General features: G+C 35.0%; 1 protein-coding gene across 1 annotated transcript; it reads left to right on the top strand.

The window, feature by feature from the left end:
- Nucleotides 1-69,741: 69,741 nt before the first annotated feature.
- LOC150110519 (transcription factor LBX2-like) lies at nt 69,742-203,437 on the top strand. Its single transcript, XM_090394434.1, has 2 exons — nt 69,742-70,682; nt 202,806-203,437. Exons 1-2 carry the CDS (start codon nt 70,190-70,192, stop codon nt 203,165-203,167), a joined length of 855 nt encoding a protein of 284 aa, XP_090250560.1. The 5' UTR covers nt 69,742-70,189; the 3' UTR covers nt 203,168-203,437.
- Nucleotides 203,438-288,358: the final 84,921 nt, after the last annotated feature.

Below are 288,358 nucleotides of genomic sequence, written 5' to 3'. Positions count from 1 at the left end.
AAAGGAGTGCAATAAAACCTAAGCTTTGAAAAACAATACGAATCAAGAGCAGTGGTGGCTAATGCTGTTTAGTTCATTGTGAGATGATATCAATGTTAAGAAGGCTTATCAATCGATTTTCAATTATTTGTTACGACTGTTTTACTTGATCCACAACTAAAAGAATTTTAACAACAATAACAACAAAAGGTGCATAAATAATTATAGTAATGATAATAATAAAAGATGCATAAATAATTATAGTAATGATAATAATAAAGATGCATAAATAATGATAGTAATGATGAAGATGCATATCGGATATATATATATATATATATATATGTATATTATTAAAAAAATTTAATGACTGATACCGAGAGATAAAAAGATGACATGGTATATTTCAAAAGATACTACTAGTTTACTAGTTTCGTTGAATTGATCAACATCTTCAGGTATCACAATCAAAGAAATATATAAAGAATTACAGAGACTTAAAATTGCATTAATAGAACAAGTACAAAAAACAGGAGCGTGTTTGAAAACAAAATGCGAGATTGAGTTCCAAATAAACGTAGACTACGCGCTGTCTTGAATGCGCCAATACTGAATAGAGGCAACGTGTGCGTCAGAGAGATTGAAACTTAGGCTGTTGTTGATATGGGAAGAATCTAGAGAAATTTCTCTAGATTCGACAATCTTTTTCTCGAGTTCATCATAGCACACATGGATGTTAGAAGTTTGAGTCCAGTTCACAATGTGTTGGCGGCCTTCGTCTGAGTTAACTGAAAAGAGAGCGTGGCTAGAGAGAGCGCTGGATCTAGTCCTGTTGTAGGAGATATCTCTACGGTGTTCTTCCAAACGTAGAAGGATGGATTTAGCAGTCTGGCCATAGTATGGCTTTCCACGATCATATAAAATCTTGTACACACCTGGAAACTGAGTTGGAAGATATTTCTCTTTAGGTTTACTAAGTATTGAACGAAGTTTTGGGAGCATGGTGAAGCAAGTTCTGAAGTTCAACTTCTTGAGAATTTTTGCCAGTTTTGGTGAAAGAGAGCTGATGTAAGGAAAAGAGGCGAAGGCTCTGGGGGAAGAGGGATCTTCAGAAATAGTTGAGTGACTGGGGGAAAGAAATTTGTCAATTTTCTTAGTAGAGAAACCATTATTAATAAAAGTTTTTTTTAAGAAAAAGGAGTTCATTTTCAATTTCTGTTTCTTCTGTAAGTAATGATTTGGCTCGGTGAGCTAAGGTGGAAATAATACCACATTTTTGTGGGGGATAGTGATGGGAGGAAGCATAAAGGTATCAATCAGTATGAGTAGGCTTTCTAAACATTGAGATTTTAATACTCTCAGCATATCTGGTAAGTTTCAGGTCTAGAAAGGGGAGGCAGTCATCGGATTCCAGTTCGAAGTAAAAGAGATTTTGTCATGACACTTGTTTTGGTGGTGTAAAAATAAATTCAGGTTGTTGACACCATCTTCCCAGATGAGGAAAATATCATTAATATAACGATACCAAAATTTTGGTTTAAGGGGGAAGGAGTTAATAGCTTTTTCTTCAAAATCGTTGAGAAATATATCTGCGAGAATCGGAGAGAGGGGGCTGCCCATGGCCAGACCTGAGTTTTGTAAGTAGATCTTATTGTCACATTTGAAGTATCCGGACATTATGCAATTGGAGAGAAAAGCAAAGAGTTTTTTTGATAATTTGTTCTTGAGAAGATCGAGAACTTCTTGAGCAGGCACACTTGTAAAGAGAGAAACAATATCGAAACTGGCCATTAAATCTGTTTTTTAAGTTTGATATCCTTGATTTTTGAAACAAAATCTGCAGAGTTTTTAATATGTGAAGAGGAGATTCCAGAAAGATTTCTTAGAAAACTCGCGAGATATTTGGAGAGGTTGTAGGTAGGAGAGTGTATGCCCTCAACTATAGGTCTGAGTGGGCAGGTTGTTTTGTGAATCTTGGGGAGACCATACAGTCGAGGGATCAAGAGATGAAGTGACCTAAGAGAAAGACGAATGTTTCTTTGTAACTCCAAGGTGGTTTTTAATAAATATTAGTTCTACTGTGTAGTTCAATCGTAGGGTCGCTATTAATTTCTGAGTAAGTATCACTGTTTAAAAGTTCCAAGATTTTATTATGGTAATCAGATTTGTCTAGGATGACAGTCGCATTCCTTTGTCAGCCGGAAGAATAACGATGTTATTATTATCTTTTAAAGACTTGATAGCTGCTCTTTTAGATCAAGAAATGTTATCTGGTGGAGATCTAGCTTTATTTAGCTCTCTCTAGCCACGCTCTCTTTTCAGTTAACTCAGACGAAGGCTGCCAACACATTGTGAACTGGACTCAAACTTCTAACATCCATGTGTGCTATGATGAGCTCGAGAGAAAAATTGTCGAATCTAGAGAAATATCTCTAGATTCTTCCCATATCAACAACAGTCTAAGTTTCAATCTCTCTCTGACGCACACGTTGCCTCTGTTCAGTATTGGCGCACTCGCGACAGCGCGTACGTTTATTTGGAACTCAAGCTCGCATTTTGTTTTCAAACACGCTACTGTTTTTTGTACTTGTTCTGTTAATGCAATTTTAAGTCTCTGTAATTCTTTATATATTTCTTTGATTGTGATACCTGAAGATGTTGATCAATTCAACGAAACTAGTGTACTAGTAGTATCTTTTCAAATATATCATGTCATCTTTTTATCTCTCGATATCAGTCATTAAAACTTTTTAATAATATTTCCCACGGAGTAAAAATGAATTATGATAATATATATATATATATATATATATATATATAGTGATGATAATAATTAAGATGCATGATAGTGAGATGATAATAAAAATGCATGAATAAATAATGAAGTAGTCAGTAGGAGATATGGCCTAGACCAGCCCTTCCCAAACTGTGGGCCGCGGCCCCCTTGGGGGCCATAAAATAACGAAAACAAAATGAAAATGTTTTAAGACTAAGTGATTTTTTTATTTTAAAAGAAAAGTATTTAATTTTATTATTTATTATTTCTTTTTTGTTATTTTTTATATTTTAATGGAAAAATCACTCATTGATGCGGGTTCACAAATTTTTCTTCCTGCGTATTTCGGCGCTTAATGAATATTAGTAAATATATGCGTATTCATATAAGTTTCATTTCACAGCAGAAATCTAAGAATTGCAATTTCAAATATTTGACCTGTTATTCACTTTTTGTGTAGCTGAATTGAAACACATCCATCACATTAAATTTATTAAACTTCTTTTATGTTTTTAATTCTTTCTTTATTACTAATCGTTTTACGTTTCATCTGCTTGTACTGCAAATGCACAATAACAATATATCTATCTATATAAAAATATGAGATGATGTGCCATGTCAAATGTGTATGTAAGATGCTAGAAATGTAATATTTGCATTTGATTTTTGCAATATTCGCTTTGTATGTTTTGTATTGAATATAAATACAATAAATATTATAATAATATATGTCTATATTACGATTTTGTTCGAGGGGGAGGGAATATTTTAATTTTTCCAAAGGGGGCCCTGACATTCAGAAGTTTGGAAAGCACTGACCTAGACGAGTACAACAAACTCTTTCCAAGTGGAAAGATTTCATTGACTGGAACCACATGGAAAAAATTATTTCCAAGTGTCTCCAAATATATTCAAATATACTGCAAAGATTATTTCCACTGGAAACAATCCTTTGAGTATATTTAAGACGGAAAACTAGAAACTATGCTTGCAACTAGAAACTCAAGGCAATGGCGGATGGAGTAAAAGAATCAATGTCTGAAGACCTTCGAAATTTTCGTTTTTAATGATAATCCTCACGTAGTCTGAAACCTACAACAGATTAACAATGTTGGCGGAGGAGGGGAATTAGGTAAAAAATATTTCTGACGCTACTTCAAGTCTGCAGTAAGCAAGATGGCAGTCTTATCATCAATCATCAATTAACTAAAGTAACATATTAGCAAAACTGATCTGCTACTAATTAAAATGAAATTTTAAAATAATTTAATTTAATTATTTAAGACAAAAAACACAGAATATTTGTATCAATAAGATTCACGTGCTTTTTCTAATGAGGACAGTAATTGTTCTGTCTCAGAAACATAAAGGAATCAGGATCACTAAGTGAAGTCTGTAACGATCGATGTTAGATTGTTTCTGCAACATACAACGCAATGGATAGCGAACTTCTACTTTTTTTATAATCGAGGATGGAGCATTTTTCTATTTCTAGTTCTTTTTATGTTTATCCACTTCTTTGGGTAGCTAGGATTTTCATATCTTTTATCCCATATAAATATTCCTTCCATTTCTCTCTATATTCAATGATCATTACATTTAAACTATAAATATCTTTGTTCAGTTATCTTCATTTTTATATAATTTCCTTTTGTACATTATTTTATTGTTTCTTAACAATGCAATTTCTCTATCCTGTTTTTACTTCTTCTTTCTGTCTGACTACTCATTTTACTCAATCCTTTAATAGAGTAAGAGTGGCCTTATGATGCATAAATAAATAATGATTTAAGATTCAAGATTTAAGCAAAGTTTCTGGTGTTTCTTTTTTTAATTTATTAACAACAAATTTTCTAAAATATATTTATTCTTCGTGTCTATATATGTGTATGTTTTAGACATGTTCTTATGCCATTTAAATAATTAAACTGTGCACCTGTTCTATTACTTTATCGTTTTTTATTTTGCCTTTGAACACATTTTTTTTTCTGTTCTGAGATCTTTGGAGTGGACGTTGATTTCTGAAAGCCATTCTCATTATTTTGAAATATAATCTGATGAGTTTCATATTATTATTATTATTTCTTTTTACTTCTTATTATTAACAAGACCTTAATGAAATCACAACATACTTCTATCTAAACGGAATTGCAATCAAAGGCACCAAAACACAGATGTTAACAATACACAACCCAAGAATCATGCGCCCCGCACCACTGTCGATACACTGTCACACAAAACCTGACAATGTCCCGAAATCAAACCTGTAACACATGCAGATGACAGCACACTGCACTCTTATCGCTTGCATTTGATAAGTCTTATCCTACACAACTCACCTCAACCTACAGAACATCAACCACCGCGACCCTCAACTCCGATCTCCAAGCCATCCTCCAATGGGGTTCAGATAACCACATAAATTTCAACGCCAATAAAACCCAGTTCTGTACTATTTCCCATAAAAAAAAACTTTTTTTCCCAAATATCCTTTTTAATGATACCCAAATCTTCAGACAGTTTGAGATCTCACTCCTTGGAATCACCCTCACATCAAACCTCTCCTGGCACAAACATATCTCAAACATTGCATCCTCAGCCTCAAAAAAAACTAGGATTTCTCTTTCGCTCAAGACGTTACTTCACCCCCGAACAGCTATTAACATTATACAAGTCACAAATCCGCCCAACTATTGAATACTGCTCCCACATATGGGGTGGGGTCCTAAAAAGCTCTCTCAAAATGCTCGACTCAATACAGAGGAGAGCAATTAGACTTATCAATGATCCACTCCCTTACCAATTCCTCTCCCCCCCTCTTTCACACAGACGTATGGTCTCTGCAGTATGTACTGTATATTCTACAAATATTTCCATGGGAAATGTTCATTGGAAATATCATCAATAATTCCTCCGCTCAGTACTAAACCCATTGAAACACGTACAGCTGCTGCACAACATCCCTTCACAGTTCACCTAAAAACAAACAGAACAAGTTTCTTTTCCTCTTCCTTCATCCCTGCAACTGCTGCACTGAGGAACAGTCTCCCACGTGCTGTGTTTCCCAAGGAATACAATTTAAAATCATTCAAATCAAATGTAATCAAATTCCTCCTTTCCCAGCCCACCACCCATACACAATACTAATGTATTATAGGTTGACCAACAACCTCCTGTGCATGGGCTCAACATAAAAAATAAATAATAAAAAAAAACATGCAAAATACCTTGGTCTCTACATAAATTGCCGCCTTAAATGGACAAAACATATAGAATACCTACATACCAAACTCCGGATCATCGCAACAAAACTCTTCCAAGTAAAAGACATTATTCCATCCAACATAAAAAAAAAACTCTTATATCACGGTATCTGCGAATCTCTACTCAGATACGTTATAACAGTCTATGCAAACACATCAAACAGCCACCTAACAAAATTAGAAATATTACATAGGAAAATTGTGTCAACAGTGATTTGGACACCTTGTGCACAACAGCCAATATCCGACCAGCACATGGCGATACACAGAATCCTGAGCATTAAAAATCTGAAACACTACACAATACTACTAAGGAATTATTTCAACATCACCTATCGAAACAACAGAAATCGTATAACACGACCCACAAGAACTCTCTACATCCCTACACCCTTCAACAACTCATATGGTTCTTTGGTGAGATCGCATCAGATACCCACGCAACTCAAGAACCTACCAAGTAATTTAAAACACATAGACAACTACAAAACATTAAAACACGAACTCTGGAAAATATACCAACAAAGTTAAGAAACCATTAACACTAATATACACATCACAAATCACCAGCATCCAATGCCTACATCCCATCCATAAACAGTAACAACAACATAAATAGTGAAGGCTAATCCCACACTCTTCATAAAAGCTAACCCAAGCTTCGAAGTAGGTGGGGATAAATCCGCCTCATTCATCTACACGTAATCCTTATAATCAAAGACTGCAGATTATGTAATAAAACAGTCAGTAAGGTGTATAACAATAACGAAGATACTGATAACATTATTCAGATGAGCTCTGCAAAGCTTCGAGGAAGAAGCCACCCAAAGAAACCAGTAAATATTATAATCGATTTAATAAAAAACGAATCACTGTAAATTCTGAATGCTGTTTCTGAATGCTCAGAATCCTGACATTAAAAATCTGAAACATACATAACATTAATAAATAATGAAATAGTCCGTAGGAGATATGGCCTAGACGAGTAGAACAAACTCTTTCCAAGTGGAAAGATTTCATTTACTGGAACCACATGGAAAAAATTATTTCCAAGTGTTTGCGAATATACTCTAATACACTCCAAAGTATCTGGATTGAACCACAAGTGAAAAATTGTAGTATTATCTTTAGATTGTAGGTTATTATATTACAAATAAAGCTCTGATCATGGCAGGAGGGTAACAGCAATAGCCGAGCCTCGGTTAGAACTTCATTGGCTACAACATTGCTCTCCATTACCCTCCTTGGGTACCCATTTTAGTCGCCTCGTACGACATGTATGAGCTACATTGGTGCTATTCTTATCCCGGCAACCACCCGGAGAAATTATTATATTAAATTGTATGTATTATAGAAATAAGTGTATTATATGTATTATATAAATTGCATGTATAATTAAATTGTATGTATATGTGTATAATTTCTTTGACAGATAATAAAGTATTATTCGACATTAAAAAAAATATTATAATTATTATTATTTTATTCACATAACTCATACAGTCAAAACAAGATATCTTTCAAACAACAATTTGATTGGTGATACAAAGAAATTCAGATTCTACCCAAGAATCTAAGAATAATCCGTCAGGTAGCGTCGTAAAATATGGACTGTTCCAAGTAATGCTGTTTTTGTAGATCGAATGGGATCAATTCGCTGATGTTTAATTGCTGTAAATGTTTGGATAGCTTCTTTGAAATTGCGCCAAGTGCACCGATAACTATTGGGATGACTTTGGTGTTTTTAAGCCGCAGTCAGCCAACTTCGATATTTAGTAATTTATTCCAGTTCTTTGTTGTTAATGTTGTTATCGCTGGGTACTGCGATATCAATAATCCAAACTTGTCGATGTTCGATAATTGTGATATCAGGTTTATAGTGTTCCAAATTCCGAACAGTTTGTATTCTAAAGTCCCAGAGAAATTTTGCTGTTTCGTTTTCAATACAGTCTCTATTTCATGCTGCCACCATTTATCAGAAAGCCTTATTTTTTGCATACATGCCAATGAACTATTTTGGCCACTTGATCATGGCGGTATTTATAGTCAGTTTGAGCTATTTTGCTGCAGTCACTGATTAGATGTTCTACAGTCTCATCTTTCTGATCGCATAATCTGCATTTGCGGTTATTATTGATGTTCAAAATTTATGTTTTGATTGCATTAGTTTGTAATGCCTGTTCTTGAGCTGCTAGAATAAATCCTTCTGTTTCTTTTTTAATGTGTCCATATTGTAGCCATCGCCACGTCTTGTTCACGTCAATTTTGTCCTCAGTATCTCGAAGAAATTGGCAATGCAAGGGTTTATTTTTCCAGCGCACATATCGGTTATTTTACTGTTCCTTTTTGTAATCGGATTTATTTCCTGTAGCTTTTAGAAGCCCCTGTTATGTAATTGCTTGAAGCATTTGCTCAGAGCTATTTTCGATGTAACTTTTTAAACTAATTTCTTCTTCTTCTTCTTCCACAGTCTGTCTCACTTGCAGCAGAGCCCGTCCACCTATTGTCCTTGGTAGGTGCAACCGGTCAACAGCACTTCGTGGATGTAATGCATGATGTACAGTGTCATTAATTTTCTAGTTTTCCGGTGCAATTTGTCCAGGTCTTCTTTTGTCCAATCTATTATGCCAGCTGTGTATTAGATCACTGGTATAACCCAATAATTCATTGCTCTAATTGTGTTTACTCCATTTAGTTTTGTTTTAAGAATATTTCTAACTCTTTTGATGTATTCTGCTGTTGCCTGTTGTCTAACTTGCGAGTGGAGAATGTCACTGGCTTTTAATATTCCTAAGAATTTATAGTGTTCGTTAGCTGAAATTAATTTTATATATTTCTCTTGATTAAAATTTCTAGATTTATTAATTTTCTTCGTTTATTACATAAAATTGCGCATTTATCGAAACCAAATTCCATTTCGATGTCCAGACTGAAAATACGAACTGTGTTCAGTAATGAGTTTATTTGCTGTGCCGATTTTCCATATATCTTCAAGTCATCCATATGCAAGAGATGGGAAATTTTAATATTACATTTAGGAATTTCATATCCAAGTTTTGTTTTCTTTAGAATCATAGACAAAGGTATCAAAGAAATGATGAAGGGCAGTGGTGACAAGGAATCATCTTGGAAAATTCCACGCTTAATGCTAATATCCTTGAATCGTTAATTATTTACTATTAAAGTTGTTTTCCATGGTTTCATAGCAGCAGCCAGAAACGAACATATGTTTTTGCTAATTTCAAATATTTGTAGTGATTTTAGGACCCAGGAGCGTGAGATGGAATCGAATGCTTTTTTTATAGGCTATCCATCCCATGCTTAAGTTAGTTTTTCGTCTTTTTGGATTTCTGAGAATCATTTTATTAATAAGGATCGGGTCTTTCGTTCCTCTAGATTTTTGAAAATTGCCTTTTTGTTCAATCGGATAAATCTGATTGTCTGATAAGTACTGGTGTATGGAATTTGCTATGATTGCGGTGAACAACTTAAGCATAGTTGGTAGGCATGTTATTGGACGATAGTTACTTGGGTCCGCACCCTTATCTTTCAGGAAGAGAAATTTGTGCTCAGATATCATCAAGTCTTTCACCGAACTTGATTGCAACAACTAATTAAATTGTTCTGTCATTAGATCATGTAGACTGGTGAGATGCTTCAACCAAAATCGATGTAGTTCGTCTTTGCCAGGTGCACTCCAGTTTTTTAATTTTCTAGCTTGTGCATTGACCATTTCTTTAGCGATAATGACATTTTACATTTGTTTTTGTTTCATTTCTGATTCTGTTTCTTTAATCCATGAGGTATCTTTATTGTGTTCAATAGGATTATCCCAGATTGACGTCCAAAATTTGAGTGTTTCTTCTTTTTCTGGTGAATGTTGTTTAAATTTGTATTTCTCTGGGGAGACTGAAAGAATTGACGTTCTGTCGAAATTTCATATTTTGCACATATTGGTTTATTCTTGATTCATATCTTTTAATTTTCTATGCAGTCGCTATATTTCTTTGTTTTAACTATTCAGTAACTTCAGCAATTGTTTTGTTGGCCAAATTGTGTTAATCAGTTTGTTTTTGATGTTATTATTTTTCAGCCGTCCTTATTTAAAACTCTTTAAGTTGCTCAGATCAGCTCGAAGATTGTTGACTTTTCGTTCCAACCAGTGCCATGGTGCAAATTGTTTCATCGTCGGCTTTTGCTCTTGCAGTTTGCAACCAAGCTTCACTATAATAATGATATGGGCAGTACTGTATAGGAGCTGATTTGTTTCCTTTATACTGTTGGTTGTGATGGTTTTTATTACAGCATTTGCGTCTAAGAGGAGCCGTTTTAGCTTAGACGTTATTCATGGAGTTCATATGTTTCAATATCTCTGACTTCATTCTACAGTGCACTTCTTTCAAAACATTCTGAGGTACGTCGTCAGCTTGATGCTTACTGAGTTGAATTCCAAAGTTAGATATTGCTACCTCCTGATGATAAGACTTGCTGTTACTGGAGGTGTTTGTTTATTATGTAACTCTTACCGCTCAAGTTCAGTAAATAATTTGTTAACGAAAATTAAATTCTTTGGTCCACAAGTCTTTGTTCTGTTATTGCAGATTCCAGGAAATTTCACTTCCAAATTAAATGCATACGCTCTTTTTTTCTGGTGTTGATCTTTAAAAACATTTCGTAACTTCTCTGATTTTTTCAACAGTCCATTTTTTTACGTTTGGTTTCTTCCAGTCGCTTTTCTGCTTCCCGCTCTGGTTGCCCAGCAAGGAGAGCTGGGTCCTGTAGCTCATTGTCTGCTAATGACCAGGATCCCAAACATCTGACGCAGCCCTTGATGACCCGGGCGTCGACTGATCCGGTGTGGATTTGCTTTTGCTTTTTACCATTACAATGAAGAATGGAACACTGCTAGTCTGGCTCCTCAGTTGAGATCTGTCCGACAAGGGTGACCCTGGCCCTGCTTGTAGCTATGCTACCGCCAGTATAGCTCTCAACATCATTGAAGCACGCAAGCCCCACCGCCACGACAAGGCCGTGTTCCTCTGGGGGATTATTATTATTATTATTATTATTATTATTATTATTATTATTATTATTATTATTATTATAACACATCAAGGGGAGCCATATATAACTCACACCACCTATTATATCTTCTCTTCAATTCATTCTTACCATTTGCTTTAACTGCCTCCAAAGGAAATCCATTTGGACTTCCTTTGGAGGCAGTTAAAGCTGCCGACTTAAAGAATCCGACTGAAATCCATTTTAGTCGGATTGTGGTGCACCACAATCCGACTGAAAAATTGACATTTCACTCCTTTCTTGACGATCTTTTCAGAAGTCTTCTATCATATTACCGTTATTTCTTCTGTTTGGATTGCTAGTGTCTGCACGCCAAAAATTTACAATCTCTTCTCATAATCTGCATATGGAATGCAGATTCCATATCATCATTATGATATGATGTCATATCATCCCGATATCATTATTAACATTCTGCTTTGTACCCACCCTCACCAGTATATCTGCATCGCTTCCGAAACTAGGAGACCAGACCTGAACAAAATAGTCCACATGAATTCGTATGAAAGCCTTTTAAAGGGATAAGATGTCTTGGTTATCTTTATATTTATCTATGTTCGTTTTTCATGGTAATTAATCTCTGATTTAAATTCTCAATCTTTGTTATATAGCTCCCGATCCTGAACTTCCTGTCTACTAAAATTCCAATATTCCTAGCATCGCCAGCTTCTTCTAGCATTATCCCAGCAATATGTTACGTCACGGAATATCTTATTACACCAAAGTGCTTAACTATACATTTAATATCATTGAATTGATATTAAATGTATAGTTAATTTTCACGTGCCCGCAATTCCAGTTTATTCAAATCATTCTGCACGTACTGCACGTGAGTCGTATTTCGGATTACTCTGCATCTCTTTGCATCATCAGCAAATAGCTGTAGGAGTATGTCTCCTGTCAAGTCCTTGCAGACGTCATTAATGTAAAAATTGAATAACAGTGGACCAAGGACATCATTTTTGTACACCACTGGTCACTTACATCCTGCACACTCACATTCCTCGTATACCACGTTTCGCTGTCTGTCATTCAACTATCACTTTATCCAAGCTAATAGTTTATAATCCAATCCTATAACCTCCAACTTATGTAACAGTCTTCCATGCTGCATCCTATCAAAAGCTTTAGCAAAGTCCAAAAGAATCATGGCGTATCCATTCCCCTCGTCCAACTGACCATAACATTATTATAAAATGTGAGCAAGTTACTTAAACCGGATTTTCTTTTAGTAAATCCATGCTGTTCATTTCAAAGTATAGATTATCTGTCAATCCATTTTTGTATGCTATCTCTTACCAACTTTTTCGAAATTCTCACCGCCGCTCTTGAGATACCAATAGATCAGTGTTGCACCACAATTGTGCAATTACCATACATTCTTTCCACTCCTATGGAATCTTCCCTCTGCTGACTCAAATTAATCCAGGTCAACGCTACCGCCAGTTCAGTCGAACACTCTTTTAACATCCATGCTGATATACCATGGCCGTCCATTGCTGAATTTTTATTCATTTTGAGCAGCAGTTCTAGGACATCCTCCTCCTTATACACCGGAGTGCCTTCATCCAGTTTAGTGATAGGACTGAGCTCAATGATTGGTAGATTTGAGCAGAATGGACACTCTTTACTTCAACAATCTCTTCTGTATCTGCCACTTGCATACCATCCACATTAGGAGAATTATTCCTTCACATTTATTCTTTCTTTTGCTTGCAACATAACGATAGCATTCTTTTGGAGTATCTTTAGTACAGAGCCAGTTTCGTTTTCATACTCACACTTAGCTTTTTATACAATTGTAATAACTCTTCTGGCCTAGTTTTCAATTTTCATAACTAACGTTATCCTTAGGCATACGAGATTCCTTCCACATCATCTTACTTTCTTCTACCACTTTTTGGGACGTCTATAATCGATCTTACCTACCTGATTATCTTTATGAAATAACGTAAATGAAATACCTGATTCAGTGCTTTGTTGTTTCTCCTTTTCTGCTTACGTTTCATGTCCTTCTGATGCTTCTCTAATTGCTTTTCAACGTTTCCGATTCCCTCATCTTCCATCTAATAATTTGTTTTAGTCTAGATATTTCCAAAGTTAAATCGTACTCGATTTTCTAGTTAGTACCCGATATGGTATGATTTTGTATGCTTCTTTCTTTATAATTTAACTCTGTAGAGAATCTTCCTTTTCGTTGCTGCTTTAATATACTTGTGAGAGTTTATCATTTTACGGTACTACTCTTTAATACTACAGCATTCCAACAAAATATAAGGAAATAGACCAAAGAATTAATAAAATTACCAACTTCACACGAGCGTTAAATAAGCCAATCGTTCACTATATAGTCTCGAATCCAACTGCATTATTTTATTTTATTTTTTTATTTTTGATGGGTAATTGAAAATCCAAAATGGTTTACTAGAAATTAGTATTTCTGATCATAAAGTCATTCGACAGCTATACAAATGTCTCAAAAATCACAAATCGTTTCCCACGACTTTCTGTAACCTTAATTTCAACGAACCCACTAAAGTCTACTCAAAATATTTTCATTTTCTCCATCTTCATTTCTTATTGAAGATATTTTCTCATACATTCTCTCTTTTCTCTCTCTCTTTCTCTCTCTCTCTCTATTCTCTCTCTCTCTCTCTCTATGTGTGTGTGTGTTGGAGAAAAAGCATAACTGTTGGTTTGTGTGCAAAAAGAAATATCTTTAAAGAAAGACTTATCTGATTACATCGCGTAATCATAAAACTAATTGTGACGAAATCATTTTATTTTATTTTAAGAATCGATGTTTATTTGTAGGAATTTGCAATATCACATGTTACCTCCACCCCTTCAAAACAAAAATAATAATAAGATTAGAAAGAATATGAAAGAATACATGGTGTACTCTTATATGTATACCATGCTCTTCCATGCAAAGATTAGGGATGCCATTTATATCTTTGCTTCACGTTTTACAATTTATTTGTGGGAGCGAAGGAAATGGAGAGTAGCAAAGAATGCTCAAAACAAAAAGACCCAAAATACATTTCCAAGTATTGAAGATCGCGTCACCTTCAAAATACAGTTCTCTAGAATGGATCCTGATCAGAAAACAAAAGGACATTAACAAACACATTAAAACGATTCTTAGGACCATTTTTATTGAGATAAGAAATGAACCAAATTCAAGTGCACCATACCGAGGAAAAGAGATTTTCTACATGAGAAGTTTTTAAGTCACTTCTTCCATCTTTCCTTTGCAAATATTTCCAGCATTCATCTCTAACAAGTACATGTAATATCTTTAGGAACAGCGTAAAGTCTGACGTGTATACGTCATCTTTCATCATCATTGAATTTTTGACATGAAAACTCCTACTCGCCACGGAAAAAAAAAAAAGAAAGTACTCGTCCCCCCCCCTGCTTTTTTTAATATGGCTTTAGAATTTAGTATGAGTTCCATAAAGTAATTAGTAGTGTACTTATTTGGCGAACATTTCGTTTGTGGGAGAACAATTCCAAAAAGAAAGTCAGTAAATAATAAGGATAAGAAGAACAGTGAAAAAAACATTGCATTTTTTGGGAAAATGTAATTCGTCAGATTAATTTTTGTTTACTAAAATGGCACTTCATACTACACCTTCTTCTGTGATTGATTCCTCAAAGTTAAAAAAAAAAGAAACGACTTCGTTCGGAAAAGTTATTTTTTATTTTAAAAATACTCGATTATTCAGTTTGCAGCAACTCGCCAGCTGGCAAATTCTACTCATCCGTGGCAAATACGTGAGTGTATTTGTCGAGCCCTCGATATATATAATGAGTAAGACAAATTCAAACTAATCACAGAGTGAGAGAATATGATGTATTTGGTGAGAAAGAGAGAGAGAGAGAGAGAGAGAGAGAGAGAGAAGAGTGGAGTGTTAAGAATATTTTCGACTAAACGATTTGTGTTATCGTTTAGCCGAATCACTTGATTGGCTATTATAAGGAGCAGTGTCTACTCTTTTACGTATTAGTCCTTGGGTTTCCTTATTTCTAGATCCACTGACAAACACTTTAAATTTCAGGTTCCTCATTCTTAAAAACAATTCCTGGATCCATTCTATACTTTGTTTTGTAACTAGCTTCTAAATTCAAGATGATTAGATCGTGAATGCTCCTATCTTTATCCTGTTCATATTCTAGCCACACAACAGACTTTGCGGTCCATCCTTATAAATCAACATATGGTTTAGTGAATATTTATTGTATGTCATCCGGTAGTTTATAAATAAATTTACAGATTTCTATTGCCAAGAAAGATTTACTGATCATGAGATTTCTAGGTTTGTGCGTGTAACCGCTATAATAAAAACAATCACTTTGGTACAGTCGAAATAACATCATCGCTGAAGAAAGACGATTTCGAAATATTTTAATCCGGGATGTGAGGAAAGTAAAAATAATTAATTCCCTTTCTATTACGATAAGAAAGGCTAGCAGACAGACAGTTTTTTAGTGGGATGTTCACATTCAGTTCCACTGTTAAGGAGCCTATAATTCAAAAGTAAAGTCTGCACGCCAATGGCTTTACAACTTTTGTTTATAATGAAGTGATTCATCATCAAATTTCTTCCTAATCTCAAACTCAGTGAATCACGAGCCTCGTCAGCATGCAAATTACATCCTATTCAGGTAATTCGTCTAACCATATAAGGCTACCCCTTTTGTCTTCAACGGTACCGCGTTTTAATCTTTATTACCTTATGTTTCATATTTGTTTTCTCTTCAACCAGCTCTTTGACGATGTAAAATTCCTTTATGAATGAAAGGCAGTCGGTTAATTTGTTTTCTGAGTCATGACATGTGAGTCAAGCCATATCTTTAAGCTTTCCCATAATAAATGTAATGTTCACCCATTGAAAATTAAACATTGTTTTCTTCAGGTCACCTAAAAGAAAAAAAAGCACACAAAGCAGATAATTACCTAACTGCTCTGTCGTCAGAAAAAAAAAAGTACAGAAAGTATAATTTAATTTATCTTCGAGTTCAAATTGTTCGACTGTTGATAATCAAGTCTGTTTTTCACACATTGGCTGTAAAACAAGCGTATCGAAGAAAATAAAAAAAATCTAATAAAAAAAAGGGAAGAACCCAATTATAAACACATTTATTTTCTTTATTGTGTTCAGATTTTCCTTGATCTTATTTACGTGGGCGTCACTGTAAAGGAGCCACCTTTTTTATTCAAAGTGGCTGTTTAATATTTATGCAGAATTTCAATAGGACACAGCCCCTGCACTCTAAGACTGGAGATACTTTGCAAGTCGAGTTGTTGTTGTTGTAGATTCATCTTGACTGGGTGTGTCGAACTCAGCTTGGAACACCGCTAAACTTTTATTGAACAATACGCATTCTTCTTACCAGTGTCCACTAGTGGTGACACTGTAACATACAATGCAGGCCACTACCTAATTTCCAAGCTCGTGACAGGGGTATGCATAGGTTGAATTGCATACATAATTAGAAAGGGGACAATGGCCTTTCGTAAGACCAGGGTGTTAAAGGCATTAATGTCATTTTTATCACTTAACTTCATCCATCTGGGTGAAGCTGTATATACTGAGTGGCTCGAGACTTTTATCATGCACGATTTCAATAGGAACAAAGAATAGCTTGAGAACTATAATGACAACAGTTTTCTCCTTTGAATTCATTCATCTAGCGATAGGTGGATAAAAACACGTTTCTGTGGGAACTGGTAAAGTGTTTTCGCTTTTCTGAGGTGATGACTTGGTATCCAGTCTGCCATTTTCATAATGTGACAATGGCGGTTGTGTAAGTGGCGTACCTTAACTAGGACAACGCGAAAGATTTTTCCCCCTGTAAAACCTGTAATTTCTGATTACACGCACAGGCAGAGCATCGAGAAGAGGGGGTTATAATTTAGATCGTCTTCTGAGAAAGTCCTACCTAGAAAACACGTTTCAGATTCTCCACAACACGCAAAAGTTACGGTGGGTTGTAAGCGGTGACTGATCACTCCCCCTTAGCTCTTGGCTCACCATTTAAATATATTTTTTTCTACTAACTCGCAATTATTCTTCTTCGTTGTGATGTTTTACAGTTCCTTTTTATTAGAGTGCTGATGATGGAAGAGAAGCTGTTTTAGGGAAAAAATGGGGGTAGACCTATAATATCTAACAAATATTCATCCAAAAAGAGCTTCTTTCCCCTTTGTGAGGATTATTAATGTGAGCTTTTGAACAAAGCAAATGAAAAATGTAAGCTGTATTTACCAACAATTATCAAGATTTAAATATCTATATATCTTCGTTTTGTATTATTTATTACACACACACACACACACACACACACACAGAGTTACGTATCAAAATAATTAGTCATGCCAAAGAAGAAAACTCTCCTTATATTAAATATTATTCTAGTTTCACGAGTGTACATATCAATCCGTGAAGTGGTCCGTTGAGTTTCAAGTTCCTTGAAAACATTTGTCGAATAGTCTTAGTAATATAGGGACTTAACTTGGAACAATTATATTCCCATTGTTTTACGTCACTCCCATTAACAAAAGGTCAGTTCCTTCGATTATGTGTAGTAGTATTATGAACCACCCTGTTATTTTAAGTTATGGAACATTCCAGGTTTATTAATAACATAAAAACCAGTGCACTGATAGTAGGAAGCAGTATTTCATCGTAGCAGTTGAATACAGGTGGTATTTCAACACGACGTGAACTCGATGACTTCGAGAGAGGTGTCATCGTGGGCTGTCACATTGGTGGCGTGTTCAAACGTGCCATTTCCGCTCAACTGGAGCATCCAAAATCAACGGTTGGCAACGTGATCACCAAATAGAAACGTTCTGGCATCACCAGTGCAAGAAAACACCACCCAGTGTGTCCGCCGAAGTTGACTGACAGGAGGGTGTTAAAATGGGTGACACGCAAAACCTGGCTACAATCGGCACAGACCATCCGTGATGAGTTCCAGAGCACCAGTAATGCCATGGTGAGCACTAATATTGTACGAAAAGAACTCCATTTACTGGAGTTACCACAGTGTGTTGTATCCACAGTAAAGTTTGGTGTTGGAAGAGTAATGGTGTGGGGTGCATTCAGCTGTTTGAATTGGGACCACTGGTTGTTGTTCTTGGTTCCATGAAGGCAGCTCAGTACCTTGATATTCTGTATAATCAGGTGCTGCCTGCACTGTGGAAAGTTTATGGAACGGACCCGTGTTACTCTCAAAGACGACAATGCCCCATGCCACAAAGCTGTTATGGAATGGTATGAGGAGATGGGGTTTAAACGACTGTCCTGGCCTGTGCAGAGTCCTGACCTCAATCCCATCGAATACCTATGGGACAAATTGGAGCGGCGATTGAGATCCAGAGTAGCACATCCACGATCTGTCGCTGATCTCAGTGCTGCTTTGATGGAGGAATGGAGACAAATTCCACCTATCTGCTACACATTGGTGGAAAGCCTCCCTCAAAGGGTGCAGGAGGTGATCAAAGCCAAAGATGGATATACCCGATATTAGGGTTCGCCTGCTGGTGTCAATTGTAAATTGCTAAAGTGTCCAGACAATTATTGATAGTAGTGTATGAAAGAATCTAGGATCTGGAAATCAGACATGACATTTTTTTCAAGTCATTTAAGGATCCATAAGCAGACTGATGGTATCATATCGGAAAGTAAACATTACATATCCAGGGATTCGAACCAACTGTTTACTAGTTCGAAAGCGGAGTCTCAGTTCACGTGGCCAATGAGACTAGCATTTAAACACTGACTATACTCATACTTACAAATGTAACATTAAAAAAAGAAAAAAACTGGTAGAGTCGGACAAGGGAAAAGTGGAGCATCTAGAATGCATAAGGATGCAACGAATAACAGTATTTAATATGCTATCATAAAGATACTTCAATGTCTGAGAGAGAGATAGGGGAGGAATAATATTCATATTTTGCCTAGAGCGCACAAATGTCATCATGACCCTGAGATCAAGCGGTTTGTGTTTGGCTTAAATGGCCTCGCCCTGTATGAGAGTCAGCGACCAGTGCAGACCTTTTCATCTGGTAATAATTGTATGTCTTATTCACAGCAGACTTCCTGTAATAAAATGCTCAAAAATTTCTTTTATCTTTATACCGTGTGTGTAATGAGTTCAGAGAATTAACAGATCTGGTGACTTCCGTAACGAAGTGATGCTATTCTTCCATAGACGGAAAGGGTTATATTGTTGATCTGGTTGTAAATAAACCTAAAATCCTACTACTAATTGAAAAAAAATTAAATAAACAAGAGAGCACTAAACGCGCTGAAATTACTTAATGACAATTCTAAAGCCTTCTTTTAACTCTCTTAATAAATGATTCCCATTTCTTCTACTGAGGTTTCGTTGGGCCATTACCTCTCTTAAGCTTTCATATCCTTGACCTCAATTTCTAGGAATGTGCCGTATTATCAAAAGATAAACCAAGTTCTCTTTATATCGTTAAGGAATAATAAATGTTGACTAATTCATAATTTTTTAGTCTCGATGTAGCTCTATTCAAAGTAAAGAAAGGATTATCTTAGGAAGAGTTGCGGCTCTTCAATCAAGTTAAAAGTCAGGTTAAGGGTTTAGTTGTACTTAATTTACTAGAGTTTCGGTGCACCACCCGTTAATATTTCCCATTCCGTCCCTGAAAAGCGGACATATTTATGGTTTTAGGATTTCGCTTCTAACGTCAGACATACGAGGCCGTTATAAGCGATGTTCATGCAGCCAGATAGATGCAAGCGCAACATGTTGTCATGGAAACAGAGAAATGTAACGTCAGCACTTTCTGATGTCAAATACAGCATTTACCAATAAGTGTTCGGCCACCCCTGTAATTTGAAGTAATGGAACATTCCAGGTTTGTTAATAACATAAAAACTAGTGTGCAGATAGTAGGAAGCAGTATTTCATCGTAGCAGTTGAATACAGATGGTATGGCAACACGACGTTAACTCAGAGACTTTGAGAGAGGTATCATCGTGGGCTGTCACATTGGTCACATGTCCATACGTGCCATTGCTGCGATGTGATCAACAAATGGAGATGTTCTGGAATCACTAGTGCAGGGAAATACCCAGGGCGGCCGCCGAAAATGAATGACAAAGACAGGAGGGTGTTAAAATGTGTGGCACGCAAAAGCTACAATCGGCACTGACCGTTCGTGATGAGTTCCAGAACGCCAGTAACACCATGGCGAGCACTAATACTGTACGGAAAGAACTCCATTTACTGAGTTTCCACGGAAGAACAGCGGCTCACAAGCCGAACATTACAACAACGAACAAAGCGGCTCGTCTGGCCTGGTGCAAAGAACGTGTGAACTGGACAATTGGCCAGTGGAAAACGGCACTCTCGAGTAATGAATCAAGGTTCGCCTGTTTCCAGTCTGATGGCAGGTGTGAGTGTTGAGGCAGTCTGGTGAACGCTTATTACCACGGGTGCTGCACCCACAGTAAAGTTTGGTGGAGGAGGAGTAATGGCGTGGGGTGCATTCAGCTGATTTGGAGTGGGACCACTGGTTGTCGTGTTATGATTTGTAAATTGCTAAAGTGTCCGGAGAATTATTGGAAGATAGTGTAGTTTTGTAATTATTTGAGTAAACATATAGTACCATTGGGAGGCTCCTTATCTCAGTTGGTACAGACGAGGCTTGTAGTTGGAAAGACCCGGTTCGAATCCCGTCTAACTTTCTTTCTTTATTGTCACAAAGAAAGAAAGAATAAGCTTTAATTCTAATTCAGATTGACCTAGAATTGAGCTTGGGCTTAGTCGAAATTTATCCATTTCAATACTACAAATAGTCAGTTCGCCGTTATTTTTCATAATCAGATATGAAAAATAATCAAACTTTTCATATATCTCAAAACTGGCAAACTGTCCCCTTAAACACCTGCGAAATGGAAGAGATTAGATCCTCAGCATCTTATTATTATTATTATTATTATTATTATTATTATTATTATTATTATTATTATTATTATTATTATTATTATTACCACGGGCTACTCCAGGAGTCCTTAGACTCATCGAGGGAGGCCCTAAACATCATGTTCACGCAGCTGTTCAACATTCTCACAATATCTATCATACCTTGCCTTGAACTCGCTCACTGTCATAGCACCCACAACACACTCTGGCAGCTTATTCCACTCATTTACCACTCTAAAAGTAAAGAACCCAGCTCTAACACCCCTGCTAACCACGCTCTTGCCCAGCTTCCATGGGTGTCCCCTAGTTCTCCCACCACCAGTCCTGATCTCAAAAATATCATCTGAATTAATCCTATAGAATCCTTTTAGCAATTTGAATGTCTCAATCATGTCTCCCCTTTTCCGCCTATCAACTAGTTTCTGCAACCCACAAATCTTCAACCTGTTCTCATATGGTTCATTCCTTAGACCTGCTATCATCTTAGTCACTCGCCTCTGGATCCTCTCAACCTCTTCCCCATCAAGAAGGAACCGAGGTGACCAAATCTGGGCACAGTAGTCGAGATGAGGTCTTATCAGGGCTCGGTACAGAGGTACAATAACTTGTTTTTCTCTGCTCGTCAAGGTATTTTTCAACAACCAAGTGAGTTGATGAGCTGATTTAGCTACTTTCGCAATGTGCCCCCTAAACTTCATCTCCCTATCCACCAACACTCCCAAGTCCCTGGCCTCATCAATCTCTTGGAGTACAGTTCCACCAATGTGGTATACTGCTGCTAATCTTTTCACTCCGAAATGCATAACCTTATTTCGGAGTGAATTAAACGAATGAATGATAAATGAATGAAACGATATATTCCCTATATCGTTTGCACATTATAGAGCTCAGGGAGACATTCATAATACTCATCCTCCCGGGTGGAGATAAGACTTCACAGGACAGAACAATACCACGAAGGATTAGAACTGTACAGAGGGTAAGCATCTCTCTCTAAGAACTTTGTATATTTGGGGGGGGGGGGGAAACATAAATTTTTGAAACCTGCTACTCTAGCTGATTAACTTACGAAGACAAATAATCTTGAAATGCATTATTTAATAGACGGGACACGTCTCTGTTTAAAAATGTGACACGTTAGTCGTATAAGAGTTCAGTTTCCACACAATGATGGTTTTATAATGAATTAGTTATCGAAGTATTCCCTTTCCATGGAACTTCTGCTATAACTTCTAGAACTGGATGGATTGTTAGTTGTATATTTCATACTTTTATGATGCTTTATGTTGTTCCAAGGGCTAAATACAGTTAAACTCCAAAGATACAAGTGTTGTTGTTGTTGATGTCTGTAATTTGTAATCACTGACTAGAAAACATATAAAAAAGCATCTGTCAACGCACTGGAATGAGTTCCTGCTTATAAAACTTAAAAGTTGATCAATCACTCATAATGTCCACACTAGTCGAAAACAGAGACTGCGTATTTATGATCTAGTGAAGTATTCACATAGATGACAGTACGAAATTCATCCACTTCAATATTGCACGCACACAGTTTCTGTAGGGCAGAAGTATTATTATTGTTTCATTTGCTGAAGAAATCACCAGTTTAAGACAACTCCAACTAATAATTATGGATTCGTCTTTTGTGAATATGTTACAAATCGCAATTCATTGGGATTTATCTTCTGTAAATAATTGAATATTCTGTTTTTGTAATGAGCAATTTATCATTGCTAAGCTCAAACTCAATTCGAGGTCAATCTGAAAATTCGAATTAAGAGCTTTTTCTTTCTGACGATATGAACAATATTGACAAGAAAGAAAATCTTGATTAGAAATACCACTAAATAAAAAAGTAATATTATAAAAGTATTTCTTCATGTGGCAGTGAATTTGAAGCCATCTGGTATGAGGTGGAAACTAACAAGATTAATTACATAGTGGGGTGTTGTTACAAACCTGGTGGATCGGTTGCTAGTGATGAAGAAATGCATCGCCAAATAGAGACGATGGGCGCGAAAAGAGTAATCATAATGGGAGAGACGTTAATTATCCAAATATTGATTGGGTAGCAGTAAAATCTCATGAGAAGGATGAAAATGTATTTATTGAGCTGTTGCGGGACAACTTCCTCAAGCGGCATGTGACAGATGGAACTCCAGGTCAAAGAGTGTTAAATCTGATTATAGTGTCAGAGGACGTTTCAGTTAAAGACAGAACTATTCTGCCTCCGGTTGGTGACAGTGGTCATGCAGTATTCACTTGGGAAGTGACTAAGTTTACGAATGTTTTATTCAGAAAAAGGTTACATGTTGGACTACAAAGCAGGAAATTATGACCAACTGAGGAGTATACTGAGTTCAGTGGAATGGGATCGGTGCTGGATGGAAAGAATATCTACAGTGCATTGTAAGCATTGTCGATATTCTGTCCCAAGAGTTCGAAGAATTAATAGGGTAGGAGTTTCTTCAGGTGTACGAAGAGGAAATATTAGAGCTGTTGCACTAACTGAATAAGAATTCAGCAACAGGAACTGATGGGATATCAGCACGTGTGCTAAAAGAGTGTTCAGCTGAACTGGCTATTCCTTTGACCAGGCTGTTTAATTTGAGTCTCAGAACAAGAAGATTCCGCAGGAATGGAAGGAATGTATGGCAATTCCATCGCACAAGGGTGGTGCAAAGACCGATGTGTCCAGCTATGGACCAATTAGTATCTCAGGAGTGGTAGTGAAGATTTTGGAAAAATTGGTTAGGGCTCGCATTCAGAAATGGGTTGACAGTGAATCTCTAATTTGCAATGAACAACATGGGTTTACTAAGGAAATGTCATGTTTTAGCAACTTGCACACATTCTATAACAATGTTACCATTGAAGTAAACAAGGGGAATGGATACACCATGATACTTTTAAATTTTGCTAAGGCTTTTGACAAAATACAGCATAGAAGACTGTTGCGTAATTGGAGAATTTGGGTTTGGATTATAAAATATTAGCGTTGTTAAGAGGATGGCTGACTGACAGATATCAAAAAGTGGTCTACGTGGGATGTGAGTCTCGAACATTTAAGTTGAAAACTGGTGTACTACAAGGATCAGTGCTTGGTCCACTGTTATTCAATCTGTACATTAATGATATTGGGAAGGATTTGGAAAGCGACATACAGTTATTTGCTGATGATGCAAAGATAGGTAGGGCAATCAGAAATTCTGCTGATATGCCGAACGTGCACAATTATTTGAATGGGCTGGAATTATGGGCATGGTAAAATGGGTGTCAGTTCAATGTTAGTTTGATGTTAGTAGATAGCAAGTTGAAGTTCAGGGGCCATGTAGCAAAGATTGCAAATACAACTCAAAAGATAATTACAATAAGGATGTCATTTTGCCTCTTTTATTAGGCCTTGATAAGACCTCACTTGGACTATTGTGCGCAGGTCTGGTCTCCTGGTTTTCGTTGTGATTCTGATACAGTGGAGAGCACAAAGGACCCTGTTAAGAATGATATCAGGATTGTGAAATACTGATTATGAAGACAGATTCAGAATTTGCAGACTACAGACACTAGCGAACAGGAGAAAGAGGGATGATATGATCGAGACTTACAAAGTTCTGAAAGGGTCATACAGGATTTCAGTTGATGGAATTTTTTTAATTTTATGGGTGGTGGGGAAAAGGACAAGGGGGCATCCTTTTAAGCTGAGAATGAATGCCGCGAAGAAGGGAGTGAGGGCTAGAATTTTCTGTCATAGAGTGGTGCATGACTGGAATGGACTGCCATTGAATGTTGTGAGTGCAAGCAGTGTGAATGAATTCAAGAATAAGTATGATAGCTGGTGTGTGTAGTATGTGGCCTCCCTGACTCATAATAATAATAATAATAATAATTTATATCAATTTCCCCTCATTTAGTTCATCTTGAGCTAGCAGTTTGGACTGAATGCGATTTTAATCTATTCTTTTACTAAAAAGAAAAAAGAAATCTTATAAATCAAAAACTTCTACTTAAGCCTCGATGTTGTGTCAATATATGCATAGTATGGTGATTTACCTTCAAACTGTACAGGTGAAAAGGTCATCTAAGAAAGGTCAAACGCCTTTGTTTATATATAATGTCAGCGACTCTGTCGCAAACACCTGATTCGAGTAGGTAGAAAAGGAAACCAAAATCCCATTGCTGGAGTAGTACAACAAGAAGTTGTTTCTTAAACTCGTGTCTTGAATTACACTCTGGGACTCATAATAGGTGCTCAATATGAATTAAAGGTTTCCGTTTTAATATTTTATTTTATAGGACTAAATACATTCACTGTCTCTCTTTTACATGAAACATAGTGGTTCCTCGAACCCTTATGTTTCACGTAGAGGAAAGGTCATTCTACGGATGATCTATATCTTAGATGAATATCATCCGTCGAATGATATCCTTCTACATATGATATTCATCTCTTCTGGTTGATTCGTTTCTTAGATTTAGATCACGCTGACCGCCTATAGAACCATCTTGGAAGGAGATATATTTTACAGAAAAGTAGCAAAAGTAGTAATCAGAGGAATCCACGATCGAATAGCAATAATTGAAAAGCATATTATTGATGCCGTTGCTCTGCTTTAGGCGTCTACTTTGCGAAAGATAATAGCAGTGATCTCTTGGCATGGGAATAATAATTCCATATGAATATATTCTACGATTTTTTGTTATAGTTGTATACTTTTTCTAAGCCTAAGAAATCTATAATGGAATCAAAGCAGCCCGCTTTAGAACACGTCATGGAGGCATCCTAATCTTAAGGAAATACAGAACCCTTTTAGAGTGTGGGTTGGAAAAATAAAAGGCCAAAAAGTATAATTCTTCAGTGTCCCAGTTTGATTGTGATCTAGAACTTAGGAGTGGATCACAGTCATAATAGGACGAAAACTAAATCAACCGCCTAAGAAATGAGTCGTACGCAGGCTTAGTACTACTAGCACCTATTTTCGTAATCCAGTCTCTTTCGATATACTTTTTTATGTGAGGAGATCCTATAATCATTTATTTATTTCATTCAGTTTAGGATCAGATGAATGCATCTCCAACAAGGTTTTCAATACCTCGTTTATAAACCATACCCATACTTTAAAAACAAGCCTACACATGACCTCACTATTCCTCCATTTTTTTTATTAAAATTTACTACTGACTCCAATGAACCGGCGGCATGTTGTAGATGGAAAAGATAACTCGCACCAATCTATGTTTTGAAACCGAATAGGCAAAGCATTTGCAATGCGAAGCTGTGGGCAGTAATTTGTTTCACCATCTAGAGTCATTATTTGACTCTCTAATTCACCAGATTTTATCGCTAACAGTTCAACACTTATTCCATTCAATCATAGCAATAAACATAAGTTAGCTAAATAAAACCTGTTTTTGCTCAGCACATCTTATTCTAATAAGTACTTATACAAATATCAGATATAAAATTTCTTAACAATGGTTTATTGTCACAAGAGGGCTCTACAGTCGAATGTGTCATTATATGACGTGCGATTGTTAGCAATGATGAGATTCTTATCACATCACTAAGGTTTCTGAAAGACTGCCCTAGCTGCTGCCACTAATAGTGTCTTACACTCTTTGAAATAACCAGTTTCAGGAAGATCATGATCCATACCACTTGATTTACAACTTACATATAAAACCTTTAGGGCACTAAACGTGCTTCAACTACCAAAAGTTATTTTGTGTGACTTTAGTAATAAAAATAGATATATTTTAAAGATTTTCATATCGTACATAGCATCCCTATATTCGTTTTCCTTGTAAAATGAAAAACATGTGCTAATAAATTACTCTCTATAAATATAATGGCTGATGTTGAAGTCACTAACACAGCCATAAAAGTTCAGTAAAAACCACTCAATAATAACAATTGGATCCGATTCAAATAATAGGCCTAGTGAAGATGCAGAAAATTCAATTTCAACATGCGGATATATTTTACTTGACAGGAGATGGAGGTTTTGTATTTTTTATATATATATATATATTTAATTTAGATTCTCTTTAGTATGTTAGAAGAAGAATAGTTCCATCAACTCAAAGTCTTTTTAAGTCTCAGCATACTTTACACGCTTGGGAAACATGCTTTAAAGTGTGCGTAGTGTTGAATCTAGGGCATCTAGCCGCCAACGTCATCACATTACCCTAAGTTTTTGATGACAGGAGGAAGGCGAAAGAAGGTAGAGCAACATTTTATTTTGGACAAAACCACAGCCATTCTCCCGTAGCGGTTAAAGAGAACCCGTTACTGCATCATATTTGCCTCACATTACTGCCTTATAGTCATGTTATAATCATTTTCAGTGCGTTCCTCTAATTGCACCACCATCGAAAACATCGCGCGCGCGCGCGCACGCACACACACACACACACACACACACACACACACACACACACACACACACACACACACACACACACACACACACACACACACACACACACACACACACACACACACACACACATCCAGGCGCAGCGCGTGCTATCAACGCGTCCGAATTAATCTTGAATGTAGTCTTCACAATTCGTAGAAGGAGCTCGAGGAAAATTGGCCAAGCATGCGGAATCGCGAGTCGGCCACCGCATCGCCATTTCCTGCATGAACGCCCGCCCACTCTACCGTCGGAAATTAATGGGCCATCGTGTCAAAGGCCCCTTATACTCCTATGCTGGCAGGACCTGGCTGTACCTTACATTAATTACATTAACACAGAGTTTCCGTGGTGGGTAATGAACGACTGATGCGCAGTCGCTGTGGCTTCGTTTTTCCTTTTAAAACGACAAACCGAATGCTTTACAGTGGGGAGAAATAATTACCTAAGTTCTTGTCGTTCTAACTTGTAATATTTCAACATCCGCGAAAACTGCTATAGAATTATAGCACGCTCCATGGATATCTGCAGCCATATTCACTAAGCTACTCTCGCATTTTTTTTTTTTTTTATTATTATTATTTTTGAAAGCGTTTGTGTGTGTGTGAGCGTGCATGAGTGTGTGCTAAAGCTTCCCGAGGAGGTTTAGAAGCTGTACGTAGTGGGTGATTACGCCCGGTTCGTCACGAGCGAGCTATATGTAACAAGCAAGACTGCTTTATGTCCTGACTGGTTCGGACTCGTGTGAGTTAAAGAGCGCAACTATAAAATAATGGCTCGTTTCGTAATTCTTGATTCAAATCGTTATTCTGTTTAAAGAGCACGTGATAAACATTATAAGTTACAAGGAAACGAACTATTTGGTTTACTGACTATTTATTTTTCCTCTTATTTTATTTTTTCAAACTATTGTTCTTCATGTACAGCGATGTGCTAGTTGGATATATAGAGTGTCTTTAAGGAGACAGGGGGGGGGGTATTCTTTTTTGTGTCCTCTCCTTGGTTATGTTGTGACATCGTAAATCTATGCTATAGAGAATATATTATTCAAGCAGCTGCCTGAATAACAATCCATTAAGATATAATTGCATGACATTACGTAGTTTAATCGACGGCCTGCTTACACCACTTTAGATGGGGATGAGAAAGGGGACAAGACTTGTTTTCTTCAGGGGTATTTGAGCCCACCGATATACTGTAGTTATTATTATAATGTTAAGGTAATTCGTGTACCACCCCTGATGACGGGAGGAACAGAACGAAATGCTATTAGGAGGGGGGGGGTTAATTTACAAATGATCTCCACTATTTCCGGTCGCTATAAGTATTCAAATGAACCCCTAATGACCTTCTACATGTACTTAAACATGTATTGTTTTAAAATGGTAACATAGAAAAATAACGTTTTTGTCTTTCGGTAAACAACTAGGAAGTTGTAGAATATGCACAAGGATTACAACCAGAGAAATTTATGGAGTACTTCATCTACTTTTTTCCGTTTTTTATTGATATTTCTGTTACAATCGTTTTTAAACTGTGTAAATAATAAACCGACTCATTTTAAAGACAGTTGTTATTTTTGATTTTGTTATCTATTCTCACGTCTATTAATTTCATGTATTTGTTCTAGTGTGTATGTTTCTTGAGGTCGATATCCCTATGAGATATTCCCCTCCCCGGGAAATATCCTGCGATATCCATATGGAATGGCTACCGCACCTTCATTTGAAAAGTCCTCGCTTAAAATATGAGATTCGAACTCAAGTGTTTCTAACCAAAGAGCACTTCCTTTTGTGTTGATGAAATTAACAACACACTGTATATTATCTTAGAATATCATCTTTCCTGATAATAATTGAAAACTAACATTCCTTAAGTAGTTTCTTTCCTTGGCAACTGTGAATGTTGTTGTCGTTCACTGATGAAGCCATTTTACAAAATGGCTTCGGCCGTGAATCATGTGACATAATTGTCAACAATTTATTTTGTCAATTTTTTTATTTATTTATCTTTATAGTATTGGTACTAAAAGCGTCCTATTCAAATCAAAATTAAAATGGTTAATTTTTTTTTTTTTTTTTTTTGTAAAACTTCAAAATACAAAATGTCTTGTATCTTGTAATGAAATCAATTTAGCCATTGCTGGTTTTTAATGTGTATACAAATGGACGAGGCCATGCTGATTGGAGATAGGCACAGTTGAAAAACATACTTTTGAAACAGATACCAATGACACTTTTTGTAGATCACAACAAATACAAGTTGAATTATTAAATATTCTCGTTGATAATTATTTCCTATGTTGTTATCCCATGAAAATCTCGGGATTTACTTACTCTCATGTGGAAGGATGGATTTTTCTCTTGTTATTTATTATTTATTTATTTTTGGTTAAAATAACCAAATAAAAATCAATTGATGCATGGTTTTCCTTTTATCTGATATCGCCAATTTATCATTTTCAGCAAGGAGTGACGGTCTGGCTATATTAAAATTCGTCTTAAGCCCCTCATTTAAAGAACTCTATCCGTCCTAAAGGGATAAACGAGATGAGTCAATCAATTTATCATTACCGTATTTATTCGGCTATAAAATTACTACGAAAATTTTTCCTTCAAAAAAGCAATATAAAAATAAAATAAAAATATAAAAGTAATATTACGAAAATTTAATTAAAATATTTTTATTCAAAAATATTTTTTAAAAATACACTTAGCATGAAACTCGCAATCTTTTCATCCTATTAATATACCAGGGTTTAGTAATTATATCATAAACTTCTTTCCCTTGCAACACGATAGACTTTGTTATTTCTTCTTTCTAGTAAAAATGAAAGATAATTGTAACTCACAAAGATATCAGTTAGCGAGGAAGGATAATATATTATGCTAAAGCTCCCAAAGCATTCAAAAATATTCACTCTCTGCGCAAATTCAAAATCTATCCATTTTTTTTCAAAAAGAACTGCAATTGTGCATTTTATGAAGTGAAGTCAATTAATTAATATGCACAGGTTTTCAATTAAATACTTTTGATGACCATCAATGATATTGAACGTGAAGAAATTTTGCTTTTTCATTCAGAAGAGAAAAATAATAAATAAATCTTAAAGTTCAAAACTGATATCGCCAGAAGGAAAATATAAGGAAACACTGACATTATAAAAAACCTTTGTTTTCTTTGAATGATGCATTATATCATCCTCTAACGAATTGTAATTAAAACACTCTGGTGAAGTACCCTCCGGAAAATAATATTCAAATTAATACTTTAAGATAAAATCTCAACCACTAAGATTTATTCCCCCCACCACCATGACAATGCATCTGCTCACTCTCATTTGTCCATGCATTAAATTTTGGCCCCAAACGACAATGTTTTCCCTTATTCACCTTATACACAAGATTTAGCATCGAAGAGTTGTTATCTTCAAACCTAAGCTGATAATTGTCTCAAGAAAAGTGGTGATATCATCCCAATTGAGGAAAAATCGTGAAATATACTCTCAAAAGTTCAAAACACGAGAGAAAATGGAAGTGAGTATGAAAGGTATGGCTGTGCAATCACTGTGCCTAGATCCGGCCAGCTATCTCCATATGGTCTTTGACATTCCAAAAAGCAAACATACTATGAAATCACTAGGAAAATGGGACAACATATAATATTAGGATTTTTTTTCTGCATTAAAATAGAGGCTTAGCTCTTTTCGATGTTATCATGTAATTGCACAAAATGGAAAATTGCGCACCTCCCAAAATATGTACTGCATTCCTGTAATGTACGAAACGTAATTTCATTCTCTGTTCTTCCCCCATTCAAAACTGTTTTTCTTTGTTAATCATTTAATTCAGATTAAATATTTAATTAGATTATTATAAACGAATCTGTATTCACCCTTCTATTTTAGCACGCATTAGTGAAATGATTTGCGACTCCCAAGTTGCATTTTTCTCACCCACACCGAAAACAGAACGAAGGATTGAATACTCCTTGGTGAGATCGAACACTGCATTCACCATTAAGGTTATTCACTTCCTTTTACTTTTTCTTCCCTTACTTTGATTACACTTCTCTAACGTCTTCAAGGTGAAAGGTCAATTTTCCTTGTCGTTTACGAATTCTTAGGTCCGCTCCGAAATCCGCGCACTAAACAGTCTGTGGGAAGACAAGCTGCACTTAGCAAAATCGCTCTTTTGACATCAAAGACGCCGCTGTGCCTAGATCCGGCCGGCTATCTCCATATGGTCTTTGACATTCCAAAAAGCCAAACATACAAGGTCTTGGAGTTTAAAGAAACACGGGATGAAGAAAGGAAGCTAGGGAAGTGATGTTGTATTTCCACTGCCAACCGTTGTTGCATGCAGGGATAAAGAGCAAAGAAAGGAACTGTCCTATTCTTTTCGATTCTTTTAGCACGTCTGAAGACATTCGATTATCTTAATTCCCAGAATGATGTCACTATTAATGAAGCATTCCAAGCGAGTCTGCAGCGGAAATTACAGGAGAGGAGAAAGACCGAACAAATTGTCGTGACCAGAAATTCCCAGAGTTCTCAGAAATTCGTGAATAGATTAGAACCGTTTACTAGTGATAAGGACAATTCTAACAGAAAATGGTAGCCTAGATGACAGAAACATGGAATTGAAAGAGATAATTAGGTTATACCACTTTCTAAAAATAATTTACTGAAGAAAAACATAAGCTATGACAAGTACTAGTCTACTCTTCATATAATAAAAATATAATGGTAATGTTGGCATACTCGCGATGTTGCTTACGTCATATGCGCAGTAATATTAATAATGTATTTAGCGCAATTATACTCATTTAGCGATTATCAACAATGAAACCTCCATGCATTGGAAAGTTTGATCCACGTGAAAGCTCGCGACTGATTGGCTTAAATGAATATTCCAACTGGTCATTTTGATTAATATTAATATTATTTCAGAAATCCGCGTACTAAACAGACTAAACAGTCTGTGGGAAAAGAAGCTGCTATGAACCAAAGTATATAATATTTATACAATATTCATATTAGCTATGATTCAAAGTGCTCATTTACAGAGCATTAGATACGACAGTAATGTAGAGACCAGTGGAGTCACCAAGGATTTTTGCAAGATCTCAAGACGAAACTTAGTGTAGAGAACACGTTAGAAACAGAAAAACAAATATAACAAATGCTTAGTTTAAGTATAGGCCTCATACTTAAAAACTGTTTCCGTCGCAAAAGTCTTGGGATCGTCCAACTTTGAAATATTTTCTTAAAATTCCTTGCAGATTTCCTAAGATGTGTAAACGTCTTAGGATTCTTTAGTCGTAATATGTTGGTGACATCACCGACGGACATAACAGAATATAAATACACTTCACTGTAGAGATGTATAAAACTAGCAGATGCATCAGAGTATTACTTAATGTGATTAATGGGGAAAATATTTCAACAAAAAGGGGGTGGTGGGAAGTCGAAAAGAGAGCTATGAATATTCAAAGAAAATTTGATCTCCTCAATGGATTATTTTTGCTGGCTAAATCGGAAATACAGTTGGTATCAGATTCCAAAAAAATAAAATACTTTCTCCCACATTTCTATATAAACAGGAATCTCACTTTTTTTTTTTTTTTTTTTTTTTTTTGTAAGGCAAAGTGTTCATGAAACAATTGGCATGGATGCACACATACAGAGATTTATAAAGCTTACTATTCACCTATGTCAACTTTAAATATTTTTCTTCTGTATTTAAGTTTAAGAATATCCGCTTTTTCTACTTTTGCATTGTAATTTTATTCTTAAATAAAGCTTACAAACAAAGTGAATTTGATGCTAATAAAGAATCAATGTACAACAATAATATTCTATTAAAACATAGCGTGTACTTCTGACCAATATTTAAATCACGCGCGCGTGATACAGTGAACGAGAACTTATTCAACAATGAGATAATTGCATTTTTTTTTTAATTTGTTAAATGAAAAATCTAATTTTTGTTCACCTGATTTATGTTGTGGGCGTAATAGTTACGATACAACAATACTAAATTTCTAAACAGTACGAACTCAGCCTTCGAACACAAGGCAGGAGGGGGGGGGGTAGGATAAGAAACAGTTTTCTTGGCAGTCGTTTGGTGCACGTGCTTAGAATCCATATAAGTTGACACTTGTGATTGCTACTCACGAGCTGGTTAAAAAGCGATGGAATTATGATAATTTTCTTTGCTGCAAGGAATACATCTTAAAACAGTAGAGATGTGTGCAGTCAATGGAGAATAAGGAGTGAGGGTGGTGGTAAAAATGACTAAAAGGACAGCGCCTTGTTGAATAGTTACGGATGGATCATCTTCACCTGACCGACTGGCAGAGATAACAGGTATTTATCGCTATACAGGAAAAAGAAAAAAAAATGTGCAGGAAAAAAAAAAATTTTGACACCGAGGGTCATCTAAAAACAGCGCCACTTTCTGTGTGGTCGGGGTGGTTAGGCCAATTAAGAAGCAGAACCCACGAGGTCATTTGACCCGTAATAAATCATGACACGTTTTTTTACAGAAGTACTTGAGTCCACATAAATTATGGCTTATTATCCAGTTGGAGTCCTAGGACTAGGTTTCACTTCAAACAAGAAAATAAGCCCTTTGTTGACACATTCGCTGTTTGGTATTATGGGGTTTGTCAGACGATTTCTGTTATCGCCACCTATGGACGTTTTACCGCATTTTACTGACTCCACATTTCGTTGAGTAGTTTTTAGTTTCTATTTAGATAAGACATTAATTTTAGATTATTATAAATCATAATACATCGGAATTCGATATTTGTATTATTAATCAAATCACTTTTTATATTATGGACTAAAAATCACTTGTTGTAGAGATGCAATCTGTTTGTCATCAAAGTATATACATCTGTTGTTGATGTTTTGTTTATTCTCCTTTTTACTTAAATTATTCTTAAATTTGAATAATTTAACCATGACGTTGCTTTACTTAAAGCAACGTTATGGTGGAACAATAAATGCACCTGAGGTCAATCGGATATCACCTGATAAGATGGTCATCTTTATTAGTTTGCTATCTACAGAGTGTTTGTTCTTTGGTCTGCTTTTCATGTTTTCTGGGAGATAAAACCATGATCCTCTGCATGAGCTGTCTGACTCATCTCTAGTTGAAATAGTTCTTATAAATGTTCCTTTTGTAGCAGATGGAGATTAAGTCAAAATCTTTCTAATCAAAGGACACTGACGGTATTTAGTGTACTACGGAGGCGATAGCACGAATTGGCAATACTGTATTTCACCTTGAGCAAGAAAGAACAATCACTCGAACACATGAATGAGTGATTAGGCTTAAGAATGATTACCCAGTGATTGGTTTTTTAATATTAATCCCCTGCATGATAAGTCACAAAACCTATAATACAATAGTGCAATGCATGGACAAGCAAGTGCTGAAGGCGAAAGAAGAAATATATTGACAAGTTTCTTGAAGATCTGTGGGGATTGCACCGATTGGAAAAAGGCTGTTCCGAAGAACAGAGGTAGATGAAATGAAAGAAGGTCATAATTTGATATATTTGGAGCCGAAGTGTATATGAATGTTGATTAGTGGCTGCCCTAGTTTCTTACGTGTGTTAGAAGTTGAGCAGGTGAGTAATATTTTGAAAGAAAGAGAATACTAAATGTGTTGTTGTTGGTTGACGAGGCTATGGATGTAATTTATTTATGTAAGGAAAAGCTAGTTGCGAAAGTCAGCCTAAAATGGGAAAATTGATTTTAACTGAAAATTAAGAGGGAGTGAGGTAGGATCCTTTTTTCTGGAAATAATGCAGTTTTGTGCTTTGAAATTCACTAGATTAGTTTCACCCCAGTTCCTAATAGTGAGAAGATCAGTATTTGAATCATTAGTTATAGAAAATCTTCAGGCTTCTGTCATTTATCTACTACAAGTTTCTCGAATTACTGCGCCATCAGCAAAACTGCTAAGAGGATTTAATGTTCGCGAGAGAACATCATTGATATATTAGAGGAAGAGTGTGGGTGAGAGTGTAGACATAATCACATACCTTGGAAATATCAAGAGAGATCACATAATCTTCTTGAAATCTTTCCATGGCCTATGTCCAAAGGTGGCAAGGAGATCCAGTGTAGAACGAAAATATTGAAATCCATACTGTTGATCAGTAATGAACTGATGGGTCTCCAGGCAGTGAAGATCTGTTTGTTTCTGACCTTCTCCGTTAATTTCAAGAGTACTGTGGTAAGGCAATGGGACGACAGTTTTATCTCCTCTGTATATGGCATTCCTGTGAGATACCAATATTGGATGTTTTTTCTTTGGTAGTTGGAAACGCCAATCCGGATTTATGCTCGCATTTACTCTACATCTGTTCTTTGAGGATAACAGATACCATAGATGCTTCTTCTCAAATTTTGTACAGCTTTTTGAGGAGTGGATGAGGTTGTTTTGGAGATCTTATTAATTCATGAACACTTTTTGCAGTGCCGTGAAGGCAATCTTTAAGTTGTATTGCTTGGAAATTTTCGCTATTTATCTCTATCCTATATTTTTAATGTAGGATAGAGAAACGCCATCTTGTCTTGCTGCTGTATTCTTACTAGAATATGTAGTAGTATATACAAGATTGCATCTATTCTTGAGAAGTATATCTTTCAGATGTGTTATTTCTCTTTTGCAACTCACACCAATGAATGCCATACATAGAATTCAACAACTATATTCGCAGATTTAAAGAAGCTACCGAAATGATACGATGTCTAACCCAATGTAATAAAAACCAAGATTTCATCTTTAAAAAAAAAAAAAACTTTGTTCGATATATATGAAAGACCTGCATATTAATGAATTAGGCTATGAGAGAAGTTACACAGCAGTTCGAAACATTGGGCTAAGCGTCTTACATCTCCATTCAACATCTGGTTTATGTTCATTCGATATAACACTTATTAATTCAGAAATCTGTCTGCTAATACCTTTTTTTCTGTTTGTTACTTAATCTGAAGATGTACACGGCAGGATGTATGAAACTCGTCATTAAATTTTCTTTTGAAATGTATGCGTTTTGGTGATTTTACACCAAGGAAACCTCAGTTCATAGTTTTGTTTGTTTGAGATAGATGTGAAGTTATATTTCCATGGCAACGGGAGTTTTTGCTTGTTGTTAGGTGGATATGCTGTTGACAGATCAGTGGCTGTCGCCACTATTTTCTTCTGTTAACGGTGAATTAATAAAATATAACTCGAAATACAGCATTCATGTGAAATTTTATTTCTATTAAACAAAGAAAGAGGGGGGGGTATTTTAGAATACTGTGCGCGCCGAAACTCCCGTTCAGAAATCTGAAGAAGAAAAAAAAAACACTTAAAATCTTTATATTTTAAGTCGAAATTTAATTTTGCATTGTCAATTCTTGGTTTAATGGATGAACATTAAATTTAAATTTAGATTCTAAATTCGGATGATTTTTAGGGTTTGTAGTTCATTTAAAGATGAAACAGATTCTAAGCAAACTGGGGCTCTCGTTGCATCCTCCCCCCTCCCTCATCTTCTACAGTTTATCCAAACGGAAAACATCAACTGTCTTTAATCAGTTCTCATAAGAGGAAGCCTAGAAATAACGCCATCATTGTGTGGGTTATGGTTTTGCCAATAAAATCACAGAAAGAGGACATTATCCAGGTACTCGGTGGTATCCCAAAGAGTCGTTGCGTGTGGCACTTTCACACGTTATGTGTGAGAAAAAAAAATGCGCTCAGAAGCATTCGTCACACTATTTTGCTCTCCTTTCATACACGCAGGCATGAAACCATAAAAGTGAGCTTCTCTTATGAATTTCAGCCTTTGTTCGTGTCTCACGACAAAAACACAAAACTGGGAAATCTAAAAAAAGAAATCCTGAACACAACCGAACGATTCAAGACGTTCTCGCGGTATGAATGACAGTCCTTCTGCCGCCACTGAGAGGTCTTCTGTCTTCGTCCGACTCATATGGTGACCGGATGGAACGAACCACGGTGGGCGGAGGAAAAGACGGAGACGTCGACGCAAATTTGTTTCTCGTTTCTGACCTCTGACACGGGGTTAATATAACGAAGAAGTGCCGACAAAGGACACGTCCACCGAAGTGTGGCTGTGTTAATGTCTCTGTCCAACTAGGAGCAAACAACTGAAAGGGTGAATCATGGATATCAGCCAAGTTTATGACGCTTTATTTGCCTCTTTCTTTCTTTCTTGGATGTACCTCTCTTAAACGACCAGATCGTGAATTTGTAAATATTCTTTCGCCACTATTTCTTTATTATGCGGAATTCTATGAGTTTAAATAGCTGATTGAACTGTTGAGCAATGGCACTAACTATGCAGTGCCACTCATTTTTAGCAATATCCGTTGTTGTAAATTTAATGAGGACTCTAGTTTCTAAGTATGACTCATTCAGAGGAGATAGAGAGAGAGAGAGAGAGAGAGAGAGAGAGAGAGAGAGAGAGAGAGAGAGAGAGAGAAAGAAAGAGTATTACGTATCATAGAAAGAGAGGCGAATAATCTCATGCTTTGTTCGACGGGTTATTCGACATGCCTGTAAGCTTATAATTACTCTGGTCACCACTAACCAGCCTGCCATAGCATTTAAATGTATGCAAGTATAACTAGTAGATTTGTGTATTAAATAAGAAACATTGTATAAGTGGAATGCATCTCATCCAAATATAACTAAATGATTTGTACTGTCAGAATAACTAAAAGTCTTTGTGGCATGTCCCAGCGAACTTTATAATTGTTTTTATGGCTAGTGGTAAGTCTAATACTTGGAATTCACATGAAAACGAAGAATCTCTTTACAAATTATTAATAAAAGCCTGCTGAGTTTCTGTAAAAAATCGGAAATCTTTTTACATTCAGCATAGAACTTACAAACAACAGATTCTAAACCTGATTCATTACCTATTTGTGAAAACAAAGAATGTTGGTATTGGGCGTAATGAACACTGAATAAAGGAATAAATAAAATATGCAACATAATAAATATAATTGTTTTTCTAAATTATCTAAATTATTATATATCTAGGGAAATATAATAAGTTTTATTACTTGAAGTTCTGCAAATGCAGCCTACAGCTTACATAAGATAGTTTTCAATCAAGAACTTGAAATTTGTAATAATTTGTTTCTTTTCAAATGTCAAGTAATACTTTATTATTTATCAAATAAATTACATACAATTTATATAATATACAATTTAATATTTTACAATTTAATATTCTACATACAATTTAATATAATTACGTGCAATTTAATAAGAGATAATACTACAAGTTTGCAATCAATTATAGTTCAGTTCCACAGGATAGATTACACGATTATGTATCTATCTATATAATTTTTTTTCAGTACAGAATGATAGAGAAAAATCTTATTTAAATTGCATAAATAATGATATTAACAATGTGTTTTACATCTTTTTTCACATATATATTTACAATTATTCACTTTTTATTAAATCGAGTATAATATTTACTTGTTTCTTTGGGTGGCATTTCCGATTTCTTCCTCGAAGCTTTGCAGAGATTATCTGAGGAAATAATAATAATAATAATAATAATAATAATAATAATAATAATAATAATAATAATAATAATACTGCATGTTGGATGAAGGTTTTTCTTTCATTTCCTAGTAATTTGTGTACCTGCTAAACATATAATCACCAGGAAATAATACACATCTAAATTCATATTAACATCCAGTATATACATAATATTATGTTTAAAAAATTACATTATAATACCGTCTTTTTTTTAAAAAAAAACATTCTTTGTTTGCGACGAAGTTTGTGGCAGTTCCATTTTAATTATACAGTCTCTGTTCAAACATTAATTGCAGGTGATTTTCGCAATACTTAATGCATGACACTAAATTAGAAGTCTCTCTGCGGATATGAAATTATCTTTAAGCACGCAGTCAAACAACTTCATTTCGTCTTTTCTCTATTGCTGAAAATAATTATGATACCAAACAAAGTTTTTGCGATATCCGTTTTGTTTAATCTCCCTGAAAGACGGGGTGATTATACGTGCTCGCATTTGTTGTAATGAAAAGAAAACAACTTAGCAAAAGTGCTTTAAAACACAAAATTGAAACATAAAGTTTGATTTGAAGTAGTTTTACACGAACTTCTCGTTTTAATATTCTGCTAATGATTCTTTATCTTCAGGAAAACATATCCGATGATGTTTCAGTGAAGATTGAAACTAATTACGAGAACGCATTCAAAGAGGAAAAATATTAAATGGTGGGTTGCTGTAAGCGCATTAGCTCAAGTCCATAAAACAAAAGAAATTGAAGAATTGATCTGAGCTCAAACCTTTAAGACAAAAAACTTAAAAACCTGTGAAACTTCTGTACACTGCACCACTGTATATCTTGCATAAGTAATATATTATAAACTATGCATATTACTAATTTATTAACTACCATACGATCTATTGTAGAAAGATTCTCGATGACAAAGTAAATTATCCTTTATCCAAGTATAAGCAAACTCATGCGCTTAAAGATTTTCACAACTGTATAGTTATATATAGAAATTACTTAGTCGAATCTACAAGACTAATTTCAATATAGTTATATATAGATATAGAAAGTCCCAGAACAACCATTACCATGAACATTACTGACAGGATGGGTGAAGCACTAGTGCTTTTCATATTCCCCTTTATCTGTAATGAGATTTGTTTGGGAATGGGAGGTTTATGAGCAGTTAAGCTCGCCCTCTGAGGGCAGTTGTGTTAGCTATGATCAGTTGAGAGAAGAATAGCCTTCGGTCTTTTGTGTTTGTAGTAATCAGTCTCATTGTAATTGACAGCTTGTACGATTAGTGGGTTTGAATGTGAACTTGACCTCGCGAAGTATTTTTCTGCAAGATTACGAAGAAAGGAGGAAATGTATGGAATGCAGGTTTCTCGGTGAATTTCTGATGAACCACGGTGCATCCAGGATCATCCTAAGGCATTTGTTTTGGATTCTCTGCAATTTCGAAATGTTTGATCTTGAAGTGTGACTCCATGCTGGTGAGGCATAGGTAATGACTGGACGTATTACCATCCGGTAAAGAACCAATTTATTATGTAGGTTCAATTTGCTCTTGTGGTTGATCAATGGGTAGAGCTGTGCTATTACTTTGGAAGATTTGGAGCCAATGAGATTGATGTGCTTGTTAAAAAGGAGTTTCTTATCCAGTAATACCCCAAGATATTTGGTCTCTGATTGTCATGGGAGCTTATGACCAGAGAGCAGGATGTCTTCTTTATTGAAGACCTTTCTTCTTGAAAACAATATGGCTGAGCTTCTGAGAGGGTTCACTTGATTCCTCCAGTTGATGAACCAGTTTGCTAACTCATTAATACTTCCTTGGAGTCTAATGATTGCTAGGCGAGGATTAAGCGACGCTATAATAACTTAAGAGGAATATCTGCCATGTACATTCCTAAAACAAATATTTAATTCGTAATTCATATATTTTCGATATGTAAATATGTAAAAGGTATATGAACCAATAATTATAATATTCTATATTAAGATAATTATTTTTAAAATTATTGTTAAAATTAGAATGAAAATTATATTTAACATATAATTTTATATTTTTATAGGTATAAAAGAACAAAATTTGCAAGTGAACAATCTCCATGATAAGCCTACTTGATATATAGAGGTTAGAAAGTCCAATGGAAGGAAGGCTAATTGAGACCTTAATAATGGTCGAAACCGGTATGTTCCGACTTGGAATTGTGGGATATTGAGTCAATTAGTATGTGAAGTCAACAGCCTCTATATACAAGTAGCCTAGTTGTGAAGGTACTTCACACTCAAACTTTGTTTGCTTGTAAACCTGAGTGAAGGATTAAAAAGATAATAATTTCATGAGAAGTAAATTTACGTAAGGACCTATTATTTTACATTATAGTAGATTAGGTACCAATATATGAGGGGGGGGGGGAATTCAAAACTCATACAAATGTTTGAACCATGCCAAATTATTGTAACCTGAAGACGCCAAGCTTATATTTAAGATGAGAAATGACTGTCAAGATCGTTATTTTAAAATTGACCTATTTGGATATATTGGCAGCGTTTATTTTGCTATTCTCATCATTACGCAGGACAGCGATGTGCCTTGAAGATAAGCTATTCTCTCCCTTCCATTTTTTAACGAATTTTTTTTTCATTCTTCTTGTGTTTATCTATTGCATCAAAAAACTCCTTACAATTTATCCCACCTAATTAGCCTAACAAACTATATTCACTTCCATTTAGGTAATTAACATGAGGATACTGCGATGCATAAGAATTTCATTCTTTGTATCCCAGGAGTTTTCACACTTTATTCATTAATATTCATGCATTAGTATCATTCTTTACACTAATTATGGGCTATTTTTTTCACCGAAATTCCACACTGTCATGGTTTTATTAAGAAACACAAGCCCGAATAATAAAGTAGCCGAGTTTTTACATTGTTGGATGTTCACGAGGTAATTTCATATTTTACGTGGTTAATCAGGCCAACAATGCAGAGGTTGAAAAAAAATATATAAATATTAAAAAAACTGCCATAAACCAAGCAAACAACGGCATATTTTCATCTGCTCTTTGTACGCGATTACCTTTTTTTAATATAAAAAAAAACTGTTGTTTTTACGTTGGATTTTTTTGTTTGTCTTTATAGATGGCAACTAAATAAAAAATTATGAAACATCTAAAACTTAGAGAATCAGCTAAGATATCACATGATCGATTAGTAATTGATCACAATCAGCAATTATAATCAGAACCTTACAAATATTTTACAAATATGTTTCCTTTCTGAAAAAAAAATAATGTAGATTCAAAAACGAGTCAAAAAAATGGCAAATAAAAGTATCGGAATGAAAAATGCACAGAGTAAAATAATCATGAACTAACTAAATAAATAAATAAACGAGTCTTGTGCGTGTTTAACTAAATACGAGAAACGAGAAAAACGAAAAAAATGAGAATACATTTTGAACAAAAAGATTGAAAAGGTAACGATAAAAATATATTAATTTTCTAAACTATTCTATAGAATATAACTGAGTGACTTTTCAGTTGAAGATTTATGCATATATATTCCAAGTCTTGATCTAGCAAAGACTTAGAGTCCAACAGGCCTTGGAAATCAATACCTTAATCAAATATCATTTGATGCTGTGATAAATTAATATAGGTTAATGAGCGACTGTAGTTAACCAGGTCTCTCTCTGGAAAAAAACCAAGAGAGGTGCTGCTGCCTGTACGCTCGTGTGGCTTTGTTCAAAGAACGATATGTAAACCTGGATTTGAAACAATCTGGCTTTGATTATCATCTAAGATGCGATTAACTTCATCATTGAATAACCACTACGAAAGAACAAATAGCACGCATTATACTCAACTCAACTCATATTGGTAGTTTACCTAATTCCATCCAATAACAATGCCAATTGTGATAGTATAGGATCCTATGCTCAGAGTTCGCTTAGCCTTGTGTTGACTTCCACAAGACTAAACAGACTCTGAGCACAGGATCCTACACTATCACAATGTTCTGGGATTATATCTAGAATGGATCAAACTTTGGAATTAATAATAAGGCCAGAAAGCCAATATATTTGGCTTTTTGGCCCTTATAAACTTAATTTAATTTAACTTAACTTAATTCTATTGTAATTATTTTGGAAGGTAAGTAAAAATAAATAAATTTAAAAATAATATCTTAGTTGTTGTTTTTTTTAACTGTTTAAAAGCGAAACCTTAATTAATTCTTTCAATCTCAACTGTATGTTATCCTTTTAATCCTTTCTACGCTGTCGGTCTCATCCCAACTGAAAACGTGTTAGATGATGTAGAACGAACAATTCCCAAAACGGATCAGCTGCAATTCATTCCTGGGATGCAATCGATTCTCATAGGCTAGCAGCTCTGTCGAATGCGTTCATTCTCGTGAAGTCCGCGTTCCGGCGAGTTGAGGCGCCCTGTAGTAAGGGGGAGAGAGTACTCGTCATGAGTAAGTATACCTAATAAACTGGTCACTTTAATGTTTATTATTAATACGAGTAAAATATAACAGTTAATGACCATCAATAGGAAAGCGCATAGAATGGAAACAGTAATACATTGCAATTTTGATTTCTTCAGCTGTAATCAATACACAAATAATAAATAAATAAATAAACAAACTGAACACCGGAAAATGCAATCATGGACTGGAAAAATTGATTTCACTACAAGTTCCGTTGAATGCTTTGTCTGTGAAAGAATTTCTCGCCCCCCAAAAATACAATTGTTGTTCTATATTCCTTAATGCTAGAATCCGATACTCGTTGACCTTTTTTTCTCCTTCCAAGCTTTAATTGGTCATGTTTCATTTGTTTATGCTCAAGATTTGATGAAATCATCAGTATTTAAATAATAAATAAATGAATGAAAAAACTATAAATAAAATAAATACATAAAAATAAAAATGAGTAAAATAATATTTTCCGGTTCAAAACACAGAATTTCTTCCACTTTTCGACTGCGTTTTAACACTGAAGCAATCTGTCGGCCTGCTGCATTGTCCAGTGCGAATTGTTTCCAAAGGTCATCAACGAACTGGTAAATGCCGTTATACTATAAAATAAATCAATCGGGAAAGACCTATTATTAGGCACAGTCATTGAATGTTAATTAATTGGTAGTAGACAATTCCCTGCTTGCTGTTCAACTTCAAATCCTTAATTCAAATTTTATGAAAGATGATTTTTTCATCACGTGGGTTCTCCTACACATTCGCCGACATTAAAAAGGATTTCTCTTAAATATTTCCATGCAAGTAATTTCCTGTTACTTTTTTTTTTTTTCATTCTCCAGACTTAACTCTCCTCACGCGAGGGAAGACCAGCCCGAAACAAACAATTCAAAATTGACACATTTCAAGCAAGATGTGTTTGTATCTGTGTTGTGCCTATGAATACTGCGCATCAGGCTTAATGGCCAAAAATGGACTGTCACTCGTATCTGCTATCTGCGTTCAAAGCCCTGTAGAAACAAGATGCTCCCATCAGTATTTCTACTCCCTAAAAATAGGCTGCCGGTTAGCACTATTTAATATTCGTTTGCCATTTTGATGTAATAATAAAAATAAAATCTAATTGAACGATTAAACATATTTATTGCAATATTTAATGAGTACATTAATAATTTTATTTAATTAACCGTGTAACAATCATTCTTTATTTACTTCCCACTAGGGGATCGCAAGACGAGGTAATTCATTCATTAAAGTCAACTTCTGAACATAAGTTGAGAAAGCAACACGTATTCGCTACCACGGTGGTGAAGGTGTCATTGGACAATTTACAGAGAATTGATAAAACAGCATCCTTTTGTTCAAAATTCTGTATACATTTTTCAAAAACATTCTATCTTTTTTTTTTAAGTTTTTTTTTTTTTTAGTTTTTTGCTATTTAAAGTTATTTTTTTATTAACTTTTATTAAGACTAAGAAAGCATGGCGCATGATGATGAAGCATACACTCAAGATAATATTAGGATAAGTCGATCAATGAAACAATATTTATAAGAAAATGACGTTTTGAGATCCCAACAAGTGAATTTTACGATTCTGTCGCTGTCTCTGAATATCGTGAATATCGCTTAACTTCAAATTTCTTTTTATTAACACACACACACACACACACACACACACATACACACACACACACACACACACACACACACACACACACACACACACACACACACACACACACACACACACACACACACCTAAGCTGTGCGTGTGTGTGTGTCATCTTTTCATTATACACCTCACTTTTAATAATATACAAATAATATAAGTCAAAAAACAAAGCAAAACAAAAACTACTGTAAAAAATGAAAACCGCTTCGATATCTATTGTATACAGGGATACATAGACATCGGAACAGTTTTCTTTTTTTTTGTATATACATATTCTGAAAACCTCCTTAAAATATTTGACAATGTTCTTCTGAGAACATTCGGATTTGTTAATGAACCACTTGCTGAGGTTCTGCAAGTGGGAAAAATAGAATTTCTGCTCTATCTTTTTTCCACGATAATTCCAAAGAGTGGCCGTACGGAAACCGGTTGTGTAGGGAGTAGTTGTTCGGCAATAAGTATCAGGCATTGGTATTTCTTCAGATATTAATGAGATGTTAATGAATTTCTCATTTCTTGTGCACTTTAACTCATCTAGCTAAGGTAAGTAGAATGAAGAACTTGCTTGAAAAGTAGACGATAGAGTGACCATTGTGCTAAGAATAAGTCTTGGGTTTTGAATCCAACTGTGGTGTGGACGTAAATGACTTTCATTAACCAACTTTCATCGCCAGCTACCACGTACGGTGGCTCAAAATAAAATCATGTTCGGTATTTACAGCTATTTTTTGGGGTACTGTTTAGATTAATCAATGTAGATTCCATGTAGATGGATCAATGATCAAATAATCCGGGGACCAATGTTCTTAAGACTAAATATGTTTTTTTTTTCCCTCTGCTACTTAAGGTGTCTAATAAGCAAATGGTGAAAGACGAGTTAGCATCTGCTCGTAGTGCATTTGGATATTATCGATTTCGATTGTGAAGGACACCAAACTAATGATGTCCTTCACAGTCGAAGATAGATTTTAATACTGTAATATGAAATAAAATGAGAGAGCCTCCGTCGCTCAATCAGTATCGACAATGTCCTTCCGTTTAGAAACGTCTGAGTTCGCATCTCGTCTAGAATGCAAAGAACCTTTTATCAGAGATTTTCAATTGAAGGTCAATTGGCTTCACTGGATGAAAAACCCGGAAAACTCGGGTTTTTCATCCAGTAAATCGGCCAAAAAAACATGCCTAACTTGCAGACAATTCAGATAGGATTAACCGCCCTATCATAAACATTAAGCAGCCTTTCTAAGAAGCCAAGCCATTTCCGTGACAGGCCTTCAAGCTTAACACGAAACTGGGATGGAATGAAATAAAAATATGAGATGGAATAAAATCATGAAAATGCCTTTTTATCTTCTTTTCAGGATTGCGTTTTTATCGCATAACTATGATTAATGCTTTCGGGCACCTTTTGTCTGATGAAATTAATTGCCCAGAAGCAAATTACGGATGTACGTTGAATAACTCAGCCAGATGCAAAATGAATGAATCTATTTATAGAGAAGACGCTGTCAATATATAACTTCCTCTTAGAGAGACGGATTGAATCTTGGCCCACCTAGACACTTACTAGAACTATAATTGGAATGCTATTTTGTCATTCGAATTGCATCGTTTAATAAACTGGTTTTCTTAATGCCAGGGAATGAACCTCATTATAACCCTTAATTGTATATCTTCTATCCTCGAACTCACACAACCATATCCATAAATATTAAGTAAGCGAAAAATAAATCGCTCAAAGAGAGAAATGGTTAACACGAATCACAAAATAATTTTAGGTTTTCATTAGAAATCTTAAAATTCATTTCCTTCTCACGAAAAGCGATCTTTAAGTAACTCTTGTCCGGAAAGAGCAGATGTACGACACTTGTCATTAGCTTTGCATTATCATAAAGATAATAGCTGTACGGGAAAGGTCACGGAAGTTTGATATGAGTTACTCTTAAATATGCCTACGTATGTGTGCTTTATATACGAGAATTGGTACTGGTTATATATATATATATATATATATATATATTCTTTTTATAGCCTGCCATATAAACCTATTTAAATATTTTACTTATTATTAACTAGCACTTGTCGTGTTAAAATATCGCCTGTTTCTACTTTTTCATCCTCATTTAAAAAATAAAAATTAAAAAAAACGCCAGGAAGTAATAGCGAGCCTCTTACCACTTATCCCATCAAAAGATGGCATTGTTGGTGGTATGAAATAATGCATTATATCATTGCCTCATTTGCTGTTACTGTTGATATATACAGCAATCGGTCTCAAACTTTATAATCTAAATTTAACCTGTGAAATCACACATGTCAATTTACAAACAACATAGTTTGAGAAACACTTTTCTAAATCAGTGCAGTTTACATAAGTTTCCGATGTTCATTCCTTTTAGTATAATAAAAAACATATTTTAAAATTTATCGCAATGCATTTAAAATATTTATATTTATTTAAATTATAGAGCCTTCAGTATGATTAGAAAATATGACTCACAAATTAAAAAAAGAAAACACTGTTAATATGCAAAAGAAGGACGAAATCATACAAAATTAACTCACCATTTTAAATAACACACACTTAATTGCAAAATATAATTTACACAGAAATAAGCTGGCATAAAATTAAACTAAGTGTTACTTCACATTTCATTCTTTAATATATGAAATGCTCCATATTCTTACATTTATTATATACATCGATGTTTCTTTATAATTCTGCTTTATTTATTTTATTTTTTTCCTTGCACTTATAATTTATTTTTCCTTTTAGCTAGTACTTTATACCATTTTCCACCGGTATATGTGAGTTGGGTATTTTCCTGTTCCGAATAATTACTGGGGACAATCAGAAGGTCTGTGTCTGGTGACATGTTGGCCTGTTGCCAGCACATAGAGCTTTCGTTAAACATTTTAATTGCAACTATAAGGCAAAACTTTTATCTGCTTTTTATTTGCATATTTTGTCAGTTAAGTTTGCTATGTTTAAATGCAAGTGATGCTTGCAATTTTGAAGTTAGTGGGAACACAATGAACAACAAATTATTTATTTATTTATTTTTATTAATGATGAATGAATTTGGAAGAGATGTTGATGAAATATAATTTCATCTTAGCATTAAATATATTGATAAAACTCTGAAATTAAATGAAGACTGATATCTTTAAAAAAATCTTTGGGAAATGTACTTCGTTTATGGAGTGCACTTATCCTTCTTATTACATCTGAATCTGCATGATCATCTCCGCATTTCGGCTATTGACTCATCTTTTAACTGAAAAATGCTTATAAATGTTCTGGTGTCATGGATGAGATTTGAATCCTCGTCTTTCCAAATAAGAGACAATATCTTCAGTCTGCACGCTGTAAAGACTAAATATAATCTAATTGTGAACTTTAAGAATTAAGTTTGGCCATCCGTAATTTAGAATCACTGACCACAATGGAGGAAGCCACAACCCACTGGCATCCACCACCAGCTGTGAAGCAGCCTGAATAATGAATGGGATGAACGTGGGATTTTTATAGCGAACTACTTGCTGAAAGAAAGCAGTTTCCCCGTTACTATGAGACCAGCTTCATCCGAGCAAACATCTTGAGTTAAACATCTCAAGTAAGAATGAATTAAGGGAAACTATGCTAATATTATTTAAGTTATATGACATGTCATTATATTTATACAATATTTTTGGCCCGTGATCGTTGCCAAAACAGACAACAGGAATTGGAAAATGATACTTTTTTCAGTTTCGACACACTAGCCATTGAAATGAAGTCACAATTATAATAATAATGTAGGAACCAACATCAATTGTGGCTATCAGTTCAGCCAGTAGTTAAGTTGCAGTTATTTCTACAACTGCCTTGTTTCTTTTCCTTTTATCATTATCATTTCTTTACTTTTTATTTACTTTTTTAACCTAAGTTCGAACACCGAGTCGCAATGGCTGATTTCGTTCAGCAGATGCAAACCTAACAGGAAGTGACACCCGGACTGAGAAGCTGTCTCGCCTTAGGCACCAATGCAATTCTAAGGCAAAATACAAATCCTTGTTAGTGGCCTGGCGAATTCCAGGCTAACTATTCACGGACCTTTTCAATCTTATGTGGCACGTCTTGTATAAATCGGAGATTAATGGTGCGACAAGTGTTACAACCTCGATTATTGAACTGCCTCTTAAGGGGGCACAATAAAGGAATCTATAGAGACGTCTTATTTCAGCACCGCCCATCTTATGAATAGCGAAGAGGGGGTCACCTACCACGCCGTGTATTCGGGCCTGGTGTTAGGTGACACAATCATAAGGTCTCCTTTTTTGAGACAGATGAACTGCTGATGAATTGTTCTCCATCTGGAGAAGGCCGTTTGTGTCAGCGAGGGTCGTATTGTGCGGGAACAAGGGATCTTTATTATGAAGAAGCCGTCTATGGACTTTCGAGCGAGTTTATCTACTTTACCTGTGATTGTCGCTGTTTGTAAGGCTTGACAAGGTGTCGTCGTAAGGTCCGCGGCAATCCCTTCGCACAAACCACCCGCTGACCTTTCGCCGTTTCCCGGCGGGGTCACAGCAAACGCTATGAAGCCGACACTGACTCCTAACAAACGCAGTCAATCGAGCTGGCGTTATTAGATGCTCAATGAGCCGTGGCGTGTTCATCCGACAATACAGCCGACGAAACCTGCTCCACACGATCCCTCTTCATCAATCAAACCGGCGGATCCGACCGAAAAAGACTCCCCGAGGCTCTTCCGCCGCTCGCCGCATTTCGTCGGGCAGCCCAGCGGAGCGCCTGTGAAGTAAATGGCCGTGTAGAGTATGTGTGTGTGTGTGTGTGTTGGCTTCTCAGCTAGCACCGCTGGATGTCGCACGAGAGCTGTTTTTGAACTCAAAATGCGGTAAGGCCCATTTTTGCTGCACGTGCAGCATGCCGTTCTTATTAGCCCCGTAAGAGTAATAAGCCTCTGACAAACAGGTGTCTATTAGGCCTAATTCTGTGTCATTTTACTCTGACAGGAAGAAGGGGGAAGGCAGTGAGGGGTGGAAAGTCTAATTAATGATAACGAAGTTGGAAAGAAGTTGTGCGCAAACACAGTTAACAAGACAGAAAGGAAATCCTCCGTCTCCAGATTTGCTGGTGCCTGATTAGGGTTTTAACTGAATGCATGTCATTCAGTCAGTCGTGGATCGGTTGAAATTGAATCGCGTTTTTTATTTATTTATTTTTTTTTTATTTATATCATTATACGAAGTTCGAATTGACAGACTGACAAATTAAAATTAAAGTTTCTATTACATTCAAAACATCCCACTTAAATTATTTTATAAAATTTGTAATTGATGAACTGCAGCATTTATACCCCCCCCCCCCAACAAACACACACATCTTCCCACGCATGCGTATACTTATTGAAGAAACGTTAGCTGTATTTAAAGTAGCAGAGAATTTTGAAATCATCACGTGACCACCATCACGACATGGGGTTGGACGGAAAGGTAAGGATTAAATAAATAATAATACCCTCAACTTTTTTTTCCTTAATTTTTTTAGTAAAAAACTAGCATTGAGTTCTGGAAGATATCATTATAATGATTTAAGAAACAGCTTAATTAGAAAAAATCACTTTTCTAATTTTTCTATTCACTGATTCAAATCTGTCAACAGATTATAATATTTTAATTATAATTTTAAAAAAAGCATTATTAATGACATTGAATTATTCGTGTTGGTTGAACGAAATGGTAATTCTGAATTTGATAGCATTAGTTAAATACTGTTTGAGTATTTGACGATTAAGAAATTTGCATATTTACACACAAAAAAATGTAAAATTTCAAATCTTCAATCAATGATTCGAATTCCTATATATCTTCTGAGATCTTTCTCTGGAAAGTCCAATCGCATCACCACACTATGATTCTATCTTCCACGGAACAACTTTTCCATGCCAAATAAAATTTCTTTTTATATATTGATCATTATCTAAATTTGGTAATTTTGCTTAGACATCCCTTCCTATTATCGTGTACACTGTTTATCGTAATGATAAATGCACTCATTGGGATTTAACAGGTTGAGTAGGGAAGTATTAAACAAAAAAGGTTAATAACTTTCAATGCCTCAAAATTATATATACTGGAAGCGCCACTGAAGGGCCACTTTATTAAATATGTCGATCAAATAGTAAACTAAATCATCGTAAATCTTCAACACAGCCTCAGTACATTGGGGTATCGACTCCAGGCAGACAAGACGAATGAATCTCTGCGATTTCATCAGACTTGTGAGGTAGGACCCTCCCCCAAATATTTCGTTCGCTGTAAACATACACGATGGAACTGCAACCAACTAAATGATGAGGCGATTTCATTTTTTTTTAATGTTATTATGATGGTCTTGTAACATTCTAAGTGATACATAACATAGCACTTTATCCTATATGAAGTCCATCGTATACAAAGTGAGTGGGCAACAGGAGTTGGTGGACTTGGTTAGCAACAGTGCTCAAGTACAGCCATTTACCATTCTATTCTATAATCAAGATACATAAGCAGTGACTGGAAAATATTCCCAAATATGTATATATATGTGTGTGTGTAGAAAGTATTTTACCTTGGGTATAAATAAATGTTAAGATACCGAGCCATTTTAAACTTGGTTTTACTCCATTTCCCAAGTAAGCAAACAGACAAACAAGTCAAGTTTGCGCCTGCACGTATTGGAAGTCTAGCTGACCCTCAAAGTATTGCAAGTCAAGGCAACTCATGGTAAAAGTAGAATAAGCTCTGATCACTATTCTTAATATTTAAGCTTAATGCGCAGCCCATCTCCTTGAGGAGATGTATGATGCTATGTATTAAAGGCAAGGGGCCACTACTCAGACCTTATGAATAAGTAAAGCCGTCTCTAAAAATTCGGACGATCCCTAGGCCACTCAATTGTGGGCGAAAGACCGTCCAACTTAGCGTTGGCTCCACTCAGTGATGGCTTTCCACCCACCACCACCGAGAAGAACCACTCATATTCTGAAGAAAAGCATTCACCGACAAAGCCCCTCACCGGGCCGTGCCGGAAAACACTTTCCCCGGAGACTCAAATTGCTCCCTTAAGGCAAAAACCTTAAGAGAGCGAACTCACAATAGCCCCCAACCGCTTTCGACCTATATTGAGGTGTATTTAAGTAAAGACCTCTCTAAAAATTAGGACGATCCCTAGACCACTCCATAATGGCCGAAAGACCGTCCAATTCAGCGTTGTTCCACTTAGTGACAGGCTCACCCCGTCACCGAGAAGAACTTCTCGGCGATGGCCCTACTCAGAGACAGGCAAAAACCTATCCCCAACCAAAGTCTCTCAAGGCTAGCCCCCATCATTTCCGACCACTATCGAGGTCTCATCAGTGGGACAGATAGAAATACCAAGATTTTACTAATACAGAGCTTATAAGTATTTTACCAGAACAAGTTACCATAAGGTGTTTTAACCTTATTAAATAAAAATCTCTGGATGAGATATAAATGTAGAAAGTATTTTACCTTGGGTATAATAAATGTTAAAGATACCAAGCTATTTTAAACCTGGTTTTACTCATTTCCCAACTAAGCAAACAGACAAAAAAGTCAAGTTTACGCCTGCACGTATATTATTTCCAGACAGATGCCCTGCAGCGATTTAATACTCTTTGTTTACCACACTACTCGCGGTATATCTAAGGAACCGTTGTTGTTCACCCAAGAAGAAGAACAACAACACCAGTTACTCATAACCAGTCTGCCTAAATTCGACTCTAGTCTGCCTTTTGAAGTCAATTGAAAGCAGACACGTCCCTCAGAGGCAATCTACCGCCTGTTTATAAAGGCGCTTGTTGCGTGGTGGATTCCATTTTAGCATTGCGATGTGTCCTAATATTTTGCAGGGGCAGTATATAATGGTGTAGATATAACTATTGGTACTTTCTGTCTTTCAGGATAATTTTCACCGACCGATATGTCTTACAAAATTTTCTTTTAGCTGTTTTTTTTTTTATTTCTTTCAAAATTTTCTTTTGCCTGTTGGCTGCCCACATCGCACTGCTATGTCATAGATGCAATCTTTCGTGTGTGAGGGTCATTATATAATTCTCGCTTACTGAATTACGCAGTGTAATTCGATGTAATATATTATTAATATTATTAGATAGAAAACTTTTTAATGCATATCCTAAGAAAGTAAACCAAGTTTTTTTGTGTCAATTTAGTTTTAATGAGAGTTTTTTCTTTAATGAGCAAATATAACTTAGAAGACTGATTGCCGTTTGTAAGTTATAACGAGAATACTAACGATTTTCTTATTTATTAATTTTAATATATTATTATTATTATTATTATTATTATTATTATTATTATTATTATTATTATTATTATTATTATTATTATTATTATTATTATTATTATTTTATTCACATAACTGATACACAGTTAAAACAAGATATCATGTAAACAACAATTTGACTGGTGATAGAGAACAATTCAGATTCTACCCAACAATCTAAGAACAATCCGTCAGGTAGCGTTGTAAAATATGGACTGTTCCAAGTAATGCTGTTTTTTGTAGATCATATCGAGTCACTTCGTTGATGTTTAATTGCTGTAAATGTTTGGATAGCTTCTTTGAAATTGCGCCAAGTGCACCGATAACTATTGGGATGACTTCCAGATGACGATTTCCAGATCTCGATATTTAGTATTTTTTTCCAGTTCTTTGTTGTTAATGTTGTTATCACTAGGTACTGCGATATCAATAATCCAAACCTGTCGATGTTCGATAATTGTGATGTCAGGTTTATTGCGTTCTAAATGCCGATCAGTTTGTATTCTAAAGTCCCAGAGAATTTTTGCTGTTTCGTTTTTCAATACTATCTCTATTTTATGCTGCCACCAATTATCAGAAAGCCATATTTTTTGCATTCATGTCAATGAATTATTTTGGCCACTTGATCATGGCGGTATTTATAGTCAGTTTAAGCTATTTTTCTGTAGGCACTGATTAGATGTTCTACAGTCTCATCTTTCTGATCGCATAATCTGCATTTGCTGTTATTATTGATGTTCAAAATTTTTGCTTTGATTCCATTAATTTGTAATGCCTGTTCTTGAGCTGTTAGAATAAATCTTTCTGTTTTTTTTTTAATGTATCCGCAACAAGACGTGGCAATGTAGCCATTGCCACGTCTTGTTCACGTAAATTTTGTCCTCAGTATCTCGGAGAAATTAGCCATGCAAGGGATTATTTTTCCAGCGCATATATCGATTATTTTGTTGTTCCTTTTTTGTAATCGGATTTGTTCCCTGTTGCTTTTAGAAAGCCCTTTTGTGTAATTGCTTGAAGCATTGGCTCAGAGCTAATCACAGTCTATCATAGTCTATCTTCCACAGTCTATCTCACTTGCAGCAGACCCCATCCACCTATTCTCCTCGGTAGGTACAACTGGTCAACATCATTTCGTGGATGTAATGAATGATGCATCATTAGTTTTCTAGTTTTGCGGTCCAGTTTGTCCAGGTCTTTTTTTGTCTAATCTATTATGCCAGCTGTGTATCGGATCACTGGTATAGCCCAAGAATTCATTATTGTGTTTAGACCTGTTGTTTAACTTTCGAGTAGAGAATATCATTGGCTTCTAATATTCCTCGGTATTTATAGTGTTTGACAGCTGAAATTACTTTTATATATTTCTCTTGATCAAAATTAAAACTGCTAGTGTAAAATTGCGCATTTTTCTAAACCAAATTCCATTTTGATGTCCTGACTGAAAATACGAACTGTGTTCAATAAAGAGTCTATTTGCTGGGCCGATTTTCCAATTATTATTATTATTATTTAGAAATTTTTTAATATTAATTAGATATCTCCATGAAATTTTTGAAAATACCTTATCCAATGTTAATATCAATTTTTTGTTAATTTTCAAAATGGACATTAACATTCAGTGAATGTTAAAACTCCTCTTACCTTTCATTATAGTTTTAGTTCATTATTTTTTTTTTAAAATCATGCCACAAACCTCGATCAAACGGCTTGATAAAGATTGGTATCTTGAAGAAGTCACATGTCACAGAAACTTTCATTGGTTTTTGTTATATTGTAATTTCGTTTCGCATGAAGACTACGTAATGATTTATTTATCCTTATTAACATAAGTTATCAGTGGGAAATAAATACAGTTGACCTTTGAACAACGCGGGGATAAGGGGCGCCAACCCCCCTCGTTGTTCGAAAATCCGCGTATAACTTTTGACTCTCCAGAAACTAAGCTACTAAGAGGCCACTGTTGAACTTGCCGATAATATCAACAGTCGATTAACACATATTTTATATGTATGTATTCTATGTTCTTACAATAAAGTAAGCTAGAGAAAAGAAAATGTTCTTAAAGAAAATCATAAGGAAAAGAAAATACATTTATAGTACTGTACTGTATTTATCGATACCGTAAGTTTACGTCGTCTGTTTACAAGATGAATCGTCTGTCTGTCAGTACCTATATCAATATTGTCTTATATGATGCAAAACACTTAGATGTTTTACGTATTACTAGCACTAGACATCAAAAAAAGAAAAGATAACGTGAAAAATATATTCATATTTATTTATAGGTATAACAATTCCTGTATTGATAGCGAAGGAGCAGCAATATGATTGCCTCACGGTAGCCTAGCCTATACACTAATGAATGAATCGTTATAAAAATGTTATTTTATTCTACTTAATGAAATAAATTTAATAATTAATTAATAACAGTTAATTTTATGCAGTGATGATTTAATACTGTATCTATACGTTTGTTTACATTTCTCTCGACTGCAAATGACCATGCAGGGGTCTGTAAGTGTTTGTGTGCGTGAGTTGTGATAAATTTTGACTTTTTATAATAGAGTTTTGTATATTTTGTGGTAGTAAATGATAAGATAGACTAGTATCTACATACACTTTTTGCATTCATGACATGCCTAACTTTTTCTTAATTTTTTCGATATTTCTAAGCTCCACGGTTCGTCTGCGAGTGTTTTTCAAATTGTCGCAAATCTCCAAAATATGTTCCAATATATTTATTTATAAAAATAAGTGGATTGGAGCTGTATAATCCAGCGTTCTTCAAGGGTCAACTGTACACGAAAACCAAAACACTAGGCGCCATTTTAAGATGTGGATTACGGGATGATAAAAAGTATTATTTTTTGGTGTTGATCGAATATTCTGCATATTGTTTAATGTTCATTTTATTTTCATATTATTTTGATACTAATCTTGAAGACGCGTTAACTTTTAATAGTTTTAATTGTGTTAATTTGAATAATTAATTTAAAAAAATCGCAGGGAGGAATAAAATAAATGTGGTGGATTGGTAGAGACGGAGAGTTGTAGAATAGAATAATATATTACAAGAGAGAAAGTTATTCATTGCAGACCAAACCCGATCTGAAGAAGGACGCATGACAGCAAGCGAATGAGTGAATTTCATTAAATTATCCCCCCCCCTCCCGCGCGTATGTCTTGAATTTATTATACTTCCATTTCACTCTTCGTAAAGCGCTAATGATTGATTTCCCATTAACGATCTCCGTGAAGAATCCATAAAATCTTCCCATTTTCGCTTCGCTGTCGTTTCGCCATCCAAGTCGTGGTAGTGCCGCTGCTTGTCGTATATAGATCTCCTCTGCTTTTACCTCTTTCTCTATCATAATAAAATATTTCCTCATTTTAATAATTAAAATGCCATCTTTCTTAGTGCAGCGTTTGACATCGTACCTAATCATCAGTATTCTCAGCGATCTAACAGCTTAAGGCAGTCTCGATTGACACCAGCTAATGAGCTATTTAATCATACTATTAGTTGAATGCTATGAAGCAATTAAGTATTCATTGAATCCTTCTAGTGGCTTGAGAAGTTATCAAATGCCGTTTTGTAATGAGTAAGAGTTAAGAAGAGAGGTATTTATAATTACATACCGGTATTTATATTAAAAAGACGAGAATGTAAGGGAAAAAACAAAGAAAAAATAAAACTCTATTACATTTTGTGTACACACCTTTTTTTTTTTAATATAATATCCTTCTTAACAAGGTGATCTTTTAACTTCTCAACTACTTTGAAGAGATATTAACGAGAAGAAATTTTTCAATGAAAATATAATCAAAACAAACGAATACATTAAGATATTTGATTTGTGAAGTCTTAATATGGGGAAAAAGCTCTATTTGAAATAATAGTAAAAAAAAAAAAAAAAAAACATTAAATCAACCCCATAGAGAAGATTGTTGTATACTACTCGTTCTTGATTGGATGGAATGCTATTATTTACGAAATATCTTCATGGGAATCAAAAATGCGATATTTAAATTTTATATCGTTTTTTTTTTTTTTTAACTTATAATATCTAACTACCAATTGTGTTTATTTTAGAGTCCGTTGTGCCTACAAGGACATTCGTTACCATGTTATGAAACCAAATAATACTATTGGCTGTAGTGTATTTTTATGTGTAAATTGTGTGTGTTTTACTGTTGGTGTGCATAGTTGCTGGGCGATAAACCTGTTTCACGCAGGGAAAAAATCTGCCATCTCTGTGGGAGACGGGTTAACCCACTGATGAAGGCTGTTCGTATCCTGGTCGAGATTTGAACCCAGCTGTTTCCAACCAGCTTAAATCTTTAGTGTTGAAATGAGTTTAACTTCACACACACACACACACACACACACATACACACGTCATACTTTGCACACGAGAGGTTGCAAAGCTATACGTTCATTTAAATTATTTAATATATTTAAATAACCTCTCAAAACTTGCTTCTAAGCTTCATCACGTTCTATATAAATGCCATTTCTACTTTTTTTTATGTTCTTGTGTGATAAATGTTTTTTACGTATATTAGAATCTCTTAAACTGTTGTTGGCAACCACAAGGGTCGCTGTTTTCTAAACCGCCTCCAGAGGGGAAATAATTTTCGAATAAAAATCTCACATTATGTGCAGCACCGTACTATTAATCTGTTAGCGGCAGTGCAATATACTTTGCTTGCAGCGCGTGTGTGACGTTTATTCACGAATTTCATTTAAATTAAACACCCATTTAAGTAAAAATTCTGGAATCCGATATCTTTAATTCTCAAACTATCAAGTTAATCACACAATGGATTATTTGGAGAATTTTTTGAGAATTAATAAACATGTATTTTGTTACCATGAAATAAAAATTTTATATAATTTCAGACTCCGTATTTTATGCAACAAATTTAGTACAAAATACTGTTTATAAAATTTAACCACTTATATAGAGGTGAATAATATTTAAAGTTTAAACACTAATAAATTAAAAATGTTGCTTGGCGTTTCCTGTTTGGAATAAGTAAAGATTTTCACAAACAAGAGAAATCTATGAGAGGTGTTTCTATTTTTTCAAATTTATTTACTCATTTCAGATTAACAAGTGTTATTTATAAAAGTGTGAATAAAATTATTTCAAAAGGAATAAAATTAACAATATTTATATAAAATTAAATGTTTATTGGGGATCCTTAATATTCTTTTGAAGAAAAATGTCCTCTCTTGTAAATGACTGGCATGTCATTTATAAGTCTTTTCTTATGTGATGTATTAACAGCCTCTTGTGTTAAATATCAAGTAATCATGATGACATCCCTGGTCCATCTCATTCCGGTCAAAATTCTCACAGTGCTCTTTGTTCATTGCATCGACATTCTGAGGGAAATCCTCTTAGATAATTAAAATGGAAGAAGCAAGTCTTTAATCTCTGGAATGAAGATTTTGTACTTTTTTTTTCCCCATCTAACAATTATACAAGTTAGTAATAGACGAGAGATTGAAAAGACCCGGGTCCGCATCCCGTCTATGAAACAAAGAACTTTTATCAGGGCTTTTCAACTGAAGATGCATTAGCCTGTCTTTTACAGAAGTGGTAGTTTTTCCCTCCCGGAAATTCGGCTTTTTCGACCGCAAATCTGCCAGTCGAAAACTCAACTTACAGACAAAAGAAGACGTATTGGCATCGGGCTAACCTTATCCTCGAATAACGGTTACGAAATCCAAAATACTTGCATGGTCATAGGCGCTTATGTCCTTGTTAAAACCGTTGATGATAATGAATATACAAAAATTAATCATCTGTAATTTTAGATTTTTCAGTGGCTTGATGTGAGCAACTAGAACGAAAGCAAAAATCTTTCAATTTTGCGACAAAACACGTTTCTGTTTTTTTCTGTTAATTGAGTCAGCGAACAACCTTCAGTTGAGTTGTATACTTCTGCACTTACGTTACAAACCTAGAAATTTCACTGCAACACAGTAATTAACCTTCCTGCGAAAATTATGGTATTTATTAATTCTCACGACTTCCGCATCAAGATAATTAAGTTCCTGGAATAAGCAGATTCAGAATCCTTTGATGCGTATATATCGCTCACCAGATCATTTAATTCTCTTTATGTGAAATTCTATAGATTCTCTCAATTACAGATTTGCAAGAATGCGCCACAGACGACGAGGAATGAAGAATTTGAATAGGAAATATTGTTCTTATTCTTAGTATACCCTTGAGCATTGCTTCATAGATTTTTAGTTCACGTTGCATATTTGGATCAGCAAAAAGGAAGTGACTTCATGTTCCCTTGAGTCTATTTTCTCAACTTTTCACAACGCACTCTGTGGGAAACTTTACCTCATATGAGTTTATATATATATATATATATATATATATATATATATATATATATATATATATATATATATATATATATATATATATATATATATATATATATATATATATATATATATATATATATATATATATATATATATATATATATATATATATATATATATATATATATATATATTCATTTTCCAATATAATATTAAGGTAATCGCGAACATGTTGAACAGAAATAGCGTATATGAGTTTGTGATTATTGTTTTTTTAGGTGGGAAATGAATATTTTAATGAGAAGTTTATATTAATAAAATGTTAAATATTTTATTTACTTATTTATTTAAGATGGGAATTTAGAAAAACTTATGTAAGGGGATGCGAACTGAAAAGTTGTAAGTTCTTGTTATTACGATTGATGACACACACACATTCAACAGAGTGTTGACCACATACTTTACGACTGCCAGCTACTGGACTCCATACGAATGCCCTAATACAACACGTCATTACTTCTGGAGACAAGTGGCCAGTGGCAAAACAGAGACTTATCGAAAAGTATTACTCAGAACTAATTAAATTTGCCAATAAGATCAACTACCAGTCGTTTAAAGTAACATAAATTACTGATATTATATAAATTATATAGTGTACATATATATGTATATATAAAAATATAAATATAAATGTAAATATGGATGTAAAAGTCGGAATATGTATAGATGTAAAAATATAAATGTAAGTATGAATATTGATACAAAATTAGAAGTGTAAATGGTAATCCGTACTTGGAAGCTACATGTAATATGTGCATTGTATGCAATGGAGCATGTAGAAATAAATTACCTCCTGGCAGGATTACTATTAGGAGGAAAATGAAAAGAAAAGAAAAAAAACACGATACATGCAGTAGGAGATTGCCTAAAGATCAAGGCTAGATGACAGTAATAACAACAATACTTATGGATGTTTATTCACGTTAGGCATATTTGATATCGATGAAGCAATACGCTTGCACATAAAAATACCACTTTCGTTACACGACATGAGTAAAATGACGTCACTTGGTGGCTTGACATACTCACAGCATTGGCTTATCTGTGTAAAAAAAAAAAATACATCACTCTTATTTTTACTTCCATCTACAACCGAAAAAAGTTAATATCAAAATATAAACTGCTTGTAAATTGATGAAGTGTGTCTCACCTTCTTTGCGACAGCTCTCTCCACTGTTTTTATGCGAATTCCACCTACACTACTAATGTATTACAGGTTTTCAACCTACAGCCTGCCGATGTTTGCAAATACATTGCGAACATCGATACAACGATGGAATGAATCCATAGCTCGTACAGTGACAATGCTGGACTATCCGCCTACCATTCGGTTTTCAGAATACAGCAGTTCTATTCTGTTCTTTCTATCTATTTCTGTTTCTATTCATTTATATTCCTATTCTGTCTATTCTATTCTATTCATTTCTGTATTGTTCTATTTTATTCTATTCGTTATTTCTGTTTCAACACATTATACACGTGTCGCAAGGGAAAACACATTGTAGATAACTCGCTCAAGTAACTTTACAGTGCACAAAGGGAAAAAAAGGTAGGAATCCATTGCTATATTTAAACCTACAGAAATTAATTTGCAAAATAGCATTCATGAGAAAAAGGAGATCGTAAATGAAGTTTATTATTTTTCTTACTCCACTGTAAAATTCTTCTAAATTCCGTATTCCATTTAAATTTTCTCAGTTTAGTTTGTAATATATTTAAATTAAGGGAATAAAAATTCCTTATTATTTTACAGCCAGTATGCGAAGCTCTAAGATCGAAAACTGCGATCTAAGAGTTTCATGCCGACGAACTATCGGCGAATCCATGCGTAAGTGATCACCTGGTAGTACCACACCAAGGCAACTCGAAGCAAAGGTGGAGCAAGCTCCCTCATTATCCTTGATATTTTCTCATAATGTAAAATGTAAGTTATTTTTATAATGTAAGTTCTTTTCACTTAAACTTTGATATCATCCAGGTCTAGCTACTCACTGATGAGACCTCAAAAAAGGTTGAAACCGGTCTGGATAGTGACCTCTCCTCATAATGTAAAGCAGTATTACATCTCCTAGGAGCTGTGTGTTTTTACATTATGAGAAAATATCAAGGATAATGAGGGAGCTTGCTCCACCTTTGCTTCGAGTTGCCTTGGTGTGGTACTACCAGGTGATCACTTAAGCATGGATTCGCCGATAGTTTGTCGGCATGAAACTCTTAGATCGCAGTTTTCGATCTTAGAGCTTCGCATACTGGCTGTTACCCCTTAATTTAATTAACTTCACCAGAAAAAAATAGCCGTTTGGCTTTTCATCTTAGTTGTAATATATCTATTAGTTTATTTTATTTTTTAAAATTCTATATTCATCAACACAGCTTTAAATCTGAATGTCACAAATCCATTTCAATTTATGTTGTTTAATCCATTATTATCTTCCATTCGCATTATGTCGTTAATCTGTAATGATGTTTAAACGCCATCTTTAAAAATTAACGTTTGTTCGAGTCTGTTGCATGTCGCATTGCTCAACTCTCTTCAGAACTTCAAACATTCAAAAGTTACGTATTATGACAAAAGCCCACTAATGAGATAAGCTCACTGTGTTTTAATTGTATGTAATTATCTTCCTTTATATTATTTTTTTTCCGTTTATGGTCTAAATTAATACAGGAGATGACATATTCTTATTGTTAAATATTTGTTTATCATGAGAACTAAAGAGGAATTGCTGTCGTATATTTTAAACACTTCCGTTTATTACTACGATTGTCATTTAACTTCTATCGAAAGGCAATTCTAACCATGATATTTATGGCAGTTTCAATATACTCCGCCCAAGTGAGGTTTTGCATTACTAGCAGTTTTATTAGAATTACTATTTTCAGTAGTATTGTATAAGGTATACAAATTATGATCATTCAATTACGTGTATATGGCATTGACGGTTTTACATTTGCTTATTCAAAAGGTATACTCTATAATAAAACAGTTCGGAATGTACATCGAGGTGTATAGATAATATAGTTGAAGTACCTATAAGCAAATATCAATAAACAGGAAAGTAGTCATGTTTCGTTTTTGCTGCCTTTTATGAACGATCATTTTATTCTAAAATAGCTTAAATTCTTTTTTCAAAAACTTGAAATTCTAGTGATGATGTTTGACAACCATTAAAGAGTGTTTCGTGCGCATTATTCATGTTAGTGGCATTCAGTCAACATTGAAACTGTTCGGATAGTGTGATTACCATAAGAATCGGCCAGTGCCCTCCAGGTGTTACATACTTTATCTTCTTGTTCGTTAAATTCTGTGGATGAACAGGAACTGCAGTGAAAATTTCAGAATTTTGTACTACCCTAATAAATATACGAATCGCTGCAACGAATGGGAATGGGATTTCTATTTTCTTTCGGGATTAAACAATTTTAGAATTAGAGAGAGAGAGAGAGAGAGAGAGAGAGAGAGAGAGAGAGTTTTATTTCCTGCGCGTTATTTATCTCAAAAGATAATCTGTTTTTGCTGAAGTGAAAACCGTTTTGAAGAGGTGAGACTGAATACAGGGGGCAGCACTGTCGAAATGTTGGCTTCCTCTCTTCTGAGTAATTAAATAAAAATAATTTATGGAAACAACATTAATGTTCATTGCGGGAATTAAATCAGTTAATTGCTAAATATTTATCTGGTAATAAAGTATTAATAACATTGATTAGCAATTATTACTAAATTATTATAAGAAATATAAAAATGCGGCTCTACAAAATACCTTTAATGATAACATATTTGCCAATTATTTACGAAAAAAGGTTTCTAAATACCAATCGAAAGAGACAGCAGCTATCCAATGCTCTTTAAATATTGACATTTGATTTTGTTTAAGATATATCTTACCCCATAATTTTCTGAAATTTATTTCGTTATACCCAACCCATTTGGTAAAATAATATTTCATGTAATGTACATGGATTTGTATTAATCTCTACAAAGATTTGTATTAATTTAAAATTGTGTCAATTAGAACACGATAAATGGGAAAATGTACATCTCATTATAATTCGATTCACATCCTTACACTCTTCTTACTCATCTTTTAAGGCTTGTAATCTTCAAAATCTTCTTTTCAGCACTGTAATTCTTACCGAATTCTTTCAGTTGGATATGAAGAAATCTGATTTCTTTCCTCTGTCCTTGCTTCGCTATATCACATCTTAATTCAATAGGGATTCAAAAAAAAAAGTACAGTTTATTGTACTCTAAATAAAGTTCATTTTATTTTACACAAGAGAATCATTACATATTTGTCAGTACTAGAAAATTTCGTGAGATTATTGAAAGAATATCATTATGTCTTCTTTCTTAACCTATTTAAAAATTTCACATTACACTTCACAACTGTTCCCAGGTATCTTTCATTTATCACTGTTTTCAGTTTTCATCGTTAGATAAAATAGACTACCCTCGGTTTTTTGTTAGCCAAATGAATGAATAACAACTTACGATGTAAACTGTTAAATCTTAATTACCGTATTTCAAATTATTTAAATCTTTGTTTTATTTAAATAACTCTGAATCACACTTTAATATCATCTACAGATTTTGATACTAAACATTTAATCACATGACTGATGTCATTAATTAAAAGTAAAAATAAAAAGACCTAACAGTGATTCCTGTAGAATGTCAGGAGTTAACCGGATACATTAATGATATACATTAATAACTTGCAATATACTGTTACAAATAATGTGATTATTAATATAACATGTTTATTGAATTTTTAGTGCCACCTTGCAGAAGTTATATTTAATTTCAAATAATAATAATAAATAAATAAATAAATAAATAACCTTTGTTCTGTATTCAGATTGCTTTGATATGTACGAAGAATCTCAATGAAGCCAATGGCTTCTTAGCCAAAGGATTAAAAAGACCCTATTTTTAAATGTTCCGATTTCAACATGCCTATGAAAATGCAATTAAATACGTGGATTAATATGTTTGAAATATTTAACATTATCATCTGAATTTATCTTTTTCCTGCTTAGTTACAGTAATGACGTCTTTACCAGTTCTGAGCAAAAAGAGCAGCGGATGCCATTACATTTCTTCCGCACCCTTAAAGAGTCGCCAGCAAGTACTCAGAGGTGTAACTTCCTCAAGCTTCCGCAACCATTAGAAGGAACATGTGTAAACGTTGGCTCATCTAAGCACACCACATTCGCCGCCGCTCATAAGCGTACAGCTTCCCCCATCTATTTTTTTTTATCCTATGTCGCTCAGTGACCTCCGTCACTAAAAGTAAAAATGAATAAACGAAATAAAGAATCATACCGTTGCTTGCACACCACCACGCAACCTGATTCACACACCTCTGAGTAAAGAAAAACCTGGCTCTGTTACAAGAACAGAAAGTGTGTTGTTAGTCTGTGAATAGTTTAGTTTTCGATGCGATAATTATACACTTTTTTCTTTTTCTTTTTTTTTTTTTTTAAGTTTGATCGATTCTATCTCCAGACCAATCAGGCCTCACGATAGTTACAGATGTCAAAGTCAATAAAGAGGGTTTTTTTGAGTAGAACATTAGCCGATTTAATTTATTCTATGAGCTATAAACAGCAGGTATTCACATTTACTAATGTATTTCTGTTTTCTTACAGAAATTTTTATTTCTTTAGTTTCAGTCGACGACCCAGGATGTAGGCCAACGTTAGACGAAAGATGCTTTTTAATTTCGATACATATCATAATGAAATACGTTGATCATATCTGTTTTATTAATATTTAAGGGAAGTTAAACTATTCTTTTTGCAATAATCTATTCGTTTTTCTCTGTGTCTTGTAGCTAGCGACAATGGGTACTATATACCCATCTCTTCTATGATTCTCATGGGTTGTCCGTCAAGCATTGTTTATTATTGCGTGTGAGAGAGAATCAGTGTTCGTTATTATGAATACATCAAAGAGAAAGCATTTCAGTTTGTCTCCACACACACACACACACACACACACACACACACACACACACACACACACACACACACACACACACACACACACACACACACACACACACACACACACACACACACACACACACACACACACACACACACACACACACACAGAGAGAGAAAGAGAGAGAGAGAGAGAGAGAGAGAGAGAGAGAGAAAGCTTAATTCTTTGATTTTATTTGTTTTTTCTAAAAAAATCGTAAACATTTATAAACGAAAGGAAAAATGGATATCATATCGCCATAAGATCCTTTTCGCCAAAATGATAACCGTAGTCATTCTGTGACCAATCGATAATATCACCTTTTTACAGCTCGTAAGACATTGGTTATAAGCATTCAAAGTTAATAAGCGGGTTTAAATCAAACACAATGACACGAAGTAGATAGAAAATACATGTCATTCAATTTTGGTAATATTTTATCGTAAATGATAAAGTTAACTTGGTCGAAATATGTTACGCTAATCATATTGTGAACTAAACACAGAGTAAATTGATATGTATGGCTTTCCGTACACAACACAATTTGCGTGCATCTTTTAAACTTCAGCAGAATTTTAAGGGATGTTATTTAAATTATAACGATCACATCGTTTCTTCTCAAACAAAAAAAAAAAAGGGCTTTTTAATTTGGCCATCACTTGAATAATTCCTTAATGCGTACCTTTCACATAGTCACATTGAACAGCATTTGCAAATTCCTCCCAATTCCATGAGTACTTACCAAATGATTTTAATTTCCTATGTCTACAACTAGATGGCATATCAATCTCCTACCTTATTGTGAAAATGACTGAATTAATCAAACACGATACACTAAATTGAAATATATTCTCCAGTTCCATTCGTGAACAATCATCAAATTAATAATAATAATAATGATAATAATAATAATAAATTTTCTTATCCTTACTTGATTAATAAAATGTACTGATGCATTTAAACGTGTTTTTTAAAATATATTTTATACCCGTTTTATGATTTTGATTTCGTTTATTCTAAAATCACCTAATTAAATATATTACTATGAGAGTCTCAACATCGTAAAGGTGAAAAATCTGCTGCTGTCATTGTTTTACTTGTAAAAAATATCTCATCATGTCTTCTAAGTGATTTCACTCTACACCTTTAAAATAAGATTTCTTCGCGTGTAAATCAATCTTCCACTTACCTGAATATAGAATTTATAATAACATATCCATCTTTCTTGACTCGCATATACCTCTTCATCCATACAAAAGATTGTGCACTAGTTGTCAAATGAAATTTGGGGAGAGAACCATTGAGAAACCGGGAGCTAGATGTGCAGAATAGCAGCAGGATCAGCTCACCATGACGCTTTGATAGTTCCTTTTGGCTTCACACAACCGGAAAACCAAATCAGCATAATATTGCTATTGACAGTAGATTCCTACCGCAAGCAATCCATCATGAGCAGTCCTCAAAGCCTATGATTTTCTTGGCAGGATAACTTCTGAATATTTTGTGTGAGTGAGTGTCCTGTTTCCTGTTTGAACTTTTGATAATGCAAGTAAGAGTCACAGTACGGAAGGCTCTCTCATCCCCCCCCCCCCCCCGCCGAAAAGATCTTATGAAGTTACCATTGAATCTTAGTCTTGTCTAGTTTTCTGAAGTAGATGCAATGTTTCAAGTTCTACAGATGGCTACCGATTTTATTAACAGTTGAGTAATAGCCTTTTGCATAATGCAAGGTTCAATCAAAATTATGCCTCTTTTTTTGACAGCATAAATTCAATTTTCTTCAATCGAGCCGCTTAAACGCGTCTCCACTGAAGAACTGGTGCGATTTCAATCATAAATGCATCACCATGGAAACCGGATATTTCGTAAAGCGTAATAAAAGTCCATAACTGAGTGATGTCTGATTGTTATCATGTTCGTTGACGTGTCTTGTGCATTTTAAACAGTAGCTCACCGCACGAAAGACAAGCTCTTTTACATGCTATTTGAATAGAGTGATTTATGGAAAATGTCTTCATAAATCAGCATCTTATATTGATATGGTCCCACGAAAGGAACAGATGCCACTCATGATGAATCAAAACGGTACAGTTCATCATTTCGAGTAGGGAATATTTCCTTGCTAATAGTTTTTGATTTACAATGAAAATAATATTTAAAAATAATAAATTAATAAAAATAATAAATCTGGCTAAATAGTCGCATATCAAATGACATAATTTATTACGAAATGTAACTTAACACTTGAAATTTATAAATCCGGAGCCTATGAAGTAACATCATTGTTAGTCTTCAGGTATTTTAACTTGGAAATTGTTAGCTTTACTGGAATTTTATCTTCGCTTTGTTAGCTTTACAGATATTTTAATATTTAAACTAATGTGATATTATTAATTAAGCATAGAAGTGTTTAAATAAATGTATCATTAAAAAGAAATGAGAGCATTTGTAATCGTTAAAATTTCCACACACTGGGAGTATGATTATTGTACATTTCATTTCACTTCACTGATGACGTATCGTTATAAACAATAAATTCATGCGCTAGCAGAAATCTAATGTTCCACGTAACAATCAAAGTGTACGTGACTGTATAAGTATCACCCAATTTGAAAGAGATATTTGTTTATTCAGAAAGAGTAAAAACTATTTATTTTATTTATTTTTATTTTTTATTTATTTATTATTATTATTTTTTTCAATTTCTTTAGCTGCTTCAAATGTTAACTAAAATGATAAACACGAATTTCGGGTAATTAATTGTCTTTGAAAGTTTAATAAAACTTTAAAGAGTGGTATATATAATTAAATACTCTAATAGAAAAACGTTTACATTAATTTAGAAGACTAATAGAAGTTTTCCACTACGGTTGTAACAATTTATATCTGTTTAATTGAAAGTAAGAAATGAATATTCACGCTCCAAATTTGGAAACTCCGAAAACTACCTGCAAAATTAGGAAAAGTTCGTTTTAAAATGTACTCCATGCTTCATATTATAAATCTACCACAATGCCTGACCTCTTTTGTCGAGAGAGTCATTAGCAAGTCATAGGAAACCAGGCACTCTGTCAAGAAAACCAGTCTCGGCTAGATTATTTGGAACTAGACAGGTCTAGCGAAGGGGTTTCCACCCTGTCTCCAGCTAATTAGAAACTCCTCGGAGTTCTACTGCCACCGATAACATTTGCCATTCACATTTACGTCTTCCCAAACCGAGTGAACAACTATTGGTTGTTAATCTCCTCAATTGTTGTTTACAGAACCGAAGTCTAATCCAATAGCTGCTCGCTTCGGCCACGGGGATGTCCGTGTGTTCCGTAGCAGGAGGAGGAGTGACGTCTATGTGTGTGTACCTACAGAGAGGGGGGAGAGGGAGAAAGGGGATGGTATTACACTACGAACAGCCGAGCGAATAAAGGTCAGGTGATTATCCAGATCACCACCATGATCGGTTCGTATGTCTTGTTGTACTCCGAACCTGCCTTCGTTTCGTCCGTGCGCGCACTCTCAGTCCGTGCCCTCACCTGCTGTCCATCAACTACTCGCGACCAACACCGCAAACGAAGACTTCATCGGAACTCCGCCTACGATCGTCAGCTCGTCCGTTTCTGCTGCCACTCTCGCTCGAGAACGATAAGATTGGTGGACGCAGCTGTCTGCTAACTCGCGAGACTCGAGGTGATGAGACAGTGTTTAAGAGGTGTGCCGACGCGACGTGCGGTGCAAGCAAGTATTGAAGTCACTGTCAGAGTTTCGACGTGAGCCATCTGCGGGATCACTGCAGGACCTTTTTTGGGGGCACGTGGGATTATTATTATTTTTTTTTTTATTGTCTCACCAGAGTCGGTCAAGTTTTAATGTAAAAAAAAACCACCCCGTGTGAGACTCCGTCTGTTAGCGGCAGACGGGGAAAATAGAAAGACTCGGTGTGTTTTCTCGTCCAGATTCGGATTCAGTGTGAGTTACGGTGTGCTGTGTGACCTCTATATTAACGGCAGGGTTTTTAGCGTGGATGGACAGCTAAGAATGGGACCCTCGCCGACAGTTGATTGCTAGCGAGAGTTTGTTCTTCCATATACTTTCCATCAGTTTCTGAATCCTGAAGAGCGACACACACGCACAAAAAAAAAAAAAAAAAAAAAAAAGACTCCGTTCACCAGAATTGAAAGTCCGTGAGATGTCTGCAACACCTGACTCTGAATCGCAGTGCACAGACAAAGCGCTGTCACCTCCGCCGCCATCTCTTACTCCGGACAAGGACATCGATGTGACGAGTATTGCCTCGGCGGAAGCTGCGGACGAGCATTCAGAAGACGAATACTTTAATCCGATCAAAAAACTGTGCATGATGGAACTGCGGCCTGCCCCGAACCCCAACAAGCCCCTGAGTTCCTTTTTTATTAAGGACATTCTCAATCACAAACCCAGCGCGCGGCGGACGCCGAGCAGCGTCGCTGACAGAGGGATTGTTCGACCCTGGGACCTCGACAGCTCGGCAGCGGCACGCCGGCGACCAAGGTCGGCAGACGACGATTCCCGTTCCGAGAGATCGGAAAGCGACTCACCGGAGAGTCCGGCCGTTGCGAACGCCGCTACTTCGCCACTCGACGCGCTGTTCGAAATGACCAGCAAAGCTTTCGAAGGGTTGGAAGCGAACGAAAAGACTTCAGGTAAGCTTGTGAACTTCGTAGTGTAGTTAGAAGTTAAGCTTTCGAATTTGGGAAGCGAGGCGATTGTCGAATGCGATTTAGTAGCACAAAGCAATTCTTAGCTAAATCTGTGGGTTTAGCGAATATTACGATAATTAATTCATCCGTCTGGGAAACTTTATTATTCACCTCGACGAGAACTCGAATGCTAACATCAATTAGATTCTTTTTTAGCAAAAGATAAAATATTGAAAGAACGAAATTTGCTTCTTTTTTTAAAAAAAAGTAAGAACGGGGGCGATATCCTTTTCGTTTTCTGTAGAGAATAAAGAAGACATTTTAGTCGAAAACATTAGAAAGAGTTTTTATAGATTTTTTAATTAAGCATTATTAAAATTAAAATCTTTTCTAAATTTGTACGAATATCTAGAAGTGATCAAGCTGAACTTAAGTATAAAAATATATTATAAATCTGCAGTTCATTTCAAATAATTCTCTCTCTCTCTCTCTGGAACTCGGTTTTATTTGCTTCCATGCATGGATTTTCATCGTTTACCAAATACTAACGGAAAGTCATAATATAGTCCAACTTCTGTCATTTCTACTTATATATTAAGTCATGACTATTATTGCATTCTATTTATTTTATTCATTTATTGTCATTTTGACGAATGTGTACTCACCTTAAATATTGTGGAGGCTTTTGTCCAACTCTCTATACGAATATGAAGAACCCCCTACAATTGAACGAGTCAAAATTCAAACGAGTTTAGTTGAATTGCATGAGCTGAAAGTATTTGTTCTCCTAATAAAATATCATCCTTACTATAATAACAATATTAACTATCAAAGTGATCTGCAGTCTTTAGCAAAATCGCTATAAAAATATTACTCATCCACGTAGCAATCTCAAATGCAAGAGATATTCGTTTTCAATGCTTTATTTTCGTTGTGATGTGGCCTGCTATAAAGCAATGCACTGAAAGGCAGTGCATTGCCTTTCAGTGCATTGTTTTATAGCACTGAAAGGCAGGCAGTCACAAAGTAGCTCATCTGGATGCTCTATAAAAGCAGTATCTCAATTTTTTTTTTTTCATTACTACCAACCAGTTGAACATTTCTATTCAAAGATCATGGGAAAAGCACATTGAAGGACTTCAAATAATCAGTAAAAATGGAAAAAAATCATTCGAATAGTATGAGGAGCTGCAACAATTTGCAATCTACAGATAGCCTCTGCCAAATTAATCAAGATTGTGATTATTATCTTTAGTGATACATTATTTCTTAAAATGATTTAATACCAAACCCTTAACTACACATCTAGTTTAACATACACAAGAGTCAATAAGAATAAGCGTGCAAGAACTTTGTCTTCTATTGGAATATTTAGATCTTTTCTATTGGGTGTACATTGTTTTACTGGATTTTCAATAGTAATCAGTTACAATGACGTCACTAACATGATGTTTTTATATCTTCTTTTCTCAATATTTTATCAGAAAAAAAAAAAACGGTTATGATCAGTTATCATTCAAAATGAAAGTAGAACAGTGCACACAGATCGAAACCGATATCTTTCGGAACTGAACCCGAATTTTTTTGGATAGATGGTATATAATATATATTTTCTCAATAGACAATTATCAGTTGATCCTAAATCTTGTCTGATCAACAGATGTCTTTTTAATCCCTTTACTTATATTCATCATCCTGAGGAACATGAGAAAGAGAGAGATCACGCCCCTTTCATATTCTTTCACCTTTATTATTATTATTATTATTATTATTATTATTATTATTATTATTATTTAAGTTATGTAGTATATTAAATGTCATTGCTAGAACCGCTATGGATAAATGCTTTTATCCAAATACAAGTACTTTTATGTAAATTAAGATCCTCAAATGTTATGGTTAGTATTTTAGTTTTCTAGAGACAACAGGCTCAACTCGATATCATCTTAACGAAATCCAGTTTATGAAAATATCTGTCGTATCAAATGAAATGATATTATGGATGAAACAACACTAGACTCTACCTCATTAGATCGTTTAAAAAAACATCGGATATACCTCTGAAATGTACGTAATTAATAATGCATAAACGTAACCCCAAAATAATTTGATTTGTTACTTATCGTTAGCGGAATTAGTCCCCACAAAATGCAAACATCGAGAATGCAGATACAAGAACGAAATGTAAAGATGAGCCACTCGTACAATAGAATGTATCCTAGTCTTTTATTTACTTTTGTTGTTCTTCTAGTAATCATTATAAAACTTAATATTTACTAACTGTCCAAATAAAGTAAAACAAAATGTAAATACACAAAACCGTAACAAATATCGAAAGATGATCTTTGGTTCGAAATTGTCAACTTTCAAAATATGATCACAAAACACACACTCACACACATGAGAAAGAAACAGAGAGAGAGAGAGAGAGAACAATGTAACCTAGAACGTGGGATATGTGGAGTTACACTTGTGGTAGATGCTATTTAGGAATGGTTGCAAACATAGAGTATCTGTTCCCTTTTGGTAACCAAAAAAAAAGTCATCCATGGACAATTTCACTCATCACTCCATCCAGGAATGTTTTTTCAGTCTTAATAACAATCCGTGATCAAATGTTTGGATGATCGTATGTCATCTGAACAACATCGGCAAGTGATACATTGTCTAACAATGTTTCAATTAGATAATAATCTTTAGCAATGATAAAAATGATGTATCGTTCATTTATTTATGATGCATTTATATATACATATAACATTTTAATCTTGGTAACTAAATATATTAAAATTATAAAAAAAATGCTAAAGTCTTTTAAAAAAATAAATTATATTCCATATACGAAAAATTTACATTATTTATTATTTATTTAGCTATAAAATTTATACACTAATTCCTTTTTAAGATAATAATAATATTTAAAAGAAGCACTGATGTTCTCAGTAGAGCTTTTGGCTTCTCTAATAATTTAGCTTTATTCGTGTCTATTTCATTTCTCTCTATAATCTCTTTCATTGCCATAAGCGCAATTCAGTTATTCTTCGTGATTTAATGACATTTTTATTACCAGTAATTATTTTTTAAGGTACTTAATTTTAAATATTTTTAAAAGCCTACCAACAATTAACCGATAATATGATAAACAGACACGATTTTTTCTTCTCTTAATTATTTATGATAATTATACATACAAAAACGCTTTGCTCAAAGAAGTCACAGACAGATTAGTGTTTTATCTGACTGTGGGGCGAGACTAGGTGACACAGGGGCGAGAGATAATGTCCAATAATGACTTGAGTCATGCTACTTGCAGCTCAGTACATTGTCAACCGTATGGTTCGTGAATTTGTAAGGTGAAAATAGAGAGCGGAAAAATAACTTCATGAACACCAAATTTTCGTCTGTTTTGAAATATTTTGATTTTTAATCATACTGACTGTAAGCTCAATCACTGCCTTTCGCCTGGGGATTATCATATTATTAGAAATATGCGATGCATTAATTTTTATACAATAGCCTTGCTTAAAACCTTATATTTTTATAGCTTAATATTTACAATATTAAGCCTAATATTCTAAATAGATTTTAATGAGGTTGGAAGAATCTTATTAGCATTCTACCACTTCAGTCTATCATATTAAAACATAAGCGTTCTCTGGATTTTTGCAATAACCAAACAAACAAAAGTATGCTTGGTTCCCGAGGTTAGTTTTAAACAACCAAAGCGAACAATAATACGACTAAACTGTCCCGAATTTCCCCAAAGCTAAAAGAAATACTGGATCTCTGATAACCAATATTCTTTCCGACTCAAACCAAGTAATTTAGAAAGATTTAAGCTTTAGGCATCAGTCGTTTCAGCATCTACTCGAGGGATTTGATCCTCCTGGACACCTGATGAAGATCTTTGCAACTGCATTTCAATATGAAACAGAATATTTTGCCAAAATGCGTAATCTATGTCGAAATTCTTTATACACGAAATGTATTCGTAAAGAATTTCTTTCTTATTATTATAGATAATCTTAATATTATTATATCAATGTATGTTAAAAAATTTGTGTAACTTCGTTAGTGTAACTACGAAAACCCATCATTAGGCAAATTTTACAATGAAATCATTTTGGACGTCTAGAAAAAAATATTTTGGCTAGAAAGAAGAGGCAATTTTAATCCCATCTACAGAAAGTTGAAACCTATAGTACCTAGTTCTGTAGACCAAAAGACTTTTAGCTAAAGAATTATTGAGCCTACATATCATTTTTATCGCTTATGCGTTAAAGCCACATAGAAATAATGAAAAGTATTTAGGCCTAACACCTAATTTAGACCTTTGTTGATATTTTTCGGATTACGCATGGGGTACCTCAAAATATTTCATAAGTAAAAAAAAAAAATCAATCAGTTCTACGTGGCATTTTGAAGAGAATACGATAAAAAAAAGCCAAGGAAAAGTGAAGCGAAATATAAAAAGGGGACTACATAAAGTCCAAGAACACAAATTAGTAGCTATAAGTTAATAAATGTACAAGTTACATCCTACTTATATCGATGATGTGCTGGAAAAGACTTCTGATGATAGGAAATTTTCGAGTTAGACATTGTTAGAAGGGAAGGTGGTTCCTTTTCTAGCGATAATCTGATTCAACGATCACCAATGAACATTAATCTGTTTCCCTATCTATATACATGAATATCATGATGTGTCTTAATATAGTTTTATTGTTATGAAGAAAAAGAAAATGACAGAGGCCTTCGAAATCTATTTTGAGTGAATCTGTTGGTTTCTGACCAGTCTGGAAGGAAGCATGCGAAGATATCCTGTCATAACACCAGCAAAGATGTACCATATTAAATCTTGTAATCCTTAACAGCTATGAAATCTTCAAGCTCATATTCCTTAAGGCTTTGTTGTTAACAATTTCTTATTGTTGTTTATATTCTACCACTATTTCTTAATGTAGGACATTTGAGAATCAGTATCAGCTATTAGATAAGCATTTTAATAACTCAAGGGAGCAAATTAAATCAGCAGATTTTCGCAGAGCCATTTAAGTCGGTACTTTTTAATTTATTCTTTCTTCATCTTTATTTTTATAGCGGAACTACTTCTGAGTGTTAAAATTTTGTGTTAAAATAGCATAAATGACCACGATTATTTATTTATTTTTCTTTTGGATTTCCTATGTAACTTTTTATTCTATAGACGAACTAGGAACAACTCTAATTATGTGCCATCACTGATAATAATACTAATACTATTGTAAATAAAGATATAATGTTATAGTACATCAACAAGCGAAATAGACTAACTTTAATGAGCTTTTTATGATATAAACAATAGAGAAATCCAGTCATGAATGGAAAACAGACTTCTTTCCAAGCCGCATTAAAATTATCTTCACTTGATTTGTTGATATATTTAATACAGATGCAATTCAAATTATTTAGTTCGTTGTGTCTGTAAATTGCGTGAAAACTGTGGGTTCGAATCCCGCCATGGGCAAGGAAGTTAGTGTGAGACTACAGCGCTGATTATTAGGCCTAAAGTGACTTGACAAAGTACCATGTTTGGCCTCCAGAGCGAGGTTTCTGGACCAGTTTGCCAAAGAATTTGTCGCTATAAGAAATATAGCTAAAACAGATCTATGTGGTTAAATTAGTTCATGAAGGATACAATAATGCTATTGTGTGTGTGTGTGTGTGTGTGTGTGTGTGTGTGTGTGTGTGTGTGTGTGTGTGTGTGTGTGTGTGTGTGTGTGTGTGTGTGTGTGTGTGTGTGAGAGAGAGAGAGAGAGAGAGAGAATCGGTGGTTCATCTAAGTGATCTTCAGCAATTTGCATACGAAGGCTTTTGTGTATTACAACAAAAAATAAAATGAAGTTGTTGTGCCTTAAACCTAAAATAAGTATTTATTGTTTTTATTTCACTGTAAGGATGTGATATCGAACTGCGTGTCAGACCCTGCAAAGTCTTCTCCCCCCCCTGTCCCTGGTGATCGCGGCATCATGAATGATACTCTTTCATCCATCCCTACAGAAAACTTTTCTGAAGCCGACAAAATAATTTATTTCCAATTTTCTAATTTGTTTTCTCTTTCTTTAACAGGGCTTTTAAGGATCAGTTTTTACAAGTGCTCGTTGATTGTCAAACAGCAATGTTCTGACAAAGTTTTGTGCTTAACAGACAATTGCTGTTGAGATTTTTAACTATAAAAACGGTTAAAATCTATAAACAAGTTCCCAATTTAGTTTACATTTTTTTCATATCACTTCTTAAAGAGGCCATACAATAATTAATCACGTGGTAGAAAAATATTAAAGCATATAGATGAAAAATTCTTGCGTGTACACTTTATTATTTCTGATTTCATCTTACATTCCGCTGTTTCAGAATGGGTTTAATGGGTAACTAATTTTCACAAATGATTAAAAAAAAAAAAAAAAAGAAAGAAAGAAAAATCGCTGTTTGGCAGCTTTCCAGAGTAACTGGTTTTGAAAGCGAAATAATTGAGCAACTTCGTATTTGTATATTAAGCAAATAGCATCATGGAAATCATGCTGACAATAAGACCAGCTACCAGAATTACACACTTCTTTAAGAAAGCGCATAAATGATTTTGACTGTTAGTCACAAGTAAACCATTCTCTAGGAGTCTAAGTTAATCGCTTTAAGTGTCTATACGTTACTTCTTATTCGAAATTTGGGTGAAACATCAACACAAACATTAATACTGTGGATAGTAACACTCCATATTTGGTAATCCAAATGAATCCGTAATTTTTGAAAATGAATTGTGAAGGATCAAACTATCTGGAAACTCTATGGATTGGGATAGTTTAAGAATGATATCATCCATCGATTACGTTCAGAATACTTAGATATTCTGCATGACTATGATTTGATCGATAGAAGGCAACATCCGACTGAAGCTGCTTTCTGTGTAATTTAAAGCTAGATATTTCGGGTATATGATTCAGTATTTGGATTTGCAATGTGTGTGTGTGTGTGTGCAATTTAAAAATTATGCATTTACTAGAATCGTGAATTTTTGATTTTTTTATGTTTCTCATCATAAAGAAAGAGCCATTTCTTATTTACTTGTTTCTCTGTGTAATGATGGAAGCACAGAATCCACTGCAGTGTTTTCTACTTTACGTTATATGGCGAACGACAGCTTGAGGATATGAGAGTTAGGACTTAAAAACAAATCTAAAATATTCTTTGCTTATACAGTTCGTTTAGAGGGATAAGTATGAAACTTCAATTCTCAAATGCTGCATAAATATTGAAATCGTGTTCCAGTAGGACCATTTACTCAATACTTAATTTGCGCAACTGTTTGTACTTAAAAAATCTCAGGAGGTTTATCTATGCCATATTTTAATTCTACCAAAATATCTCTTGGATCAAAGTACCACGTCATATTCCGCCCGATATAGTGTGAAACAACCTCCGGGGGTATCACTCACGTCACTCAATCCCAGCATCAACTTTGAGACACCTTTTCCATATATTTTGTGTTTGTTGTTTTCTTCGTCTCCTGTAATTTGCGATCGCTTGTCCTCTCATTACCTAATCTCTCTGAGAATAATAATAAAAAAAAAGACTATTCACATCACACATTCTCAGTCGTATCTCACGGATGTGTGTGATTGATGGTTGATTTTTGTTCGGCAATACAATTATCTAGTCAACCACCTTAGGACCCTCCCACCAATATTAGATGCATGGAGAATGGAGAGAGAGAGAGAGAGAGAGAGAGAGAGAGAGAGAGAGAGAGAGAGAGAGCTCAGATTGGATGGAAGCTCAAGGTATGCTGTCTAGCAGTAGCCCAGAGTCGTTGTTCCAGCTCTCTGTTCTAAGAAATGGCCATTTGCTCACTATTAAAAACAAAACAAAACCAAATAGATAGCACCTCATTTGAATATGTTTGTTTGTAGGAATATGGCTTTTAATTCTTTTCATTTTCAAGGTAATATACGTCTTTATTCAGGATATAAATTAATTCCTTTTCTGAATCTAGCATAAGGGACTACCAGAAAATGGGTTATTTTGCAAAACGATAATGTCAAGTTTTTTAACGTGCAATATAAATATTTCATATCAATCCAAGAAGGTTGTAAAAGTATTGTAAAATAAGAAATACGGTGGTTTCAAACCAAAAATGGTTTTTATCATCTATTACCTAGACTTTCAGAAAGCATGTATGCAGCAGTAAGATTTGAACCATCTGAAGTTGTCTTTGGAAATTCCATATCAATAACACAAAAAATATCCTTTGGATTCCTTCACTCTTTTAATTACTATTTTTAGTTACAATTTTGTGTAAACTTTGCACCAATAACTTAGTGGTTTTGTGAAAAAAGAGCCTAATTTTGGTTGTGTGAGACCTAAATCTTGACAGACACACTTTATGTGCCTTAACGATTTTTAATGTATTTCGAAACTGTTTGAGCCTTTTCAATCTTAAATCAACACATATGTAACTATACGATAAGGCCTCACGTCTAGTGACATAACTAACAGTTGGGACGAAAGTTAAACTTCTACGGTCGTTGCAAAACCGAGTGCTTATTAGTGAGACTGACATTATCGTATATGTATTGTTATGTATTTACTTCTTTCAATTATTCTTATGACAAATTCCTTTAGAGCATATCAAATCATGACTCATCATCTGTCAAACCCTTTCGTGAAAGTTGTTTCATCTGTAGAGATGCAAGTTATTTTGATCGTAGCATGCGAAGTAGTGCTGTATGTTTATAAAGCTGAACACGTTGTTGACACACGAACGAACTGCTGTTTCATATTCAAATGGCTGCCATTGCGAAAGTTTATCAATATTGTCATCAACTTCAATAGAATCACTTAGCATAGACTATATGCACAACTTATCGCATTACCTATCGGTTTGGTAGGATTTTATTATTATTATTAATGATAGCTTCTGTTTTTTTTATTTAGTACGGCATAAAAAAATGTTACCTTTTAGTTATGACTGTGTTGGACTGCTAGGTGTGCAGTTTCATTCTCGATGATCAGATATTAATTAGAATAAAAACTAATAGTTGATTTACAAAATATATTCAAACGTATGAGCTAATATTGTCATAAATGTAAAACCATTAAATAATAATAATACAAAAACAATTCTAATGATTAAATAAAGAAATAATTGGAATTTAAAATTAAGCTTAAGTTTATTACGCTCAATTATGAAAAAAAAAAATAAATAAATAAAAGCATGCATGTAAATTATTTAAAATTAAGCTTAAGTTTATTACGCTCAATTATGAAAAAAAAAAATAAATAAAAGCATGCATGTAAATTATACACGTCAAAATCCATACACACTACACCAAAAACTGGCAACTTTAAATATCAGATAGCATACACATCTCACATTGAACGTCCTTATAAGGACTGGCTTAAAGGGACGAAGCAAGAATGCTTTTTATCTTCCCCGTTATCTCTAGAGGGCAGTGTAGGGATAAGGTGTTATTGAGCTATTAAAGCTCTGATCATGGCAGGAGGGTAATAACAACGGCCGAGCCTCAGTTAGAACTTCATTGGCTACAGCATTACCATTCATTACCCTCCAAGGGTATTGAATTGAATGAATCAATCCATCCTCCAACCAATCCTCACACATTGAACGCCTTATCCTTATAAGGACTGGCTTAAAGGGGCGAAGCAAGAATGCTTTTCATATTCCCCGTTATCTGTAGATTGAACGCCTTATCCTTATAAGGACTGGCTTAAAGGGGCGAAGCAAGAATGCTTTTCATATTCCCCGTTATCTGTAGAGGACAGTGTAGGGATAAGGTGTTATTGAGCAATTAAAGCTCTGATCATGTCATGGCAGGAGGGTAACAGCAATAGCCGAGCCTCAGTTAGAACTTCATTGGCTACAGCATTGTCATCCATTACCCTCCAAGGTTATTGGATTGAATGAATCAATCACCGCTCTCACGGTCGATTGATTCCCCCTATCCAAAATTAAGCACTCACATTCTTAAAAACTCCAGTCATGGCTGAGTAACAGCAATAGCCGAACCTCAGTTATGTAAGCACTCACATTGAACGTTCATGACTATATTTATTTATAATATATATATAATTATATATGGTGTTTAATTAATTATTCTAAAATATAACAAATCTGGAAGAATGCTAAAAATCATTTCGTTAAATTTAATAACATTTAAGATGCAATAAAAAAGTATAAAAATAATTATTTTTACTAATTATATATGTTGTAATTAGGAGACGTGAGTTAATATTCAGATTTCAGATCACGTACACTCTCTCTCTCATCACACATGTACATATCCAGTTTTTTTATTCTCTCTTTCCCTCTCATATTTCTATCTCCTCCCCAGTTCCTTTAATAAGTTCCTTGTGTGATATTTACCCGTAACTTACTGTCATTCTATTTCATTATTTCAATTCAAACACGGGTGCTATTTACTAGTGATTGCAGTAAAGTCCGTACTGTTAATTTCTTGGATCTTTCACTTTTCATAAACACGCAACTCTTTGAGTCAATAAATTTTGCTCTTGCTGACAGGAAGAGGGATTTGTTTGTTAATAAGATATTCGTTAATCGGGTCAGTTTCAAACAGATTCGTAACACACTTTTATGTATGTTTTCAAGACCTACTAATTCAGTTGAAACTGTATCCCCTTTTCCTTACTAATAGCTATCGGATGCATGTTGAAACTCAGAAAGAAATTAAAAACCCAAACCAGCATCGTCTGCATTTATAAAGTACTCGAGTATTCGGTGAACTACAAGGTTAAATTTGGTACTTAAAGCAATGAGAGTTGCAAAAATAACTGTCATAACCTGCTAGAATTTAGACTACAGACTTTCAGCAAGCTAAGACCGTAGTGTTCTTTGGAAGCCTGAGCCAAGAAACATTAATTACAAGATTTTTTCAGTGTCACATTACTGAGGCAAGGACTAAGATGATTAGTCGTTCCCATCCTCTCAGATAGCATCATTTGGACACTTTATACTTGGCGTGCACAACCATTAAAGAAAGGTTCTGCTAACTGACAAGGAGAAGACATTTGCGGAACCCTATTATTTATATATACTTTGATACGCTTATTAGGTGTTTACAAGTGACTGTCTGCCAAATTGTACTTTTGGCTGGTCTAATTCACCCTTTTTTTTTATTTATTTATTAACCGTTATTTTTATGTATTAATTTATTTCAGTGCAAGTTTTTTTTTTCTATCAGCCAATGTCTATTATTAGATGATGTGATGATGAGAGTTACACTGGCATCATTTAATTATTTTTTGGCGGAACTATATTAAAGTCCCCCAAAAAATCCGATATTCTAAAAGTTCCCCAAACTGTCTCTGACCTCCAAAAATGGATGAACATCTTAAAAGTGTTATCTTAATTATTGTTATTTTTATTTGACACCTCCAGGGAGTCCAAAGACTCATCGAGGATGCCAACGCATCGAACGATTGATCCTTCCAATTACTAACCGCGCTCAAACTTGCTTAACTTTTTAATGACTGGAAGATGAAATTCTTAATTTTATTTTAGGTTTAAAGACACTATTCTTGTGCATATTCGGAAGTAAAGTTATTGTTGCTTACTTTTAAATACTGAAAATAATAAATTATGTCTTTGTAAACGTGCATTGACGGTGAAAGTATTTATTTATCTCTAAAATGAAAAAAAAAAAAAAATCGAAGTCATTTATACCTCAAGCGAATAAGTTAAAATAATAATAGCGAAGAAGAAGAGTTTCCATCCAACTTTCCAACACAGGTTTAAACGAGCATCCATTACAGAAAGTAAAGAAAACATGGCGATTTAAGTACTGTTTCGAAGAGTACTTTAATAATATGTATGCTGTCATCTTTGTCTTTTATTGTGTAACCTAAGATGCAGGTCAAACAGCTTCCTTTCTGAACATCTTGATCACTTGCCAATAGATAAAGTGTACACCTATTGAACTGCACAGCTGTCAACGTTTGCCGAAGCTCTGTTAGAGTGTGTTTATAATCTCTTCTAATGCACTATGAAAGCTTGAAGTGCGTATTGCTCAGTCTTAACGCTTTCTGTTTTCTTTACTCTTGCCTAAAGTATTTTTCAAGCGATCGGTTGAATATATTGAAAGGCATTTTCAAACTGCCTTGACCTATCTGCTGGTTTTTATGAGTATCGTTAAAATAGATTTTAAACTTTGACCTGCGTTGCCCATTTGTAGACTGTAATTTTAAACATTGTCTGTTTTATCGGAGGACAATGAAGCCATGGACTTGAACTGAGATTCCCACAATGAATTTCACAATATATTTTTCATGTAATATCAATGTAAACGTCAGAACAAAGTTTTTTTTTTTTTTTTTTCAGTGTTGTCAGACGTTCTGATTTACATTGATGTTACATGAAAACTATATTGTGGAATTACTTGGCATTTGGATGATGAAGAAGAGGTATTCTTCTTCTTTACCTAAACAAATGTATGAGAATTATTTTGTGTTGTTTATTCATAGTAGTATTTAGTATATTCGTATGGCAATCAAATCCGCGAAAAAAATTGGATATTTATAACAATTTACATGCATCGAATACGGATTAAATGATTCCAGGCTCTAGAAACCAGACATGCTATTTTGAACACACTTCAGGCCTTGAAAAATAGGTTTTTGCCTTACGAAACCCATAAGGAAGAGATACATTTTTTAGGATCCCATAAGGAATCTATTCTTCCTTATGGAAGGAAGAATAGATTCCTTATTAAATTTATTTATTTATCAAGGAATCTGCTGAAATTGTTCCCCGAATAGGAAACAGGGATTCATCTTGATCTTGAATGATGTCTTCTTCTCTCTAATACGATCGTTCACTCTCACACACACATTTATCGTAAACGTCACATAGAGACGATCACGCTCTGTTTTTTTTTTCTTTTCTTTTTTCCATATTTGTACTGTTATCAATTTATTACTAGCCGAATAGTTAGCGTATCTGCTCTCCAGTCAATAGGCTGTGGGTTCGACTCCCGCCTGGCCATGGATGTGTGTGTGATTGTCTTTCACCTTCATACACTCATTCACATAACCATATACACACTTCCCTATATGGAGTGGTTTGCCATGGGAGAAGTAGACCTCACGCAATGGGAGAGGCCTTCACCCAGCAGTAGGGAAAATACAGGCTGAATATCATCGACAGTTCATCAGAGATTTGCTGTATTTTGTACGCTAAAGAGAACAAGCCAATGCTTTGCAACAATCGTAGATCTAATTTAGTAACTAGATATTAGCAACTAATAAATCTTAATTTTATTTTCATAAAAATGTATAGAATATATAAAATATATGTTATTTATAATTTTATATTTATTAATAATCATTCTTATATGAAGTCAGTTTTTGGATATTTTTTTTTTCCAATCCAGCCATATATCGCAAATGTTACATTTTTAAGAAAAATTTTATGTGAGTATACGAAGTATGGCCCTTAAAATTCCAAGATAAATTTAATTTGTTTCTTTTGTTTTGGTAACTGTGGGTAATAGTATCTAAGCTACCATATTTTGAGATCGTAACACTAGATCAATAATTGTTGATAATTTTTCAGATATGTTTTGCAAACATGATGAATGTCAGCTCTATATTTATTTAGATTTTTTTGATTCTTTGACAAAGTGCTAGATTTTAATACACAGTAAATCATACGTTGTTGTGTTTATGATAGTTTAAATATTCCATTTTTTACACTGAATTATATATAATTAGCTGTTAAATTAACAACCTATGATTTTGTGTATTGGGAAAGGTTTAGGAAAAGATTAATAAGAATACATCATTTACCCTATTAAAATTAATGGCAACTTTCGGGCGAGACGGGGGAAGCGCAGATGTCATCTTCGTAATCAACTGGTAGAAATATAGAAAAATATTAATTGTGCATCAATAGAAGAGCGATTTAGGTACAAATAAGCGAGTAAGTGAGAGAGACAGAGAGAGAGAGAGAGAGAGAGAGAGTGTGTGTGTGTCCATATTAACCTTAGTCTAATAATTAGTGTCAGTTAAACTATTGATAGCAGTATCAGAGTTGCAGATAGCATTTTTATTTATTGGGGATCATGTAGACGACCATCCTCAAACTGATTTCTTCACCTTATTGATAGCGTTATCTGAAATACTTTACAACGTTCGTATTTGATATGAGTGTTGACATTTCAGGGAGAGAGAGAGAGAGAGAGAGAGAGAGAGAGAGAGAGAGAGAGCAGACTAATTTTATACAGATGCTAATCATGTTTGGTAGGGAGGTTAAAGTAACAAAGAGTATATATTCAGATATTCGAGAGAGAGAGAGAGAGAGAGAGAGAGAGAGGATGCTATTCCTGTGCTTAGAGGAGTACAAGTCTGCATTACAAAGACTAAAACAAGAAAGAAAACAAATAACCAAAAATTAAAAGAAAAAGTTAACTATGACCTAGCACCTGAAGGACTGGATAAATCTTGATGTATCAGAACTGGCTAATTCTGATACATCAAGCTCTAAAGCTGAGAGAAAGCAACTATTTCAGTTGCTTTCTCTCAGCGCATAATTTGAAGTCTGAATGAAAAATATAACATCGTAACAAATATAATATAAAATATAAAAAATATAACATATAACATCGAAAGGGTTAGTTATTGGTTTTTACAGAATTACAAATGGACGTGTTATTAGAGTATATATATATCTGGCAGCTGAGTTAAATTTAGAAAGATGGCACGTACGTGGCAATTTCGTTCAAAATTGTCGATGATTTGCAAATAATCAAACGAAAGTGTGAAAAATAAACCCTTTTTACGAAATGCACAATGGTTAATGAGATTGTAAATATATCTGGTTATAATTCAGCATCTAATTCCAGGAGTTTTTCCTTCTGACAGACCATGGCATTGTTCCCTGCTAAGGAAATGTAGTCTCTATCTCAGTTTGATTTTATAATTGCTAATTGTTAGTGTCATTAGAATGTCTTTCATTTTACACTCTAATTGACCAATAAAATAAAATAATATATAAAAAAAAAGTAATAACAAATGTGTAGACTCCGAAGTGTTATAAAAACACACCGGAAATAGCAGCGACAGTGATACAGGTGGAAATAGTAGAAATAATTGATCTTGATCATGCATAATATTGTGTTATTAGCATTTCTGGCTTAGAAGGAATAATATATATAACAGATGTTACATGGTAAAATATAAAAAAAAAGCATCGAACAAAAACAAAAAGAAATAAAAGGGTAAAAAATGAAATTACGACTGTAGAACTGGAGTGTAGCTTTGGGATTTTTTTTCCTATAAAAAACATGTATAATAAAAGACAACAGTAAAGAACAAGACTCCCAAATAGGTCTGTCACTTTTTTTTTTTTTTTTTTGCGTATGCCACAACTCCGCACTGTTCATTTCATGCATGGCGGCTTACTTTTATACTTTCCGAAACGAACTAGTAGACAAGACGAGCCTTAACCTTACGAAGTTAATGTCAAGGTCATTAATTCCCCACCAATATAGTGTATTTCCACCTGGACTGAAGAGCACACGACTTAAGACGAACGTGAAATTATCTCCACAACTGTTATAAACTTGCAATAACTACCTAAGGTTCGTGGAACGTTGAGATGGTCCCCCTAAAGGCATAGGAAAATATAAACATATAAAGCTATGCCCCTTCCATGGAGTATTTTTATCGTTAAAATATATTCTTGTAAGAAGTTATATTCTTTTTTTAGTTTATTATTTTTAAAATAAATACGCTCATCATTTTATGTTTACATTTCTGTTGATTGTAAATAATAGATCAATATAACCTCTCTGTCCTTATGTTAAACATTTCGAAAAAGAAATAATATAATTGCGTTCCGATAACTAATCCAAAATCTTGTATTTAAATCATACATCGTAACACGATTTACTAACAATTGTAAGGTAGCATTTGACTGTTCGCAATTAATATTCATCGTACAGAAGCACGATTCAACAATTATAAATCCACGATTCCCACATCGCGTGTGTAAGCAGATACGAGATTCATAGAACTCATAACAGTGATTCCACTGCGGTTTTATGCAAGAAAGTTGGTGTGATAGTACAAAATGAGCGTCATCCTTCCGTGTCTAATGCTAATATAATTAAACAACCATTAGTTTGATTAATAGGCCATTATTAGAGGCACGTTAACTAAAGAGAAAACCAGAAGTGACTCTGGTTTTATATATATAGCTATAAACAGGTTCACTTTTCGAATTTGCTTTTTAAGCAGAAATGCTTATAATTATCCTTAAGATATTTAGAGTTGTATCGTTTTTAAAATATATTTTAGCCTCTTCTGTTGGGAAATGTGCTTTTAAAGGATTATGTAAGACTTTATCGAGTTTTCCTATACATAGGAACCTTTTATTATCATCAAAGTTCAGAATGTTATTCAAATAACAAAGTTTTTATTGATGGAGCAGCAGCGATGTTCAGATCTGGGATCAACAGTCCAGTAGTCCTTTTCTTTGTCTTAAAGGAAGTAAATTTGGTGTTCAAATCATCTTTGATTTGTAATAATGCAGCCAAGAAATATTACACACTACTTGGCTGCTTGCCTTCCGGTCAGTTGTTCTAAATTAAAGACCAGAAATTTGTTTTGTGTGGGGGGGGGAGAGGGAGTATTAGAATCATTTAGTTCTCAAAGTAATAATAATCTGTATCCTTCACGGGAGTTGCTCAACATATTTCAAGCGCAGACGCCAAAAGCAATTATTTTGCAAGTTTATGGTAAATTCATAATTTCATTTTTTTTTATCACAGTTTTATATTGTACGTCATTTAGGTAAGAGAGTGTGTGTGTGTGTGTGTGTGTGTGTGTGTGTGTGTGTGTGTGTGTGTGTGTGTGTGTGTGTGTGTGTGTGTGTGTGTGTGTGTGTGTGTGTGTGTGTGTGTGTGTGTGTGTGTGTGTGCTATTGAGTGATACTTTGTATAACTTATAGCTAAATAATCGCGCATAGGAGTAGTTATAAGTCACTGTATGTATTTTAGATTACCGCAGATATAAGTTATTTAATTTAGATGCCAAATAAAAATATAATAAAATAAAGGATGAAATCTTGAGAATATAATTAGGTACTTATCGGATATTATCGTCCAAAAAAAAAAAGAAGAAAAAAATTGCGAAAAACCAGTAAGATGGATACAATTTATTGGCAGTTGGGTTACAATACGCTATACAGGCCAAGTGTTGCAGGAATTTTCATTAGTTAAATAAAGCTTGCTATTTCTTTTGTATTAAATCCTATAAAAATCCTATTTAATACACGAATTACTTACTCAGATAGTATTTTGCATATATACTAAAAGCCGATATTAAAGATGACTTTAAGTACTCATGCGTCACGTATCTTAAGCACTAACACTAACATTGTACGTAAAGCATTCATTTTTTTTTTTAAAAGTATTTCAAGTGTTCCTTTTCCACTTCTTTGTTGATTGTGTAAACAAACAAAATTTTAATCAGCTCATTTTATATTGGAATGAAATCGTGAGAGTTCAAAATTTTATGTGTTTCTTGTACGAGTTGATACTGTAAGACGTTTCTATTTAAGAAAAATCATGAATGCAAGGCTAATTTTTATGTACCATTTAAATTTTTTTTATTATATTTTCCATTTAAAGCAACTTTCTTTGTAAAAAATATTTGTAAAATTTTTCTTTGTAAACATTTCTTTCTAAAAAAAAAGTAAATGAAGAAACTTACGCAAGACGCTTATGTATGGACTCAAGCCTTATAAATATCTTTGTCGATTACCATAAGAGGATTTCGAAAACAGGATTTCTTAGCCTTTCATTCATTTCTATTTCGTTTTTGTTTAAAGAAAACATCTGCCCACTAATGCGAAAATTGATTCTTATTTAAGAGTCTAAGTACTGGTAGAGAATGAAAAGTAGGTGGTTTAGCAAACTAAGGCCATGAAGCGACAGTACTGCGCGGGCCAAGTGCATTTGTTCACGAGCCGATTTGTCTGTTTTACCGGCCAGTAAGGGGTGGTGAGGATAACCTTACAACCTGTCAGAAACCAGCTAACTTGACTTCATTTGGAAAGGTTTTTATCATATTCCTTTCATCCTTTGATGGGACACAGGCCCAGGTGCTTCCAATTAAAAAAAAAAAAATGATAGTTGCTTCCAACGATTGCATAAAGACATTGTGTTGTCGGTAAGAGTTGAACTTCTGTGTAACTACGTGCGAAAATTAGGCAATACAAGTGGTTCATTGGGAGAATATTCTGCAGTTGACACAAGGGTTTTGGCCTTTCCGAAATTATTTATTTAAAAATAGTGAGAATAGAGAAATTCCGTTCTTCGATTAACAGAGGTTAATCCAAATACAACTGTTCATGTACACCGCTATATGCTGTACGTCCAACAGTACTGAGGGCACTGGGATCTTCTTTAAACGTGTTTGTTACATTTTTTTATTATTGGAAATTATTTCTCGGATATTTTAGAAAAAAAATGCTTAGTAACACATATATTTTATATGAATAATTATTTATAAATATAAATCTGCGTAAAAACATTTCTGATCAAAGTCTATAAATTTAGATAAACATCTTTATAAATGGAAGTTATTTTTAATTATTTTTGAAATATTTAAATAAACATTTATCTTGTTTATCTGCATGCTATAAAATAGAGGAAGGAAAGTATAATTAGTAAATAATATCACCTTGGGGTCAAGACAATCGGGGGTCCTAATAAACTATAAACGACAATAGTCGTATAATTATAAAATATAATGATTATAACGAATCGCGACAGATGAAACAAAAATGACTGGAAAAGGTTAATTTTAGTAGCAATATTTTAGAGTATGCATTTTTAGAAATAAAAATTTCTGAATTTTAAAATTTAAAATAAAATTTTATAATTATTGGGAAATTATAAACTTGTATATATGAAGTTAGTGATCTTTGACAGTGTGCTACAAGGAGACGGCTAAATATTGCCTATTTTTTTTTCTAAAAAGACCACATGTCTCTGCAATAAGCTGGGATCGAACTTGCATTGCTTTGAATTAGCGAAATCGTACCACTTAGCTATAGAAGAGTTCTCTGTTCATGTTCATAGGAACGAAATCGAAAATTTTTATCAGATAAATATGCAACAATTTCAAATACATCTTTGATCAAATTAACAAGGCAATACTATTCGTAGCTTTGCTAACTTTTATTCTGATGGCTGAACAAGTTTTGCTCTTTAATTGTGGTTCCTGACACCTCTTGAGAACAAGGCACAGATACTATCGGATACGTTAAATGTAATTTATATAAATTTTAAACGCAACGTATCCAAATATTGATATGTTGCAATGTTCTTTATGTCTACTTCGCAGAAATAATTCCAACATAATTCATTATAAAAACTAAACTAAAAAATTTGTTTTGATACCTGAGTCAAAAAATTTTGGAGAGCAAAAATTATATGGCATTATACAATGTGACTGGTTTAATATGAAAGAGTCAAAGAAAAAGGAGGAAGAAGGAAATAATACGATGGAATCTTTCTGAAAAATGTATCGTACTGTACTCAGTCAGGATCTTTGAAAAATATTCCCCGTTTAACTTTCCATTATCTGTAACCAGCGATGCTAAACACTAGTTGTCATTAAAAGTTTTCACGAAATACCAGCAGAATACGTGGACAAGATAATTTTAGAATTCAAGCTGCAATGCGAGAACTTCCCTTAGAGTCAAAATCTTCTTAATATCGACATAGGATATTTTTCTCTCAAGATGCCCTCTAGAAATGTGTTTGGTATGGTGGGATGATATTTGCAAAGTTGTTCATGGAAAACGTAGAAATAATTAGGACATGTACATATTTTTGGTTAATTCAACAGTATCGCACATATGGAGGTGGAAGGATTTTTTGCTTTCCGGAAAATCGGGACTTTTTTTTTATCCCATAAAGCAAGCAAACCTGTCATAAGAATGCCCACAAGTCAAGTAACGCTTACAATATACTGCCCTCACAGTTTCAGTTGTTTTGGCCAGAATTCAAAACAATAACAACAACATATCAACTACAACAGCAGCAGCATCGTTCATGTAAAAGAGAGGTTGAAATACGGTTGTGTAATCTGGACTTCCATTTGGGAATGAATCAAACTTCCCACTTTTAGCAATTTCAAAATTAATATTGGTTTATCAATTAACCATTTGAAATTATTTTGCAGATTACAAACAGAGAGAAACTCGAACTTCTAAAGTGAATTATTTGCTTTTTCTTATCATCCATTCCTGGGCATGCTAGGAACACAAAGAATAAACATGCAATTTAAAAAGTTGAATATATAATATTTTGCATTAATTTCTTTTAAAAGAATATTTTATATTCATTAGTGCAGAGCAAATCTTAAGGTATAAAAATGTGAAAGAATTGTTTAACCAGGAGAAAAAAAAGAATAGAAATTAATGCAAATATTCTTATTTAGTATGAAAGTGATTCTAAGATTACGACAAAAACAGAATATAAATTTCTTCGTTGTTTGGGGGGGGGGGGGTTAACGTAGCTGCTCTCCAATCAATATAGGTTTGGACTTGAATTTCGCTGTGAACATGGATGTTGGTGAATGTCTTTAGCTGTGGAACGAATTCCATCGTTTAGATGTCTCGTTGCAGACTTTATTTGAGAGAATGGATGCAGAGATATTTTTTCATTAGAGAATGCATTATAATTAAATCAGATATGGTGTTTCCCGTATTGCCTTCGGAGAAACGAATGGTCTTTCTTTGCATGTAAAAATTCGAATAAAAATCAGAAAATCTGAAATTCTGTCTACAACATAGGATCATTTTTAAACCTGAATGTAGTGGAGTTTCCCATCCGGGATTTATTATTAGCCTGCACAAAATAAAATAAAATAAGAAATAAACAGACAAACCAACAAGTGGATGCGCATTTGACAAATATAGCACGCCCTCCTCATGTTCTTAACTTGCTCGATGTGATACTAAACAAAACAGGTATATTATCCAGTAAGTATCTAGAAACTGGCATTCACTCGTATTAAGAAAACTTTATCACATAACACAACTAATCATGGATACTTCTGTATAGAAGGAAAATGGAAGGTGACATCTTCTATGGGGATCAGATACGATTTTATGTAATTCAGAGTTATAATAAATAAAATAAACAAAATGACACTGTCCAATCATCAAACTTGGTGTTAGTTTTGGACACAGTCCATCTCTTCTCTCAAATGTCTGTTATAGTAGCCTTTTTATTGAGTTTTTTCATATCGGTTCCCCTTGTTGGTTTTATTTTCCAGTGCACTACAGATTATTAGTTCATGATAAGTTATTAGTGTAAAATAATCAACTAAATTTTTAGATTTAAGTATAGAAGAAGCTGGATTTGAGCAACTTTCCTGTACGTTTCCCAAAGGATATCTCTAACACTTTTACAGAGGACGATTGTTAATTCATCTTTCAATCAAAGAGGTCAACAGTTTCTATCGTAGAAGCTGTTTCCTATCGTAAGAAGTTCCTATCGTAAATCATCGTATATGCAGATGAAACTATTCGAGCCTCAACGATGTCGTTTGTTTGAAAAAATTCTGTGTTCACATTCAATCTAGGACGCCAAAAGCCTTTATCATAGATTTTCAATTGAAAGTGAGTTAGCCGGTCTTATATGGAGGAATTTTGATTGATGGAAACTAAGGTTCTTCAGTGTAGAGGAACGTACGCTATTTTATAGACATAACACACTAGCCTCATAGCCTTAGCTGCTTCGTCGTAAATCAAACAACTATTCTATTTTTATTCCATTTATTTTTTCTTTCTTCTTTTCCCCTTTTTAATAAATATATTTCAAAAGGTGTCCATGACGAGTTTTTTCCTGCATTTATAATGGCTCAATTGTAGAGAATCGTGTGCTCACTGTTAGCTTATACCGATATTAGTATTGTTCAGCTATTTGAATTTGTACACGCAATGGACTAAAAATCGATTCGGAGGAAGAGGGGAATTGTTAATAGTTGAATTTAAGAGCTACTTCCGTTTATCCCACATAAGAGATTTTGGATAATGGCTTGAATAAAGAATGAAGCATTTTTTTTTTTTTGTTTCTTTTTTCAAATAATGTGAGGAAGTCGGGTTCGGTTGAAAACTAAGAAGTCCAATAGAGAACCACTTGTCAACGGCAAACCTGTTATTAGGCTCGGCTTCTGTGTTGCTTAATGATCTCCGTCCAAAGATATGTGTACTAAATCGGAAACGGGGTGATTGAGATAATGGGGTTATTATTCGTAAGCATATTCTACCAGCGGGATTTGATGGTATTTTGTCACGCTGCCGTGTGAGGTTTGTCACCAAAAGAAAGGCAGTCACTTACGAAGCTCGTGCGTTATAAAAAACAATAAAGGTGGGAAAAAAAAATCTGTCGTCTTCGTATGGTAATACTGTAGACTGTTGTATGTTTAGTAATTCCACAGTAATAGTTTCCAAAGGAAATGAATTTTTTTTTTTTTTTTGTCTGATATTGTACTTTATTTTTCTCCCTAGAGACAAAAATGCTCCATTAAATTTAACGTAGTTTTATTTTTTATTTGCTATTACGAAATTTATTTGAGTTTTGATGTTCCGCGTTAGCTGAGTTGTATTGCTACTTGATGGAAAACTAACGTATCGTTCGGACATTCATTTTTGATTCATTGCGGAAGTTGGATATTTTTGTAGAAGGATATTTTTGGATGTATTACACTATCATCCTTAACAGATATTGTGCAACATAACAAGACCACAGCATTTTCGTAAGACCGTAAAGTTGAAATGTATTACAAACGATTGAAATATAAATTTATTTTAAACTTAATGCGATCAAGCTGAAAATATTTAGTCATTGAAGGTGCATTGTATAGTTACGTTATTATTTTTTAATTTCAATTGCATCTACGAAAAATTAAAAGCGAATAGTTAAATGGAGATCAAGAAGTGGATATCCGAAATTTCGCTCTCCTTTTTTTTTTTTTTTTTGTGAGAAAACCACGTTTATTTCCAAATATGGAGTTTTACAGGTATCCACGACATGTAGAGATTCGGACTGCCACTCTATGGATTATGATACAGATACTTTTACTTGGTGCTCTGCCAACACCTCGTCTTCAGCTTAAGCAGTTTTAAAGAAGCTATCCCAATCATTATAGTACTACTAGTAGTAGTAGTAGTACCGTGATTCTCCGAAAATAAGACCAGGTCTTATATTAATTTTTGCTCCAAAAGACGCATTAGGGCTTATTTTCAGGGAATGTCTTATTTTTTCATGTACAACAATCTTCATTTATTCAAATACAGTCATGTCATCTTCTTCTGGAACATCGTCATAACTCTCCAAACCCCGAATTCCGGCCTGAATTTCTTGCGACTCCATTTCCCGTAGAACCATTGGCCCCAATCTCTCATGTCCAGCAATAGAGCTCTCCTTAAATGTGCACTTCTTGTCCATGTAGCTGCTCGTAGTGCATTGGCAACACAGCTGTCACTGATTTTATTCCACGAATTCTTCACCCAAGTCATTCTTCACTCTTGCAGGAGGTTAGGCTCCACAAAGTTTCCACGCTGATCACTCTCCATTCTATTTTCAATGTAGTCATTGATTTCCATGCGCAAATGGTCCTTGAATGGCTTGTTTATTGCAATACTAAGAGTCTGGAGATAGGCAGTCATTCCTGCGGGAATCATATTTGATCTATTCTTCTCTCTGGAAGGAAGTTCTTCATGTCTTTAGCGCGGTGAGTGCTGGCTGAATCCCAGACTAGCAGATCGCTTTGACCACCTCGCAAAACAAGTGGCAACATCAAATCGACCCACTTCCTTATAACTGCTTGTGTGCACCAGACTTTTTCGGTTTCAAGAATAGCGTTTACATAAGTGTTTACTTCTCGTCCAAAGGCGCCCGCTTGGATATTTACAAATACTTAATTATAATTTATATTATCATTTATTTTAAGTATTAATGTCAATAATATTATATATTTATATTTAATTATATATTAATATTATTATTTTATAATTCAATACGTCCGTCGTATGTTGCAACGGACGTACTAAATGCGTCCGTCTGGCTGACGATCTTAACTGGGGTTTATTTTTGGGGTAGGGCTTATATTACGAGCATCCTGAAAATCATGCTAGGGCTTATTTTCCGGTTAGGTCTTATTTTCGGGGAAATACGATAGTAGTAGTACCATTAAGATGATGTGCCAATAGACTCCATCATCTGTTCCCCATCTTCATTATATATATATTTCAACCGAATTTATCTTTATCCATTAATATCGAAACTGGCGATTTCAAATCCATCGATTAAAGATTCCATTCCAATTAACCATAGTACAACAGATAAATATGAGCTTTCCACTCTATAATTATAAACATGGCTTATAATATTCAGTCCAAAATTAACTTCTTACTCAGTGAATCTACTCTACTGATATCTGATTTTTGACGTTGCATTAGTTGTTTCGTGTCAACAATTCATCTGCCATTGAAGTATAAGCAATGAACTAAACTTTGGGATGATTTCGAAATATTGCCGCGAAGAATATCTTTACTTCTTTACCATTATTTGTTTGTTTATGCTACTGGATTATCTTATTTTTATATAAACGAATATCATTGCATAAGAGAACAAAAAGTAGAGCATTCAACGTACTCATGCAAAGTCTTTTGAAATGGACTCTTTTTATAATTATGAATACAGTAAATAATAATAATAACAAATCTGGAATTCAGTTTCGTCTCATACGAAGAAAATAGAAATATAAACGACAGGCAGAGTCCGTTGTAATCTTTAAAATGACTTTATCTGTTCTATTGGAAATAGTTCAAATTTTTTTAAAAAAATGCAAATGATAATCAAGACGTCTTACCTTGCCAATCAAAGGGTATTACCCCGGTTCAGCTGTCGTACTTAACTTTAAAATAATAACAAGCAGTTTCTTTAGAGGTAGTTAAAGATTTACGATTTACCAGAAAGAGTCCGAGTGGTTTTAGTAAACAGAACCATAAAAATAAAGAAAGAGAGAGAGAGAGAGAGAGAGAGAGACATCCATGTTGACAAACCTCTTATACACACACTGTCAATTCATTGCTATGTGACGGGGAAACCATCTGGGACCCAGGATTTCTGAGGAAGGCTGTTGCACTCGACGGTTGGTGCGAACCGACAGAAACACCCGAGCCTATCAACGATACAGACAAGTAAATTTTTTGTGTCCAAGGAGGAGGAAGAACATCTGGAAAGGAGTTGTTTGTCGACGTGCAAAAGAGTAATGGGTGAAAAATTCGCCAAAAGTATTTGTTGCGAATGTTTGCTTAAGATAGTCGAGTAGACACACGCACACATGCTCAAATATGCGCACACGTGAAGAAGAAATATGACAGAAATTAGTAATACTTCGTGAGCATCTATACACCCGCGTGGTACAAGTGCCGAACCATTAAAAAAAAAAAAAATAATAATAAAAAACAATCCCATAAGAATGCCTGAGAAAAATATGCGGGATTGTGCTTGGGCGGACTAAATATGTGAGGGTGTGTTAAAGGGATAACACGAGATGCAACAATTGAAATATGTGCACGTGCGGCGACTACACTGGAGTGAAGTGGGGGAGGGGGAGGGGGAAGAAGTCCTATCTAACTGGAAGGAACTTGACTCATTCAATATGCGACAAAGAGACATCCGAAGTACAAAGTTACTCCCGGTGTCAAAGAAAGTCTATTTTTATGTTGGAGCTAATACACATTGATTAAATTTGCAGATGGACTATATAAGATTTATACGTAAACATTATCAAGCAATTCAAAAGTCCTTACTTCATTATTCACAGTGGGTATAAATACAGGGTGTTTTAAAAAGAATGTGGCGTAAATAAACTCGCATATAATTAAAAGAGAGAACGATAGTAGGTAGAGATTTCACTGAACTCACCACTCACTTTCTAAGAAACACTCAAATTCTTGCCGAAAAAGGTGATTTATTCATCTTTCTCTAAAGAAAAGTTTAAGACATTTTGTGGAGACATTATATTAAATTTTAATATAACACAACCCGATTTTTTTCTGTGATATTGGAATGTGAGGACTCTTACAAAGCGCATACGTAATTCAGTTTTGACGATGTCCTTGGGTTGGAAAAACCTAGGTTCGATTTCCGTCTAAGACGCGAACTAATCAAGGCTGGCTTTTCAATGGAAGGTGAGTTAGGTTGTCTCATACCGGAATAACAAGGCATATTCTACTGGAAACTCGGAGTTTTCATTCTGCAACTAGGAAAACACAAGCATTTTACACACAGAAATATATATTTAGGGGTAAGACTACCTCCCCCTTTATCTGAAAATTACGGTTATAGAAAGGGAAGGCAGTTCGCGGGGCATAAGAAGTCTGTAAGCCTGTATTGATCTCCTATAAATGCGAAGCAAACACATCTTTTAGTTCCCTACAAAGCCTAACGAAGAATATTGATATAAAAAATGTGCATTTCCGTCCCCCATAATGCTTGCATACAGAAAAAAAAAAAAAAAAAAAAAAAATTGTATTCCTTCATGTTCAACCCAGTTTAAATCGCATTCAAATACATGCAAAAATCCAAGTAAGATATTTAATATAGAAATTATTACATCTATATTAAATATATTAGTTTAGTTAAATACGTTTATTTTTTTCTCTAAAGTGTAAGATAGTTCGTTAGTTGATTCTAAATAAATTAATAATTTTTGCATTTTAAAATTTTATTTTACGATCGTATCATCTACTACCAGTATATCAAGTTCTTTCCAGAGGTCAGGAAAACTTTACGCTTCCTGAGGGTAATCATTCTGGAAGTATATTTTATTTGATATTTTTTCCCTGCACAAAGAACTAGAAACACTAGTCAGATGCTATCATGTGTAAAAATTAATTATTTTACCGGCTCTTGGTTGACCGATTGGATAACGACTCCGTTTTGCAACCGACAGATTGTGAGTGTGTACTTTATGTAGTCGATGACGTTCAATAGGATCGTGAAAGCTTAAAAAAAAGATTTATGTTTGGTCTCTTGGAAGCTCCCTGATCATCTGACCTTCTACCCAACAAGGTATTATATAAGGTACAAGTTTATGACGTTTTTGACTATTGGGGAAAAAAAAAGAAAAAAAAAGTTTTAATATTGATTCTAAAGGAGAAGCAAAGAGAAAGCGACAAGATTTAAAAGAACTTCTTTGTATGTATTTAACGTATGTTGTAACAGGGATGTCACAACAATACTTTTCTATTAAACGTGTCACAGATTTAAATAGAAAAGATATAAAACATCATTTTATATTTGCAATGCCAAATTACTGGAGAAATGTGTGACTAATAAGTAAAGAATTTATTCCGGAGTTTTCCCCTATAGATTTTTTTTTTTTTCCAACAGAGCAACCGACACCTCGTATTCCCATAACCTTATCTTCGAATCCGGCTCAGTGACTGCAAGTGCGGAACAAGCTTGCCAGCTAGACTACGGTCACGAACAAAGAAAGAGGGGGTGAAATAGAAAGAGAGATCGCTCAACTACAAAGAAAAATTAATTGAATTCTAGCTGATTTTCTTGTAAACGTAATAATGAAATATATTTTAAGAGTTGCCTAAAATAGCGTGAAGTCGCGTTAAACGGACATATTCATACATTTCGGGCTGCTGCAGACAGGAAAAGGATAGAAGGTGCTGCAGCCAGTTAAACAGTCTTGTTCTACAAGGGAGGGGTTCATTATTTCCGCGTCACTTCAAGGTCGGTCTTGTCATCTTATATTCCTCTCTGGTCCCCCGTCCGTACTATGATTATGATTGATCGACCAAAGTTTACTATTAGCGATTTCTCCTTGTTACGGCCAACGCGAAGATTTCAAATCAAAATGTTACCTTTGTGATATGTCGCGTGCGAATTTCTTTGGCGGCCCAAGTATAGTAAGAAGATTTTTCTAAGTCTCTTGGAGGGATTTCAATGTTTAATCCCCCCTTCATTTGAAAATCTAATATTTCTGAGGCAATTTAGTTCGTTATATCTGTGAAGATTCAGGAGTGTCAGTATCGTCTGCTATAATTTCCATTGTTAATGCTATTACAGTCTATTCTTTATTGTTATCATATTGCAGTATTGTTAGCAGCTATAGATTAACAAAAAGAAACAAAAAATTCAATAATATGCACCATTGTTATCTATTTTCGTTAAATCATGATTAATAATAATAATGATTTTTGTTAAATAATGATATATTTAGGTAAAAAATGTATTGTGATAATAAAGTTCCCATACATAGAAAATAATGACGAATTGCTCATAAACTATTTACAAACATACTACGTAATACTTAAAACAGAAACAAAATTTTAATTACAAATTTGGTTTGCTCTTATACATAGAATAATGATAAAATATGAATATAATTTCTTGCTAAGTTAAATATTATCTGTAATCAATTAAAAAAAATCTTTTCTATATTTTTATACACCTAACATTTTTATTAGCGATATAAAATGAATAGTTATTTAAAGTCCATTGGACTTTCTTGGAATGTCATTACCTTTTTTGTTTTCGTTAATAAAATATGTTTTGCTATTGCGTTTAAAAATCATTTCTAAGAAAGTGTTTAAAATCTTTATTGACTTTAATATGCCATTAAAGTTTGAGATTCCCTTGAAATGACCTATTAAAATCAACTTTTATTATCGAAAAAAGATTTCTGAGAATTTTTACTTGTATAAACACCACTAAAATTTGTCATATTTTACTGGATAAACATGTTTATCATTTTGAATGCAAAAGGCGTATTGCTTAAAGGTAAAACTCATTACACTACAAACAAATTTAACCAAACTGAAACTGCGGTAGTCTGTTCATGAAATGTTATAAAATAGAAAGTGTAGTCTTGTCGGTAAAGTCTGTAGAATCCAAAAAAAAAAAAAAAAAGTCAAGAAAGAGAGAGAGAGAGAGAGAGAAATACTGAGTAGCAGTTATCGTTTCTTTTAGTAGTAACTGATCCGCCCATCTCGACTCCCATTTGCGTTTTTGATCTTCCTATATGAGATCGTTAATCCCACTTATGGACATTTGACGTGTGTAATGTTTCGTCTCTGTCAAGGTGCAACGAATACATCATTCTCTTGATCGATGGAAGTGGAATGGTGTGTGGCAGCCATAAAGAGTGTGGCTTAAGCGCCGGCCTAGATTGTGTTCGTACGTCAAGCAAAGGGAAAATCACTCAGATTGAAAAGTTCATAAAGAACGTGCTTATCGTGTTTATCACAGCTCATGATCTAGAGGATCGCATGGAAATGGTGCTAATCCAGCTTCATGATAGATAGTACTTAGTATTGGTTTAGTTCATTTAATAGACGGAAGATAAGTGTTTAGATACAACCATTATTCGCTGCAAGGTAGTTAAGAATAAGTGAAACAGTCATCGCTATATTTTCAGTGTGACCAAAGCTACAAAAGGATGCTTAACAGCAGCTATTTCTCAGTGACTTGGTTTAGTTGCATAAGATTCAGAGTATTTCGTTTTCTCCAGAAGAAGGGAGGAAGAGAGCAATCAAAGCTCTCTGCTAGATGGATAGGTAAATATTTGAACTGTTTTTATTATTTCTCTACGGACAAATAACATACTTATTGATTAATTACTGGAGAAATTTTTGATGCAGGTGTCCTAAAAATATGCGAATTATATCGAGGAAGGTGAAGGCCATGAAGCAAGCTAACTTGCCTTCAGTTAAAAAAAAAAAAAAAACTTGTGCTAAGCTCATAGTAACAACACCCTTCAGAAAAACGTGGATTCGATTCCGTGGCAGTAAAACAGGAATATTTATAATTGATTTCCGTTTTTTTTTCTTTTCTTTTTATCTATAGAATAGACAAATAGCTTTTGGCAAAGTCTACGCAACCAACTAAATAACTCCAAAACGAATCGCACGTTACACATCCGAACCAGGGATGCCCGAATCTTGGAACAAATTGAAAATGCTGAACTTATTTTCCCTAAGCATTTGCAAATCATTGAATTATAGCGAATGCAAAACATAGAAAGTAAAATATATTTTGCTATCGTATAAATGGTTTTTTCAGTACGATGATGTGTACACATTTTGATCTTCTGAATCTTGGTAATTTCAACCATAAATACGTTTACTAGAAGATTTTTTGTGAAGATCATCGTCAAGGTGATAATGTCAAAGAAATGATGTGTAATGTTCTTTGTAAACAGATGAAATTAGAATTGCCAGGGTTCTTAAGAAATCCTTCGAGAAAATAGGAGCTCTTATGTGGACACATTATGGGTGAATGCACCGCAATGCATATCGGAGGTCACTAGACCCATAGATATATACACACATACTTGAAGAGCAATAGGTCATCGTGTGAGAGAGAGAGAGAGAGAGAGAGAGATGAGAACGATCTTGGATCCAATGATATCGTAGCATGCAGTTTATTATGGATAGTTCTTTCTCATTCATCCTCGTATAACCTCTACCTTCTGGATTACTGCAGAGAGGAGGAGGCCCGAACTCAGTCCCGTAACATGCTTTATCACTTGTTTGTTCGTGCTTAAACTGTTGAAGGAAAATACCACGCTTTGCCTCGCATATATCTTTTAATGTATAAACAAAAATATTGTGCTTGCAAAGGGTTGTTGTTGATTCTACTTTGAGTATCGAACTGAGACAAACGAAAAAAAAAAGTATTTGCTCAATGACAAGAGTCTTTTATGGCCTTGCCATAAAATCCTTTCACTGAAGTGAAAGGATTTTTTTTTTTTTTTTTTTGAATTTTGTTTAAAATCTTTAATTATCCAACACTGATTCCATGTGAATAATGTGCTAAAAGGCGGAATGTGAAAAGATTTATCGACATAGTAGACTATACATGTTTAATACCCATAATCCTTTATTAAAACTCTTTGTCATTAGATTGTTTTGTTACTTGAAGTTTTCGTGCAACAAGGACTACGTTGATATTACTTCTAAGCATTCTCTGGAAATAGAGACGTATCTATGTAAAAATAAATACGAAATAAGCTGAAAGGGTAGTTAAAAAAAACAACAACATGTATGTGGTTTTGTTGTTTAAGATCACAGTTGCATTTTCCATGAGTTATTTTGAACTATGATATCATTTTGCGGCAATCTCCCTTGAGTTCTAATATTTACACGAATCTTTTAAATTCCCTCGTACTAAGGATAGCATAATGAATGATCTTGCCAATATAAAACGATGAATAATCATAAGCATTTTTATTTCTAATGACTCAAAGGAAGACATCGTTTGTATCACACATCATAATGCAAAATCTGCCAGACTTTACATTATTTGTATCTCATATAAGAATAACTAAGGTTGAGTTGTCCCCAAGAAGCCATTATACGTCTTATGCTATATTCGTTTTTGGAATTTCTTATTTGATTACATTAAGTGAAACTGGCAGTATTTTCGAACTGCAAATTTTTATTTATTTATTTTTTTTTAAATTTTTTTTTTTTTAAGGCGTAGTTTACTCTCTGTGGCCAATGGATTTTGCCTGGGAAAGAAATCTAGATTGTAATCCGGTTTAAGGCGAGGAATTTTTGTAGGCTATTTTCAAGTATGGCTAAGTTATTTTGTCTTAAATATAAAGTGCCAGAAGTATTTCTTATGGAAAACAAACTGGTTGTTGTGACCAAATGTGGTCATAGAAGTAACAGACTGTAAGTAAAAGGTAATCAATGGTTCTATGAAAAGGGGGTTTCATAACCTAACTTGACCATGCTGTTCCATTAGGCCTAATACTGCAAAAGAAAAAGGATACTTCTTAAAGTATCAAAATAAGCTGCACAGCTGAGTTGAAGTTTTACAAATTTATGACTTCTGTCTGTTATTTTCCTTACACACACACATGCGCGCGCGCGCGCGCGCGCACTCGTATGGCCTCTTCGTTTGGTATGCGACTGAGTGTATGTATCACTTAAGCCAGTGAGTGAGTGCGATATCGTTTCAGGGTCGATAAATAAGGAAGTCAAACTTGTTAATTTGCATTAACTTTAAAAGTTCAGAGTTCATGCACCGTACACTGAAAGTATCAACAATCGGAGTTGACTTTTAAATTCGTTGAAATTTAAAAGGAAATTACATTTGATTCTGAACTATTAATGGATACTTTTAAGTTATAGAAAATGTGGTCTTTAAACACTGGTAATTTTTTGCAATAAATACCCCTGATCTATCCAACATGTATGAATTTATCTTGTGTTTTAAAGGAAACAAAAAGAACTGATCAAAAATGAAATGGGTTTTATTATTTTGTTTATTTATTTTTTCTGAAATGAAATACACCCTAAAAAGTTATACATAGCTTTGAATTTAATGACCGAACTGTGGAAAAAAAAAATTATATAGAAGGAAATGTATTTAATATATTCATTTAATTAAAGAATTTTACGTCAGTGACAGAAGCTTCTATGTGATATTATACTGAAGATTATACTCGTAACTATCTACTTTTTTTTTTTTTTTTTTTAATTTTATGTCGCATCCTTCCTTTCTTATCTCGACTTCAGTGTTCGAACCACAATGTGTGTCTGTTCAGGAAACGCTCTGATGTGATTTTCCCTTTCAGTCGTTTCCGACCGTAGGTGACTTCGTAGGCATCGATCACAAAGTAGTCCTGGTGAGATTTTTACAGAGTAGTTTACCATTGCTGTCCCCAATTTTATTCGGCCTCGGGACCGGCATATGGTTGCGACGTATTCATGACTGTAATCCATGTGTGTTCACGGGACCGGTTTGCCTATTCTGAAGGACGAAAAACCCGAGTTTCTGGGTGAAAAAACTCCCTACGAGATCGGCTAACTGACGTTTAGTCGAAACAGACCAGATAAAGGTTCCTCACGTCAATGACGGGAATCGAACCCAGGTCGTTCCGACAAAAGGGCTTCATCTACAGTATACTGAGCGCTACGGAGGTTCAGGAAACGCTCTCGTTACAATTTTCTAAAAATGAAACTTGACATTGTCCTTCTTTTTTTTTTTTTTTTTTTTTTTTCATTTTGGCAATTTACTTTTCTATGTTCAAACTTTTTTTTTTTTAATTTGAACTTACAAAAGTTTTTTTTTTTTTTTGAGTCAGTAATAACACAAATTTAGCTACATCCGTTTTAAAATGTTACTCTAAGATGCAGCTTTCTTAAATATGTAAAATCAACTCGCTCTTATAGTTTTTAAGAAGAAACTAAATTCGTTTTCAAACATGCAATTTTAAATATTGCTTTTTATTCTTGATTAGACCATAAAAACTTTCCAGATGCAATACGTACTCCTTTAAGGATTATTTAAAAAGATTTCACTTTCTTAATACCTCCATTCAGTGGAATGCTACGTTCCTTAAACATCCCTGATTCGGTTAGAAATGGCGAGCTATAGCATCATTGCCAAATTGAGAATTGCTTCCGGGCAGCCAAAGACAATTCTAAAGTGAGTTTTACTAGCAGACGTTAATAAATGAAGACTTCATTAGCTTCGATGAGCTGCTAGAGGTTGCTGTTACAAAGCCTGAATTTTACATTTTCCACCCTTTTACTGTTGCCTACCGCAGTTAACTTTGTTTTGTTTTCTAATTGTCCTCGCATTTCGTGCTTTATTGATGGAGGTTTGAATCATTCAACACTATAATCAAAACGTTAACTTCTGTATGGGAAGTTACCGTGTCGGATAACTGGTACATTTATGGACATTCCTGCTAAAGTTTGTTTACCTCAATGACAATTGCAACATTGTTAATTTTTAAATCCAACAGATTTATTTATTTTTTTATTTCACTGAATTAATTTGTTCATTGCGAAAATATTATATTCAAAGTTTCAAGCTTTAGCAGTTCCCATTGTTGCTAATTGTCATGGTAACACCTTTCGGCTGCTAGTCAATTACAATAATGTCCAAGAGTTTCTATTATTACTAATTATATTGTAAAGATGTTTCAACACAAAAGGTAATATAATTGGATTATATTCTTTCAATTGGCAGTTATTCATATAATTTTCACCATCTAAAATGGACATAAGAATAATATGAATTCAACACAGCTAATTTTATTCAATTTTACTAAAATTTGAATTACCCGTTAGCTGATTTTGAAAATACATTTTTTGAAAAATATTTAACTGCTTCCTTGAAACCATCTTTTTCTGTTGTTTTCTTTTTTAAATATTTTTATGTGATTCCTACCTATGAAAGGTTTTTGTAAACGTATAATATATTCATACAGCGAACTAAGATTCTATAAACTGGCGTTCTTCACCCAACCAATGTCCTTCGTTTGAACGATGTTAAAACTAACAGTTACCTCACTTTAACGTCACTTGCTTCTTTAGACTGGAACCTATAGAAAACTGTTAGATTTGTGGCATTCAGGCTATAATTATATTACGACATCACTGGACCTTTTAGTCAAGTACCCCCCCCCCCCCCCCCCAATACACCAACATTATCCCAACGCAGTGGTTGCAGCTCCTCTTTGAATATTATATAAAAAAAAGTGCCTGCTTTGGACTTTGATTTACTCATACTGCTTATTGCTGTCATGAAACCCTGAAACAAGACAAACCGGTCAGAGGAAATCTTTGATTAGCACCTTATACAATTAATGATTTATTAAATTCAACTTAGAATGTCAAAGGTTATGAATAGTTTAGAAAACAGGTGCTTGATTTTTTTTTTTTTTTTTTCCGGTTTATTGAGAATGAGGAAGCAATTTCACTTTGGAAATAAATGGGGAAAAAAATGAGAATTTCGAATACACAAAGTATTTTTTTTTACAATACTAATTAAATTTTATTGCAATAAATAAACTAAAATGCCTAATAATTAATCAAATAATTTCGATGGTTGATTTGATAAATAAAAATTGTTCAAAGTTAAACAGAATTTTTAAAATGGATTAAGAAAATATTTGAGTCAAAATTCATTGAAAAAAACACAGAAATAATTTTAAAATATATCTTTTCAAATCCCTTAAATCATCTAGTAAATTAATTAATTTACTAGTAAATTAATTTATTTGAAATAATATTTAAATTTGACAGTCGATCTTTGTGTATGTTTTCTGGTCTGTAACTTCACAACTTTCACGGAGGGCACAATTTTCTTACATCAAAATATATTTCAAAATTTTAGCACTTAATAGCTAAAACTGTCACTCATTACGCGATAGGTAGCTGTTTCGCTCGCCTACCCTCTTATGCCGGCTACGAATATAATACCCGATTGATTACCATCCTCTTAGCTGTGCTATCTTACTCTGATTGTCTTATAAGAAAGCGAAGAGAAGCAGAAAACCAGCGAAATTAAACTAGCAATCAAACCATTGGCGCTCAATCTTAAGGTGGGAAAAGAGTGTAAACAATTATTTTTCGTCTTACAGTTGGACAGGGTAATTACGTAGCCTACTGGAACTAACCCATGACTACCTTGGCAGGCTACAAACACGGAGGATGCAGCTGCTGTTTGAAGATCCTCCTCTATTAACATTAGCCTTGCATGCAATGCATGCGTCAGCGATCAGCACCAATTCTCTTTGCACGTATGCATGCATGCATGTACCAATTCATCAAAACGAGTGCTCATGGCACTAGAGATGACATTTGGAGTTCAGTAATCAGTTATGGCTTGAATATAATTGGTTTTGTATCATCGAATGAGCTGGTTGCATGCTTTAACTTTCATTTGCATGTCGTTGGTGGCGCTGTTTCTAACAATGGTTTGCATCGCATTGTTGAAGTTTCGCGGTCATAGCTTGTACGTTGTCATTCGCTGGTGTGTGATTCTCAATTTCATGGAATGCGATTTCATAGCTGATGGTAAAGATGGATGGACTCGTGTGCGTATCAGCTCCCCTAACAAGAATGACTTAATGGGCGGGGATGTTATTCTAAATCATCACACCTGACGAATTATCGTATCTCTTTGAAAAATACCGACTTGGACTGTTAAAGACTTTTGGGTTTGGATTGTTACTGTGAAAGGAAATAGAAACAAAACTAAACAAAAAAATGATTGTTTTAAGTAGGATTCGTCTGCTTCAAAGAACACAACAATGAGATAAAAACCATTAGTGATAAACTTAGTAATATAATTTGGAAATTCATTATTTTTGGAGATTACTCTCCCTGTTTTTTTAAGAAAGTTATGATTGCAACATTCATAAAAGAGGGAAACGAACTCATATTCGTATCATTTCAAAATGAGAAAGTGATACACTTCTCAGCGCATGCGTATATCTTCATGGTAAGCTGTGATTTGAAAATTTATATTAATATAGTGTTAGGTTCTTACAATCAACAGAAAATCGAGCATGCAAGGACCAATATTTCTACTTGGTGATGCATTCTCAGGACCTAGCATTATAGGTTTATCTTCTAAATGGTAAGAGTTCGTGTTCCGTAAATTTGATGTATATTTCATTTCAGCTATATTAAAATCAGACTGTTGAAGCCTCTGAAACACCCCCTCACACACACGAGAGCCGTACGACAGCAGTAATGTCTCCGATTTTTTCCCCTTTCACTCGCTTGTGACTCGACCTGTTTTTGGCCCTCTGAAGGATGTACTCCAAAGAGCTCCTACGTCTGATTAAAGAGACCTTGACGAGATCAGAGTAGAGCATCTTATTCAGTAAACAAAACGCTGTATTGGGAAGATTCAAACATCTTCCTGTGATATACTCGTATTCCATATATTCCAGCTTGGGCTGTTCTAGTGCAAGAGTGCTAAATTAAGTACAGTTTATAACAAGAATGTTGGTCACTTCAGAAACCTCACAGTGATTATGTAGGGGTTAAAAAAGGGGGGGGGGACTTGAATTACATGGAAGCGGTGTTGAGGCACATGTAAACAAGATGACTTTTATTCGTTTTAGTTTAATAGAAATTGGTGTGTTAATCATCTTCGTCTGCGATCGGTCCCAGTTTCGCCTTTCTCCCAGAACTACCATTCGTGTGTATATTTATCTCTCACTTAGTGTGGGGTAAAATAATCCGACTTTAGACCGACCAATTTCAAAGCGCTTCCGCTCCCCGTGCCCAGCAGCGACACGGAGAAGACAGGTGCGTCTGTGTATTACAGATGGAGTGCTTTGTGCTTGCGGGAGCAGTTGGCGGCGACACCCAGACAGTTAGCTTATCACTTTATCGGATGTAATTAGCAAAGTGCAAGAAAAGTTAAAGGAGCGAGGGGGGGGGGGGTAAGAAACGCTCACGAAAGCGGTCTAAGAAGAAACAAAAGATTATTAGAGGGGCGTGGAGGGGATACAAAGAACAACACGGGCGAAATCGTGGGGTCCTGTTAGCTCGAGTTTCACTGAGTTTTGCATCTTTCACCCACAACTGGGACAGGTGATGGTCTTAAGCGATGAACTGTTGGGATAATAGGAAAGTGAGGCCAACAAAAATAACTGCCACAGTTCAGTATTGTAAGGTTATTTTAAACACGTGCACACAGAACTGATGCTTTCAGTGTTTTTTTTATTATTATTTTTTTTTTCGTCCATTATCCTCTCTATTATCAAGCCTACCAAATGCATGTTAAATATAATACATTAGCGGGAAGGAGATAGATAGGATGGCAAGATTGAATATGGAGATTTTAAAATTGTTCGTCAAAAACAAACAAACAAAAAGGTATTTTTAAGAGATTTTTATGTCATTGAGGCGGCATTTTTCTTTCAATTTAATTCCTTAACGATTATCAATACTAGCATCTACAAAATGCATGTAGAACTGGTTTAGTGAAATCCTTTACGCTGTGTTATTTTGGGGAATATAATATAATATAATATACCTAGTAACGCCTGGAAGAGATCTTATAGCAATTTCGTTTGATTCGAATTATAGAACTATGATCCGCTCTCCCAATAACACTGTTACTTGCCAAATAACAGTGTTATGGGGAGAGTAGCTGTCATTACATTTTGGACTTTATTTCCCGGCTATGGAATATATATATATATATATATATATATATATATATATATATATATATATATATATATATATATATTTTTTTTTTTTTTAAATTAATTTCCAGTTGTAAATTAACTGGAAATAGAACAACAGGAAATTAACTGGAAGAATAGAAATTAACTGGAAATAGAACAACAGGAAATTAACTGGAAGAATAGAAATTAACTGGAAATAGAACAACAGGAAATTAACTGGAAGAATAGAAATTAACTGGAATTTTTTAAATTAATTTCCAGTTGAAGCAGAAAAGACTGATACACGTGAACTGATAGAAACATACACCAGTTTCATTCAGATATCATGCAAAAGCAGATTACCTAAATCAAATGATTAACCTGCTGGAGAGTTTGTTTATTCTATGGCATTTATTTAATTTTGGATTATTTTCCATCCTTTCAACCCTTCGCGATGTCTGAATTTAAATGGTGCACATACTTGGCGAAAACCTTCTGTAATATTTCAAGGTCAGGCATCACGAGCGAGGAGACTATAAACGAATGCTGAACTTCAAAAATTTCTAGCCAGTCTTGCCTAAAACGAGTCCTAAGACTTTTCAAAATGCAGTATCCTTTTCAAGACATCAGGATGAAACTTTTTCCACTTTTCATAAAATTTGTAAATGTTCTTATATTCTAATATACAGTGTAGCATGTCTTTGAATATTTATGTAATTCTTCTTATGGTGTTGACTTTTATTTTTCCACTTGTATTGACAACATGTTACTTTTTTATTGTTTTTATCTTATTTTATTTATTTTTAATGATTTTTTCATATTCATACGAGGAAGAAATTCTTGGAAATGTTTGTAAGACGATGAAGTTTGTGACATGCGTAAAAATTAAACCATTACGCACCAGTTCAAATTCCTCTTTACTCACCTGATATAACACCGCGTGAAAAGCTTCTAGAGATCATTGTTACTTTCAAGATATTCATTTCATTGTTGTCTGGAAATTTTTAATTAATTTCTAGTTGAAGCTGAAAAATACTGAAAACTACATTTGGTACACGCGAATTGATAGAAACATATTTATTGTTGCTACTGACGTCACTTAATTGTTACAAGAACAAAAGATAATTTTACTTGGAAACACATTTGGAGCCAATTAGGTTATAATGTTCAGTGTTAACCTTGGATGAGCCAGCTCATATCCTAAAACATTTGCATAGAAGTTTGTTTTAAAGAATTTTTGGTATCAAGTCACTAAATTATTAAAAAACAAGGGCACAGCTGCATCCGGCTGTCAGCTCTTGCACGTAACTTGACGGTAGAAAGGTTCTCGTGTGCACACGCGACATGACGGGTTTTGGCGCTGTCTTGTTACTGGCTGTACTTAGGCTTGAAAAATGGGGTTTTAGACGTAGCTACCTTTTTTTTTATGGGAAAAGTAGCAGTTTTGTCTTGTGAGACAGTTTAATATAACAAGAAAAATTGCCTACCCTTTAAATGTATAGTCGAACTACAATAAAGTAGCACAAAACGTGATTGGACAAGTCAGATTAGATCGGATATACTAACAGATATTCGGTAAATAAACAAAAATACTTTAATTTGAAAAACGATTTTGGTGTCAGAGGTGGACAATTAATGAAAAAAAAAAAAATACCGAATATATCTCGTCAAGAGGAAGTGCCCTAAGAAGCAATTAACTATCTTTTGACGGACAAAGGAGGAAAGGGGATGTAGATGATAATGTCATCTAGTATGGTTCGTTCAATGCAATTCTTGAAGTTAATTAAGACATAAGCGCTGTACTTCAAGCTCAGTGATCTTACTTCAATCTTAATCATGGGATATGTTGCGCCGGTTATTAAAATGAAAAATGAATTAAGAATGACCCTGATTCTTCGTTTAGCAACCCTTCACGTGGGCAGTAAGGGTAATTCATTACTTCCCTGCCTTTTCGCCATTCACTGAAATACTTTTTGTAGGTTATTTATGGCTATGAAAGTTCTCTCACGCTAGTGACTAATGATACGAAGTTATTGGTGAAACTTGCCCGAACTATTCTGGCATTTTTACATATCTTTTAGCGTTTTTTTAACCAAAATTCTTCAATTTTGGTTTAAAAAAATTCAAAATTCTACTTACTCTTCAAGCATTAAGACTAAAAACAAAACATTGCAACGTGTTCGAGGTGCCGTCGTAGCTTAGATAGAGAATTTGTAATTGTCTCATTCAAACTTTGCTTTGCTTCTGCACGTGATGAATATTGATAGCGAGGGATGATTAAGAAAATTATTTGCCTTTCTTGGCATTGTTTAATCGATATAATTAAAGTTAATCACTAATCAAATGCTTTTTTTAACTTGTGTTTGAATTTAAAAATAATGCAGACAGTTTTCTTTGATTATTATTTGAATGTCAGTTCACGATATGGAATTTGTTCCATAATTTCTTGAAGAGGGGCCATCGATATTGTTGCTCCACCCCTTAGATTTCTTCTTGCTTTATACATAAGTAAAATACTCACACGTGGTTAAACAACTTCTGCGTTAGAGGAATGTAATAGGTATAGCAAGTGCCACTGTTAAAGACTTATGTTTGACGTTTCAAAAAATGAGTGATTTGTTTAGGCAAATAGAACACTGTTATCCCCACCCCCCTTTGGTGTTGAATGACTGGTCATTGGGTTTTACGGATGGAGTCGAATACTTGATTTATGGAAAACAAAGCTATGCAACCCATCCCATCATATACGAGATTGACTGGACCACCTTCATTCGAAAAGCCAGTAGTGATTTGAACCCAGGTTCTTGCTAACCAATAGCCGCAATCATACTGACGATACCTTTCAGCTGGAAGAATATCAATTCAAATTCAGATTCCTTCTAGGATGAAAAAAACTCTTATCAAGGAGTCTTCATTGAAGAGGTGATTTATTTGGTCTTCTACCGAGCTGGCTGGGTTTCCACTCCAGGGCACTTCAGGTTTTTCACCCCTTAAAAACAATGAAATCAGATAAACACGAACGCAAGTAACAGACACCACACACTGGCCTCATAGACTTATAAAACAATCCTGCAGAAAAGCACGCGATTTTCCATCACGAAGACACACATTCAAAAAACATAAGAATAAAAAACATCAAATTAAATGAATAATAGTTTTTTTTTTTTTTTTCAAAGTAGACTAGACACCGCTTTTAAAATTTCCAAGTAAATAAAGTGGGTAAATGGAAAATAAGTTTTTTTTTTTTTTTTTGTAAGGTCAAAAATTCATTCATTTTCAGACTTCCGTACCGCTAGTGGAAGAGTGCCCCAGTTTCTCTCCGTAATAAAATAAATATATTTCTGATGTTCAGAACCTCTTGGCAAGGTGACTTAAACATCATCTCTCCGTGCCTTGACCTATAAATTTCAAGTTGATTCCCCCCCACCCTCCATACACACACTCCTTGAAAGAACTTAGTGAAACCAAGGGGTTGTCTCCAGTATAGCTGCTTAATGTGCAGAATTCCTATGGTATCTTTTCCAGTAAAAGAACAGTTGTCACAGGAAGCAAATATTCGTTTTAAATTACAGGGGAAGATTGGAATGGTTAGGGGTAGAGAATGTCGGTGTACAGTAAAGCTGCCTTCTAACTACACGTATCTCTCTCTCTCTCTCTCTCTCCTATGATGATTGATGCTATGAAATGACACACAGCTCGTGTAATTTAAAAAGATTCCCCCACCTTATTCTGATCTCGGAGGCCACGTAAGACGAAAATAATATAGCCCATTCTCCTAAACACGAATATCTTTAATAGTTGATGTCTGGGTCGATTGATTGGTTTTCTTTTATTGATTAGTACAATTATATTAATAATTGTACATAAAATTAAACTGTCTACCAAGTTTCCTTAGCTTGTAATCATAGTTTAGAAAGATAGAAAATGTCAGTCAATTCTGCCGGGAAATTTAATTGGCTATGGGTATGCACCACCCGTTTTGTAAACAAGGGAACGCCCATTATGCTAATTTTCAACGGTGACATACAGGAAGTGACAAATTGGCTTGCTTTTCATCATGCAATGGGTGAATTTTTGATCGGATCTTTATTTTATTTTGTTTTTTTTTACGTACAAGCACAGCATGAACTGAGAGGTACTCACATGACGCTGTATAAGTCATGCAGTATACAGAAGAAGTTTGTTTTGCAATGCCTGGAAATAAAGTAGTATTATTACTATAGGGATCGAAGTAGGGATGAGTTCTTGATCAGTGGAGGTGCATTAAGATACGGAATTACAAATATTGAACTAAATGAGCATGGAAATAATGTGAAACAACCATATACGCGGCGTAAAAGATGTTTTCAGTGGCACGCTTGTATAATATAATAGACGGATAACAGAAAAGCATGATTTGCTGTTAACAATTCAGCTAATCGAATCACGTGATTCGATCAATTTTGGGTATTTTAGATTTCTAGTTTCTTGTAAACGGTCTACGACCTCTGTCTTAGCTTTGTAATGATTAGTGTGTCATTTATTAGATAAAATTATTTTATTTACTGATAATTATTATTAATTACAGTAAGATCAGTGTGTAATTATTTGCTAGCTTTTGTCGATAAATTCGGGAAAATGTGACGCTTACATTTTTCATGTAATTGGTTCAGACAACTGTCCAGTTAATTAAGGTTCATATAGAAGAAAAGGCGAATACATCTTCACCATATATATATATAATCTTAAGGTAAGTTTTATACCTAGTACTAAAAGTAAAACGAATTACTGAAAATGATACGATAGATACAATCGGCTGTACTTAGAGTTTCCACAATTAATGAATTTTTATATATAGTAGAAATTATATATTTTTTTAAAAAGTAAGGATTGTTATAAAGTCATTTTCAAGTGGAGGTAAATTAGCAGTGTTCACATAAAAGTGTCTGGAAATTTCGTTCCATACATTCAGGTTTTCCTCCTTCATACAAACCGACCCAGAAACACACAACTACTCGTATGTTACGCTTTCGCACAGGCCTACACATTTTACCGCGTAAGCTTCCGTAATCAATAATCCCTCGGAATAGTTTGGTTGCTCCTTATTCCCGGTAGTATTCCATGTCTGTCGAAGCGTGTGTTCCTGGGACTGGTTTGCCTGCTTTGCGGGAGGAAAACCCCCAAGATAAACTTTAGAAAAAACCTTGCTGTCCACGCCCAAGACCGGCTAACTTGGCTATGGCTGAGGAAGATCCTTAAGAACTATATTTAGAAATTTATGTACATTTAATCACAAATACAACATTTAATTTACAAATGATATTCTATCTTTTTCAATTTAGCTACTTGAATACAAATTCTACCCTACGGTTCTTCTTTATGAACTGGTCAATAACATCGTCATAAAAAGTTGGTTGTAACTTAATTTTCCCAAGCAACACGCACACTTGTAAAGGCTGGCTGAAGCTCACTGGCTAGAGCTACTTTGACTGGGTATGGCCTGTGTTTAAGACGACGTGAACGGAGGGGAAATGGCTATGCTCGCACATGAAATCATAGTGCTGTAGCGAGGACCTGGAAGCTCACACAACCGAGCAAGCCAAGGAAGCTTTGACTAGACGAGCAAGCATCGGCCTTCGATACACAACGCAAAGCTCAATTATTGTCGTGCAAGCTTAAGACGTCTTCTGTCTACAAAAATAAAAGCCTAAATGGAATGCTTATAAATGCATGCATTTATTAACAAATAAATATTACTTCTTTCTCAATTAATGAGCTTGCGCATCAAGCATAGCAAGTATGGAGAATTCGCTCCCCGCACACAACAAATGGCATTCTCTTGTCTTCATTAACTGGGTACTCTATAATAGAATAGACTAGCTAGAATACATTTATTTAAATATATGTAAAAGCCATCCGAAATGAACAAAAATAACACCCCCCCCACCCACACACCCGTGAGCCGGAAAAAAAATGTCGCTGACTTAACTCGATTCAATCTCTAGATTGAATTAAATGGATGAATCCTTTTCTCTTTTTTACTATGCAGATAACAAATCGTGTAACAGAAAAAAAAAAGGTAAAAGTTTAAAAAAAAATCCATTGTATCCACGATCAGTAATTCAGCCATCTTTGGTGATGGCAAATGATATTCAATGCAGAAAGTTAACTGTAGCGTTATCCCCCCCCCCCACCCTGGTTTTCATGAAACATTTTTAGGTCAGTCCACGGTGAAGATCTACCAACGGATTCAATTATCCCGCAAGAGTAATGCTTCTATATGCACTGACTGACTTGAGGTTCCCTTTCGGAACTATCCACAGATGCTTATCCCTGTCAAGAAACGCCTCTCGAAAAGTGATGTTTCATATGTAAACAACGACGCATACCCAAACCTGTCTCGTCCATCTTCCCGCTTCTCCACTTGGGCTATTTCTACAGATGGGGGGAAACACTAGATTTCTGGAGTGCAGTTTCCGCTGAAAATTTGCTGGGCGGGGACGTGTCAATCACTAGAGTGCCCAAGGAGCAAGGCGAACGAAGGAATTGAGCGTAACAGGGACGTTGGTTGGGTCGTAAAGAACACGAAAAGAAAGGTGATCTGGATGTGTCTGGAAACAGAGAACGGACGATTAACTGTTTTCTCCTCCTCCTCCTCAAACTGTCAGCGTTAAGGATATGTAATGGGATCGCGTTGGAGGGGGTCCCACCAGAACGTTTTCTGCAAAATATCCGATGAAGAATTGCGACTAATCCTCTTAGTCTCCATGTTTGGAATAATGAAATATTGAGACTCTGTCCACTTTTCCAACATCTGTCCTTGCACTCATTACCCAGTTTCTATCATCGTAATCATGATTGCATTACAGTATGCCAAATACGAGCCTACTGCTTTACAGGTTGACTGGCATGAGATGCTTGTCAGCGGGCTGCCATCAGTGATTCGAAGTTCAGAATTAAAGTTAATCACATGACGTTAAATGCACTCGTCAAGCTGTATTAATTGTGTTTTTGCTACCATTCAAGTTTCTATTCCTTACGGTAGTGCAGAGCTTATTTTTTTCAAATCGTGTGTTGTTGCTGCAATTCCTACAAATGTTCTTACTCTCTCTCTCTCTCTCTCTCTCTCGATTCTTTCTTTTACAATGATATTAAAACTGAGTATATTGTCTGCCTCATTCTCATTTCTCCATCTTTTAAACTTGCAAAAATTTCCAATGAAATAGACTTGAAATCGATTTCAGATAAAGAAAAACTGAGGAACTACTCAGAGAATCATGAATATCTCCACAGGTTAGGAGAGAACGACATTTATGTGAGCCGAAAACTATAAACACATAGCGAAATAGTTTTTTTTTTCTTTGAAATAGCAAAGTGCAGAATGCTGAGAACTTCAGAAGACATTTTAATATCCGAGATTATGTTCTGTTTGAGAGTATATGGAGGTCATAAGTATCAAATAAAATCGAAAACTTTATTCTTATAAGACACTGTTTTTTCCCTCATATTATAAACTGATTAATATATAGTTAACTGCTGTTTGTTCGTTCTTTAGATAATCTCTTCACGTGTTTGAAAGAAGTTCCAACCATTAAACTCTATAAATTTGTCAGAAGTATTCTGATCATGGGTTACTTAACGTAATCAATGTACAACACTTGCGGGGGGGGGGGGAGGAAATCACTAGAGAATGGTGAACAGTATCGAGTTAAATCATCCATTCTGGTCTTTCCTTACCAACGATGTATGCTTCAAGGCACAAACTAAGGATTGCAGCCGCTCCTCGTTTTTACAGGCTTCCAAATATTCCACGCATGTTTGATCAGTTAAAGTTAGGAGCATAAACTGGCCAGAAAGATATTGAAACTGGGTATCAAGAGCTTCCTGAAACTTTGTTAGCAATATCGATAATGACGCTTTCATCCTTGAAGTTTCCAGCATATGTGTGATTGATCGTTGACATCATAAGCTATACATGGTCATATAGAAATCCACGTAATTTAATGAGGTAATGTGACCATCAAAAAGCATGGCAGCATAGTGTTTTCTCATACAGCTGTCCTCTGATCAAGACCCATCCACCACCAGGTTTAACCATTGAGTTAACACATGCCAGATGAAAACTCTCGTGTTACCTTAACTAAACTTGCTATACGATTATAATGAGTTATCAGAATTTTTGATTTTTTGAACTCTCTGATATCGACCAACAGTCGAAAATCTGTGATCCTCTCACCACTGTAAACAGCATTTCATTTGCAACAGACGACAAATTTCCACACTCACGTTGCACATAACTTGATTTCTGCTTATCCATCTTTGTCGTTTGTTATAAAATTATTCTTGATGTTGCAGTCATCATTTATAGAGGAAGAATTCGTTAGACACAAACACTCTCAATAAAGTCGTTTGCTGCTTTTAGAAATAACACGAATCCTTTCTGGAGATCACTAATAAGACTTTATTCGAGTGAATATCTCATCAAGTGGAAGTATGATACGCAAAATATCGCTTTGGGGTAGAGGTGCTGGAAGCAGGTTGTGTAACGTATACAAGATCGCTAATTTTCTATTCCCCCCCCCCACCCAGGCACTTGTGTTGTTATTAGTGTTTAGTGCTCATATCTGAAAATTAATATATAACAGTTTGGTTATTTATTTATAGCGATAAAAATTAGAACAATCCCATACGGAAATCCTACTTCTTTAGAATTTTTGCCCATTAATAATTCAGAACTAAACGTGTCTTTAAATTGGCAAGTCGAAGATCCTATTTTAAAACTACATTTATGTAAATATAGAATAATTCTCCTGCGGAAGATACTTCGAAATAATATCCATCTATTTATATTTAGCAGACCGTCCGATGGACAATAATCCCACCGTTTGCTATAGTAACAACAACAAAAATCCAATAAATGGAATGGATTATGTATCTCATTTGCGGCATCTTCAGGAACACAACAGATACAAACGACACATCCTGCTTCCTACTGAAGGATATTTATAGGATATTTATTATAAGCTGTCTCATAACGAGGGTGGTGGTCATTAATTTCAGTTTCAGATATCCACTCCCAACAAGTTCCATCATTTTCCTTTGGACCGTTGCTAATCTTAGTGATGCGTGCTCTCATTACCTTTGCATATTCGAGTGGGTTGCTACCATCAGTATCATAAACATCAGACGGGCTGTTAAACATAAATAGAGGGATATTATTTCGAGGTATCTTCCTCAGGAGAATTATTCTGCAATTCGATTGGTTATCTATAGAAACTAAACCGATCATTTACTTCGGAAAGGAGTTAAATGTCACGCTATAACCCCAGTCGGTAGCTCTGATAGGAAAACTCAACTAGTCATGCTGTGTTGACGTGTGTTTATGTGAAGAGAACCAGAGCGAAGACAGCAACGCCGAGGGAGCTTGACATTCAGTCTATTTTTTGCTCCTTTTCGCTCACTTCATCTCGTTCATTAATTCACTCAACCCTTGTCAGATTATCAGGAACATATTTTGTTATAAAGAACCCGTGGACGCATTTTATTCTTTAGGGAATCGAGTTACTTTGTGTCATGATTTTCAAGGAAACTATAAAGATTAGTGGATCCTTTGCAACCATTTATCACTTACAGGTCGCTTACAAAACGTTAAAATTTTATGGAAGGCATCCATAAAAAAAGAAATTAAAAAATGCTATTTTGAAAACTCACTCTTGGTAGAATGTATAGTGTTGTTTTGTTTATCCAAAGTATAGACTAACTCCAAATAATCCCATAACTTTTAAAAGTACCTAGTAACGGAGTTCAGCTGGATGTATAAAGATAAAGCGTGTTGTCATTCGTTTATTTTTTTTTAGTTCAAGGTAGCGAGGATTTGATTTGGATGTTTCGTTCTTCAGTTCAAGGTGGTGCCGCTGGATAGCGCTGATAACGTATGGCGAAATCTATCTGTTTTTGATGACAAAATTATATAAAGTGCGATGCTAATAAAAATAGATGACATACATTTGTTCAGAAGTGTTTTTAGATTCATTCTAAGAGGGGAAAATGTAAACTATTGGCTTATATATGAAACAAAAAATTACAGGAAGAGGGGAAAAAAAGCTATTTTGTAATTAAACTGATCTTTAACGTTTGTAAGCAGCAATGCCTATTACTGCTATAGCTATCGTGTCATTAAAAATGGAAGCTATTGTTGTCATGGAAACTACGCCACATCTGTCTGTTGCCTCAAATGAACTGTTTTTTTTTTTTTTTTTTTTTGCAATTATACAGAGAAATGAGAAACTTCGGATATTAAATCCAGTTAAAGATTTGCAAAATATAGTCGAAACGCTCCAAATTAACACTGATCAATGCAGTGAGAGCTTCCTTTCGATTACTTTGAAAATTTACGTGACCTTCTGAATTCCCAAATTTATTGCATTATTAATTTGATCTTGTTATCCCCAACTTATTGATCTTGAAATAAAATTATGTCGCTATCATTCTGTGTTTTAACAGTCAATGTTTTTTTTTTATTTTTTCTTAAAATAATAGAAATGCGAAAAAGTGAAAATGAAATTCAAAACCTTCGCATATATAAATGATCGCTTTTGCCTAACAAACTTTGAGATGTTTACTCTTTGCTTTTAATATAGATATATGGATTAAATCAAAATTTGAAAAATCTTATAATTTATTCAAAAGAGAAAAATATTCATTTCATATTGAGTTTAGTCTAATAGTTTGTACATGGCATTTTATATTTAGTAAAATACTAGATGGGGATTAAATCACTGTACAGCCAATAAAAGCCAAATAGATGGAACAGAAACACTACATCCTACAGGAGATTGCTCGGGGACGTTTTTTCCTCCACCTTAAGATGTACTTTTTTTCCTCCTTAGAAACAATAACCAAGGTCTCATCCCAAGTCATCCTAGGATGATCTTACGAATCTGGGCCTTTAAATAGTCGCTCTTTTTTTTTCTCGTTTTTTTTTTTTTTTTTTTTTAAAGAGGAGGAGCAGGGAAGAACAGTTCACTGAGCAGAGCACTCTGTTACACTAATTACAATTTCTAGTTTCGTTACACATTAATAAAAACTACAAGCAGCTCTTGACACCGAGGGATGACAAAATTTCTAGTGCCAGGTGGTCTGTGACATACGCCTTCCTGGTTAAAAGACACATGGGGTATATTGTGACGTTAAGGGGGGGGGGGATAGGAATCTGTTAGTGTCTTCAACCACGCCTTTTAAAGTGCATCGTACTTCCCTCCAACATCTTTCTCTGTTTTCTTTTCTCTTCTTTCCCGCGCTCATCTTTCCTGTAGTCAATAAACCACTATCATTCCCTCACTTCTCCTTCTAGCAAACTCCCATGGGCTCGCGCTCACGAGCGAAAAGAGAGAGAGAAAGAAAAAAGGCAGTTACGGACGACCGCCCTCTTCAACCACCGACAGGTCAATAAGTTAGAGTTGACAGCGTGGTTAGTCTGGTCAGCTCTGGACAGCGTTAGACCACAACCCCTCCTCCCCTCTTTTCTCATACGGTCACTAGCGATAAGACTCCCTGCGGCTAACCAGCAACTCTGCTTTCGATTTTTCAATAACATGCTGGTGTGTGCACCTTCTGTCGCCAGCTCTTACTTATCTCGAGTCGTTTATTCTTAGACGAAATCACTCAACGAAGCCGTCAAAAATAAAAGCGTTTATTTGTGCTTTGGCTGAGTGTGTCTAAGAAATAAAATAACGTTTGCTAGATTTCCCCTCTTCCTCACAAAATTATTTTATTCAGACAATGTTTTTTTTCCCCATGTGAATTCCACTCACGAAAAGTTATTCACTTTCAATAAATTTTAGTGCCTTCCTTTAGATGGTTAGGGCCCTAGTTATTACGCTAAACCCTTTGGTCATGCAGAATTATTGTTTACTTACATGTAACTGCATTTTCGATATTGCTTTACAATACAGAGAGTGTGATTATCTGTCCACACGCTATATTAACAATTATCTTTTTTATAAGACAAACTTCACCAAGTATAGTCAGTTTATGCTGTTCGAAACGAATCTGAGAATATCTTATATAATATTGGGCGGATAGCCACAATAAACTGCAACCTTTGTCCTATTTAACTAAAGCAGTTGAAACTATGATTTAATAAGTTTAATTTCTGTTTGGTATGTCTGTCCGTAAGCCATCATTTATGAAAGTATATTAAACGATTACATATATTTCAAATTTTATAATTTACAATCCAGGATTTGAGTTTGTTTGCCGATTAGCCTAAATAGCTTTTTAGATAGGATACTTATAAGATACTGAAGTTCTATGAGTATTGTAAAATATTGAAGGCCTTAGAGCCTGAACTTGTTAATTTTATTTCAGGAGGCAATAACCCTGTCATCGATTCCTGTAGGTTCATATAAAGCACGTCACTTCCTGTTTTTTTTTTTGTTGTTTTGTTTCTGTTAAATCCTAAGTAACTGATTTTTTTATGGTCGTAACACGTTTGACAGTATCGTGCCAGGTTAACACCAACAGCAACACGTTATGTCCTTGTTTGTGGCAGGAGGATGGGATCTCTTGTTCACTAAGACAGCGCGAGAAAAATGTGTGATAATGAAGACATAGTTGCGGTTGATTTAATTTTTTTTATGTGCACTTTTAGGGATTCTTTGTTGCTATTTAGTGAACCATGGAAAAGTTGGTTGCTATTGTTTTGTTTGCTGTTCTTCGGTGACTTTTTTACATACCTGATATTCATTTCTCGTGCTTGGTGAACCTTGACAACCAAATCTCTTCGAAACCAAACTGGAACAGTTTGATCTTAAAGAAAAAAAAATCTTCCCTTAGTCTTCCAGCCTTCAGAAAAGATGCTTATTTATAATAGAAGTTTCACAAAATGGAATTAACTGCCATAAATCATTCTCAATGTCATCCAAAGATGGGTGAACATTTTTTTTTCACTTGCGATGACACCAGCAATGCCTAAAATTGCGATAATTAACATAACTTTTAAGGCGTGCTGGTACGAATAGGAAATAAATCTTTTAGTAGGTTCCTTCTCCCAAGTTCCTTGCTCAGTGGTGACCTAATTCGGTGTCACCTGATAGCGTTGTTCATTGTACTGTTGGTATGAACGGAACTTGCAAGTGATGGAAAATATGCCACAGTGAGATGTACGACAAGTCGCGTGAATGGCGGACAGTATTAATCCATGCCACAAGCAGCACGGAACACCCTGTGTAGTCATTGTCTTCGCAAAATATTCTTGAAAGTTGATAGAGGGTGCCCGCCGTACTGGGAAGTGCATACGCGTGGTACTGAGACACACTAACCAACTGGTTTCCCAATCTAATGAATGCAAGCATTTAAATAGTCGCTTAATGGAATAAATGATCTGAATTGTTCTTTAAATACATTGTTTCTACTAACGCGTGCCTTCAGTCACTCCTTAACTGTTTAGCAAAAACTAACGGAATGCATTGAGATTCGCAGAATCATAATGTAAGTCTACATATAAGCCAAAATCTTAGGTTTTCTTCAGCATGATTTCGTCCTTTTTTTTCCCAAATAGCCAAATTGAAGTTATTCGTACAATGATAGATCTACACTTCTAGTTTTGTAATACAGTTGAAAGTATGCATTTTAAGGTAATACAACTTTTTTACATTTTAAGAATCGAAATAAGTCATATTTCAAGAAAAATGACCATCCCTATGCATGCAAAACGCGAATTTATTCTAGGAATAGAAGATTATTAAATGAAATCTTTCTCAGCTAAAAATGAATTAATCATGAGAAAGATTAGTCTTCCGGAAAATCGAGTTCTATCTCACAAATCAGATTAACCAGCCGAAGAACATACACCATTAAAATACTCAATATACTCACATTATTTGGAATATTCATAAACAATAACTCAGATAATAAAGTATAACATTTTATAATGAGATATTCGTAAGAGAAAATGAAGGGATTTAGAACTGGAAAAAGGGTTTCCCGGAAGGCAAATGGGGAGAAAACAATTGCAACAGTAGAAGTGTCCACTAAACTCACAAAAGTGTGCTGGCTGAGAGAGAGAGAGAGAGAGAGAGAGAGAGAGAGAGAGAGAGAGAGAGAGCCTGGGCATTTAGTAAACCAATCCGGTATTAAATAAATCTGGTTTATAACCATTCATCTTCATTACTCAAAATTCAAATGCAATTATTTCATATACATTTTAAGAGTATTGCAAGACTAAATTAATTTATTTATACATGATGTGAAGATATATTTATGAAGAAAATGTTTTGATATTTTCCAAATTATTACTCTTCTTCAACTATATCTGAAAGGTCCCACTGAAAGGAGAGGTAGTTCAAAGGTCAAGTTCGGTCGTTTCCTTTCTTCCCTCAGTTCCTTCTATATCCATAATGCTTTGCTGGAATTAATATTTTAAATTGTCTAAAATTGAATGGTGTAAAGTTTATATTATCTGCTCCGAAAATAAAGGCTTGTTTGCCCATTTTGCTTTAACATGAACTATTCATATCAGTTGCAAGGTAAGCCAAGTTTGTAAATCAACTCACTCAGATAAAATTGCGTATTCAGAAATTCAAGTTGGACGGGGATCGAAGTATAATTTCATTTTGCTAGTCTCGGATGGTTTCTTTTATCCATGTAGAGTGGCTTACCTTCGATGCTAGAAAAGAAGACACAGCTATAGTAATTGAAATGATCTAGATCGATAAAAGTTTTATTTCCGGCTTCCACATCCTCCATATCTATATCAGATAGACATAAGATTCGAGATTATATAGACATAAGATTCGAGCCCAACTTAACTTCAGAAATCTTCGGACCATGTTTTTAAGAACGAAACAAGTCATATTTCAAGTCCCACTATGAATACTTTGTTTTTCATATACAGATATTCATTCATTTTATGATTTATTAGATACAAAAACATTATCGAAATCTTTATAAAAATCGTGTAGGTAAAAAGTGTGCTAACAATACTCTTAGATTGTTTATAACGACATTTTTTTAGATAAATGTAAGATCCCTTTACAAAATACTATAATTGAAGACACCAGAGCAAAAAGGCTAGTACAAATAATTTAATTGACTTTGAAAAATGCTCTTGATGCGCTAAATGCGTTGTTGATGTCTTAGGTTTAAAATATGCATAAGAAAATTATGATGATGGCAGCGATTATAATTATCATGTACAACAAATCTTATTGAAGCAAAAAAAAAAAAAAAAAAAAAAAAATCCAAACATGCTTTTGCTCATGACTTGTTAGAATCCCTCCTCTTTTTTTTACAGAATACAGTTACAGTAGACAAAAAAGTGCCCTTGACGTGTTTCCAGCTACCTAAAGGAATGCGCGTGTCTATTTTGCCTTGAATTTTTGCTCGTTTCTTAAATGGGATATGGATCTGAACAGATAGTGTTCGCTTTTCTTTTTTTTATCAGGTGTTAGACCACTCACAATACCGATGTGTATAGGTTTACAAACATTCATGCGTAGAAGTCATAAAAAAAGGGAAAAAAATTAAATATTATAATACAACCATTTCTTTTCAACTAATTCTTCCAAATACAACTTTGTTATAATCTAGAAAGAATAATTGTATGATATTCGCCAGTTGGATTTGTTTTTAATCATTATTACAAAATGGAACAATTACATTACCCTAGTATGTAACGTAACTCTTGCAGTAAAGTTCAAGCTACGTAATCTGCATGTGAGATTAATAACATTATTTTATTATTAGATTAATATTAATAACAGTGTTCGCTCCCTCGATATTGTTGGCTAGATGTGTCCATATATGCTGAATTTAATGTATCGATTCTTGCCATAGAATACGAAAGCAAGGTTTGATTTATGATATTTAGCTTTGTAAGCAGAAATTATGAATAAAAAAATGCGATGACATGAAATATCCCAAACATGTATTTTCAAAGGAGCACAAATCTTCCCAGTAAAAGTATACAAATGAAAAGAAAGGAATAAATTTATATTTTATTTTCTAACGTCAAAAACCTTGCTTTCGTATGCTATGCCAAGAATCAATACATTAAATTCAGCATATGTATATGGACACATCTAGCCAATAATATCGAGGGAGCGAACACTGTTATTAGTATTTGTTGCTCACATGAAGATGGGCTGATTACATAGTTTGAACTTTACTGCAAGAGTTATACATACCAGTGTAATGTAATTGTTCTATTTCGTAATAATGATTAAAAACATATTCAACTGGCGAATATCACTATACAATTATTCTTCCTAGATTATAACAAAGTTGTAATTGGAAGAATGATTAAAAAGAAATGGTTGTATTATAATATATTCCCCCCCCCTTTTTTTTTAATGACTTCTACGCATGAATGTTTGCAAACCTATAACACATCGGTATTGTGAGTGGTCTAACACCTGATAGAAAAAATGCGAGCACTATCTGCTCAGATCCATATCCCATTATATATATATATATATTTATTATATATTTATTTAATTTTGTGTTGAATTAATAAGTAGATCAAAGAGTTAGATATTTAAAATATAAATTTAGTCATTCTTTAATAATTATATACAAACTTTTGTCAAGTTTTATTAATAATTAAAAAACTTAGTTTATTAAAAATATTTTGCTAAAATTTCTTCATAATTAAATATAAAGGAATACACCTCTAAATATTTTATATAATTTTTAAGGACTACGAAATCGGCCATAATACGTATATTAGGGTGATGTGATGAGGAATTTGAATCAATCGTGTGCTGCGGTGATTAACACCCTTGGAAGGTAATGGATGGCAATGCTGTAGCCAATGAAGTTCTAACTGAGGCTCGGCTATTGCTGTTACCCTCCTGCCATGACCAGAGCTTTAATAATTCAATAACACCTTATCCCTACACTGTCCTCTACAGATAACGGGGAAGATGAAAAGCATTCTTGCTTCGCCCCTTTAAGCCAGTCCTTATAAGGATGTATATTAGGTTAAGTGGATTTAATCATCAAACTTTTGCAATACTTTCAGAATAATACTTAACTTCCTAAATAATATTAAATAAAAGTATCTTTAGTGTTGCAAAGTATGCCAATCGAATTCCTGACGCGCTATTCATATCATTCATTCCTATCATTTTAATAATAAAGTGAGATTAACTGTAGTTGCATTGAACTAATGAATACGACATAATACGAAAATGCTTTCTTTTCCATCCTCCTCCCAAATTTTTATTATTCATAATACTTTTCTACCTTTTTGGATATTCTTTATTTATTTACAATTATTACTTTATGATTAGGTCATCATGTTTATCAGTTACGAGAGACGTTCAATCAAGCATGTTATTTATGCCTTTTAAGTCTGAATAGTATATAGGATCGAATCCTCTCTCCGTTTTTAAGGTATTTGATCGGGTTGAGTAAAAACGACACTTTTCTGTAAGTTCAACCTTCTTATGACCTGCTTTTTTTGCGAAGTGAATTTCCATCTCCATCGTTCGCATGATTACGTATGACATTTGACTGATTTTTATCCTCAGACTTTGCAACTAATACTGAGCTCCGCTTTTTCACCTACTTTTTTTTTCTTCTTCTATGACCTTCTACAAATGACTATAAATCCAATCCACTTTACTGGTGACAGTAGATGGCAATATCTTTTTTTGTTTTTATTTCCTAATACTTTACATATGAACCAGACATCCGGAGCACCTACAACCTAAATGTTGGTCATTAAACAATTCATCAGCGGAATGCGCTAATGTTGATAAATTAAATGCTAATCGGTTCTCTGTAATTTCTATACAAAAAAACAAAAAAAAAAAAACGATAATACTTTGAAGTCTTTATTGTTATAAAAATTTCAAACCAACATGCATGGAACAACGAGCTTCTTCGTTCCATACGAACCTTTTTTTTTTTTTTTTTTGTGCTCTTTCTTCACGGTACCTTAGTTAATGGAATAACACTATCACTAATTAAATGAAAAATATCAGTTTTCAAAAAATTTAGATCCAGTTCCTATTTAACGTTCGTTGGCAAATTTATTATTGTTTATTTTCAACAAAAGTGTAGAAGAGAGAACCCCGAGTTGAAATACGCTAAGGATGTAAATCAGCATACTCGTGTCTAATTCTGTCATTTGTGACGTACCTATCGTAACAAATGACAGAATTAGACTCGAGTAATTCTATAATTTGTTACGATAGGTACGTCACAAATGACGTACTAATTCTGTCATTTGTGACGTACCTATCGTATTCTTGAGTGCGCCTGCATTGTCAGCTAGTTTAAATAATAATCAAAATTTTACGATTTTTTTTTGTTTTCTTTACAAATTTTATGACTGATTTCACGCTTATATGTTTATCCATAAAATTTTCATCATTTATTTATTAATATCTGTGACTTTATATGTTAGAATTGGATGCCCGAAATTTTTTTTTATGCCAGCGGTTAATTTGAGTCTCGAAATTGTCTTGTAAACTAATAAAATATTTTCAACCAATGCATAAGGCATTAATTGCAGGGGATGTCAATAAAACTAAAACAAAATAAACTACAAGATATTAAGCATTTACGATCAATTCTTTATGAAGTAGCTGATATCGAATTTTATGGATTTCACTATTGCAGTCTCTTCCAATCCTTCTCTTGAATGATTGGAAGAGCCTGCAAGATCCTTCACGTGCGATGTGATGGGAACTTTCAATGTGAACTAGAATGTATCGAATATTAACCTCCTTTAATTAAAAACTATGCATATGTCACATTCTTTTTATACCTAATTTACCTAAAATATAACATTTGATGTCTGAACCATGAACTTGAACCTTATTTCACCATTTCGAAGGGAGCAAGAAAAAGAGGGGGGGGGGCAGGAAGGAGGAAGAGAGATTTATTTATATATCAATATGCTACGGAAGTCCAAGGCAGAAGACTTTAGTATAAGATAGGCGCTGTTAAGACATGCTAACTAGTTAAGCATAAGAACCACTTATCTGGAGAAGTGCTTCGCCGAAGGGTCCTCCAGTTACCCACCCGCTCTTACGTAAATCAGTTTCTTGTTAAGGTAAGCGAGGTGGAGTCGTAAATAACAGTTTTCATATCATTGATAACTCTTTTTTACTCTTCTTCTTCCTCGTGCGTCTCACCTGTGCCGGACCGTTCTTATTATAATTAAACGTTCACACACACCTAAAAGCCACATTCCCGCCAATTTCAAACCGGAACCGGGCCATTTAGAAGAACTATCTTCCATCATCTTGCCACTTAGGATTTATCGGGAAATTAAATTACCGGCCATAAATAATGCGAGTCATCTGTTTAATTGAACATGTTCTGCCGACGTATTTGAGCCCTAAAGTTTCGCCCACAACTGAACACGGCCGGTAATAAAATTAAAGGGATTACACGAGGGTAGTGTTCGTGGGAAGCACCTCTCCTTTTACTGGCCTAATTACACACAACATAAATAATCTACTGGGAGAATCTCGCAGTAAATGTTTTGGATGGCAAATAATTCAGCCAGATATTAATTCTTCCTTAGCACCTGTTCTTTCGAGAGAGAGAGAGGAGATCTGACTGTTACCAAGGTAACCAAGAACTTAGTTGAAAAGTGTTTGCAGAGCTCTCAAGGTCGCCGAATTAAAATGCGTGCTTATGTTTATTCCTCTGTTTAATCTACATAATTAAACTGACAGCCATTGTTCGGAGAAATATTGAGGGACAGTATTAGAAAAGGAGGGAATTTTATAGGTGATTTCAACGTCTTTAATATTGGGATGTTTTTAAACTTTCACTACGCCATTTATTTTGAGAACGAGTAAGCTATTGGATCTATATATTCTACATATAGTTATGAGATTACTTAAATAAACAGATCAACAAGGGATAAGTCATATTACTCTTTAAGAAATATAATAGGCTTTCTCAATTGGTTTCGACTAACTTTCGTTGGAAAGTCCTGGGTTCGAAGTGACATGAATAACATTTATCATGACTTTTCAATCAAGATGAGTTAGCCGGTCTCATACGAAGGTGGTGGGAGGGGGGAGGGGATTTCGTCCTGGAAACTCAGTTTTTTTTTTTTTATTTCTCAAGACAGGCAAACTAGTCCTGTGAACACACACGTATCTACAGACATGGAATACTATCTTATCCAATCTTAATTGTATAGACACTGGATCTTGGGGTATATTTAGAGTACTAGTTTCAATGTTTCAGAGATACGGGCACTCGTGCCTATCACGATTGCTAATCTCCAAATTGGAGAAGCTACTTAAGAAGAAGAAATATCAACATCATCACGCTTTTCAAGGATTTTAAGCCTGGAGTGGCCTGTTCCTGCCTCAGAAGTCATCGTTGAATTCTCTTTAGAGGACGTCCTGGTTTTCTTTTTCCTTATGGTTTGTTATTTAAAACTTTGTGAGAAGAAGAAACACACACATTATTTATTTCCAGTCGCAATGAGTCATTAAGAATAGAATTTTCCACAAGAATTTCCGTACCTTGTTGAAATACTAAGATAATTGAGTTAAACATTATAAGCATATAAGGTGATCACTTACGCCTGGACTCGCCGATAGTTCTTCGGCATGAAACTCTTAGATTTCGGTAGATTTCGATCTCCGAGTTTCGTATCCGGCTTTAAAATAAAAACAAAAACATATAAGACAATTTCATGGTGATGAAAATCATACGTCTTAAAGATTTGAAAACATCTGAAAGAATTCATTACTTACTGCATAGCTATCAAACACTAAGTAAATTAAGAAATTTACCAAAAGTAGTCAAAATGGACTTATTACTTAGATGACAGTTAAGATCCTGTAAAATAAGTTTTTCGTTTAGAGTAAAACTGTTAAGTTACCATCATTTGGTATAAATATACACCAAAACTATCATTACCATTGCTTAACTCCAATCCCTATTTATAACCACGCTTAAAAATTAATCTATGCATATCTACGCATTCCATTTTGTCTGTTTTTATATCACCCAACAGTTGCTGATCAACGTCGCATGAGTCAATATTTTTCCATCGTGTAAAAGCAACCATTAATACCCTTCAATGTCTATCGACTGAAACATTACCGTGCATAGAAAATGATGAAGTAATATTATTTATTTCCTGAAATTATGGTTATTAATGTATTTAATTATTTCAAAGTGCTGTGTTCAATGGACTTGGCTTGTTATCGTTGACTTCAGTCCGCAAACGCAAGGATTCAATGAAATATTGCAATATAGTGAAGTATGACATTGCGTTTTTATTCGTATCACAAGGATGTAGTAACAATGGTAGTTACAATCTCGAACTCAATGTTTTTTCGTCCTATAAAGCAGGCAAATCGACTAGAACATGTGTAATTTTCATACATAATACAATGATCTCATAGCGTCAGTTGTTTCGGCCATGATTCACAAAACCACTTCTTCGATGTATTTCATAACATCAATAACCACAATTTCATTTTCTAAAGTTATTTCTACTAACTTTAGAGAGAGAGAGAGAGAGAGATGTAGCTGGAATTATTACGAGATATTATAAGAGCCATTCAAAATTTTTAATTCATTTGTAAGCACAGAGCACATTGATATACTAAAATACACGTACGGTATATTCATTGACAAAGAGTCAGGACAGTTCGAAGTGAACTCAGATAATCTCTCTCTCTCTCTCCATCTTATGAATTTTATTTGGCGTTTGTCTCTCCATTATATCTTCTTTGATTTTGCTTGTCCTGTGTAGCACAACCTCCTCCCACATATTTTGCTAACTGGTATATATTCATGGGTGTAGAAGAGCTCTTGACATCCGTGTAACAAATTACTGTGTTGCTTTAGATAACAATTTACTTAGTCGAAGATAAGGGCTTTCTCTGTTAAAAGAAGTGAATAACCTTTGCCATGAACAGCTGCAATTTCCTGAACTTGTTGACCCCTTCTTCCAGTAAAATGCCAACACTTGTCGTCCTCCTTCAAATAGTCAATTTTAATCTAACACACACACACACACACACACACACACACACACACACACACACACACACACACACACACACACACACACACACACACACACACACACAATATCTAGGAATAAGCAAAACCATAAGTATATTATGTTTTTAAATTTGTGTTTCATTTATTTTATCATTTTGATAGCAAAGTCCACTTACAATAGATCAGAAATTTAATAATTTTTATTTTTAGAAGTATAATTTATATTAAATTTAAAGATGCTTTTGTAACTTTGCCTTTATTTTTCTGGTTCCTAACTGAGTGGATCTTTGGCCAAGGGAAGTAGGTTTTCCCTCCACAAAAGGGTTTTTTAACTTTGCAGTTCAAAAAATCAATAATAAAATTGCACTTGTATATTATTCCAACATAATACATACCTGTTAAGATTTAGGACCAGGAGATGGCGTCCATGTCTAAGTAATCTCTCCCTTGAATGTATTGATTTATTGATAGTCAAGAGCCCAACTGTCAGTGATGGCTGAAAAGTTGATACCGGCTGTTTATCGATTTTTAAAAGTTAATTAGGTTTTAAAAAGCATTGCCAGTTTTCTTTGGGGATAAAAGGAGTTAGTAGATTTATTTATTTATTAAAAAGTTATTAAATTATAACTTTTTAAAAAAAAATTAAAGTGTCATTATTTGCTCACTGTTATTTTTGTAGCATAATTTAAACTTTTCCTTGATTTAAATACTCGTTAATTCCCACACAAATGGAGTTTTGCTATTACTAAATTAATGCTTGATACCATTCCTGTGTACGATAGGTTTGAAAGCCAGTTATTTTTAAGCTACTTCAAGATTCCCCAAGGAGGGTGATCTCAACGGGAGATTACCTACCTCTTGAAGAGATTTTCGCAATTTCTGTTCTTAATTTAAGAAGAATAAAATAGCAGTTTGACAGATCACATTCCATTGAAGCGTGTACTCTATTAATATTTTTCAGAGTTTCCGCAGCTCAGTTGGTATAGGCGAAGCTGGAAGTCGGTATAGGCCATAGTTGGAAGCCTTTGGTTGGAAAGGCCTAAGTTCGATTCCCGGTCTCATACGGGGGTTGAGGGTTTTTCACCTGTAAACTCGGTTTTTTCGTCCCTTAGAACAGGCAAACTGGCCCATGAACACACACACACACACACACACGGATTTACAATCATAATATACATACTTAAAAACGTTCATTGGAGGGCTCAATAAGTCCTAAGGGATGGTTGAGAAAAATTGCGGAGAAGATCCCACACGTAAACAACAACAAATCTATCTTACACTACAGAAAATCTTTCCAAGATAATAATTAATTGTATAGCAGATCTTTAAATTAGATAAACGTATACATTCTTGAACTAAAAGTGTAGTTCTTCTTAATCCAATTTGAATTTATTCAAACTGGAACAAGAAGTGAAGAAAAATCGCAATAAGAATAAAATTAATCTTAATTATATTTAACTTTCTTTCGTATTTTAAATATATTTCATAAAGAAGAATACTTGTTGAATAGATGCTTTGTTTAGTTTTCCCTGTTTCCATATAAATTTTAACTTCATGAATGAATTTTCATAAAGGCTGTCAGGATATCTGAACATCTAATTCATAAAAATTTCCGACTTCAACAATTTCATTAAAGGAATAAATTCAACAAAATGACAATTTGAATGAATCATGAGGCAAAGATACTACTTGAACACAATACTGAATAAATTAAATGCAGTCCAAATATTTTAAAATACTTTAAAGGTTTAAATAACTTAATAATTTTTATAAGTTATTAAATACTATAACCATGCTATGGCAAGATTTCAACCCACGGTGTGTTTGGTTTAAGTCCTACCATTGTACTTACAGAAAACGCTGGAAAACCGCCAGAAGCACACATATACGAGGGTGGTCTGAAAAGTTCTCAGTCTAACAATGAAAAAAACGCATTCATAATTTCAAAATTATTTTTATTTATTAACATAATCTTCCTTAAGACTAATACATTTATTCCAGCGATGCTCCAGCGCCATTATCCCGTCCCTGTAGCGGCACTCACTAAGATCTGCAAAATACCCCTCTACAGCTGCAATCACCTCTTGATTCGAAGAAAAACGCTGACCAGCGAGAAAACATTTTAGTTTTGGGAAGAGATAGAAGTCAGAGGGAGCAAAATCTGGGGAATAGGGTGGATGTTCCAACAATTCATTGTGCAGATCCCTTAATTTTCCCATTGCCAAAACACCTTTGTGGGCAAGCGCATTATCCTGATGAAAGATGATTTTTTTCCTTTGCAAACCAGGTCTTTTCTCACGAATTTTTTCGTCTAGTCTGGTTAAAAGATCGGAATAATATTCTTCGGTTATTGTTTTACCCTTTTCAAGAAAATTGATAAACAAAATACCTTTAGCATCCCAAAACACAGATGCCATGACGTTTCCTGCTGATGGAACCGACTTTGTCTTCTTTGGCGCTGAACAACCGGCTTCTATCCACTGCTTTGACTGCTCTTTGGATTCTGGTGTGTACTGGTGAATCCAAGTCTCATCTATAGTAATAAATTGACGCACAAAATCAGTTTTAATCTTGTTAAAAAGCTCCAAGCACTGTTCGGAGATTTTCATGCGAGTACGTTTTTGATCTACTGTGAGAAAGCGCAGCACCCATCTTGCGCAAAGCGTTTTCATTTGCAATTCTTCATGCAAAATATATCCAACACATTCTCTTGAAATGCCTATAGTCTCAGCAATTTCACGCACTTTGACTCGCCGGTCATCCAATACCATATCGTGCAGTTGATCAATTGATTTCTGATGATGTTACACTTTTTGGACGTCCTTCACGTGGATCATCTTCAAGGCTGGTACGGCCACGTTTAAACTCGGCAGCCCATTTCTTATTTGTCGAAAACGAAGGAGAAGAGTGCCCATAAACGTTTACGAACTTCGAATGAATTTATTTTGGCGTTAAACCTTCTTTTACAAAGAATTTTATAACCGCACGATGCTCAATTTTATCCATTTCAAGGCATACAGACAACACTTTTGCTTCAGACAGCTGTATGAAACAAACTACTTGACAGAATGACTTGCAATTTCACATGGATACTTATGACAGATGTACCAACTTAGAAAAAAAAAAAATCGTGCCAATAGTGTTGCCATCTATGGTCGAGGCCGAGAACGTTTCAGACCACCGTCGTAATTAGTGACAAAACTGTATTTTGGTGATTTACACATACTTCTTCCGTGCGTCGATTCGTTGGTGTTGTTGGATGGTTTTCGTTACGCTGTATACAGAAGCAGACCGCATTCTCTAAAATTTTTATTTATCAATAATAAAGAGAAAAAAAAGTTTTAATTTACTTCGGAAGCATACTGCCTAATTTAATATTTATTATTAACAGGTTTTGTGTTAAAAGTTTTTAAATAGTTTTTCAATAAAAAACTGAATAAAACATTAAGGTGTTGTGACGGGTCGGCCACGTCCTTAGAAAAGCTAAACTGATTAATTGCAGACAAATGAAATACTAAATGGCCGCTACATTATTAATTTGCGAAAAATATTCATAGTTGAAAGGGAAACGAAAGCTCTGTCCCATTTGTGAAATAACTAAAGCTTTCTGATGACGCTTGTGGGGCAATTAAATCTCTGCTATGTTTTGAGAATAACTACTCCGAGGGTGTATTATTATTGCTGCCGTCCGTAATGTTCTCATATACATTCATGAATATTTAACGAGAGAGGGAGCTAGAAATGGTTGGCTTTAATCTGTCATTTTGTTCTTAGAAACTCTTATTACAATTCAGTTACTAAGAGCGAAACAGACAGTGTTGCCAACAAGGACTGATATTTTTAGGTTTGTAAGTAATTGTGAAGCGTAGAAGTGAGTCGTTAATGTATTTTGCTTGAATTTATGTGAGAATAGGAGGGTATTTTAGTACCACTAGATGATAAATCCGCGAAATCTCAGAACAGGTTTATATATATATATATATATATATATACTGTGGAATAATGCAAAACAAGTATAATATATATAGGTTCATAGAATGAATTCTAATATTTGCTGTAGTTTTATAATTTAATTGCAAATGTTATAACTAAACAGAGTAACTTATGTTTACTCTTAATCTTCATTTTCTGTGAGTGAATGACAGATTGCCATTTTGTTTTTCTATCAATTATTTGTATTCAATCTGTTTTGCTTCCAATGAAAATTTACATAATAGTCTGTATCATCATCACGAACCACGGGCTCACTGCCCGTTGGGATCCGATGCCTCCTTCACTATCTTCTTCCACCTTTTCTTGTCCAATGCACAGTGTTGCAGTTTCTGTACACCCATTCCACACCAGTCCTTTATGTCGTCTATCCATTCTCTGTATGGGCTACCTCTTCTGTTTACACCATCCATAATAACAAACATGAATGTCTTTATCTTCAGATCCTCACTCATTCTGCAGATGTGTTCAAATAATTGCAGCTTCCGTTGTATAATCTTCTACATTAGATTCTTCTTTGGTTGTATCTTTCGATAGAGCTGTATCTTCTCTTCATTTGTGATTTTCTGTATCCCATCCTATTCTTAGAATCTTCCTGTAACAAGTTATTTCAAATGCCAAAATTCATTTTCTTGATTCCTTGTTTATTACCCACGTTTCAGATCCATACACCGCTGTATGGATCTAAACACATAAGATGCGTGTTTCCAGTACTTTTAGTTTTGTTTGCAGGCTGATCACTTTACTTTTCCAGATGTTATCCATGGCCTTCAGATTTGTTCTTCCCTTTGCAATCCATCTTTATTTCTTTTTTACAGTCCAAATCATACGTCATTTTACTTCCCAAATATGTAAACTGTTCTACATTTTCTATATCAATTCTATCCACTTGTATCTTTTATTTCATGTTCTTCTCATTAAATACTATTGTCTTCATTTTCTCCAAGTTCATAACAAGTCCAACTCTCTTCCCTTCCTCATTTAACAGATTCAATGTTTTTTTGTAGTTCTATTTCACCTTCTTCAATAATAACAATGTCGTCTGCAAATCTTAGATTGTTGATTCTCATCCCATGTACTGATATTCCTTTTGAATCTTCCTTCATTGTACCTATTGCTCTTTCTAAATGCGCGATGAAAATGCTTGGTCATATTGGGTCCCCCCCCTGTCTAGTACCTCTGCTTGTTTTAAACCATATCTCCAAATCATCACGTATTCTAACTGCTGCAACTGCATTCTTATAAACATCTTTTAATAAGCTATTAGTTTTCTGTCAATTCCATAGGATTCTAGCACTGCTAATGTAACTTTCTGGTCAATACTGTCAAATGCTTTCTGAAAATCAACAAAGCAAGTATATATGTAATAGTCTGTAGATGATCTTTGTAAATCTTCTAATAACACTGAACCATCAATATTCTTATTATTATTATGACGGTCTCCTCCTGTTGTTGAAATATTGCAAACATGTAGCCCATTACTTCCATGAGCGGGAAAATGTGGTCGTATACCCGGCGATGAAAATCATTTACATTTAAAGATTCAAACATTCATGCCATAATAGGACTCGAATTTCATTGGTCCATTGGTTAAAAATCGAAATGTAAAATAAAGTAAAGTAATTATGCAAAATTCGCATGTTGATATTTGTTTCATAACAGCAGTGTGAAATCAAAAAAAAAAAAAAAGAGAGTACAAAATTAACATTAGTTTAATTAAAGGCATACAGGAGCATTTATGTTTCAGGTATTTCATTCAATAATTTAAATGGAAAGGGGGAAAACTTAACTAGTTTGATATGTTAAAGTATTACCGAAAAAAAAAATTTCTTCGCATATTGTTTAAGGTGTACTTCGTCAAGGAAAAATTGCTTGCAAGTTTTATAAAAGGAAATGCAGTAAAAGCTTTTTTAGGATCGGGGAAGCGAATTCATCTTCTTCTGCTATTTGTTGGAAAAACCTTGAGCATATTGAACTTTTTTGTCAGTCTTAAATCACGCCTCGAATATACTTTCAAATGAATCAATCCAGTGGTGGAACTATCTTACCATAGAACAACACAAGGTTAGACGAAACTCAAAGCGCTCTGAAAGTTTTCCGGGATTCCGTGTTCCTATTTAAGTTCACCGAAAGCGTGTTGAGAAGTGAGGGAGGGAGGAAGACACCATACACATTGACCCTAACAAAGGGCGAACCCCAAAGTCAACAGAAAGTATGCGCCATTTTATATCATAATAATTTGCTGTTATGTTGTAACGTAACCTACAGGTGTACATTTTGTTCCTATTGGGGGAAATTGCAGCTGGCATTATTTTCCTTTGGGGGGGGGATCTCCATACAGAGTACTATAAGCAACGAAGAGCTGTATAAAAAAAAAAAAATTCTACTGTTTTCTCTCTTTTAAATGGCACAGTTATGAATGATAAAAAGCCTCTCTTGCGTTAGCCTTATTGAAAAAGCGTCATGAATTCTGATTTATTTGCTGCACAAGTGTGTATTTTCTACAGAATTGCTTCTTGTGGCAAAACAGAAAAGATGTTTGGAATGAAATCAAAGAATTCTTTAATCCAGATCATTTACGAATTTTGAAATAATCACTCTGATGAGGAGATCAGGTGTGTGTGTGTGTGTATACGGAACGCGGATTTAAAAATACTGTCTAACAAATTTTGAAGAGAATGATGATGTTGTGCAGCGAGAACAAAATTGATTTAAATAAGAAGGTTCTTATTATTTATTAAATTTCACAAATGTGTAATATTATAATCGGTTTCTCTCATTTGTACAGCTGAATAAAGATGCTAACAGTACCATTGCTCATATAATGGAACTGCTTTTATTGGTTATATGGACGGATGCGTAAGAAACACAAGCATCCCTCCCTAAGATTTATTCTCCCTCAATAGAAGTGGGGCAAACTTCAAATAGCAGCGCATGTGCATTGGATTTTGCTTCAAACCAGAGGGAGAAATATCACACTGTGATTGCTGAGTTCAAAGCACACAGGATTTTGGAAACGTTTTCAATAACAATAACACGAACTTCGGATTCCACACAAGTCTCTCAAAGGAACTACTTCGAAGGAGGCATTAATCGAATGTCGTTATCCTGAAGAAAAAGCCCAATCCATTGGAAATATTTATATTCCTTAGCAATCCTTTGTTCATGTGTGATCGCCTTTCAATGGTGATTCACTTACTTATTCAGCTGGTTATGCAATACGATTATTCTCCAATCAAATTGGAATGGAACCATTTGGCTCCGCGTGCCAAAAGAATGGAAATTTGGTTTCGTGTACCATTCGGGAAAGAGAAATTGAATAGCATCCGTATTCCGCTCAATCCAATCCAAACTTTATAAAGTGAATATTATTTAGGAATATTTTCACTGTCCCTCAGTAACTTAGGAATATTTTCATCATTCTTTCTTTCCATTCATTAAATTTTATTAATAACTACCGTAATAAGCATATTATTTTTCTAAATTTAATAAATTAAAAACATACAAACATTAGATATTCGAATAAGATTATAACTAATCACATATTTGTCATTCACAGCACTTTAAATTATACAATAGGTTTAGCATAACAAATGGGATAGTCTGGTTTGATTGAAATTATGGTCAGAAACAGCAAAGGCTACGAAGTTAGCATATTATCACTATTAAATGAGTGTCTTCTAGAACTAATTTGTCCGCTGTGTGGGATGGAGAACTCTAGAGGGCAAACGTCTCCAGTTTTTCATACCACGAATGTTGTCATATTCCAAAATTTCAAATTCTCGTATACTGCATTGTATACGGAGCGTTAGCGACGGAAGTTATTACTGAGCTACCATTTACGCAAGCCTTATCCACAGTCTGGACAAGAATATTTCCAACATGGACGAGATTACATAAACATGAAACAGTTGCTGCATCGTGGTACGCTGATGATTTATCTGGTCCAGTAAAGTTGTGTATGCAGTATTAGTTTTACTTTATAACAGCATGAAGCGATTCACCACGGAAAATGTGCCTTATGTCACAGTTTTTCATTAATGAAATTAAATCCGGCAGGATAATTGGTCCATAATGCCATTCTGCAGCTACTAGGTGATCCATTAGCGACTAATATATTTGATGAGGTCGAGACCGCAGTGTTTTTGGCGATCCACAATTTCAAAACTAAAATCGATCCTTTGTGTGATGGTCGTCTATTATCACACTTCTGTTTCACTTTGTGATCCTATTTAGTCAAATCAAAAACCAACACTCCTTTTCACATGGACAAATGATCACTGAACTTTACAAGACTAGAATATTTGCTGCGATCTTGTAAAACAATATTCCTGATGATGATCTTGCAGTGTTAATTTCTTATCCAAAATTGATCTTCCGACTTCTAAGCTTTTCAGAATTTCACAGGATTCCAGGACGGCAGCATTTGACTCAGCTCTTCCTCGAATTCCCTTATTAACATCAGCAATACATCCCACAGATTCACCACAAATTTATTCCATAGATTTTCAATTGAGTTGATCGCTTGGTTTTGCGTTTGGATTAGACATGATACACTGATCCAGAGTTCATTATATCCTTTCGTAAGTGATTTGGATTCTGGATTTCTGTTTAAAAATTGGAATAGCTTTAAATTATTCCCAAAACTAAGCACGTACGACATGGTATTGAGAATCGGATTTATAAGTTTCATTTTAGAACACTAGATGGTTAATATAACTAAGTGTTGTCTTTTCATCTTCTTCTTTACTCCCTATATTAGCAAACAACAACAAAAAAAAAGACATAGCTGAATTATATTTTCTGAATCTTTATCATTTTTGCCTGTCATTTTGAAAATTGAAACTAACAGCAGCTCAGCAGTTATTAAAACACTAAAGCACTTGGCCACATGCTAAGTTTCATATCAATTATGTGAAAATGGTTATAAAAAGCTTTTTCTTTTGGTAAGGTGGAACTAATTATACACTGAAGAACTTTTATGCGTACTTATTAAGATCACACCCTGAACACAAACTGCTAAGTCTATTAATTATCTTTGTTAGAATCTTCCATTGTTATTTCAGAGTCATGCTTGCACGGCAATCAATTAATTTGAATTTATTGTATTAAAAATTAATTTAAATAAAATAAATTGCACATTATTACTCCTGCATATTATAAAGGAATAATATCGTCAGGTTTCTTTGAAAATACAGAAAACCGAATTTTTTGTAGCAGCGCTTGTACTGTCTTATTAATCCTGTCTCCTTAATTCTACTTTCATCTGAGGTCATTTTACTCGTATAGACTGACAACACGTCATCAGTGTAACTGAACTCATTAGAATATTTCCTTGTGATCCTACTCTTGCTATGTCTCAATTAGTAATTACACTTTCCCTCACTTAGGACCTGCCCATTGTAGGTGTGTCCAACCAATCACAGTCCGGTATGCAAATTAACTAGAATATCGAGTCCGTAGGACTTTATTATCCACATTATTTGTAATAACGATAATAGTTAATGCCACTGGCAAACATATCTAAGCATTAATAGAACTGTGAGTTGTCTGTCTTACTATTGTTGCTGTAGTTCTTAAAGCAACAATGGTTACAGCTCCACGATCAGCACTCGCTTCAAATTCTCATGACGATCAAAGCATGATGAAATTTTTTTCCCAGAATCATTTGGGAGAAGTTGTTGACAACATTTTTTGCAGTCTAATAAGAGTGAAATTTAATAATAATAATGATAATAATAATAATAATAATTATTATTATTATTATAATTATTGTTATAATAATAAAGAAATGCAATAATGGACATGGAAAAGCAGTGTGACTTTGCTGATTCTTCGTATAATATTTCTATGGTATCAAATGAAGAAAATGGGAAAGATGAACCAGACTATTCCAGGTGTGTTTTTGTACTAATCCCTAAAATTAAACAATATTCACCCACAATAACTTAATAAGTGAACGTAGAAGTGATTCACTCTACGAAGAGAAAGGGTGTCTTCAAAACAGGATGATAGATCGCCACGATAAAATCCTGTCTTCGTTGTTTTAAGTGAGCAGCTTCCAACATCTCAAATGATAGACCGCAGTCTCATTTCAGCTCACGTTCAATGAAGAACCATCTATCTCTCACTATGATTCACTGTTACGTCATAAATGCATGCAATATTGATATCCAAACATATTCCCTTGACTATTTTTTTCATTCAGAAAATTGAGAGAAATATTTTTTCATTACCATCTAGGTTTTACCTCTGTTACACTACTAGACGTGGCGCATTTCGCAATCGATTTATTGTAACAACTAGAGAGCATACACATGAAAAATGGAAAGAGAAATGGTCTCGACTTACCTAGAAGTGCTTCAAATTCATGACTAAGTTTTCCTTGCAAGTGAATAATCGTTTTAGTTTCTGCAAGTGGTTCCTGCAGAATGGTAATGAATGATAATATCTGAATATATATATATACGGATCAATATGCCTATCAACTTGAAACAGACTGGAGCCAACTTATGACTCAAATTGACGACTTATTTCGTTGAAAATAATACTTTAAATATTTTTATGTGTACTTAAGTACGATCCCTTTTTATTTTTTCATTACCATCTAGGTAATGATGCATAATCATTACCTAGATGGTAATGATTATGCATCATTGACTTTCCGAATCATAGTTTTAGGGTAAGATGATGAAGTTAGTCTTATGTCTAAATATATTTTTTTTTTTCCTGTCGAGTTTGCCTAATTGCGAGATGAAAAACTCTTCCCTTTTCGTATGAGACTGATTAACACACATTCAAATGAAACGTCCTGTTAAAGTTTCTGCTTATCGGATTCGAACCCACGCTTTCAAATCAAAGTGCTCCGAAACTGACCGAGCTACTGAAGCTCTATTGAGATCACCACTAAAGCTAATTTCGTTTTCAAGAGTTGAAGAATAATCTCAACGATTATTTTAAATATCATTTTTAAAATGTACTTGAATAATTTTCGTGATTTTACTGTAACGCCACAACATGTTTTTATAGCTCATAGAAGAACCATTGACCTGATTTGCATATGAGCGGAAAGCTTATAAAGACCTTAGAGGTTACACCTACCCAGAAAGGTCATTTACCGGTTTCATAATGATACCGACAAAGGTCAGTTAAATATAAACTCCTAGGTAAACGGATTTACACTAAAAAGGGCCATCACCCAGAAAACACAATGCCACACCCACCTGTCTAACAGAAAGTAAAAGACGGTGTTGTGTGCGTGTGTGCTTACTAGTTTTTAGATTATTTGTCGGTTTACTTTGTGCTTGTTATGTAAGACATTTTCCTTACCTTCGTTTAGTGTTGTCTGTCACTTTTCTCCTATTTTGTTTATCCTTTACGACTCCAAGACTTTTTCCTCTCATTCTTGCGTTGGCGTTGTGTCTGTAAATAGAGTATAACCCAGCAAGCTTTTCCCAAAATTTCAAAGGAACCCACATTCTCTCTCTCTCTCCTCTCTCTCTATGTCGAGAGAGAGAGAGAGAGAGAGAGAGAGAGAGAGAGAGAGAGAGAGAGAGAGAGAGAGAATGTCGTTAGACATGTAACCAAAGTTATTAGGCTGCACAGAGTCGGCATCATGGATCGATAACATCGTCGCTATGTTAGTTTCTGTGATTCATTTGTAGTTTAAGTATTTCGAAATGATAAAGTCAATGCAGTTTGGCTTGAATCAATTTGAATCGATATCTCTTTTTGGGTGTATAGTTCTTGCATAAGTAGTTTTCCTTGGGTATCATGCTTGCCTCGAGATTAATCTATCATCATATTTGATAATGTTTCGTTTTTGATGGCAAATTTTACCAAATTTGCCATCACTGAGGGGAGATTTCCACACATGAAATATTGTAAACCTGCAGTACGTTAATATTAGCATCGTACCTTGGGGGGGGGGGGGGATTAAGGGGTAGATAATCAGTAATTTTCCTCAAGATGCCAAATATGGAACTTTTTTTCAAACCACTTCAGGCTTCCAGCTAGCAGAGTAGTTTTCTCACATCGTGCGATAAAATTTATCTACCATCCGTCTAAAGACATTTCCAAGCATTCAATGGGATTAAACCTATGCTGTATTGGAGAGAGAAAACAATATGCAGGATTCTTTCTCAAATGTTCAATTAAATGCAAAAGCAAAATGCAGTTGAAATGATTTTTTTCCCGGATTTCCAACCAAATAGCAACGCACTTTAGTTGAACCAACCGAAACTTGGATTTATTCTAGTCAACGGCGTAACATTCTGAAAGCATTTCAATGGCAGATTACTCATTTTGATACGACAGTGGCATGCTTTCCTCCCTCCTTCCCCACCACGCAAACTTGAGTTTCCTTCACAAAATAGACAAACCTTCCACAGAACACACTCATTAATGAGTGTGTTCTGTGGAAGCAGACTTACAATTAATGTCCTATAATTACACACATCGGTTTAAGAAAAAAAAAGTAATATTTTTTATCTACTAGTCATGCGCAGCATAGATGTACTGTACATTCTGCAACTTCTCTTATACGAAATTGATATAAAAATAGATTTTCTACGTCTAATTCAGGAATTCTTTCGAATTTTTAAAGATTTTAATAATGAGTTAAAATGCATTAAGGATTTTTCCAATCTGAAAAATCTTTTTTTTACTCAAAATCAAACAAAATCTAAAAAATGAAAATATCAAAAAAAAAAAAAACGCACTCTTTTTTAACATAACATCGTTCTGGGTACATTTTCATCTTTTTTACTGGCGTATACTTTCATATCATATACTCATATCACACAACTGAGATTTTATTTCTTGTTTCTAATCAATGATTTTCTTCTTAACTGATATATCATTTATAAGGTCTCTAATTGTGATTTTCCACTGAGTCTTTTTCCTGCCGTTTTTTTTGTTAATTTTTCGATTCCGATTCCATTTAAGGGAAAAATATCTTAGAACAGCTCTACTTACAAATCATTGAATATTAATAATGTCTTTTCTGATATCTTTAGTTTTAGCATCGTACAGACGTTGTATTAATTTTCGTTAGAGCTCATATCTATCTGTAGTCTTCGGGCTTTGTTAAATCCTTCTGTTTTAATCCAAATATGAAAGCTATAAGTTAAAATTGGTTTGAAGAATGAACTGTATACTGCTATTTTAGTGTTTTAGCTTTCTTTCTGAGAAATTTATTGAAATAGCTTCCTGTTACATTAAAACCTTACATATTTTAATGTCTGTTGTCATATTCTGTTTTCATATTGATGCCAACTCTTTTACAGATTCACACCAATCTCTCTCTCTCTCTCTCTCTCTCTACTGGTCAGTATCCACTGACTGTCCAACTTGAAACTGCTATCCTCACTTCCCAAAAAATCTACAGCATTCAGCTGTTCAAAAAACACATCGATGGATTTCTTCTTTCTCCTTAACCGACTCTCACAGAAACTGTCAAACCAAATTGTCATAGAAATTATTTGATGTGGTTAAAGGGATTTACATCAGATATATTTAAGAAGATAACATTCTGTATAGAGTAAAAAGCTGAGCTTTGATATCTCCTATTGGAATACCAGATTTAATATCCCTTTCCTTAATCACGTAGTCAATCTTTATTATTATTTATTTTTATTTATAATTTATATTATTATTTATTATTATTTATAATCTTTCTCTATTATTATTTATAATCTATAGATTATAAATAATAATAGAGAAAGTCGCAGAATCTTACACCCAATTTAACATTAAGCCATTTTCTGATACATCTTTCAGTTTTTCACTGGATTTGCAATTTTTATATTGTTCTGTATACGTTCCATTTATAGCCATGCAGATTTAGTGTTCCTAACCGTTTTGCTTTTCCCTGATATCTTATCTTATACTTTTTTTGATGTCAGCGAAACTTAAATGAAAATCTTTATTATATTCCAAACACTTCTCGACTATTTGTAGTAAGATAGAAGTCTACTCTTCGCAATGGTCTCAATGGATTTTTGTCAAAATTCAGGTTCTTCATTTCACGATCCGTCAACAATTATTCATACTCTTTTCTCATTTATCCTTGTATGAATATTTCTTTGAATACTCATCGAGGAAATCCATCTGTGATTCTTATATTTTTGTTCATTTATTTATTACTTATTTTATAAATTGGTACGATGAGAGCACCGTTACAATCATCTGCGATTGGAGCTTCTGATTAAATCTAGTTATTTCAAGTGCACCCTCTGTAACATATCACCCTATTTCAGCATTTCGAGTCGAACATTATCTACTTTTAACTACTTTTCCATTTTTCCGATTTTTAATGGCTTTTTTTCGTTTCAGATATTGATACGTACTCCTGCTTGCATCCCTGTTGAATATTGTCGGCCAATGTTCTCTCATTGTTACCTCATTTGATAATTGTTCATATTCAACACACCCAGAATATTCTAATCTCTAGCTTTTCTATCATCATTATAATATTTTTCTCCATTTCTAAAATTTCTCAGTGGCCTCCAAAATATTCTGCAACCTTAATATTTACTTTTTATATTTCCTCCAAAATCTTTTCATGATGTTTGTTCAGCTACTTTTACACAAATAACTTAGCAATTTTTTTCTAATATCTCGAAGAGTACGCGCTGATTTATTAGCTAGAAAATTTTAATATAATTTATATTTTTTCTGGATTGCTTCTTTTACTTTGTATATTCATCGTGGAGTTATTATTTTTTTAAATGTTATTTTATTTTTCTGATTTTGAATACAAGTTCGCCATCTGCTTCACTGGCACTCAGCTAAATGTTCAGTCCAGTATTTAGCTAAATGGGAAGAAATCAGATTTTTTTTTTTTTTTCAAGTTTCTTCACTTTCTTCCGAGTCATATTTATATATTTTTAATCTGCAGTTCATATTAACAGGAGTTCGACTTCGTTTCAAAACTTTAGTACATTTTGGAACATGATATTAGTAATAACTCCTGGTGAGATATCTGCTAAAATGTAAGCAATTTTTCATAACGAACAAATTAAGCTCGAGTTTGTCTCTTTTATAAGAGGGAAGCTCGATCACTTTTCTCCTATAAAAGAGACAAACCAATCCTCGAACACACCAAGATAACTTGCTATAACCAAGAATTGTAACAAGCTTCTAGGAAAGAGTTTAATTACAATAAGCTAGCACAGTATGGTTTATCTGGTAATGGGACATCGGGCTTATATTCATGTAGATGGATTAAAATGAATAAGAGGAAGCAAGATGTTGTATTTTATAAGTGAGTTTACCTATTATGATTCAGTGCTTTTGTAGCGCAAATTGAAAAAGGATATACCATATAATTTTGGTTGGGAAAAACCTGATCTCGATTTTTGTCTCTGGTTAGTTGGAATTACGACCCAAGAAGCTAAGGCTGTGAGACCTGCATATTATGCCTGCAAATCCCCGAGTTTGCCAACGGAAAAACCTCTCCAACTTTGTATGCGACTGGCTAACTCATCTTCTGATGAAAGATTCCTTATAAAGGCTCTTCACGATCTTAACGACATTTGAACCCAGGTTTTTTTCGACCAAATGACATCGTCGATATCGACTGAGTTATGACGCTTTTCTTGTGGCTGATGAGAGGAATATTTCGTTGAAATAAAAAATCTTTTCAACTTATTCTGAGTTTTAGTGGTTTCGTACAGAAATTTAGTTTCGTATTCTGCAAATAAAGCAAAACTGCCTGAGAAAATACATTCGGACATAAGGTTTAGTGAGTCGCAGTCGGATGTTTACAGGATGCTGGTTAGAGGGTTCCGAATCTGGAGGGTTACTCATAATAGGATCTGGATTTAGAGCTAAGAATAATATAGAAAATGTGAATAAGAAAGTGTTTGCTCAGGTTTCTGATCAAACACTTTCTTTTTCAGATTTTCTATATTATTTGGTCGGCAAAACTGTCGACTAAATAATATAGAAAATCTGATCAAATGAAGCACCATCTCTCTATAACAATCAAGCCCGCATTTGTATAAATTTCACTCTTTTTTCCCCCCCACCATCAGTAACCAAATGATTATATGGTATTTTAATTATTTATTTCAGTTCTTGGTACAACATCGTAATAATCAAAAAGCCGGTCTGAAATTTAAAGAGGGAACAATTGGAAATGTATATAACTGCGTAACATGAAAAAGTTCCCTTCTAAGACGTTTTAATTAGTGCTTAGTGAAGATGTTTTGGGGTTCGCTCACATCCTGACAGTTAGCGCTTATTAATCAGGAACGGACCACTTGACCTCAAATTACACTAGAAAGGTGAACGTTCATTTCCAGTTTCAGAAAACGCCGCTTTGGACCCAAATTTCTACACACAGCAAGGTTAATTTCTTCTTCCACCCTCACCAATCCTCCCCCCCCCAAGACGCTCTGGGTGATCTTCATCGACCCTCTCTTTCATTCGCCCGTCTTTTAAACATTGTCTTCATTAACCTTACGCAGTTAACTTCCACCCCACGTAGTGAGCTGTCAGAGGCCGCCTTTATCGTCTGCTCCGTGGGCCAAAAACTACCTACCCACCCCTGCGAGTACAGATCTTGGCTGGCAGCTGGTGTAATGAAGTCTTTCTCTTCCACTACACCTGTTGCCCTGTTCCGATACGACGGGGGTTAGGGTTAAGGGGGCCGTTGCCGAACAACTGCGCTGATAGTCAGGGCACCTCTTTTCTATAAGGATGTATTAAGTTGAAATACAGAGAGAGAGAGAGAGAGAGAGAAAGTCCAAAGCCTTAAGGAGAAGAAGAGAATGTGACCAGACGGGTGGGGATTGAGAGGAAGTAAGGGGGAGGGAGGGAAGCAGAATGAGCGAGCACGTGCAGCAAGGTATCAACTTTTCAAACATCTACCTCTCCCAGATTTAATTCCGTACCTAGACCGGTCCGCAAGTGTCTTGCAATAGCTCGTGCTCTTGGCTGGTGGGCAACACTGCACCTACCAGCCTGCCGGAGACCTGCAATAATTCGCACCTCTTCCTTTTAATTATACACCGGCATCCAGTACCTGGTCACGCTTTCGCCTCGTGTTACGGACCCGAGCTTCCCTCCTGCGGCGGTGCCTTTGAAGCACCATTTTCGGCTAGTCGGATATCATTACTGATCCCTGAATTCAAGCCCCAGGCCATCTCTCCATCTCAGTAGTAACGATAGCGTCTATTGTTCAGGCCTAAGTTGGGTTGTCATTTCTGGCAAGCGATGCCGTTGTCACTAGGGGGAGCTTTAGTAAATTGCACTTTCTTTAGTTAACTCCGGTGTGGAATGCAGCTATGGAAAGATCCTGTGAAGCTGCCATCTGTTAAGACGCCTTTGTTTCTTTATTTCCGAAAGTTGGGTAGGGGGGTTTTGAGTTGAATAGGTGTCCGATTTATCATGTCAGTGTTGCTGTCTTCTTGCCTGTTTGTGGTATATTCTCACCCTAATTACGTAGGATTTTTCACCGACCCCTAGTGTGTGTTGTGCCGAATTAAGAAAAAACAAGTCATCCCACGATGTGCATATATAGGATGGCTTATAATAATGTGAACCACCCTTAGGAAATATAATCACGGAATTAATGTCCCGGATTTGAGAATTAGACAACAAGTAGTTTCATTCATTCTTTCTTTTCGTTCCTTCTATATTTTTTTTTTTCCTGTTTGATTATTTTTCGGTGCTGAAACAAGAAAAAAAAAATTTGAATACAAAAGAGAAATTGCGTGTCAAATGATTCAAAATGTTTACCAATCGATGGCATTGTTACTAATATGCTGCACATACTCTTAATGTTTGTTTGCCGAGCAACTGGGTTTCATTCTGTTTGTTTATTTAAAGTTTAAGTGTAATGAATGCTGTTTGATGAATGTAACGATGCTGTTTTAAGATACCTCGGATATGTGAACAATATGTGTTTTCTCAAATGTTCCATGTTCCTGGTATTTTTCTGAAGTCCCTTAAATTTTATTCCAGTAACATTTTAGATATACGGAATACCTACTCAAAAAAAAAGAAAGTAAAGTAGTCCAAAATGCATCATACATTCGACTGACCACACAGGTGCATATGCACTGCATGCTTTAACTGAAACTGCGTGCTACAAGTGTGAGTAAATCATTCATACTTGAATACTGTGATCCAGCTGATTCAGACAGTGGCTAAAATGATGATGATGATAATGATTCGTGAAAACAGATTGATTTTCGTAATAATTATTTTAGAAAACGGAGTTCTGCCAAAACGATGTTAATATTAAATATCTCAAAACTGCAAAACAGTTCACAAACCCTTTCGATAGTTAGATGCTCTGCGTATAAAAAAATCACTTCTTTGGCATTTCTCTCTCTCTTTCTCTCTCTCAGAAATGTGGGAGGTAGTGGATTCAAGACTTTCTGATCCTGCTTTGATTACAATCGCTAACCTATACTAATTTGTCGAGTAGTGGACGCTAGTGGTTTGTTAAAAATTAAGAACTCAAATTTGACATGTTTATTTGTGGTTCGGTCTTCCAAACGAGATCCTGGTTGGGATATTCTGTGAGTAGCAGAACTGTGGCATCTATAGGGAAGATCTTTTTGATATTTTGAGAATCCGAAAAAAACACAGTTTGACAGTAATACACGGACAGTGTTTTATTAAAGTGAAAAACAAGAACCATTAATATCCAATCTAGATTTGATTTTTTTATACGAAATTTAAAATTTAAAATAGCTGAGTTAAGCAACAAATTAGCAAAACACAGACACATAAAGAGAGAACAACAACAACAAAAAAGAACACTGGCGCCTCGCTGCCACTGATGTTTTCTAACCTATTCAAGTCTAGCCTTTCTATAGGTATTATCATGCACGTGTTTCTTATAACGTTGCATGTCTGAGGACTTTGTGTTTTGTTGTTTATTATGTGACAGGTTTCTTCACTAACTATTTTCTAGAGTAATTTGATGTTAATATCGTGCCACAGCCCAGCAATCGTGTGCAGACGCAATCTTCCTTAGGTACTTAGCACCCAATGGCCAAGAGAAATGGCCCAGATAGTCGTCCACGGTACGCCGGCGAGTCTGGTGGATTGCCGTGAAATGCAGGGAGAGCAACTCTTCAACACAATGAATGGATGTTATCACAAACGTGACACAATCAGCGACCATTAGAAGCCTCGATAGGCAGCATCAAATGGTGCATTCTGCGGGGTCGTCTTTGTTCCCCCGAGCACCTGAGTCATCGAGCGGTGACGTTTACCTCATACCTAACATTCCTGGGCAAATTGAGTTTCCGCCGTCTCCATGAAGCTCGGGCCCTTCATCGCTTTTGCGGGCACACACTTCTCCAAAGCGGCCTTTTCTACTGCGTATTCGCACCTCGACATAAATTTATATTTTATCCGCAACACTTCCGCTCTGTTGAACTCTCTCTCTCGTATTGCCCGTTGTGTTTAACTAACTCTCCCGCGCGCCTCCTTGCGTCGTTAGCGCGAATAAATCACCGCATTTCTGCTCGCGCGCACACGTTCGCAGGCAAGGCAAGATTTGTTGTTTCAAACAATGCCACTGAGTCACGTGACGTGCATGCCTTTCTCGGCTTTTTGCACCTCTTTCGCTCGCTGACAGCTCTGCTCCGACAAACAGCAGCACGTCCACGAGACTCGCTGTTTTGTGATTTGTAACGAGAGTTTCTGCGTCGCCGAATACATTTATCTCACGTGGTTGACCAGTTCTTTTTTCCTCACTATTAAGATTGATTGTTGGCTTGGGTTGACGGTTCTAGGATAAATTAGCATGCAGAGCACAAGGTTTTGAATATTTGCCTGTTTGCCAACCTCCCTTCTATTTTTTTTTTTTTTTTCAATAAGAGGACTCTTCTGCTACCACCTAATATGACGGGTAGACAAAATACGACCGCTTTGCTTTTTCTCTCGGACGTCTGCGCTTTCCTAGAACTATTTTTCGAAACCTGTCTTCCCCCTCTGTACATTCACATTTGTCCTTTATATGGGCTCGGTCTCCATCATTCATGAAATACAGATACGGCATCAAAGTAAAGAGACATTTACAGGCTGGTATTTCAGTACGTTGGGAAAGTTAGGTTGGGAGGTAGGGGGGAAGTTTACAGATGAATGAGACCTTTATCACTTCTGAGTACTTTCAAAAGTAAGTACTGGAATAAATTTTAGGACTTGTCTTTATTAGAAAAAAAAAATGAAAAAGAGGGCAACGAAAAATAATACAAATAAAAATACGTGGCAGGAAAAGAGAAGATTTTAAATTCTAGATGGCTTCTCATTGGTTTTATATTATAAAATATAATCATTGGAACTAAGATAAACTTAATGTAGATCAGAACAAATGACCCCTTCTCAATTTAGTACCTTAACTGGTTGATAAACTAAGCAAATATGAGTTAAATATGATAAAAAGTAAATACTTGATAGTAGATTGGCCACAAGCCAATGTATACATGACTATACATTATCACGTGTCTTGGGAGATATCTGACTTTTGAAATTATGTAATAGCTAATGATAATGCAGTATTTAAAAGATATGATGCGTATAGGAGGAGGGAAATCACGGAAATGTGTTAAATATCATTAAAAAAAAAAAAAAGGTTATTTCTCACAAGGAAATGCAGAGCTTTAAACAAGAGAGTTTATACGATTGACTTGGAATTATAATATATGAAAAGTCTAATTTAAACGAAGGTTTTCACCAAATACAGAAAAATAGCCATATATAATCATATATTGTAAAAGGTAAATGAAAAATGGACAAACGTGTGTACATATAAATATGTATACATATAAATGTGTATACTTTTTTTTAAGTTGGGGAAACTGTCATATTATAATTATGACTACATATAAATACTTCTATATTACATCTGGTTTACCTGTTATCAAAAACATCGTATAGCGAATATTATTGTGATGAACTTTGCATGACAATGCAGACTCATATCAGTACATTATATTCCTCTTTATTTCACTCACCATTTGAAGCAATTATGAAGTACTATAATTTTACCACAGTGAAATCAGTTGTAGTATCCCTCTCAGCGTTGGTTAAACAATCCTTATTACCGTCTTGAAATAATTTGAGCCCATTGAAAGGTATAATCAACACTATCAGTGGACACGATTATCAGCTAATTATACCAGCAATGAAATCAGCAAATAAAAAATAAATTAAGTAGTCTAAAATCATAAATATCTCTTTGCATTCTTTAAAGTAAACCTCCACAAGTGCATGCACAATTGAAACAATGTTTATATATTAAATGTGGATATGCTGTCATCTTGAAGTGACGTCATAGGCAAAACTTGTTATATGATGTCAACTAGTTTCAGGGACAATGTGCCTAGCTCCTTCATTCATTAAGGGAATACCTGAATTTCAATGATTCTTAACTATGAAAACAAGCACCATGCATATTACAAACCGAATGAAATGATATTTTAAATTTTTCACCGAGAATGTTGTGATAGCCATCAGAAATGTTACAAATAATCGAACTAAAGTTAAACTTAAAGAGCTTACAAACCTACTTATTTTAATATCTGACAAATGAATTAGCATCACCGATCTATTAATGAATCAAAAAAACGCGTGGTAACATTGTAGAACTGCGCCCTGTTTGCATTTGAAACGTACTAAGCCTACAAGTCTGAAAAAGTTTAGAACTATCAGTAATACTGTCATCAGATAGCAGGAAGTTAATTCCTTTAATTTTTCTAAGAATTTTTACCACAACTTTATGCTATTATAAAGATTCGTTGACAGTCCCATCGCAACTGACATTTCTGTAGTCACCACATCATGGTCTTTTATGGAAGGACTAATCCTTGTCGTTGATATTTTTGGTAACTTCATGGTACGACTTCAGAAAATATTGGGATCATTTATCTCTCTCTGCTCTGTTTAAAACGGTTCCTCGCTTGTTTTTACAACTCCTTTTCACAATATCTTAGGGGTTAGAATAAGCCTTTCTGCCAAGAAGTGAATAATGGATATGGTGAGAGTAGTTTTAAATGGATGACGGATCTACAGTCACCGATTGTGTGTTTAAAAGAAGATGCTGACTGAAACTGGGTTTTTATTTTTATCTCTTTTCATCTGGCCATGTTAAGTTGCAGCTTTCAGACGCATGTCTAGGAAAGTGACGACATGTATTAATTTTTTAAGGTGCACTGAAGTATAATTTTACCTTTCCAGATGTTGACAAAGATATTCCTTCCGGATATTTAAACCTTCCCCAAGTAAGCAAACCAACCCAAGGATACAAGCAGTTGGTAGACATGATGTAGTTACGCCCATCGTATTCGTTGTTTTGGCATGAATCATAAACAGAACATCAACATCTGCAAACTGCTCATGGTCTTGATAACACTGTAATCTAAGAATTATTCTGAAAAAAAAAAATTCAATATTCATTGCCTAGATAGCAACGTCAAAGACAGTAATTATTTCTGTGCATAATGTGATGCAAGGCAATTTCAACTCTAAAATCATTTTCAGGTAATTTTGATTTCTTCTGAGCGTTTCAAATTTCATTCCCATTAAATCTGATATTTTTCTTAGTTATGAAGTCTTTATTATTATTATTATTTTTTTTAAAAAAAAGTTCCCCAACTTTATCTGATGCATTTTGAATCATAATTAGCTGCACCTCTGTGCTCATCAGAACTTAATATCCATCAAGTTTGGCGGCATCTGGAGATAACACGTGCAGCTAAATTGAAGGATTCACATCTGTTGATAATCTAAACTAATCAATTTTTAACTCGCGACAGCATTTCATGAATTTTCTGCAATACGTTCAGTAAAAAAATTGTAATGTAATCAAATCCATTGAAAAGATGTCGCATATCACTACCAAGTTTTAAATAACGTCTTTAATTACAATTACACCATATTTTACTATTTTCTAGTTTCAATAAAAATACATTAATGGAATTAATAACAGTTTAATATAAACAGTTCTATTAATCTATGAAATAAGTTCAATCGAGAGGATTATGCGGCATTTGCCCTTCAGTCGGAGGTGTGGGTTCGAATCCTGTATCTTCAGATATTTTTTTCACAATATTTAAGGAAAAAGACATTTGCTTAAATTAATTATTATGACAAGGATAAAATTATGTGGTATCGTTACCTACGAAGATGTATCATTCAGATTACTAAAACGGCCGCGCCTCCGTAGCTTAGTCGCTATAAACTAAGGCCTTTGGTCGGAAGGACCTGGGTTCGATTCCCGTTCTATGACGTGAGGAACCTTTATATGGTCTCTTTCGGAGGTAGGTTTTTTTTTTTTTTTTTTGTATCCTGAAACTCGGGTTTTTCGTCCCTCAGAACAGGCAAACCTGCCCGTGAACACACATGATCTACAGTGTCAAAAATACATACTTAAAATCCTTCATTGGAGGGCTCATCTGTCTTAAGAAACGGATGAAGAAAAAATTGGGGATACCCCATACAACAACAACCAAAACGCCTACTTGCATATTAAAATCATCAGATCTATATCAAGAAAAAAAAAAACATTAAATTTAAACCATTTTTCAATTCTGCTTAATTTAGAAATTAATTATAATTATGTCTTCGAAGTAGAAAAACGTAATTAATATTGATTTTTTTTTGTTAAAAAATAATCTTAATTCTTAAAATGAAGAAACGTCTAATTAAAGTAAGCAAAAATGGACGGATTTATCCTGAAAATCATCTCTTGATATTCTGTTGTTTTGTCATTAGAATACGCAGTATGAGAATACTTTCTCCGCTACGAACAGAAACTTAAGGAAAGAGAGGAAAACGCGATTAACATTAAAGTCACGAGTATTGTTCTAACTCCGTTAACGAGTACGGGAAGAACAACTGACGTGATGTGTTTTAAAAATATAGCTTGGCGGAGGCAGACTCATCTGTTACGTAATTTGTTATTTTTTGTTCAAAGTCACTTGAAAGGTCTGGAACATTTTTACAGTCTCGTGCGTCTCATTGCACCACACAGTGGTGCACTTTCGATGAGATTGGTGCATATCACTACCAAATGAATATGAATTCTAATTCCTTAAGTGAATTAAAGGATATTTTACACAATTTTAGTTACGATATTAAGTTTTATGAAAAGTGAAACATTCAAAAAGTATTCATATGATAACTGCAGGACCGAGTAGGTCAATACAGATAGCTGAGAAATTATATAAACATATTTCTAATATAGAATGAATTAATTAATTGACTTTATTTGGTTTTATTCACTAGAATTCCAGTGGATGCGACTAAGGCCATGAGTTCCATTTTCCTTCCATTTCTATTAATTATTGCTATGGGATAATCCTACCCTTTAGGAGCTTGCATTGTCGTCTTTATTATAATGATTGAACATCAATATCGATGTGTTCTCTTGGCTCTTTAAATGGCAACTATCTATATGTAAGACGTATTGTTTCTGTTTGTACTCAATTACCTAAATGGAATATTACATGGAGTTACCTTTAAACGATGGGAACAAAATATAGTACAAACAATTCAATCTGATTATGAAATAAGAAAATATATACAGCTTATCAAGATGAATCTCTCTCTGTCTCAAAAACATACACCTGCGCGCGCACTCACACAAATCATAAATAAATGAATATTCAAGGAAAGTATTGTTGTGAGACTATTCGAAGGACCCAATTAATAGCATCTTGGAAATTTGTTAATAATAATCCCACAAATGATGTTAAAAACTTATTGCACATCAGTAGGTGATGGGTCAAGAGTTAGATAATACGCAAATCATATTGTAGATGCTAACCATGGTAGTTTTTCGAGTCATTTCAGATGTCCACCAGACAGGATGGTGGTCTCACACTGAGCTATGAACATTATCCATATAAAATACCTTAGAGTTTAAATGCCTAGGATATTCCTAAATCTCCATAGAAATCCAAGAAAATAAATGACCAAAATACTAATAAAACCGTTAAAAAGGCAACACTCTGATATTAATTATGTTGTTTCTTAATGTAAATAAAACATCACGAAATCATTTTATAGGAACTGTTTGTGTTCATTTATAGTCACAGTAGTTATAGTTAAAAAAAGTATGAATTATAACTAAACATAAGTTTAGCGATTACCGTATTAATGTGTATCTAATATTCAGAATTTACAAATGTTTCATAACTATCGATGAAATAAGACATTTTTGATATTTAAATGATTGACAGTTAACTAGGTAAAAAAGAAGAAAAAAAACATGGTTTCAAACGCCAGGCCATGCACGAGACAAACTGAAATTTAGATTGTTATTGTATTAATAGGATCATTAGCATGCATTGTAATTTTTACTGTTAGTAGCATTTCATGTTATTTATCGTCTGCCATATTTTTAGTACTATTACAACAGGAATTGCGGTCCTAAATCAAGAGAGAGAAAGATTTGAATAAAGCTATTGCGTGTTAGTGATATTTCTAGTTATATCATGCAAAAACCTTCTCACCTAATTGACGTAATCGATTTCCACGAATTCTAGAAGCTACTTCACGTTCATCTCATATTAAGTGGAAACTGAATATCTTATGACATGCCAAATAATGCTAATCGTACATAATTTACAACATAATTGACTATAAAAGTCTCCGTGATTAAAAGCTAATTAATAAACCATTATTTAAATCATTATAATATATTTCTCACTTGTGCAAGATTCGTTTTTTTTTCTTTTTCGGTAGAAAAGTAGCCTTTCTATCTGTAATTAATATAAGAATCGAAATCACTGGAGTTTGAAAACTATTACGCGCACGAATGCTCGGTGAGCCCCGCTGATGTCGTTTGAGGAGGCTGATTTTATTTGAATGGACATTGTAATGAATGGACTCCAGCTTGTTAATACCTAAGGGAAATAAATGTTGGTGAATGAATAAAAACAAACGCCCACTTGGGAACAATTGACCACACTTCGCAGCGAAGTCAGTCCGATTGGGTTATGTTTCAAAATTTCACAAGTTTGAACTCTGCGCTCAATGTAAACTAATATTAGAAACACCGTTCTAGAGAATCAAACATGGAAATTTTATCCAATTTGTAAAATTTTCCTCAACTTCAGACCGCCACTAAATCTCCAGTGCACAACAACAAACTCTTTGTTGTCAAACTGATCTAATGTTGTCCGCTCTACCGAAGTAATATTGTCATTTTGATAAACAGATCGATAGATAAAAACATTGTTTCCGATGCTAGAAGTTGCATCAGACTCTCAGTAGGGCGTTTAACCGATATTTTTTATTAGTGCTAAACTCTCTGGAGATAGTTTACATTTTTGCTAATCTTCTAATGTAGGCTTTCTGATGGGCTCATTGACGATCCAAATTAACTAATGCAGTCCTCCCATAGGTTAGTAAATAAAGAATAATTCCGCTTCACATAATCATCTTTGCAGCAAATGAAACTGGCATCCGTGAGATGGCAGCACAAGCTGTAATCATTCTATTAATTTAAATCTATTTAAATTTACTTCATAAATCTCAACTACCAGAAAGCAGGAAAAAATAATAACAGTAATATATATTACGGACATTGATAATTAAATCTCCCTAGCGTTAAAAACCCATTGCATGCATCAGAAAGAAGCAGAAGCACGTAATGTAAAAATGGATATCTTTTTAAAGTTCGCGATGTTGTTTATTCCCTAAAATTAAATAATACAAGGCACGTAATGATAGAATTTAAATTCAGCTGAACTTTTTTTTTTTAATTACCTTATTTGAATTCATTCTCAGAAGCGTTTGTATCAATGGTAAATTCTTCCAATTCCGGAAAAGATGAGGAAGATAGGGATGTGAAGAAGCCTATGGGATGATGATCAGAGAGGCTTGCGATGAGACAAGAGAAACAAAATAGAAACAGCATCAAGACAGACGGATGTCAGAGCCGAAATCAAGTGACAGCAGACTCAGTGTAAATACTTTTTCACGTGAATTCGAGTCCAGAGCTGGCAGGGGTACAGTAAAGATTATGTTTTCCGTTTCTTGTTCCTCGACGCGCCGACAGAAATAAATCAGGAATTATCGCGTGCAGAAAGGTGACGCTGAACAGGTCTCCGGTACCATTCTGATTGTAGTTCCCTGACTGCACGAAATTCTACCCATTTCGTGTTTTTCTTTCCATTCCCTTATTTTTAGTTTTAAACTCAAGACACGCAAATAATAAAATGTAGGGTTGGCTTCGTACAGAGAAAAACCTTCGTCCTGGCGTTCGTGACAGTGTCACGCCTATTGCATTACAGCATCACTTTTAGAGCTTTCGACCGGTGTCTCCGCCCGCCGTGGCTTATGACGCCCGCTTCTTAAACTTAATTGATTACTAGGGTGCAGCTGAAGCCATTATAGCCGACTCGTTGCTCCTGCACGTGCGCCTAACTTGTCCTGCTATTCTCTCTCTCTCTCTCATACACACACACACACACACACGATGCTTGCTATTCAAATCATCTACCATTTAGTAAGCTGCAACAATGCTAACATTCTATTGGAATAGTAACGCAGTTATTTTAATATTTTTATTTTGTCTAAAAAAATTCGCATGCTTACTGGTAAACCACTCGATTCATGTGTAACCTCAACTTTGGGTCTCGTAGTCTATTCAAGAAAAAAAAAATCTCGAAAATCTATAATACTCAATATTCGTGACGGGTCAAAAGTCATACGCACGTGTTTTGGGAACTATGCCTCGTGCAACACGTAGAGATGAACCCCCCCCCCCTTTCTCGACTTTTTTTGCGTGCGTGTAGTTTTCTCAAACTATTCATATTCAACACTTGAACTTCATTTGCTAAACTGCTTGCTCATCTTACTGTGTGGAAATTCTAAGATCTCGTGCCAAATGACTTCTTGATAAATGACCCTTTGTTTTACTGCAGTAATTTATCAACATCGCACTTTTCATCAGAGTCGCCCAAGGTTATTTAAACGACTTGGTTGATGGAATCCAACAGACCAAACGGACACACGACTTCTAAAATGGGATAAAGTCATCTGTTTGTAATAACTGTACGAAAGATTAGGATAAGTTTTCAAAACTCAATAATAATTATAATAATAATAACAATTATTTTTTCATCCCTCAATCAAATTTCATTTATATATTCTATTTATATTATACAGATATGTACATATGCAACTCCATTTCATATATTGTAAAATGTCCAATGAAATTTTACTAAAAATTCTAATGTTACTTTTTTATATAAATTTTGAACTAAGTACGGTTGTTTGTTTTATATGTATATAGAATATTATATTTACAATACTGGAGTTCCTATACGATAAATACTTTTTTTCCTCTTAATATTCATCCTAAGTGAGGTATCAACTTGCATCTTTCAAGTTTGTGCTAAGCTTATCTGAGCATAGCAAACAACTTTGTTTATATTAATCCGAGTTCAAATTTCGTGGAGTGGAAGAAACCATTATAAGCATTTTCTTCAAACACTAAGCTAGTAAAAGTCTGGAAAAAAACATTTAAAAAAACGAACAGTTCTATTTTTATCACTATTTTTATCTTCACAACGGAAGAGACGATATTTCCTCTATTGTGAACTCTGAAAGCTGATATCTATAACAAATGAATCAGAAATCAAACGATTGGCTTGATTTCTGATAGTTATGAGGGAGATGCACTTCTAATATGAGTTTGCCGTACCATTTTGAAGAGATCTGCCTTTTCAACATTGTAAACGATGAGCAAATGAATTATAAATTACAGAATGCATCACTTCCCCATAGAGCAGTAATTATTATTCATCTAGCAATTCTTTACACTCTTACACATAAAAAAAGGGAAGATTTCTAAGAAATTTTTTGACTTAGTAGCATTTAGCCTAAGAGATTACCAATATTTTTTTCATTCATATAATTATAAGACGACCCGTTGTACAAGCTGGACCTTTACGAGATATGCTGCTTGTTTCGGTTCGGATGGAACAACTATTGATATCACATTATAAGCGAGAAAGTAGAGCACCAGAGAAGAGGCAAATTAGTATTAGCCGACTTTCATGAGATAAATTAGATTGCCCCGTTTCTCTTGTTCATTGGTAGCGTCGTCACTGGAACCCATTCAAATAGGTTGCTGAGATGAGCAACTAGTTAAACAAATAAGTTCAAATTTGGTATAGGACGCGAGGAATTTTTTAAGAACTTTTCAAACAAAGATGAGTTAGTCAGTCTCTCCTTGCAAATTCGTGTTCTATGTTCTAGTTTTCCTCCCAAATTCTACCGTTCTGCTAAGCAGAAAAACTGAATGGAAACCACGTATACAATACAGGCAGTGGTGATGCGATTATCCACTTTTTCAAAGCATTATTTTGGTTTAGGAAGCCGATATAAACCATTCAGTGTAATATGGTAGGAAAAGACAAGATGAGACGAGGCTGAGATAAATCTTTCTTCTAACAAAACAATTATTGTTAAGTATCTTTTCATTGTGCTGTCTTTTTTAATTCAAACACAGAAAACAAGACCCACATGATAATCACGGATAGCATCTCAAAGGATCTAGCAGAATTTATTTATAACGTCCCTGATATTCACACTCTATTCCTTGTGTTGTTTTTATACACTAATTCTTTGTGATTTAACGCGTTTTTACTCGTTTGCGATCAATTCTTCATGTTAACTTCTCAACTCAGACACGATAAAGTATTTTTATCAGATATCGAAGCAGTCAAACGTGTATTATTATATTCATTAATATTTTATCAGTAAAGAGTATGCGGTTCCATCCCTTACATGCGAATGAACTGTGCGAGAGAGGTCACATATATACATCGATGACTAATCTTTATATTTAATGAAGAAAATGACCACGAACACAATGATAAGAAAGATTTTTGTCAGAAGAGTTCACGGATGGATGATATGTTCAAATCACACAAGCACTGATTTTCAGTAATTTTACATGATCTTTGCATCTGGTGCTTTTCCAATGAATGCAAACGAACTGAACTGCAACCCGAATAATTTTATAAGTTCATCTGATGAAGGTCACTTCGCTAGGATCGAAACGTCACATCACATATGTTTGATTTATATTATGAAATTGTGTTCCACGTATTCGATTGCATATCAAATGGTTTGCTTAAAAGAATAAATAGATGAAGAAATACGCATCCCCTCAAACTAATAATCGCAATAAACATATTACTAAAATATCGTGACCTTAGTCTCACTGCAACATATTGAAAAGTTCATCACCCGATTGTTACTTATGGGAAATGCAGTTTTTTTTTTTTTCCAAGAGAAAACCGACTTGCATTTGCACCTTGGACGTACTTACCCAGCTATTAAACACAGACAACACCTGAAATGAATGCAGACAACAACGATGTTGTCTCCACAGCTGGTCGCATGTTGTTTCGATTACTCATCACTGGTGGCTCTTTACACACAGAGCAGTAGGATGTAGGAGGGAAGTACCTTTAGTGTCGGTGGAAAGGGGTCTTTCACAACCATCGCTAAGGGATCGTTTCAATCACAGTAATTTCAGCTGCCCTCGTAGATCGAGTAAATGTCATTAAGAAGTTGGCGGTGCATGGCCCAATAACAGGTTTTGCCTACGAATTTTCCCCCCGCCAACACGAGGTAGAACGCGGTCATGATGGTGATGATTACATACCGGAATGCTGGGTGGTTACAAAGTTAGGGCTGCACTTTGATTCAATTTGTCTCAGGAACACTGTGGTTTTGTGCGTCGGCTGATACAACTGACACGTCTATCCTCTTGTGCTCGTTCTCGGTGTGGTGTTACGAGAGTGCGAAATTAGAAGGATGTGTGGTTGCGAGCGTATGGACTACCGGGGACAGTTTGTGAACTATTGCGGTACACACTTGCGTAGATTTTTGTCCTACGGGTTTTTGAATGAACTACAATTTCCTTTTTTTTTTCTCGTTTCGTTTATTTCTTATTTTCTTTTCTTTTTCTTTTCTTCTTCGAATGAACATCGTTTAATTTAGTCTGCTGTTTTACATATTTCAACTGTAGTTCGATTATTAATAACAAATTGATTCAGGAAGAGATATCTGCTGGTAGATATTTTGTTTCTCTATTAACATGATACTAGTTAAATAACTATTAATCTCTCTTTCTTTTCGTTTATACAATAAACAATAATCATTATCGTTATTACAATACTCATTATAATTCACTGGGTCCAGTTATGAACGTTTGTTGGCTTGATGGAAGGTTTTTTAATGATGCGATTTTACTTCTAATGAAATATTAAATGGAAAAAAATAAATAAATAAAACACTCAACTCAAATTTGTATTGAAGAAATTCGCTGCTACTTTTTTTTTTTTTTTTAATTTCGCCAAAGGGAATGAATGCACCCTTAGCTACTGATGAATGTGTTCTTCTTCTACATCCATACACGATCACATATTTTTATTTATTTTTTTATTTATTGGGCGATGATACACACAAACACGTACACTTACAGACCAGGATTCGATTCGGAGTCTTTCCACTTAATTGCAAATATCGCGATGTCTCTAAGACTTTATTGAAACGAATGGATAGGAACACTACATATGACAGCAATACAGTAGTTTCTTGCATTTTTTGAGGCTAAGAATATAAACCTCCTACCATTCAAAACCCCACCCCTTCCTATCGAGAGAGAGAGAGAGAGAGAGAGCAATCTAAAGATATTTGCTATTACGTGTGCGTTCTTGTCATACATATAGAGAATTCAAAGGCTTCGCTTCACAGCAATGAATATAATCCATGACATTAGGATGAAAATTGCGCAAATTACTTCTTCCAAAATTATAAAAGAGAACGAACCATTATTCCATTATCTTATCTGATATATATCTATCAATGCGTCAGGGGTTCCGCGCTGTTAGCTGAGTGGCTACGCGCTTCGCAACCATATGCCCAGGAAATGAATGTCCTGGGTTCGATTCCCGTCGCTGACGTGAGGAGCTTAAGGATCTTTCTCAGACATAGCCACGTTAGCCGGTCTTGGGCGGGGAAACAGAGTTATTCTCCTGAGTTTATCTGGGGTTTTTCCATCAGCAGACAGGCAAACCGGCCCCGTGAACGCACATGGATTACAGTCATGAATATTTATAAGCATGGGCTAACCATCTTATCCTCGTATTTCGGTTACGAAATCCAAGCATGCTTGTAAGGTTGTGGCGCTTAAAGGCCTGTTAAAGCCACTGATGGATGGAATGTGTTAGGCCCAATGGCTTGTTATGACCATTGGACATTTTATTGACCAAACGATGTAAATTTAGTATCGATGGGAGGATGATAATCCTATTTCTATTTTGCTATTTTCTTGGAGTTTCTAGGAGTAAAACTTTGGCATCTTTGTATTGGACCGGTTAAACTGAACTTCAGTTGAAAAGCCTTTAGAAGTTCGTTCCTTGGAACGAAGAACCCAAGCACGCACGCACGCACACACACACACACACACACACACACACACACACACACACACACACACACACACACACACACACACACACACACACACACACACACACACACACAACAATTTAAACAAAAAACTTCTTGCATTAATCTAATGTACAGACTTCGTAAATTATTTCGTGACATTTTTATTCAAAGCGAGAGAGAATTAATTTCTGGTCAGGTAGTAGAAATGATTACAGAAAAGTGACTATAAACATTGAAAACATTATTTATACTTGCTTAGTTTCTTTCTTTTTTCCTTCTTCTTTTTCCACTGAAGATCTAATCTCGAATGGTCTAATAACGCTGATAGTTAATAGAGCTGCATAAATTAACACCTGCTATATAAAAAAGTGCCAATTTTAACGCTGGTATCTGTTTTGGGAGTGTTGTTTAATCATAGGGGGGCAGCAGTGTACTTTAACAGAAGATAGATAGCTTCCTGAGTTGAAACACGGTTTCCCAGCCAGAGTAACGTATAGCATATGCGCCATCTGCCGAATCGACCTTAATTTAGATTCTCTACGTGTTCATTTATCGGCCTTCTTGCATAATCACTTATTTTTCTCTATCTTTCTTTTTTTACCTCTCTCCCTTACTTCTACATTCATCTATCATTGAGTTTTTCAAACTTAGCCAGAGGAAAAAATAATAATAATAAAATTAAATTAATCAGAATTTTGTAAATATTATTTTAAATACATGAGCTCTAAATATCTTATAGAAATTCAGTAGGGAAATAATAATTTTTTTTAAAATAATATAATATTATAATATAATAATATATTTTTTTAAATATATAATAATAATAATAATGTAAGTATTAAATATTTGTATTCAACACCAGAAGTTTTTTTATATAGTGAATTCATAATAATGCCTATATTTTTATTGATTTTATTTGCGGAATAAGGGCGTAAAACTTTTAGGACTTCCAGGGTAACGGATGGCAATGCTGTAGCCAATGAAGTTTTAACTGAGGCTCGGCTATTCCCGTTACCCAGCCATGACTAGAGCTTTTTAGCTCAATAACACTCCATCCACACAGATTTACTTCATTCAGATGACGGGATAAAGAGTCAAGGACTCAGTCCATCGCCCAGTTCTTATAAGAACTATAAGAACTGATTTTATTTGCCTGAGGACATTATGGACCTGATCAGAGAGAAGAGCAGAGCTAGGAAGAGATTTCATAACACTCGCGCACCTCAGGATAAGACAGTGCTTAACAGATTGAATGGAGCAGTAAGAGATGCACTTAAAACACATAGAAACGAAGTTTGGGATAAAAAGTTAGCCTCTATCTCACCTATTGATCACTCTATCTGGGGCCTACTGAGAAACATCAAAAATAAAAACAGATCCCTCCCCCCTATAATCTCAAACCAGGGCCTAGTCCACACAGATGCAGATAAGGCAGAAGCCATACTTAAAAATCTTGAGGATCAGTGCAAACCTTCTTATAACAACATTGATTTCAATCATCTGTACAAAATCCACAGACAGGTTAGGCATGCACTAAACCTCCCGGATACCAGTGCTGATCATATTGCACCCGCATCACCTGTTGAATTATATGATATTATTAAAAAACTTAAGAACAATAAAGCTCCTGGACCAGACAGCATCTCAAACAGGGTGATCAAGCTGCTGCCTCGAAAAGCTATAGTGCATCTGACCAGTATAATAAATGCAATCTTAAGACTTCACTATTTTCCTTCCACCTGGAAAATGGCTGATGTGATTCCTATACATAAGCCAGGCAAAGACCCACACTTACCTCAGAATTATCGTCCAATCAGTCTCATCTCCAATCTGGGTAAGGTTGCAGAGAAGGTCATCCTCTCACGACTCTAAACCTCAGTAAATGACCTAAACATCCTCCCTAAAGAACAGTTTGGTTTTCGACAACACCATAGTACTACCCAGCAAATCCACAGAATTGTGGAATATATCACCACCAGCTACAACTGGCGCCAGTGCACAGGAGCTGTATTCCTAGACCTATCTAAAGCATTTGACAAAATCTGGCATTTTGGACTCCTGCACAAACTTATCTCAGCCGGTATCTCACTAAACATGGTTCATCTAATCCGTTCATATCTTCAGAATAGATCAATGCAAGTTAAAATTAACGGTTCTACATCGTCCCAGCGCCATATCTTTGCTGGAGTGCCGCAGGGATCTCTACTGGCTCCATTGCTGTTTTCTGTATACATGTCAGACATCCCACACAATCCGATGACTTCCATTTTAGCACTGTATGCGGACGATACGGCAATACTAACCAGATCTCTCAGACCTCACTTCGTTACCAGAAAGCTTCAAGAAAATCTTCTACAGCTGGAGGGTTGGTTCTCCAAGTGGAGATTGGAAGTCAACCCCCTGAAAAGCTCAGCGGTTCTTTTCTCAAAAAGGCCAATGTCTCCTGCAGGAGATGTGTTACTATTCAATACTAAAATCTCCTGGCAGAAAGAAACAAATTACCTGGGTGTGATTCTCGACAAAAAGCTATCTTTCAACCAACATATCAAGTCTGCATGTACAAAAGCATCTAAAGCCATAGCTCAGATCTACCCGCTAATTAATAGAAATAGCAAGCTCAGCAACAGAATCAAATTGCAGCTATACCAGATGACGATTCGTCCTATAATCACCTATGCCTCTCCAGCCTGGAGCCACACCTCTAATACTAACATTATCAAAATACAGCGAGTGCAGAACAAGTGCTTGAGAATGATTTTGAACGCCCCGTGGTATGTTAAAAACAGCCAACTCCACAGAGACACAAATATTCCCTATATTCTCTCTTATCTACAATCCTTAGCTTCCAAATTTTTTCTAAAGACGTCCAACGATTTGGTTCAACAAGCTGCAGCATACGAGCCAACGGACATATTCAAATATAGAAGACCAAAAACTATATTGGCCTCCTATAGCGATACATAATCTCCATGCCCATTCAGGGCGAGCAAACTGCTCGTAAATTTTACCCTCACTGTAACCACGACAGATAGCGGGGAATATGAAAAGCATTTTGCTTCACCCTTAAAGAATAAATGTCAATTGTCAATTGTCAATTGATTTTATTTTAAGGGATAAATATAACTTTTAGCACGAATAAGTAATGCCGACGTTGGTAAGTGAATAGCATAGCTGTTCTCCTACGATGGCATGGATGTCTGTGAAAATCTTGACGTGGTTGTATGTTTACATCACCCAGTGCGAGACCTGTAAGACCACCACCATGTTTATTAGACTCCTGAAGTACAATAGAAAAGTTTAATGTTAGTCTACAGGAGAGGACTCCTGAATTAATAACCTTTAACCTATCCACAGTACTAATACTAACGTACTATAGACTCACAGCCTTTCATGGATAGAATTCGCATAAAAGGTGACAAAGAGCTGATATGTGCATCTGTATGACAAGCTTTTATTCAATCTCCAGGTAGGTTCTATAAGATATTCACATTCGCTGATGCGATGCAATTTTTTAGTACTCTGTGGATTCTAGTATTCTCGTTCTGCGTTCTAGTTCCAAAAGTAGAATGATAATGATTTAAATATCTAGCTGCTTCCCTGATATTGATTCACATAAGGACAAACTTAACTGATCTATTCGAGACAGCGAAGCACTGTGAGCATTTGGATTTTTATTGTTCATACTGAAATTGATGATCAACTTATTGGGAAGATAATTTTTTTTTTCTTTTGAGAGGTTTCACCAGAATCAGACGTTGAGCATGTTTCTAGCTGAATTACAGAAAAAAATCAGTTCCAGTTAACTCATTGAGGCGATGCACGAGTGTCATGTTACTCAGCTTAAACCTTAATATTTAGATACAACGTGAATGGTTTCTTAGAGTTGCTTACCAATAACGCGGTTTAAGGGCTAATAGGTTGCTCATAAATCGTAAACCGACGTGGGATGGTCGCCGTCTAGTCTGCTATCCCTTACGGCAGTACAGAGTAGTGACACTTTTGTCAGTAAAAACCGCAAAAGGACACGTGGTTTTAACACGTCTTCAAATGCAACCTCGTTAGCAAAACGAAGATCTCCTTGGACGCCCCCAGTAAACCATTAAAGTTTTATTATCGGAATGACCTTCGTTACGTCATTTTACGGTGCAAGATATTGCCTTTTTCTCTACTTTGGAGAGGACCGTTTAAGGATGATGGGGACATTTGCTTGCCTTTTGGGAAGGAAATAAACTTGTTCACTTCAACACGTGACTATCTGTAGTCTTTCGTACCATTTCATACCTACATTTATGGACAGTCTGGCGCTATTTAGGGTTGCCAAGATAAACGATTGTAAATTATAATGCTTGCTACGCGAATCCAAGAAACTATTTTTAGTTTTTTGGATTCGTGTTTTTATTCGTGTTTTTCGTCCGATAAAAAATTTGACCCCAGTTATTTTTTCACATGGTTCGCTCAACAAGAATCAAGGAAGTTTCTAACAGACGTTTGGAAATCTTTTATTAGATCTCACCATACGCCAGATCAGCTCAACTCAAGAACTAATCACTTCCATGCAATAGAAAACGAATGAATCGTACCAATCATTCGTTTTCAATCATTCAAATTTTTTATCGGACGAAAAACGTTTCCTCTAGATAAGGCATGGAGGTCTTGTTCCAGTTGATATCGTGAAAAGTTCAACGTGATCGTTCTTCTGTCTTATGAACCACATCGCTAAGATATTTCTTTATTTTTATCTCGAAACTTCTATAAGTCTGACTTAAGTGAGAAAGGCCACAGGATTATGAAATTCTGTAAACCCCAGGATGTTTGTAGAAGGGGTGATTGTCGTTGGGAGATCGAATATAGAATACGATGTTTCCTGAGGATGAAGATGTAATCCATGCATCTTCACAACATGAGGGGGGGGGGGGATAGTTGGATTGGCTAGTGCTGTAAACGTTTTTTTTTTCTTTTTTTTTTTTCAAAATTTTCCATGAAGAGGACAGCATCTAGGATAGATAGAGGTCTTCCCATGCCTGCGTCAAAAGCAATTCGTGGTGAAACTAGTCGCTTTATTTTAATTTTGTGTGTTTAATTTTGTATGAATAATTTATCATAGGCACTTTCCCATTCTAGACAGTAATTCAAACTGTAATTCAAACCCACAAAGTATTCCGGTGAGATTTTTACAGGATAGTTCACCATTGCTTTCCCCCCCCCCCCCCCAATTTTATCCTGGCTCAGGACCGACATATGGCTGGCACGTATTCATGACTGTAATCCATGTGTATTCACGGGGCCAGTTTGCCTGTTCTGCGGTACGAAAAACTCGAGTTTCCGGGTGAAAAAAACACCCCACCTCCATATGAGACCGGATAACTCACCTTTAGTCGAAAGAGACCAGATAAAGTTTCTTCACGTCACGGACGGGAATCGAACCCCAGGTCTTTCCGACCAAAGGGATTCGACTATACCGAGTGAGCTACGGAGGCTCTCGGGTATTTCTGCAAAATAAATACAGGGGAAAACGACTTTGGTTAATAAAAGTGTTCTATTTTGAATAACGAAACTAAAAATGCTACGAAAGTCTCTCTCTCTCTCTCTATCTCTCTTTTTATTTCACTCCTAAATGATGTCAGAGGCGAATTCTTCATGCTTGCTCTGCTTGCTGCATAAGCTCATTAATTGAGAAAGAAGTAATATTTATTTGTTAATAAATGCATGCATTTATTATACATTCCATTTTTAGGCTTTTATTTTTGTAGACAGAAGACGTCTTAAGCTTGCGCGGCAATAATTGAGCTTTGCGTTGTGTATCGAAGGCCGATGCTTACTCGTCTAGCCAAAGCTACCTTGGCTTGCTCGGTTGTAGGAGCTTCCAGGTTCTCGCAGCAGCACTGTGATTTCATGCGCGCGCATAGCCATTTCACGTCGTCTCACTCTGTTGCTTAAACACAGGCCATACGCAGTCAACGTAGCTCTAGCCAGTGAGCTTCAGCCAGCCTTTACAAGTGTGCGTGTTGCTTGGGAAAATTAAGTTACAACCAACGTTTTATGACGATGTTATTGACCAGTTCATAAAGAAGAAGAAGAACCGGAGGGTAGAATTTGTATTCAAGTAGCTAAATTGAAAAAGATAAAATATCATTTGTAAAATAAATGTTGTATTTGTATGATTAAATGTACATAAATTTCTAAATATATAGTTTTAAATGGTCAGTAATTCATTATTCCGCTAATCAGACTTCAATCACCTCTCACTCCCTGAATGATAACAAGAGCAAGCGTGAATTTCAAGACCAGCATATGAAACCATCAATTTTATTATTTGAAATTCGACGTGGCACACACACACACACACACACACACACACACACACACACACACACACACACACACACACACACACACACACACACACACACACACACACACACACACACACACACACACACACACACACACACGTGCAAAATGTTTTGACTCCACTGAATCTATGCATAACCTAAGATTCATAACCCAACAAAAATAGACCGTATATGTGTGTGTGTGTGTGCACTTCGTCAAAAGTAATGCACTAGGATCTCATAACGCTGTAATTCAAGATGCCATTAGCCGAACAATGCATGGTCTTCTAAAAACAGTCCATAGAAGGGATTGTTACAAAAATAGCGAACAGTTTCGCTGTTTCAGTAGCTAGCGATAGACTGTGTTGACTGACAGAATATCTTCCGTCAGTATAACCGGCTGACGAATTGGTGGAGAACGAAAGGACGCGAGCAATAAATCAATCCCCTGATAGCCTGCTGCATGTAGATCTCATTAGAGTAGTATTTATACTGGAAGGAAAAGTTCAGGCGCACGTGCAGAGGAAACGGGCTCTCGTGTTGTCATCAAAGGGCCAGGCAGGACGGTGTATAGCGTTACGCTCGTGTCATCGGATAACCAACACATGCTAAGAACACAGTGATGGGAGTGTTTGATAAGATGCAAATATTTACTCCAGCGTCGTCAAGAAGCTGTGTTAAATCGTCAATGACTCCCTGTTATAAAAAGATATAGTGACAACCCCCTGCCTTATTCCCAGCAGATGCTTAAACGTCGTTTATAGCACGCACTGTGATATGACCCCAGACTGACATTTATTGCTCTGTACATGGATGTCTTTATCTGGCTGATCAAAGACAGGCTTTCACTTGATGATATGTAACATTGGAGGCCCGGGAACATCGACTCGGTTTTTACGACGCACATATTCGCAGATTCTTTCCATTTTATGCATTTGTTGCAAGTTCTTTGATCAATTTACTGAAGTAGATCGCAAATATTTATAAATAGTATAAACATACGTGTAATCTTTTAGTTCTTTTCCATTTCTGACAATTTACTGCAGTGTTTCTGACTACTGTAACCTATAAAATACTTCTCGCACATGTTTCTGAAAGTTTTAATTAATGAGAGAGAGAGAGAGAGAGAGAGAGAGAGAGAGAGTTGACTGCTGTTGGTTCTTCTATACAGCATTTGAATCCTATGCTTCATATCTACACTCCGCGATACACTGCATCTCTAACTACGCATAGATCAAACTACGTGTTTTAATGCGTCTTTCTCCACACATTTATCATGTCTGAAGCAGAAGCCACCGATATATACCAGATAAATATCCTGAACTCAAGTTTTCAGTAAAGCAGAAGTAAGACAATATTGATCAGTATACTACATTGGTTTACTGCATTTGTTCTTTACCTCATTATTCTGTTTTGTGGAAGTAAAAATCCTTCCGTATAAAAAATTCATCGAATGAAATCGATGACTAACTCTTCTTCAATTGAGAAGCGTTTGTGATGATTCCTCGCTTTCTAGATGAAATTCCAACTTGGGTTATTCCCACAGAACAGAATATATCGCATTGTGTCCTTCCGACTGCGCTACGTAAATCTAGGAAGGGATAAAAAGCAAGGAAAGTGTAGGATGGCTACTGTCGAGTGAAAAGAACTGAACAATATTTTATTTATGAGATATACATAAGTGGTTACCAGTTATAAGATTTTCCAGCTTCTTCAAGAATACAAAGAACTTTTTTCTGGCTTTGAACCGTATTATTCTGTATTGGATGCAACTTGCAGGATTTTACTCCTTGAAACTAATTTTTCTTCCCAATCCAATAGGCAAGGTGATCAGAGAACGCATGCAATTGGTAGAAATCACGTGGATGCTGCATGTTTTTGTTGTTGTTAATTGGAAAGACCTAGGTTTAGTTTCCTTCTAAAATATCTGAAGAATTAACTTTACGACTGAAGGAAATAAGCTGGTTTCGTTTAGAGCTGGTAGTTTTTTTTTTTTTATCTTCCCTCAAAAACAGGCAAACTACTAGCAGAATACTCTTACCAAACACAACACCTAGAATCAAATCTTAGTTGATTCGACTGTAATTCTAAACATGAACTTTTGAAAGACAAATTCTGGATAAGCCTGTATAAGTTTCTCGAATACTTTTCTAACAGCATACTACAAGCCAGCGAAACTATTCTAAAGTAGTAATTTGAATGCGCATTATATGAGTCTTCAAAAGTAATTGAAACCTATAGTATAACACATCGGATACATCTTGCACTTTTGAGTTCACCAGACTAATTTAATTTCTTTTAGTTATTCAACGATTTTAATGAAGTTTAATTTTATTTTTTCCTTATTAAGGATTTGTTGAAATATACCACTTTATATCATATATAATTTTATTACATTCGACTATTTACGAAATATAATTTTTATGAGATATATTTTTTCTTTTTTATTCTTGACCAAAAAATCATGATGATAATCCAGAAAACCAGTGAAATAAATAAAACAAAACAGAATGAAAATGACCGTAAATACATGAAATAACTTACTGTCATTTTTTATCATTCGGCGTTCTTTATCATCCACATGATAATAAAGAACGCCGTACTTATCTACAGAACACATTAGCAGTACTGAATTGGAGGCAATGAATAATGCTACATTCTTTTTGGATTAGATAGGCGGTGGCTGCAGCAATGTTGCCATGATCTGGAACTCTTTCTTGTAGCGGACTTAGACCCTTTGGGTTGCAGAATGAACGCAACTGATACAACGCTTCTAGGTGACCTAACACTTCCCATATTATCAGATTACTACATCTACATCTTCTATCTGTTCTAGAAGAGATCGATCTTTCATTCAATGCAACAATACAAAACGTCATGCTGTACGTACTGTTGTGATGGCATAGCATGGTATGGGTTGAGGAAAGCAATGGAAAAATTGGCCAACACAGATTTCTCATCTCAATCCTAAAGAATACTTTTGGGAGAAAGTGGAAGTTCAGGTAAGGGTCAGACCAGTGTGTCCGACAACTGTACAAGAAAATGGATCGTATCTTTTTGTCACTTCTCTAGGAAGGGTTGAGTCTCTCAAGGAATCATTGACCATCTTCTCCTGTCTCCTTCAAGATCTCTCTTCATCTTATAGAAGAGATGATCCCTGTAATCAGGTTGATCGCGGTCTTCCTCGGTGTCTTGATCCTTTCATCTGTTCATCCGGCATCCCTGATACAAGTCTCTTGGAACACATTTTAATTCGTTCATGTGTTTTGAATTGTGACTAATGTGTTTTATTCATTTTTCAGAGAGACATTTCATTGCAAAGGCTATCAGCTTCTTTCAGCATCTTCGTACACTTTTAGATTATCGTTGCTTGTGTATTATCATTTTTACGCGTATTTTTCTATGCTTTTGAAAATTTTCTTTCTGCAGGTCACGCTGAAGGAAAAATAATCATAAATATCCGACTGGTATTGTCACAAGCTAGTGGAGATTATGTATTGAAGGGTAAAAAGAGTGATCAAGGCCAAAGAAGGACTTACGAGCAATTCAGTTGTCTCTAAAATATAGTGATGTTCCACACGTATTGGACAAACATTTATATTCATTACAAATCTAATACATAGTCTCCGCTAGCAATCAATCAATCAATGAGAAATTGATTTTTTTTTTTTTTTAAACTCAAATGTTCTAATGGAGAGCCTCCGTATCTCAGTCGGTATAGACGAAGCCTTTTGGTCGGAAAGACCTGCGTTCGATTCTCGTCAGTCACGTGAGGAACCTTTATCTGGTCTATTTCGACGAAAGTTGAGTTCGCCGATCTCATACGGAAACTCGGGTGTTTCGTTCCCCCTAGAACAGGCAAACTGACCCTGTGAACACACGCATCTACAGACATAGGGCCAACCACCTTATCCTCGATTCGGTTCCGGTTTCGAATCGTAATAGGTCACGAGGTCTAATACGTGGCAGAAAGAAGAAGATGAAGAAGGAAGATGGTATTTTGTAATAAAATCCATTTTTACTTCTTCAAAGATCTTACATTTGTCAAATACACAGTTTCTAGTTAATCTTTTGCACTTATATTAATTTAGCCCTTTCTGTAAGTAAACTTATTAAACTGTACACGAACTTCTTAGCATTTTTGATAACTAATTATCAATTTTTTTCCTATTTATGCAAAAGAATATTTTTGTTTCATTGGGAGCTGTCGCATTTCATTAGAATTCCACGAAACCAATAGGTTTATGTTCGACTTTTTTGTTATTTATTTGCTTCAAGCATTTGAGTTCTTGTCGTGTTCATCCTACCCTTGACCTCTTTCGTGTTCCTCTATAGTAGAAAGATATTCTTAAAAAACTCTGTTGGTTGATTTTCCGCATGCTGTTTGACACACTTTGAATTCAGCTAGTGGCAGTATTACGTATTTAATAAAAAGAAATTCTTAGAAAATAAATGTAGCCTTCTTTTGTGAATTGTTTACTAAAATTTGATAATGGTAGTTACCATTGGTAACACATTAATGGTTTCTATTGTAGTATAATAATAGTTGCCATTTGTAGGAAGCACTGTATGAGTCGCCAGTTGCATAACAACAACAACGGTGAGTTGTTTTTAGTGTTGCTAAAGACCTCTAACAGATAATATAATTAGAAAAATATAGCACGAGCTTCAACAATGAAACTTTGTATGTTATTATCAGGAATTAACAGTGTAACCGCTGATTCCTGAACTATAACAATAACAGATGTGATGTAATAATGTGATTAATAATCTAGCCATTCGGCAACCATTAACAACAACAAAAAAGTCACAATATGTGACTTTTTATTACAGATCGATAAACTACCTGGCATTAACAATGACATCTTGCTACGTTATAAGATATACAATCAGTAATTTATTAACCTAGTTGGGTCTTATCAGTAAAATTTTGTTACGTTATTTAGGATAACAAAGCAACTAATAATCATGAACAACAGACTTTAGCCACACACGGAGACGATGTAAATTATTATATTTTTTATTTGTTTTCACTGGGCGGCTTGCATTTACAAAGATGTAAGAAGATGAGGATAATGCCCATATTTTAGGTTTAATCCAATCATATAATCTGCAGTAGAGTATTTTTCTGTACATATTTTGGAATACAAACAAAGAAGCTAAGCATATTGTGCCTTTGTATAATATCTGTACAGTGAAGCTCGGCTGATTCTGCAACCCTCCACCTCTCACCGCATTCCTTTAACAATCTTTATGGTCCTCCATTACGTCTAATGACCGGCACAAGTGTTGCCCACGTGATTTGTAAAGTTTCTATTAGAACAGTGACGTGCCCGTAGTAAAAAAAAAAAAAAAAAAAGACATTAAAACTCGCACGTTCTTATACCGCAAATGCCTTGCCTTGTGCAATTCTATAATGGCAACAGTAAAGCTTATCTCCGACTGGCTTATAAGAATATCAAGGCGGGCAGACTCCCTTATCCTAAGCATTCGGGGCTACGGAGGTTCTTTGACGAATGTCAAAGGTTACCGCAGAAAGAACAACTTAGAAAGCGAAACGCATTGACAATCCCCTTCCCCCCATCCCCGATTTAAATGGGTGGGGATTTAAAAAAAAAAAAAACTGACTTGTGACCAAGTTCATATCAAATCGTGCGTTTACGCAAGTGTCGTAACTTACAAGTTTTCATTTCAAGATGTGCTCGTGCCTTGACGCTGTCCTGTCGTGTCCGACAAGGCCATGTGCGCTCGTTGAGCACTGAGGCGGGGGTGGAGGCGGAGCAGGGCAGCAGTGTCGCTGTCGTGGTTGGTTACTTGGGAAACACGACAGGCAGAAAATCGTTAGACGGGAACAGTGACAGCCGAGAATAGACGGCACCTTGATGGACCCTACGGAGCTCTGCGGTAATCACAGTAAAGAAATGTCGAGAAATTAGAGAATTGTGTAGCCGCATCGAGCAACATACAAGAGCGTTTGCTCCTGTGACGTGAAGCAAACATCGCCTGAAAATATGTCGCAACTGTTTCGATCACTGGTTGCAAGTATTAGCAAAGCAAGGTTACGACCTTCTTCCAGCTCAAAATCGAAAAATTACAAAGTGAACGGTTTGCTAAGGGATGGCAATGATGCGATGATTCTTGCAAGTGACTACTGCGGATGTGACTTCGGCTTCGGAGTTGATCATTTTTATGTTTAGTCTCCTTGGCATTTCCAGCCGTAAACCGAGTAGCTTGGGTGAACTGAAATGTAAAACAGATTTACACAAGAAGGAAAGATAAACACTAAAGGGACGCTAAAGTCGATCATAAAATGTTAATCACTAATTTTACCTTATGGGAGAGTTAATCTGTGGGTTAACGAGAGCCTTCCGCAGGTCGACTGTCTTCTTTTAGTGACTCTTAGTCAGGAACAGCTACATTTAAACTTTAGGTATGCATAAGTCTATTTGTATGTTTTAGGATGCTGTTCAGGTAATCAAGCAAGCACGTGAAGTCTTATAAATGTGATGTTCTCTTAGACACAAATAATAAAGCGTTTCGAGTAATCACTTAGACATTTAGAACAATTAATCTCTAAATATTTGCCGCACATTCTAAATACATTTATTCATTGTTGAATAGAGGACAACAATGATTTTTGAATTCGATATATTTGCCACACATTCTGAATACATTTATTCATTGTTGTCCTCTATTCGACAATGATTTTTGAATTCAGATATATGACACTTTGGCAAGTTCTTGTTATTAGAGAAAACATCTCATTACTTTTCCATTGATAATTATGCATTTCTTTAAAAAAACTATCCTAATAATTCCTTAAAAAATGGGATCATTTTAATAGTTGTAAAACCTAAAAGAAACAACAAATCATTTGGTAATTCAACAGTTTAAGTGTCATCGCACTATCATTAAACCACAATGCGGTCACCATTTGAAGGATGCCACTGCATAGGCATTGTTTATCCGAAATGATTGTTGATCTAATTAGAATAGTTAGGATTTATTTAATAAGCAAGCGATTACAATAAATCATATAAATTAATAAATAGTTATAGCCAAAGAAACATGGCATTGTTATCCTTTATCATTATTTATGCTTCATTGTTATTGTCGTTTTTATTATTTTTATTTAAAGAATCAAATGCCAGAGAGAGAGAGAGAGAGAGGAGGGCAGATAATTGCCGCTGTTTTTGTATGTCAAAGACGGGATTTGGACCCAGGTCTTTCCAGCCAAAGAACTGAGGTACGGAAGTTCTGAATACAAATTCGGATTCTTTGCTGACCACACTGCATTATGTCATTTAATCATAAAACGTATGGATAAATTACCACAAGAAAACTTTATTAGGATGCCTCTAACTGCATGAAAGGTAACTTAAGTCAATTTTCCAATTTCCCATTTGTAGAAACAGCAATGGATATCCTCGTTACTGGAGTGTTGCCTTTCAATGCGTCATCGTCTGTTTTTGTTGGTGCAGTTCTTAATCATCTGATTCAGACAGCTAATTATTACAAACATTAAAGAAAAGTAGTGCTTGCACATTGCATGTTTATCTCTCTGTGTGTTGGTTAGATAAGCCGCTTCAGCACACGCACATGCTATAAATGCGCCCCCCCCCCCTCTCCTCCATAATTCCATTCACTTTTTTTAAACACTTAGAAAATGGGCGTGAAGGTAATCTACTCTGCAAATTTATCGTGAATTATCACTGCCATATATTAAAACCCAGTTTCCTGAACGCCTTACGATGTCTTTGCAAACAAATAACTTGAGACATATTATAAACTTTGGTTTCTTTACGGATGAATTCCTGCCGCACTCTGTCATGCTAACTAACAATGTATCCTCTGGTGAGGGGTAATCTATGTTCCAGTAATTCGCTCGCACAACACCTTACTTAGTAATCCAATTAAATATATCAATCCCTTGAGATGCCCAATGACAAGACACTATTGTTTGGTAAACAGGAAAGCGTCGTAAGTCAGTTAGTATGTGCGGTGAAGAAGACGTGAGCTTCCTTGTGCGGCCAATGTAATTACCCTCCGTGGGTCGTTAACGTCCCATTAAATGCGCCTCACAATCGAAACGACAATTAGAGTCGCGCGCTAGAGAGAGAGACTGTCTGTGGGAGTTAGGGGGGGGGGAATGATAGGATAAGGGGAATTCCAAACGTATTTATTAGATTATTGTTGTAAGAATGGTTCACCGACTTCCTCTTGAAATTTATCAACGAAGCAAATACTTGGAAGAAAAATAAGGAGTGGAGAAACCGCTCTTGAAAAAATAAATAAATAAATAAAAAGCTATTTGTTTGGTATCCTTTCCTGACGTTGACTGGTAGCATATTGATGCCACGTATCCATGCTAATTCATTGGATTAGATACAAAACAGTTGCTGTCGAGCATGTAAATGGCTTAATGGAAATTAAATGACTGATACGCGAACCCCTCGCTTTATCTTTTTCTCTGTCTTGTTCCTCCTCTTTCACCGGCTGCCACCGTTAGTAGGACGCAACAGAAGTCGACGGTGCCATAAAGGCGAACTACGGTTTGGTTATTAGGAAAGTGAATAGATTTATTTCGTACAAACTGTCGTTATCACTAATGTCGTAGAAAATGATCCTTTTCCGTCGTTTATCATTTATAAGAGCAAAATAGAAAACTTCTTTGTCAGTCAAATTGAATTGCGAAATGGAAATTTTTCTGTCGAAGGACTTCATCACTTTGTTTCCATTTTGCAATAACAACGCCAGTAATAAAATATTGATGAAACCGATGTGATGCTTATTGGAAAAAGTATCTGTTAACTGTTCACTGGAATCAAATTTAGATGTAATTTGTCGCTGCACAGTTACGAACGAATTTCAAGAAAAAAATAATAATAAAAGGAAATAAAAACAAAACTTTAGAAGTTTGATGAATGTTCTTTTGAAAGAAAAAAAAAGGTACTGGAACCATTGGTATTAAAATTTTGAGTGACTTGAATATTTCTTCAAAATAAGCTTGGAATCGGATAAGAATATAAATATTATTGTATATTACTGCAAAGAAACAAATTACTTGCTTTGATATATTAAAGATATTATTAGATACGTCCTTATAAGGACTGACTTAAAGGGGGAAGCAAGAATGCTTTTCATCTTCCCCGTTATCTGTAGAGGACAGGGATAAGGTGTTATTGAACTATTAAAGCTCTGATCATGGCAAGAGGGTAACAGCAATAGCCGAGCCTCAGTTAGAACTTCATTGGCTACAGCATTGCCATCCATTACCCTCCAAGGGTATTGTAAAAATATTTATGTAGCTCCAAAAAGTCTAAATATTTTTACATAAATTTTACCAAGGTCAAGCCCAGAAAGAATTGTAACTTGTACATAGATGTTGGTTTAAATGTAAATAATCCCAAAGGGAATTGTATATGCTCTCTGCCAAATAAGGGAATATTCTAGAAGGTGTAGTATTAAGGCAATACTTTGCCAACAGTAAACAGTATATCTTTAGCTCTTTGTAAAGACGTCGAATTTTGTGTGTGTTCTACATGGAAACGCTCAAGGTCAGTGCTAGGTGGACTGACAAAAGCTTCAAACGAATGTCCGCTGCCAGAACGATTAGGATTTAGGGTGTGTTGGAGAAAAACAAAGGAAGGGTCGGTCTGAGAAAAGGATCAAGGTGTTTCACCGAAATGTTCGGGGGTCACATATCTCCGTGCAAGGATTCGCAAGTGACCGAATAAAAGGCGTTGGCGAAAAGATCGTAACATCGGTTCCAGAAATTTTCGTCAGTGATCCAGAGGTCATCGGTAGTTATCCAACAGATGTTCGTCATCGGGAACGCGACTTCAGGATAAATCATGCCAGTGATCTAAAAGAAAGATGACGAGGAGCCGACCCGCCAGGCAAAGCAGATATTTGATGACGAATTGACGAGTCTTCACCGGGATCTGTCAACCAGAGGGAAGAAATTGCTCCGTTAGTCCAACGCGCATGCAAGCATACCACAAGCTGATAATCTTCATCCGAAGCGCGGGGAATACAGCTTCCCAGAAGCATCAATAAATCTATCGCCTGGTAAAGAGGGAGAGAAAAACCTACAAGGAAGAAAAAGGGAACAGAAGTCCAGTTCGAAGCCAAGTGCACAGTGGGTAGCAGCTATAAAGTGAGTTGACCCGTTTGTTAAATTTTCTTGAGCTTTTAAGAGAACTTTTATTAGTGGACTGTAAAGCAGAGGCTGATCTAAATAGGCATATTTAACAGTTGAAGATTATAAAGTAATTAATTGTCAGGAATTTGTAGTTGAACTAAGTCATAGTGTAACTGTTTGCTGAAATGGTGAAACTTGCCTATAGAATATTCCCAGCATAGAAAGGAAAGAGCAATTGTGTGTAAAAGATATTGTTCATGTGTTCGATGAACAAGAATTAATAATTAAGTAATAAGTACCATTGCTCAGTATAAATGATTTATGTTATATTAAGAAAATTAGTTCAATATGTGATATGATTTGTGTGAGTAAAATGCAGGAATTTAACTAATTATTTATGCAGATTTTAATTGAGATGTTTTTTTTTTCTATTATTGCAAATGCAGTGTAAATTTATCTTATGTGAATTAAAATTTTATTGTTTAAATATTTGATGCACTGTTCCGAAAAAATATTAGAACCTATTAGCGGGAACCCAAGAGAAAGGATAGTAAAGAATAGATAGTAGACCACGACTGCAGATACTAATTAAATTAGAGATATTCTGAGGGTAAATAGAAAACTACTGGACGCATGTTACACTTCTTGTTAATAGAAAACGAACATCAGTGGCACAGCTTTTAAACAAATAAATTTTCTGGTGTTCTAAGAATAAGAATAAGAACAAGTGCGGAAGGCAGTTAAGCGTGAGATATATACGAGATTAAAGAGTGATAAGGAAAGCGAATTAATGTACAAGAGAAAAGAGAGATATATTAAAGATATACCAAAGAGTGATAAGGAAGAATAGTTAGAAGTACATAACGAAAGTTGCATTAAACTATATATAAGATATTTAAAGATAAGATAGAGACATTAAAAAAGAGATAGGATAGAGAGAAAAATATAAAGTACATAAAGATATAAATAAATAGGATAATAAAGCGAATTAAAGATATATATAAAAAAAGATAGAATAATTAAACCCACCATCATATAACATAGCCTAATACAACAGTAATAATCACTGCATTGCACAGTCGATTTATCTTGATTAAGTACGTCCTTATAGTCCTTATAAGGACTGGCTTAAAGGGGCGAAGCAAGAATGCTTTTCATCTTCCCCGTTATCTGTAGAGGACAGTGTGTGGATAAGGTGTTATTGAGCAATTAAAGCTCTGATCATGGCAGGAGGGTAACAGCAATAGCCGAGCCTCAGTTAGAACTTCATTGGCTACAGCATTGCCATCCATTACCCTCCAAGGGGTATTGGATTGAATGAATCAATCACCACATCACCACATCTCACGGCCGACTGATTCTTCAACCCCCATTAGGTCATGTCTCATTAACTACGTATATTAATTGCAGAATCATATACTATCTTATACAAGTAATAAAAAGGTGTTTAAAATTATTACTAAAATACTCTGAAATACAGAAAATGTTAGAAATCTTTTCATTAATTAGAAAAGTAAATTTAATTTAACAAGTAATTTTATTTTAAATTTATTGATTATCTAAGTCTAGAGAAACATAATGTATATAAGAAATATCTGAATGATTAGCCTACTTGTCTATAGAGGCCATTGACTTTTCATCATTTGCTTCAGAAATCCAATTTGGATGTCTCATCGGGCATCTCTTTGTTTCAAAAAATGCTATTTTCTTTTTTGTTTAATTTGAAGATTGAATAAATGCGTATATATATAAAATGGTTTTGAACTTGAAAAAAATGTTACTTATTTCAATAAAGTATTTCAATAAAATAAATTCTAAACATATTTTTTTTTAAACAAAATCATCAACGTATTGTATAAAACTTCAATGATGAGTCGACAGCAGAGGTAGGTAGGGAGAAAAACACTCGTTATCGATAATTAATAAAGAATTTCAAGTATGAATTATCCGTAGATAAGCAGACGATATACACTACAAAAACATAACCGTGAATTACTTTTCATCACAAACTAAAATCATTTAAGCTCATTACAACGATTTTTTATTCTTCTTTCCTAAATTTCCAATCCTGTTTTTTTTAAATAAAAAGAAAAAGACTTATAGAGACTTAAAACGCTAATTACAACAGTAATTACCATTATCAAGCATGTTATGCATTTTCGGCAATGTCTTCAACGTAATTAAAAGAGATCTTCATCCCGTGATATGTGTTATAATCGCTCATTAATAATACTTGAAGTGACTTTCGCTGCCGCTGACGATGAATAGAATAAGAAAAATTCGAAAAAGGAATGCATTATGACGAAAAAAAAAGGATCATTATTACTCAATATTTAAATTTTATATCAAACCCGAGAGCAGCTAATGAAAGTGGAACTTCCGGTGCTCAATTTGTTATACGAAACTACTCTAAATATTAATAGTGCAGCACTGTTGTTGTTGAAATTTATTAACGGAATGAAGAAAAATGCTACTTAAATTATTTTTTATTATTCCAAGTATTCAGTTCAAGGCAGTTGAACCTCTACCTTTGATTGCAGGTTTAGTTGTATTATAAGGTGGGCTTCGACGCCATTAAAATCGTAAGGCTGATTGAAAAGGAAATGTTAAGTATAACATTTACATAAAATTATAAGAATTATATTAAAAGAATAATGATATTTGATATTATATATGAAATTAATTGTGAAGTGACTAATATTATAACGGATTCTACGACAAAAAAAAAAAAAAAGTCTGAGCTTAGAAGTTTAGCGCAGTTCTCAGTTTTTTTTTATTATTTTTTATTTTTTTTAATATAGACTCGAGCACGCAATAGGTTAATAAATGTAATTAAAATCCACAATATTTTCCAAAAGACTGCATCTAATCGCGTGTATGGCTAATTGCATATAAAGACGCTTTAATCAACAGAGTAAATTCACTACTTGTTGTGTGTTAATTTAGCTATAAAATCCTAGCGGAACTAATTAAACAGAAACAAAAAACGAGGCAAACAATAGAACATGTAAATAATAAGATGTCACCTGCGAATATTTACTTTTTTTTTTTAAGTTACAACTAGATTTTAATCTGTATGCGCATATTGAAACAGTTAATTTAGGAGTACACTTCAACACTTATTTTAGTGGCGATTTTTCTAGTACTTATATTAAGTACTTGTCAAAACATATGTTTAATAGAATTTCCTGCGTGTACTCAGTGCATATACCTAATATAGTCAGTATTTTACCTATTCTAGCGTTTTACTAAGTGATATAATATTGGCCAGAGATAATAAGTAAAATATATTTTACATTCATAGATTACATTAACGGTAATAAAAAAAGATTATATATGCACTATATTTGGAGATTAGTACATTATTCAACCTATTTATAGAAATATTAGTTTTATTTTAAAAAAAATAAACATAGTTTTGTCACTTGAGATGCGTTTCCGGTACACTGAGGCGCAAAAAGCTGCTGCTGAGGCAGTAAAGACAGCAAAGCAGAAGACTTGGGAATCCTTTGGAGAAAGATTAGACTCATCCCATGCAAATGCCAACAAGGTATTTTGGCAGACCATCCGCCGCCTTCGAAGGAGGAAATCGTGCACACAGCAAGGGTAATTAAAGTCTCTGATGGTGCACTTTTAACAACCCAAAAGGATATCCTCCACAGATGGAGGGGAATACTTTGAGCCTTTTTAACCCAGGTGGCCCGGCAGCTGTGGACATTGAAGAGGTGCAGATCGGGGATATATCTCACCGCAGAAGAGGTCCATTTAGCAATAAAATCGCTAAAATCGGGCAGGACTGTTGGTGATGATGAAATTCGGCCCGAAATGCAAAAAGCCTTAAATCGAGACAGTGTTCTCTGGCTGACTCGAGTGTGTCATGCTGCTTGGATATCTGGGCGAGCAACAATGCAGTGGCAGACAGGCATAATAATACCAGTCTTCAAGAAGGGAGACCAGAGAGATTGCAGCAACTATCGTGGCATTTCTCTGCTCAGCCTGCCTGGGAAAGTATATGCTAGGTGCTTGGAAAGAAGATGCAGGAGCATAGTTGAGTCAAAGTTCCAAGAAACACAATGTAGCTTTCGTCCTGGTAGAAGCACAACTGGAAAATCTCCACTTTAAGGCAATTCATTGAGAAATCTTGGGAATATGCTAAGAATGTCTACACATGTTTTGTGGACTAGGAGAAGGCATATGACTGGGTTTCTTGGGATAAGCTTTGGCAAGTAGTACAGGAGTATGGAGTGGATGGCCAACTATTAGCTGCTATCAAGTTCCTGTATGAATGCCCGGAGTTTAGTGTCAGGGTAAACAGCAAAAAATCTGAATCTTTCACAGTCTCCGTTGGTCTCCACCAAGGGTGTGTTCTGTCACCCCTCCTTTTCGTAATATTTATGGAGTAGATTGATAGGCATAGCTGAGGCAGTGAGTGTGTCAGAATTGGAAGACGTAGCATTGGACGTCTGCTTTTTTTTTTGCAGATGACCTAGTTCTGCTTAGCTCTGCCCACAGATGACCTCCAGAGGACTCTGGATAGGTTTGTAGCTGTTTGTGCAGAAGCCGGGATGAAGATCAATGTGCCAAAACGGAAACATTTGTGGTCTCAAGACAACCATCCCAGTGCACTCTACATGTGAGTAGAGTCCCACTGAGGCAGGTGGAGAAGTTTAAATACCTTGGGTCCATATTCACGAGTGATGGATAGTGGGATGTAGAGCTAGATACTCGAAATGGATCAGCAAGCGCAATATTGCGGGAGCTTGGCCGTTCGGTAGTATTGAAGCAGGAGTTAAGCCAGAAGGCAAAGCTGGCTGTCTTCAATACAATCTATGTCCCCATCCTCACCTATAGTCATGAGAGTTGGGTAATGACCGAAAGAATGCGGACACGAATCCAAGTGGCTGAAATGAGGTTCCTTCGAGGGGTTGCGGGGCTGACAAAACTCGATAGGATCAGTAGCTCTGCAATTCGGGAAACCCTCAATAGTCAACTGCTGCTTCTCTGTGTTGAGAGATCACGGTTAAGATGGTACGGCGCGTGGTCAGAATGCCACAAGAGAGAGACTCCCCCAGCAGGTCCTCTTTGCCAAGCCAGAAAGGGTGGAAGGTCAAGGACTCGCGGAATAGACTATATCCAAAACCTTGGGTGGACAGGTTTGGGAGTCTCTCTTGCAGCTGCTGCCCCCCACAACCCAATTAGGAAAGGTGGACCTTGAAGATGGTGGATAGATTGAATAAAATCGGAAATAATAAATTTTCTTATAGCTTCTAATACACCCATTACAAATGTAAATATGGAATGTTTATTTTTTGTGCATATGCTGTGCTATACGATTTTCTCTTATTTTAGATTCTTCGTGCATGCGCAATAGCATAAACCGATATTATCTTTAACACTTTCATTGCCAAGCTGAAAATTGGAATTTCGTGTGGTGGCCAAATTTTTTTTATTTTTTTATTTAGTTAGCGACGTCAACGCGATAACGCGTGATCGGCCGGTTGGTGAGAACTCGCATCGCGCGATATCGCGTGAATGGCAATGAACGTGTTAATACATTGAATACAACCGACTTTATTTATTTCAACTGAACCAGTAGACTTTATTTTATTTAAACTTAAGTTAGTAGTGTAGTTTTAATATATATTATTTCTTTTGTGCGGTTTTTATTTCTTTTATTCATTTTAAATATTTTTTGATAAATCAAAGAATTTAAGACCAGATTCACATATTTTGGTTTTAAATAGGGAAAAAGAGGAATAAAATAACTATGATTTCATATAAAAATTGCAAAATCGTGCTTCGTAAGCAAATTGATTTTCTCCTAACCGGCTGTTTTCAATGTTAAATGGGCACGTTAGAAAATACAGCTGTCATCGTGAAGATCCTTATGACGTGCACAACGAGTTAGAGAAAGAGAGAGGGAAAAAAACAAAACAAAACTGCATAGCATTTCGTTAACTGTCATGCTAATTTTGCTTAAAATAGGTCAACTCAAACCGGCTAAGATAATTTCACTTGAAAGAATAAAGGGATATGCTCACACATTGTGCGATGAATTTTTAAGACAAATCGTGATGATGGGGATAAGTTTCCATGAAGAATGCATTCTATAGACACGGATAAGGTTAACAAAAGATTAACAGTTAATCTTTGTAAATGATTAAACGAGCATAGAGAAAATAGATGGAGGGAAGAAATGGAAAACAAAATTCCCATTTTGGGAAGAATATATCGTTTATAATCAGAAGCGGGTTAGAAGATTTAAATGATAGGGAATCAATAAATGATTGTTTTATAGGTGTTGTTAAATTAAGATCTAATTCAAGGAAGTCATGAACGACTTAAAAGAAGATTGCAGAACACTTTAAGAATTATGTATAAAATTTCGTGTTAAAGCAAATTAGATTATTTGAATTTCGTTTGTTTAAATATAATTTTAACTTAGCTATTGAGCCTCCTCGTGTGAGGAGGGAGAAGAGACATTCACTGTGTAAAACAGAATCGCATTGTATTTTAAAGGGACATGATATTCCAGAGTTTTAGGACAACTGTTGTTTGGTATCCCACCAATTGTTTTGTTCATAGACGAAGCCGAATAAACGATGTATGAAGCCATTCAGTATTAGATCTCTCTCTCTCTCTCTCTAAAAAATTAAAGTATTATGTTTCGGCCATGCACAATGGTGTCGAAATTTGCCACGGGTGGAAAACAGAAATTATTTTTAATAGTTTATACGACAAAGAAATTGTGGTAATCCCTTAGTCAATTTAACTATATTCAAAGTAAGAGCAATGAGTCGTAACCAAAGTCTGTCTGATTTTCCTAAATATATACTTAGGACAAGCCCTTTTCCTCTGCCAAACAGAAAATTTAATTACCCATTGGTTTTTGTTATATCCTCCGGTATATTTTAGAACTGGTTGGATCTCATCAGTAGCACCTCAAGAGCGCAATCCTTTCGTCATTACAGATTTAAATCCTGTCTAGGATGTAGATCCTTTACAAGGGATATTTAATGTGAGTTATTGGATTTTATACGGAGAAACCAGGTTTGTTCCTTCCAGAGACTTGAATTTTTGCTTCTGACAAGCCGTCAAGTTAGTCGTAGAATATTTGCGGTTAATCAATTCCGCCAGATTATCCTAAGACATAAGGCAAGTTTTTTTGTTTTTTTTTTTTTCGATTGAAAGTACCTACTAGACCATTTAAGCACAGGGTAGAAATACTCCAGAATATGCCATCCACTCAGTTATAAGATTCTAACTGAGTGGATGGACTCCATTTCATTATGAGCGCACACTTCGTCATACACAGATATCTTTAAACATGGGCCGACCTATATTTTCTGGTATGAGCAAATTTTCTCTAAAGAATTTTTGTTCAACATAATGAGTATTGTACCTGATTTACCCATCATGTTCTAAATTATCCCAAATCTTTCAAAGCACAGAATACCATGAAACGAAACCTGCGAATAATTCAACCTTGTCATAAACGTTACATAAGACTTTCACAGAGAATAATTACAGGGCGAAAGCTCTCTCTCTCTCTCTCTCTCGCATTATTTCTGATGAATATGTCGAAAATACTAGGTGAAAAGGGAAATTATTTCGACTGACATATCTGCATTGGGTTATAATAAAAATCGGACTAGGATTAAGTGAAAATAGCAACCAATAAAATGAGGAAACAAATAAATATTTAAAAAAAGCTTGGATTTCCAACGAGTCTGAATATTACACGCCCTTTGCTGTTTTTCGTCATCCTTTCACAACAGAAACAATCTTGAGAAAAGGAAACTGGATCGAAAATTAGAACTACAAAAATTTACAAATTTTAATTCGAAAGTGTCTGAAATATCACATGCAGTCTGACATTAACTTGAATTTCTAGGTTTTCCCCCCTCTTATAGACAAAGATTTCTTTTCTATTACATATCGACTTTTTCCAGCATAACACTGGTACCACCACACTTATTGAAGGATTGAAGCAGGGAAAGAGAAACTTTGTCTCGAAAATAGCGATACCCATTATCTAGTGTTTTGTGCATCGATTTCAGTAGGCTGCTGAGAACAGATTTGCCAAGATGTCAAGTCGCAATTTTGAGGAACGACCAAACGAGCTGTCTTTAATCAATATAGTAGAGAGAATAGACTGAGTCGGCGGTACAGTATATATATATAATTTACATTTTCAGTACCAGTACTTTATAGTGTTATACCAGTAACGTATATCACAGAGTGGCATATGCAACATCTGTTTTAAAGTCATTTCTATTGAAATAAATAACACTGCAATGCAATTGATTCCGTAATGTAACGTTGGTTGTTTCATAAAATTAATTCATAAAAGAATTACCCATTACTTCAGAACAAGAAATGTTTCTTGAGATTCTCCTTAGCACGAGGAACAACATGAATATATAAATAGGTATGGCCCAGAACAAGAATACATTTTTTCTTCTCATTCTGATAGCATGTTCTGCCTCACTAGTTGTTAAAAGCAGAACCAGTATGATGACCTTAAATGAAGAAGACAAAGCTTGCAAACACGAGGATAAATATAAATAGATAAAGACATTTTCTGACGGAAGAATTTGAGTGCCCTACAAATAGAAGCGCGGCACTAATTGGACGTCAGTCACACTAAGCCTATTTTATCGTTGACTTCACAGGCAACACCAAAATGTGTTTGGGATGCCCGTCCCTTCTATAACGAAGGCGCGGAGAAAATTAGATTTCCACCTAGTTGTGACAGCAGTGACTACGTTTAGTGTCGCAGCATAAAAGACAATTCGGCTTCTCTTGTTAGGCTTACCATGAAGTTTTCGATGATGGAATGATTGTCAATCAGAGAGCGATGATCCGTAGAAGGAAAAAACTACAGACAACCCTTAAAAAAAAGCGTACTTTAATTTCGTCATCATTATCAACTGAAATCAGACCTACGGATTGGATGGACATACTGCCAATTTATATGATATTCTTCGTGACAAATTACCCATCAAAGTAGACACTGACGACTAAACAAACCACTAAAGGTATTATCCTTTGTCATACAAATAACCACCCTGCTTCAAAAACTAACTTTGAGACATCTGCAACACCATTAAGTCTTGTCTTGTCGTATATCTCTTGAAACTTGTCGTCGGGGCTCGGTTACTTTCTCAGGCCAATCGAGGTTCCCACCCATGTCTGTTCAGGGTGGGGCATAGTTGCCCTCGGGAAGTGTGTGTGGAAGAGAAAGAGAGACATGCTATCAAAGTCAGACTCTTTCAAAATTCATTTTAATTTTCGGTATTCTTTGATAATAAATTCTATTAATTACTCATCCTTGGTGTAATAGACTTAACAGAAATGTTTGAATTTATAATGTACGCCATCTTTCAGAAAGAACGCAATCCAAAAGCCAACTAATATCATCTGCATTAGATCCGAGGAAAATGTACTGAGTAAAATGAGTTTTATTATTATTATTATTACTATTATACATTTAAATTCTACCCACAAAAGGTTCTGGGAGATTCAAATGAATCCTATCATATATTTAATGCTCTAAGTAGGATAAATGTTACACAGTCCAAAAATTGTGATTCTAGTCTACAAATATGGACATTTTTCAAGTCATTTCAGGATTTTCGTAAGCGGGTGGGAGTCATCTTCCACCTAGAGACATTCACAAACACATCCATATGCATTTACCTTCATACATTTAATGGCACCGTTTGAGTTATGAATATTTGTTGCTGAGCAGTAACCTGCATCGCAACTTCTTTCCAAAGTTATAATGGACTTTTGAATCTCTAGTTTAGAAGTGGCAATTTCCCAATGATAGCCCGTGATTGGGGTCAGTCTCAATTGTTCTGAGAAGTTTATTTTATTTGAAAGTTTGAGTGTGATCACCTTACTACTTTTACATGTTAATGAGCATTTTATTTTTCTCTGATATAAGACAACTTGTATTTTACTTATAATCGATAATTAAATATTTTAAACAGTTTAAAAATGAAAAAGAAATAAACTTATAAAAGGCTCAATATAATTTTATTACAATTTTGTTATAACAATTAATCCCAGAAACGGACGCGAATAGACACCTAATAGCAATCTAAAACTAATAAAATGATGCAGTCTTCATTGTTATCTGTGTTATCATTCTTCTCAATTGTGTAGCTACCCAATTACTGCTACCGAATTTTAAAAGAATGCACTGCTTGCAACTTGGATTTGTTACCTTAACGTTAGCTAATAATCAGTTTTATTTCATGTCATAAACTCCACTTCGGTTTTGAACCTGCTGCACATTTTAATATGAGTGTATTAAAGGTTACACACTCCGGGAAAATGATTAAGAAATATAAGACAATTTTAAAACACTTGAATCATTTAGATATTTTTCAAATATTTGTCGATAGAAATCCGCAAAACTCCGGAAAATATTTTTAGACAAGAACTTTCATTCCCTCAGAAAAATCGGCTAATCTCCCCCCCCCCCCCCCCCCGAGTTTTCCTTTCTCTTCCGGTTCAAATAGGTCTGGGAAATAGACGAAGCAATAAGATTTTCGCGTTAAACTTCGAAGCAGCTTCAATAGCTATGACATGGTGGTTCGTTGCAATCCGAGCAATCGCAGCGGGCGGTCTTTGTGACAGCCAGGGTTACGGAGAGAAAAATACGATTCCGGGGGCAATTAGTTCCAGTAAGTAGTGTTCTTAGCAGTTGGCAGTGAAGGAATGGTTAGAAATGGGTGGGGCTCTCGGGAGTCGGACATTTCGCCAGAGATCTACAGTTTTCAGCATCCCACGGTGACTTATTGCCTTGTCGAAACGAGAAGTGCTGTCCCCGCTCGTGCAACGTTCCGTTCCTTGTCACAAGCGGTTATTACCGATCTTGCAAGGAGCGGAAACGACGAATCCCAGTGACTGGGATTGTTTGCGGTTGAAACATCGCAAGTGTATACCCGTGTGCGTGTCTGTGTGTGTGTGTGTCTTGGTGGCCTCGCAGTCGCTCTAGAAATGGGTGGTGGTCCACATGACGAATGAGAGGGATCGTAATTCCGTCATCGGTCCTTGGAATGGGACTTCGTGTGTTATCTGGTGCCCTTCCTCCTCCTCCTCCTCTTCCCCTGCTAACTGCGTGGATTATGTTTCTCCGTAGAGGAGAGAATAACAGTTTCGGTTGCCTCAATCTTATGAGGTGAATGAAAATATATCGAGACATCTAAAACACGTCAACATCTGTTAGAGTGCTCAAGGATATGTCATGGTGCATTCTACGGAGTGAAACCAGGCATTTGTTGGATTTGTCTTTGCTTAATTTTCATCCAAAACCAGTGATTTATTTTTCGGCATTCAACGTATCAGTCGTTGTCCCCTTTGGAATATTATTGGTTATGCGAAGCAAGCTCGCTAAAAATAATTTTCGACTCTTACATAAAAAGAAAAAGAAATTCATTGTCATTAAATGATGGGCAATATGGAATTAAACGCCAAGTGCTAAAAACGCTATTAAAACATTATATGAAATAATATTTCAGCAACTATAATAATGTATTCTCCTATTAGTTACTAATTCTAATTAATGTTTACTTTCTTTTTTTTTTATTTTTAAATTCAAACACTTGAAAACAAACAGGGATAATTTTATTATCCTTCTCATTACTCCTTCCTTCCTCTTTTACCTTGCAGTGTCAAGCATTTTTCTACACCGCAAGGTAAAAGAGGAGGGAGGAATAATAAGAAGGATAATGAAGAAGGTTAGTTTCAGAAAAAGAAGAATTTCATTGTTCGTGTTCGAATTTAAAATTTTGTTTATGAACGAGAAGAATTAATTGCCAATATTGCATTAATTATTACGTTGGATGGGCTAAAGAGTGAACATCCAGAAGCCCTGCTCTAGAAGCAAACATGGAACTTTTTAAAGCCATTTCAGTCCTCTAATAAGCAGACTGTAAGTCTCACACCGGCCGTGAAAATTGTCAATCAACTAGACCAGGGCTGTCCAACCTTAGATAATCCGAGGGTCGCATTAAAAAAAAAAAAAAAAAAAGATTTATCCGAGGGTTGCATCACAATACGTATTGTAAGTGAGCAACAGCGACACAACCTCGATGGCTGAACAAACGAACAACACTAATTGTGCACTAAATCGCACGCTCACGTTCCCCGTGAGCACCCGGAGCACGCGCGTTAGAACAAAACAGTATAAGAACGTTTCTTTGACACATCTAATATTTGAAAATCACATGAGTGATATAAAAACACCAAATAAAGTTACCAACATCGAGATTATCGATTAGTAATAGAATTAAAATATTTAATACGCATTCGATTCAAATTGTTATTTTATTTTTTCCCTCGTGAAAATCAAAACCCACAGGCGGGCCGCACAAAATCGCGAAGCGATTTTGTTCGGCCCGCCTGTGAGCTTTGATTTACAAAATTTGTTTTGTAAAAAAAAAAAGATTTACAAAAGTTGATATCACAGCTTTGGCATGGATATTTGCAAATATCCATGCCAAAGCCGTGATATCAACACGCAGCCTGTTGACTTAAGAGCGGATTAGACTTTAAATTTGTGTGTGTGTGTGTGTGTGTGTGTGTGTGTGTGTGTGTGTGTGTGTGTGTGTGTGTAATGGATAAGAGAACAAATGTAGGTTCAGTGGAAACCACACCTAATCTCAAATCGCCTATTAAGGCTATAATTCGTAGCCTAATCCTGAAATGCGGTTTACAGTTTCTGCAAGCTACGGTTATCGTTTTATTACAGGATCAAATCTTTGAAGTTTTTGTCGAAATAATAGCGAACTTCAGTTCTTTAAAGTGGAACTTCGACTATACAAAGTTTTTGAACATTTTGTTCGTTCATACACGTGGATCAATTTCCAATGGTGCTGAAGTCAATCGAACTTGATGCTGAGGAACATTTTTTAAACTCTAAAGTAACTCCACTCTTCACTTTTCGACACACACACACACACACACACACGCACGCACGCACGCACGCAATCGGTTGTCTGAGTTGTTAGCGTATCCGCTATCCAAGCAATAGGCTGTAGGTTGATTTCCACAGTGGGTGCGAATGTCTTGTGATTGTCTTTAAGTGTAAGATGGATTTCGTTGCTCAGTGTGCGACCAGCTTCCTGTTTACTGGAGACTTGAAGTGGCTTGAAAAAAAAGTTCTGTTTGGTCTTTAGAGCACAGTTTTGGAACTGTTTTAATAATATCAAAAAAAAAAAAATATATATATATATATATATATTTGATCTATAGGTTTACTACCTCTCGTGAACAGAAGACACATAAAACATATATAAGTTGCAATATATGTGGATTTGTTAGTACAGTACCCATATAATGAATGCAACGCAAAAGAGAACTGAGGTAAGCGAAAAGATAATCAAGAAGTAATACGTTTGACACTGGTTTGTTTTTTACCCCCTGATGCCAGAGCTGTCAGAATTGCTAAGAAGTAGTCGCTATATATATAAATATTTATACAAATTTTATTAAATAGGCCATCATTGATTTATCGGTAGAAACATCTTAAAGTGTATGATACACAAAATCAAAATATACGCATTTAGGAGAAGTTATTGTAAAGTAAATTGCAGTATAAATGTACAAATAAAGCAATACAAAACGTGGCGAGAAAATATCAACATTGCTGAGTATGAATCAGAAACGAAATGAACAACGATCTTCTCATTGCTGTTTTGTTTGTCTGTAAAGCGTTTGCTTTACCAATCACTGCACTAACAGGAGAAATCTATAAAACCTTGAGTAAAGGCATATAACCATGTAAAACAGAAATCAAAATTCTTGTGGAAAATTCTCTGGATCCCTACAACTTTCATGGTCACACCAAATCAGATTCTTTTCTGTTATTCTGAGGAGATACATTTTGCAAGGACTAATTTTCTCTCTCTGTCACTCCCCTTTATTCTTTATTAACATTCCTCGATATCATTTTTATCTCTTTTTGAACACATCGTTGAGAGTATTTCCGACCACCCACAATTCTCATTTCTATCCTGCTTTGGCTATCTTTATAAGTGTTCACATTCCGCCCCCCCCCGTAATGCTGCGGGTGCAAGTGCCTTGTATATTTGCATTTTGTTTCCTGTGATATCTGTTATGAATGAAAAACGTTTCTCCCGTAATATGCCCCTAAGATATTATACAAAACATATCAATGAATTTAGTGCCTCTGTCACATCCTTTAAATGTTTGCTTTTTAAAGATACTCTTGCGTCTCCGCCTTCCATTATCAACTCTCTCTCCATTTCGATGTGATGCTCGCATTTCTTAAAAATCTCGGTTGTTGTTGTTCATCGTCTTTTCCATTATGAAAAATCCTTCGCAAATAATAATTCTCAAATATCTTAAATTGATCGTGGCTATTTAAGATGATGCTCATATTAAAATATTATTTAAAAATTAACATAATTTTACAGGATAGTGGTTGTGCGTACTAATATATAAATAAAGAAAATTGGCCTTGAGAACTCAACACTACAGGCCATAGGATACACCGGGGCATAAGGCTGACCACCTTATCCTGTAAACGGAGTGAGGTCTGATGATCAATGGACCCTCGACACTGCAAGGTAAAAGAGGGTATAAGGAAGATGAGATGAGATGAGAAAATATCAAAATGAAATTAATAACTGCATGTATTTACGTTGGGTTTCTTAGGAGGGAAAAAAACACTAATTTCTGTGAGGAAAAATACTTCTATCAATGCATGACACCGACATTGAGGAAATGCAAGAGACTGAAATTATTGCTAATGCATTATATCCAAGAGTTATAGCTCCACTTCTAGAGCTCAGTCAGTTTGGTTGGAAATGCATGGGTTCGAATCCCGTGTAGGATGCTGAAGAATACCTTGATGAGGGTCTTTCAACTGAATGAAAGTTCGTCTTTCTCATACAGAGGTGGCAGGATTGTTCCTCTTGAAAACTTGGACTTTTGCATCCTATGATACACACAAATTGACCACAAGAATACACGCAGTTAACAGGCGTAGTATACTGGTCTCATAGTCTTAATTCAAAACAACCTCCCCCTTCAAATTCTATTCGAACAATACACAATAATGGAAATGTAAGACTGTTGCATTTAGTCAGCTCAACGATAAACGCGAATACCTCTCCCGGTCCCTTTTCAAAAATTACCAAGTACAGAGTCTACTCTAAACGCTGGGTATGACATTTCCATAGAATTTACAATGCTATTTATCATCATGAATAGCAACATCAAATGATTTCCATAATTTATGTACATGCAATGAATAGCAAGCGAAAGTTTCTTAGAGAATAGATCTGCTGTATTCAACAAGCTATTAGCTTATAAAAAATGCATTCTGACAACCAACCCTTTCTCTTCCATTCCTTTCACAGGAAGAGCATCACCTCCTTTTTATTATTTTCACTCCAAAAACCCATTATCTGCCCAGCTTGGCGGATGGTATGAAAAACCATGACAAGCGAATGCGACGCTTTGTGACAATACCGTACTAAATACTTTGACTACACCTTTACACAGTGTCCACATTGAAATACAAAGGCTAGATTGTGTTTCCTGTCGGCACGAGACATCCGTGCTTATTTCTTTCTTCCAGCTATGTCGTTCGTGACTTTGCGACAAAGACCGTTCACTCAGACATCCTTTCCGTCGTTTGTTTGTCGCTGCCTACGAGAGTGATTTGCAGAAGGGGAGACGAGACTGCGCTTTCACATTGAAGGTGTAGCTACGGCTGTCGCGATACATCACGGTAATTCGAGTGCGACTCTGCAATTTGTACAGTAGCCTTACCTTTTTGTAAGCAATTCTAGGAGAGAAACACATGCCCCCCCCCCACAAAAAAACATTGGCAAGAAAACTTCTTTAAGTGATTTTTGTATAGGGGTTATCCAAAAAGTTGAAACTAAACATCGTTCGTCTTTTGACGGGAGCCAATCCCCATTTACTTGCCTCACCTAGACATTGATGCGTGAAGATGGATGTGAGATTCCAGGCAGACGATTAGTTCACCACACGTAGCTTGGCCATTAATATAAAGAATTGCTGGCAACACCCAAACTCCCAAGACATTCACATTATTGGAGGTAGCCGTTTTCAATCTTGCATTGATATAAAAGTCATTTTCTGTCCTTGGGAGCTACTAATAAATAAAGTATTCCCATTGTAGCGAAAGTTTGTTTTTTTTCTTTGAGAATGCTGGTCATCTACGAATTACAATGAATATTTCTTTCGGATATTTTCTTTCATATTTCAATTTTAAATTTCATGAGAAAAAAGTTCTCGATATCCGCTGTATAAATCTCCTCATAATCCCTCTGCTTATAAGTTATAAAAATTCGCATTGTTCTGATTCTATCCTATATAAAAACAAAATGTTCGAAGGAAAAAAAAACCGATCATAGTGATTTTATAATCATCGCTTAGTATTATAACAGGAACTTATATCATACCATTTCGACACACTCAGTGATCAATATTGACCTCGCATGTTTAAAACCTATAGGATACAAGTGCTTACACGAAGTGGAAATCAAAAGTCCTCTTTGAACCTTTTTTGTCACCCAGAACGGATAAAAAAGGAAAACCCTGGGTATCAACTGCACTTTTTACTGTCAATACATTTTTGATATTAAATAATTATCATCAGTTTATTCTCTTGACATGTAAGGCCCAAATGGCCTGTCATAGCTAAGTAACATGTCTTCATGAAAAACCACTTAATGCTAAGATTAAATACTTAAGCCGATTTCTACATTCTGTGACTGTTTCCTTTCGCTAGCCAGTTTGCCATTTTGTGGAATGAATGTTAAAAATGCCAGAATTCGGCATTATCAAAATCTCAATAAAATCAATTATCAGGAAACTGTAAAACACTTATTTAAATTGTGTCTTTTTTATTTTCTTGCATATTTTTGGAAGAACAAAGAAAGAAATGAATAAGGAAAGAGAAATCCAGAATGTTGGTACGGATAATTTATTTATTTCATTCACTTTTTCTCTTTTTAAAGTACAAATAGACAACTAAGCAAAAAATAAACAAAATCTTCACGGCCTACTAAATATAACGCCACTTAGGTTACAATTTTTAACAACTACGAAACAGTCTGATCATTAATTCACTGAACAACAATTAAAAAAACTACGTTTTTGAAAAGTTATATGTATTACGAAGGCAATTTGATAATCAATTCACCAATACGTGGCTCTGATGTGCTACAGGCAGAGCTCGACAAATTATGTAAAACACTACTGCCACGAAAAAATGCACTCGTGCAAGATAATATAATATATTAAAATAATAACTCGTTAATAATGTCTCAATAATCAATGAGATTTCCATAAAATGATAAGTGGTGCAGTGCAGATGCTGTTTTTAAAGTTAAAGGATTTTTAGAAAGTTATTTTTTATTCTATTTTGTCAACACTCACTAGAGGGACAAAATCTACTCGCCGCGAGCGATTGTATTGGTCAAGACTTGACTATTAAGTGTTTCACCTTCTCGTGTGTAGAGTTATTATTACATGCGTGATTTTAATTACGCTTCAAAAACCTTCTTCCTTCAGCTTAACTAGCTTTGATGATTTTATCAAAATCAGTGGGGCCAGAAAGAGAAGTGTTTTCGCTTTATGCATACAGTCAACTAGCTGAAGAAAGGGAATCAGCTAACTTATGCATTCTTGAGACGAAAGGGTAATATAAAAATAGTTTAGAAGTTAGTCAATACAGAGTAAAAACTATCAAAGAGTTATTAAGTAGATATTTGAATTTAAATCCATATGCATGCGCTTCTGCCTTCTACTCCGAAGAAGCGCTATCACAATCTTTGCAATCCACAATAAGTTTAACAAAACTTAAAATTGAAACAAAAATTAAAATAAATAAACGAATCATTAAAACAAGCACCCCATTTATGGATCTACTACAGTATCTAACTAAACTGGAATTGCAATAAGAATAAGAAAACCTGGAGGCAATTTGAATGACATTGTACATTTGCTTTCAATTCGTGACAGATTTTTCCTTAATTCATCTGTGTCGACAAATAGAAAAGCTTGCTTTCAAATGTTGAAAATGCACGAATTCAAATACGATTGGATGAACGGGGAAAACATCAAAAGGTGCAAATCGCACAAACTCACGACAGGATACAATCCACCGTAAAGCACTCATTTTAGGGGAAACGAACGCCTCCCTCTATAGGGTCTGGCATCTCTTCACGGCAACACCTACCCTTATGTAGCAAGTTAAAGCGCACGGAAAGGACCAAATAATTGCCGGTTACCTACAATAAACACTATGGTCAGTTCTTGCTGGAAACAGCGTTCAAAGGTGAGGATGGGGGGAATGCCATGGAAGATAAAAGGTGTCTACAGGAAGATCCCCGTACCCAGACGCGCGTACACAATAAGTGCAAAGCTTTTAAACACAGACGTTCGACCATCCACAGAAATAAAAACAAAAACTAGAAGAGGACGTAGGCTCGCGCCCACACACACACACACACACACACACACGCACGCACGCACACCCGGTCGGAACGCAACTGAATCCGACTGTTTTTAGAGAAGCGTGTCAGCGTGGATGTCACCCAACCATGGATATCAGGAACTTTATGGGGACTTCTTTATTGTGCAGGTTTCCCTCTAGTTGAGCCAATTTAACTTTATAACAACATTGAATAACTCTCGGCGTGTGTGCGTCGCTCTTTTCTTTGATACTCTACCAGGGTTCAGTAATCTCGTCATTGCCTCTCCCCCCCCACACTTCCTCTGATATGTGGAGTTTCGTTGATAATAAATTTTGGTCTTCTAGAAGTACATTCCACATTCCGTATTGCTTGTTGCTTTCGTCAATGCCGCGTGAAGAAGTTGGAGTTTTTTTTTTTTTGCTCCGAAAATGAATAAATAAACTGTTATTATGTGCTATCAGCAGGGATGCGTGAAACTAATTATCTTTGAATCTGTAAGAAGATATTTACATATTGAAAAATAGGCATATCACTATGAAAATTAATTAATATGAAAAACATACAATACTTTAAGTTGTTTTATAATACTGAAGAAGTTGATCAAATCTCATTTTACATTCCTTTAAAATAAAAAAAAATCCACCTGCAGAATGCATATAATTTATAAACTTCATGCCAAAAATATATCATGAGCTAAATTATCTGAGAAGTAATCATCAAGTTAGTTCTCGAACAACCAGTAACAGTTTACTCGTTGCTTGCAAAAATATTTTTTTGGCTAGATGGGCGAAGTAAGAATGCTTTTCATATTCCTCGTTGTCTGAAGAGGACAATGTATGGATAGGATGTTATTGAGCTATGAGCTTTGATCATGGCAGGAGGGCAACAGCAATAGCCGAGCCTCGGTTAGAACTTCATTGTCTACAGCATTGTCATCCATTACCCTCATTGGGTACCCATTTTAGTCGCCTCGTGCGACATGCATGGGATGCAGTGGAGCTATTCTTATCCCGGCCACCACACGGGGACACAAAAATAAATTGAGATACAAAATTCATTTCGAAATTATTATATATATTAGTACATGGTGTATGAAGACGTTTCCTAAGAAAAGCGAAAAAGTTACTTTAATTCTGATTTTTTAAAGAAACTTTATCTTCTTTTTAAAAATAATTAACTATTTTATATTGAAATCTACACGTTATATCGTCTAATAACAATTAGTATACGGCGAGACGAAATAAACCAAAACGACAACAACATTCAGTATCGCATTAATAAGCAGACAAGTAAATACTACATCGTAAAATACTATGCTTTTGTTATCTATTACTGAAATATACAGATCGTTTCCTCCCCGAAATTAGAGCCTTTTTTTTTTTTTCAAATTATCCCCCAGAACATACTTTCACACAATTTACAGTCATAGTATACTGGACTAATATCCTTGGTTGCTTCGGTATTCAAAACAGCCAACTCTCTTAGAAAATGAGACAAAATATATTAGTGTATGATAATCAATCTGGTTTGTCCACAAAAATAGGGAACTCGCTTTCAACTAACAAGTTACGTGTGCATGTGTGTTGGAAAGCTCTCTGTAGGCACTGTGGCTCAGACGTTTTTAGAAATCTTTTAGGTGTTGGGTGATATTCGCGACCTGTATTGTGAGAAGTATCCTACTTATTGGGAACCTCAAATAGCTTGTAAAATTTCACTGTTTGGTTCACAGAGCAGAGTTTCTGTATGATCTAACCCTTAGCCCACCCAAGCTACTCTTAATGTACAATAGGTTAACAACCTTTCATGGGTGGGAGGCACATTAAAACCGCAATATAATAATACTGCATTTTAAAATATACTTTAAGATTTTGCTTTGATTGCTTATTTATGGTGAACAAAAATCACAAACAGCATTTATTATTATTATCATCATCATCATTTTTCGTTTCTCTGTTTAGAAGGCGACACAAGGACAAGGCGTGCGACTTCCATGCCAGTTTAGAGCTGGAAGGGAAAATCCGACAGTAATAAAGGCCCTAATGACAGGAAGCATAGGAATTTATCAGGCGTTGTGACATTGCAAATCATAATCATTACAGACGACAATTTGCGACCCATAATCACCGTTTTAATGTTAGCCAAGAGCAAATTTTATTCTCAGATGGCGACTTTACCACACTTGGAGACATTCGTCAGACAGCTAATTCATGTGTAATTGGCAGAATGCATAGAAACACCTTATGTTGTTTTATTGTTTAAATATTACTTTACAATTTTCTTTCCGGCAGTTTTTTTTTCTCTCCTGGATCTCCCTGACGACACCAATTCGAATCTGTGCCTTTTCGGTCTAATGGACTTCCTAATACTAAACTAAAAGAAGTTTGGATGTGTGAACGTGTTTATGTCGTTGCACATGATTGAATTAGACCAGAAAACTAAGACCAAAAAGTGTCTTCGTGTTATGTCCTTTCCCTGTGCAAACTTCACAACATGTTAGCAGGGAGGGGTGGAATCTAAGAACAAAAGGTGTCAAAGTCTTTTCCCTGTACAGACGTAATGATATGTTGGGAGAATGTATCCTAAAGGAGACGTTTTTTTCCATAAAGGAGAATGTTTGCTTAAAATGGTTTATGCAATTTTCCCCTTTTTATTGATTCAGAAGACATTGACTCAATACTGAGTTAAAAAAAAAACCCGGGAAATTTCCCAATAATATCTAAAAATGTTAAATGTTCTCCACCAGTTAAATGTTCTCCACCTGTATAACGTATAAATGCTTTGGTGCAAATTCATCTATTTTTTCGATAAAAATCTCTTTAAAGTTTCCACTTGAGAATTTCATTAAATAATGAAAATGTGACTGTAATATCATTATGCGATACGATTAAAATGGAAAAATATTTTCACAATTTACTTATATTATTTCGAATGCATGTGGCACTATTCGGATAGAAATATATTCTAGACATAGCATTTATAGTTTTCGTATACGTACATGTTACTTATAGACAGCATGCTGTTTACATAAGCACAATCGGGCTCTTTCTTCAGGCTGTATTTCCGAGGGAAAATATAAAATGATCTTAAATTCAGAAATTAAATCAAATCATATACGAGATTAATCAAGTTAAATAATCCGATTGCATTTCTAGAAGGAACAATAAATTTCAAAGATAAAAAAAAAGATTTTTTTTAATGTATTGTAAAACTGAGGAACCCAAACAATATACATATAAAAATGCAAAAAAAAAAAAAAAAAAAAAAAAATTAAAAGGAAAATATAAAAGGGATAAATATTAATAGAGAAGCGGCAGCATATTCATGATCTCATTGCAGTTTTGATCTTAACTGTCATAAGAAAGATTTGTATCATCATAATCTTACACCTTTCATATGTTTTGTAAACGCCAGAACGCATATAAGTTCTGCTTGATTTCGAAAAATGAATCTACAAATTATTCGTTCTTCTCATCAAGTAGACGAGAAGAATGCTTATTTCGTTGCTGTCCGGCCTTTGAAGAAATGTAATTTCATTTTTACTATCTTGGAAACAAAGTTATAGGTGGAATGATTTTGCTTACACACTATCAGGGGGTATTTTTGTGCCTAGTTTATATGCTTGATCTCCTTAGAATCATTTGCCTTTTCTGTTGGATTAAGATTATCTGGAGGAGTAACTCGACGCCGTCAGAAGTATTCTGTAAAACTAGACCAGACTAAATGAACTGCGACCCTTATGTAAATGATATCACAAATGGCTGGCTGGTGAATACACCACTTTACGAAATTTTAAATATTTATAACTAGGTTAATGTTAGTTTATTCATTAATTAATTTTATAGATGTTTGTTTATTGAGACGACTACTGTACATCCTCAATACTTGACAATAAATTTTAGTGTTTTGTAAATATTATTAATAAACAGATGACTTTGGGATTTATGTAACTATTGGATGAGCATTGAAATAGAAATTTAGTATTTAATAGTAAACTTATTAACAGCTTTCTTTGCGGCTTTCTTTTCTCCCCTTCAGATTTTTCTGACAATTGCTAATTGTGTTCCTTATTAGCATTTATTTCCAGCATAGACATAATTAGTTTTCGGATGAAGACACTCTAAAATTTCCTCTTTCACATTCTTAGGAACTTCGTGCACATCCTTCTTTTTTTAGCAATATATTTCGGCTCATTTTTGTTGTCTGTTGCCTCTTCATGGAAAATGTACCGTCTACATCGTTGTTTTCTTAATAACTGTCTCTTGTGTTTAATTTCTTTTGCTGAGATAAAGTTTTACATGAAGTTCGTGAAGATATTGGCTAACTTTGGCCAGAAGTTAAATTAACAGTTTTATCTGATATTCGAATTTTATAACCTCATACATTATGGATGTTTGACTATTTATTTAATACAATTCGCTGATCCTTCGAGTCTTGAATATTCGAATTTAATATGTTAAATTATGTCATTCATTTTGATTCCCCCTAAAAACGGACAAGTGAAAGTAGTCGGCAGCATTATTTTCTGTCTTTTAAATTATATTTCAAAATCTTGTAGCTTCTATCCAATTAATCTGTACAACTTATATTTATTTACAATATATATATATATATATATATATATATATATATATATATATATATATGGATTTAATGTCACAAATGAAATTCCTTCCATATCTTTCAGAATCCTCAAGGGATCATCTGAATCTTTTCAACAACAGACAACAACCGAAGAAAAAACGGAAATCCCGAACAGCTTTCACAAATCATCAAATATTTGAATTGGAGAAAAGGTTCTTATATCAAAAGTATCTTTCTCCAGCAGATCGTGACGAGATTGCGCAGTCACTAGGTCTGACAAACGCCCAAGTAATCACGTGGTTCCAGAACCGAAGAGCCAAGCTGAAAAGAGATATGGAAGAGCTGAAGAAAGATGTCGATGCCACCAAAGTACACACCATTGAAAGAAATCTACTGGACAATATCCAAGACTTGAGTCTCATGAAGAAAGGAAGAGATGGAAAGATTATGTGTCCTAATCAATAGATAGATTTGTAGTTTCTCCTATTAATCTATGGTCATCAGTGATGTATATACGAAGCGAACTGGTTACCACAAGAAAAGAAGTATTATATATATCACGTTCACCTATCACTCACGTGCAGACATTTAAGAAAAATAAAACTGCGACACTCCTCTCCACAGATGGTAATAAAAATTTTTATCCTGACGTAAGATACAATTTTTTTTTTGAGATTTGGAGTATTTCTAAATTATTTAAGAGAGAGAGAAAGAGAGGGAGAGAGAGAGAGAGAGAGAGAGAGAGAGAGAGAGAGAGAGAGAGAGATGGTAGTTGCATATGTGTAAAATTAGACTTCAGCAATATGAAAAGGCACATTATGTCAAAAGACTTTTATTAAATAAAATAAGAACTTACGAATAATATTAATTTATGGACGAATGGTACGATACGAATGCTACCCAATCTCATTTTTTATTCGATTTCCAATTCTTAAGATTTAAAATTTTAGAATGTAATTGAAACATTAGAAATTTTAAAATTGCAGAAAATTTTGAAATCTCAAATTTTAAGATTTTTACAGATTCGTCGATATTATCCTCACGTAAAATCAACAATCAGTTACCATACAAAATTATAATTAAATTATAATTATAATTTGTCAATGGGAAATTATAATTTCCCATTGACAAATATCACAAATAATTGACTAGATTCTTTCATAATTAGTAGAAATATATTAGTGATGTTATACATATGCATTGTTGGTAAATTTAATTTAGACTACTTAAAAGAAAGTTTTAAGAAGATGCTATATTCATTAAAAATACAATAATGATGATTTATTTATCTTAAAATTCTTAACTATAAAACTTTATTATTTTCCACACCAAAATTAAAATTCAATAATAATGGATTATTAAACATTACACAGATTTCCATTGAGGTGATTAGTGAATACTAGATTAAGAGAAACTGGTCATTTCTTGAATAAAAACGTCTAAATTATTGAAAACGGAATGTATGTAAAAGGAAAAAAAAAAAAATCCTTGATGTTTCAAAATCGGGCACAGTCCATGGGTTTTGGACTACAACACAACACTTTGATTTCAAAACCACGTCTAGCTATATCTGTATCTGTATTTCAGCTTTTTTTTAAATTAAGAATTTGTTTAGAAGACAAACTACCAGATAAATAATTGATATTTTTTTCCTAGGTAAAACACAATGGGTCGCGATCAAATATTGTCTTTTAAGCACGATATAATACATATACCTATGATAGTTATGTTCATTTCTAAATTAAATTATGATAAAACTGTAACCTCAGAAGGTTGCATCCCGCAAACTTTTCCTATGATATCAGACACAAGCAAACACGCTTACGTTACACAAAAAACATCAAGAAGAAACTTACATCGGGCTATACCAAATACCTAAAATTATGGCGCTCATTATATACTTTATTTTTCAATTCTTCATTGCAGTGTCTAAATATCTTAGGATAGTCTAAATATCACAACATAATTTCTTTTCAAAAGTTATTTTTTAAATAACTTTTTTTTTCTTTTCTAAATTGTCTTAATTTATTTTAGTAAGAGCTGCATTTGAGAAACCTAAATGAATGTTACTTAAATTAATTGAAATAAAAATTCATTTGTTCAAATTTAATTTACAAACCCGCTGAGCTGTGTCTGCATAGCAGAATAAAGCACTGACATTGCTTAAAAAACATTTATGCTTCTTATGTGAAGCTATAGTGAGTGAATGTCATAAGACCTAACTGAACATTGTTATTTAGAATATGACCATCTAGGTGTGACGTATCACCACCTCACTTCTGGTAAATGTCTGGTAGTTTCCTGTGTATCACCACATTTGTGTAAATAGCACTTTGCTCATGTTGTCGAACACATTTCGGTGCCTTTTGTGACGTCATCATCTGTGTGCCTTTGTGACGTAATGGAAGTATGTAGTATTAGTTATTGACCACACCGTTCATTTTATGGCGACGAGAGCGAAAAAAGCACTGTATGTATGTATATATAAGCGCGCGTGAGAATAGCGAGAGGTTTTCTGCACCTGAAGCTGTTGCAACACTTCTATACGTAAAGGAAATCTCTGTGCGCTTGGACATGTGTTTGTGAAGCTATTGTAGCACTACGTCTATAAGGACGCATTCAAACCTAGAGAGGAGCTACTAATTTGTGGTTTGCTCATGAAATAAAGCACATCTGAAAGCGAAGCTCCTCCCACATCCTGTGTTAAAGTTTTTGTCAACAATACATCCAGTCACTCTTAACTACTGAATGTAATTTCTGCTTATTCAGGCTATCCTGTCAGCTGATGTTATCTACTTCACATGATAAATTATACCATTAATTCAACACTATAGTTACAAGATAACTCGAGCCTATCTTTTAATTAAAAATTAAAAATAAATATATATTATATATATAATTATAATGCAAAATAAAAATATACTGAAAAATATTCCTTAAATTTCTAATTTATTAAAATTTTTTATTTTAATCTATATTTATTTAATACACCTTTTATTATTTTTAATCAAATGTTACTTATAAGTAAATTAGCTGGAATACATATTAGATAATGTCGTCGTCATTATCTAATATATTCCAGTTAAAATGATGTTCAAAGTAGTTGATGATGACATTGTTTTTATTTTAAAGTAGTTTTCGGAATTCAATTTCAATGTTTAGTAAGTATGATTTAGTACGTTACGGAGAAAACATACTTCTTAATTATTTTAAATTATTCCAAACAAGAATTTATAATAATATAATTTACTTTGAGGAATGCGATTTAATTTATTATGTGGAATTATAATTGTCATATCGGAAATGTAGAATAACCATTTCTTTAAGATTGTTTTTCTGTAATATTTAATATTTTAAAATATAGTATGTTAAAAGTTTTAATTTTGAACATATTTTCTTTTTCTAAACAATTACATGTAACTAACATGGAAAATTGATCTTGACATGATAATTGTAGAGAAGTTACCATTTAAAAACTTAAGTAGAAATTGATGATATACTCGTGTAACAACAAACTGTCACTCAAATATGAATTTCTAAGATCCAAACTGCTTACTTAGATAGATATTATATGACAACTATTAATGATGTTTGGAAACATGTAGATTTAAGGGGTTATTAATGAATCCAAAACAAGGAAGAAAAGAAAGAGGAAAATCACTTGCCCTTCGTTGCTCACTGTAATGAAATCGAGGAGCTTCTCTTCCAGATATGTATTTCATTGTTTTCTGTCAAACTCCGGATGAAATTAGTACCGAAAAAAATTGCCAATAAAGATTTTCTTCCCAATATTGTCTTGGTATTCATTTCATTCACTATTAATTTATCTTTCGCACTAAATTGCATTCTTTACATTATGTAGAATGTAGCTAGTAGGATTTTTTATTTATTTATTTATTTATTTTTTTTTTTGTAATTTTGGATTGGTTAAATTCAAGTTGTGAAATAGCAGAAAACGGACCGTATCTTGACATTCCGCCCACTTGAAAGAAATCTGTGTTTTCTGTAGTCTGTGAAAAGGATCTAAAGATGACATGAAATGCGATCAGTAAAGATTCATCATCTAAACCTAACAAATCTAGTTATTTATTCAAATCTTTTGATACAACAGTTTCATTGAAGACCATAATTTATATTCATACACTTAGAAGATGTATTCTCTCTCTCTCTCCTTGTACTCGAGCTGAGAATTTGTAAACAGAAAATATCTGAAAGCGAATAAAGAAACACACTAAATCTTTTCGTAATTAATATTAAATATAATCAAATTAATTTTAGAAATCATATCATTTACTGTCTGTGACATCATAACTGATATGATATTATGCATAATTGCCACAATACTCAAATATGTAAAAAAGAAGTGATCGCCGTATGTGTGTTTTATAGTGAGATGTTTTCAACATTGCACCGGAATTCCACTCAGGAAGAGGATGCCAAAGATTACGCAAAATTATGAAAGTGTTTGTTTTATTATATTCCAGGACAACAGAAATATGAACTAGTTACTACTTTTATGATTTGAACTCTATTATTTTTTTTTTGTTTTTTTATTATTGATTATGTCTGCGGGTTCTGAAAATGGTTCATGTGTCACGTAAAAATATCGCGTGAAAATCATGTGGCGTACACACACACACACACACACACACACACACGCTTGCACACATATTTCAGCAAAATAATGAGCCATTATCGCGACTTAGGTGACTTTGAGTACGTTATGATTGGGTACCATCACGGAAGTAATGTCCTGTTGTGGATGTTCACGCCTAAAACTGTCTAAAATATGCTGCGAATGATCCAATAACGAGATAGGTTGTTGATGGAACGACCGATGATCATACGAATGAACTACAGAACATTGTCAGCAGCTCAATACAATAATTACACAGTTAAGTATCGGAACTTACAGTGTGTTGTGCTGGCAGGGATAAAGAAGATGTTCCCGTCAAGTTCTGATATCGTATTTTATCATTTTTCTCCAGTTACTAGAATAATAAAAATTCCGATAGGAAATTCTTATTTCAAGTCGCTACAGCAAGCGAAAGTAGAGATTTACCTATCAAAGAAAGAATTGTGGAAATTCACTCATCTCGAGCTCAAATAGCTCGAGATGAGTGAATTTCCACAAGTAATAACACTGAAAACGTTGACAAATGAACAATAAAGTGAATGAATGAAGCAATGCTTGAAAACAAGAATGACAAACTTTTAGAACGTAACATTGTAAAGGGGGAAATGAAATTCTAGAATGGTTGTAGAAAAACCTACGTTTAAATTAAAATAGAATAAGGAGAAATGTGTAAAAAGAAAACTCGACTAGAGTTTTCTTTTTACACATATACACATACAATATACACACACAATACTATTTTTGGATTTAGGAACACAAGATGGCAGTAGTTGTCTTTACCGTATTTTATCTCCGAAGACTTCAACCGCATCATTTGCCACGAGCCAACTATGAGTGACGAATAAAAGCAGAGATCAATTAACTACCGATTTTCAAAATGAAGTTGAAGGTATTCTTGAGTGTGATCACATTTCAGAATGAAATGGCATTAAAAGATTTATTACTTATGTATTTATTTTTAATGAAAAACAAAAAAAAATGACATTATCTCGTCTTTTTAGGGAACATTAAAAATGTTAAGCTCATTATGGGAAAAATTCTTATGTTTACCTGTCACTAAACATATCCATCCTTTATCCCCCCAAACATCATTCTTAAAAAAATAATGTGAAGTAAATTAAAAAGTCTGTTTTACACTTAACAGTTTCAGCTTTCTAAATGATGAACAATAGAATTATCCATCATTTTATAGACAATAATATTGTCTATAAATAGACAATATTATTTAATAGACAATAAAATTTCTATCCGTAACTAAAAGCAGCCAAGTATCAGCTATTAGAACTAAACATTAGTTTATTTCTAATAGCTGATTAAGGGAAATTTTTTCTAGTCCATTCTTTGGTCGGTTCCCAAGTTAGTCGATCTTGGCCATCGGTGAGTAGGGGTTTTTCCGCCTGGTTTTTAATTCCCCATCTCAAAAAAGTCAACGTAGAACTCACATTGTTACAAACAATAATACGAGTGCTAAGGCTACACACGAGTAGCGACTGTTGTTGTAATCTTTGTAATCTCTCTCTCTCTCTCTCTCTCTCTCTTGAAAAATCTTCGATTCATCGATAGCTTTGGCTCACTATCAGTGAAGGTGTGAAGGAGGATACTTTGCCTATTATATTTATAAATTTGTTTCCAGTTAAAAGAGCTATGCCTATTCCCTTGCTGGAATTTCGGGGATAAAAAGAGTTAGAGGGTTTATTTTTAGTGATTCTTAACTATTAACAGCATGCTGTTACGCATGCAATTAATAGAATTTCAAATCAGTTAGTTTTAAACAACTTGGAAGGTTGCGAAGTCTAGTGCAAGTGTTATACAGCGTAAAAAATAACAAAAGTGAAAAAGTTATTTTTAACCCTCTTAGCGGTAAGTATGAACAGTCACTAATATTATTGGCAAATCACTGAGGGCCTGAAATAGTTTGAAAAAGGTCCATGTTTGGTTGCTATAGGAGATCTTCCGGACTATGTAAAATTTTAAACATATATAAAAAGTAATAAAATAGAAAAATAAAAAACATTCTTAGGCTACTAATGGCACAAATGTACTACAAGTTCTAAACCTTTCGAGGGTCAATAAAATAAAACAAAACAACGAAGATTCTGGAGGACCAAATCCACGGACTTCAGAAATGCAATATTTTAAGTTTATAGTTATCCATCGTTTAATATTTGCTTCCTGAATAAATGCTGATCGAATTTGAATTCAAAAATAATTAACAAGACTGATTCTCAAAGGTTCTAATAACCAGGAGCTAGTTGAAGCATCTCGGGAATAATAAGATTTTTCTTTTTCTTTTTTTCGCTTTTGTTGCTCAATATTTTTACTTTTGATTTTCTGATATTTTTTTCTCAAAAACGAACATGCACGGGGAATAATTTCTTTAAAAATTGCATCTAAGAAATACTAATGCTAATATGCATAAATCTTGAGGTTTATATTTCTAATTGTTTTAAATACGTTTTTTTTTTCAAATTAAAATATGAAAACCGTACATACCGTTACCAGATTCTCCTCTTTGAGAAGATCAATCCCCACCCATAACCATCAAGACAGGGTCTGAAATCTGTGACTTCCCTAAATCTACAGTCATCACGCTAACCCAAATGGTACCTTGTGATATTATTTAATAAAATGTATTATTTTTTAAAAATAATTTTGTTTTACATGATACTCCCGCCTATCAAAGGTTATAAGCCTATTGTACATCAGTGCAGTGAACCGGCTAAGGGTGAGATAATCCAGAAATATTGATAAAAAAAAAAACTACACATGATCGTTATGCTAATCAACAAGTAGTCCAATTACTATAGACATCATTTTTATGTTAACTTCGAACTTTTAAAAATATAAAATTCCATCCACTTTAAAACATTTTATTTGCGATTTTTTGTATTCAGAGGAACACAACTGTGTATGTACCTTACATACACAGTTACATGATAGAAGTTAACTGATTAGCTATACAGTTTATGTTTGTCTAAATTGCACGAAGCGCGATTTCTTCCAGATTTATATTATCATAATTTTAAAACGATGCACCTTTACATAAGTACCGATATTAACATTTGATGATTATGTTTCAGAAAAAAATGACCAATAAACTTCTAAAAGATTGCTTCGGATTAGGGGGATTCTTCCCTGGAAAGAAAAAAAAAGCTGTCGAAATAATATATAAAAATTCTAATAATACTAATTCTCCACCAGTTCAGTTGTCAAAAGCAAGTTGGTGTGAAAGAGAAGAAATTGGACAACCTCGCAGTGATTGGGATGCTAAAGCCAAATAGTGTTCCCGTCCTTAGTGTCACAACTTCACTACTGTAACTGGGGTGCTCTGTTTCGGATTAGTTTCTCTCACGTGCCACTCGCTCTGCACTGGATAACCAGAAAAGGATTAAAATTTACAAGCTGTCTTATTATAGGAATTTTATACCATAGCAAAAGTTAACTGTTTTTAGGGAAGTTTTTATTCATTTATTTACGTTATTATTGTTAACATTATTCCTATATCTGACTCTACTTTCAAAAAGTCGTTAAAATAAAAGTGGGAATAGAAGAAATGGGAATGAATGATCATACTGGTATAGACCAGGCGAGTAGGGTTACATCTCAAAAAGATTTAATGGTTTCGAAACTACAGTACTAATTATCCTGATGAATATACATTCGGAAGTGCACAGATACTTGATAAAATGCACTTGAATATAATGATCAAGGTAACTCAAAAAAAAAAAAAAAAATGAGCGCTACTGACGTAATTGAACTTTTCCTTAAAATCACACTTGAGAAGAAAAGCGCCTTTGAAAAAGAGTTACTTCCCTCTTAATAGTAGTCGGGGAGATTAAAATGCGCTTGACCAAAGGTCTTATTTCGTTAAAGCTCCATTTACTCGCCTCCATAATTGTAAACCCACCACTTAACTCACCAATAGAATTACCCAGAAGATGTAAAGCATCATGGAAATTTAAGCGAACACTTCCTTCTTCACGTGCAGAGGGGGGTGCCTTGTCCAATAAGCGATAGTCGGGAGCGTCAGTATTGCATCAAGCCATCCATCCCTAATAACCTGTAATAAACTCTGATTTATGTTCGCTGTAATTACAGAAGTCTCTCGCTATTCCATCGCCTCCATAACGGACTACCGCGTTCATTTCAGTGTAATCGGGAACAAATTACACCACGCCCGACCTACACCTGCTGTTTTCTCATACAAGTCAGCAAACTTTGGGCGGTCTGCCGTCCACTTTTGCCTTTCCTTCTTTTCCACAAACCTTGACTTCTTATATGTTTGGGGGTGGTATTTTGTGGAGTTAAATACTCCTATTATGACTACGGAGGGGAGGATGGAAGTCTTGGTGTGCATTTCTATAGCGAATATCCTATTGTCGACTTCTCTGAAGTTACTTCCAATCTGCGTATCGCATAGAAGAAGAAAAGTAATGAAATCAAGAAAATAAGTTCGACTGCAGTAGACGAAGTTAGTTGCAACTGGATACGTACTTTTAATTAAATGATTCGCATAGTTCTGGAGTAAAATTTGTTGCTGTGTGCTACTAAGAAAGGAAGAATTAAAAAAGTGATCATCTCCGTTGAATTTAGGAATTCAATTTTTCATTATTTGTAGGTCACCTTCTTTTGCCAAAATTACGTCTTTTTTTTTAGATTCGTTTTATTTTATTTTAAACTGACAATAGATGAGATTCCTTAAGTTTTACAAGCCTGAGTTAATGCATTTTCCACTTCTGTTTTACTGATTTTGTTCTTTCCCTCTATTCACAAGCTGGATTGGTTTTTATTTCACTCACGAAAGGTAAATCAATAGTACATTGTTACCTTGAGTACACCAAGGGTTAATTACGTCGGAAAACCATCCAGAAATCCTGCTTTTGGAACTTTTTCAAGACACTTTAAGCAGGATGGTGATCTCACACTGGTCTATGAAATTCATCTCCCACCTAATCTTGTTATGGTCAGGGAAAATATTTATTCAAGAAATGATGGATGGGATTAAGATTACGAAGAAGAGGAAAACAAGAACAAGTCGGATCTTAAATGGGTGGAATGATGAATGTTTCGTGCATCCTTTTTTTTTTAAATGCCTGAAAGCAAATCAGCATATTACAGATGCTGGTTCGAATATTCATGGAAGTATCTCTAGATGACGTTGAGCAAAAAACGAAACTTATCTTACAGGAAACAGAAGTAATGTTTGAAAATTAAATTTTTTATTTTTTTAAATGAAATTTATTTGTTAAATAAAATATATAAAACACGATATACTAAGGATTTTTAATATACCACGATCCTCTTCCAGAATCATCGATCTGCTGAAAGATAATGTCCCTATTTGCATTCATACTGACAATACCGATTCAATATTTTGTATAATTGCGTTTTATTGGTTGATTAGATTAAAATATAAATACACAAATGAATGTTTCTATAGTTATGTATATTATTCGAACTAGCGACTACAGAAAACCTTGTATTTTCATAAAACAGATAAATAGAAGAAATATATTTTACATAACATTCATTTCATTTATAATAGAGGATTGAGCGAATTTTCCAATCTGACACACGAACTACTCCTAACCAAAAAAAAAAAAAAAAACGGTTGAAGGCTTATTTCAAAGAAAATGTTCAGATATCTATCAGGTTGTTACCATAGCAATGTCACATGTTGTTTTATAGATCATTGACAATTAGGCTGATGTTTTCAGGGAAAACGTTTGATGTAATTATATCCATGTTTTGCTCCGAAATCCTATAACTGAAAATCAGTTCATGGAAGATTGACGTCTGATCGTGTAAAACCTTTGAGTGCAGTAGTATGACATCGTGGTAGTATGAGCTAACTTGCCAAAACCACATTTCATATTTTGGTCAGACGAGACAGGTTTATGAATCTAAAGAGCAATAATTTTCAAATATGTCATTGCGTGTTTATATAATTGTATAAAAATTATATACTCAGCTATCATGGCCTACCATTGCTAAAGAAAACAACATCATTTTTTTTTTCTTTTATAAAGAAAGATGAATTCTTAAGGATAATAAAAATTGTATTTTCAAAAAGAAAACACAAAACATTTTCAAGAAATCGAATTTCATTTCTGTTGTATTGTAATGTTTTTCGTGTAACTCCGACCCAATAAAGATTGTAAACATAGAATAAATTAGTACCATTGCCGGACTAAGGATTTTCTTTCTGTTCTTTTTAATAGTTTTTATAAACATTTGGTGACTTTGTCTCTTTACGATGATACCTAAATATCGCAGTAAAATCTGCTTTTCACATAACAACACAATAGGATGAAATGCGAAGGTAACACGCAAAGTTGATAAAATTCCTAGTTTCAAATATTGAAGGCGATTTGGAATCGGTAAGTTTCTTCATATTTATCAACGTGGTAGCACCTTTATAACTGCTTCTCTTTTCTCTCTCTCTCTCTCTCTCCGATAGTGGTAGCTGGTTTGGTCTATATTGAAATGTAAGATAAAAATTCATATCCTATCGAAAACTAATAGTGTGGAATTTACTTTCTGTCTTATTTGTATTTCATTTATCCTACAGCCTAAACTACAAGATAAGTACCAGACAAATAGAACGAAAAAAAAATAAAAGAAAAGAAAGAAAGACATAAAGTTATTTTGGACAACGATTTTTAATAAAAGCATGTACCGCTCATTTAAGACTTTTGTGTGCGAATAATAATTCATCATGAGGTAACCAAATTCACGAAACACCAGTGTGTTCTGTCCAACATTCATGAACTGTTTTGTTTTTTTGAGAGAAAAAAATCTGCGGGTTATCGAGGTGTTGAAACAATACGAGATGGTCATACTTGGCTACTACAGAATCTCCATTTAGCAGTGAGAAAACGGATACGATAGGAGCAATTCGATTAAATCTTCTATGAAGAATTAAAGCAGTAGAGGGTCAGTTTCATTTTATTATAATACATAAATGTATATATCGCTGGCTTTCATTTAGTAACTTTCTGGGAGGAAGAAGTTATCATAGCCTTTTTCTCTCTGTGAATTCCTATCATATATAATACTCATGTATAATTTCTGCAATAGCTAATACAGAAGAACGTATTAGCTATTGTAGAAATTTTACCATTACAAATGGTATAAGAAATTATACCATTATAAAGGATGTATGAAGGATGTTATGTTGTACACTGCTAAAAATATGATGTATATTTTTATAATCACATACATGTGATTGGAGCTCTAAAACAGCCCAATGTAGGATTCTATCCCACTGTTGTTGAAGAGTGGTTGCTAACCATTCGGCCAAACAGGCCGGTCATAGAGACAATCTTACAGATATAATAAAGCTTCTGACAACACTAAGTCCTGACAGATAACAGACTTCTCAGAAATCTACATGTGCAATAGGAATTAAACTCGAGTAATTTTTCCTCGTTATATCCTTTTGTTGCCAAGAGTTAATGATAAAGGCATCGGTGATGTTTAATTTCTATTGCTACCTTCACTCGTTGATGTTTTTCATTTGTTATGAATCAACAAGCGCAGAGAAGACTATAGTAGGAGAGATAGTTAAGAGAACATCAAGTTTCTTTGACTAATTTATTTAATTATATTTAGTAAAATTATTCCAAACTATCTCGAGGTCAAGGATATGAGGAAGATGTTAAGAACTTTTTTTAATTCTGAGTAGAATTAAAGCGATGCTAAGATTTTAAGAGTACTTAGAATTAATTCCGAAGAATACACATAATTCATTTAATTATTTTTAATTATTTATTATTAATTATTAATAATTTAATTAATTATTTAAGAGAAACTTCATTTGCCAGAAAGAAAAACTCCTCTGCCTTAGCATAAAACCGGCTAACTTATTCGCGTATCTTTTTTTTTTTTTATTTTTTCTTAAGGTGAATTTCAGCTACGGAAAATTGTAAACTTATCACACATTAGTATCCTGGGCGGTTAAGGGTTAGAAACTAGGAACTCTGGAGACTAAATCTGTACTTTAGAGCTCCAATTCTTAAGAGAGGTAGTAGTGGTAATTTCAAACCAGACGATAAATTCTTCTACGGATTATAAAGTGTCACAAATATCCTTTGACAATGCTAAGACAATCCATTTGGTCAACCAGACCGGAGCTTAATAGGATTGAGGAAAATGACTTTTTAAACAAAGCGCACGTGATCAGAGTCAGGAATCAGAACTTCGTGTCCGGGAGACGTAGAAGTTAAGTAAAAGTATTTCACAATATTTGTTCAAAATATTCCTATTTAATAAATAAATATATTTTAATATACGAGTCATATAATTGAGAGAATATGAGCAATTCATATTCTCTCAATTAATATTCTCACAATGCCTTGAAAACGTGTAAAAATATGCATCGAGGAAAAAAATGTTAAACCTGGAATATCCTACCGTTTTCAGATAGGATTTCCTGCGAAAGGAGACATCTGTTTTTTTCACTTCCCCATCCCCCCCATCATCGCTGTTTCGCGGGATCTCGATTGACAAGCTCTTGTTCCAATAAATTTAAAAGCAACTTCACGTCCCTCTCTAGTTGTTTGCAGACCCTCCCATGAAGATCTGGAGCAAATCCTTTTGAAATAAATGGGTAGCGTTTCTGACGCGCGTAAAATTTGAAAATCATTCATCCAGATAGATTAGTGTTACAACACTTAATTTAACATTTGGTGTTTCAGATTTCCATAAAAGTATATTAGTCTACGAAAATATTGGAGAAATTTCAATGAAACAAAATGCGATAATAAATATTATTTTATAAATATGCAGTCCGATATTTCCTAAAATATTACCGATAATTAGTTTGTACTTTGCAATTATTTTTGAATTATTATGCATATAATAAACTACAAAGGAAGAACATTTTAAATCAAATACTCAGATTTAAAGTAAACAAATAAAGTCAGCAATCTAGTTGCTGAAACGGTGCTGACATGGAAAATAAAGAGCTGCTTGTTTCTCAATGTCTACGACGAAATAATGAGGTAAAATAGCTAATGACCTTATAGAAGATGAATCATTCTTTTATGTATTCGAAACAAATTTAAGATACTAAAAATTCAGTCCATGGTGGATTTACCTAATTTATATTCTTTAACAGAGCTAATTTTTAAACATCGAGAAGTGTTTTCGTCTTAACCACTATACATCCATAAGAAATGAAGAAAAATTCCTGCTTGTGGTTCAAAAAAAAAAAAATCTTATGTGGAATACAATCAAAGAATTTTGGATGGAAAAAATTAGAAACACTTGAAAAATGGATAGGATTTCGTAGTGTTCTATGTTCAATCTCTATTAGATTATTGCTGATAATAATACTTCAACGTCTCTGTTAGCTGGTTAATTGTACTTAAAATAACAGAGCTAATGAATAAAACCACTGCGGCACATGACTGCGCTTCTAAGGAAGATAAAGAAAGTCAAGTCATGATATAAAGAAAGAACATTCAAAGTGCTTTGATCGTTTTATAGCATTTATGGGAGCAATACAATAGTGTCTATTAAAAGTGTTTGATTAACAGAAATCAACATTCGACACGAGATATTATAGGGCAAGGTAATACTATTAAACTGCATAAGTAAACTCTTAGTAATGAGACTTTAAATACGATTAGCAGCATATAAAAGTCAGGAAATGAATGATTATATTTGAATATCAAGTCGGGTATTTGTAAGTCAGAACAATGTAGATTGCAGTACAGGCTGAAACCGATACAGCTCCCATTTGAAAAGTAAATTTCGAAAGATTGTGTGAGTTTTCAGCCTGTTTCGATTTTGACTTCTGTCTTATACAGATAGAAAGACAGAAACGGTTTAAGTTATAGACACACCTTTATTCGTATTTTTTTATTATGGTTTGTTATTGGTTTCTCTCTCTGCTTATATACACGGAGAAACCTATGACACTTCTAAAAACACCACCAACAAAAAGTATCTTATAACTGTTAAGATTTTATGTGTTCCCTCGAAATAGCAGGCCTGCTCCAAGTTTTTTGTTGTTTCTAACGGTTGGAGATTACGGTCCTTTGGGAAACAATAGATGAAGAATTCTGTGAGATTATTTCCTTATTCTTTGCAAACGTAGATTCAGTTGCAAATGAAAAACTTTGCTCCCTATCTTCGTCTTATTCCAATTATAACTGAGTTTATTCATTTAATTGAATTCTACCATAGTGGTCTTTCAAAGTAAGGTCCATTTTGTTGGGGTACTGCAAGGTATTCTGTAAAGTTGTACGAAACCCTGGAGAAATACAAGTTAAAATGGCGATAAGATGAGATGCACAAAAGCTAAGTGGACACAATAGTCGCCAACTGAAAGTGTCGTAGATTTCTCCATGGTTAGTCAAAAATACGTTTAATTATTTATCTAAAAATTTCCATTTTCATTGTAAATTGCTTTTTAAAATGTTGTCAAGGTGACCGATTTCCTAATAGAGAAGAAGGCTTCATCAAAAACGCAAATGCATTATTCTTGTGATGGATATGTCACCGATATTTTCCAAAATCATTTTGTGCTTACGCATGGGTTATAGTAATGACATCAGAGGAGTGTATGGCGGACATCTGCCTTCATCTTGCGATCGTATCATTGTTTGTAATAACAATCTGAATTCTACAGAATATTTTTCTCGGTTACAAGGTTAACAGCCTGAGTTATTGAAGAAAAGCCTACTTAACTGCGTTAAGGATCGACTCACTCAGGAACCGGTTGAAAAAGAAAAAAAAAAGCATAGTAACAATTCCTCTATTAGCGACTACAATCAAGCTTGTAACGATCTTGCAAACGATACACAAATATTCCAAAGCAAAAGAAATTTACGAAAAGGACAATAAGTATACGGACAAATATTAGGACTTGGAAATTCGAAATTTAAATCTTTTGCTTTTAAAATAGTAAGTGAATTTTCTTGGTGGGGTGGGACGTCAATTTGGATTAATTATAGATTTGGATATATAGAATTATAGATTTGGTATAATTAAGTTAATTAAACAGATTTCACTGCGAAGGGAATTACTGAGGGAAAAATTCTATGAACAATTAGCAGTATGCTTTGCTGAGGCAGATATTTTCATGATCAGATAGGAACAGACAAATGAAAGGCGCTTATGAAAATCTTTCTTCTTCTTCTGCTTCTTCTTCTTCATCTTCTTCTGCTTTTTCTTCTTCTTCTTCTTAGGCATTTGCCTGTTCCGGCTTTAATGGTCTTTCCATCTTGTCGCTGATCTTCCCCTCTCTCTCTTTCCATTTGGTCTATATCTATCCACCCCTTTTGGTAGCAGATATCTTTCCGATGGAACCAGAAAATTCATGATGACTTTCCTTTACGACATTCTTTGGGGAAAAATAAAATTGATAAAATACTTAAGAAAATACAAAAGCCATTTTAAATTTCCTCTTTTCCATAAGCGGCATTTCATACTGCAAGTAATGTCTAAATTAGTTCCTCAACCCCAAAACTTATTGCGACCTCTGCATTGAAAACATTTGGTCATTTTAGATGCAACGAGGTCGTTGTCAAAGGCAATATCTCCTGCCGTAACAAATTAAATAAATAGAAATACGTGTTATGTTTCTTGTTGGAGGAGGTTGAAATAATTTCCTATTTCTTAGTATAGATTAAGGTGTGCCCTGGAAATTCTGGTTTTCGACATCCTGGATTTGTACATTTCAAAAAAGGTAAAAAAAAAAAAAAGTGACTTCTGAACGAATTGATAGTTGTTGGCTGGAAATTTTCCCCGTTGTAAATTCATTTCTTTACGTTTAGCTGATTTATTACCATAAAGTTTTATTTAAAATTCCAATTTCTTTACTACTTAAACATTGTACTAAGAAGCGGAGTAAAAATATTCAATTTATGTTAAATAGTTCATATAATTTTCATTGCGGGACACCAGAGCACTTGCTTATCTGAGCCTCAAATTAATATTGTCTACATTTTCTACCTGTCTACTCGCATTAATATAATAATAATGATAATAATTATAATAATATTTACGTCGACTTTTTGTCAATTTTTGTATATATTCAACTACAATAATTAATTCTAAAATTCATACATTTCAAACATATATTTTAAGATATTTAAAAGGAGAGTTTTTATAGAAAGCAAAAAGATTAATTTATGTATAAATACAAAACGTTTTCTCCAGGTTTCCTGGATAAAAATCATGCTTGGTGTAGGTAGGTAGAATTTCTTTATCCTCTTTCTTTTTTGAAAGATTGATTTGTGAATTCCAGAGATAATAGAATGCACAAATTATATTTGGAATTTTTCTCTGTTATCGTTTGAAATTATCCATATATATCGACAACTTCGAAACCAACCACGAACTTTATTAAGTTGATTCTAAATAAAATCCAGCAATAATTCACTAACAATAAAAATCATTGCATACAATTAGCTGATGAGCTACAAGTTCATTTTCTATTAGCATGTTGTCGAAATTTCTTTCTGCCTCTGTTGAATATTTTTGACATTAATATGAATATCAATTGAAATGTCCTCTTTATTTATACATGTTCAGTCATATGCAGTGAATATTGATCTATTATATTTATTAGACCGACTGAAGAATCTGCATTTTCATTATTTATGACACGCTAAAGTTTCGAGTTCGCTTATGGTGGTGTCTAACAACTGCCAAACAGCTTTTCCCTTAGATGATACACGCAACAGAACAAGTTTAATTTTCAGTCGATAACTTAGAGATGTTTATAATAGCCAGAGACGATTAGTTGGACTGACTAGCAACATTCAGTATTTAAATGCATTTTGTTTAAGCTTACTCTCCTTATGAATTGTTACCTCTTTATAATAAAACATATTCTCTCTCTCTCTCTCTCTCTCTCTCTCTCTGGTTCTTCTTCTTCTTCCTCTTTTACTACTACTATCAGTCTGCTTCGACAAGAAAGTCCTTTCGTATATCATCCAATTTCCCAGTCTCGTCCTGAATCCTTCTGATTCAGTTTCCACCATTACTAAAACAGATCCATAGATCATTGCATTTATGCGATTTAATTGGCTATTGCGGGCAAGGATAAAGGTACAAAACACATTTCAGAATTAGAAGAATGGATTTATTTGGAAAATTTATTATACTTCATTGTTTCACGTTTACTTTTATATGTGTTTTCATTATCATTTGGAAACGATTGTAATAAACAGTATAAAAGCTAAGAAAACACAATTCAAAAAATGTCTAACTCGTTGCCTATCCCGCTGTTTTTGAAGCAACAGTTTTTTTTCTAACAGGTGTTTTTTTAAGTGTTCAAGGAATGTTGCATGAAAATTCAAAAGGACAATTCTAATGATTAATCTTTTCGTACGAAGGTGTGCTGAAATGTTGTGATAATCTCCATGAAGGAACTGAGGTAGAACTATGTCTTCTTATAATATCCTAAAAGAAAAAGAACAAAGTATTACAATTTGATGAAACATTGGATTAAAGAGTTTTAAGATATGTTCTTTCTTGTGGTTATATCAGCTACTTTAATATCATTTTTATTCAAGATGTTTATTAGAACTTTTCAGCCTCTCCCTCCTCGTATACTTTTACTTACGCACTTTGAAATATTAGAGTGCTAAACATTTAATGATTTGGTACATATCTTAAGATAAAAAATAACATTTTACTCCAAAGGGAAGTAGGAAAGATCCCTTTAGCTATAACTAATGATTTATCATTAGCTAGCAATGATTTTATAGGCATTTTGGGAGCAGAGTACGGCAGGCAACTGCTGCCATCTTGTGGTCCCTAAATCTAACACCATGTATTATTGTTTGAAACAGTATGATTTCTACAGTCGATTTGATCGAGTTGTGAGGTTAAAATCCTAGCTTCCAGGGGTGGGACCTTACTTTTCTGTGCCATAGATCGACTAACTTGGGAACCGACTGAAAAAGGCCTGGAAAAGATCCTTCTAGTGGGCGACTAGAATCCTACTAATAACAGTCGTTCTTCTGGCTGTTCTAACGCTATGGAAACATGGAAAGGAAGCAAATGCCATTACCAAAGCGCTACACGGGAACCGCTAAATATATTTGTTAATTATAAATACATTAATTTGACAGTCAGATTCATGGAAAGCCTTTGAATTAAGTAAGCAGCACCGATGATTTTACTTCAACTACTGAATAGAAATGGCAGATTATGAAGTTAGAAACTCATCCGTTTATAACTGAATAAATTATGATATCCATTCAAAACTAATTTTATTTTAACTACATCATTGGAACTGTCAGCGATGAAAGTCACTTTTAAAAGTTGTTGAGTCGAGTTTCTGTTCACAAGGAGGAGGGGGGGGAGAGGGGAGATGTTTTCAATTTAGGTGGAGCATATCTGGTAAAGAACGTTCTCGTTCAGCAGATGACTTATGCATTGAATATGATAATTATAGATTTTAATTGCCTTCTAATTTATTTAAGAGATAATGTCTTTTTCATTCTGATTTATTAATCGAGAAAGAGATTAGAATACATTTCAATTTTATAGCCCCATAATTACTATATCTTAGTCATACTTAGAATGGTTATTTCAAACGACTGGTAGTGAATAAATGAACTCGATAAATGAGATCATCAGGAGTTTTTACTTCCATTCCCTTCACCCTCCCATCCTACATTCTATAGATAGATGGAATTGCTATCTGCACGAAAGCATGTATGTAGCAATTACATGGAACTTGTTCTGATTTGGTTTTATCCCTTACGCCAGCGATGAAAAACGTAAATGAAAATAAAATAATAAAAAATGCAGTACTCATTGCTGAAGAAGCATTTTTAAGCATAAAAAAAAAGGAAATTCGTATATCTATAAGTTAATGCAATGAGAGCATTTTGTGATCGGCCGAAGGCATTCTTTGACTAAATTGTTTCTAGCTATATTGTTTCAGTGATTACTGGTGATAACTACGGACATTTTTTTTTATCTGTGTGATGATTTCCTAAAGATAATAAGCCAACAAGTGTGTCCTCTTGTATTAGTTACCAGAAGTAACGTCAAGAAAAGAACACTTCCTGTTTGGTTGCGTGGGTATCTCCAATATGCGTACTTATTACCAGTTTGTCCTGAAATAACCCTGTCGTGTAAGTAGGCATTAAACCTTGCTAGATATCCCGCTTATGTAAGCGGAAGCCAATGTTCTGCTTGGTATGAATGGTAATAACAACCTGATATAGAGATATTTCGAAGGCGATGAAGATGAGAAACGATATGCAATATTTATTATTTATTATTATTATGCAATTATTATGCAATAGTTAATATTTATTATTAACCGACCCTTAGGTTAGTTTAGAATATTTTTTCTCTCAATTTAAATGAAAATTAAACAGAACGTTTAGAAGGGGGCTTCATTCTACTTCTGAGCTACGACGCCTCCCGTATTTCTTCTGTCGATAACGAAAGATAACTCAAACTGCACTTCCATGTAAGCACAACTTAGTGTTCCCATGGAAACATGAAAGCATATTTGGTTTAAATTCTTGGACTGATTATCTCATGAGAAACAAGTCATCTAAAGTGAAGTTTTGGGCATGACTGTAACCAGTTGAACAGTGGATGCTACTTCGCACTATTTAAACACTTGTAAATGGCATCTCAATGGTGTGGTGGTTTCTTTACATTTTACTTGAGACAGAGAGCTACGATGGACTTTCTAAGGAGAGGACGGAACTGTTTTGTGTAACACAAGTCTCTTCTTCGGAAAAATACAAAACACAAAAATCGGAGGAGAAAAATACATTTCAACAGTATAATCATTATCATCGTCAATTTCCTAGCATGTATCCTCAACAGATAAAAAAGATACTATGATGGTACTATGTGATTAAGTTTTCATTATAACAAATCTCCAATTTTTCATCAAAATATCAACAATTTTTCTGCAATTCATCTATTGCTTGTCTCACTCTAATACTGTCGGATCTTATATTTCTGTCTTGCGGTGTACTTCTACACTGCATCAATCCACCTAGATCTTGGTTTTCCTAACCTCTCCTCTTCCGTTCTATTAAAGTGATACCATTGATTCTGGTCACGCATGCTTTTCAAGTTCCTTCCTAATTTCTTCATTTCCAATATGATTCTGTCATCGATGACGTCTGTTCAGGCACCTAATAAGTTAAAACTGGGTTGAACACTATCGTGTATACGGCGTGCTTCGTGTTTTGAATATTTTCTCTCTCATTCTGTACAAGTTTATCGAATCGAACTAATTTTCCACCATACCAACTTTGCTCATCTATTGTCTTTTTCCATATTTAATTTGCCATCTTCACTAAACTTGTGCTCAATTAGCGAACATGTTTTGCTTATTACCTAACTCCTCCATTGAGAATGCGGTTAAAGTTTTCCATGTTCCTGTCTATTTGCATACTCTTGGTCTCTTTTTTTGTTAATTTTCATGCTAAATTTGTTACAATTGTTATTCAGTTTAGTTAATGAATCCTTGAGACTTTCACGGTATGTTTGTTTACGAGTGAAACAGCACTGTGTGATACACAGTGCTGTTTCACTCTTGTCGTACACCTGATTTTACATTAAACCACCTTCTGTACTTCTTTCAATTCTAACTTTCACTATGCGTGATTAAAAAGTCCCAATACCAAACAGCATTCTGAACAGCTTTTCTCTTGCGACCTGGTCGTATGCTTATTCCAGATTTACAACTGTTCGTCTTAGAGTGCAAATATGATCCCGACAGCTCCAATTTAGCCTGAACTCAGCTTGTTCTTCTACAAGTTTCTCTTCCACAATTTTTCTCAGCTTATTTTTAAGTATGCTTGTACAAATATTACCAAGAACAGAGAAATTCCTCTGTAATTCTCACATTCAGTTTTATTTCCTTCTTATAGATGGACCTTCTGATCAGACCTTCAGAATTATGCAGGGTAGCCAAACTTTTATATCTACATATTTGAACTGGTCCAATATCATCTACTCCAGCTGAATTTCGACATTTTGGGTTTTTGGTAGTTTTTTACACTTAAAGTGTTGATACTCCTGAATCACATCCTCCTTGAATATTTTTATCACAATTTTGTGACTTCTTGTTTCATTTAAAGTATTTCAAAGTAATTACTTAAGATATTCACAATATCTTTAGTTTCAGTTTCAAATAGTTTTCATGTTACCTTAATCATTTCAGATTCCTTTTATTGTACCTTCACATTTTCTAGGGTTTTTCAAAAGCCCCCAGAATATTTTCCCACCTCTTGATATTTTGATATTTATCTTATGCATTCTACCAAAGCCTTCCCATGAGTTTTGTTTAGCTACTTTTATATATAGTTTAGCTCAGACGTAGAACTTTCTCTCTCTCTCTCTCTCTCTCTCTCTTGGAGCGTCCACGAACTTACTCACTAGGAACTTTCAATATGCTTTCTCTTTTCCAGACTTCCTCTTTAACTTCTTGCTTCCACCATACAGACAGCATGCCTTCTTAGACTTAAGTCTTAACTTAGACTTAAGTTTCTTCAGAGTTTGTCACTCTCCATGTTCTTGTTTTTGAACTATTTCATTTTTCTTTGTGTAATATTTGTAGAGTTGAGGCCAGAATTCTTCTGAATCTGCCCAACTTAAATTCTTTTGAAAACTTTCTTATATATATATTTTTTCCTCCAACATGATATTCATTTTTATCATGCTTAAAACTAAGTAGTGATCACATCCAATTTCAAATATCCTGTATACTTCATCGTGGACTAGTGTACGATATCACTATTTACAGTAATACTGTCAATAGGAAACAGTGTGTGTGTGTGTGTGTGTGTGTGTGTGTCTTTATGTTGGAACATGGTTTCATTAATGACTAATCTATGTCTTGAACTGAAATCCAGCAGGCACTTTCCATCATAATTAGCTATGTCCTGTCCTGTTCACCCAAAAATTCAAAAATATTTCCATATGCCTGGAATTCATTTTCTACCTTACGGTTCGTATCTGTAACAAGAATGAGGATTTCAGTTTTCTTTATATTTACTACCTTCTGTAATTACTCGAAATATTCGTTTACATTTTTCTTTGGAGAGTTATGTGAGAACAAAGACACAAATATTAGTTTCGTTGTCCGTTCCCCATTTTGAAATGTGTCCACATAAATCTACTTGAAATTGCTTTTGATATCAACAAGTTTATCTTTTTGTTCCAATAGCTGACTTTCAATATTCGCCTTGGTTCCCTCCTGAAAACATCTGGGGCTTGTTCAACTAGGTGATGCCCCAGCCAGCATGACATTTCATCATGTTGTATACAATCACGTTTGTTTCTGGTTCAAGCCAATACTGAATACAGTTTAATATGCTAACCCCCAAATTGCCAGCTCACAAGTACAAATTTTTGTTACAACTAATTATGATACCTCATACATTCCCGTGGGGAATTTATTGCCAATGTTGATCCACATGATAAGAATAAAGACATGTGAAATATCATTTAATTTGAACCGATTTTGAAACATATACTCTATCAAAATATTTTAGATATTTTACCTTTATTGATCTAAAAATGTAATGTGTTTTTCTCTGTAAAAAGGAGGAAAAAAAACACAAATAGAGAATCCTTTGTTGATTGTACTTCTAAGCTCACCACAATCTTAACTTGCTTTAGTGAGTTTCTTCTGCCTATTTGTCTCTCTATCAAGTTAGCAGTAAAAATATCTTTCTCCTTTCATGCCCCCCCCCTTTCCACCTCCATCTCTGCCAGTATCAGCAAGCTGCTAGCACCTAGTTCTCAGTGTCTTTTCGTCTTTCCTCCCATCTATCTTCCATGATAATGGCATCCCCCTCCTCCTTGTGGCAGGGACAGGAAGTTAGCCAGCTGGTCGCAGGCCAAGACACGATTAACTAGAGAACATAGCGTAGCGGCGACGATTCTTATCAAACTTTCGTTCTTACCGCTTACTGGTGCGTCTCGCGAGATCACAAGACATCTGACGTCATGCATCAGAGACACGCAGGCCCCTGTGGTGTGGCCTTACTGGACGAAATTGGACGAGCCACTCCCATATGAGCGTAATTACGGATAAGGTCAGCAGACAAGAATCGCAATGATTTCCGTGACAGTTCGTTTTACTGACAAGCATTATGGGTAAAGTGTAATGGTCCCAGTTGAACTAATTACTCTCGGTGTGTTGCACACATCCCCTCCGCCCATCTCTTTATATCTAAAGCTACAGTACAGATATCATTCTCCATTCTCCTGTCTGTCACTGGAAACTTACCATAGGTTTTAATTTCTTTTTGACATTATCCCTTTCTTCCTCCCTACCCCCAGCAATCTCTTCTCTTTCTTGTTACCAGATCACCGTCTCATATCTCGGTCGCTCTTTCGACTTAAGGGCAGAAGTTATAGTGAAATGGATATTTCCTGTTGCTTACAAGATCATTCTCAGCGACAGTGATGGATGCGAGACTTGTATCAGATTAATTTCTCAACTAAAAGTCTCTCTCTCACACACACACGCACACACACACTGATATTCTCATTACATTACACTACGGTCATTCATATCTTACTTCACTTCAGTAGAAAGTATGGCCTGAATGATCTTTACTTTATACTCCGAATTATGCTTCCTCAACTGAAAACATCAAAATAGAATTTAGTACTGAAATCATCAAAACTTCCACAGATACAGAGGTAGTTTATTATAATTTTAGCAAATTAAAGTGTTTAATATTGAAATGATATCGTCAACGCAATTGTACTTTGGGGCACTCTAATGAAAGTAAAATAATTCATTGAAAGTCCTTCTGACTTTACACTTCTACAATTATTTGAAGTTCCTTTAAAGATTCCACTAAACGTTCACTTTCATCGAGGGTTTTTGGCCAAACATATCAACAATATCCAGTCGTGATCTACGTTCCTGAAAAACATGAGTACATCGAGTTGGAAAAATGATGAGAACAAATGAAGCACTGTTTATTAGTGCAGTTTTGAAAAAATTGTGTACGTGGCTCCCACCCAAGAGAAGTTGTAAACCTAAGGTACATTAGCACTGAGAGTAGATGGGTTGAGGGTTTTTTGTTGTTTTTTTATTTTTATCATTATTTATATATTTTTACTTATTTTTTGCATAATCCGAAAACTCTGCTCTATAGATCGACTTTTTTTTTTTTTTTGCAAGCTATTTCAAACCTCCAATAAGGAGGGGGTGATATTCATCTCCCGCCTTATTGGACATTCACAAACATCCATGCTGTAATTGGACTCGAACCCATAATCTGTTGGATGCAAGAACTATCTACTCGGTCAACCGATATCAGCCAGTACAATGAACTAATATAAAGTAACTACAAAACGAAACAAACAACCACAAAAAAAAAAAAAAAAAAAAAAAAAATGCAAGCCAACCAACCGAACTTAATTCAATATCATGTACCGTCTAAACCAGACAAATGTGTCTATTACTGAGGAGAGTTTGCTGAGAATTAAGAAAATATTTCTATTTTCTTTTCTATAATTCTATTGGACCATTTGTTTCAATACTGTACATTATTCAAAAGCATGCATAACACACCATCCATTATGTTCAATAAACCCAACAATCAATTCACTAAACTGGATTCACTTGAACTTGTCAAAACAACAGTTTTATTAAGCAGGATTAAATGCTAACGTTGTTTGTGCTGTCTCACGATGTTTGATTACCCTCAAATAACTGACTGGTTATGCCAGATAATTTTACTCTTACACACCCATCTTCCTCCGACTTGGGTCGAATGTCCACTGCCTAAACTAATGACAAACGAACGTCGCCGTGTGCAGTTGCGGAGAACGTGAGAGGGGAGTCAATTTACAATCAACGTTACAACCCGGTGTCGGCAACCGAAAGCCTATCTCTTGCGCATTCCTTACTAATCTATCACATACACACGGACGCCGCACAAATTGCAAGTTTAGCTACTAACTCGAAATATGATGTGGGGGACGGGAGGATAGCTGTGGTACCAAGAACGGGTGACCTTTCACGATCATACTCTCACACCCCCATCGTCTCGGTACATTTGCAGCAGTTCTTTGTACGAAGCGGCAAAAGGCGAGTCCGCAGTGCACCAGTCTTCTAATTTTTACTTCGCCGCATCTGAGACGACGATTAAGGAATCGCGAGCGTCGACTGTAACGGGGTGACCTACGGACGACCGTTTGTCGTTCGGCGGTGTCATTAAGACTCGTTCACACCACTTTAATGTAGATATCTTCAGCAAGGCGGTGTTTGGAGGTAATATTCAAAGGATTTAATGAATCGGAAGTCAGGATGTGCTTTTTTTTTTTCAGGGGCACAAACGAATCTACATCCTGCCTCTTGTTATTATAGCAGTTAAAGAAATGTCCACAAATGCTTCGTGAGAGTTTTATGTGTTTTTATTTTTATTTGTTTCAGGATTCTATGGAGTGTAGATTTTTTTTTTTTTAATTGCGAGATCTTCGTGTACTTATTGTATATGCAAAACACGCTACCAGATTATCATAAAAAAACAACTTTGAAACACTAGCAATATTTTTTTATTTATGAAAATGTTATCAAAGGACATCATTTCATTAAGTAGTGAATACTTGAAGTGTGTGTGTCCTTGGATTTCAGGCTTTAGTATTTCGCTTCTCTTCTTTGTCCCATGTGAGGTGTTCTCGATCTACATCCCATTCTCTCTCTCTCTCTCTTGCATAGCTCCATCGAATCATTTGAATTTGACGTAATTTATTGTTCTCAGAAATGCGGTGTTTCTTTATCTGTCCAAGGACTTCCCTGCAATACACTTTCGAGACAACGCGGATGTAATCAATAGACAATTTTAAAAATGATACATTCAGAAATGTCTACTCTGTTACTAAAGCCTTGCTGTTTTAACCTGCGCATTCATGAACAGAAAATGTTTACGGAGATTCAAATACCTTTATTAATAAACGTAATGAAAGATAAATAGCTGTTTTCACAATTGGCGAACGATGAATATTTGTTGTTTATAATACTGGCCATCGCCTGAACTTTAGATCAAACTGCTTGGTCTGGACCAGAAGTGAATCCAGGGTTGATAGTTTAGTGTGTATATAATTTCTACCAGACTTCATTCAACTCCATCAAGTAATTTAAGAGGGTAACACGTGACATGACGAAAGACACGGTGATCTGTTTACGCCACATTATCGCAGTACTCGAGATCTTGTCCAATGCTGAACAAAAACAAGAAGATGCATCTTATTTTTAATTTCAACTCAGAAGCAATATTTCATTTGCTTTTGAACTGTAATGATTGCTTTGTACGTAAATCTTAAAAAGTGTTTAATGAGCCTCGTTTATGCTCAAATTGATTAGATCTTAGACCTGAAATGTTTCGGATCTAAGTCTATAAAAGGATATCGATTAAAGACTCATGTATACTTAGATAAAAACAAGATAAAAGTAGATAAAATTCTTCTCTCCCGATTCATTCATTCATTTCGTATGGTGTTTCAACGGCGGGAGTCCCTTTTACGTGGAGGTACGGCACCACCTCAATCCCCCCTATTTTTATCCGGGCTCGGGACCGGCATAGCTGACAATTTAGACCTATGGCTGGAGGGATTGTCTTAAGTATTTCTGACTGTATCCGTGTGTGTTCATGGGGCCAGTTTGCGGGATGAAAAAACCCCCAGATAAACTCGGGAGAAAAACCCTGCTGTCCACGCCCAAGACGGCTAACTTGGCTATGGCTGAGGAAAATCCTTAAGCTCCTCACGTCGTCGATGAGAATCGAACCTAGAACACTCCATCCCCAGGCATATGGTTGCGAAGCGCATAGCCACTAGGCTAACCGCGGGGCTCCTCTCTCGATTATGTCTAATGATAAACTCGTCTTCTAATATTTATGACTTTATCTTTTCAAAACTGTTAGAAGTCTTTTATCGATTTTACGACATATAATGTGACATGAGGTCTGAAATAATTAGAACACAAAGGTATAGCCGCCAAAATTGCCTTCTGTAATAGCCAAATTAACCCCCCCCTCCCCCCGATAGAGCTCTTTATAGAATTTTTCAGTCTCCCTAGCAGTTCTCAATAACCAGCCTGTTGTCCTTTATATTACAAAGCTATCTCTTTAAACTAAATAATAAATATTTATAAGCCCACTTCATCGTTTTTCCAATAATTCAAATATTTAAATTTATGTCGGAGTACTGGAAACACACATCGCAGATTCGATTTGTTAAAGTCAGGGCAGGCTCTACTGACGGTGCAAGACGTGTATTTGCACGGGGAGGCAAGTTTTTTTGGGGCGGAAAAGTTGGTATAAACTATATGAAAAATAAGGGAGAAGGGGCGGTAAAACATGCTACTTCACAGGGTGACAAAATTCCTAGGGGCGGCGCTGGTTAAAGTTCTAATTTCGAAAATTTCATGCATACCTAATTAGAGCAGGGATCCCAAACTATTTCTTGTTACAGTCAAACCAATCCAGGCTCTTATTCTTTTTAAATATATTCATAAGGTATTTATCATAAGATGTATACCTGGATAGGTAAAGCAAAAATAAACCATATATTGTAATAGGTTTCGTAAAATTCATAATATTGAAACTATTCCAACAAATGGCGATAGGTTAGAACATTATTTAATTGTACACCTCCGAATCAACAAATTAGAATAATCAAAGAGAATGTGCTGAATGATTTGCAATTCTAATTTATTTCACAGAAAATAATTATTATCAAATATGAATTAGCATCCTTAAACATCCTCCTTAAGCTATTTAGTAAAAATAAGAATTAGCATATCTAAATCGGCGTATTTTGTACATTATATAACCATAAACATCCAAAAATTAAAATAATTTTAACGTGCTTCAAAATATTAGAATAATGCGAAAATAAATGCACAAAAATTAGAGGGAAACAACATAATTTGTAATTTATTGTATCCTCCTTAGCTTTTATGACCTTTCGTAAACGGTTGAGCATATTATTTACTAGCAGTTCAGTCTTTTTCATAATTTTTCATAATTTCCCACAAATTCTCAATGGCGTTTAAATCTAGTGAGTTTGCCAGCGATGGAATTACATTGATTTGCCTTTCTTTGAGCCATCTAGCAGTGGTCATGGAAGTGTGACAAGAAGCTGAATCTTGCCGAAAAAGGAAATCATCAGCGCATAAATCTTCGGATGGTGGTAACAAAGTTTTCAAGAATTTCTTGGTACACTTTGGAATTGACTCTTTCGTATATAATACACAGCCTACCTGGATCCTCTGGGGTCATACAAGCCCATACCATTACAGAGGTTGCAAATTTCACCGAATGTTTCATGCATTCTTAATCAAATGCTCCTTGATTAAGACGCCAAACATGTATCCCTTGATGACCATTGGACACACAAAATCATCTTCATCGCTAAAAGTACCTTTTTTTCCAGTTATCTTGACCCGACAATAAGCCTTTGCTTACACCCTAGCTGTCTTTTGCTTGGAAGTTAAGCGGCTTCGTCTTAGGCACACGTGATTTAAAACCCACCATGCTAAATCGCTTTCAGTTTGTAAGCCCTCATAAGGATTCCTCACTTTCCCAAAGAGATTCAGACGTTCGACCAAAAGGGACATCATTACCAACTGTACTGTGAGCAACGGTGATTCTTTGGAGCGATATCTTTATTAACTCTTAATCTAATCTGAAAATTATCCTTTCACTATAGATTATGAATAATCTGAAAAAATATTATGTTCTAGGTATCATGCATTTAATGCTGTTAAATAATAATCAACTCATGCTATTATAATCGCGACATTGAGAGCTCACAGTGCAACAATGCTTCGGTTTGAAATTTCATTCATTTATAACTTGTCATGATATTTATTAGAATCTGTGGATGCTACGCCCATCATAATTACTTAAATAAGTCGAGTTTTTTTTTTTTTTTTTTTTTTTTTTTTTTTCCAATTCTACAAACGGGGAGGGTAGGATTATGTAAAGCACTTCTGTAATTCTAGATATTTATTTCCTATGATTGCCAAGATCCTAATTTGCACGTAGCAAAATTATCTCTATATTCAATGGGTTAGACAGAGTTTTCTGATCCAAATGACGCATTTTTTTTTTTTTTTTTAATTTTCTCTTTCGGTTAGCATTCGACTAAAGAATTCCGTATGTGTTTTGAATATGCTGTCACGTAGTTCTGTGTATGTCGGATCTTAACAGAGAACCCAAGGAACAGGTTGGCACATGTCTGTAGTCATAACATCGTGTAATGTTTAATAATATGGCACGCATGTTCTGTGAACTACGAGCTTCGTGTTTTCACACTAGAACTGCGATGATTATCATTAATCTGAATGATTGCTTAAACTGTGTTTTCTGTAGTAGTTTGAAGTTATGATAATTATATGCGGTTCATTTTAAAAATTCTGTTAATTATGAATTTTTTAATAAGTTCTTTTGCTTCATATTTCTTTGATGAAATGAGATTTTAAATTTTCAGAGAGAGAGAGAAACTTTTGTTTTATTAATTTGATTAGCTGTTTAGACATGATTCAAACTGTGTGTAGAAATGTTAACAAAGTTACCTTATATCGGACGGACCATGCTCTGAGGGAATTACGCATTTCCGTAGCGCAACTGGAAGAACGAAGTAACATTGCGCTCTTCGATTGGAAAAGGCCTGAGTACGATTATCGTCCTGACAAGAGGAATCTTTATATGGGGTTTTTCCAATTGCAGCAGGATTTTTCTTCCAGAAACTTGGGCTTTTCATCCCGCATACAGACAAAACGGCCTTGAGAATACACGCAATTTACAGAAAAAATACTGTCGTTGGTGGTGGTGATTGGCGGTAGATGGCGTTGGTAGTAGAGTGTCGTTGTACATAGGTGGAGAGTGTAACGAAAGGGAGTGAAGTGTGTTCCCACGATGAGTCCTTGGACTCCTTGGCGGTGTTACGTAATAATAATATTAATTGAATGCTGAGGCAATTTCTTGGTCCAGGTGCTATGTTTCTTTTCTCTCTCTCTCTCTCTCTCTCTCTCTCAGTTCAAAAGTTGACGCAAGAAATGTTCAATGTGCAAGAGTAAATAAACATAAGTGTCCTAAAGAAAAGACGTGATTGGAATCTAGTGCACATGAGGTTCCATTTTATGTATCTCACAAAAAATAGTTCGCATGTCTAAATGAAGGACGTGAACTTTGCCGCAGGACGCAGGATTCACTAACTGTTGATTCACCGCAGATGACAGTGAAATTTAGAACTCAGTTGTATGCACTATTGTAAAGGTTATAAGTGTTGAGAGGTCAACTCTGTAAAAATAACGATGCGCTGTCGTCCACACATACAGGAAACAGAGAGAGAGTACTGCATATTTGGAGTAAATTTCAGTCTGTAAATGAAATCATTTTCGTTCCTTCATTCTGAATACTTTCAAAACTGAAATGCTTTCTGGTACTTCCAGCCACAGAATAATCTGTTGGACTAAGACCAGCCATGTTCGTAGTCCATAATTTAAGTTTTGAGGAAGTCCATGATTAAATAAAACTACTTTAATGAGAAAAAATGGGAATAACTTGTAGGATAAACAACCGCAACGATATTCAATCGAGGTTGCAAATCATTGATAAAAGATAATAATGTGTCAGGGAAGAAAAACTTCCAATTGTTTGGCATAAACTTGTGTATGAGATTTTTGACACGATGAAATCAATAGCAGTGGACTGTAATCTGTAACGATTCCGTCACTTTCAAATAATCCTCATTAATTCGTAAGTTAAATCATGGGAATGGTCATGCTGAAACGCAAATAAAATTCCCTTTCTTTGAAAATAAATAATAAAATCTATCAGCATATTTGTGCAAAGAATTGAAGATACCGCAAGTGATATAACGAAATCTTGCGAAGCTTGTGCCATCTTTGCCGCTCGTATGTTTCTGCCTGACACTAATAGAAACATACGACTTAGAAGAAAAGTGTATTGTTTAAAATATTTTCTAGTGCTTTCAAGGAATTTATTTAGTTGAGAGATGTTTCCAATTACAATAATTTATTATTTATCTTAATTATGTGTTTGTAGTTTTATAGTGGTTCCGAAGAACTGCTGTTCCTGATTCCGATTGGTTTTAGTGATGTTTTATCACGAAATACCGGGTTTTAGCCCTAACGAGTACAGAAAAAAGGTATCTGCCAAAATTTAGGGAAAGAGGGTTGATTCCATAAGTGATTTTAAGCAAAGTGTCCAGGAACGTCTCGTGTGCATAGGCACTGCGGAACTCCAGCACCCCCATTTTTCTCGATATATAAATATATTTATTAATTTATTTATATTTGCTTGTAATATTTAATTTTATCATCAACAATCCTACACAATTCTCTTATTTTGTATAAAAAAATAACAGAAATCCATCTTGTAGCACTTAGGAGAGCAATGGACGCTGGCGGCACTGTATTTTCCACAGTGTCATATTGCTTCGCGCGCAAGCATATGCACGTCATAGTGAGATGCGAGCTATCCGTAGCGCAGTTCCGCTGTTGTTTATATGCAGTTTGCGCCAGTAGTAGAGTGTTCGTAGTGCTTATCGTGTTTACTCCGTCTCTTTAAATATTTGGACATTACAATTAAAGACATGACATTTGTTATAGTTTTAATTTTAGAACATTATTGGGGGGTTATGATAATGGATTTTATTTGTAAGTAATTTTGAATTATACTAAACTGAATAATTTTATCGATAATAAACAATATTTTTTCATGTTTGATTTTTTTTTAAATTTTTACTATAATTTTAATATTTTATCCAAACACGTATGCACTGTACTTACAGTGTATATGTATATTTCGAAAGTTGCGGCACCCCCGCGATTTCAAGCCACGAGCCGCCACTAAAAGTGTCTGTATCAGCATTGATTCCTAACTGGTATGGAGGAGATATGAAAATTGCAATAAATGGGAAGAAAATAGGATATTGTGTTAAAGGTTAATTTTGGAATAAACGATTAACAGAAAAATTATTTTATAAAAATTTACAAATATTATTATTTGACACCTCCAGGGAGTCCAAAGACTCGTGGAGGTGTCAAATTATATATTAATATAATTTCCCAATTTTTCAGCAACATCCTTCAAACTTACTTTTAGTTTGAAAATCGTTATTTTAAGAAATGAGTATCATCAAGGTTCTTACTATAGTTGCTCAAAATGATTACTTTTTACCCGGATACATAATTCAGAGCTGACATCTTGATGATATTTACCTTGTTTTTTTCTACCGATGACGGGTCGCGAAAACGTGCATAAATGCTTTCGTGTAACTACAAATGCAATAATAGAGAAAGAGAGAGAGAGAGAGAGGCTAACCAAGAATAAGAACCTCGTCGACCAAGGTGTTGAGTGTTGGGTGTTGAGTGATAAGGAAGCATATGAGAAGATTTCAGAAGCATATCTGCATATAACTGGATTGCAAATCCTCATCCTCAACAACAAGAGTTCACTCGCTGTTTATAATATGCCTCTTCAAGACGCTGTACTTGATGCAATGGTACGCACACACGCAACTTTTAAATAAACCCTTCGGATTTATGTGCTCCAAAGTGCAGATCTTTCTCGAGTACTTGTTTTAAAACTGCGTTGTACTGCTGCAAGCCAATTATTTTGAAACTGGTCATTAAAATACAACAACAAATAATTCGGCTTTCTGCAGACGTCAGTAGACATCAATAAAAAACGTGGTGGTTAGGGATAAAACAATAGAGAGATCGTCCTTCGTATCTCTCGACAGTGGCTTTATTGCAGTTAAAAATAAATAAATAAAATAAATAAAAACAAAACCATAAGTAAAGTAGATCTCAAGCTACTTCTTGTTTGAAAACTTAGGCTGAATTTTTTCAGTAAACACATTTTTACTGAAACAAGGTTAATTTAACAGCATACCATGGAATTCCGTTTATAAATTCTGGGAACCCACCAGAATTAGATTACCTGTGTAATACACCATGCTTCGTGAATAGTCGGTGGGTCTGCCGACCAATCTGGAATCTGACTCATGTTGATATAAATATATTTTTTTTCTTTCTTAAAATCACTCGAGGCTCGATGAACGGAGTCAATTTCAGAGATTGAGCCTGGCAGTCATGTTTGACTTTAGGTACTCTATTTAGTTTATTTATTTAAAGTTAAATATGACTGCCGGGCTCAATCTCTGAAAATGACTCTATTCATCGAACCTCGAGTGATTTTAAGAACAAAAACAAAAAAATCTTTATATGAACATGGATCAGATTCTAGATTGGCAGGCAGACCCTCCGACTATGCACAAATCATAGGTAGTCGAATTCTGGTGGGTTCCCAGAATTTAGCTCAGTTTTAGTTTAAGTTTATTTATTTCGTTTAATTTTACACTGTGATAAGATTTGGGGTAAATAATCTATTAAAATACTACGATTTAAACTAAAAATAAGTGAAGTAACAATTTTAGTAAAAATCTTAAATTTCATAAAACACTTCTCCGCTGATTGGAGGTTCGAATGGTTTGAGAAATGAAAAGTTGGTTGGGATATCAACTACAAAAGCCCTTTGGTTGGAAAGGCCTCGGTTGGAACCCTGTTTATAACGAGAAGAATCTTTATAGGGGGGAAAGACAATTTAATAACTGCATGCACATTTCTACGAAACACATCTAAAAGGTATTAAAAATACTTTGTATTTTTAAATATAGATGTATTAACATACTTTCTGTATCAGATTATTAGATTGTTCTTTTAAAAATGTGGTTGGGAATATGGCATTTTACATTTCAAAAGAATGATAAAATAATCTTATGGATAAACCCTGTTATTATCTTTCAAGACATTAATAAACACTCGTGTAAAGACGTAAGTGTAATTCTTCTAGATAAAGAGATCCAAAAGCTATTAAAATATAATAATAATAATTGGTATAAATGGAATAGACTAGTCAACCATATTGGTATAAAGATGTCCACGAGTTATATTTGAGGTTTATTTTATTTTTCTTATTTTGTTATTTATTTTTAAAGTAACTAACCATTTAGAGGTGTTCTAAACACCCAATGCATTCTAACTAAATAACAAGGCCAATGTGAACGAGGTTAATGTTCCAAAAAGAGCCCCACCTTCAAACCAATTAAACGAACTATTAATCCTTATATTATAAAGGCCATTTAGTTTTATTGCCCAGCAACAACAACAACAACAACAAAAATTACTTTCTTCCTTACTGTGTATAACAGGGGGAGAAGGAAAAGACAGAGAGAGAGAACATTATAGGAGAGTTAGATATTCTATTCGAATGAAGATGACAGATGGCGTGCGTGACTATTAATCCCCCTTAAACCACAGGGTGTGTATATTTCCAGTCGGAAATGTGACTCCAGCCTTGCCCCCTCAGGGTAGCCGAGCATTTGAATCCTACCGATGGTGTAGCAAGTTGGGAGCCGGGCCACTTGAACTAATATCCTTTGAGGTTACGAGACACGGGGATGGTGCTCCAGCACGTGATTAATGAATCCGTAGGCAGTTTATTAAGAATTATTTGCAAGCATGGGATTTCTTCTTTTTTTTTTTTTTCTAGTAGCAGCCTGCAAGGTAGATTCGTGTAATGCCTGAAGTCAAAACTATCTTGAGAGTTAAACACGTCAGATTTGTACGAGCCGTGCACCCCGGTTTCTCATCTATCTCTCAAAAGAAATCACGCCAGGCTACACAGCTTAGCTAAGAAAAATAGTAACTGCTCACAATAGAAACCCCGAAGCATTTTTATTGCTTTGGACGGGAACTTGAAAGCCACAGAACGGGGGAAAAAAAAAGTCGGCGATTCCAGTCAGTGTCTTATTTTTAAGTAAATAATATTTCGGAATTTTATTGTTAGCGGATTTTGAAATCTTAATTTTATTCCTACGAAGTGGTTAATTTATTATGTTTATCTTCCTTATGCTTTATAGTTTTATTAAAACTATAAAGAAGTTTAATTAAAGGTAAAAATTAGATGCAAATATTTCGGTTTAAGTTTTTTTAAACTATGAGTCCCCTATATTATAACTTGTGTGTGTTCCTCTGGCTCATTTGAGGGATGATAAACCCGAGTTTTCGGGAGAAAAAAACGTCAACTTCGTATGAGCCAGTGGTGTAGAGCTTTTGCCGCCGGGGCGGTCCTTGAGTTTGCCGCCGGGGCGGTCCTTGAGTTTGCCGCCCCTCTCAATACACATCAAATTACTACAAAAAAAGTCAAAACGACGTACGTATAGGGAAATACATTAAAACGCCATGTTTATTTTTGAAGTAAAACTTTAATTTTAACATTCTAAAATGTTATATTTCTCGCTTTTCTGTTAGCAAATCATCGATGACATTGACGAAGTCTATTTCATAGTAATGTAGGTAATTCTTAATCAATTTCAATTTAGAAAAACTCCTCTCACAACTAGCAACACTTACAGCAATCGTGAGGATATTTTGCAGTGGTATTGCAATATTTGGAACTGAGTTCTCGAGACTGTATTTTAGAATTAACTGTAAAAGTTCAAAAAGCTTCAAAGTGCCCCCGGGGAGGACCCCCCTCTAGCTACGCCACTGGTATGAGCCCAGCTAACTCACTTTCAGCTAAAAACCCTGATAAAGGTTCTTTGCGACGTAGACGATATTCGAGCCTACGTCTTTCTAACCAAAGTGCATCGTCGATATGGACTCTCATCAGCATGAAAATAATGATGATTTAAGAACTTAAACCGAAAATGTTTGTATCTAATTTTATCTTTAATTAATTAACATTCTTTACTATGAAGACATGTTCATACCTAGATGTTCTCAACACAAAAAAGCAATGAAGAATTCGCCTTTAATAGAGTATCATAAACTTGTAAACAGTAGAAATTAAATGCTCATTCTGATCACTATCGGAATCATGAGTACTTTAAAATTCAGAAACATCATAATCACTTATCCACGATCTCTTTCGTCTTGAAGAATGAACTACAGCTTCTGGAAGAAAGATTTAGCAGCACTTTATGCTGTGGATTCAAAAATGAAACTACGCGATACTATTTCGCTCTCCCAACCTATTTTGAAGAGACCACAGAACTAAGTGAATAGTAGCTTGCTCTTTTTGGGTAAGGATTCTCCAGAAATACAGTCAAGATTCACATTTAAATTCACCATTTCGCTGAGAAAACTATCTTCGGAGCTCAGAAGACTGACAAGAAACATGAAGAGAAATGCCGTTCTTTTGAACTAAGAAGGGTCGAAAACTGACATCGAACTCAGTAGACGAGAGAAATTAGACTCAGCAGCACATAGATTTGACAAACCCCTCTTATAGTTGGTTGCAGCTTCAGCTTGCATATATCGTTTTCTACTGCGATCAAAAATAAGAGCTACTTTTTAAAGAAGCAAGCGCTGCCACGGTTGATGAAGAGGAACCTTGGAAAGATTCAGCTTACGAAGATCCCACTTTAAATTATATTTGGCCATTTATTTTAGTCTTAAGAAAATACAATCAGTTTGATGACGAGGCAAAAATGTACTACACTTCAGCAGTTAAAATCAATAGGATAAAGGTAGTGTCAAGGCAACAAACATAACGCCGTAAATAGTTCCAGCATATAATGTGCAGGATAGTTGCAATACACATCGTTTCAGATATCTTTTTATTTTATGATCCTGAGCTTGACAATTGGATCTGATGTTGAAACATAGAAATCAGTAAATCACTTTGCCAATAAATATGCTAAATCCTGTGTAGTTATGTAGGTCAGTTGGTTTCGTCGAAGCCCTTTGGCTGCAAAGACCTAGGTTCAAATCCCGTCTATAACGTGAAAAATGTTTATCAGGGCTTTTCAACCAAAAGTGAGTTATTTGGTTTCATGCGGAAGTTTATGGTTTTCTCTTGAAAACTCGGGATTTTCGTCCCTCCAAAGTGGTAACATGGCTTCGGGATTACATATATGTGCAGACACAGCATACTATTGGATAAAGAATGCAACGGGGAAACCACATTCTCTATAATGATTCCGTGGTAGCATTGCTACCCCATCAACCATTAGGGTTGATGGAAAAACAAAGTATATGAACGTTTCTTTCAACTATTAATGTCTTCCTATAGTCGCTAAAATGAATTCAGGCAATATGCAAGAATCGTTTTGCAAAATCCGATATTCCTTTTGTTACAAAATTATAAACATTGTGCTGAGAAATTCATTTTGTTTCTAAAACAACAACACTAAAGATTAAAAAAAGTGAGATCGATTTTAATATTTCCTTTAACGGTAAGTTTATTCAGACACTTCAATATCTATTGTTTTCAAACAATGTACAACCTCAATCACTTCAGAAAATTAAATTTGAATAACTTTTGACGCATTCATTAAAACTATGTTTACGAAAGATCTCGAACAATAAGTGTATTGATTGAAAAGCTAACAAAATACACTTAAAAACATAATACAGAATATCGGATGAGAGTTTGATTAAATAGGTGCTGTGAAGCGTATCAAGGACACATTCTAATGACAGGAAAGCAAACTTCTCCAATATTAAGCACTTTAGAGTTAGTTTACGTGCATTTAGATCTCTCTCTTGCTCTCTCTCTCTCGCGTTCTCCTAATGACTTGCATAGTAAGGGCGTTTACGAGAAATACCAAGAAGAATCCACGCACGTGCCACAGATGCTACCCTCCCTAGTCCCTTATTCTAAGCTATCAATGAGTGCTCGTCTTAATTAAGCGGTCTAGCAGACTAATGGATCTCATGTACCACGTAAACACACCAGCGTAATCATTAGAACTCAGGTCATTTGCTAGATAGGATCATCTTATTCGACCCACTTGATCTCACGTCTAAACTTAGTTTGCACATTAATTCCACCTGAAGAGGCAAAAAGGTGAAGTGTGTGGTGCACGAATTTCAGAAATTATTGGCCGAATAAAGATTTTTGATGTATGGCCTACTACTGCTCTAAATTTAACCTCCTCTTTCTTCTCTCTCTCTCTCTCTCTCTCTCTCTCTCTCTCTCTCTCTCTCTCTCTCTCTCTCTCTCTCTCTCTTAGCCATTCGCTCTTAAATATTTGACGAAAGCACAGAAGTTCTAAACATCCCTGTAAACTCACTAATGGTATGAAGAATTTATGATTCGTTGAAGCGAAGAATAAGTTGGTGCTTATGTCAGCCTTTTGTTTGATAATTGTGTTTCTAGCAATATTATTTCATCTTAAGAAAGTTTCGAAAGTTTTATGTATTCAATCAAATTTCCCCCAAATATTTGAAATGTTACATTTTATTTATTTATTTATTATTTACTAGCAAATGAATATTGAACAATTTTTTCCATTTCATATCATTATCAAACTTAGGTTTGATAATCAGAGGACAGCTAATCTTATTTTCATAGCAACTATTATTTGCCGGGTTACTTTGTCTTGCAAAACCCTAATAGGAGGAAAATCCCCATATCTTCAGTAAACGGGTTAACGTAATTTCAGGTAAAATTTCTTATAAAATGTCCTTCGCATTCCAAATGCGACTGGTCCCGTATCTTTCTAACCCAAAGGCGCCAACTTTACTGACTGCATTAAACAAGAGCTAGAAAATTTCTTATTTTTCAGCTTTTGTAAATTCAGCGAACCCCAGCCTAAAACGAAATATGGATCTTTACGCCGCCGGAAAAAAAATAGCCTCTTGGCTCTTTATCGTAGCAATATGGATCTGTTTAAAGAAGAAGAATATCGTAATATAAGGCGTCCATAACTAAAGTTGAGACAAAGTCCTTCTACTTTAACTCCTCCATAGCAACACGAATTGATGAAAAGAACAGTTCGCGTTGCTTAAGTGTAGCTAGACAAGAAATAGGTGGATTTCTTGTCACCAAGAAATCTATCTGGGAATTGGTGGGGGAAGAAAAGGAATAGACCTCAATTTCATGTTTTTGATAATAGATGCGATTAACATTGTGATCACCAATTTTAAATGAAAACGATACCTGATTTGGGGTGATCAGAGAGTTTTTGGTTTCAGCATATATTTATGCTCTAAACAATTGGATATAAAATGCACTACAAGGAAAATATGAAGGTTATCCTATACGTAGCTTTTTTTGCCCCATATAGCCTTGCTTTTAAAGATTTTCATAAGCAGCTCTTTTAATTAAAATCTTGTTTTCCCTAAATGTCTTTCCTAACTACCTACTCAATATAGAGCATATTTTCTTCCTATTCTTCCATCCCACCTTCTTTTACCTATTAGAGCCTATCTTGAATGATTTTATTCAACTAAATGTAGTTCCTTTTATACATTGAGATAGAAATAAATAATTCAACACATTTTATTTAATGGGAAATACAGACTTAGAAAATCGCAATAAAATGTTCTCTCTCTCTCTCTCTCTTTGTCTCCAGGTGGATAGATTAACAATAGATATATTTACCAAATGACGCCTTAAATTCCGAAGGAAGAATGCTAAAATCACTCTGAAGCATGAGGATGTTGAGTACTTTTCTTCCAAGGTGGGCTATCCATAGTTGCGTGTTTTCCCACAATTCCCTTTCTCATCTGTCATTATTAATGACCTTCCTTAACAGCGCATCTCTCATGACTACGATCAGGATATTTCCTTTTACCCGTGATTATAGAGCCCTTTGGAGGTGTTCATCCTATTAGCGTTAGAAAGGACGGCCGAGTGGAGTGTAGATGGGAATTGTAATGAGTTCAAAGAGTTCTGTAGAATTCTTAAACTTTCTGTTATTGACAAATTGCAGAACTAATATTTTGTCTTAGGTTTTGACAACATAATGGATATCATACTCTCCTTACGAAGTCGAAAGAACATTTGTGAAACATGATAACTTTTTTTGTAAATAGTGCGCGGCGCAGCTGGCAACCAGATATCACATTTATATTAATAAATGCACACCTATATTGAAAGAAAAAAATATTCCGACTTTATTCTGAATAAAGTATTTTTTTCCCTACTTTTTTAAGAAAAAGAAGAATGCTATTTGTTGATCTTGTAGAGTATTTAGAAATGGACAGCAAGATATTTCAGCAAAGGTACGTTGACACGAATTCTAGGATGAATATTTATATTGGTGATGCACAATAATATGTACGTTATTATTGACCTTACATACCGATCTTGCTTTGGAAAATACCGCTGTTGACCTTTAACATTAAAATCTCTGAATAACATTGCATGACTTTATACATACCAAAAAACATAGACTTGAACAATTTTATAGTAATTCACTTTAAATTTAAATTGCTCATAAAAATTATATGACTGCCTTGTACATCATAAGACCGTCTGTTAGCGTAGCAAGTACGGAAAGAAGTTTTTCCAAGCTTAAACTGATTCAAAATTATTTGCGAACAGCAATGACCCAAGAAAGATTGGTTGGTCTAGCAACCGAATGAGACGGACACAGCTTATAATTTAAATTTAGAAGGGCTTATAAACATTTTTATTGTGCGATATCCCCGTAGAACAAACATTTAATTAATATTATTATGTAATCGTTTTGCATTAATATTTCTCTTGTAATAAAAACAAAACAGCAATTGGAGATTTTCTTATATTTTTGTCTTATAATCCATCAGGGGCGATATTTAATGGTTTGCCTCAGGGCACGATTAAATCTGGCGACACCCCTGTTTACAGTACCCTCATTTGTAATGCTTGGTTAGCTAAATGATCGTGGAGTTTGTATTGTCTTCATATTCTTAAGCTCTCGTGTTTTCATATGCAACTACTTTATTAAACATTACTGCAGATATTAAAATGAAGACAATGACCTTAGGAGTTAATTTAGGTAAAAGGAATAGAAAAACCTAAGTTCTCATTATACTGACAGGTTTAGAGACTATTCTTTCAAATATTCTTCTTAGAGAATATGTCCGCGATGTTAACTTAGTGGCTGTGCGCTTCGCAACTATATGCCTGGGGAAGGAGGGTCCTAGGTTCGATTCCCACCGGTGACGTGAGGAGCTGAAGGGTCTTCCTCAGCCATAGCCAAGTTAGCCGGTCTTGGGCGTGGACAGTAGGGTTTTTTCCCCCAGTTTATCCTGGGATTTTTCATCCCGCAAAGCAGGCAAACCGGGCTTGAGAACTCAACATTATGGATATAGGATACACCAGGGCACAGAGCTAACCACTTTAGCCTGTGAACGGTTTGAGGTCCGATGATTAATAAACCCTCGACACCGCAAGGTAAAAGAGAGTAAAAAGAAGATGAGAATATATTCTTTTTTCTGTCTATAATTTAGTTTCAGCATTAGAAGACCTAATAGATGAACGTTCATAAAAAAGCAAATCGGAGCGCATAGTATTATTTGCTTCACTATAAATAAATTAATGGTAACAAAATTTGGAAATAAGCCTATCTTGTTAGCTGTAGCTTAATTCGGCATGGTTGGCCGAATAGTTAGCATTTTCCAAGCAACAGGCTGCAGCTTCGAATCCCACCGTGGACATGGATGTCTGTAATTGTCTTTAGGCGGGGGATGATTTTCATCGTCCGGTGTGAGAAAAAAATCCCCGCTATTGGAGATTTGAATTGGACTTGAAAAAGCCCGATGTTTAATTCTCAGAATATATAAATAAAAAATACAAAAAAGTAAAATAAAATAAAAACTGATAAAAAACAAAACAAGAAAAGTCCCTTGCTTACCAATAGTATTAATGAATTATAGATTATCAACTTTCCGTGGGTGAGAATCACATAAACAAATCTCAATCTTGAGATTTTCAATGATGTAATGTGGGAAAAAAATGTTGCTAACATGGATTCATTTTACTGATTCATTCATTCAGAAAAAACACAAACACCTACTTTAGGATGAGGCAATAGAAAAGATATTCTATTAAAGAAGGATTTCTAATACACACCGTTTTTATTTTAGCGATTATTCAGTTTAAGGAGGGGAAAGAAATCTTTAGGAGTCAAGAAAAGAAAAACTTGAAGATTGCATGGAACGATGAATATGACTTGAAACAGCTTCTGTAAATTCCAGAAGTTCGTTTGAGTGACAATAAAATAAAAGACAGCAGGTTTGTCAAACTTATTATGTTATAATATAAGTATATTATATTTTGTTTCATTTTATTTATTTAATTATTTTATTAATTTGCTATTTTTTTTAAGTTGGAGTAAGAGAATTCTTGTGTTTGAGCTACTTCTTTTCCCTTTTTTTCCCCCCATTTATTTTATATTCGTATAGTATTTTTTTTTTTTTTTTTGCAGTCTGTTGTTGTTGTCCATTTGATTTAAATGTTCTAACCATTTTTTGTTTACATTTACTTTAATAGTATTTAATTTTCATTTCTGCTGTTTGAATCTTTTTTATGGTCCACGTTTCACTTCCATATAATAAAGATGGTTTACACAGGAAGTTATATAGTCTGGTGTGAATATGAAGCTCACTTTTTTTTGGTTAAGGTTCAGGGTATATGGCATAATTTTCAACGAATTGAATAACATTAAATAATAATATTAGAATTATTTAACAATAAAGTAAAGTTAATTAAATAATAACATTTAACGAATTAGATGATGGCTAATATGTAATTAGAAATTAATATCATTGATAATAATAGATTATTAGTCTTCCAAATTATTATTAATTGCTGTCCTTCATTACTACATATTTTAAATGAAATGTATTAACATAGTGGTGATTAATGATCAATTATCACTGAATGTTGGTTTGTTCTTTTTTGTTAAGCAGTAACAATAATTATTATCGTTAAATTTAAGTTGATAACTAGTTAAGTTGAGTTGATAATTATAATCGTTCAATTTAAGATTAATTGAGATTAATTAGTTGAGTTGATAACTAGCCTGAATCTAGCGTTATTGAAGTTTGCATTGTTATTAATTGTGTAACATCATATTGATTGCAGTATATTAATTAATAAAAAGAAGGTAAACGAAGATGATCTAGACCCAGAGATTTTGAAGACAGAAGTAGAAATGGCCATTAAGGAACTAAAATGTGGAAAGGCAGAAGAAATAGATGAAATACGAAACAACTTCAGAAGAAAAGAACTGAAGAAATAACCAAAATAGTAAATTTAATTTATAACAAAGGAAAATTATCAAAAGATTTTATGACCTTGATATTTATACCAAAGAAAAGTAATGCAGAGAACTGCAAGGATTTTAGAACAATAAGCCTCGTTTCCCATTCATCAAAAATACTTATGAGAATTCTAACACGGAGAATTGCATCTAAGGTGGAAGAATTTCTTGGAGAAGATCAGTTTGGTTTCAGGAAGGGTAGGGAAACAAGAGATGCGATTGGACTGTTAAGAATAAGTGAAAGAAGTCTGGAAGTGAATAAAGAAGTTAATATCTGTTATATAGATTTTGAAAAGCTTTTGGCTTTGTAAAATGGAATAAGATGGTGGAAGTAATGGAAAATATTGGTATAGATCGGAAAGACAGAAGGCTAATTATTTCACTATATATGGAAAAAATACCATGGTGAGAGACATATATGGTACAATAGAACCAGGTATCATTGGACGAGGAGTAAGACAAGGCTGTTCTCTGTCACCAATTTTGTTCAACATGTATTCCGAAGCGATACTAAAAGAAACACTGGAGAATTCGGAAGGAATAAAGATCGGAGGTAGACAGATATTTGCAATAAGATACGCATATGACAAGGCATTACTATCAAACACTGAAACAGGACTACAACACCTGTTGAACAGATTACTGGAATCCTGTATCAATTATGGAATGAAAATTAACATAAGAAAAACAAAGGTAATGAAAATAGCAAGGAACGAGGCAAATATGGATATCAGAATAAATGGGAAAAAATTGAATCAAGTAAAGATATTTAAATATCTAGGAAGTGTGATTAGCAGTGATGGAAGATGTAAAAGTGACATAGAAGCAAGAGTAGCGATGGGAAGAGATGCCTTTAATAGAAAATGGAATTTATTCAGAAGTAAAATGGATAGAAACCTAAAGAAAAGACTAATAAAATGTTATGTGTGGAGGGTTGCTCTGTATGCAGCTGAAACTTGGACATTGAAGAAAGAAGAAATTAAGATTTTGGAAAGATTTGAAATGTGGATTTAGAGAGGGATGGAAAAATCAAATGGGCAGATAAAATAACTAATGAAGAGGTATTAAAAAGAGTAGAAGAAGAAAAAAAAGTCTGTTAAGGAGGATAAAAAGAAGAAAGGGAAACTGGATCGGACATATTCCGAGAGGGAATGAAATCACCAGAAATGCCATCGAAGGAAAAATAGACAAGAAAAAAACTTAGAGGAAGAGTAAGGAAAACAATGCTAGATGATATGCTGAATGGAGACACAACCTTGAAAGAGAATTCTCAGAACAGAAGAGAGTGGAAGGAAAGTTTTTACTACTAAGAGAAGAACCTGCTCAATTGCAGAATACTCAAGAAGAAGAAGAAGAAGATATTAATTATTGATATTTTATATCAAATTGTAAGCGGAATAATCAATTAATTAATAAACACGACAAAAAGTTAATTATTACATAATATTTACTATGGTCACGAGTTTATTTGCATGAAGGAAACCTGTGAAAATGGATTTCTCATTTTTTCATCAAGAGTTTTGTAGCAGTGTAATGATTGTGAACAGAATAGGTAGTTCCTTGGTAAGAAATCAGCATCATTGAATATTTTGATATTGTTTTCAAGCGTACATAAACCTATTAATGATAATAAAAATAAAAAAAAAAACAATAATAATTAATGACCAGAAATTAAAGAAAGAAAGGACATGATTTAAGAGAGAGAGGGAGAGAGAGAGAGAGAGAGAGTGTGTAAGAGTAAATAAGCATAACTCAATTAATATAAGCTGGGGGGGGGGTTATATCTTAGTTACACAGATAACAAAGTGGTGACAGTCGCATGTGGTTCTTTCTTTATATTTGTACCGAGTTGGTACTCTCGAGTATGGTATTGGAACTGATTTTTCTCCACAAATATAATTTATGAACTGTTAAGAGTTAGGAAGTTTTCGAAAACACTTCAGCCCTCTAGTAAGCCTAAATCAGATCACAGAGATTCTTATAAGGTAACGTAATTCGTCCAACAATTAAATGATTGAAATTTCAGGCATTTAAATTAACTGCTTATCCTTCCAAGCTAAAGTAATTTACAATATTGCAAGCTGTAGCTCATTTTTTTTTTATTTCGGAAATTTCACATGTTCTGTTACTTTAAATATGCAGACTAGAATCACTATCAGCAGCACATGTAATATCCCAATGAACGGATAAAATCAATCTGAGGTTTGAAATTTAATGATTGGTGTGGATTGTATGCAGCTTATGCTCTACTGAATGCTTCTATGTTCATTGAAATATATTTTCTTTCTCATAGACTGTCTTAGCAGTTATTATTATTATTTGAGAGGGGGACTGACTCGCTGGCTGCGTATTTCAGATAATTCATTTTTAACTGAGAAGCCAGATTTCCTTATAAGCTACAGTTCAATACGAATGTTTTTGTTTGTTTGTTTTTTTCAAGCAAAGATCAAGTGTTAAGTTAGCCGATCTGGCTGCAAAACACATGCAGTGTTTTGCAGCCAAATCGGCTACAAAACACAATGTAAAGCACAATTTAGTTTTAAATTCTTCTAGGACTTGTAATAATTTCAAGGAACATTCAATCATTTCGCATTAATCATTTTTCTTTATTAAACACAACCTGTTGTTGAGTTTAAAATAATCTCAGGCATTTCTAAAGAGTGAAAATTGAAAAAAAAAATTCTTCTCGAGACTTCTTTTCTCTATTGTATTGCTTCTGAACTTCGTCTAGTAGCAATCCAAATTCGCTATGGTTTTGTTGAATACAAACCTCAAAGAAAGTTCTCGAAGCTGATTGGACAACTGAGTGATTTGAACATCACGACAACAATTACCGAATCTGTGCCATGATGTGTTCATCAACCTAATGAACATCAAAGTGAGACTCACGATCTCAGTGACTGACACAAGAGCCGCTATCGCTTTCTTTAAGAAAAGACAGGGAATTAAAAAAAAAAAAAAAGCAAATAAATAAAAATCCAGAAATAGACTCGACCTCAGATCCGGGTTATGAACGTGTGTACGCCGACTAACTAGACCTACCTACCTGCCAATCGAGGCATCTGCGAGCTAACCTGGTCGGCAATGAAGCTATTCTAGTGAACCTCCCCTGGCGGGAGTTTGTTCATTTTTCACTTCCACTGAGTAGGCGAGTTCGATAGCTGAACTTTTCGTTCTAATCCATATTAAATACCTTTAAAGCCGATTTCCTTGCTTGTTAAATGACAGACTAGTAGACCAGAGGGGGTAGGGGATAAGGAGACACAGACAGATTGATAGAGTGGAACATTTCTCGAGCTGAAGAAACATCTTGATTAGACGATACAGTCGTAATCAAGCCATCAAGAGCCGTAAACTACTCCGTGATAAACGATCCTCATGCTGCTCCAGCTTCCAATTTTATCGCCGAGATCGATGACGAAAGCGAATATTATTTACCTCTAATTGCCCCCTTTACCTAGGATGGAATCGTAAAATAAATGACCTTCAAATCAAAAATAACCTTAGGCCCACGTATGAAACATGCACGCCTAAAAACGCCTGTCTAATTGGCTTCCTTTTCACACCTCACGTGTCCTCGCGCCTCATGTGGTACCAATAAAATAGTGGTTGTTAAACAGTCAGTAATTTGGGAAGGGTAAAAAGGTAGAGGGTATTTGGGTGGAGGAAGTTTAAGGGGACAGTTAAAAAAAAAAAAAGATATAGCTCGTTTATTAGCCCCCCAAATGTAACACGACACCTTAGTTCTCCCCCCCCTCCTTCCCCCCGATATCTGTATTCTTATAAATATTCGACTAGCTCATTAATAAAGTGTGCCGATGATGACCAACCTCTCAGTAGATCCCTGCAACCACAAGCACGATTAATGATTTCTCATTCCTGATGTAGGCATGAATTAACTCGGACTTAATGTCTGCTCTTACCGATCGCCAGCCTCTATTCCATCGGCAGCCGGTAGTTTGAAAAACGAGTCCCCACTTAACAGCAACATACACACACACTCGCAAAAAAAAAGGTGTGTGATAGGGACTTTCGTTAAGCGTTTCTATGTAATGCTACGTAATCCGGAGTTGCCTTAGGGAGTTCATACAGAGGTCAATGTCAGTAGTAATTGCATAATGCTGTTGGGTGAATCATCGGGATTCGCAATACAAGCAAAATGAAATATCTCTGAATCGTTGACACTTGGCAGCTGTTGACACACACACATCACCTTTAGAGACTGCTTGTCCAACAAACTAATTAGCTACTAATTGTTTAGTGGATACCTCATCATTCGCTCGCTTCTAATATGATAATAGTCAGCGATGGACATTTTATCTCAATCTATTTCTTCATTTCGTTTAAATCGCGGTCTTCTTAGCGAAAGGTAAGAATTACATTCTACAGCTAAGATACTTTTGATAGATGTTTAGACACGGTTTCATTACAATCTTTTATTTGATGTAAAAAATAAAATAAAACAAAAATAACGATGTGGTGCTTATATTTGAATCCATATCAAATTATCTCACTAGATAAATTTATGTTATATTATTAAGTATTCACGGCACCCCGTAGCCCAGTCGCAAGAAGGTCATGACCTTTTCTTCCATCTGGGATAGAAAGACAGTGTTTTGAATCCCTCTTTTTTTTTTAAACTGGTTGATTCACCTTCAGTTGAAAAGTCTACAAGGGTTCGTCAAGTCTTTTCAACTGAAGATGAATCAGTCTCGTACGGAGTTGGCAGAGTTTTGCATCTTACAAACTGACACCCAGGTAGAGAAAATGCACACAAAATTCCAGACAAAATGTATTAACCTTAGTTGTTTCCGTCATAATTTCAATCCAACCAAACCGAGAAAAGTAAAAATAAAAATCACAATAACTCAAAAGCTGTATGATGCATTCTTATGCAAACGCGACAAAAAGCAGTATGACAGGAGACTTGAAAGAAACAGCCACAAAAAATAGTAAATAAATAGTTTAGTTCAGTAACAATAGGTACATGAAGATGGTGGTCAAAAATAGAGGTCAAAGTGCCTCAATAAGGAAAGTGGTCACCGTAATACGGCCTCACAACGATGTTTCATATTGTTTGTAGTGGTGTCCAGGAGCTCGACTGGTAGTAACAAACATTATTCCAGAAAACCTCTCCTAAGTCCCTCAAGATTTTGCAGAGGTGGGTGAGAGCAGAACACATCTACTTAGAGCATCCCGGATATGTTCAAATGGATTAAGGCGGAGACCTGGCTAACCAGTGTATGCGTACAATAGTCTCTTCTTGAGGATAGTAAATGAGCTTCACTCGATGGGGATGAGCATTATCATCGTGTAGGATAAGTGTCTCCCCTACTGGACCTACATATGGATGCATGCAGGGGTACAGGACCTTTTCTATATAAGTTGCAGAATTCGTGGTTCTGCTTGGAAGCACATACAAGTCGGTGCATCTACCCAACAAGATGCTTTCCAAACCATCACACTACCTCCACCATAACTATCCCTTTCACGATATTAGAGGGATAGTAACGCGTCCTTGGTTCTCTCCAGATCAGAGCATACCCGGTTCGATTTGTAGAGCAAATTGTGACTCGTCTGTGAACAATACCGACTCCAATTGGTCTTGGATCCAGTTGACATGAAGCCTGGCCTATTTCAGACATTCTCTTCTGTGGTGTGGGGATAGGAAAAACTAGTGGATATAAAAACTAGGGGATAGGATAGGACTACCGTTCACCAAGCATACAGACGACTTTCGTGAAGCCTTCTGCGTACAGTGCAAGCAGATACAAATGTTCCTGTAGCCTACCTGATTCGGGATAGCACTCCTATTACAGAGGGCAGATAATCGGAGAAATCAGTCACCCATATCTGTGGCCGATATCATTTTTCACTAATAGCATTTATTTCACATTTTAATTTATACGTTTGATATCGAATCGACTTCGACAGATTCGGGTTTGTTTCCTTAAAAATTCCCAAAGTAGTTTTCGTTCACATTTACAGGAAAGATCGCCCCTCTGAATTTCCATTATAGTACATCCACTCTCCAAATATAAAGGAATTAAATAGTTTGACATCAGTCAAGATTAAATGAAGGATGCTTTGGTTACTTTCATTTGGCTTAGATAAGAGAATGCGGCTGGGTTGTTGTGCATCATGGGCAAGCCATAGGCAAGCAACATTTTTGTGCCGCTATTTCCGTATCTTTTTCCCTTGGTGTGCTTTGAATCTTTCGAAATCCAAAGAGAAAATCAAGTTCTTTTTATTGTTTTTTGTTTAAAATATCTATAATGACAAGTTTGTCTCCGGTTTGATTGTTTTCTAATATAAGCCTGCGATTTGTTCGTGATTGCCATGACAATTAGAGTTTCCTATAGCAAATTATCACATTCAAGCTGATTCTACCATTCGTTCTTATCATAACTGTTAATGTGAAGAATCTTAACGGATTATCCAATATGGGAAATGGGAAAGAGGTCTACAACAATGTCAGGGAGTCAATCAAAGGCTAGAGGAACTTCTATGTTTGTTGTAACTACATTTATTACGAACGGAACAAGTTCGGTAACATTCTGTCGCTAGCTGCGCACTATTGATCTGACATGCCCTAAGCCAAACTACGTGTGAAATAATATGAAAAAAAAAATCGGTTTCTTTGATAAAACGGACCATTCATGGATTAAACGTGTGCTATGATATTTCGTTGTCTATCTAAAGAACTAGAGGAATAAAAAAAAATAAATCATATTTAAATCATTTAATATTTTCAATTTTTACCTTCTTTTTCTTCTAAAAATCGATTTTTAGAAAGCCTTCTTCAGTAATTCCATATAAGAAACTGTAAATATGGATAATAATTCGTAACATTGATGTTCAGATATCTTCTAATGTCTATTCTGTTATGCATGAAATATCTGTACTCAATCGGTACTGATTTTTGTTTATATGAACCTCATCCACGAATCTATCTATCTATCTCTCCCTTCCATCTGCTTCAGACAGGTTGAGTCTCCTCCTAATGAGGAGTTACGGCGAAATAATGCAGCCGGCACGCCACTCCTCTGCTGCATCCCTATTGGAAGTACTCATGACTACAATCCTTGTGTGTTCAAGGGGCCGGTATGCCTGCTTGCCGGGAGAAAAAAAAACCAGCCACACTGGTGGAAAAACCGTACTGCCCGCCCCCAAGACCAGCTAACGTAGCTACGGCTGAGGAAGATCCTTGAGCTCCTCACTTCTTCGACGGGAATCGAACCTAGGACATTCCTACCCCATGCATATGGTTGAGAAGCGCACAGCCACTAGGCTAACCGCACAGATCATCGACGAATAGTTGTATACTTATAACACATTAACCGCTCTAATAATGTTCAACACACACACACACACACACACACACACACACACACACACACACACACACACACACACACACACACACACACACACACACACACACACTATATGAACTGTGAATATATAATACAGATACGAACAACAATCAGGCTGTAAAATTTCATGGAAATTGACTCTTACATTTGACATTACAGCTCAAAGCCAAGGACAGACGGATATGAAAATGCTCAGTGCGGATAACTCTTATGTGTTCTGCATACGCATTCTAAAATCTGGTTTTTCCATGAGTATAGCGTAAGGATACAAGGCAGCTACAGTAATCTCCGTATTCATTAATTATTCTGCTTGTTGCGCCTTGATAATATCTTTACTAATAGTTGCAGATCCATAATTAATGGCAAGCTGCTAATGGTTAGAGACTGATAATTAAATACCTGAAGCCGGTTAGTTTTCATAACGAAAGTCAATCGCTAAAATTTAAAATTACCAAATATCCCATGAACATAAATCAATAAAGAAATTAAAAACCACCCTTACGATATTTTCAACTTTATATACAAACAATCATGAATTGTGTAATCGTTCACTTATTTTATTTTTTTCATAGCAACGGTTGATAATAATAATAATAATAATAAATAAATAATTTTGCTCTCTTAATAAAACAGCAAAATCTTCAGAAATTTGGAAATCCAAAAATTATTCGAAAGTCGACTATTTCTATAAAATTTAATATACAAAATTCGTTTTTTTATAAAAAATAAATGAAAATGAAATAGAACGTAGTTCAGTCGGTTCCGACAATGCCCTTTGGCAAGAAAGATTGGGGTCAAATGCCGTGTAGGAAGTGAAGAACTTTTTTTTTTTCAGCGCTTTTGAAACTAAAGGTGAGTTAGTAAGTCTCTTACAGAGGTGTCAGGGTCTGTCTTCCCGAAAGCTGGGATTTTTCGTCCCAAGAATTAAGAAAAGTAGTTTCCAAAAAAAGGCACGTTACTTGGCAGTGACAAGCATTGAGCCTAATGCGCCAAAAAAAATGGGACCCCACGAAAGATCGAAATCATCATACCTTTGTATGATGATATTCGAACCGCCATCGGAGGCTCTAAGATATTTTAATAGAAGTTAAATTTTAAGTTAATAAATCACTTAGTAAAAAAATTAGCATTATGGAAAACTTTATTTGAATATATATACAGTTATAAGTTGAATTTAGCAAGAGCATTCTTGTATGATAACATACGTCAAAGAAACCGAGCAGAGTTGTTTTGGGCTGGCTAATGGAGTTACAACAATTCATTGTAACGCTTGCAACTGAGATGACATTAAAATTTCAGTAAATATCCCCAATATTATCATCATTAATTCCTGATATGTAACCACAGAAATATCCTGTCAAATTTTGTCCACTAAAAATCGATCCATTTAAACCAAACAACTCGGTAATTTATAGTCTAGACTAAAAATACGAAATTGCAATAAACCCTGCTTGTCTAGAGTGGAGTTTCCGCATGAAAACAGATCGATGGAGAAAACTAATGCAACAGATGTTTACGCATCTAAAAATCCCAAATGTTGGTCGGATTATCCTCTAGCAATCTTAGTTCTATTTCATTTAGTTAATAGTAGTTCTGCAAGAATGCTGGCGGTTATATCCAACAAACAACCACAGCATTCATTACTCTTCTTTGACACCTGAAATTAGGCTAAAAACTTCAAACTTCCGAAAACAACAACAAAAGAAACGACAGCAGACACACTTTTATTCTGAATTCGAAGTGTGCGTGTGTCTGTACAGAATTACAGATGTTGTGGCTCACTGTTATTAAAAAAAATATACTTAAACAAGGCAATTAGCAACGAGGGATACCATTTCCCACGTTGTATTTGTGAAGTCTCAGGTGTGCTGTCATCCATCTGTCTTCCGTTTGGTTCTGTTGTCTGCAGTGCTTTCACATCACCTCTTGCTATTATTCCAAAGTCGTTGATTGAAATCAAAACGGTTATGGGGTCGTACGCCCGGAACACCCCAGGCTAATGTCAGGGTAATTTGTCTCTCAGGGGTCGTAAGAAAATTTGGTTTTATCAGCGCTATTAGATTACCATTGTGTACCGGGGAACCTGCCACAACCTTAGTTGGATGGGATGGTCATGTTGGAACAATCAGTAAATGTGGCTCTTGAGGTCAAACAGATGTTCGGAAGACTTTTTTTGTATTATCATCATCTCGTGCAGACAAAAGGAAATGAAAGATTATCAGACACCTTCATTTGTCTGACCCTAAGGGTGTGGAAATGTCTTTGTCGGATCTTTCCTACATATATATTTTTTTATGAGTTTAGATACATTAATTTAGCCAAAATTTATAATAACAGAAAAATGGAAGAAGCAATAATACCAGCTACAAGACATTTCTTTAAAGCTGTTAACGAATTCGTTTTTTCCAGAAGTTATTCGCTGTTAAGAAAACTCCAATCATCTTAGTACGAATTATTTCTATTTAATGATGAAAAATAAATAAATAAATAAAAATGAAGTTTCTTAACCTTTAGATGTATTCAGTAATAGAAGATTCACCAAAAATAACGGTTTTAAGAGTAAAAAAAAAGCCCGTTTTGCATTCTTCTAAGATAATTTAAAAAAAGGTGAAAAATAAATTTGCAAACTGTTCAAATTTGTCTAATCTTCTGAGGATTATACTTTGAATGCGGTTAGATTGGAATTATGGCTGAAGCAACGAAAGCTATAAGGCCAATGCGTTATGCTTAAGTAAGTGTATTCTTTGTCAGGTGTGTCTGTCTTCTGGATGAAAAACTTAAGATTCCACGGACTCTCTTCACCTCTATATGAGACCACTTAGTTGAAAATAGTGTATAAAGGTTCCTTGCATTCAGACGGGATTTGAAGCACCGTGTTTACCAACCAAAAGGCATCGTCGAAATAGATTGAGTAGGTGGAATATGAATTAGGAAAATTTTCTCTTTTGCTGCACATAAGAAAATCATTTATGCAGTTTTTTGACCGGTTAAGTTGCAAGTGCAAGGCAAACAGTTACATTTATTTTAATATTGTTTGTTTTATATGTTTAAATAAATAAATGGAGGATTGACTATTTGTATGATAAAGCGTTCGCTGTCCCTTATATTTCATTCATTCGGTGCAGTTTAATAAGCGGTACTTTTATCTTACTATAATGTATCACTGCGATTACCAGAAAAATATTAATTCTGTTTTTAAGTAGCATCTATTATCAAAAGATAACCTGCGATCAGCTTGGAGTAATCCAAAATTGTTTCCTAACGAACAAAACAAATTTAACGGATTCTTTGATGTCTTTTGCCACGTAGCAAATATATTGCCATTCTCTCACTTGTACAGATGCCTGTCGGCGTGAGAACTAATCCTAAATCTGATCTCAAGCGCGAAAAAGAACTGGTGTCGTATTGAATAGAACGAAAAATTCTTTTAGTTTTAATTCGTATATCTATCAGTCGTGTATGAATTATCTGCTGTCTTATTCAATTCGTCAGTCAGTTTCACTGAATAAAAACTGGAAAACTTCCAATCTTGAGGGGAGAAATCCCTAACAGCATTTTTTTTATTGAATCCAACGCACGAAAAGCATGATTAAACCCATCACTTCAAACCAGAATGTTAGGTTTTTTTTTTTTCTTTCTTTCTTCATATGACATTGAACTTTATGCAAGATAAAGGAGAGGAGATTGACTTATATTCTGTTTCAAAAGTCTTTAGCGATACTCTTAGGAAAACAAATCACCAAATCATACACGAAAATTATGAAACGGTTATTAAAGAAGTTGACTGAAAACTGAAAAGAGAATTGCCCTTACAAGGATCGTTGATTCGCTTGAATGGACGTGCTGGAAAAAAAATCTTCAAGATAATCGAATGTACTTCTTTTGATGATTTTGCGAAACTTATAAAAGCGCGAAATTAGATTTCAATTATTGGTGCCGAGCATTCAAAAATGATTCTTCCCTTCTCGTGTTGCATTCCAAATCGACATCGTTAAGCGCAAACACGGTGGTCTGTGGTGTGGATAGAGACAGGCGCCAAGGAAATCGAAGAAAACCCTTCTTTCTGTTGCTGGTTTAAATATCATTGTCTGTCTTCTCCCAACAAGGCCCTCACTGATGAACTCAGAAGGCATTCTCTGTTGATGATGGAAGATATTCATCGAGACGAAATCTTGCCTTCGCTACGTCTAATGGCGCGCTAAAAAATGAGCCTCGGATCCGAACTGGGCCAAAGAAAAAACATCCGAACAATTTCCTAATGAGAGACTTCAAAGTTTCGAGGAGGATTTCCATGCAGCACGAACTCCTAATGATGCGAGCCTTAGAAATTCTCTCCCTCTTTATTTCCACGTAATACTCCGTTGGTCTACCGTCTCAGAGTCTCCCTGGAACGCTGTGAGATCGTGATGACCCAGTGACGACAGAGAGTCGACTGCACACAATGTCGTCTTTTTTAACGTGTCGAAATGCGTCTTGTAACGAGAGTAGCGCATTAGAGGCGACCTGTACAAAGAGGGAATGTGTCTCCGTGACATATATAGAAGTTCAAAGGCAGCCGCCGTACGTTAGCCGCGTGCTTTCATACCACCCCTTGAGGCAGAAACGCGAGAAGGCTAGTCCCCCCAATGTGCGTTAGTAAGATGTTGCGCGCGCATCTGCACCGGTAATGACACCGAGTAGGCACTTCTTATTCAGCCCCCCCCGCACAATCACTGCATCCCTCGAAGAAGTCGTCGCTGTTACGACGTTTGAGTTGAAAACACAAACACGTGAGTTTCATCCAACCCTTGCTTAGTCCTGCAACAACAGCATATTTCAAGTTATGGCTTCGGCGTGGGTTGAGTTCTGTTTGTGACGAAATCGTTTTCCTAACTCTTCCCCCCCCCCGTCTTATTCTTCCTCGATTCTATAGAAACCTCTATTTACGATTTTCTTAATCCGTAGCACGTGAGCAACCGTCTCCTACCCTGCGGCTAAATGTGACGGCAACGTTAAGGGCTGAAGTGTTTTATTAGAGAGCGGTACGGACTAATGTTGGGATGAAAGATGAAAGGCTGACAACAAAACAACAATTTTGACACCTGAGACGCGATGGTTGCCTCCGATCCCTCCAATCATAGAACGACCTTGTGATCCTTTCAACTTTCTCGTTCTGTTACTTTCGTTTGGTTTTTTTTTTTTCTTTCCTTCCCGTCATCTATTTCAGTAATATTTTGTAATAGTCCTCAACCGTGCCCAAGTAATAGAGATTTCATCAGGAATACCAAATTGTAAGCAATTTTTTTTTCCCCTGCTAATCTGAAAAAGAATTTGCAAATTGTAATTATTTTCTTTTAGCTGCCGAAAAGATATAAAAACGAATCTCATATTTAAAAAAAAAAATTCTCACAAAAATTTAGGAAAACCAAATGATGCCTAGTTTCCGAATGCTTGCTTGAATACGGACTTCAACCATTAGAAAACACTTGTTAGAATTAGCATTCCAAAAGAAGTTCTACATATGATGATGCACGATCATTATTTGAGAAATTGTCACTTTTTTCAATAGTAGATTAATAATTGTCACTTCGATTGATTTAAATCATTTTATTCGAGGGTTGCTTGTCTTTAATTTCATTTAATATTGCAAAGGAAGCAGTTGGATAATCGATCAATCAGCCAGCAAACTTGAGCCCACCTCCAAGTCACACACACACATACAGAAAGGAAAGAATGGTATGCGAACCACTAAGACGTATTCAATGATTTACACGAAATAGCTGCCACTCCACCCTTCTTTCTTTCTTTCAGGGTGGCATCGCCTTATGTTTCTGTCCATTACATCAAGCGACATGCGTGGGGTGGTTCGTATTCCGCCCTACTGTTATATGATCACTTTGGTCGAATTTCTCATTTATATTACCAATTAAATTGTATCTGAAAATTTACCATAAACATAAATTTCAGATCAAATCAACAGACGTTAGACTTTACAGTTTAGATTTCGTGATTAATGAACATTGCACTTCGTCAACAGTGGTTGACCAAAGCTGAAATCAATGAAAATTACTGAATTTTGAGAAATTGTTCAGCTGACAGGAATATTTGATGATGGAACATTGTTTAACTAGATCATTCGTATTACAGAGTTTTGTAATAATTAAATTGTAAAGTTATGATATTAAATATTTAGAGGATTTTTTTTCCATATTTGTAGAATTTTGAAAATATTATTGGGCGACTTTGCACACATAATCCCGTGGCACGATTTGGCTTGGAACCAGACCTTCGTATCGCAGTATCAGAAGCCATATGTTTGTAAGCTGTTAATAATAAAACTAATGTGTAAAAATATCTAGCTTTTTTAATTATTATATGATGATACAAGGCATATTTCCTCTTCATAAGACTTATTACAATAGATTTTTGCTCAATGAATTGGGGGTACGCGCTATTTATTTTTTCGGTCTTGGGGATACGCGATCAAGAAAGTTTGAAGACCACTGTCCTACACTATTATCTTCAGTATTTAACTTTAGACTAGTAGTAAATTGGTAGGCTGCACTTGAACCCAGGTCTTACAGCTCGAGAAAGACCTGAGTCCAATGGCTATGAAGAGAAAAAATACTTAACATATAACTATCGTAATGACTAATATTCGTTATATTAGTCATGGTATCAATGTCAGGAAGAAAAATTTGTTGAATTGTGAACATCAAGTCTTATTTTTCAATCGTTATCGACTGAAGAACGAGCAAGCAAAGCATGGAGAGGGAACCTACTAGTAAAATAAAGATTCACTGTCAGTAGTTCAGTCTTAATTATACTACTGTATTATCGAGTGAACAGTTTAAGGATTAATAATGGTGAAACATTCATTTAAAACGTTGTTTTAATGCATACAAGTCGATACAGATAAAGAGATTTAGTTTTTTCTCTTTGGCTCTTAATTAAATCAGTGACCGATATTTCATTATTATTATTATTATTATCATCATTATTATATGTTAATTATTAATCTTAATGTAGTTTATCATTATTTGATTTCTTTAAAATGTAAAAAACTCTCAGGGGTGGGAATGTACAACAGAACAATAAGTTGTCTTAAATTCCCGATGATAAGTCACGACGTTAGAACACAGCAACTTCTAAATTTTCTGTAAAGAATAATCTAAGCGTTTCATGCCGAAGAACTATCGGCGAGTCCAAGCGTAAGTCATCACTTGGGTAGTACAACACTAGGGCAACTCGGAGCAAAGGTGGAGCAAGCTCCGTCTCTCTCCTTAATATTTTCTCAAATATTAAAACGCAGCTCCTAGGCGATGTATTACTGTTTTATATTATGAGGAGAGGCCACTACCCATACCGGTTTCGACCCTTATTGAGGTCTCATATTTATTTATTTCGTTTAACGCGTCTAGCAAGCTGGACTCGACTTCTTTACCGACACAGTGCGCTAAAACCACACTGTGCAGGTAAGCCGGAATGTATATATACATACATACATATACATACATACTTGAATATTGATATTATATACATACCGGCCATTGAATTAGGAAATTTTATGCAGATGTACGTAAATGTTCACTTATACAGCACATGTGCAAATTCTTGATCAAGTACGTCATCACGTGTTCTGAGGAACCACGATATTTAAGACTACTGCTGGTCAGTTATTGGCAATAGTGTTGATCACAATTGGAAAAACAAAGGATCTTTTGGAGTTCGATAAAGGGGTTATTGTGGGTGCTCGTCTGGCCGGCTGGAGCCACGATTTTAGAAACAGTTTTGCTGACTGGTTTCTCAAAAGGTGAGATATCCTGGGTGTTTAATCATTGTAAAAATAACCTACATTGCTTATCTAAGAGGCGTAAGTGTAGTCCTAAGGTCAGGAGCGAGAACGCTGTCGACTGAGAAGGTTCGTATGGACAAAGAGAACTTTCCTGTGTGCGCAACTGACCGAAGCATTTAATGAAGGCCGTTCCTGATTCATCAAACTATGCACAGGGAATTGAAGAGCACCGGTAATGGGAGTCGCATATATATATATATATATATATATATATATATATAGTGGCGCACCCAGAGGGGGGGGTCCAAGGGGCCCTGGCTCTTCCAAAAAAAAAAGGAAAAAACCACTAGAAAAATTTCCAAAAAATATTTTCTTAATTAAAATTCATTTTTTTTAAATTTATGTTCTGTCGTGTCTTCTATTTCTATACTACTTATGAATTAGCGGCCGTTGCAGATGCTCAGTCATAGGTCGTATGCGATGCGTAGTGTGTATTCTGAAATCGTCTACTTCACTCGGGCCTATCCCCCCCAAGATTAAATCCTGAGTGCACTACTGTATATATATATATATATATATATGATTGAATATTTACAGCGATGAGACAACTTTATCTAGGGAAAAAGAGAACAGGACGAAAAAATATAAGGAAGGACTTGGTAATATTTAAACATTTTATAGAGGAAAAAAAATATGGTAAGGAGAAGTGGAAAATATTATTAAAAAAAGGGAAGAAAAAAAAAGAAATAAATGTACAGAAATGGATAAATTTGAAATAGAATTAAGAAAATTAAACAAACGTGAGTCGAAATTATGGAAAATTATGCAAACATCGTTATTATACTTTTCGAACAAGCCCCCTACATTGCTGCTCAGGTTTGCACTGAATAGCGAACTTTACAGTAATACCAGCTTCCTAAGCTTCGTAGCTCACTCAGGAACAATGATGTGAATTGTAATCTTTGGACTGCATTTCTTCCTGGATATATTCCATGACAATCAATCAATAATTTCTTTCGATTTTGCCGCTCTGTGTCCAGCATGTCCTTATTTTCTGTTTCTATTTTTCTTTTGTCACTTTTGTTTCCTTTTGTGGGGCACTGTCCCCATTTCTGAGTTATTTTCCATAGTCTTCAGAACATATCAAATTTATCTTCTATATTCTTGACAAAGTCTTGTAAGTTTAGTTATTCTTACACATAACAGCAGTTTCATCGATGCTAATGACTCATTCGACTGCTTTTTTTTTCTTCTTCTTTTCCTTCACTGGCTCTTAAACTTCTCAAGGCCACTATGACCACTGATTTTTCTATCCTTGAAGATAACTTCATATAGAATAGAAAAATGAGTACGTCATGGTCGATCGCAGAAATCAACTGCATAAAGACAACAAACTTCATAAACACAAATAATGAAAGAAGGAAATGTAATCACTAAATGAAACAATAATAAAACAGGAGGACAGGTGTAGAGGGGAAAATACTAAAATAACTAAATAAATAAATCTGCTAACGGCTTTCATTCCCCCAAGGAAGCGAGTGAGGTCATTTTAGTCCTATCTAATGTTTGGAGATTGACGGGTAATCATTCTTCTCCATTCTTTGCCAATAAGAGATAAGTTGGCCCAAACCATCAATGATTTTAAACAGTATCTGTGAAAAGAAGACAGACAATTTTCGCTCTAGTTTCCCCTAACATTAACATAGTTATTGTTTGTAATAAATCTGTGGTCGATTTTCTTGAATTGCGAAATTACAAACCCAAATTTCCGGGAGAAATTTGGGTTTGTGAAAAAAAAAAAACACGTTTGCAGTGCCATAGATCGACTAATTTGGAAACCGATCGAAGAATGACTTAGAAAATGTTCCTTTGGTTGGCGACAAGAATGGAACTTAAAATGCTTTTCTTCAGGAGGCTAGCTCTAGGGATGCAAACGCCAGTTTTACCAGGACTGAAAATAAACCGTATTGCGTTGGACGTTAAAATACAGTTTTATAGGAAAAATTCAAAATTCTTAAGTCTTTCTACTAGTTTATGAATTAAATAAATATATATATATTGAAATGTGAATCAACTAGTAAAATGATCTTTAAGAATTTCTAATTTATTTATTAATTTATCGTATGGCTTGTACAAATGGTTAAAAGACAATAAGATATAATACACATGAGTATAGATAAGATACACATATATCATTTAAAAAAAAGTCTACATTCAGGCAAATACAAATATGAAATTTATGACAAGCATCAGACAGAAGATTAGTCATATTTTAACATTTAGGTTTTTGATCCAGTTGATCGCCTCTGGGGATAGGTCAAAGATATCCTAAAAATCACCTGGATATGCTGTCAGCTCGCATTCCTGCATTATATGGTAAATGGTTTGGGTCTCGGCTCCACAGGGACAGTGGGGATTTGGTATCTTACCCCACTTTGAAAGTAAGTCTCCACATACACCATGGCCTGTACGAATCCTGTTAGCCGTCGTCCATATATTCCTGGGCAGGTCAAATCCAGATGGTTTTTGGAAGATGTTTATGTAATTACGAACTTCAGGTGATACTGCTTGGGACCACAGTACATCTCACTTATTCACCATACCGTCATTCTGGCTAAGAAGATTGAGGGCAGTTTTTATGGCAGGTCTTCTGGATTTTAGTCTATTGGTTAAAGCATCTGGAATAAATTCATGTATTGGGAGATTTTGGTTATTTATAATTCTTTTATATTCACGAAGCAAGGCTTCCTGTCGTCGCCGTTCCGGTGGAGCAATATGACTCAAAGTGGAGAGCTATTGTAAGGATGTACTCCTAATGTAACCCATTATTAAACGCTGAGTGGAGTTAAGTTGAGCATCTAGTTTATTGACATGGTAACTATTGAGCCAGACAGGAGCACCATACCCTGCTGCACTGTAAACGAGACTCATGGCAATGCACGAAAGAGCTGTGGCACTTGAGCCCCATATAGTACCACAAAGCTTCGGAACTATGTTATTTCTGGTGAGAACTTTAGCAGCGATATTAATCATATGCTGTTTATATGTCAGAGTTCTATCCAGAGTTATTCCCAGATATTTAGGTGTCGGATTAAACGAAATTAATGTCCCATTAGCATATATCTCTGGTTTTTGATTTACAAGACTATTGTTCAGGTGAAAGCAAGAACATTCGGTTTTACCAGAATTTGGTGTTAATCTCCATAAAGCCGACAGATCATTTGCCAATATTTCTTCAGTTCTTTTGATAGATTTGTCGCTGATTGCAAAGCTAGATCATCTGCATAAGCAACCTTCCTGCTGGCTGTTTCAGGAATATCTGTGATCTAAAGGCTAAAAAGCAGTGGTGCGAGCACTGAGCCCTGAGGTAATCCATTCTTGAGCACTCTCTGTTTACTGATGCTTCCTCCAGTGACTACCCTGAATTATCGATCACATAGTAATTTGTTTAGGACAGTGTTTCTTAAAGTGTGGTACGCGTACCCCCGGTGGTACGCGAAAGGTCGTTAGGGGTTACGTGGCAATTTTCGGCTATGAATAATTAAAGGAATCATTATATTTTTCAACAAACAGTGCAATTAAAGACAACCGGAATAAAACGGCACTAACTAATGAATCACATCCCCTCTCCAACAGAAACTGCTGTATAGACCAAGCAAAACCATATGTTGCCGGTGGAACATATGGTTTTGCTTGACACCCCCCCCCTCCCGTCGTTAACGTGTTAAAACTAAGAAATATATAGTGAATGTGTTTCGGATATTATGGAATTCGGTGGAAGGGAATTAGCATTTCAGCTCAACTGTTGAAATGCTAATTTGTCTTTGGTTCGCGCGATCTTTTGTTAATACCGCACCAATCATATGCAGTTCTTCGCTGCTCTACGTATCTCAAGTCTTGTAAATTACTGGTAATTTTTGCTTGAAATAATGGGAAAGAAGATGACGCTATTTGGGTAGATGACTTTGACGATGCCCACAAAGGAACTGTTCTCGATGCCAAAAGTGGTGATAGCGAGTTGGAGCTTCTTGGTAAGTCGCACCATGTTCAGTTTTCTTCTGAAAACTTTAATTTCCGAAAATTCCCGCAGGTATCTTGCAATACGATTTTTTAGCTTTGATTTTGGGGAAAAAGTTCGAGTTATATTCGAGTAAATACAGTATTTTTTTTAGCGTTCAAATTCTTAAGTATGGATCATTGGTTAAAGATTGGATTTCTAAAACCCCCAAAAGAGAGCAATATAGCAAATAGAAGTAGCTGTAAGCAACAAGAAAACGTTGATATTGCATCTGGATCAAATGAAATTGATGAGTGTGTCGTCTGAGATCTTCAGAGAACCAAAATTTAAAAATAAATCATATTTTTTGTTTACATGAACATATAAATTCAAATAAAATAGATATTTAAGTTTAATTAAAATTTCTAATTATGTTTTAATTTTAATTAATTAATTTGTTAATTATTTATTTAATTAATTTGTTAATTATTTATTTAATTAATTTGTTAATTATTTAATTAATTAATTTATTTTTTAATTAATTAATTAGGGGTACTTGGTAATAATGAAAATTTAAGAAGGGGTACGCTGATATCTGAAGTTTGAGAAACACTGGTTTAGGAGATGACCAAATATTTTACAAGGGATGACCTTAAGAAATTTATATATGAGTCCCTCCCTCCAAGCAGTATCGTAAAGCTGCTGTTAAGTCAATAAAGACTGCTGTAGTCTTCAGGCATCTTTGAAATCCTGCTTCAATGTAGGTTGTTAGGCTGAGAACTTGATCTGTGCAGTTGCGATCTCTTCTGAACCCTGCTTGTTCTATTGGAACACGTTCAAAAATGTTATCACTGATCCTGTTCAATATTAGTCTCTCCAACAATTTGTAGGTTGCACTTAAAAGGGCTATGGGGCGATAGCTTTCAGTTCTGTCTGCTGGCTTACCTGGTTTTAACACAGCAATGATTTTTGTGTTTTTAAATTCTTTAGGAACGCAGCCACTTTCAAACATATTGTTAAAGAACTTAACCAGCCACGATCTTGCATAAGGTCCACAGTGCGTCAGGAATTCATTATGAACATTGTCAAATCCAGGAGCCTTCCCCATTTTGATATTTTGAAGCGCCGAGGATATTTCCTCACGGGAAAAAGGCAAAGAGAATTGTTGACTCTTTTGAGTTACAGACTTCATAGCCTTTAGTTTGCATTTGGTACCTCTTTAGTATGTTCTTTATCTATCGGATCTCTAGAAAGCAAAACAATATGAGCAGCTATCTGATTCGGATCGACCAGAGGAGATTTCTTTGGTACAGAGGGGCTTGAACCAAGCTTTTTAAATAGCGACCAGGCTTTTCTACTAGAGTGTTTGAAATCTATGTTTTCAGTTATTTGAATCCGCTTTTCCCTACGAGCAGCGTTGAGACTATGGAGTAGTTCTTCTCCTATCTCAGGATCCTTACTTTCAAGGAATTCCCGATACAGGGATTCGCTTTCATTGGTCCATCCAGGCACTTATTCTTTTCGGTAGCCTCGAAGAATGTGTATTTTTGCCACCGCTATAACTACTCCAGTGGACCGTGTATAGTTTTTGTAAGTTGGGGAAATTCTTCTAAGGCGTGCGTCTACATCCGTAGTGAAGTTTTCCCAGTCGGCTTTTTGGAAATTCCATCTTGGTCTAGGAAATGATGTTATAACTAGAATTTGGGCTCCTAATTCCATAAAGATGGGACGGTGCTGGCTATTTGGAAAAACCTCAAGAATATGTCTGAAAGTCTGTAGAGGCTGATTTTCACTATCAGTGGAGACAAATGTCAAATCTGGGTTATATTCCTTATTCCAGGCTTTTGATTTAAAGGTGCTTTTTTCCTTGGCATCAAAAACCAAGTGAAGACGGTGTTGATCTGCCCATTCAGCTAATATTTACCCGTTTTGATCATTCTGATCGTATTTCCAAGAAGTATGATGAATGTTGAAGTCCCCAGAGTACACCGTTGTGTGGGAGTATGTCTGTAGAACATCATTTGGCCAAACAGTTGCAGTTGGTTTATATAAATTCACAATCGTAATGTCCGCTATTTTAACAGCGATCATATGGATTTCGTCATCAGTCGAAGAAGATATCACCATGGCATTCTCAATACCATTTCGGACATATGTTATGTTGCCGTAGCTACGACTGTAAGTAATCCCGAGAATGTCATAGCCAGGGATTATTGCTCTAGATTTAACTTGATCTTCAGTTTCGATATGTGATTCTTGAATGAGAAGTAGATCGACGTTTTTTTCCTCGTAGAAGTTTAGAAAGACATTGACATTTTGATGCGCTAATACCCTCAACATTTAACTGGAAGATACGGATATTATGTCCAATATTCCTTATCAGCTGGTTCGAAGAAGAACCGTTGTGGACGTTTTGAGTTTCCATGTGTAAATATGGTCAGGAGATTGTACAATGGTCTGGCCGCCAGTCGCTCTAGATCTTTAGCATGACCCAGGGTGCACCATGAGGAGGCGAGCTAGAATTTTACCCCAGAATTTCTAATATTTCGTATGAATCCCACGTACGTCAGTTAGTTATTCACATGCGACGTCACCGAAAGCCTTACGGTAACGCCCGTACCGCATAGAGTTTTGGGAGTAAAGCCTTATGCTAGAAGACGTGGCAGGGTCGCAGATGCCCTTTCCAAGCAGAGTTAATATAGGATAATCACAAACATCCATGTCCACGGCAGAATTTCTAGCTGTAGACTCTTAGCTGGAGAGAGGGTACGCTAACCACTCCACCAACCATTCCGGCTCCAGCACACAAAAGATTGTAAATTGTAAATGTAGTACTATCCACAAACATGTTTGGTGGTGTAATCCTAACCCGAACTTCGAATTCGTTATTATGTGACACACACACACACACACACACACACACACACACACACACACTGTATTTTAGGGACTATCAATAACATCCGATCAACCCAGATCATAATCTTCTAAATAAAGAAAAAGTTACAATTTTATTCCTACAAATAGCAAACAGCCATATTAACAGAGTTTCCTTACTAGCGTAATGTTAAAAATAGCAATAGAGATTACTTTTTTCCAAATATGTTCATTAATAAAAATTCTATAATTTATTTGGAAAGGTTTGTTTATAATTAATAAGTAATATTCTTCTGCATTCAAAAATAAATTATATTTTAAAAAATATTAAAATAAAAATAACTGATGCATTACTATTTAATAAATGTTATCAAAAAATAATGACGTAAAATATACATAAATTAACTTTGCAATAGATATATTTTAACAAGCAGCTAATGAAGAAATAATTATTTCAAGTATATATTTAGAATCACTAAACTTATTGATCCGACAATTAGAGTTGGATTTTGAGAGAAATATACAAGTTTTAAGTAGTCTGAAATGATAATAAAATATATTTCTTAAAAAGTAAAATTTTATATTTAATATAAGAATACTAATTTTACTTTACAAGTGCGATGCACTAATATAAGAATTTCTCGAATAGCAGAGATTGCTTTACTTTTGCAATAAGCTAACCGAAAAAGTATAATTTAATTACTTTCAATGAAATCCGTAATGAAATGTAATTCTGAAAGTACACTTGAAAAAAAAAAGCTTCAGCTATACAAAAATTTCAACTTAAAAAATCAATGAACACACATATTATTTAACAGAAAACAAATAAATGTATTATTCAAATAAGTGTTTTTAAACTTTTCTCTCTCTACTGTTACACCTCGAATAAATTTACCACTGGATAATGGTTCATCCAACATAATATTGTATTGTCCATCTGATGTATAGTCATATTAAAAATTCGCTAATAATCATAATAATAACTGAAGTATACTATATCATAATATATCATTTATGATTGCGAGTGAGTATATTATTTTCCTCTTCTTAAATTTAAATCATTTCTTTACTGTATTAGTGTAAGTGAATTCATAACGATATTTGAAGAGCTGGTAATTTTGGATTAGGAAAATCACGATATAAGTATTTTAATAACTGCTAACTATTACTAAACTAATTGGACTAAATTTATGACCGGGAGATTAAAAATGGTATTTATATAATTAGGTGGATCCAGAATTCGAGGTTAGCTTATCTCGCTATGATCTCAACGAAGCAAGAAAATGAAGGTAATGCTCGGTTCGCCCAAAAAAACTTTCTCTTTTTCTTTTATTTTTCTTCGGCTGTTGATTTTTCCAGTCTCACGTATGATTAGTTTAAAAGTAAGCGCATTTTAATGTGCGCTTGAACGTTCACACCTTGGTGCACGTGGACAGAGAGAGAGAGAGAGAGAGAGAAAAAGAGCGAGAGATAGGTGACAGGTGGAACGGGGTATATATCCTACGCTGCAAAGACGACCGCGAAGAAGAAGAAAGCAAGGTGTGTTTCGCTCGAGCACTGTACAGACACACACACACAGACAAAGGGTGGTTTATTTTTAAATGTAAAAATTTTTGAGTGGGAGCTTTTCACTCATAAGAGTATCGTAAACAGTTCTGGGCGTTTCCTAGGTAACCTCTGACAGGTATCCTCCCTGTTGTTGTGTATTTGATAATTAATGATAGTCGGTTTAGGGTTTTGGCCTGACGGGAGCCACTTAGCGGAGTAACAAGGTAATTGCACCGACCATCCTTTGTAGAAATAATTAGGTAGATTATTAATTCTGCGATCGTTACCACAGAAATGTTTTCTTACTTATCATTAGGAAAACGATCAAGTCAAGCTGTCCTAAAACGTCTATTTCTATAAAAATTCATCGGGGAAGACCCTCCTAAATGCAGCTAGTTAGGATCACATTGATAATCAAGATAAAGCGAAAAATCCTCATCAGTGTTAACTGCCCTGCTTGAAATCCATTGGGGACATGAGGGTACAATAGGTCTCGGGAAGAGAGGATTAAGGAGTCGGTCTGTTTAAGTGACTTTCTCGTTTATCCATTGGAATAATTTCAAAGAAAGATACTGCAACAACATAATACTGCAAAAACTGCGGTTAGCTGTGATAAAATATTAGATATAAACACTCTCACGAGAAGTAATGGGTTGTGCAATGAATATGGAAAATTTATTCTTAAACCATATATTATATATGACTTTCAGGGAATAAAAATCCAGTTTCTAGGAGAAAAACACTGCCATTACCTACGACATCGGCTCAGTCACTTTCTAAGCCTGGCCAGCCTGGTTGGCCGAGTTGTTAGCCGGGTCACTAGCCAAAAGGCTGCGGGTTCGAATCCCGCAGTGGGCATGGATGTTTGTGATTGTCTCTTAAAATACTAGTGGCGGTGGTGGTTGGGAATAGATGGCATTTGTGTAAATGTGGTTCGTTGTATATGGTGGATTGAGTGGTGGAGACAGACAGTTGTATAGTAGGTGCCCTCCCTCGACGAGTCTTTGGACTTCCTGGAGGTGTCACGTAATAATAATAATAATATTTTTATTTTATTTTTTATTATTATTTCTCAGATAAATTACATACATTATATGAAGACAATTATGCATAACAAATACTTTCTCGTACATAATTTTTTTTAAATAATAATAATAACAATAACTGTTTACAACATATATTATTATAATATTCATAATGATGATTATTACAGATGTTTCTTTGCAATTTTACACTCTATATATACAATATCAATGGATATAATCACTCTATACTGCATACTTTTGTTACAGTTATTATATACATTTGATTACATATGATACTTACATTACACACATTTGTTTATGTAAGCTTATCTGAGGATGACACCAGTTGGTTATTATTTATTTACAAAATCTAGCATCTCATTGATCAGATGCCAGGTTTGTTTCATGTTGTTTTGTGCAGAGGTTAGTTTGTCTCTGTAGTAGCTTCTTTTTGCTTTTCTGATTTGTGTTGTAAGGCGATTCCTTGTTATCTTATATTCAGTTTTTAGAGCTGTGTTATTTGGATATCGCTTTAATTCTTTCCATAAAGCGCCCTTTCTGTGTATTTCTAGGATTAAGTTTTGTGCTATCCAAGGATTTTGTGTTGTTTTTGAACGAATTCTGACTTTCTTTGTAGCTTTCGTATACATTTCCTCCAGTGTGAGTTTAATGTTGTTGTATAAGATATCTGCTGAATCTGATGTCAGGTGTTCCCAGTCTGTTTTTCTTATTTCGCGGTTGACTACTTCTTCGTCTATTATTGTTTTCTGTCGCTTTTCTTCTGTGGGACATTGCATGGATATTGTTTTGATGTGCAGGTTTAGAGCGGTGAAGTAATGGTCTGCTACTTTGCACTTTATGACTGATGCAGTGTACCTGTTTGGTGGTGCTCGGACGTTTATATGATCTAGACAGGAGGCAGTGATAGTATTTCCGAATATTTCTTCTCTAGTACATGATGTTATTGTTGGTATTAGATTATACATGGATAGCGTGTCTAGGTATTGTACAGTGTTGTTCTGGTTTTCGTTTGCAATATTTATGTTTATGTCGCCAATTATCATTAGGTGTTCGGTTGAGCATATTTCTTGGCTTGAAAGCCAGCAATTGAGTTCGTGCAAGAATTTTATCATGTTTAGGTTTGGTGGCCTGTAAATAGCATTTAGTATTATGGGATGCTGTCTATTGGTGGTATTAGTGATTTCAAGGCAAAGAGTTTCAGCATGCTCAAACTGATAGGCCGTTTCTTTTGCTATTAATTTCTATTTGATAAATATTAATATTCCACCTCTTTTTGTTTGGAGACATGATCTATGTTGTTGTAAGCCTGGAATTTGGAAAGCAGTTGCTTCGTCATTAGTTATGGATACTTCTGTAAGAATCAATATATCAATAATATCAGTGTAATTCCTCAGATAAGCCTGTAGCAATAACCAATGTTTTCGGATGCTTCTGATGTTAATATGCAAGATTGAGAGACCTCTCGCTTGTACTGTGTGTTGTTTCCATGCATCAAGAGATTCGAAAGTACAATTACTGATGTATTCTGATGTAATTACATCTATCTGATGGTTCACATTCATTTTTGTTGTGTTGAAATCTTCTTATTGAACTAAGTTGGAGTCTTTTGTTTCACTCTGGCAACCTGTCTATATCTTCCGAGCTTTTTATTTGTATAGACTTTGAAGTCTGTGACGTTTTCAAGAATATTTTGCCGTCTTTGATCGATAAAAATTGATACTGTTTTTCTCTTTTTTCTTTTCTTGCTTGGTTCAAAAGATTCTGATTGAAAGGTGTTAAATACTCAGATAGAAAGATTAGCGTATTGTCTTGCGATTCATTTAAATCCTTGACTACTGGTTTTTTCAGTCTGCTGGCTTTTATGAGATTGTTTCTTGTAGCCTTGCTTGTCAGACGGATTATTACTGGTGCGGGTCGTGGCGAGCCTTGTTTTTTGTTCTTCCTGGGAAACCGATTTATGGTCTGAATATCATTATGCTCTTGGGGGATGTCAATTGCATGCCTAACTTTAAAACTACGTCTCTGAGATTTTCTGTGGATTCGGTTTCTGGAAGACTGTTTATGACAAGGTCTTCTTTATGTTGTTGTTGGTTAAAACTTTGTATTGTAGTTTCAGGGAATTAAATTCTTGACGGAGTTCCGATGTGTCTTTTATCAATTTGTGCTGCCTGCCAATTAATGCGTTAATGCTGGTTTTAATGTCTTTTACCGTTTGTAAGACTTCTTCGACTTTTGAATTATTAAATTTAACAAACTCTTCATATTCGCTAATTTTTTTTTGTTATTTCTTTATTCTGTTTATCAAATAGTTCTTGGACAAGCTGGCTTTTATATTTTCTAAACCTTTATATAATAATAACATAATAATAATAATAATAATAATAATAATAATAATAATAATAATAATAATAATGTCTCTCATACTAGATGGAATTCGAACCCAAGTGTTTCCAAATTGGAAAAAACGTAAGATAGCAGCGTTTTCCACACTCCCGGAAACTTTAGTGTTTCATCCCATAATACAGGCAAAACAGCCATAAGAACACACGCAATTAAAAGACAAAAATACTATTGCTGGTAGTGGATGATAGATGGCATTATGTTTTGATGTTAGTAGTGTAGTTGCAGAATTAAATAAGAGAGGCAGTGAATTATGTGTATTGAAGTCGAGTGCTCTTTCATGATGAGTCCTAGGAGTTGTTACGTAATAATGAGAATAATAATGACAGCAATAATCTACCAGATTTACCAAATGCGGAGTTAGCATTTGAGGACCAAAAAAGGAATAATCCCAACTAATTATGATTATTGGTTTATTTTTTTCCCCACCTTATCTACACGAATAATTTTAAGCCGGGGGGAAAGAATGCGTATTTCATAAATTATTTTTAAATGGAAAATCTTTTTCGTAGAAATGTTTTCCCTTTGTAAAAAGAACAAAAAATTTTGTTATATCGAAATATATGTATGTACGCTACAGAATGTTTAAAAATTACGTGTCAAAATTTCAGAGGCCTAATCCAGAGTTCTATAATGAAATTTCAAGAGTAACTTCTTAAAAATTAATAATGATAATCAATAAAAATGGAATGCATTCGGGGAATTTTTTTTGAACTGGTAGGAAAGAAAGATTGAGAACCAAATTAAGCCATCAACCTTCTTTTGGGTAAGACTTTGGATTCAAATCCGTAAAAATTCCAGTGGGCATGGATGTGGGCAGCAACGTCACTAAAACTATTATGGAATTAAAAATTTCATAATAGTTTTAGTGGTTTTGTTGAAAGGGATCCTGTAAAAGGGGCAAACATTTTCAATGGCACATAACAAAACGTATTGCGCAAGTATAAGCCTAATAAACTGGCTACCGTTATTAAATGTTTCACAATTTGGCTTTCCATAAAATAAATAAATCTACGTTGTAGATAAAGGGATAACAGGAAGGATGCAAGCTATCTTGTATTTGTACATTAAGAGCCATTTACGTTGCTTTCGGTATCCTATCCTATCGTGTGGGGTTCCTCTCGTTCGAGGAACGGGAGGAACCCCACACGAATAAATAAAGTGGTCCTATACAGCCACTTAAGGGGCCCACGACCTTTCCAAGTATTCTTGGACTTCGCAACCGTAACTCGAGTAACCCGGTGTGTCCTACGTCTGTAGACGAGTCTGTTCACGGCGTCGGTTTGCCTGTTTTGGGGGACGATGCGTATGTGGGGAAAAATACGGGTTTCCCGGTGGAAAAAAAAAACAGTATGAAACCAGCTAACTCACCTTTCGTCGAAAGAGACCACATAAAGGTTCCTCACGTCAGTGACGGGAATCGAACCCAGGTGTTTCCGATTAAAGGGCTTCGTCTATACCGACTGAGCTACGAAGGCTTCATTTAAGTATAGATACTGCTTAAACTTTTCATTGATTGATGTTTTTTCTTTAATTTACTATTTTCAGAGTTCAAAACAGTAAAGTAAGACAACTTCTCTTTTTGTAAACTGAAATTCAAGACTACAGACGAATCCATTTTGAAACACTGGATTTTGCGCTACATTATTTTACGAACACATTTGCATAAAATGAAGCTGTCTATAACATGCCTTCTTAAACTCTAAACACACTGAATCCAATGCAGTGACGACCAAGGAAAAATTATCATAATTAAAGCTGTTACAACGAAATAATTGAACTAAAAAAATTAAAATAAAAAAGCATTAACGACAATGAATAATAATACGATAACAAAGTAACTGCAGGAGTCCAACTAATAGAACACATACTGACCCCAGCGTAACATCATTATGGTTACAATAATGCAAGCGTATTTTTAAAATCCTATTTTTTTTCACGCTCTGAATGATTCAAAAGCTCTTTAAGAAGGGATTTTAGAAACCTGTTATGTCCAATTAGATATTTCTCTCATAACAATACATGCTTAAAATCGAAGAGATAAGTGTCGCCCTCTAGTGATCATTTGTGATGATACTTTTGTAAATTATGCGAATATTCTAGCGAGGGTTTTGAACTATAATGGAAATACTAATGTTATATCGCTCACGGAAGAAAATGTATATATTACCCAGAATGAGAAGAGTTAGTAAAATATAGCGACAGAAAAATGCGTGTCATAGATGTGCAACATCTTTTCATAATAACTTCCTTGAGGCTATTTATAGAATTATTTAACTTATCATAAATAAGTGTGAAAGAAATCTATTGCAGCATACATTCATGTTGCGCCACCTGTCTGATGCATAAGGAACTTTATAGGTTAATAATAATAATAAAGCTAGATTTGTGTCTTTATTTTTAAAATGATCTGAAATTATAGGATGGACTAAAAAAGAAAAGAAAAAGCAGAAGAACAAGGAAAAAAACTACAGACGGGTGTTTTCGTGGTATCGCTTCGCGTGTCCCAAATAGCTAAGCAGTGAATTCATGTACGGTCAGCATGTTTACCCACATGACTATCAGGTGACCCCACTTAGTGAGGTATCCCATTTCCTCAAATAACTCATCAGCTCGTTCTTAATTTACAGCTCACGAAAGTTGGTCACATATCGGAGGTCAAGGTCTGTCTGCGCCCGTCTGACAACTTTTCGCGCATTATTTTTTATTTTATTTTATTTTCCCTTCCGGGGTATATTTCTATATGCCCACAGTGACAACAGCACCAAAACAAGATTATTTATAAGTAGTAGTAAGTAAAAAATGAATTCATTTAGCGCCATCGCCAACCAGGTAGATTTTATAGAATTCGGAATGTGCAGTGAATGTTTTTTGATTAAATGATTTCATTTAAGAACATTATTTTTAACGAAGTAAGTAGAAAAAAAAAGTTCGAACTCAAAACCCTTTTATCCGATTATGAAGATGATTTGAGAATAATTAATAATTTCAAGTTAACAATGAAAGCCTATTTGTTTTGGTCTGGTTTTCTATGCATAATTCTGCTCATAGCTATTTATCTTGGAAATCACCACACATCAGAAGCGCCATCTACTGAGATTTATGTATACTATACCTATCGCTATATAATTGTGGTGTTGCTATAATCTCAAAAGTTTAAATTACATAAATAAAATTTTAAACATAAAATAGATTATTTTAGATTTATATTTTTTAGTTTATTATTCTTACTAATCAGGAAGCGGAAAACCTTAATTAGCTTTCATCAAAATTTATTTATAGTAAATGTTTGGATATTCATTCCCATTAACAATTATTTGCTTTTGAATTAGGTACATATCTCGTGCTGTTTCACGAGAATAATAATACAGTATAGTTGTATTTTTCTCTACTTTTCACCCCCCCTTTTTTTAGCAAACTGTTTCACATTAAATGAAGTGTAATCTCACCTTTTTAATTACTGATTTCTTACAACATTTAGAGTCAGAGAAAATAGCAGGAATTAGCGCTGTTTAACTGCATTAATTATTTTTTAAACCAGTCCTATATTGATCCAAAGTATTTTTATACATTTTTTTGTATATTTAATATAACACATACCGTTTATTATTTATTTATTATTTTTTAATGTGAATCCCATGTCGGTAAGTTTGTAAACCTATAGTCCAACAATATCTTGGATGGCCCGAGATAGATAATCTAGAAATCGTGTCCAGAGACAAAAATGGAACTCTTCTAATAGCTTGGCCTCCGATAAGCTCTATCCTGCTTGTTATTATGCATGTTCGATTTGAATGCGATTGTCACCGATTTTCAGACCATATTACAAATCGAGCTTACAGCCTTTTGGTTAGAGAGTAAGTATGATATCAGACATTTCTTTATTTAAATGCTTTACTTAATGTGTGATAAATACGAAGTATTTAACTTACTGCGATATTAATTTTGCGTATCTGAAAAGATTTAGAGGTTCGTGACCATCATAGAGAAATAAAATATGAACGGATTTATGTTTAATTAATATTTATAATTTTATTAATTTGTATTATTAAGTGGTAAGTATCATCAACAGTAAAGCAGCATACTTCACGATACTTCACCAACTGTCTCCATACAAATAGAATCAAATTCATTAATTACAACATTTCACACTAGATGGCAGCACAAAGACAGACTGTAAATTCTCTTGATTATCCAAGTTATCAAAAAATAAATTAAATAAAGAAAAAAATAAAATAAAACTGTTAATTTAATTTAAAGGATTTTTACTTCTAGGGAAAGAAATTATGATACTTTTTATAATTTCTTTGTTAGAACAATCTTGAACTGAACTTTCCGCTTTGATTACCCAAATTTTTAATAGATGTGAGAAAATATATTCCGAGATGATAAAGAGCAGTTTCATCAGAATCCACCGTGAGATGCGGTGATTAATACCCTTGGAGGGTAATGGATGGCAATGCTGTAGCCAATGAAGTTCTAACTGAGGCTCGGCTATTGCTGTTGCCTTCCTGCTATGATATGATCAGAGCTTTAATAGCTCAATAACACCTTATCCCTAAACTGTCCTCTACAGATAACGGGGAAGATGAAAAGCATTCTTGCTTCGCCCCTTTAAACCAGTCCTTATAAGGATATAAGGATAAGGAAGCAGTTTTATCAGGAAGAAAAAGAATTAATGCCCTTGGAGGGTAATGGATGGCAATGCTGCAGCCAATGAAGTTCTAACTGAGGCTCAGCTATTGCTGTTACCCTCTTGCCATGATCAGAGCTTTAATAGCTCAATAACACCTAATCCTACACTGTCCTCTACAGATAACGGGGAAGATGAAAAGCATTTTTGCTTCGCCCCTTTAAGCCAGTCCTTATGTAAGGACTATGAAGCAGTTTTATCACGAGAGAGGGTAATGGATAGCAATGCTGTAGCCAATGAAGCTCTAACTGAGGCTCGGCTGTTGCTGTTACCCCTGGGGAGCAGAGATTTGAGAGTTTGAGTTCGCTCTCTTAAGGTTTTTGCCTTAAAGGAGCAATTTGAGTTTCCGGGGAAGGTGTTCTCCGGCATGGCCCGCTGAGGGGCTTTGTCGGTGAATGCTTTTCTTCGGAATAAGAGCAGTTCTCCTCGGTGGTGGTGTGTGGGTGGCCTAGGGATCGTCCGAATTTTTAGAGATTGGCTTTACTTACGTATCACCAATGAAGCTCTAACTGAGACTCGGCTATTGCTGTTACCCTCCTGCCATGATCAGAGCTTTGAAAGCTCAGTAACACCTTATCCCTACACTGTCCTCTACAGATAACGGGGAAGATAAAAAGCATTCTTGCCTCTCCCCTTTAAGCCAGTCCTTATAAGAACTATAAGGAGCAGTTTTATCACGATGACTATGATGTGATATCTTGTTGGCTAAATTAAATGTGAAAAAATTAACAGAAGACTTCGCTTACTCCAAGGAAAGCATAGCAGGATATTGCACTTGGTTGAGCCTGGTATCTATGAAATACTAGTGAAGAAAAAAAAATACTGCTCATAAGAGGAGCTCACTGTTTACGCTTAGGATGAAAAACATACGGAATTAACCAAGAATAAAGAGTGTCCCTGAAAAATTAAATGGTTTACAAAAGAATGAATAATTATGTTGGTGAAAGGTAGATTAAAGGCAATGTTAAGATGCGAATTATTAGCATGCAATTAGAAATGAATATTAATTAACAATAATAGATTTGTGATATTTATAACTGCATGAATTTACTGGCTGATATAAGCAATTACTATATTGTTGAAGGTTAATTAATTCATAATAGTAAATTGTAAATGACGATATTAATACAAGATTAATAAGCAGTTATCACGAGAGTGTTCGTTTATTTTTGTTAAATTTACTATCAGTTATATTGTTGGGAACTTGATGACTGATACATGTCTGTGCACTTTTGAACATGTTGGTATAATATCAATTGTAATGTTATTAATTATTAATTATTTGATTGTTAATTGTTGATATTTAATATCAATGTATAACGATTGTAAAGATAATACTCAAGCAGGAAATACAGAGAATGCTCAAGAAATGAATAAAATGTAATTAGCATCATTGAGCATTTTGGTATTATTATTATTATTATTAATTAGTCTAAATAATATTAGTTTCTCCTCACTATTTTTTAAATTCAACTACGGTATTAACGCATTATAGCAAAATCAGTTTCCTTTATTCAAGGCCCTCCTTTTAATGTAGCGTCACATCGACTGGTGTTGTTGCTCCTGAAATAAACAGACAATTCCCCTACGATGAAATCTATTCAAAACGAGATTATATTAAAATAAAGGCAGATCTTAAGATTTATTCCATGAAGTTTTATAAGAACAATACACAAGCATAAAAATGAAACGCGCACCATATAATTTTATGTCGGCGATATCCCCTCGTGTATTAATTCGGATTAATTGAATTCTGTCAATGATTTACAGACGGGCTTCTCATTGTTTTTGGTATTTAAAGAGAAACAGATAAAATTATCAGACGCAAGCATGCTTGTGATGATAGTGTGACTGAATTTCAGTTAGAAAAACAAAGCAACATTCTTACATCTAAAGGTGATTATCTCATCTTCTCTATCATCTTAAGCTCTCGATGGCCTGTCACAGACAGGTAACTTGGTCTGAAGAGACCTGATTGCTGCTTAAGATAGGGCGGTTAATCCTCTCTGCACTGTCTTTTTCGCATGTATATTAATATTATTAGACCTCCTGGGAGTCAGGACTCATATAGAAGACACTATCCGCCATATTCGAATCTCCAATTCGAATCACGCCCCACCCTATGAGAGAAAAATGCAGCTCTCATCCCTTTCTTGACTGCATTCGTTCTCAATTTCCATGAATGCCATCTTGTCCTCTTCCTACCCTCCAAAAAATAAAACATTCCGTCCACTAGTATAAATAATCCTTCCGGACGTCTCTCATATTCCCCACCCTCTTTCTTCTGTTTGCTAGTCCTCTAACTCTCAATCTTTCCTTACAATATACATTCCATAATCCCGATGTAATCTTTAACACTCCTTTTCACTCTTTCCACTTTATTTGCATCACCTAGAAAACGAGGAGCAATAGACCAATTGAGGTCGTATCAGGGCCTTGATACGACCTCATCTGGATTTATAAAGAGGCTAAATGACTTCATTATCATTAATAATTAGTCTTAACTTCACCTTCGACTTCCGCGCGGTTAGCCGAGTGGCTATGCTCTTCGCAACCATATGCCTGGGGAAGAAGTGTCCTGGGTTCGATTCCCGTGGACGACGTGAGGGGCTAAAGCAGTGTTTCTCAACGTGGGGCGTACGCCCCACAGGGGGGGAATTTGAATATTTCGGGGGAGATTAGAAAATGATGTTGCATTCGTTACCTCATCACTGATACACTCAAAACACTCACCATTGTCGGCGAGGGGGGGGTATCAAAATCTTTGAGGCGTTGAGGTGGGGCATGATCCAAAAAACGTTGGGAAATACTGTACTAAAGGATCTTTCTCAGACATAGCCATGTTAGCCGGTCTTGGGCGTGGACTGCAGGGTTTTTCTTCCCAGTTTATCTGGGGGGCTTTTCCTCCCCCAAGCAGGCAAACCTGCCCTGAGAACCCAACTCCTCTGCAGACATAGGATACACTGGGAGGCATAGGGCTAGCCAATCTATCCTAGGGACGAGTACTGCTTAGAAGGGCCAAGGATAGCCCCAACAGGCAATTAGGCAAGGATAGCCGGAACAGGCAACTAGGCCTAATACGTGAAGGGAAGAAGAAGAAGAACTTCAACATTCCAATTGTTCTTTGAGTTTTATTTGCAATCTTTGCAAATACACTCTGCATTTTTTTGTAATTCCGTTAATTATGGTTGAGCAATAAAAAAGTGGTTATCACGATAGATTGAGATTCCTTCTAGGGGCTCATCAAAGACAATTTGTGTATAATGTACTTGCATGCAGTGTACACAAGCCTCGTATGAGTCCAGCATATTCATTATGGGGTGAACTTTTATGCATAAATTTCATCTCCATCCAGACACTCTATTTTTGATCGCATCTACGAATTCTTCTGTAATGATGTACTGACTTTTCATGAGTATCAGTTATTACATAATTCTTGACCAATGGATAACAGTATAGCGACTCTGATACTCGTTTCCTTTGGCGACTCTAACAGATTGAGGAGACGCTATAAATAACAATTCCAGAGTTCCGTTTTCGGTCCTGACTTTGACGAACAACTGCCATCCACTAGCAGATAGCGTCGAACTACAGATGAATGTAACACGACTTATCGAGTAAAAACGAGAGAAGAAAAAAAAAAGCCATCTAAGTTGCCTTGATTTACGACCCAAATAATCGGGAATGGGCATTTTTATTGCCTGCTGATAATTTCCCATTCTTGTCGGAACTTGTTTCCGCAGACCGACATTACCGAAGCACACGTGATAGGCCTATGTATTGTCTCATTTCAGTGCGTTGTCGGTTAGTGACAAACGCTTCTGATAGTCTCGTGAGCAGGTGTCTCACATTTACGATGGGACAGTCGTAAAATGCATTTCACACTCTATAACATACACGACGATGCATCGAGACATTGCATTAGCGATAACAGGTAAACGCGGGGGATTCCGACACCCCGCGAAGCATCACGGCTGGGTGGAAAGGAGGAGGGACAGAAGTTGCTTTTCCTGTTACTCTTTAAACTTAATTGCACTTTGGTTTTTGGTTTGTATTGTTTTCGATGGTGTAATGAGATTCAGAATGAGAATTTCTGACTAACTGTATTTCGATAATGACGCGCCATTGATTGACGACAATGCCGTGACGGAATCGTTGCAATTTGGAAAGCCAGCAGGATTGGGAAAGGAAATGTAAAAGAACCAAATTTATTGAAAAGTTAACGTCAAACTGCTACCACTTTGAGAGAAAGTCAAACGACAGCTGAAATGTACGGGCTGCTTTACTATGAGGGAATACAGAAGTTATTGATCGACGTGTCGGTGTTCTTGTACGTGAATCAAAGGCAAACTTATCAGAGCAAAGACGATTGGAATGAATTGAAATCATCTGATTAAGGAAAACAAGAATCCAAAGTGGATGGATTGTATGAAAAATTCCGACCTTCATTGACTAACCAATAGTATTTACAAAAATATTTCGTTTTTTTTTTATTTCCAATAATTAAAAGAAAAAAAACTTTTAATTTTTGGAGGCCTGAAAGTTTTGGAGAACTTTTTGGCTTCAAAAAGTTCGACGTTTTTGTCTCTAGAACAGGGTTTCTAGACTAAGTAAAAATAAATAACATTAATTAGAAATATAATTGATACCAGAAATATTTATCCATTGGCAAAATGTAGAAATAAGGCATCAAAGGACATCTTACATGTGAGGCAGATCGATGACTCTGGAGGAAGGGTATTAAGGAAGGATGTGGATATAAGAAACAGATGGAGAATATACTTTGAAAGGCTTTTGAATGAAGAAAATGCGACAGGGTCCCAGTGGAGACATGGAAGGCAGTGGGGGGAAGAGGGAATTGACCTGCTTTGGGACCTGTTCATAAAAGTTTGTCAACAAGGAAATATACCCGAGGAATGGAAGGAAAGTACTCTTTCCCCCATCTACAAGGGGATGCACAAGATTGTAAGAATTGCAGAGGAATAAAGTTGATGTTTCACACAATGAAAATCCTAGAAAGAGTTCTTGATGGAAGACTGAGGAAGGAGGTGGAGATTGCAAAGGAGCAATTTGGCTTCATGTCTGGTCGATCGACAACAGATGCTATCTTTGGATTACGGCAGATGATGGAAAAGTTTCGAGAGAAGCAACAACGGGAGCTACATCTGGTATTTATTGATCTGGAGAAAGCGTATGATAGAGTGCCAAGGCAAGAAGTCTGGAGGTGTCTGAGGGAGAGGAAGGTACCTGAGAAATATGTCAGTTGGTGCAGGAGATGTACAGAAATGTGAAGACAAGAGTTCGGACCTGCCTGGGAGAGACAGAAAGTTTTCAAGTGACAGTTGGCTTGCATCAAGGGTCAGCATTAAGTCCGAGGTTGTATTTGCATACAACATAGTCCAAGGCGCATCTTCTCTCACCTCCTCAGTGGTGACAGAGGAGGTGAGAGAAGATGCGCCTTGGACTATGTTGTATGCAGATAACATCGTGCTGTGTGCAGAATCAAGAGAAGAAGTGGCAGCTAAACTGGAAAGTTGGAGGAAAGTACTGGAAGAGAGAGGTATGAGACTGAGAAGAAGTAAGACAGAGTATATGTGTTGCAAAGTGGATAGCAGCGATGAGACAGATCTGGAGCTGGAAGGAAATGTCATTAGGAAGGTCAGTGACTTTAGATACTTAGGTTCAACAATGAAAGAGGATGGAGAGGCTAAGGAAGTGGGATGCAGGATACAAGCAGGTTGGAAGAACCGGAGGGAGATGGCTGGAGTGTTATGTTATGCGATAAGAGGGTGCCGATCAATGTAAAAGGCAAAATCTACAGGACAGTAGTGAGACCAGCTATGACGTATGTTATGGAAACTGTGGCCCCGAGGAAAAATAACATCAGCAGGATGGAGGTAGCGGAGACAAGAATGCTTAGGTGGATGTGCGGTGTGACCAGAAAGGATCGTCTGAGAAATGACTATGTAAGGGGAATGGTGAAAGTTACGATCTTAGGAGCAAAGATACAGGAGGCAAGGTCGAAATGTTTGGTCAGGTGATGAGGAGAGTGTATGAGTATGTGGGAAGAAAGGTCATGCAGATGGATGTGCAGGGGAGGAGGAAGCGCGGACGGCCAAAGAAGAGATGGAGGAAAATAGTGGAGGAGGAGGAGGACTTGAGGATGAAGAACTTGGATGTGGCTACAGCCCAAGACAGGAGGCCGTGGAGGAGACTCACTACAAAAAGCGACCCTACTTAAGTGGGACAAGCTGTAGAAGAAGAAGAAGAACCACTGAAGAAAATGTACTATAGGTTTATAATAATCTTTCGTGGGTGGGAACCATACCTGAATTTAAAAAAATAAATTTCCTAAATTAATTTATGTTGGATGAAGCACAATATCATCCAAGAGGTTCACTGTGATTTTCTTAAATCAAAGAAGTGCATTATTATTATTATTATTTCACTATTATACAGCTAAGGAATAAATAGGGTTTTGCACAGTATTACGACACGCGACGTCTCATAATTCAGGTGCTAATAATTGTCCGAAGGTGAAACGAATCTCCGAATTTTGTTAAAATTTGTTGAACAAATACATCACAAGCGTGTATTTGTGTGCCACTCATTACCACGAAATCTAGTATTTTGAATTGCTCGCAAATGAATCAGTATTCCAACTTTCGTAATAATTAAATGCCAGTGAAACTGCTCTGAAAGAAAGTATGAAAATTCGCGTGAGTGCTTATAAGTATTCGTCAAACTACAGATTGAATACAGCGAAACATCAGAGAAGACACGCACCGTTTGTTATCTCTAATCATTTTGCAAATTTTTTGTGTGTAGTTTTATAATATCAATATTTAAAAGTTCTCGATCATTTATAAAGGATATATTAAATTGCCCAATTTTTTTTCTGTAGAAAATCCAGCATTATTTTAACAACAATATAATGTAACAATAGGCTGCCATTCTATGAGTATGTTTCTATGAATTATTTCTTACTGAATAAAACATTGTGTATTCTCATAGGCGTTTAATAATTTAATCGATAGATGGCACCACTATACAACGCTTTGGACAGCTTACGTTTGTAAAATGTTGAGTAATTCAAATATGTTTCATATGACTGCTCGGATAGATGCTCCTGCTTTATACATATATAAACCAAGGAATCTAATGAGGTTCACAGAGCATAGTAATGAAAAATTAATATAATGAATCTTCGCCTTTCAGAATATTTTAGATCTTAAATCAGTAAGAATATTTAAACTTATTTCCGTTTCAACTTACCAAGAAATTATATTATTTTTTTAATCTTATATCCAAGTAGATATTTCAAGCGCAAATTTTATTTGCGCTTGAAATATCTTCACGTCATGAGGATAATTCATGCTCAAACTTTGTTTACTTGATTAGTTGAATAAATTAGTTGGTAATTATTTGTTTTTCAAAATGTTTTTTGCGAAAACCGTTGTATTTATTGAACGCCATGTTAGTATCGTGACAAGATTAAGTTAGAAGAAAGGCGCGGAGAAAAACCAACCCACGTAAATTCCACACGTGTTGTGTGACTCATCCAGAGAGGGGAGAGGGGGGGAGAAGAAATATATCGTCCACTTTAAACAGGAACACCTCTTTCCAGCTGTGAAGCGTTACAACATCTGTGAGCAAGAAACTTGTAACAAGGTCGGGCATCTGTCATTCAATCACCACTGCTAAGTGCAAGGTCTTAAACACGCTCGTTATCGGAATCGGAATGTTCTGCTGCCAAGTATTTACATCTTGTGATAATTTGCATGCTTTAATATATGGTGACACTTTGCTCGTTTTTCACAGTGCGACAAAAACATATCACTCTGGTGTGTGTGTGCTTAACTATTCCGAGGGAGAGAGCACTGACATCCTACAGAGCTCCTTATGCACCGTAAATATACAAATACAGGTTGTCCATAAAAATAAGAAGCAGCAGAAGAAGAAAGAGTTTTAAATATAATGACACAAAAAGATATATTCACATGATTACAAATTCCACTCTTAGAGTGTAAGTAGTGTTCCTTATAAAAGATACTGAGATTATGTCATTTTAAAGCCTTCTCTTAGTGTCGCAACGAAATTTTCCTGATATTCTTGCATTGTTCTTAAGGTAGCATTTAAATATTTCTTATTCTCCTGTGTGCAGCATCTTCAGTATCGGATTTTCAAGGAAGATCAGCAACAACAGAGTCGCTGCTTTACATACAGCCCAAGATGAAGCGTAAGGTGCTTGAAGAATAATTATGAGATTAAGTACACAATTTCTTAAAATGTATATTAATAGGGAAAAAATCTTTTTTTTTTTTATCTGAAAAAATAATTCAAATGTTCTGTTTTTAATATTGATGAGCTGATTTAGCCACTTTTGCAATGTGCTCCCTAAACTTCATAGGGTTCTGTTCTTGGGCCACTGCTGTTTAATTTGTTCATTAACGATATAGGGAAGGATCTAAGAGGAACAGTTCATTTGTTCGCTGATGATGCAAAGTTGGGTAGGGTAATAGTGAATGCAGAAGATGTCAAAATCTTGCAGGATGATTTGGATAGATTGGAGTTCTGGGCTAAGAAGAATGGATGTTAATTTAATGTGACAAAATGTAAGGTTATGCATTTTGGAGTGAAAAGATTAGCAGCAGTATACCACATTGGTGGAACTGTACTCCAGGAGATTGATGAGACTAGGGATTTGGGAGTGTTGGTGGATAGGGAGATGAAGTTTAGGGGGAACATTGCAAAAGTGGCCAAATCAGCTCATCAAATCACTTGGTTGTTGAAAAATACTTTGACGAGCAGAGACAAGCAAGTTATTGTTCCTCTGTACCGAGCCTTGATAAGACCTCATCTCGACTACTGTGCCCAGATTTGGTCACCTAGGTTTCTTCTTGATGGGGAGGAGGTGGAGAGGATCCAGAGGCGAGTGACCAAGATGATAGCAGATATATGGAATGAACCTTATGAGAACAGGTTGAAGATTTGTGGGTTGAAGAAATTTGTTGATAGGCGGAAAAGGGTAGATATGATTGAGACATTCAAATTGCTAAAAGGATTCTATAAGATTAATTCAGGGGATATTTTTGAGATCAGAACTGGTGGTGGGAGAACTAGGGGACATCTATGGAAGCTGGGCAAGAGTGTGGTTAGCAGTGGTGTTAGAGCTGGGTTCTTTACTTTTAGAGTGGTAAATGAGTGGAATAAGCTGCCAGAGTCTGTTGTGGGTGCTATGACAGTGAACGAGTTCAAGGCAAGGTATGATAGATACTGTGAGAATGTCGAATAGTTGTGTGGACATGATGTTTAGGGCCTCCCTCGATGAGTGTAAGGACTCCCTGGAGTCTCCCGTAATAATAATAATAATAATAATAATATGTTTCACTATAAATTCAGATTTTTTTAAAAATTTGATTAATGTGTTGGAGGCATCAAATTGTTTTATTGTTTTACTTTTCTAATTATAAAAGATGTCAGTATGTATTAGTAATAAAAATTATAAAGTATCACTAATCTTAAATTAATATATTTATTCCTAATATTAATGAGCATTAGGAATACTAATTATAACCGGTTAATCTTAGACAGACCATGGATAATGATGTTTCTTTCTTCCCCCCCCCGTTGTCGAAACACTACTTACAATATTCAGATCGGTAAGTATATGATCATGGGTTTATCTAACTAGCATTATGCAATACATTTCTTGAATATTAAACGTAGCAAAATGCATTTGCTATTCTACCGAAAGAATTATAGATCAAAGAGAAACGGAAAGAACAACTGGAGAATCAGCAGAATTTTAAAACGACATCGAGGTACAGACTTGAGGCAAGGAGAGTTGGAGAATGGCTTAGACTACGAGTATTTTGGCTAAATAGTTTTTTTCCTAAAAATCTTTGAAGTCTACAGATGATTTGAGTTTAATTTAGAGGTGGTGGCTTATTGTCATTCGTCTGTGACATTCACTAATCTGCCTTTAACACGAGGAAAACAAAATAATCTTGAAATGAAACATTTCATTTTGAACCTCCAATCCGATATAAGCGTGGGTGTGTATCCTGCAGCCAAGTAAGAAGAGTGAGGAAATTAGTAGAGCAGGTTCATTCATTCATTCCATTTTGTATTATCTCCTCGGAATACGTTCATTTCCATTATGGAAGAATTTAGTTCTTCTATTTTTTTATTTTTATTTTCTACAGAGGAAATTTAGTTCCTTCTGTTCAATGGACTAAAATAGAATACACAA

The sequence above is a fragment of the Typopeltis vanoorti genome, chromosome 1, assembly GCF_054136105.1.
Source record: "Typopeltis vanoorti isolate ZY-2024b chromosome 1, IOZ_Tvanoo_1.0, whole genome shotgun sequence".
In the NCBI taxonomy this organism is placed as follows: domain Eukaryota; kingdom Metazoa; phylum Arthropoda; class Arachnida; order Uropygi; family Thelyphonidae; genus Typopeltis; species Typopeltis vanoorti.
The sequence above is the reverse complement of the archived record's forward strand: the minus strand, read 5'-3'. Positions and strand labels throughout refer to the sequence as shown.

Excerpts from the sequence above, each read along its gene's own strand:
- LOC150110519 (XM_090394434.1), top strand. The coding sequence starts at position 70,190 with ATGTCTGCAACACCTGACTCTGAATCGCAGTGCACAGACAAAGCGCTG. Across the intron at positions 70,683-202,805 it reads AGCGAACGAAAAGACTTCAG|AATCCTCAAGGGATCATCTG; the intron begins GTAAGCTTGTGA and ends CATATCTTTCAG.